Consider the following 210,613-nt stretch of genomic DNA (forward strand, 5'->3'; position numbering starts at 1 on the left):
TGCGAAACACTTTGTATATAGCCATTACTACGAAGGCCGACTCCTGTCGGCTCCGGATGACTCCAACTCTGGCCGACTCCGGACGGCTAAAGACGTTTCTGAATGATTTCGGATAATGATAACCTTCCGGAGTCGGTTCCGAAATCATCGGAGTCGAATCAAAGTTGATTCTGGATGTTTGCCAACTTTACCCATCACTATTCTACACCGCGATCTTGCCCTTGGCTCGTTGAAATGCATCTTCCTCTCTCGTCCTGACTGACCACGCTCTCCCCCCTCTCTCTCTCTCTCTCATTCTCTGAGCAAAGAGAGTACAACAACAATCTTGCAAAACAAATGACGCGCCTACTGGGTGCAATATTCAAACGAACCTCGCGTTCGGCCATGGAAATGTGATAATGTGCTAGGTTTGCTAGGATTATCTCAACATACGGGCGTTCGATTACAAGCTTCTCAGCGAAGACTGATGCTTTTATTTGCTTACGAAAATTGATTCAAACACTCACACTACATATTACTACGAATTCAATTAACCTAGGCTTTTACATTTTAACTCGCAAAGAGAGACTGCTGAAGAAGGATGGGGGGAGGAGCATAACGAACATAACGTTGCCTTGTGAGGAACTGGACCTACACGGGGCCTGGGAGGCTGCGGGGACGCACTCAACCATGATTAATTGACCCTAAAGTAGTCACTTCCTCGGCGCACGACACGGTTCGACCTTTCTCCTTCACGTTAATGGCGTTTTCGTACAGCCCCCGGTTAACTGGCTGTACCACAGCGGCTTTCTATCCCCACCTGCGGGCGGCGGCTGCTCAGAACCGGGTCTCTAAACGAGTCGCGCAAGATCGAGCGACGGCAACTGGGCGCACCGGATCTGCGGGTTATCGACCGCTGGGACGCGGAAAATGTCACGCTGCACCCGGTCGACCTGTGCCGTGTCGCACATAAACCGTGCCGCACTGTACTCCGCCAGCAGTGCATCGACCCGCTCCAACGGGACCGGCGATGAGTCGACCTCGATCGCTAGCGATCGGTCCAGCTGCTCCCGGATCAGGCAGGACAGCGTTGGGCCAACGATCCCACCATTCACCGGCCGCTCCGCGATCGCTCCGACGATCAGATCGACATCGTGCACGGTTGCGTACGAGGCGCGCACAATTTCCAAATCGTCCGCTTTCAGCACCGGCTCGAGGTCGGCCCAACCACTCACCGGGCGGCCAGTGCACAGCGCGTAGTAGTCGGTGTAGCGGGCCAGCCCATGATCCCGTCCGCGCTGGATGTCGAGCGCGAGCACATCGAGCCCCACGTTGCGCACACCGAACAGCAGATGCGCCAGGTCGTCCACGTACGCGGTGTCGAGGGACATTGCGTTCTGCCCCAGCACGGAACCGACCAGATGGGCAAAGTATTCCCGCTTGCGCAGATCCTTTGGCCGGTAGAACAGACGCTCGAGATCGTACGATCCGATCGCGTTCGCGATCTCGCCCGGCATCATTGTGTTGTAGAAGCGGATGGCGGCCGTTGCAAACTCGTTGCTCACCCGATCGTTCCGTTCACCGACGGGCGGTGGCGGAGTGCGATCCACAGCCGCCTCACCAACCACCGCACGCAACCACTCGCGCACAATGCGCTGGTAGAGGCGCGTGTTAACGGTCCGTGCCACCGCGAACAGCCGCTCGTCCGTCCAGTCCGGGCGCAGCTGGGCCAAATGCTTCGCCAGCCGGTTGTGCGACCGCAGGAACAGCGTGTGCAGCAGCGTAATGTACGGGTTCACGTTGACGCGCGTGTCGCCCGATCCGTAGCAAACGGTTTCGAGGTTCGCATCGGCCACGCACAGCCGCTCGTCGGCCGCCGGCTGCAGATACTCGGCCGAATCGAATAGCTGCGCCTGCAGCCGACCGCCCTTGCCCGTGCGCAGCACGCGCGTATCGTTCGCCCCACTGCCGTACAGTTGCGACAGATCCAACCGGTTGGTGGCCGCGTTCAGCTGGTTCGCCGGCCCGAGATGGCAACCGCCGGTGCTGCCGAGCGAAAGGGCACTGCGCACGTAGTTCAGACACGTCGCCCGGTACGTGCGGTAGTATGGGTCGTCCTCGCGCACCTCCATCGGCTGGCAGGACGGATGCCGGTACCGGGGCAACAGCGGACCGTGCTCGCCCGTGCAGCACTCAATGCCCGTGCCATCGTGCATCGTCTGGACGGTGGTTTTCGCAAGATCGTGCTCAACGAACTGGCTCCACTGGACGAGCGCCACCGAGTGGCGTGCGTCGGGGGCCGGCTGCCGCCCGTTGCGGGCAGCGTGGAAGCGGCTCGAGATGTCCCGTGCCGCCGGCAGCTCTCCACCGGCGGTGCTGCGCCGGAACTTGTACACACCGTCGTCGTACAGGGCGGGGAGTAGTCGCCGGTACTCGTCGTTGTACTCTTTCGCCTCGATCAAGCTGCGACACTGATCGGCGATCGTGGACGGGGGGATTTCGGTGCCGGCAAGGAAGAGGCCACACTCGTACGAGGGAATGCCGCTCGGCAGGCAGTAACGGTTGACGAAGAAGCCGGACGCACGCAGCACTTTGCGGGCGAGCAGATCCTGCCGCTGGGTGCCGGGCGTCGGGTAGCCGTCGATGATCTGCGCGTACGTGGTGCCACCCTTGACGACCTTGGTGCGCGTGCCGGCCGCTAGCGAGCATTCGAGGCGTTTGGATCGTTCGTAGATTGCTTCGCCGTAGTCCAGCGCCGTCTCCAGATTGGTTTTGCTCGCGTACCCGGCCAGCCGATCGAGCGTTGACAGCGTCGCGAGCCTTTCCGCGACCAGTGGTGCAACTGTGCACGCTACCAGCAGCAGTAACACCTTACACATTTTGTTTCAGTTTCTGTTCTGTGTGGAAATTTTCTTCATAAAAGCACACTTGTTCAGCACACAATCACACACTGACGAACCTGATGAATTGCGCACAACAACAACAAATTCACAACTCCGATACGCAAAGCGGTTGCGGCAAGAGAGTGCGCGCGCGCGCGTCCACTCGTTCGGATCGCTAGCGGAGAATTGACTCTTCTCGCTGCGCATGGATGTTTTTGTTTACTCCAAACATTATCACCAAGTTCCTTCATAGGGAACCTCCCCCCTCCCTCTGTTTCTCACCCCTCCAGGGCCACTCGGGGCCACAAAACGAGTTCCACAACCGCTGACTCAATCCCTCTGTCTCGTTCTCTTTCGCGTGCCGCGTGTTCCCCTTTGGTGGTGACCCATGCGGTTGCTATTACCTTATCGCGGGACGGGAGAGTGTCTGTTTGTCTCTGTGTCTGTGTGTCTGTATGCAGCGTGATCGTTTATGTGGCCTTTTCCCGTCCTGCGATGCGTTCAAACCCCGTTCAAGTCAACAAACACAAGAAAGATCGCCAACGACGACGCAACACAACGACGTGTTCTATAGCCGCGCCGCTTGCGTGCGGGTGTGACGACGGACACACGCTCGCGGAATAGTCAACACACAACGGGGCTCGCGTCAATCCCAAACCGCGGAACAAAAGCGAGGGAGGAGGAAAGCTGGGTCGGTCTCTCCCAGCCAGCAAACGTGTGTGTACGTGATGGGACTGTTTGAAATGGTTTGAAAAATGTGCGGATAAGCGATCGGAAATCAAGCACAAAGGCATTGACTTTAGTTAAGGTTTGGTTCGGTTTGTTTGAATAAGAAGATAATGTGCTCCTTCTGGCGAGATTTTGAGTCAATCTTGTACCTTTAAACCTTCTTCGGCTCATTGTAGGAAGAGGAAACATTCCAACCGGCCGATGCCGAGAGAGGATAATTAGAGACGCATTTAAATCGTTGCTCTTCTACCCTTATTCCGATCGCGCACTATTCGCGCATGCAAGCGCATGTTGGCGGCACAACGTGTCTTCTTTTCCGCGTTTCGCGAGCGATCGCCACTTTGGAAAAACACGCCAGCTTGTTAGAACGTCGGGGGGGGGGGGGGCAAAAAGACTCATCAAAGGGAAATTAAGTGCTATTAAGGGCGACCTTTAGCTGGCCCAGCACGCATGGACACTGGCAAAAACAGCGATTGGAACGCAGCGAGAGGCTGTATTCTGTTCCACTTGTTTGTTGAATGAATGGGATAGAAAAATCTTCCTCGCTCTAAACAGGATATTGGAAATATATTTATCCATAAAAAAAAATCGCATTTTGCAATAAAGATTGTGAATCTGCCGCAAACTGGTCCCAACCAGGCGCAGGCGGCAGTTTTGCGTCAGTTGATTGAAATCCATTTAGCAAAAAACCGGTACCCGGTACGCGCGTTGCGTTTTCGAAGCATCGAAGAACGTGTGAATCGATTACCAATTGAGTTGATAAGTAAAAGAGGAAGAAGACGCATTTTTACTGCGAGTTGTCAGGTGCAGTTTTTACAGTTTGTTTGTAAGAGTAGGATGTAGCCCGCTAACGGTGCATTCCCGACCTTAAAACGAAGGCTTACACGGTGTGTTTAGATTTTGCTGCAAATAAACGAAAGCTTTAGGGTTAGTTTAAGAAACAAACATTTCGAAGGAAAACCCGCATTACTAAGAAAGCGGAACTGAGATAGTAAGAGCTTCAACGGAATTTAGATTTTTAAACAAAACAAAAACGAGGTTTTAGATTAAGTTCTTTCAAAATATTGATCAATCGTCAGGTACCTCTCGATCGCACACGATCAACGTGATCACTCTTTCTCTCTTTGTTTTCATAGGTTTTCAATAGCTCACGATAGAATAATTTATTCATATTGGGGGGGTTGTTGCTTGTTGCTTCACTTTCCGTCCTGTGCATGGACGATTTTGGGTTTATATGCTGTAAAACGCTCGCTCCTTATGCATTATGTATTGTGTTTTTTTATTAATACACACACACACGCTCTTTGTATTTAGGGGGGGGGGGGGGGGGAGGAGGTGGTCGCCTGCTACAATGTCACTAAATATGCACTAAATGTAGTACACCTCTTTCAATACCCAAGCACAGTGGAGGCGATCGTTGATTTCGTGCCGAAATGTTTCGTTAATGCTAAATGATTTCGTTGCAAAGGTGTGTGTGTGTGTGTGTGTATGTGTGTGTGTGTGTCTCTCTCTCTTTGTGTGTATGTATTTATGTATCACTTTGCCAGAAGAAGCCAAAAACAGAAAGTTTAATTCAAACATCACGCATAATTTGGCAAACTTATAAGAGCACTCTTCTCTATATCCCTCACACTCATTATCGCATTGATAGTAATAGTAGCAGTAATAGTAGTAGTAGTAGTAGTAGTGGATTGCAACCGTTTGTTTAACCGAGCCCAACCACCCGTGCGGCGTGTGGGTTGGGTAATATTATAATATTCTGACTATATTTACACAATCTCTACGGTTTTGCTTGCAGGAGATGCAGATATGCGAAAGAAGTAATAATAAAGCTTAATTCAATATATGTATATATATATATAGATCTCTTTCCCTTTCCCTGGCATTGCTAAACGCCAGTGGCGAAGGGGCCACAAATTGGACTCTAAAACGATCGAATGAATGTCTTCTATAACTCGGCCTGCCTGTTCGATATTAATATGGTTTTAACTGTACTTGTGTTTGCTTTCCTTGTTTGAAGTGGATGGATGTTAGTGACGCTCGGCGTGAATTATAATTATCTGTAGCGTATTTTGCAACCGGAATTTGCGAGGCTAATGTGTGTGGATTGGAGGGGTTACCAGGGTTTTCTAGGGGTTCTCATAGTTGCGGGACACGTTCTTGACACTTTCTTATCGGAAGTGAACTTCAATGATGGAAATTGAACTCTATGGCACCCGTTTTAGATAGACTTTTTAGATATTCCTATTGGATTTGTCCAACAAGGAAGCTACAGAGTCCAATTCCCATTACATTAGGTTCAATTCGCGTAAGAAAGACTCAATACAGTATCCCACAGCTACGAGAACTCCTGGCCAGCCCTGTATGCATGTGGAAGTTGAAGTTTACCTTTCTCAATACTAATTGGTTCCTGTGTTCGCAGTTTTGTTCGTTTGCTGCCTGTTGGCTCATTTTGCATCCTTCTGCACGTGTCCTTCTTATTGTCCTTCTGGCTTGTTTGTTGATGATAAGCGTTTCATATTCTATTCTACACCCTCTTTTGGGTTTCTCTCTGTTTTTTGTTCGTTTCGTAAAGCTAACGCAAGAAGGAAAGCGATACGATAGCTTAGTCTGAAAAAAGAGGAAAAGCAGAAAAAAGCAGAAGCAGCTGCTAGACCACAATCCATGCCACCGCTGGACAGAGTTAAGAGAAGACGGATGGCTGAGTTTGTAGTGTAGTTTTTGTTTAACACTATCATTCTATGGATCTTAGTTTGCAGACTAATTGACCTCACTACAACACACAGTCGTCTTGTGGCTTTTGTACAGAAATGTTGTTTTAGTGATGCAAGTTACTGCGGGAGTTTAATTCGAGAATAGAATAGTATGTGTGTGTGTGACGTGTGGTAGTATTTCTCCTACACTTACTGCATGAAATTCGTCAATATTGTGTGGTTTGGGCGAGGAAGAAACCGTTCAAAACTATTGCCTCTATCTCTAGGATCGCGATAACGCACGATGCTTTTTTTTGGGATTTACTATTTTTCGGTTCCACTCCGTAAACGATTCTAAAAAGCCAATAAGCCATCTACAAACTGTATATTCTATTTATGTGTGTATAAAACCATACCCTATTCTGCACGCCTGATGTGATGACGCCTTTGGTGGACCCGATGGCCCCACCATCGTCGTCGTCCCAACACTTGGCTGTTGGTCGCCTGTAATGGATGATATCATTTTCTTGAGGCACGTTACGTTTAACTGTTTCATCCCAAAGCACACACACAAACTCATCGTACTTATGTCCGCTTGTGTCCTTTCAAACGCAGTACGATTCCTGTTTTTACACACTTGCAAAACGATCCGTTTTCTTTACATTTCACTCCACTCCAGTGTATGCTGATGCAGGTTGTCTAGGCCTTTTTTTAGGTTGAAAATAACACTACAATGAATCAGTGCAAAACCATCGTTCCTGAATGATTGTAAATTGTTGCTTTGTTACAGCACTAAAACCGAAACTTTCCTTTACTGAGAGACAGTGGCTTGCCTTTTTTATAAGAACGTTTAGATGATATGATTATCAAACAATATTGTTTCATTATCCGATGCACTACTGCCTAAACTGCACTCTAAACGGCTCCTGTTTCTTTGCCTTTTAATGCAATTTTCTTACTTTGTAAAAAGGGTGTTTTTGTGTGTATGTGTTTGTAGTGAGTACTATGAGGTTTACAAGTTTACAGACTATCGTTAAGAACTCTTTACGGAAATGCTGCAACGGTTGAAAGAAGTGGAATGATTATTAGTTGTTTAACGTACAGGGTTTGTTGTTATAATAAAAACGTAAAATTGCGCAGCTACAATCGAGCAGGGTCGCGGCGGTAAAAAGAATTACATGAAAATGGTAATGCAAAAAAAATCATTTTGAGATCTTTACCACTACACAATGAGGTGTGCGTTAAATGTTACGAAAAGAAAATGTGTGAAGCATTCATTAAAATGTGAGAAAATGAAATTTGAATTTTGCGTCATTTTTGTAACAGAAGAAAAGAGGGATTTGATTTATCTACCGATCATAACATAATGCCGAATTTTCAATGATTCTCCTTCTTTTTTATTACAAGGAAAGGGGACAAGCAATAACCGAGTCATTCCAGTCAGGCATTTAACAACGAAATGAAGAAAAAAACCGCAAACGTGCCTATTTTAAATGATACCAAAAACTAGCCATTAACTAAAATATCAAACTCCATCGCTTAAACACACATATTACCACAATTTGTGACGATGACTGAAGATGAGTAACATTTTGTTTTGCTTTGCAATGTTTGTGTTCGTGCAGTTTCGTGCCCCCAGGTTTTTTTTTTTATCGTCATAATTTCATTACACCTTTTGCACAACTAAGATTATGCTAAGAAAGATAAATAAATATGCATTACTAACATGCCGTCGTGTGTGTGTGTGTGTGTACGATCGTAATTGGTAATAATAGTCTCATAATTCTACGTAATGTGTGTGTTTTTTTCTATACAAATTAAGCTTGCTAAATAACAATTGTCCGCCTTATGATGACTTGGTTTTATCCTACCGGTAAAAATTACGCATACGTGCCAATGATGGGAGAAAACTTATTCACTTCCCCTGACTAACTACGCTAAGCTGTGTGATGGTGCAGATTTGGGCCATAACTAATACCAAACGAACGAACGTTTTTGGGGTGGTGTGAATATTTCAGCATGCCGACAAACAATTAAGCTGCTCACTGGCAAAACAAAACGGCTGCTCTAATGCGCGGTGCTGTTATCAAAGCATGGCATATAAAGCATTCGACAAATTTGACACAAACCTTGCTTTCGATTGGCGTCGACTTTTGCTTAAAATTTACCCACCAGCAGTACGGTGAGATATTTTGGATGAGGTCCGGGAGAGTACGACACAACACGAGATTGACTTTATATCCATCCACAAAGTAAGCTGCTACCGCTAACACACCACCACCACCACACTGCCGATAAAACTCGCCAATGTAAGTCAAATATCGGTCACACTCCGCGCTGGTTGTAAGGGGTCGTAACACATAGATCGCGTTACGCGTATAAATCTCCGCTCCCTTCTACTGGGTAGTGATGGGAATGCCCACCAAAGACTCCAGCTGACCGCCACCACACTGTTCTTCAACAACGATACTGCGGGGTTGGGAAGGAGATAGTGGATGGGTCCGTGGTTTGTGTTGTTGTGATTATGATGTGTTGTATATGGTGGTTTTTTGCCCGGTTATTATTTATTCATCCAAGCGAATTGATGAATTGTTGTGTTGTGATGCATTTGTGGAATGAAAGAGAAGAGAGAAGAAAATCGTCTTCAATAAGCTAAAACATCAAAGGGCACAACTGTTGTTTTCTCTACAAACGAACCAAACAAGAGTCTAATCATAATTATGGTTTCAAATCTACTGTGTAAATTACCGCAGATTGAAATGAAATCAAGCCTATCGCGAGAAAACGAAACAGAAAAAAATATTGAACAACAAACAGATAAACATACATTTAAAATAAAAACGCATGTCAATTTCATCACAGAATACGCCTCGCCCCTTTCCCGTTTTCCTCTCGGCGGCGGGTGTATTGCACTAGAGCACACACTATATAAAATACACCTATAACAAAACACCGCTCGCAAAAAATAAAGAACGGCAATCAAACAGTGCGCAATGTTCGCTATCACCACGCTGAACTGGTGCCGTAACAAACCGAAAAAAAACAAGCGTACAAAATAAACGAAATGCTATACACAAAGCTAGCCAGCAACCAGCGTGCGCCTAATACACGTGGTTGGAGAAAATTCGGTACCCATTAGGATCGCGCGTATCGTCCACGATGTTGCTGGTCAGCCACGGATGGTCCAGTATGTCCTCGCTGGAGAACCGCAGCTCCGGATCGGACTGCAGCATGTTGATGATCAGATCGCGCACACTGTCGCCGATGTTGTTCCAGTACGGAGCGGGGAAGTCAAAGTACCCGTTCAGTATCGCATCGAACAGCTGCTCCTGCTGATTGTCGGGCGAAACGAATGGTGGGAAGCCGCACAGCAGAATGTAGAGGATAATGCCAGCGGCCCAAACATCAATCTGGAGGAGGCAAAACAAAAGACAAAAGATGTAAGTATATTAAATGGCCCATCGTCCAAGCAGCTTGTATGTAACAAACAAAACTATACCTTCACACCGTAGCCGGATTCCATCAGAATCTCGGGCGCAACGTACGTCGGTGTGCCGCAGATCGAGAGCAACGGTTCGGTTACCTCGCAGGCGAGCCCAAAGTCTCCGAGCTTCAGCAGCACGACATTACCATCACTATCCAGCTCCACCTGGCAAAAGGGGAAAGTAAAATTCCAATTAGAAAACACAACACAATTTGTCATCCATCGACCAGCTCCACTTACCAGCAAATTTTCCGGCTTAATGTCCCGATGGACAATGCTGAGGGAATGCATGTACGCCATCGCGGAGGCTAGATGTTTCATCATGATCTTCGATTGGTTCTCCGAGAAGCGGGTCACACGCGTGATGGCGTCGAACAGATCGCCGCCGCGCACCAGCTCCAGCACTAGATACATGTTCTTCATCGTTTCGATATCGTGCACCAGCTGTATGATGTACGGATGGTTTAGCTTCTTCATCACACGGATTTCGGCCGCTAGATAATGGTCCTAAAATGAAGGGGAAGTAAAAAAAACAAGCATTAATTTGGATTTTTTCTTTTACTAAAAATAAAATCGAATTTACCTTGCCGGCGCATTTTGATTTGTCGATAATTTTCAGGGCGTATTCTGTGTGGTTCTGCTTATCCTTCAATTTCAGTACTACGGCGAAATTTCCATCACCTAGTAGGAAGGGTAAGGGGGTTAAAAGATGCAATTACAGTTCACCCGCTCTACTAGAACAGCAAACAAAACTCACCAACTATGGACCCGAGCGTATATTTGGCCTGCAGCTCCAGCGGCAACGAGTCCGGCAGAATGCCACCGTTCAGTGCCGACTCGTCCACGCAAACGAACGTATCGTTGTGGCTCTTGACCGGCATCTTGGGCTTTGGCCCCGTGCGCGTCGTACTGCTGCGTAGCGTTTTCCGGTGTGCAGCGATCGCTTTGCTTTCCTCGGCCTCCAGCTCGAAATCGTTGTTGCCGACCCGCTCGTTACCGTACGCGAAGAAGACGTCATCCTCCTCGAAGAACTGTGCTAACCGCTGCACCGGCACCCCGGCCACGGTAAACACCTTCCGCACGCAGCCGGTATCTAGCTTGACGCATTGCGTGATCGCGGTCAGCACGTGCTCGTACGTGGGGCTGTTCCGTTTGTTTAGCAGTAATCGCAGGATCTGGGGAGAGGACAAGGCGAGCAAAAGAAAAGGTAAAGTAACATGGGTTCACCCTCACCACTAATCAGCTTACAAACAGCTTGTTTGCTGCTCGATAGTTACCTTTCGCGGTTTCACACCATTGCGGATGAGTGTCACGATCCGTGGATGCACCACGGAATCGATCTCTTTCAGCGGCGTTGACCCATTGGAGCCACCGTTCTTTACTGGCGATAGGGGGCGTATTAGTCTGCCGCAAAAAAAAAAAACAGGCCGCAAATAGCATTAGATTACGCACTCAGTTCTATTGATTGTTTGGAGCTTGGCTCCTAAATTCCTACCTAGACAGTCTGTTGGGATTCTTGGTGTTTGTGTTAGATACGTTATAGTCTATTCGCTTGAAGCCTTCATTGTTGCAGGAACACACGTAACATTTGCCATCCTCCAGATCGTCCACCTTTTCGATCTTTTTGCCCTCAAGCGTGTAGATGGCGCGTATCGCACCGGTCAGCGTGACGCTATCCTCGAGCAGGCGCGTCAAATCTTCCGTCAAACTGTCGAACGATCTGTAATGGGAAAGAGCAAAAGCACGTTAGCACATGATTGAGTAATGCGAGGTACAACATTAGGCTGCCGCCTTGGCTTAAAATTACCTGTAACGCTCCACCGACACCGGTATCGTGCTGCCGGGATAGAATTTGTCCCCATTACGAAAAAATCGTATTCTTTTCGCTTTCTTCGCCGGCGTTCGACTGCTCGAGATGCGCTTCTTGAGTGTGTTGGATTTGTTGTTCGCGCCGCCGCTGATGTCGAGATCGATCAGTTCCTTCTCGAGCTCCGAGTTGGAGCTGGTCCGACTGTTGCTTCGACTCAGTGTCGAAGTTGTATGGGTGCTCACTTCCATGCCACCTTCCGTCTATGTGTGCCTCCTACCAGTGTGTGTACCAGTGAAGGTGGCGCCCCGAGGTGGAAATCGCACCTTACGCAAGAATTTGTTCTAGCCGCTGGAGGAGCGGGCCGGGGAGCTGCTTCTTTGTGTTAGCAACACCAGGCAGGCTTCTGGAAATGAGAGAAAAAAAAGCAACAAAATTGTGGATGAATATTACGCTTACGACCCCGGCGTGTGCAATGGAATGTGCAAAGGGCAACACTTTCAACCTTCCAGGCTTTATTATACTATCCCATCAGTTTTTCTCTTCAATTCTAGTGGAAAACACTCACCAACACTACACTAAAATCATTAATTTTTTCAATGCCAGCATATAATAATTCTACCCACACTCCTCTGCCCTTACACTATCTCATCATAATCATTATCATCATGAACCGTTGATGTAAGAAGCGTGTAATAGAAAATCAATCCCACTACTGGTGGAGCAGCGGGCAGGGAAAAAGGTTCACTCGTCCCCCCACCCTTCCAGAGTAAATACAACCTTTGAAGCTGTTCAGTGTACCGTTTCGTATCGAAAATGGACCATTAATGTACTCGTACTTTCGTTACCAAATAGGTTAGTTGATTGCAAGCTGCCAGCTTTCTTCATTGGAGGAAAATAACGGATGAGAATAGCTTAGAAGTTTCTTTTTGATTTCATGATTCTACTATGATCATGCTGCAACTCTAGCTCTATAACAGAGCTTTTAGTAGTGATATTTGTGATATTAGTCTGTAGTATATCTGTCCTGTAGTATATATTCCCTTAAGAAGCCTTCTTCTACTTCTATTTGGCGTAACGTCCTACGCGGACAAGCCGGCCTATACACTCCTTCGAGACTTAATTTATTACCACGCAGCCGGAAAAGTCAATCCTTGCCACGGGGCGACGGTCCATTCTAGGTTTGAACCCATGACGGGCATGTTATTAAGTCGTACGAGTTGATGACTGTACCACGGGACCGCCCCATGAAATCTATCGGTGCCTAACATGTTAAATAAGCCGAACTCCATCCTTGAATTAGGAGGAATAATTAAGGCATTGAAAAACGATTGCTTATTGAATTGAATTGAATTTGTTGGCCAAAATATGTTTAGTTGAGGTAATTGACTTATATGTCTATAGATTATAAAATGACTGGAGATCGAAGAAAGTAATTAAATTTAATCCATCATTAATACTTTATCAAGAAATAAATAAATATTCATGTGATCAATGCTATCAATTTCATCAATTTCTTCAGCAATCTGTGTCAATTTCCAAATCAAATTTGTCACATAAAATGCCCTCGAAACCTATTATTAGCCAGCAAACAGAATAACTGCCTAATCTTTTGTCGGAGTAATTGGGTAAGAATTTAACTTATCATTCCAATTCGTTCAAATAAGAAATTTATATTTAAAAAAGGAAAGTAAGGCTTGTACAGCATAGAAGGGATTGATCCATCGATCATAAAGCAACCCTGACTTGACTGTTGACCGCTAAGCAGTAAAATGTTTCTTAACATTTGGAAAAAAAACATTTTCCACCCACCAACTGCCGACCTTGAAACTTACACCCCACAGGCCTGGTCTGAAAAGCAAAAGTAAACATAAAGAAAATTCAATGCAAACATTGTTCTTTCAGCTCGTAATGCTGCTACCATGAAAAGAGGGAGAAAAGTTTTACAATTTTTTAGCCAAACAATTTGATTGAAAATAAAAGGGTTTCAACAATAAAATGATCATTAATTGCAGTACAACGAAACAATGATTTAAAACGCATTAGAAAATTTGAAATACAAATTTAATTTCATTAGTGTAATAACCCGCTCGATCACAAACAGATAAGACGAAAGTACAGCAATAACGGATTCCCCCTGATGTTTCGACGTGCTCGTTGATCAGGTCGTTGTACATATTCGCAACGGGAAACATCAGCACGGGAATATTCCTCCCCTCTGTCATGTATGGAATCCAGTAAGCACAAATGGTTCAACAACGATTGCATATTTTGATTGCTGCATCGACGCCTGGAGCAGTCGGTGATGGTAATGGTCAGTAGTGTGCAACTGGCAACGGGGACACGGGCGACAGTGTTGGAGTGTAATTTTAGTTATTTAAAACAAGTCCCTCCTCTGTCCCGGTTGATAGTTTATTTATTGGAGTGAAAAAAATAGCAGCATTTGTTTGTTAAAAGGGGAAAATAACGAACTCCCTTCAACGATAATGACCTAATACGTAGGTTGTTAAAAACCCCACTTCTTGATCTCACCAATAACAACGTATGAATAATTTGTTTATATGTTTTGAGACTTTTTTGTGTTGGCTGAAAGCCATTATAACATTGAACCGTGTGCAAATTGAAACTATACGCTTTGAAGGTTTGTGATAATTCTACTCGATCGTTCTAATATTCAAGATGATCACACAACAAGGTTGATCGATTTCTGTGTGCTTCTACTTATCTACGGGTACGTTTTACGTAACTATCCTCGAATGCCCTACCAACGTCCGATACGGATTGCCACCCACAGTCAAGGGAGGTACATGAGCAACGTTAGCAAATTAGTAAGAAAATACTATGCAGTGCACATTACCCATTACGCTGGAGCTAATGTAGGGGGAGTGGAAAGGCAAATACAAAAAAAGGCTGGATCGACTGTTTAGAGTATGATGGATTCGCTTGATGGCGTAACGGTCGTCGTGGCATCGATCGTCGGACTGGACGCAACTGAATGCAACGGGGCTCGCTCAGTGGGTGGTAAACGTGTGTGTGTGTGTGTGTGTGTGTGTGTGTACTATGTATCGCTACGCTAATTTCCTGACCACCTGCTGCAAAACGCTGAACCGGCCTAATTGTAGCGCGAAAGTGGCGCACACAGGACCGAAGACGAACGTCTTCTTCGTCGCTTACCACCGGCCCCGAAAGACCTTCACAGTCGACGAAATGGTAGGAGAATTGCGCGCGCGGATCCACCACCATCAAAAGATAAACACTCGTCGTCTAGTCTATCGCCTGCCAGACTGACCTCTAAAGCTATCTTAATAGAAAGGGCGGAAGATGCTTACTGCCTTGCCACCGTTTCTAACTGACTGCTTGCAGTAGAATGATCTGTTTATTATTTTATTTCCGTTTAATGTCTTTTGCGTTCACTTTTGGTGAACGTAGTCTGTACATTAATTGCTTTAATTGAACTTTAAAAGCGATTACGATAAACTCTTCGTTGGATGTGTGTTTAATATTCAAATCCTTGTAGTTAGTTTTTTTTATTATATATTATTATAGTTTAATAACAAGTAGGATATGTTTGTGCATTTACTAAGAAGAATAGATTATCGTTGTATATAACCTAAAGCTGCTTTGTTAAAATAAAGTAATAATAGTAAAACATATTATCGAATAATATTTAAAAAAAACACAGAAAAATGTCATAAGTATTGAGAAAAATTACGACAACTTGGAAAAAGTAGTTAAAAATGAATGACACCTTGATAATCAAACAAAATAATTATTTCTTTTTATTATTTATTATTATTTATAGTCATTTTTTATATAAATGATAGAAATTAAAAACCAGTTTTACTTATGTTTATTTTCATTACATTTCAGTTTTATACATTCAAGTTCAAGTTAGGCAGGCCAAGACCGCAAAGCGGTTGTAGCGCCGGATAAGTAAGTAAGTACATTCAAGTTAAAATTGTTTCCAATTCAAAGAGGTTTCCATGTGTTTTTGAAAAGTTTTAACGGACAATTTGAAAAATTAAGATATAGCGGAATTTGGGGCAAGTGTGCCATACGGGACAAGAGTGCCACCAAGCATTTTTCCTTAAAAACTTTAGTTTAATGATCAATTGTGTATACAGTTGGTTGCTTTCCAATGACTAAGTATTCTGAGCCTAATTTCATATAGACCAATCGATATTTCCCATTGTTTTGAACTTATTTATATTGAGTTTCAAAATAGAGCAGAATATTATAATTTTTTAATCCAACCAAATAAGCTCTCAAAAATCATGCGAACAATCAACCGAGAAAATATTTACACCACCGTATAGCTGAGAAAACGTGTAATTTTTTGTGGGGTTAGTTGAAAAAAACTGTTTTTTTTTTGTCACTGAAAAATTCAATTTCAAAAAAGTTACAACTTTTGGGGCAAGTGTGTCATGGCCGTCTTGCCCCATACGAGTGGCACTCTTGCCCCATAGCCCAAAAAAGAACGTCTTTTTGGATCCTTTTTAAAACACTTCAAAAACTGTTTTGTTTGCACTTTTTTGAAGCGAAACTCATTTAAAAGTGAGGAAATAGATGTAAAATGGTTATGAGGTTTAAATCGGCTTTTGAAAAACATGTTTTAATGAGTTATAACTTGAAATGCTTAAGGTGGCACACTTGCCCCAAGTTCCGCTACGCCTCCTTTGATTGTAAAACGAACATCTGACAAACGATATAACTTTCTATCAAATTGGAAAAGTAAGGTAAACAAAAGCTGAAGAAGAAGAAGAAGAAGAATAATAATAATAATAATAATAAGAAGAGGAAGAAAAAGAAGAAGAAGAAAAGCTAAGGAAAAAACAACTAAAACAATGATGAAATGCAAATAACGAGCTAAAACAGATTTGTTATTCTATTTTGTTGTAACAGACAGAGAACAAACAATCAATATGATCCTACAAAAAGAGCAGAGGGAGAGTAGAGGACACAGCCCAACCACCACCTTACACAACAACAGACGTCCAACAAGATAAATACGATACCGGGACACGAAACGCAGGCAGGCAGGCAGGCAGGCAGCAGTGTGCGTCCGTTTTATTGCTGTCTAACGTTTTCTTGGCAAACATTTGCCTTCCATCTGCGTTCTGATAACAACGATTAGTCCCAACGAGCATATTTCAACTCCTCTCTCTGGCTCCGTCTCTCTGAGTAGAGTGCAATGTGCAGCAATCATATTTTTCCTTCCGTGCGCACCAGTCGCGCCCATTTCCCTTACCCATTCATCCATCCATCCACACGCCCCATTTTTCAGCCCCACAAACGTCAATGATTTACAACCGCTTCGATTAGAATTAATTGTAACACACCAGAGCAGCGCGTCACGGTGGCGGCGGCGGCGACGGTGGCACCCCGGTAGCAATTACTATCCGTGGTTCCGTGAGTGAATCGGGAGGAGGGGGGAGCAGCAGTAGCGACTACGGTGGAGCTTTCCCTTTCGAAAACGAAATCAACGGGCCCCCACCCGAATGGGGTGGGTTTGTGCTGGTGGCACAAAAAAAGTAAAAACCTAGCAAGCCTCCATTGCACATTGCCTTAGCAACACAGCACAGTGTGCACCTTGGATGCGAAACTGACGCTTCCGATCGGGGTAGCCAACCAGCCAGCCAGCCAACCAGCCCCATTTGGAGAAAGCGTAGCCGAAAAACCATCATTAATACCACTTAGTTTTGGACCACTTTCGGTGTGTCGGTGCGCCGTGGTGGTCGTGGGGCCATGGGAGCGGAAACCGACCTAGGAAAGAGAAATATGTGGTCGTCATGCTAGTTGGCCCGAGTGTCAGTACGCGTAGAAGAGAAGTCAGTTTTGAGTTGCACAGCAGGCAAGCAGCAAACGAGGCCCCCGGTTAATGAGTAATTTTTCACAAAACAAAATCTATTATTTACGACACCGTAATAATTCCCTTTCCTTTAACCGCATGCCATAGACATAAACATAAAAGAGGGGAAAAGAAATAAGCGTATATAAAACAAAAGTTGGCTCCAAAAGGGCAGTGGACAGGGGGGGACTTCATTTACTGGATCGGTTTCCCCCCTAAAGCATGTGCACTTTTTCTTACACAGCACATTAATGATACGAAGGGGCATTAGATCAACTTCCGCAGGTATCTGGTACACTCTTCATTTAAAGGGGAATAGTATAAAAGCCACCGAAAATCGATAGATCATAAAGCCTGGAGGTGCGTTGTTGTGGTAAATATGATTAAACTATCGTCTTCTTATTCTTTGCCTCAACACAACCGTTGTCGGTCAAAGGGATCTCTGTCTCTGCCTGTACCCACTTGTGGCCTTGGCTTACAGGGACTTTATGGATTAACCCCACCATAGCAGGATAGTCAGTCAAGTCCTACACGTATGGCGGCACGGTCCATTTGGGGCTTGAACCCATCACGGGCATGGTATTAAGTCGTACGCGTTGACAACTGTACTACGAGACCGGCTTGATGATTACCCTATAGCAAGTGATTTTGATAGGAACTCCCGCAGTCCAGAGTAGTGATGTACTTTATGGAGCGCATCCACAACTCCGATCCGACTTCGACTATTGTTAGTCCGATTTCGACTCCGGCAATATGAAACCACTAGATCCGCCCGGAGTCTGAGTTGTCTGAAGTAACCCGGAGTCGCCCGGAGTCGCCCAGAGTCGCGCGGAGTCGTTCGGAGTCGCCCGGAGTCGTTCGGAGTCGTTCTGAGTCGTCCGGAGTCGTTCGGAGTCGGAGTCAGCAGGAGCCGTATGGTGCTTGTGATCAGACATTTCTTTTCGTTGTGTTTTTTTTGTCTTTCACTTTGCGCGTGTACTTCCTATACAAGTGTACTTCCTGGATGACTCTAGACGACTCTGGACAATTATGAACGACTCCGAAAGACTCCGGACGACTCGGACTCCGCACGACTCCCGACGACTCCAAATTTGGACGACTCCGAACGACTCTGGGAGACTCTGGGCGGCTCCGGATATTGTAGCACGGACCTACCTTCCGGAGTCGATTCCGAATTTGTCGGAGTCGGATCGGAGTCGACTCCGGATTTTTGCCAACTTTACCCATCACTAGTCCGGAGGCTTAGCTTTATTGGGACTATTTTGAAGATTAAATTTGGCATTCGCAAGCACAGCAAGATTGTATCAAGCTGTTTTTGGTATTGCACAAAAAACAAGAATTGTCTCTATCAGTGACATATGTTTCGTAATCGAAATTTGGGTTATCATGGGTTACGTAGCAGGAGGAGTCCACAACATCCATAATCGAATCCCGAGTGTATCAGACAAAATGAGGGATGAGGAGATTGATTGACATCGCTTCCAAAATACACTTTTATGACACTTTTACAACCCTGGGAACATATTTTATCCCTTCTTCCAAATTTAATAGCACTTTTTATTCCTTTTGTATGATTAAAACAAAAAAAACATTCAAACATGCTCTCACAAAAAAGAAGCTTGTCACTCAAAGTCGACACACTAAAACAGCAATTAGTAAACACGGGCAACAGTAAACAAAGCCGGAAGGTGCAATCCACTGATACAGCCTGCACACTCTACACACCCCACCCATTTCTCTTATCGATTGATCAATATTCATTCATAACCTGTCACTCCGAATGATACCGGTGCCCCTGATAGCATCGGCACAAACCCTTGAGATATACGTGCGACAAAAACCCCGCGAATGGTCTAGGGCGTCGACGAAAGCACGCTTCTTCTATCCTTAACCGTCAGTCAGTCAGTCGGTCGGTCGGTCGGTCGAGGCTACAGCCAAGAGATAAGAGAGAGTGTGTCGGGAGTGTGTCGCGCGCCGGAAGCGATCGCAAAAAAGAACGAACATGGGACACGTTGGCGACACAGTTACAATTAAATCCAAAGCCGGGTGGGCCCTTTTTAATAAACTGAAATGGGTCCTCGTGAACTCTCTTACCTTAGCTCTACAAGCCAACACCTTCCGACTAGCTAAGCAGCGAGGTAGCAAGGGAGTTGTCGGTTGCCCAAATGGAACGGATTCTTCGGTTCGGTAGCAGCACACACCGTCTTTAGCTTCACAAAATCCGGAAAAGATGAACATTTTTCCCTTCTCCGGCTTTGCGGCGTCGTCGGCATAATATCAAAATATTAATAAACGTTCCACCTGAGGGATTTACAGATCACACGTACTCCCCATAAGGGAAGAGAAACCTTAATCCCAGGTTTTCCACGCTGTTTCCCCCCCTCCCAAACAGTCGCAAGTTGGTTGGGATGGTCTTTGGTCTCTCCCGAAAATTTACCGCTGTTTTTGGGGAAGTTGGCACTATTGGGGGAAGTTCTGCCCGCGGTGTCAATGACCCGCTCAGTTGTGTTTGCCGTTCAGTTTAGTAGCTTTCGCTCAATTCGCGACGCCCGAGGGGATCTGGTCGGTCGTCGGACTGGCGGTAAATGACGCACTTTTTTGCAAATGCTAATAAATTCAGCCCACCGCGAACAGCGTACTGGTTTGGCAAAGGTTCAATTTCATCTCACCCTCTAAGCACCTATAGGAAGAGGAAGCAAAAAAAGAGCCAGTGGTGCTCTCTACCTTCATCCATTTTGCAGCGCGGCAGTGGATCGATAACGAACGGTGGCTGGAGCTGGGGAGAGGACCGGAAGTGGTCCGCAAAAAAGACGAAAAAGCAGGAAGGAAAGAAGAGGTTTGTGTCGAACCAGCTGGTCGGATTGTTGGGACCGAGGAACCAAGAAGCATAATGTCACCTTCTTCTTCTTCTCCTGGCGGATGTGGTTACCGCCAGAACGGTGGCATCGATGGGGAGCAGAGGGAGGAAAACAATCTGTTAAATGGCCATGTTTATTTGTTTGTCCAATGGAAGAGCGAGAGCGAGAGAGATCGAGAGATACATTAAATCCCACCAGTGTAATGAAGGCATTATGGATCTTCTCCATGCGCTGGAGGAAGAGAAGAGCTCGAACCGGAACGGCAAAGAACGCAATATTTGTTTTACGAACGGTACCGTTTACCGTTTGCAGATAATTAGTAAAGTGTTGTAAAAATATTGAAGAAGCAAAAAACAATTTTTTTTTGGCAATTAAACGGACTTTGAACATTAATCTCTCCGCAAGCATCCGAGATGTTGTTGGGAGATTAAACATGCGTTCACACTTTTAATAGCATATTAATTTAAAGAAAAAAAATCGCACACCAACAACAGTGCTATTCATAAGAGCGAAGTGAGTGCTAACTCTTGGCGAATAAATCTCTTCTGTCCCTTGTCTGTCGGTCGATGCTACTAACGGCCATCAACAATTTACATAATAACGTCCAAACCCCAAAACACGCTAAACCGTTCTCTACGAAAAACGGTGCCGTCATCGACACATACACACACACATACTACCACATACTTGGTTGTGTGTGTAGTAGGAACGGTTAACGGGCCGTTTACACGAACACATAATTTTAGAAAAATCATTTTTATAAATGAAACACACACGTGATAAAGCAGGGGAGAAGGAGGAGTAATGACACAACGCACAGCTGTAACACACAACGACAAGGGGGCGAATTCTTCTACCAGAGGGAATTATAGATAGAACAGTGTCGTTCGCTCAGATTGATTATGACATTAAGAAAATATACACACACAAGCACAATCGTTTGACGACATTTTAAACATTCCTTCAATTGTTTACACTGCTTCAACAGAGCCCATTTGGCATTAGAACGAAGCAAAGAAAGCGTTTGATCGTTTTGCAGGGTTCGTCTTCCTTTGGCGCTTATCGTCTTTGGCGCACAGAAGATCATCGCAATTGCACGTACGTACACCACTGTCACCGGACTACTGTGTGAGCTGCGAGTGTATAGCACACATAAAGTGTTCATACTAATTAACCAAAAATCGGGTTGTTCACATCGACCACACTGCATGATAGGCTGATAAAACATGCGTCAATAACATGGCAGGATACGTTTCGTTTCGCCATCATACGAATGTTTATGCGACTGTGGCCCAGTACTACAACCACCATCACCACCGAAACGAAGTCTAACAGCAGCAGCGGTAAATTTATTATTTCATTATGGTTATATTCTAGGCCAAAAGCCGTAGCGCCAGGCGAGGCAATAAATGGAATGGAAGCCCCTTTGTGACCGTGTGCTGTGTGACTGAGCAAAAATCAATTCGAATTAGAACTGGGAGCACTGGATGGCGCGCTGCTGCTGACCGCACCCGAGCCCCCCCCCCGAAACGAGTCGTTTAGAGGTAAGGCAAGCAAGGTGGTGCTATCTTGCGTCAAAGAATGGACCGAAAACATTTAACGACCCCTCGTCGGTTTGCTTTATGACTGAAACTCGGTCAAAGTTCAGCTATTGAGGGGGCAGTCGCAGCCTGTGCAACAGTGGCGGCGGCGGCGGTGGCGTTCTTGCGTTCACCGGAACTTCCATCATTGGCCATCCAGTGGTGCCGCGCGCTCATTCGTCACGGCACGTGCTGTGCTGAGAAGGCCAGAGGTACGGCAACTTTGTTTGAAAGATTTCGAATAACTTTTTCTGTGCCAGACACAGGGACACAGAAGTCAAACTCATTCGCCAAGTGATTGGGGCATTTTTGATGGTCATTTAAGGAGAATGGCGAGAGAGAAAAAACTCCAAATGCAGTATTGTATTATACAGAGTATATGTAAAAAAAATTGAATAATTTCTTCATTCCGTAGCTCTCAAAAGTACAGTTTAATGCTTATTTTATACGAAAATTGCATCTATGAAACGAATGCCATGTACGTTATGCTGAACGATCCACAAGAGATCGACAAACATGGCATTACAATTGACTTCCCGCCGCCTGACATTGACATCGGCCACAGCGCGAGGGTGCTGCTGCTGCTGCTTGACATGAATATTTATTATTAGAACACTTCATCGCTTTCCACACTTCATACTTCATGTGAGTCAGACAGTTTGGAATGTGGTGGTCGCGGGAGACTGCCATTGGAAGAAAGAACTCAATAAGAATGGGCTGGAAAGCCGTGACGTCAGGTTGTGTGTGTCTGAAGCGATTTTACTATAAGCATCGTTTCCTACAAGATAAAAGATACTTCCCTCATGCAATAGGAAATGGCCCATCCCATTGGGAAAAAATTGACACATTCAAGCATTCACCGGGACATACAGTTTGAAACCCTTCTTCCTTCCGCTTAGAACCATTACTGGGCATGTCGCAATCGCAAGTGTCGCTAGTGTAAATGCTAAACGAGTCTTCAATTTCCCTTTCGTTCTTCCGAATGGGCAACTGAGACACTTCCTGGCCAATCCAATAATCGGACATAAAAATCCCAGTTAGACTCACTCGCACTTGCTGGATCAGTCCGACCGATCGGCGTGAGTCGTTGGCAGATATCTCGAGACGTCTTCGCCAACGGGGACGGCAACGATTTCGCACCAAATACGGACAATAAAACCTCGCGAGACAGCGGCTTGCAAACCGGTTTGGTTTTGCATAACCAACACCGCACATCAAGCTGGAACGGACGAATTGGCCATCAAGGCTTCGAGTCAGCAAAGCGGGGAACTGTTTGTTTTGTACTTCTCACGCTGTGCGATCCTCCTCGTGGGGCTGATCCTTCGGGCTTCTTTCTTTCTCATTCCCACGAAATAAACGCAACATGGAGGAGAGCGTTTGAAGGTATGACTCATCCATTTGAAGATTTATTTGTGGAAGGCTTGGGGACAGCACGTGTTTGGCGTTACGATATTGGCAGTCCACACCCACCGGAAGAAATCCATCGATGCCATTTGTCATAAGGCGTACCCCGGGTTGGCTTACAACTTTGTATTAAAAAGGTTTGAGGTTTGTAAAATAGACATTTCGCAAGGGATTTCACATGAAATTAAAGGATTTTACAATAAATAAATACAACTCATGAAACATAGCATGTTCAAAAAGGATGCTTCTGCTGAAGAGTTTCACAATAATGTGGCCCATAATATTACAAAACCACCAAAAAAGACCCAGTCGATCGACAGCAGAACTGTTTCTTTTTAACTTGATTTTGCTGTTTAAATGTTGATTACTTTGGTATGTTAAATGAAGAATGACGTATAAATCCGTACACTAAGAAACAAGTAACACATCTAAAAAAACACATTAACGGCTCATCAGCATGAAGCAGCAGCTAGTAACACGGTTGACCTACATCATTAAGACCAACAACACCGTTGCCGTACGTTACTGGAGCGAATTCATTGAAACTACAGCCAGCGAGGCGCGTTGGAAACATTGCTGTTTTGAATGATGTAAAGCAACAAAAAGGAAGAAAAAAGTCTCCCGATTTGCGTGTCTAGAGCGCCTCCCCTACCAGCAAATGGTTTCACACACGACACATCGCAATCCGGACCGCCGCGTTCGTCCTCACCGTCGGTTATCACAGAATGTGCGGCGCACACAATCTCGGGCGGCCTTATGATTGCCCACCACCCTCCTCCTTTCATCAGCCCATCCTTACCGTGTGATGATTGTCCACCCGGTGCTTTACAAAAGGAGCTTAAGAACATTCGGCATAATTACACGTGCATCAAAGTAGGCCAGCAGCTGGAAAGTGTAGAAACTCCCTGTGGAGTTTCGCGTTCACAACCGTCACTGCACTCCTCTCTTCCTGCTTTCAATGTACCAGAGACCTCCCATTTTATCAACAACAAATTCGTAAGGAGGGGGCGCGAGACCGGGTAAAGCTAGAAGCGCCACTCCCTGGGATGGCCAGCCAAGCATGGTGATGAAACGTGTGCGTAATAAAAATGAAATATTTTCACGTCAACGTTAGAGTCAAGCCCCAAGCCTAAACTCCAAAGGTGGCAAAAGACGCGTGGCATTGTAGTGGCTACTACAATAACTGTAATCCATCTAGTTGCCACTGGCCAAACACTGTACACACGTGCACATGGAGCCATAGCAGCAAGCTAGCCGAACACGTAGCGCGTGCTTGTTTGTGCGCGCTACCTTTTTAAACAGGAAAAGCAGATAAAATTGTGTGAGTGGCACAATTACCATATTCTTTTTCAACGGCGCTCCAAATTATGTACTACACTGTCAACAACACTGTTGTGTTGTGGTTTTTTATGCATGTCCATCGGCACGGATTTTATCACTAACCCTGTAAGCGCACTCGCCAGCGACGACCGGCGGGGCTCATCTTGTGCTTGTCGAGACTTAGAGATAAGCCTCATCATGCAAACAATGCTGCGTTGAAGGAGTCGCGCTCAACAACCGAATCGTGCTAGATCATAAAAGCTATGTGCAACCGCTTGGTAAAGAAGTAGTGCTGGTGGCGCCTGGCAGCATATGATGCATTATGTTTTTCACAATACAAGTGTATAAAGGGACACCCTATAAAGCTGCAACAATCCCCTTTTTTCTTATTTTTTAAAGAGATAAAAAAGGGTGTTTTTTGACAATATACTCTTTTTGTTTATGCCAGTTTGTACAGGCTTTCTTGGGCCTTAATAAAGGTGTCACGCAATCAAACACAGTCCAATCCTTGCTACAAGGAGTTGGGTTGGGATGGGAATCGGTCGCTTCTGGTCGTGCAGGAGCCGATGCCTCTGCCGAGTAGATAATTGAGCCTGCATCGATCAGGCAAGAATAATGCACCTTTTATTCAGCCAACCGAAATCTGTCGAATAATGTTGGGTATACTTGATTCAGATTCATGAATCTGAATGAATCTTTGAAATGATTCAACGAATCTGAATCTCGGATGACAAGAATCATGAATCTTGAGATTCATTAATCTTTGAAGATACATTAATCTTTGAAGATTCATGTATCGCATGATCTTGAGATTCACGAAACTTGAGATTCATGAATCTCGAAATTCATGAATCCAAAATTTATGAATCTGAAGATTCATGTATCTTGACATTCATGAATCTTGAGATTCATGATTCTTAAGATTCAGAGTCAAGATTCGACTCGTAATTCGAATGAATCTTAATCAAAGATTCATATGAATGAATCTTGTCAAAAGATTCATGAAACACAACACTAATGTCGAAGTCACGTTTATCAATTTTTGTATTTGGAAGTTCACCTTTCAGTGCGTTTCCTGAGATCGAATCGGATTGAATTATAATGCAATTATCCAGATTATTAAAACGGTTTAAAGGATTCCACAAAAAAACAAAACCACCAACAATTAATGAACCAACAAAATACTTCACTTTATTAAGATTCTAACGATACATTTTTTTTTTAATTTTTAAGCATTTTATACTTTTGATGTATTATTTTTGAGTTATTTTGAATGGCTTGCACTTTATCCGTCATTAAAATATGCTTCACTCTAAAAATATTGCGAGTCCTTTGTAATATTGTGAAAATGCCGTAGGTTCTACCATCTTCTACGACGCTGAACCAAACTGTTGAACGTTAAGTTGGGCCGCAAAATGAGAGCATAAATCAACAAGAGCATTGACACCGGGCAAAACGTCCGACGCCGGTGTAACAAATCACACACACACGCGTACCCTCTCTAGTAGAACACACTAGCAGCAACAATCGAAAACGACATAAATACTGCTCTAATATTATCCAACCCCAACTCCCAACACGCTGACTGCTATTACTACTATATTGACTACTGTCACGAACATAGACAGTAGTCCCAGCAGTAGAGTAGGAACCAAAACACACAAGCCACCGCAGACGCAGTGTAGATAATTGGACCCGAAAGCAATTGAGATCAACTGGTGAGGTCTAAAAGGACGAGAAAAGATTCATTTTTGCCGCATAGCGATAGTTACAGACCGTGGCGCAATAGACCTTTCCCTCCGACGTGGCCGAGTAATTGTTGGCCATCGTGTCGTGTAACTTATTGCAGGATGAAAAATGACTGATGCGATTGTGATTGTGATTGAAGGGACTCAAGCAGAAAGCAACGTTGAAGCTACCACTCGGACCAACAACTCGATGAGAGAGTACATACAACGAGCATTGGAGGATTGTTGCTTCAATAACCAAAATAGCACACCGGCAAAACGCCCGAACTGCGCCATCATCATCCACGGGCGACGTATTTGCGTAAATCGTGTAAAACATCAGTGCTGCGAATGCTTTCCGACAGAACCGGTGACATCTTTCATCAATCATCCATGAAGCAGACACTGGGTCCAACTTTACCTACATCGCGACTTGGCCGGCACCAAATGAACGACTTAGGCTTTCCCTATTTTCGTACGAGTTTTACTCCTCCACTGCTGTGCAATACCGACAAACTAGTCGTCCATCGTGGTTGAGCAAAAGTGGTTAAGAGATTATTGAAAATGGAACCAACAGAAACAGAACCAACATTAAAGCAATACTGAACACCGGCAACTAGTCGGGTCGGGTGCACGCACCGTTTGGCACAACCGTTTGGCAAAACTGGAACTGGAGAAAGTATTTCCACCCATAAAACATCCCTTTTGACGGTCGAGGGGGCAGCAGCACCGATTGCAAATGATCGAGTGAATTTATTTAGGTTAGCCGGGGAGGAGGGTTGAGCATTTTCGATTTTGTTCCTTTTTTCACCGACTGAGTAAGGGGTAAGGCAAAGTGGTACAAGTCGCGTAATTAACAACGATTTATTTGCACGTTTTACACAGCCGGCAAAACAAAACAACTGAAGCCAAACTTTCGGTTCGAAGTGCAAAACAAATGTACTCGCTTTTTCTTTTCCTTTTAGAACAATTATTTATGGACACAACGAAACCGGGTGGTGGAGAACTTTGCACGAAAGAAAAATATGCAAAAAAAAACCTCCGCAATGCTCATTCAGATAAGCGCCAGTTGGCGCTTTTATATGTTCTTCTGCTCTGTCCGGGGGCAAAACCGGCAAACAATTACCGTACCCACACACAAACAAAGTATGATAGCGATCAAGCTTTATCGTGCATTTGTGCTTGTCGTGGGTTGGCTACGTTCGTCCTACTGCAACTCGATGCTGTCAACAGATAAGACGTTTAGGCTAACGAGCTAACCCTGCTGCTGCTAAGGGCCAAGGTTGGCGTTCGGCTGGCCTCAGAGGAAAAAAGGCCCCACAATGTATCATAATGGTCATTATTGTGGATTTGTTTGTGATTTAAATGGTCGCACGATCATTTCAAGAGAAAAGTTGGCTTAGACGGCGCTCTGACACCAATCGAACGAGACAAACAAACACGACTCTGTTCGATAGGTGCTCTGCCAGTTGTTCGATATCTTATAGACATGTCATGTCTGTCTGTCTGTTTGTCACCTGTCATTTCATCTTGAAAATGAAGCATTTTCATAGTTCAAATGAATATCTATCTACAGGGGGAAGATTCAACAAATAATTTATTACTACAGTATACACTCCGTCACGTAGCCGGTCTCATAGTACAGTCGTCAACTCGTACGACTTAACAACATGCCAGTCATGGGTTCAAGCCCCAAATGGACCGTGCCGCCATACGTAGGGCTTGACTATCCTGCTATGGGGGGATCAATAAGTCACTGAAAGCCAAACCCACAAGTAGTGGTATAGGTAGGCCTTGACCGACAACGGTTGTTGAGCCAAAAAGAAGAAGAAGAATGTATATTCTCATACTCAGTAATCCGCACTAGATCGAGTGCGGATTATCGAATGACGTTTTGACGTCATTAATATATTTTTTTTTTAATCATAGTTCACTACTTTTGATCGAACACTGTTCACCTCGCGAATTTAGTTGTCAAAAGTGCGGATTAAAAAGGTGCGGATTACCGAGCGTATACTGTAATTCACATCAATAATAATATAAAAATCATTCAAATTTTAAATTGAAAATATAAAAAAAACTTCCATGCCAAAACACATACAGTGCATACACATGTATTATGTACACGCAATAGTTTAATACGTTTCAAACCTGTATATTTGAAGTTAGAATTGATTGTGAAGCATTACAATAATTATTGATAGCTATTTTAAATATTTTGCACGCAGTATTAAGAAGAAACAAGAGACAAACTACGTAAGGAAACTTGAAAATGTCCCGAATTGAATTCTATCGACTGTAGCTGCAAAGCGTTTGACAGCCAAGGTACTCACAGCAAAGGTGGGTATCGAACATCACAGACAGAATCAACTGACATGCTCAACTCGATGTTTGTCTTGTTTGTCTTGTTTGTGTCTGACAGTGCACCTCCATAAGATTATATGGGTTTGTTCGTGCCGGATGTCGTGTTCGATTGCTGCTAGAGCGCCGCCTTACGAAAATCATACATACATATCAAATCACGCACGTTTTCGTGTACTTATACCTCCTTTTTTCCTTTATCACTCTCTCTGTGTGTGGTGTGGCGGCAAGAGAAAAGATATTCATTGAAATGTGTACACCGTCGTATCACATTAGAAGCCCCGCCTGCCAATGATATTTATAACGCATTCATTTGCACTTTACAATTTTAAGCAATTGCTCTGTCCACTTTTACGCATCAATCGGTCCCGAATGAATATCGGCGAAAGTGCGGCAAGGCAATGAAGGTGAAAGGAATCGTTTAATGACACCTAAAATTATCCAGCCGTTGTGCCTTTTTTTTGTGTCTTCTACATTTCACTTTTGAGACGTCGCGTGTGCATGCAGCTTCGTTTTGGGGGCATGATTTCGTTTCCAATATCGAGGCGGCCACAGGTTTTTAACAGGTTTAATTTATGCCACACAGACGGTTGTAAAGTGTGTAAAGACGGCTGTGTTCAATGGCAATTTAAGCATAACGGGGGTGTAAGGCGTATGATGCGTCGAAGGATGGGGTGAAAATAAATGCGATTAATGCTGGAGTTTTATGTTTCGTTTCAGGAATTTACAAGAAGAAGGGGCACATGGTACCAATTAAGAATTGAACATACATGATTCCATGATTTCTTATCGATTGGCTTTCATTAAAATAGGAAATAAAATGAAAAAGTTGAAAAAGAAAACACTTAAAAGAGCGATGAGGACAAACTTGTATGCCTAAAATGTACATGTGTTGCAACTAATTTTAATCATTTGTTTTGAATTATATTTAAAAAAAAAGTCAAGCACGAACAACACCAAACCCAACCATCCCTCCTAAAGGTCATCTAATCTCGTACCCATCTTAAGCACCGGCTGACGGCGGGCTCCACACAAACGCCTTGGCACGCCCATTAACCCACTAAGCTACCGGGTAAGATAGGTAGTAAAGGAAACGAAATACTATAGCCCGCCGTTCGAGTGCTGTACAACAAATCAATCCGCCAAAAGCCACCTCCCCCCGGGCAGTTAGATGCCAAACCTCTTTTTCCGGCCACACGCGTGATCCACACCAGTTCAGAAGTACCGCGGGCAGATAAGCCGCCCAAGGGAGTAGAGATGACGATGCAGTGGCATAGCTCCTTTTCCTGCGTTTTATAGGTCACCAGAACACACATGTTACTATTTCCAGAACTGTCCCTATAAATAAAAGGTGTTGTTTTTGCTCGTTTTCCTTCTGGAAACACACAACACAGAGCGACACATCGTGTAGAAGTGTAGGAAAGATTCCATTTCATGTGGACTGTCACCAAACCCATGCGCAGCGCAGCGGCGCGCCATCGTAAGCAGCGCAATATTCAATGAAAAGACATTCATGTGCAATCATTAGGCACACTTCGGTGAGCAGCAGGCAGGCAGCAGGCAAGCAAGTGGGTGGAAGAGGCCGCGCGAAGTGCACGGAAGCGGCTATTGAATTGCTGTTTGTGTACAATGTGTACCCAATAGAGCGAACACGATCGGTGGAAGGAACAGCGTCGTCTGGAACGATCGGTCGATCTTGCTAGAATGTAGCAGCGCTTGGCGGAAGTAACACAAATGCAGTTTGAACGTCAAATGTGTATGTTATATCATTACAAATAAATTCAAAAATAACACAAAAAATGTGTAAAGAACGCAAAAAATGTGTTTAAATTTCAAATTTAGTCTTACAGAGTTTTCCAGGGGTTCTCATAGTTGTCGGACACTTCCTTGACTCTTTCTTATTGGAAGTGAATTGTGGGAATTGGACTCTACGGCATCCTATTCGGTCAGGCTCCTTCGAAATTCCTATTGGATTTGTAAAACAATCGTGCCATAGAGGCCAATTCCCATTACATTAAGTTCATTTCACTTAAGAAGGAGTCAATAAAGTGTCTCACAGGTATGAGAACTCCTGGAAAACCCTTTATGCCATTTACATGTTCCGGTTCCGCAAATCGAAGACAATATTCAACGAGCATAACGAACAATTTGAAGCAGAATTTCAACGCCTTCTTCGATCGCACAACTAAAACCTGTCAAAATGGTGTCAAATTCAAACCATAGCAATAGACGATGCGCAATCTCAGATTGCGCATATATTTATCTGTCAAACGGGTCGGTTTGATATATTTATCTGTCAAAAAAAATATATATATATCTCGGACATATAATCTTGAAAATTTATGCGCAATCTTGGCGCAATCTGAAAATGTATGGAAATGACGTTTATAGCTCAGGGTTGGCTACGCGAAATGACTTATGTTTTGATAAAACGAATATATGCGCAATCTGAGATTGCGCATCGTGTATTAATACGGAAAAGGTGAGTTACAGGGTTTTCCAGGAGTTCTCATAGCTGTGGGACACTTTATTGACTCCTTCTTACGTGAAATGAACTTAATGGAATGAGAATTGGACTCTATAGCATCCTTGTTGGACAAATCCAATAGGAATTTCCAACGAGCCTGTCCAAAAAGGGTGCCGTAGAGTCCACTTTTCATCATATGAAGTTCACTTCCGTTAAAAAGAGTCCAGGAAGTGTGCCACAACTATGAGAACGCCTGGAAAATCCTGTAAGAAAAGCTGTTAAAATAGCTAGCAAAAAGTAGGTTAAAGAAGGCTAGACAACATTGAAATACACTAAAGATGAGCGACATACTGTACTATTGGTTTAAAATGCTCACTCCACCACAGAAATGCCCTATAATGGTGTGATTTTAGCCCAGAGTCCATTCGTCACAATAAGCCGCTGCTGGTGTGTGTCGCCTTTCTCGCCAATGGCTTTTTCCAACCGCGCTTCTCATAAATCTTTGAACGAACCCACATTAGAGAATGTGGACCATAAATATCAACTAAGGCTTGCTCCCGCTCTCTTGCTCTTGCATGTTTCTCATCGTTTAAATATTTTTCCACGCTTCCTTTCCCTGGCTGGCTTCCCGAGGTAAGATGGGAAGTTTAGACAGCTTCACACTCGCACCACACCCCTCCACTCTGCCGATCAGAGCTCAGCCAGTTCAGTGCTAATCGCTCGCATCGTTATGAGTTGACTCGACATGCCTGGTGGAGCTGTTGGATGGATTTCTAATGTAATAATTAGTCTGCCGACCGTGCGTGGAAGGAAGCAGCGGCAGCAGCAGCATGCGTTCCAGTTGTTGATGGGGCAATATCTTCGCAACGTTGGACGCAGTTTAAACAATACCATGTATCTTCATCACGCCCGGACAACCGGAAGAAGCTGCTGAGATGATGTACACACACACACACACACACACACACACACACACACACACACACACACACACACACACACACACACACACACACACACACACACACACACACACACACACACACACACACACACACACACACACACACACACACACACACACACACACACACACACACACACACACACACACACACACACACACACACACACACACACACACACACACACACACGGAGTGTTTTAAACAAAATCGATCCCGTGCTCGAACTACATGGAAAAAGAGAATACGTCCAACATGCGGCGGAGAATGAAAAGCAGCAGTTCCTTTTGCACTTTTGGAAGACAGCGGAATGGGAGGCGGCAACAGTAAGTCTAACATCTGCTAAAGGCAAGTGGTGCCTGACCAGTCGACAAATGGTAGAGGAGGGGAAAATGCTTCTACAGGGAGCTGTGCCCGTAGGGAAGGAGTCATGCGTACACACACCGTCACAATTCGTAGACGCATTTCCCACCCCGCGGTTCATTTTTAGAATCTCCTTGACATCGACACTTGGAAGACTCTGGTGTCGCCGACCGGCATCATGGTGCGTCGTCGTCGGGTTCGGCTTCTCCAATGCCAAATAGGGTGGAGCACAATACACCCGCCCCGCCACAGTTGCCACAGTGCGCACACCGCACGGAGGGTGACTTTTTGTTACAGTTAGTGGCGCGCGTGCTTTGTTTTTCCTTTTGCGCGAAAGTGTGTGCGTTCGAAATTCCAATGTTGCAATCGGGCACGACGGGGAGAGACAGGCGCAAAGTGGGAACAACATACCACCACCGGGCGGGATGGTGGTTTAGCTCAATGAAAATATTTAAAATCACACACATACATACATCGCTACTTTCGCATCCACATGCCGGATATCCGGTCGTGTGCGCGTGTGTGTGTGTGTGTTTGAGGGGAGAATGAAGCAGAAAAAAGTAGTTGGGCTTCCTGACCGGGACGGACAGCAGCATAATGCACAGGTTGAACACGTAGGAAAGTGCCGCTGTGTGTGCGTGGCTGCGAAAACAGTTCGATGGATTGGATGTGGCTTGCAAATTGGGCACACAAATGTGGTCAGCGCAACTTTCTTTTTTCTCCACACTCTATTCCGCGCACTGCGAAAAGAAACACAATTTTGGCCTTTCCATAAGACGACGAACCGACATCATCAACAACAAAAAAAAGCCTTTCTATTTCTGTTGTTGCTAAATGTGGCGTGGCGTTTTGGCACTACAATAAGGACGATCCACACAAACACACACACACACGCACAATGAACTTAAGAACAATTTTGCATTTTTTTCCTTCTAATTTTCTAGCCAAATGTCATTCGGACGGGTGAGCAAAATTCAAGTCCGGTCTTTTCAAAAGCGAAACCTTTTCGGTACGGTAGGGGACGCAAGTTTGCTTACGGTGCCTTTTGCGAACCTAGTGGTGGGAGCTCGGAATCGAACCTACCTGATTCCGATACCGTGGTTGGAATCAATTTCGGAGCCGGTTCCGATGCTGGAATCGATCCCAATTCCGGAATTAGCTCCAGATCCGATTCTGAAGTTGACTCTGAATCTGGAATCGTATCCGGAACCGGAATTGGCTTAGAAATCGGAATCGAATTCGGAATCGGAATCGTCCTGGGAATAGCAATTCGCTTCGGAAACGGAATCAGAATTAATTTCTGAATCGGAATTAGCTCCGGAATGAGAATCAGGTCTTGAATTAAAATAAGAAGCTTCAGCAATCAAATCAGTCCGAGCATTCCCATAAGAATGGATCGTTTTCAAGCAAATTTGGATTGTTTGCGGCTATCAAGTCGTATTATCATTGGGTACCCAAACGCCTATTCTTATGGAGATGCCGAAACCGACTCTGATTTCGAACCCGATTCTGATTTCGGAGCCAATTCCGTTTTCGGACCTGATTCCGACCCCGGAGCCGATTCGATTTCCGGGGCAAATTACGACGCTTCCGATTCCGGTCCCGATTCAGGAGCCGATTCCGGAAACTGATTCCGGACCAACTACAGTGAACCCTTTCTTATTTGACACCTCTCCAATTTGAAAAACCTCTCTTATTTGAACATTTTGCACAGTCCCTTGATTTCCAGTACATTTTTGTTCCTCTAATTTGGAAAACCTCTGAAATCTGTGTCCCTCTTATTTGTGTATGGTGTTGCCATGGTTATTGAATGATGTATGCTCAAATTGGCAATCCTGTTCGCAGTTTCCTATAGCAACAGTTAAGGCTGCATACTAAATGTTCTGTCTCTTTCTTGTTTGGATGGACCTTTCATTCACTTTCCACCTCTGTAATTTGAAAACCTCTCTTATTCGACAGTCCCATCGCCTTTCAAATAAGAGAGGGTTCACTGTATCAGGAAACGATTCCAGAAAACTTCATTTTTCCCATCACTATAGCGAATAAAAAAATCCCCCACTTCTCCCTTCAACAACAATAACAACAACAACACCCCCCCCCACGCCCTTTGAACGAAGCATAAATCCAGCCATCTTTGATGCCGGAGAGTAAAAAAGGGATTTTTAAAACACAAGAAGGATTGCGTGTTATCGCTTTTTGTTTAAAAAAGCATCACAGCAACCCAGGAGAGCTATTTTACTATTCCACCTGGCCAGGGCATGGTGGGCACGAGAGAAGAACAAGAAGGAAAGAACAACGAAGATTCGATGCGCGCACATGCTCTTGACACTGGCACTGGCGGGGGGGGCGGCATATCGAGCACGAGATTTGTTTTAAAAGCTCAGCCCGCAAACGCTCGCTCTTACTTCACGCTTCGTCCTGCTCGTCACCACAGAAGGGTGTGCTGCCTCGAGGTTGCGCTTCCTTGATTCCGCCCACTCTAGGCGGTGCTCTGCTTTATCATTTCTTTTATGTGATTTTTGCCAAGCCAAGTGAAGTAAAAGCGGCAAAGTTTATGAGAGGAAGGGCGCCTTTTCTCTTTTTTTTACAATCAGCATCGTAAACATCGTACGCACGTACACACGCATACACACACAACAGTGAGACACAGAAAGCGGAAGATGAGGAGGCCTTGAAGTGCACATGCGGGCAAGAAAATGGATTTCCGTCTGTCGCGCGCTGCTAACAGCTTCCCCTTTTAGCACCTTCTTTTAGAGGAAAACCACATCCTCTCCGACATGTTTGCAGCCGGTTGAGCAAGTAAAGCCCAAAAAACTGTTCTTTATTCGCTAAAACAAAGCGGCAAATGTTGCTTACCTGTTTCTTTTTTGTGTAGGGCAATTGAGTGTGTGTATGCGTGTAATTAATAATGCAATACCGACGACGACAACGTCAATTGCCGTCGCAAACGCCCTACACGTATGTTGGGGAGTTGATGCTGCTGCTGGTGCTGTTGCTGTTACTATTGCTACCACTGCCACCCGCTTTTACTGCTACAGCAGACACATTAAAACGGTAACGGTACACACGCGAAACACTTGATCGAACACACCACCGCACACATGCACACATACACATACACACACACACACTCACACAGCCACTGTGCGTTTTCTCTTGCAATAATTTCTCTTCGGCCTATTATTTCCGGCCGCGGATTCTAGACACCGAAACGCACAGGTGGGCCGCCGCCGAACGGGAAAACAGAACGGGATACACACACATACACAGCACACAAACACAGGCACACACACACACACGCAGTGCTCAGTGCAAACTTAGGCGAGCATTTTTTTTTGCTGCTTTCTTTTTCCGGCAACGCACACAACAACACTGCACTGAACACGGGCCCGATTTACACAGCCAATGCACATGCACGCAGCATTAAACACTTTTTTGCACGAATTTTTAAGCAGGTTTAGTAGGAAAAAAGGATTACTCTTCCTGCACTGTACCGAAACGAAAAACAGGGAGCTGCAGGTAGTGGAACAGGGAGGGCTGCTGATGGCCCCGTCACAAGTGGCCACTTTCTGTTGGCGATACCGTGGCGTGGCGTGGCGCGGCTGGGGCTGGGCTGCCAATCCGTTGCTCGTCGGTGGGATGTGAGACGTTGCTGGGGGTAGTGGTGCTGGTGATGATGATGATGATGATGTTGCAACTCAGTGCATCGCGACGGAGACGGACACACGGGAAACACACACTACAACAGCACGGCTGGGAAATGCATTGTTTTCGGAGCGGTACTTGGGAGCAGCGAACCTTTCTCACTGGAGCAATAGATCCCACCGTTCGACCGGAATGGAGCTGCAGCAACAATGAGACTTTGCCAATGGGGTGTGTGTGTTTGAGCTGGTGCGTGCGGTTGCGAGGTTGGATCACCTGTGCTGGGCCACCTTGACAGCTGCTGTCACGAAAGTTTGACGACGCCATGATTGGAGCTGTGTGGAGTGACAGCAAAACGATAAGTTTGAAAGTTGGTGTAAAAATGGAAAATAAGAATGAGAATTTTTGAGTATTTTTTTTATCGTGCGACAGCGGACCAAAAATAGTTTTTGGACAAACCTTACTGTAGCATAATGTTGATTTTATTGCTAGATTGCTGCTCATAAAATTGAAAATGGGTCAATGGAACTTTTTAAATTATAGTTTAAAATTCAGTAGTCGAAGGCTTTTTATGCGTTTTATTGAACGAATAATAGTCGATGGTATTGATATACGTGAATGGCTATTCTTCTGCTCGGAAGCCATTCTGCATTCTTCTTCTTCTGCTCGGAAAGCTAGAAGGGTAGATAGGCCATGATTAGAAGAAGCTAGGCGAAACACATCCCAAGTGCCACAAATCCACTAAACGACCACTAAACGGCTTCTAAACGACTCAAGTTCTCTACCTAAACGGAATATAGAAAGACTTCGTTTAGCAGACGGCAAACGACTCATGCATTCTAAAAATAGCAAAAAAGCTGGTGGCGCTCTCTCTGTTGGTGGGATACCCCAACCAGTTGAGCTTCATCGCTTGGAGGAGAGCTTTCTCATTTCCTCTGTACGGTTGTATGGTTTCGCATTGAAGTTATGCATCGCTAGAACTAGAACGGCGATACGATTGTTTAAATACTAAACTCCAACCGAAACCACCAGCACTGAAGCAAGTGAGTTTTGAGTTATGATCGTTGGTGTTAATATCTACGTTCTGACCACACGACCATTCATATAGATTTTTACTCAAAAAGTTAGAAGGCTATATAGGTCATGATAAGATGAAACTTGGCGAAACACATTGCAAGAAAAGGATAGCAATATAATGATGAGTTGTAATACGCCATCTATTGATCAAAACAATGAAGCTGTGGAGCTTTCATTTTTTTTTCTTTGGATATTCAATTTTCCAGTCGTTTAAGCTTAATCTGTGGCGCTTGGGAACGGTTTCAAACCCAAAAATTGCTACTTTCATATAGTTTAACTTTGCTTTACGTGGATGATTTGACCATGAAATTCATTTCATATGTCCTTAACTGTAGATTATGACATTAACAATTTTGTACCTTTTTGTATCAATTAGCTCAAAGAACTGTCAAATTAAAAAAAACGCGTATCTGTAGTTGACAGACAATCGAAGTTTACCTAGCGAAAGCAAACTTTATGTACGTTTGGACAAATTGTTACCCTTTGAGTAAAGTGAGTTGATATATCAGGTGGGCTTATCCAGAGCAATTTGACGTCTAAAAACTAAAAAAGGAAGAAAACCTGGTTTGACAGTTAGATCTATAACAAACTGGAGGCTTTGATGATTTTTCTATGGACTCACTCCTAATTCTATCCAAATTTTTTTACAATTTTACTTGATATTTGAGATCAATCGGTGGTCTGTTGAACAGAACCACGCAGGCACTCTGATAAGTTCCTCACTTTTAGTATAAAATCATATTTGGTTCGGTTGGTACACTGCTCCTTGCTTGCTAGCAGAAAGGATTCAATAATTGTTGCCTATGTATCAGATTTGGTGAAGGAATTTTTTTTTTTGGAATCTAAAGCCCTCAAATCTTCGTTTTAATCCAAGAACTGGCTGCCACGTAAGTTTTTTTGGCTTCTTTCTTCGTGCTAGGTCTGAGTAAAACCACATTCAATTTCAGCAAGATTTCGTTTAAACTTCAAGGCATACTAGATTTTGTTATGAAACAAACCGTCAAATTGTGTGTCGATGTATTGGTGAGAAAGAACACCATAAGCCCACCTGATGTATGCACTCAGGTCAAATATGCCCTTTGAGTCAAACATCCACTTTTTACAATAAAAAAGGGCTTTCAACGAGTCCGTCTCCCAATGGAAGTTCCCTTTTATAATTCTACTTCCCTTTTTATCTGACAAACAGAAGCTCGGAACATGGCTACCAATGACACCGATGGCCCAACCTCTCACTACCTGTCATTCGTTGTTTTTCGTAGCTTTTTCACGCGAAGAGACGACGTTTTCTTACGCCCGGGCCACCGAAAACCGCGTTTTTGGCACGTTTCCGCAAAATATAGTGAAATTTCCCGCATCTCTATAAGAAATACTCATGCTCTTCGAGTGAATGTCACTAGTGCCGATCCGGTAGCGAACGTTTCAACGCCTTTCTTCGTGCGGTGCGGATTCTTGGCCTAGGGTTTGAGCAAACACACCACAGCAAACACAGACAAGAACGCGCCGCTTGCTGCCCCGAGCGGACCCGACTGCAAAGCTGAGATCTTGCAAATAAAGGAAAAGGGCTGCCGCCGTTCGCAGTTTGTGCTTAGCGTTCCGCACTGGCCTAAAGATGAACGTCGAGGAGGAGGTGTTTCGTATTCAGAAAAAGCTGGGCAAAATGACTTCCCTGTCGGACGGATCGGTAAGAAGCGCGCTTATGTGTGCGTGTATGTGTGTATGTGTGTGGGTGCATATAGTTCTTAGGGTGGGCAAAGGGGGATGAACAAAAATCTATGCTTTCCTTCTCTCTTCCGTAGAATGATGATGCTTCTTTATGCGATATTTTGCAAGCTCAGAAACTGGCAAGCGCGGAATACAGTTTTACATTGGAGGAAGAAAAGCCCTGTTTGAATATCGTGATGGGTAATAGTAATCATGATGAAGACCCTATCCCCGCAGTGTGCATCTCATTTCCCGCTTTGTTGGTCGGAAATGTAAAACGCTTTCCATGCCTCACTGGAAAGGGCGATGAAAAACAAGCTGTTGTTTGGCCGATTATACGTATAGAAGTTTTTTTACACCCCTTGCCGGTATAGTTCAACCGAGCACTATATTGCCCCCAGGCCGTTCCGCCTCGGTGGCTTTGGAAATTGTTGTGTGGTATTATTTTTTAATGTACTACAAGTGTTGAAAATCATATTTCATTCCCTGTATTGGGGGCTCAATATTGTCAGCTTCTGTGAGAGATTTTGCACAACGTTCGGCCTTCTCTCGTTCAGCAATACCGTACCGTTGCGGCTATTTTGTCGAATCGCCATACGTTTTGCGTAATCTTTGCCAAACTCTGCGGTGAGTCGGCGAGATGCTTCGCCTGACCCACACACAGCCACAGGCTGCTGTGAAGTGTGCTTCACGAACCGCCTAAACACAGTGGCGATGTGTGAGATTTTGGTGTGTTTTCAATCCGCCCTATGGGAGCGCGCGCGCGAAAAATACGCCCCGGTGTGGTGTGTGCTGGTTTAGCAAAGCTCCAACGCTAAAATGCTTTTCGCTTGAAGTCGATAGCTTCACTGCCCGGACGGGGCCCGCTCCTCAATCGATTGCCCGTGCCCGTAGTTGTGTGCCACTTTAATCGGGTTTGTCGTGTGTGAGCGTGTGTGGCAGCGAGAAAAATATGCTCCTCCACACAACAGGGGCAGGGAAGCTGCGCTGTGCTGTGTTCTAGTTGGCAAACGCGATGGGCTGGGCGGATCGCGTTCGCTCGCCATCGTCAAGCTGTGCTCTCCCAAAGCAGCTTGGTTCGGGTGAGCCGGCATAAAAACGCGCGCGCGCACGCGCACACACACACACACACCCTGCCGTCGTACGCACTCGTGGGGTGAAAAATGAGAAGCGAGAAGAAGCGGGCAACGCTCACATCGTAGCAAACGCTGCTCTTGAGAAAGAGTGAACTGAGAGAGTAACCGGTTTTGCATCCAAAACAAAACACAACACCCAAACAAATAACGCCAGGACTCCACAGAGCATAACACGGAGCGCAACATAACAACTGACAGCTGCTAAACGCTTCAGAAAACGCTTTTTTGCTGGTATCATATTTTGAACATCCTTAGTAGGCCACTCATTGCTCGTAGAAAAATCACCAGCCTACTGCGATGACCGAAAGTTAATGAAACGCTTTACCTCCTTTCCCAAGCGTTTTGGGAAGCGTTTGGCAGCTGTCAGTTGTTATGTTGCGCTCCGTGTTATGCTCTGTGGAGTCCTGGCGTAAGATACACGCACACATACACACAGACACATTCGCCGTACAACGAATGCATCCAGTTGCAGTAGGCGGGGTGGATCGAAAAGGGTTCGAATGAGCGAAGCGTCTCTCTTTGTTTAAAATAGCGTTAAAATAACACTAATAAGCGTTATTTTTCTACCATTTTAGGGCCAAGAGCAGGCACTCGATTTGCTGCGCGAGCTGCAGCGGTTAAACATCGATCTGGATATACTGACGAAAACGCGCATCGGCATGACGGTGAACGAGCTGCGCAAGTGCAGCAAGGACGATGAGGTGATCAGCCTGGCCAAGTCGCTGATCAAGAGCTGGAAGCGCTTCCTGGCCGGCACGCCACCGTCGAAGGACGGCTCGAAGGATTCGTCCAAGTCGTCCAGCAAGGCGAGCAGCAAATCGAGCAGCAAATCGTCCGACAGCGCCAACGCCGGATCGGGCGGCGCTGGCGGTGGCGCCGGCGGTGACAAAGCGAACAGCGGCAGCGGCGGTACCGGCGGTGGTGGTACCGGCGGTGGCAACAAAAAGGACTACGAGCGGGAGAAGGAAAGCAGCAAATCGAAGGCTCCCCCGTCGAGCGGTATGTCGTCGCAGTCGAGCAACACGACCGATGCGGTGCGGCTGAAGTGCCGCGAGATGCTGGCGAACGCGCTGCGCGTCGACGGCGAACCGCCGGAGGGCTGCCAAACGCCGGAAGAGCTCGGGGAGGAGCTGGAGGAGGCCATCTTTGTGGAGTTTAAAAACACGGACATGCGGTACAAAAATCGTGTCCGGTCGCGGGTCGCCAACTTGAAGGACCCGAAGAACCCGAGCTTGCGGGCGAACTTTGTGAGCGGCGCCATCACGGCCCAGCGGCTGGCCAAGATGACGTCGGAGGAGATGGCGAGCGACGAGATGAAGCATCTGCGCGATCGGTTCGTGAAGGAGGCGATCAACGATGCGCAGCTGGCGACGGTGCAGGGCACCAAGACGGATCTGCTCAAGTGCGGCAAGTGCAAGAAGCGCAACTGCACGTACAACCAGCTGCAGACGCGAAGCGCTGACGAACCGATGACCACGTTCGTGATGTGCAACGAGTGTGGCCACCGTTGGAAGTTCTGCTAAAACAAAAACAAAACAAACAAACGAAAACCAACAGGTTCGTTCGATGTGTTGTGCGCGCGCGAGATGTGTTCGATTCATGTCTCTTGCTCGAGATCTATGGTTTCCATTCATTCGCAAACGGGAGCGGCGTTTGTTGTGTGGAATGTGGAAGACACTGTCTTTTGTCTTTTTGCAATGATCGTAACGAAATGGACGATGATTGTGGTAACCTTCACCAGATAACGTGTTCTGGTAGGAGGTTCGGGGTTTTAACTAAAACATACTGGCAAACTAGCCAACGTTACTGTGCATACCAGCAAATGGCCCCAATGCGGTGGGCATACATAGCAGGCAAAAGCTTACGCCATTGTGGGTTGTACGGACGCTTCACGTCGATCTTTGCAATAATTCATTTAATCAACACATTCGACAGCGCTTCGATTGAGTAAGCTGACCGTTTGTGCAAACCCAATTGGCACACTCTTTTACATTTATTATGTTTAAAATATTACTTCTTTTTTCTTTCTGAAATTATAAATAATAGCCCAATCTTTGCTATCAATTTTAGATTCTAAACATCCCAAACCCACGGATAAACGATATGGACGATAACGATGTACGTTCGTACAATTTCTCTTGAATGCAAGAAAACGAAGGGGAAAAATCAATTATTCACTGTCGGCGGCACTAACATAGAAGCTAACGGATTGTAAATGTGTGAAGCGATCCTGTGCCGAGTGAAACTGAATCCGGTTTTAAAAAAGAAAAACAAACAAAATTTACAAACGTTTCGTCGTACGCAGAAAGCGTACAAACCGTACAAACAGAACATAACATACACATAACCATCATTAACATTACAAAGGATCATTAACAATAGTCGATAGAGAAAAAAAACTCCAACAATACAAAACAGCAGACAAAACGGCGTGCGCAAAGGCTGGTTAGCGATCTCAGAGGTAACAATTGCACCCGCCAACATTGGCCCCTCCAACGATGCGGCGGGTGTTAATTTAATGCGGCTAACCGTCCTGCCGTCGCGCTCTACTATACGATAATGATGGCGGGATCACTACAAGGATCACCACACCAAGATTGGTTAGGTTAGGAAAACGGGGGGAATATGTTGTGGCATGTGTGAGGGATCGAGCAGGGACGACGATTGCTGCTCACACCGCGCTATTGCTATTTAGCGAGATTTGTAGGGAATGTAGCAAAGCGAAGGAAAATATAACTGTAACTGTAAATAAGTAAACGGTAATAATGTTTGCGTCACGTTATGTGCTGCGATAAAGAAACAAAAAGAGAAAAAACAACCCCCGACATGCAGAGTGAGGTGTAGTTTCGTACGTTTGCGTGTGTGTTGTAACAGGTAATCAAACAGGAAACGGAAGTTTCACTGTTTTGCATCCCATGCCCCTCCCCCATGGTAAGGTGGTTTGGGCCATTGATCCGAACGTAGACAATCCAAAAGCCCCCCAGAAACCACCAAGAAAGCATGGAAATAATGTTTAAGTGTAGTAGGACATTACAGCAATGTAATTGGCTTTAATTTACGCGTTCGTTTAGTTCCTTTTTTTTGCAATAGAAATAAACAATTGCTGTAACAATGGAGTGGGTAGAATTTGTTCTAAATTTTATCTTAATTTGTTCAAAATTTCGCTTTGTTAATTAATGTTGGCTTAGATACAACATTAGCAGGATGAAATTCAACATTTTGGAGCACGTAGAAATACGAATTTTGAACTTACGAGATTCACTTTAGTGACTACAGCGCTCCTAGCGGACTCTAGCAGATTAGAAAATAGTTATAGGGCAGAGTTGAGTTCTTGCAATTTGAAAAAGCGTTACTTTCAAATAAGCAGTTAGAGCCGTTTTTTCAGTGAGTTTTGCAGATCTTATAGATATGTTTGTCTCCGTATTAAAAATATCTTGTGCTTCAGATTATGAGAAAAATCCCACAAAAACATAAAAATCTAAAAGGATTTTTACGATTAACGACTAATCCATGTTCCTTTCTCTAACCTTTTTTAACGGCTTTTTCTGATTGAATTTGGGATTATGCTGTGGTTGTTTAAACATCGCAAACCATCGTCATACATTGTATAAAGGAAATAACATTTTTAAGCAAATGGTCGTCCTTCTCGATCTCAACAGTTGAAAGACGTCAAACATCATACTGGTGAATATGACGTACTTCAGATAGTGTACAATTATTATATAAAATTTCGGTAGCTCAAGAGCGGCTGCTGGCCCCCTCATAAAACACCTCCCCGGTTCCGCTCGAGTTCTGATCTACATACGCGTTTTTAATTTGCCTATCTCGTCTCATCTCGCGTTGAAAGATAACCATTTATCACACCTACAATTTGGCCATCGTCGTCTGATAACACGGTTGCTACTACTCCTTCGCTTTGCCCCGCACACAAGTCACACATGTTACAGCTGCATCCAATGGGTGTTTCATTTCACTCTTCCCCCCCCTGCACACACACACACGCACACACACAGTCCGCTCAGGATATCCGCACAGTCCATCAAGGTAAGAACGGCGATGGTGGTGTGTTTCAATGACAACTGGCTACTTAATTAAAGTGATAATACAAAATATGAAGCTACCTTCGGGTTGGCACGAGCCTGCTCACCCCCATTATGAGACTACCGCGACCGTGTCACAAAGATCGGACACGCGGGGGGTGGACAGGGTAGGGTGGGTTTGGTTGGTTTGCTGTTTGATTAAGCCTTTGCGTTCTTGGCCGTCCGAAGGTAATGGTACCCGCCTAAGCTGGCCACGCTCAGTCGTGCACTCATCGTTCTGCGGAACGGTTCCGTCGTCCCGGTCGAGGTTGCTCGAAACAGGTGTGCTGAAGGAGCAGTAGTGCCAAGCTACTAAGTGGGATCCATAAGTGATCATTTGTAGGCTCCAGTAGAAGCTGAAACGGATCAGAAACTAAGGCTTTTGGTAAGTACTGTGTAGTGCGTGAAGTGCGAAATGGACAAAATTATTTCCATAAATTGAGATACTTATTCCAAAATAATCAGTACTACTTAGTGTCTTGAAATGTACTACGCGTTAACTTAAAGACAGGGATATTGATAAAAACTCGTCAAGTGCACAAGATTGCATCACACGCTACTTCAGAATCTTCACACAAAAAGACAATCTAAAGTGTCCACAAAACGTGTCCACTACGACCTGGTTTTCTGAATTGCATGTGGACCAAGTTGACAACCATCGTAACCCTCCGGATGTCACGAGATCCTCCCGTCCCGTATGTCCATAGTGTTAGCGATGTTGTTGTTGTTGTATCACCCACTACGAATGGCCACTTGTACTTGTTCGTCTTGCGCATGTGGATCAGTGTCAATTTTGTGTATTTTCACCCCCAGCTTTCATGTCGTAATACCACTACTCCACCTGTTCCCCTGCAAGTGCACGCACGGGACCTAGATAAATGGGCGCTTGGGCGAAGGAGGAGGGCTGTACACAAACGGGGTTGTACCTTTATGGTAGGTGTCTCTCGGGTCTGATAAGACTGAAAACTAATTTGCCAACTGTGGCTTGTGCTTGTGCCTAGCTCACTCGGTCGGTTGTTTGCCAAGGGCCTCGCGTTGTCTGCCTGTCGCCTTGGGCTTAGGAACCGCTGGACTGATGATCAGCCCCTGGTGGCTGTCCTGGATTGACGATGGCGACTGATAACACCTGGGCGGGGTTTGAGATGTTACCTTCATTCTCCCGTCATCCCGGTAGGTCAATCTTTGCACTAGCTGTGCCGGTTGCAGCCTGCATGGCCAGATAATGATGGCAAGAAGTGAATCCTCTACCGCTCAAGTGTGGCTAACTCGTGCTGGGCTATAAATCTTGATGTCAGCCACGCGACATGCAGATGCCCGGTGTAAGCTGCTGGACAAGAATGTAACAATTCTGCGGGTATGGCTTTTTGTAGGACAGTGCCATCGAAGTATGCGACGATCGTTATGACGTTCCGTGCTTGGAAGGGTACTTGCCGCTGATTGCTTGCGATGGGGAGGTACTTTTGGAGCAATCAAAACACCCCAAAATAGAGCAATACGCGGACGACATTACACATCAATCATAATCGACATAGGTCGGATCGTTTCAATTGCATGCCGGGCACCTACCTACAACATATTGGCAGCAATTAGTCCCGCCCGTCTATAAGTAGACCAAAACCGCACCGCACCGAGTTATTGCAGTTTTTGGCCGTAGACCCGCCGATTGCGGGGCCCTTTCGATTGGCAGTTTTTAATTGCGGTGCGGTGCGGGTTCTTCAAAATTACCCGTTATCGTAGCCCGAGTACGTCAGAGAACACAAACACGCATCCCAAACAAACAGCGGAATGATGGAGTCGTCGTAGATGCACGCGATCGACTTTATCAGTGATTTGTGAGGAGGATGATTGATGTACTCGTGTCGCCGAAGACATTGCCAATTTGTCTTTCGGAGCTAAAGACACCAGCTGTCACGGATGAGTTACGCTGAAGAAGAAAGAGCATTGAGTTGCTTTCCTGCTGATGGCTACGGTTCAACGTTGAAGCTCGTATGATCACTTTCGGGGTGCGCGAAAGCCTGGCAAGAACAAGTGTGGGAAAAAACAACTACTTCAACGCTCAGATGTCACGCTAATTATGCTAAGGAGAGCTGCTATCTTACCTATCTCAGGAACTAGCGGCAACGGAACTGGATTCTGCGCATTTGCCATCAAACAACGGATCAGCTGTTTTCAGAAACGGGGGGGAATTATTGCGTGTAGAACCATCACTTTGACAGTGGTAGTAGTAGTAGTGGTGCAAGGTCGGGCCAAATCGTTGCGCTTAGTAGGCTGTTGTTTTCATTTTTTGCGGGAATTTGGAACCTAAAAAAACAACAACAAAGTCCTAAATCAATACTCTAAAAACAGCAATTTTGGTCACCTGTTTGGGGGGAAAGTCACGATCATCAAAGGAAAAAAACGATACACCAACGAAAACAAACCAGAAGCAAATACACGCTCACCAACACCAAAACACGCACGGAGGGAAACACACTGCTGCAGTAGAGGGAAAAATCCGGAGCGGAAAATCTCCCCCAAAGATACAATGGCACCGTGAGAGAGAGAACGAATGAAAGAGCGCGAGAGTGAGAGAGCGTGCCAGCTGTCAAAACGGAGGTTTGTTGCCTGGTGTTTGCGATTGCTGGCAGAGGAAAAACACCGACGATTTCCCATCCCAAGAATATTGGTGGCCCCATTGCGCACAACCGGGACGGCGCGTTTAGCGTTTCGGGAGAGCTGTTCTCGCTCGCTCGCGCACTTTTCCATAGCGCTTCGTCGAAAAGTGCTCCGTTTAGCAGAAAACATTCCGCACAAGCAGTGGTGGTTAGTGGTGGGTCGTGGTGGCATGGTGGAAAATTGGGAAGGAAAAATCTATTCCCCCTGCTTCGGCTAGCGCGAGTCGGGAAAACAGCGAGTCGGTGCGTCGGTGGTCTCGCTCTGCGTGTGCCGCGGTCGGGTTGTCGGCGTTGGGCGACAAAACGTCATCCGGCTCATTCCAGTCGGTGAGCTAAGCAATGGCGGCCACGTCAACCGTCGTCGTTCCCGGTCAGCTACTACCAGTACGGTGCGGTAACCGAAGCAGAAGCAGTAGAACCAGCAGCATCCGTGGTGTCCCTGCGAGACCCGTCAACTGTGTCGGTCGTGTCGGTGCCCAACTTTGTCGGAAAGCGCACGCCAGCAGCAGACGACCGGCTGGAGTGGCCAGCAGTGCCGTACCCTATCGGCGGTCGATACTGGAGCTGGCTGCCCGTTGCCACCATCACTGAGTGACACTGAGTGTTTTGATCGTTCATTGGGAGTGATTACAGACAGAGCTTTTGCTTTACTGCTGTTTGCACAACGTTTTTTTCCAATTTCGGACGAAGCAGGCGTTGCAGCAACACTACTGAACAACCCTTCCCACCGCCAATCTCCCGTAGCGCGCTGCACGACAAGAGAGTGTGCGTGTGTGTGTTTGTGTGTGTGTGTGTTTGTGTGAACAAAAACTATCGATTTATTGCGCCCCAGTCATTCGGATCGCAAAATAGTAGCCGATGTTTACAACGCAAATTGAAAGCGCCACCCCTCCTCCGCAGCGTTGAAGGCAGGCGGTGAGAGTGACAGCAGGCAGAGGCATCAACACACAAAAATGGCCACAAAGACAACGTGAGCGCTAGGTTTTACGTTCTCGAACAGCGTGTATTACGGTCTCCCTTCCAGCCCAAAAGGGGCAGCAGTCGGGGCCGCACTCTTGTGAAGCTGTGCTACTGCGATGCTATCCGTGCGTTTTGTGACTAATGTTGCGGTGCAATAGAAAAAAACAGGCTGTTTTCCTCGCTCAAAAAGGGTAAGTTTCCCCCCTATCTGTCTCTCTCTCACACGCTCCATCTTCCATCACCTCTGCTGTGAACGCAGCGAAAACGGAGGAAAGCGTGCGTTGGTGCTGTCGTGTCTGTGTGCCTGTGGGGAAAGAAAATTTTAGTCACGTTACATAAGTGTGTGCACACCCCCTCCCTCTGGAGGGTGCAAGGGCAAGGGCTGAGAGTGAGCTGGTGGGCACTCCATCGGCAAGTGCAATCGAAATGTCGTGCCCCCTTGGGTTCAGGCGTTGGAAAATCAGAGCAAAATGAAAACGGAGAAATTGGCTCGCAAGTAGCAGCAGCAGCAGCAACAGTGTGTTGGTGTGTGAGTGGTTTGGTGTCGTTGTTATAAAGTGTTGTGTGTTTGTTTCTTTCGTTTGTTGTCCCAATAGAATGATTGTGCTATAAGTGTGTGTGCTGGTGTGTGATGTTTACAGCAGAATATGGTTTTGCTCAATTCTTTTTTTTGTGATTTTTGTGTGATTATTGTTCTTTTTCCAATTTCCCTTCTAGGGGGGCCTCGTTCAAGGTTTGACGTTTCCCAAAAAGCCCGCAGAAATGGCAGGTGTGTGTATGTGTGTTTGTGCGCAGTGTTATCGTTTTGCATCGCAGTGGGCCATGCATTATCTAAGCGGTGCTCGATAAACACAATCAATCGGTTGTGGCTCTCTCTCTCTCTCTCTCTCTCTCTCTTGCGTGCGCTTGTTGTTTGTACTTTTTACTTTCTCCGGATGAAAGTGTTTATTTGTGTGTGTGTTTTTGTATTTATTTATTTTCTACCGTGATCTAGTGTAACCAAAATTGGTAAAAAATTCAAACAAATAGCCAACACGATGAAGCTGTGCTGTGGTTTTTCCAATGCCTTTCCATTTCCCAGCCATACAACAACGAACGGCGGTGGTTTAGAGCAACAGAAAATTCCCAAAACACTGGTCTGGTCGGGCGTCTGGTAAAGGTACAGGGAAAGGGAAAAGCAAAGGGAACTATCGCGCATAACGCATAACCACACAGCACACATTGGCAATGCATCCCGCCGCAGCATGCGCCTTCGGGCGCGCGTACTGCCAAGAGCCACCTGGCGGCTCCTTCACCCTTGTACCACACACACACACACACGACCGCTCGGGCTGTCGCGCTTGCTGTTGTTGCTGCTGCTGTGCGGCATTTGTTGTGAAGGTTATGTAATTTTTAACCTTCAAATTTCCATCCCCGCACAATCACACACACAGGGGCGCCCGTGCGCTCGGACGGGCGGGACGACCCACACACGCCAAAAAGGTCCTTGTCCTTGGAGTCTCCTACCCGGGGCCGCCGCCGCCGCCGCCTGGGGACAGTCGTCGCGTTGACAACCTGCCAACTTGGGGGCTGTTTTTTTGTGTGTGTGAAAGGACTCTGCTGTCGTTTTGCGGGAAGGATCAGTTTGTTCGTTTTTATTAGTGCAATTGGAATCATGTTTTTTTTTGCTGTATGGCAGTGATTTAAATTCAGGGGAAAAAATGGTTACGTCGCACGCATTGGTGGCAGAAAAAGTGGTCGGGTATGCAATGGTGTTTATGTAACCCTGCGTTACATGATGCTGTAAGCAAGTCTCCGTGCAGTACATGCTTGGTCGCCCAACAGCAGCATCATGCTTAAGCAGCTTGACAAAGCTTATTCGGAAGAAGTTGGCGGTGGGTTGGCTCGCCGAAAATAAGGAATATAGCATATTTCACGTCCACCAAGCGCACTGTTTCTCTTTTTTCACCCCTTTTTTTTGTTTGGTACCACTCTCTATTCCGACAAAGCTCCTCCTTCACGCTCCCGAGCAAAAGGGCCGTGTATAATCTTTTGATAAATTAATCCATTTTGTGTTCGTTCTTGCGCACACACAGACACTCAAACTACTAACGAGTTTGGAGTGGAATTGGAAAAAAGAAAATGAGAATGGGGCAAGAAGCGCGCGGGAATCGTTGTACGTATCGATTTTCTTTGACCTACAGCGCAGCCCAAGCAAGCGACGAACGGCGAAGCTCCCATATCGCACAATGGATGTGGAGCGAGTGAACTGTGGCTTAATGTGTGTGGTAGCAGCTTCTAAGGGTGATGAAAGACAATAGACACACACACACACACACACACAAGCACATACACGTACGGACACACTTCACTGGAGTAGCTCGGGCGGAGTGCAAAACGCACAAACGCTCGTGCTATCAGTACAATCGTGTGTTCGTTTCCATCAGCGCGCTTCGCAAGATTAGGAAAATTTATTCGATTTGGTCCTTTGGACGCGTCCTTTGACAGGCGCCAAGCAGCTGCCGGCCATGGTTCTTCGGATCGTAACCTTGGCGCCCGACCGGAGCACTGAAGCGGCCCTTTTCCACCGAGGGAGGGTTTTGGTCTCAGCGTTCGTCTAAGTGTTTGCTATGTGGAAGGAGCAAGAAAATAAGTAAAAAAAAACCGGTTGACTGGACTGATTATGGTTATGTTTACCTCAGCATGTTTGTCCGTTCGGAAGGTTTACTGGTGCGTTGAGGGTCAATGCTGGAGGTTTTACATGTTGTTTGATATGCTTCGTTATCAGATCTGCTTCATTTATGTGAACTAATTAATTTATTTTACGTTCTAGTTGAGTTCAGCATTTGGAATCGTTTGCGTAACCATGGCGCATACATCTCTGGGGACTTTACGAGATTCAGAGCCCCATTTGCAAGGAAGTAAAAACCATTCATTACGGAGCTCTATGCTGTGTACGCTATTGGCCTGTCATGTCATTAGAAAGACACCAGACATGCCAGATCATAGCAGTAAATGTAGGTTTATAGGTTTTGTTTACCTTTTGGGTGTAGGATGTTTTTGAAATATGAGAGAATCCAGATACTGGCAAAACAGAGCTACCCGGGATTATTGGGTGAGCTAACTATTGGGTTTGATTTTACAACTTAAATGGAAATTTTGTTATATCTGAACAGTTTTGATGCGTTTTGGTATGCAAATGTGACATCCTTTTGTTAAGAAACATTGCACACTTTGGATTGAAAACGTTCAAATCTATATCTCTGTAATGAAATTCTAGTTTTCCAGAAAGTTTTCCAAAAAGTGGTCCAATGAATTGTCCAGGAAGCTTCAAAGTCTTAATATAGATGTCCTACTTTAGGTGACCGCCACTGCAGGTCCGGATGTGTGAAAATGTCGCGGTAACATTTCTACAAAAAATTACTGCAACAAACAACCTTTTTTAGGAGTAAGGGCTCATCCCGGCCTATACAGCCTTTCGAGATTTAGAGCCGGATAGCCAATACTTGCTTAGGGCGACGGTCCATACGAGGTTTGAACCCAGGACGGGCATGTTGTTAAGTCATTAGCAGATAGCATGGTAAGGGATTAGGATCAGTTCCAGGATCAGTGTAGGTTAATGACTAATTCTACTAGCTGTGATTGGAAACCATGAGCTACCACCAGTATGAGTTCTGTACAATTCCAGAGTCAGCATCAGTTTCTTATTGTGTCCCTATTGTGTCCTCCCGTTAAAAGTCACCTGGAATTTGCGTTGTCTTTTGAAAAATCCTTTTTCACTCATCCTAAAGTTATTGAATACCCCCGAAATTATCTTGCATAACCTTGTAACCGGGCCAAAGTATTTAGTATTAGTAAAAATCTACATTTTAATTAAATAAGGCTCCTATAAACTCTGAATAAGCAATAAACACAATTTGAAAACTATTGAACAATAACAAAAAGCTCAACCATGCGTTAATAAGCTGCGATAAAAAGAAAAAACATTAACAATTAAAAATAACACGTTGGTTGCAATAATATTTCTCCAGCTAGGCAAAGATATATAAACGTTAAAATAGTGCTAAATAAAGAGCTGTAAATACATTCTAGCTGTTTTTACGCACTTACACTTCCTTCCACCTAGCGCCTAGGCAATACTAAATCAAAGTTGTTTTAAAGAAAGGTACACATGTTTCCTAAACACTAACTACATGCACATTAACCACGCTTGAATGTTTTTTAAATAGAAATAGCTGAGAGCGAAATGGTACGCTCTCCCGTTTCGAACACAGCTGTACTAATACTGCTGCGTATCGTGCAAGAGCGTAAAGCTGAGGCAGTGGTATGGCAAGAACCTGTTTCCCACAGCACTGCCTGAGGTGCAAATGCGTCCAATCGCAATTTAGTTTGTAGAGAGCAATAAATTTCCCATGAAATAAAGGGAAAAATATATTGCTTGATTAACGAAGAAATTGGCTGATTTATTTGCAACTCATGATGCGAAATATTACTTTTGGTAATTTTGTGCTCGCTTTGTGTCGCGCTCCTGTTTTACACGTACCAAAGCGCAGCCTAAGCTAGCGAGAGCGATCGGTCCCCTCAACCCGCTGCATTGGTGTGAGCAGGCGAGCACTATCCGAAAGGTGAGAACGCGCTCGCTCGTTCGTTCGCTCGCTCGCTCGCTCGCTCGAGCAGCGCGATGAGATGAGCGCTGAGAAACAATAACACAGCCAAGTCAGTCGTGGCGCATCGCACACAGCACAGAACGGCAATCCTCGAGGCTGAGGTGGCAGTGCGGTGTCTGCTTGCTGTCTGTTCCGAGGCGCGCTTGGCGGTGTCTTTTCGGGCGTCTTTGCGTTTAGTCCTTTGTTTCGGTCGCACGGCTGCGGATCGCGCGTTTTTCGGGAAGGCTGGCGGAACACCGCCAGATGGTGCACATGGCACTAGTCCGATCAAAAGCGCGTGTGTTTGGTGTGACTGTGTTGTCACTGTGCAACAGTGCAGCATTTTTGAACGGTGAGAATGAATAAACCTGTGTGTGAGTGTGTTTGTCGTATGCTTGAATGAATGAAGAAGCTTTGTGCCCGGATATATCGGCACAAGTTCCGCTAACAGTGACCCGGAACACCCGGATGCACACGGTGGGGGGATATGAATGAAGGCAATCATACGCGAGAGAGAGGAAGTGTCTGGTGCCGCCACAGCGTTACGGTGAATGAGCAGTGAGTGAGAAGTGAAAAAAAAACGAAAAGAACCGGACGACGAGAATCCACCGTCTGCCGGCTGTGTCGATGTGTGTGTGTGGTAGTTTGTTGTTTTGCTTGTTTCACTTCCAAAAAAGAACAACGATCGCTCTAAACAAATTGTCTATTCCGCGTAACTAGACACATGCGCCGCGCGCCGCGTAAGTTTCACATGATCATTCAGAGGGTTTGGGGCGGATTTTGCTGCCAATATCAACGCCCCACACACAAGATATACCATAAAAAAGAAACGAAGATTTCACAGAATACAGTCATCCTCGGCCTTTCGTGGGTAATTCCGAAATTCCTTCCCACCGTTTGTTTTTTGCTGCTGCTGCTGCTGTCTTGCTCGGGGCAATAATTTCGTCTTGAACGTCTTACGAGAACAACAACCGCGCCAAAATCCAAGCAACTAATGTGTCGGTGGTATTGCGGCTGCGTCTGTGGCTGAATCGTTATGGAAATTTGGTTTGAAATATTTATTCGTATAGCGTCCACTTCCCCATACATTTTGTCTCTTGTACGCCCTTACCTGTGCGCCTCTTTTTTTTTGCATCGTGATTTTGGTCCCTTTTTCGGTTTGGACCCGCATGATGGTGCGGCTGGCTGGCAGCAGGAAAAAGATCACAATATCGTCTGCCAACAACGTGTGTGACAAAGAGAGAGAAAGAGATAGCTCGACAATGTGTGTGATTTCCGGTGCTCTTCACATACAGTGTGTGCGAGAAGCATATTGTAAAACCCACGTGTTTCTTTTTATGTGTAGAAGGTTTGCTGCATCAAGCAATTTTCCATATTTAATTGAATTGTTTTTAAAACATTGTATGACACTTTCATCACATTTTATTACGTATTTAAAAAAACGTAGAGTACACTTTTTGTTGTGATGTTGTGTTAGCCAGCCTCGTAAGCCTAAACGCGCACCAAACGCCGCACTGAACGTTCAAACACCGGGTGCTGGTGGCCCAAATTTGGCTCCGTTCGTTCCGGTGGAATGAATGGAACAGTGGGTTGTTTTTTTTTTATGATGGCACGAACGAGATTGACAGTGTGGGCAAAAGGTGGTAAAAGGAAGAGGCAGCAACGTGCAATGGACGAGCGAAAGAGAAATAGCAGGAAAGACGGGGAGAGGTACAGCAGGTATCACCGGCTTTTTGAACCGTGCCGGCTGTTGTTGCCTACCTCTGCTTTATCTATTTTCTATGTGCTCTCTCTCTCTCTCTCTCTCTCTCTCTCTCTCTCTCTCTCTCTCTCTCGCTCTCACTCTGTTCTATGTGATTACTGGACTGTGATAAAAAAAACGGTATCGGTATCGGTAGTTTATGTTTTATGTGCTTTGCACTATTTTTCTCTTAACTAGAAAACAGCGCAAAAGTATGGCAATTGCGCGCGCGCGCGTGTGTGCGTGTGAAAGCGCACGAGCCAACGCTGGAATGTTGGCAATTTAATTTACATTTTCTTTTACAAACGATCGAGATCATTCGCCTTTGATCCACCTTTTTTTTGACGATCCACACGCATACAGAGACAATCGAACCTTTTTATTATTGAATTTTTAACAATTTGTTTTAAATATTGCAAGCAAAAATTTACATTTTATATGCATGTGTGTGTCGATATGTTTTTGCTATGCAGCCAGTTTGTCGTAGTGTGTGTGTGTGTGTAAATATCAGTTTGAACATCTGGTTTGCATACGTTTCGATTCGCATCGTTCGTTCCCTTTCGCACCTATATATCAGTGCGCTAATGCTAAAAGCATAGTAAATGTCAAGGTCCTTTTTTGGAAGAAAGTGAACCGAAGATTGTGAAACGCCACTTTGTTTGTGTGATTTGTGAATGAGGGAAAGAGATGGGTTTCACACGAAAAAACAAAACAAACAATGCACTGTCTCGTTCGGTTTTCGATTTTCGATTGATTTGCACAAATGAGACTGTCGTTTTTTTTCGCAACCTTCTATTTTTTGCGCTATCGCTTTGACCTACACTACTACTACTACTAATCATAAAAATGGTTATCAAGAAATGCTCGCAAGCGGTTTTGCATACAGGTTGTGGGGGGGGGGGGGGTTTCAAATGTTTAACTTGCTGACGTCTTTCGTCACTTGTAGTACGAAAAAAAAGCGAATGTTATTTGTTATGGGTCGTGATGGTCACATTCTTATCAAATAATTGGTTTTGGCTTGATATACACAAAAAATTACACCCAGAACCAAACCAATCATACCATCCCTCCTCTTCCCTGAGCAATTTTCCGCCGTCTGGGTTTTTTTTATGTTTGATGGATGAATTTTCTGTTTTTTTTTCATTTTGATGTAAACGACCCTATTATTTTTTACTGGAGAAAACATTTCGACAATTTGTTTGAACCCTATCCACCACAAGTGTAAGAGTGGAAGGTAATGGAGAGACGATAAAAGCCTCTGTATAAGATGGGATTTGAACCGCGCCCGGGCTTTTTTAAAGAGAAACACGCGTGCCATTACCATTAAACCATACGCGCGCCTCTGCTATCGATTGCTAATAGTGGCTTTTATTGATTTGTGTTACGTCATGCCGTCTCTTGGCATTTGTTCGCTTGCTTCCGTTGTGTTGGTATCGTTCGAATAAAACACTCGTTTAATGATAACTTATGATAGAGAGGAACTTTTTATCGCCCGACAGGTCACGATCGACGATTGATCGACGACACTGTCTGATCTTGATCATCTTCCTTTACGCCTGTATGCTTATCGCTTATTCCAACGGTCTGTGTTGCGGCTCTGTTTACCGTCTACAGGGATTTGCAATTCAGCACAAAAAGAGGAACCCATCTTGAGCACTCGAGCACCACACATACATCCGTCGTTTACAGTCGCAGAAATGCTTTAATAATTAATGAGAGGCAAAAGGTTCGAAATGTGCAACTGCCACCGTCGGCGCTGCTGTAGACGATGAATTCATAAGATTGAGCGCTCCCTGTCGGATTGGATTGGGATGGTGAAGTGTTCAGGGCACTTAATATGCACCAGAAAAGAAGGAGGCGAAGGAAATGGTGGATGACGAGTTGAGCAAATCGTACCGATGTAAACTCGGCGGTGGAAAATCGCTAAAGTGATGGTGTCTTGTGTCGCAGGAGAAATGATCCAACTGTGTGGGGGAAGACGAAAATATCGTCTCAGCAATGGGGTGATCCGATTTCTTGTGATTGTAGTGCACGGATATGTTTTCATTTTTTTGCACAATATTTTTTGTTTATTATGTCAAACTGTGCGGGCCAAAAAATCAATTGACTGAGCAGTTTTAATTGGAATCAATGTGCCGTTCTAGAGCATCGGAGAAGTGGCGTTAACCTAAAAATCCACTTACGTCGGTTTCGTTTCGATGCTTCTCACACACGGCTTCGCAAGCCTCAGCAGCTCGAGTAATCATCACGCTTGCTGGTACGCTATGTTTACTTCTAGATCGGCAATAATAATAGCCCACTTTCTCGTCAGACCGCTCGACGTCGTCGTCGCCGGCGATGCAAACGGTTCTAAAACTAACACCCTCTGGGGGGGAGGGCGATCGCTCAATGAGGCGACATTGCAAAAGCATGTGCGAAAAGAAGAGCAGCGGAAGAGAAGAACCCGCAATGCATGCCAGTGTGTGTTGTGTGTCGTTTCCTTTGCCGTTTCATTTATCGCTTCAGATCAATACGTACGTGCAGTTTGTGGTCGGCTTGGACGGTTTCTTGATCGGTGGCCAAAAACAGCCAATGTACAACAACTGGTACGCTTGGACGTGTTTAGCATAGGCAAGCACCAGAGAGGGCAAGGACACACACCAGGCCAGGCGGAGCTGGTAGTTTGTGGATGGATTTGAAAATTTCATTTGGAAAACAAACCGCTTTCAGCCATTGTGTGTGTGTGTGTGCGCGCGGGATGGACAACGGTGGTTTGTCGTTGGGGGTTTTTTGTGTGTTTCGTTTGGGTTGATTTTCCTTTAAAATGTATTTGGAGCGGCATCACCGATTGGCGCAGGCAATTTTGTGGGCCAGCAAATCGAATCAGCACCGGTAGACACACACACACGCTGGTCTAGCCAGCTGACCTTCGCTGTGAGTTTTATGGCACAGATCTGTTTCTGCTAAAAATAATCCCAAATCGGCCCTTTTTGCGCCAACGGGAGACTGAAGTTCGACGCGGGCGCGGGCTAGGAAATAATGGTGGTTTGTATTTCGAACTTGCTCTTCAAGTACGCTGTTTTCCGCCATATGTATGATTTTTCTGCTAGGACCATATACCACACGGTCGTTTCGAACCGTTTTCCGACGCAGATGAATTATACTCTTTGAAATCGTATCGATTTAGGCGAGATGCTAGAGAGCGTGAGAATGACTGGAGAATTGGGAAAGTTTTGCCTTGTTCGTGTGTGTGTTAAGACCAGCACAAGATCGATGTACTGTGTACATTACACCATTGATCGTTCGGCTCTCGGCTCAAAGAATATTTACTTGCCACACAGATGCCAGAGAAGTTTAATTGCAGTCGCGTGCGTTTTGCAGTATATCTTGCGCGGTGGGCTTCTTTTGGTGGGAATTTTCTAGTTGCCACTTGCCATAACAGACGGACGCATTTTCATTATTGCAAAGAGACTTGGACTTTTTAAACAATAACAACAACTTTTTGCTTTCTTCTTAACCACGTTTATAACATACCGGTTTAAATGGTTTAAATATAAATTTGCATATATCATACATACGACGAATCACGATTGGTTCTTGGAGTATCTTTTGGGCAGTATTCGGTCTAGATGGGAATCAAAACATGTGCGACATTTTAGCAGCCTGCGCGGCCTGCGACCATCGGTCGTCCCAGATCTGGTGCTGTTGTAACCCAATAATAAGGGGTGTAAGCTGGACAAGGTCAAAAGGCACAATTGAAGTATCAAATTGATAGATTTTTTGAATAATAAGTATTTGAAAAACACATTTATTTAAAACAAAACCTATACCATGTCTACCTATATTTACCCTGAAGTAACCTTAGCTCATCAATCAAATTATTTTGGTAATAGATCTACTTCAGCATCCAGCTTCAAAACATTGTCCTTCGACTGAAGTTTCTTCGACAAATTTGTTTTAAAAACCGTGTCAAATAGCTTCACAATTTCACTCTTTGTATTGTAATTGTTAGTGTAAATTAAAGTTTCACATCCTGTTAAACGATGCAGCCACCTCCCAAAAGCGGATGACATCACAAAAAAACCTGTTCGTCACTCACAGTAACGGTCTGGGATTATCTGTCAACAGGCCCCACACAGCACAAGCAAGTTCGCTTTAATGAGCAAACTTTCCGCAGTTCGGTTTCAAACACACGGCTCGGGAAGCTTTGTGCGCTGTGTCTACCGTAACAGCTCATCGCCGTTCGTGTTTGAAAACGAAAAAGAAAAGTAACAGACCATAAACGCACAGACTATTAGCAAATTTTGCGCACCTCGTCGAAAGATGAGTAACGTCGGGCGCCAACTGAAATGTGACACTCCTTTCTTGGGGGGAGAGATATCGCCTTTACCTCGGCCCCCTGTACCGATGGCCCTTCAGTCAGGAATGGCACAGGTGCACGATGGTAACGGGCAGCGAGGTGCCCTTACCTAAAGGGAACAAACTGCCCTTCAGTGTTTTTGTCGTTGTTGTTTTGTTTGGAGTTTAGACCACCAGATTCCAGTCTCTTGGGGTGTGCTGTAAGTGTGATAAAAAAAGGGTGGATACAGCCCGTCTGGTCGTTGCGCCACAGCATAAGCCGACGTCAAACATCTAACGGCTCCAAACTGCTTCCCTGTCCCCCCTAAAAGTGCGCCCCTTCCAATGACCCTGGAACGAACAGCCTGTTTTCAGTGTCAGTGCCTTAAAGGTCACCCACTGGAGGGTGGATGGGTATGACCGAAAGGGAAGTAATGGAAAGTTGAGTTTTTGTTTTGTTATGTCTATATATTTTTGTTTTCCTCTACCTTTCGAGGCGTTCCACGTGATGTGTCGTGGTGTGATAGCGGTAGTGTTAAATTTCCTGACTCAAAGCGGGTGTGGTGAGGTGCCAACGCGGCCAGCTAATAGGGTCTTTGCACGAGATATGCCACAATGTACGGAACCGCAGCCTGGCAGTGACCCGACACTGCAGGTGCGTTGGGAACAACAGCTGATTGCTTGCGAGCATAGGAACAATTCAGACCAAGAGAAAAAAAGCCGCAACTACGCCAAGGGTGTGTCTCGATTGTCGCAAACCGCCAGTGTCCGATGCACTTGTCATGGTTGGCGTCTCATAATTTGCTACTCTACTGTCGCACACTACGGGGTGCAACTTACGGCTCTAACCTTCTGCCTCTCTCCGAAAATGGGCCTCGAGATTGGTTCGTTTTGCGTGTGTGTTAGAGCTACTTAATTTTCTATTTATCCGCACCACCTCCATCACCACTAGCTGAGGTGGAGTTTATTGAGCGAACCCTCCAGTATGAAGCAATGTAGGTCGGCAACTGAATCACGGCAATTTAGTGGGAAGCCACTAAAAAGCGCCGCTACTGGCATTGTGCATAACTTTTGCGAAGGGAAAACTTTGCCAGCCCTTTGCTCTGCTTGCAAAAGTTCTTGACATTTCTGTGCTTTCTTCTGAGTTTGGAGTTTGGAGGAGCTGCATGATGATTTAGATTCGGCACACGTGAACAGATTGAATTCTACTATTCAGTTCTATGTATGTGTGTAAGTGTGTGAAAAGGAACTTTAATTAAAATCATTCTTCGACGAGTTACTCTTGCTAGTTTACAATTGATGTCAACTCTCAACATTTCTTCGAAAGGCAATTTACAAAGCTTTGCAGTACTTTCGGAATCCCGTAAGTTTAAAATCAATTACTATTACTGTTGCAGTATATCTTGCGAGCTGCAGGCAACACCTCGTGTTGCTGCTTCGAGCGGAATTGGTGCAGCCGGTGGATGGTGGATGATATATTAAAAATATTTACGCCGCACCGCCGAGCCGGGTATCACGTGCCGACACGCAATGTGGTTTTCGTGGTTAAAACTGGAGCTTGGAGAAACTGGTTCGCTGAGCACATTCCTTCCCTCGGGGCTTTGTGTGTGTTGTGTGTGAGGGCTATTGTGGATAGTGCAGCACTAGAACGGGCCGAACCTTCGGTGTGGATATTGATTAACGACTGCAACTTAGGGGCCCTTGGTGATCAGGGAGGTTAGCTTGTGTGACCGTGAACTAAACGCTATAGCAGTATGAACATTGTAGGAGATGAACTGCAAGGGTTGAGGTCCAAGGTTGGGACACTAATTTAAGGTTAATATCAATGGAGGAAAAATAAACTCAATTCCAGATTATTTTTAATGAGCATTCATTTCCCTATTGTTCATAATTCTACACTAAACATGGGATAGGTAACTCATCATCTTTGGCGGCATATTCCTTTGTATGAGTTGATTATCGGACTTTCTTTCGTCGCTAAAGATTACTTCTGCGTCACGATTGTTCCTCAGGACACCAGACTGTACCAATTCAAGCAATCCGGTGCAATCCGGACCGTCAGCGTCAGTAAGAGTAATCTGGAAATTGGTCGACCCGGGCCAGCTGATACCAGTGGCAGCTGGATCAAATTATCGTTGTCTTTTACGTCCTTCAGTCGGTGTACATTCGACAGCAGCAGCAGCATTAGGGGCTGAGAATGAGGACCTGTCGTCTGTCTCACGATGACGATGGTTTTGTGCGCCATGTGAAGAGTATCAGTATCATCCAGCACGTCAAAGGATGAGGCTGGCGTAGGGGTTTTTACTGCTCATATGCTTGACTGTTTTCAAAGACAAGTTATCTTATAGCATCACGTTTTGCATTATAAAGTTCAGCAGTCTGTAGACATTGACTGTTTGGTGAAGAAGTTTCATTTGAAAGGATGCTATTCTTTGAATAATATTAAAGATATGGTTACGGTTCGTACGTTTATGTCATTATGTATTCTATTTTGCATAATGAAAGCAGCACGCGATGAATCAAGATAAGGAGACCAACATCGTGCCAAATTACAAATGTCTGCATCATGCCAGTGGCTAACCTCATTTGCAGCAAATGCACTCTAGCTATCGATTGTTTGTATATCATGTCACGCAGGAGCTTGCAATCTGCCAAGAGTAAAACCTCTTCTCTGTATAGAAGCATTAAAAGTATTGAACTTTTAGAAGTCCAGACAAGGACGTGGTGTGTCTGTACTGGACGCTAATCGCTTTTATTGCTTTACATTTCGATAGCTAGTTGTACCGATGTCAAAATTGTTTTTCGCTGTCGCAATGCATTTGTTCCTGCCTACTGGCTTCCGATCGATCCGATCCCCACTGGGAGGGTTTTTTGATGTATTTGCTGTGCTTACGCCACCATTGAAGCAGACGTCAAACCGTTCCGCGTCCCCATAAACACTCACAGTAACGGAGTCATTGGAATGTAAACGAATTCAAGTCAATTTGGCGCCACTCTCCGGTCTCTAGTGACGAGCTGCCGGTTTGCTGCTGAAATAGGTTGGCTGCGTCTATTAACGTGGATGGGCTTTCTGCCGTCCCTTTACACAGCCCCGAATTGCGTCATGGTGCCACGCCGCGGAGGAACCGTCAGGCTGAATTAACAGAATAACCGTTTATGGGTATATGACAAAGTCACATTTATTGGGCTGGAATTTTTATTCCGCGCCCTTTCTCATACCCTCACGAGTCATTTTTCTCAACGTTGGAGCGAACTTTTCATATTAGTTCCCCCCGCCCTGTAAGGTTGCGGAGTTCACTTTCATGTTTCACCCCTTCATGCAATCTATTTGCAGGCATCAACGCGGTACGCGAAAATGGTTGGTTGGATTCGAAAAAGCACTCTCTCACAGCCGTTATCAACTTCCGGGCGTGTCGCTTCCTCGCGCCTCGTGATACGATGCTGACGCGGGAGGAGGGAAATAGAAAAAAAAAACACGAACGCGCGGCGTTGAGTTGATTCTTATCAAGCCAACACGCCTCAGAACTGCCGCAAGTGTATCGGGCGCAGCTTTGCCCATCTATTGCATTCTATTTCTGTGCAGGTTCGATTACGCTGCGTTTGATGGGCTCAGTTTTAAAAAACAGATACATTGTAGCAAAACTAAAATTGCTGTCATCGTACAGAGGAAATGGGTCGTTTGATAGTATTAGCTCTCTTCGCTTCCACAAGCGATCGCAAACGATCGATTATGTTCGAGGGGTGTGCAAATAGCGTTGATGCTGAAACCTTGTCGATTGTGTCCAGTGCATCCAGTGAAGTGTGGACATCACACTTGAGATTGTGAGCCCTACAACACGGAGAAGGAGGAAGAGAGGGAAAGAGGACGCCGTGGCGCTGACCTTGATCTTGACGGTTGGCGGGTTGAATTCCTGACGAGCCAGGCAGTGGTGGTTGGTGCAGTGCAGAGGGAGCAAGAGAAACTTATCAGCACGTGACCGGCATAGTAAGCTGACGGTGGAGGGAGGCTGGTCCTGCAAGCATCCAGCCCGAAAACAGGTTTCAACTCCCATTCACCTCGATTGGCGCCCCGGTCAGTTCCATTTCGCAAATTTGCACTCGTGACCCACCGGACGTGGAACTATTCGCAACGGTTTGCAGCGTGACCGTGACTGCGTGTATGCATAATTGCAATTCGCGCATCTTCACACACCCACCGCGCGATGGGTTCAAGATGTTGGCTGGCTAAATAGTTTGCACAGTTGCCACTCCAGCGGGGCTCAAACTCATGTGTTTGCTAACACGGTACCAGTCCTGCGGTGCCTATCGGGACAGTGGGAGGCAGTGCGATAAGGGCCTCGTAGAAGTCTTCAAACAACAGTGTTTAACTTTCAGTGTGTTGTTGGTGTTGGGCTTCTAATTAAGGCGTTGTTATTCGCCTTTATTAATCAACAATATTACACCCTTTAATGTAACGCTTACAGCTCAGAGGGTCATAGTGTGAGTAGAAAAAGTATATTTATAAATCAATCTTAATCCACCCTGACAAGGGTGGTAAGTGTTTTGATTGGAGATGTTTGATGATAATCACTGCTGAAGCTGATTACGGGCTCTATTACGTATTATTACGGAAAATTACACTTAAGCGAACCGCGTACGCCCGCGGGGCCCCTTTAAACCCCTCGGCGGGGACTTTAAACAATCGATTTATCTCACCCATTAATACAGCAGCGCCATGGTGTTTGAAATGTATGTTATCGCACACATTCGCTAATTCGTTTGTTGTATTCGTGATTCGTGATAGGCCCGGTGCGCTACAATGTAAAATCCCACGCCCGGGGACCGGATTCTTGCTTTTGACATCCCGCCGCACTTGCTAATAAGTTTGGAATACAGTTTGGACAATCGACTGCGGTTTCGATCGCTGGAATTGCGGACGATGTGTGGGAAAACTAACAGAAACGAACGAACTGTCCTCATCGAAAGGTAGTACACCTGTTTTGGGCCGTTCAGCAGCTTGTTGTTGTGAATCAATCAGCCAGATTCTAATCGGTTGCTGTGCCGACAGACGGCCGTCTTTGGGGATGATGTATTGCTCCCGTGGGGAGTGGCGGGAATTTATAAATAACCGAATGCTACAGACGCACAAGATAGCAGGAAATCGTTGGAATGTGATGCGAATCTGATACCAGGTTTTGTGAAAGGTGTTTAAGAGCGATGAAAGGATAATCAAGATGGTTGTGGTAACCCTTTTTTAGATTATTTATATACCAAAAGTATCATCAGCATGAGCGGATTTCTTTCTATTCATGCTTTGGTGCCTCAAAATGCCGTCCGTATTGGCAGGTTCGGAAGTTCAAAGAATTGGCGTTCTTTGCTGTACTATTCGATACTGAGGAATTGATACTTTTAGGCGTTTCTAAAAGCCTTCTATACTTTTTGGTTCTATTAGGACGCTTCAACACAGCTTTAAAAGTTCTTAAAGCTTTAGGAATTATCAAAGTTTTTCCAAATCAAATCTAGGAAGGTTTACAATACGGAATGCAATTCTACCATAGGACTATTGAATTATTTATAGTACAGTAATGATGTAAGTACGCTTCTGTACGCAGCTATTCCATACAAATAAGACCCCGCTTTACAAAGGTCCAGCAGCATTGCTCGCCGCGGCACGACTCATCACAGTTAGCCGGCCCGATATGATCTTAATGCAATTGCAAATTGAATTGCATTTTTGCACCCGCTTCTATGGATGGCGATGGCGGCTTTTGTCTCACATACCTCACCTTACTACGCCTACTGGCCTACACTGCCACTGCGGGAGCTGGCCGCGAAAGCTGGCTGCGGTGGAAATAAATTGAAAAATTATCATACCTAACCTAGCGCGGCTGCTCCGGAAACGATGGGATGCATTCTTCAAATGCACCTAGAGAGGGAGAGAGAGAGAGAGAGAGAGAGAGAGAGAGAGAAAGAAAAAGAGAGAAGGGACAAAAAATAGACTAACGAATGCCACTTTCCACCAACGCGTGAGTCTTTGCCGGTAGAATGTAATGGAAACAACAACAGCAAAACCCCTTTGCGGCCAACCTCCCCAAGTGAACGCGCGCGCGCGCGCCAGCACGGCGGAGTGATATGTCCACAGGGTTTGCTATCCCCAACCTCCGTCAGAGCAGGGAGTGACAGATGGGTTGTCTATTGTAATACAATGAAGTCGTTTATTGTCGTCCGTTTGTCTGGGATATTTTATTCGTCCTCACTCTCTATTATTCCTCTTGCTGCCTGCGTGCTGCCCTGCTCGTCTGAACAACCAAACGGTGGAGAAACAAACAAACTCCAGAGCGCCACAAAGGAAAGAGGAGTAACTCCACCGTCCCTAGGCAGCAAAATGTCGCACGAGCTGATGGAAGCACAATTTCCTAGCGAATTACGTCGCCCACTGATTTATTGAGCGAAACAATACAGGGGAAGTAAAAAATAGATTTTACAGGCTCGGGGGCTATCGGACGTCCATCTGTCAGTGGCAGCGCCGCGGCAGTAGTGCATATGACGGGCCAGTGCTGCATCGAGTCGCAGCAGCCGCACGTTGAGATATGCGCCACTGGTGGAGGAGGATGTCGTGTGTGGCACGTGTTGTTTGCGTTCCGCAGACGCCCGGGCGGCTTAGCGCAAGCGGGCCTCTGGTTTGCTCTGATGCAGCACTAAGTAAACAGCCATCTTGCTTGCTGGGCCGCAGTAGTTGATGCCGGTACTGAGCGCTTGTGCCGCGGGGAAGCTTAAGGTGCTGTCCGGTACACGGGGCAACATTGTGGTCGGTATCGTGAAACTGTTTTGTCTCACGTTGAGATAACTAATGCCGCTCCATTTCCAATTAGGTCATACGGATAACGGTGGCGCTGTGCTGCATCACCAGCAGACTGGTGTTGTAATGGAAAATTAATTGGAATTGGTTCATTAGTTGTGTAATTTGTGGAAAACAATCCTTTTATCCATTGTCCTGAAACAATGATCGTTTTACCGAAGTTGTGTAGAAAACATTTAAAAAACAATGTCCTAATAAGTCGATTTCTTTCTTTCAATGATGATTCTAATGGTTTTCCATTTTCTTGTTTATTTTTTCAGTATCTTTCTAACTCGTCCAACCGATCAGAATTAGCTGCAATTGGTTCAGAAGCATCTGCCCGTCGTCATTACGCGAAAGGATCCCAAGAAGAAAACCCTTGAGAAACCGTTTAAGGATTATTGGTTCATCTGAGCTAAACACTTCCGGCGCTCCTTTTCCTAGTTTGTGTGTGTGTGCGCGTTTGTGAATAAGTGTACGTGTGTGTGTGTGGACTGCACAACCATAGCAGGCGAACGGATTGTGCATGCGGCCCAGTGTTCCATTCCTGCACATGTCCTCACTGTGTCACGAGCGAGGACGATTGTGCTGCGCGTGAGGTGGCCGTGAGGCGAAAGTTCTTGGTTCTTGGTTACAGGATCTTGCACTTGGGGGTGTGCCCGTGTGCCCTCCCACATCTACCACTGTTGACAGCTCGACACCGTACAGCGGGAAAAGGGCGACGATGGCTGTGACGTTGAAGCAGGAGGTTAATTTATCGCGCCGTGCCTGCAGGCCAACAACAACCAACAACGACGACTGTTTGCAAGAGCAGAGGACGCTGTTGACGACGCCCACCGAAGAAGGGTCTTGGTACAACGACACTTGGTACGGTGGCGGTGGTGCTAACAGCCGCTTGGTGACGGCACCAGCACCCGCAAAGGAACTCACGGACTCGAGTCGAAGTGGTGGTCTACCATCGTCGTCGTCGTCGTCGTCGTTGTCGTGCCTGCTGGCTACCATCGTGATGTGGTGTACGGGTCAAGTGTTATTAAAGCTACGCCAGGCCGGCCAGGGTGGCTGGCGGGAGGTGCAACAGCCGCCGCGGCTTAGCCGACTGTGTATATACGTAGTGTTCTGCAGTGCTTTGCTGTCCCACAATGCCTTCGTTCTAGCTAGGCCAAACCTAAGCGCACCGGCCAGCGGCGAAAAGGTGGTAAGTGTTTTTTTTTCTTTCTCCCGCTCCCGTCCAAGCGGTAATGAAGATGCGTGAAATGTAACAAATAACGTTTGCTGGTCCAGTCGCTGTTAGGAGGGGTATGAGAGATGTCGCAGGAGCCACCGGGAAGTAGATCAATAGAGTTAACGATACAAGGCGATTGTTTGCTTGTTGAAAAGTGGTTTCAACAGAGACATTTTTCAGTCCCCCGTACAATCTTCTTCACACGGTACACATCAAAGCGTCCAGTAGACTTGTTTCGAGAATCCTTGGCCTGGATTTTAGGTTGATGTTGACCTAAAAGATGTTCTTGTGCAAGTGCGACTATCATTATCATTTTTGGACGTTGTCAGATTCTATCTTACGAGCGTACAGCAGCGGCAGCAGCGCCTGTTATCAGCACTGACGTACACGTCTGCAAAGCTTCTTCACGCCAGTAGTTTGACGACACGAAGATGTTAGAGTTCTCCCGTTATGCCAGGCTCGGCGACGTCGTTGAGATATCTGGTGCGGACAGGTTGAAACTGTTGCTAGCGTCATAGCCTGAAACGCCATTGACGCCATTTATAGCACGATTATGCAATTTTAAGGCTTGTCTGCCGTACCTTGTCTCCCGTTAAATGCACTCTCATCATGCCGACAACGAGTGCCGGGAATTGGAGTTGACTAATTGAAACGATTTCTTCCGCAAACCGATAATAGCTTTGCGTTGTGCGTTTCCTACTGGGAACCCTAATCCAAATACCATGATCCACCAAAACCGAACAGAGCTAAATGGCAATCTCACCCCGTGTTGTTTACATTCGCCTTGTGTGTGCTTAGCAATCCAGCCAGGGCATAAAGCTAGATAAAGAGCTGTTTGCGCCAATAAGAGATAGAGGATTGCTGTTTCCGTCTCGTGCAGAACGCGTGATGGACAGACGCGTCAATGGACATCGAGTCTCCGGGTCACGGAATGGCCCATATTTCGAACGATAGCTTGACTACCCTACCACCCAACACCCCAGAGTACGATGATGAATCCATATCTGATAATGCGCTTTGCCAGTCGACAGGAACCGGGCAAATCGTTGCTCGGTTGCGTGGTGGTGTTGATCGATGAGGTTTTGAGTAGTATTTGGGGCTAGATGCGGAGTCACATGTAGGAGATAGGAGGGCCCACGGCTTTTGAAACAGTTATCATTTTGGGTATTTTCCCTAGGCTAAAAGTGACATTAGGAAATGATGCCTGATAATCAAAAATCACACAAACGAGCAATTTGTTAAGGAGATAGAGAACGACGATACAAGGAAATATTTTACAGAGATAATTAATTGCTGTTAAATTAGTGAGTGCACAAGATAAATAATAGATTGATGCGAATTTGATAAGGTATTTGGGCTCAGATTTTCAACTTTGCCAAGGTGTCAATTGTAGGATAAGCATCTCTAATAGACGACTTGTTTTTAGATATTGATAACGAAGCAAGAGAGGAATTGGATACGGTTTTCTTCATCTTCTTTTTGGTGGAGCGACTTACGGGAGTTCCCCTTTAAGCCAGATTTAAAGTATTCTGTGGCTTATTTCGATACATGAATTTCATAGCCTCGTTATAATGATTTTCAAAGACCGGCTTTGGGAGTTGAAAGTTAATCCCGGTCGGCACTGTAGTTACCAGTGCGTCTACCCAACAGACTATCAGAATACCTGCATACCTCAGGCATAACTTCATTGTTTGTATACTAACCGTGTTTAAGGGTGTAGCTAGATAATGATCTCAAATTCCTCAATATTTCGGGAAGCAAAAAAACAAAAGTTCTCATTTTTCGCGTTAATGACTGCAGTTTCCGTTTGCGCATCGCACACCGTTTTTTATCTGTATCCTTCTTGTTCTTCTTCCTCTCCACCTGCAGCCGGTCGGTCAATTATCGCCCCTGGATCTGGCGTTCGATGCCAGCAGCGGATCGCTAACGAGTGCGAGTCAATTAAAACGTTCTGCCGAGGCGGCGGCCATCATCGCATCGACCGCACCGTCCGCGGACGGCGGCGCTGGCCACGAGGCGGAGGATACGGCGCTCGGGCATGGCCGGGTCGGAGAGGGCGAGGGCGGCGAGCACGGGGGCGAACACGTCGTCGAGCGGTATCCCGTATCGCAGGTGGACTTTTCCCGCGTCGAAACACCGTTCGTGATCGGCGTCTGGATTCTGTCCGCCAGCATAGCAAAGATTGGTAAGTCCATCCATTGCCCTCGGAGAGGGAAGGGATTCTGTTACTAAGTATGAGCGTTTCGTTTGGGTTGGAGTTATCGATTTCTGATTTTTTTTGTTTTCGATTTCTGCTGTGAATTACATGCTGTAAAACACTGTTCACGGCTGCAGGTTCTAGAGAAATGGTACAACAATATGGTATTGTTGTTGTTGCTGTTCTGTTGCTGGATAAGAACAATTTTCCTTCCTCAGCTGACGGCCGTCTGATTTCTGCGTCATGGTTCAGGGTCGGTTGTATCGAGTCAGCAGTCATTGCTTTGTTATGACTAACTTTCAGCATGGTTTACTCCAAAGATTGTGCTCTTGCGTTTCATAACATGTTAAGCGTTGACTCTGCGATACCCTAAATAAACAATCACACAACTTCTGGCTCAAAGGTTTCTTCGGCCAGCTGGTTTCAAGCGAGCATCATTGCTGTATAGAGCTATGTAAATATGTTGTAGTTGCTTCACTTGATTAAAAGAAACGGATGGCTTTCTGGGATTTGTTGGAGTACTCATAAGCAAGAGTCGGTACTGCTTGTATGGATTCACGTGGGGTTTGAATCCATTATGTTAAAGTAGGACATCTTTTGTTGAAAGATTGTGAAATATAAAGAAAATATCGAGAATTTTGTACTCGTTGCAGCTTATATCAATTACGTTTTACTAAGAAATAATACTGACCCGAGATTTCCAAAGAAGTTGTTTACTTTCTCGTCAAAATTCCCCCCATGAGCCTTAAGGTACATGATAAGACCATGATTAGTTGAATGATGATTCAATGAAACTAACTTATTAAATACGGAGAAGCATAATATCTTCTGCTTTAAAGTATTATCTACTTTTCCATGTACAGAATCCTTTTCAACGAGAAAATTGCGTTGCTACGCCACAACAGCAGTTACGCGCAAAACATGTAACTGGCCTGCTCATTCCACCAACGCCGTCAACCTCATTCTGAGAGTAGTAAAAATAGCTCTTGTTGGAACCATTTCGGACGACGGTTTTCGTTCATCTCTCCAAAGATGTCGCCTGAAGCTGCCCTTTGAAGCGGTAGACACACTACTAATGCTTGGGGTGTATGGCTGTGTATGATGTGTATTTTTTTATTATACTTACGATTACCTCTCAGTGACTTGCAAATCACGATCCAGAAGATCGTTCCGTGTAACAAACGGCAAGCAAATAGTCGTTTGCAGGCGAGGGAGGATTTTTTGTTGATTTTTATCGCTTTTTTCTGCTACATTTATAGCAAGCAGATGCAGAGGAAATCTGTTTAAAAGAAAGTTTTACATGTTTGTGATACTGATAAACACATTTAAACAGTAGGTCGTTAAATGGTTTTTTATTTTACAATAAAATATGACTAAATGACAAAGGTTGCAAGTAAAACAATTCCAAACAGTTTTTATCAAATGTTTTATTAATAATAACAAAGCTAAAAATAATCGTTTTTTTTTCACTGTAAACTCTCAATTACCTCACTCCAGGAGAGATTATGTTAAATTTAGTTTACCAATAAAACATAAAAACACGTGTGAAAACTCTACCACGTTTTCTGGAATTCGCGCAAAGCATTAGCAAACTCTACCACGTTTTCTGGAATTCGCGCAAAGCATTGGCCTATTTAAGCAGCCGTTGGTGAAGTGGTACACTTTAAAGTAAGGAACACCCATTCGTCGTCCTAGATGGGGAGAAGCAGCACGCAATATTTCTATCATAAAAACCAATTAAGGCCACTGACCGGATGATGGAACGGGCAACTGAGCCAGCTCGATCTCGCATTGAATTGGCATCGTTAGCTCTCGCATCAATTCGATCATTGTTTATTAATACGGAATCAATCTGAAGTGTCGTGCCAGTTTGGTGTTATATTTTCCACCGACACCCAGGCAGCTGCCACCGGGGGCGGCTATGTGTGGGCTGCACGGCGGCGAAATGCATTTTTAAATTCCATTTGCAAACACAATCACAAATCAGTGCCTGTTCAAGTGCAATTGAGTACTGTTGTGTTGGTACTGTGAGTATTCGTTGAAAAACAGAAACCAGATGATGTGAAACAGCACCATAGAGATGGATGCATGATGGCTGTGTGATATCTTCGTGAATGGTGGATTAATTCAACCATAAATATGAGTTTAATGTTAAAGAAAGGCTCAAATCAGTGGGATTTTTTTCAATTTATGTTGTTCCCTGTTAAAAGACGTAGCTTGTATCAATCGACAAATGAATCATATTGATTTAAAAACCTTATAGGCTTATTTAATCCCTTACGGTAAGACATAAATCATCGAAGTCTTATCAGAGTATCGTGTAAGCTGTTTGCCAAGCATTAAGCCAATTAAAAGGCCACGTTAATTTTACCTTTTTTTCTCCCGCCCATCTCGATACACGTTCCACCACCACCACCCGGGACAGTTTTCAATGCATCATTCAATCTTGATTTATTTTGTTTATCTGGTGATGGTGGTCGTGGTGTGGCATCCATCTTCCAATTAGTGTCCTGTAAGAGGAATGTCAGCATTTGCGCCACGATTGACGTTAGCTGGTGGTGGTGGTCCCGGTTAATGATCGTTTTCGCAACACGGCGGACCTATTTTGGTGACCGTTCGAGAGACGAGAGACAATTCAAATACGACTGTTAAGAATGCATAGATCATCTCACGATTTCTGTGCCTGTCATCATCATGCAATGCACGATTTCCGATCGGGGTGTTGTATAACGGGCCTTTAAAGGTGTAAAGGTGTCGTTTTTTTAGCTTTTTTGTGTGTCGATTCTCGTTCTCTGAACACTCTGACAACTGTTAAATCTAATTTGCATCGTGTTTTTTTGTTGTTGAACACATAATGGTGTCTTCTTTTTTGTTGTGTGTATGTTGAGAAGTTCGTGCGAATAATTGCTTGATGGTGGTTGATTATCTGTTATTGGTTTGTGGAGGACAGCAACGTTTCTGACTTGCAATAGATTACAGATGGTCTTCGACAATAGAATAAGACAAACACAGTTAAATATTAACAGAGTTTAAGAATGTTAGATATTGCTATCATTTAATAGTTCGATTAAAATTATATGTTTGAGCAGCAATTCTTTTTTTAACTTACAAGCTTTGGTTATTAGTAGAGTACTCTCTTGCCATGCGTGACCAGGTTGCGATATTGCTGGTAAACGCTGAAAATAACGATTAACCAAAGCAACCCAATTCTTTTTTATAGCTATTTGATGCTTTGCTATAATTCATGGCTGGGTGGCCTAGTGGTAGACGTTTCGGTTCCTGTTCTGGCCGGGCGTAGTTCAAATCCAATGTTGATGCCCTCTTCCGTGGTAGAAAGAAGACAATATAGTACGTTATTTGATACGAACCAGTTTTATTTGACAATACGGAGGAAGTATCAGCGTTATTCCTGAATAAAATGAGTATCTTATGTATGAGCCCAATTAATTTAAATATCCTAGTGATACATTCGTTCCTTTCAATCCATTGTCGAGGAAAAAGGGGGTGGGACTCATCATCATCATTATATACTCAGTTATTCATTCAAAACACTATAAACAACAATTGTGTGAGGTATATTCAATTCAGGGCGTTTGGTTTGGCAATGGACTAAATTTATTTGCAATAAATTATGAACCAATTTGTTAAATCTCAATTTCGACACTGCTGCGTTTCTTGGAAGAAGAATCAGTTGCCGCGATCAGTTGCGAAACCCCAAATTGATAAGCGTGTAGCGTGTTGGTGCACAACAATACAGAAGAACAATCCCTCACACTTTAATCAAATTTCAATCAACACCAATCAAAGCAAATCTTTTGCAACGATTGCTTTTAACGGTCGCGCAACGGTGCTTTGAACGCGTCGTAGTGTACAACGGAGTGCAGATATAAATTCCATAACTCATCCAATACTCTTAATAACCCTACGCTAGATCGGGTGCAGGTCTCTCCCAGAGCCGTCACTTTTATTTCCTCCAATTAGTACCGAACCTACTCTTCCCTTCCATTGAATGTACGGAGGAGGAGTGTTTTGATGTAAAGTGCGCAACACTCGTCGGGTCGTTTAATGAACTCTCCGGTCCTACGACGACTAACCGCAAGCTCAAGGGCTGACCGTCCGTGTCTCGGTCTTGGTTGTCCACTTGGGGTTCCGGAATTGTTTTCGAGCTGTGTGCCGAGCCGAGTAGATGATGATTGAAATTGAAAGGCAGCAACATGGCCGGTATATTGGCATATTAACGCATAGTTTAAGGCGGCCCGAATCCCGCAGGGTGGAGGCGTAGTAGTGATTGGGGATGTAGTTGGACTTCAATTTCACGCCATCTGCTTCGCTCAAGTGGGGTGAGTACACGATCCGATGAATCTGGAACTTTCATCCAGCTTGTACGGGTGGTGTGTGGCGAACCGATCGAAGCGGAGATCAGATCTGAAAGTCTGGTGCCTGCAACGATTGGCAAGGACCATGTCCCATCATCGACTTGATGAGTTAGTGGCAGAACATTTTAATTGCTTTCCATCTCAACACTTGGTGCTCTTGGTGACTTCAATCTGTGGTTCAATCACACCCCTGACAACGCAATTAGATGCTATGAAGGCTCTCTCATAGTGGGATGTATCGAGGCATATTGCGTGTTATCCTTTTAAATGAACTCATTATTAGTATCCCTGGTTATTGAAGCGATAACCAAATTGTAAGTCTATCACATGTAAACAAGTGTTATTGATTTTTTTAATAGTAAGTGATCCACACTATCAACGCTCGTTATCATCATTTATACAATTGTCATGTACTTAACATGATAAGTCGTGCTTTGAAATAGAGATAAACGTTAATATTGTTACTGCACTGTTTGTTACTTACGTGATACTCTAATAGGCGATTAAGGCCGCTTCATGGCGGCCCAGTTGCGGTATGCATGATGAATATTAAACTGAAACTGTTTTCACGCTCAGCAATTGGCACCTGCCGCTATCTCCGTTCTAAGGCTTCGGACGTGGGCGGAAAAATTTACATCTCGTTTGTTTACAGTTTCGTGCGCCGTCGCCACTGTCGCCGCAAAACATCTTCCAAACGGCATTTCGTTACAGAACCGTATCTTTTCGCCGAGCCGTTAACTCAATTGCTCACATCAGCGGGCTCAATGCTATTAGTTACCGAGCATGAGCCACCGTTCTACCACCGTCGTGCCGTTGCATAATGCATCATGGCAAACGATGGGGCCACTTTTCCGTCGTTAAAACCGACCGCACACAGCTGAGGGGTGATGCTGATACTGCTTTGTTATTTTTATGTCACTGTTTATCACGCTGGCGCCTATTGCAAAATGGTGCACTGGTAGTGCACGCCACTTTACCACTACCCCGTGTACGTGAGTAAATGCGGGAGAAAAGCTCTCACGCGTGCGGGAGCAGTGGGCGAAGCTGGATTGTGAACTATCGAACAATATGCACTTGAAAAAAAGGACTTAAAGCTCAATCAAGTGTGCTATCACCCATGCTGTGGGTGCTGTAGCGGGAAACCATACGGGATTATATGGGGCCCCGTAGGCTATGTGGTGGTGTGGCCGTTGCAGAGCAATGTACGAATCTGAAGAACTCTGGAACACCGTACATGACGCGCTAAGATCAAAACGTTGTCGTCCTTAATGGGGATGCTGTGCCACTGTGGTGCTGCTGTGCTGTGTCGTTCTTCTCTCTTCGATAGTCTAGCCTACTTGGATTGGGAGAACTATCTGAAGTAGGGAAAAGGGTGCAAACACATGAGAGCACTGGCACTAACACAACGATATGTGAGGTGGTAAACAAAGCAAAGGTCAAGGACTATTGAAAAAGGAATAAAGTTGTAAAGGTTTATTTGTTGATTTGTCATGTAGTATCTTGCATAGCCTTGCTGGGAAAGTTACTTATATAATAAATCCTTAATTTATCTATAAACTTAGCCACGGCGCTATCAATGAGCAAACGAGAGACAATTGGTTTTGAGCTGGTTTATACTGGTTGAAGTCAAAGAATCTTTGGTATTTGTTGAAGCTTCTTATCATTTGGTTTATAGGCGCATTATAGGAATGTGCAAATCTTGAGAACGTAGTTCTTAACAGCTTAAAAAATCAGCTGTTCTAGCGGGTCTGGGGAGAGTTTATGTCCCCGCTGATTAACTTCGCGACAGAAGTAGCCGCCTGTTATTGCCTGGCGTCTATGTTCTAAGGTTTGCAGACGAAGAAGCATGCTCCGTGACAAGTAATCTAATTGTTGTGATGATGGCCATTGTACTCGTGTTATTGTTATTCTGGAGAATCTTTTTTGTATGCTTTCTATCCTAGCCGTGCACACGTGACAGTATGGGGAGGAAAGAACTGAGTTCTACTCAAGTTAACTGAAAAAGGTAGTAGTAGTGGAAATGTTTAACAGGTTTTGGGTTATAATCGTTAAAGTTATCCATTGCTATTTCATTCTTTTTGTTACATATTTTAGACTTAAACATCTAGTAATGAACGTATAAATAATTATTGATCATGCTCTTTCGCCCAGGGTTCCACATGACGCCCAAGCTGAGCCGCATCTTCCCCGAGTCCTGCCTGCTGATCGTGGTCGGCGTCATCATCGGGGTGCTGCTGCGGTACGCCACCAACCTGCACGTATCACCGCTGACACCGAACACGTTCTTCTTCTACATGCTGCCGCCGATCATCCTCGACGCGGGCTACTTCATGCCGAACCGCATGTTCTTCGACAACATTGGCACCATCCTGCTGATGGCCGTGATCGGTACGATATTCAATATCGCCACCATCGGCGGTTCGCTGTGGGCCTGCGGTCAAACCGGCATCTTCGGCGTCGACCTGCCGTTCCTGCACATCTTCCTCTTCTCGTCGCTGATCGCGGCCGTCGATCCGGTGGCGGTGCTCGCCGTCTTCGAGGAGATTCACGTGAACGAGGTCCTCTACATCGTTGTGTTTGGTGAATCGCTCCTAAACGATGCTGTCACGGTACGTATATGCGCGAGGGAGACTGACAGGTTAGACATTTTGGTGACACTACTAACCTACCTTCTTCTGGGTTGTCCCATCCCCTCTCTTCCCTCCCCGCAGGTCGTTATGTATCACATGTTCGAGGTGTACAACGAGATTGGTGCTAGCGAAATCATCGCGGTCGATATCGTGTCGGGCATTGCGTCATTCTTTGTGGTCGCACTCGGCGGCACCATTATCGGTGAGTATCTGGCCATGTTCTTTTTCAAGAGTCTTGCAACAGTCAATACCCAGTGCCACGTGTCTTTAATGGTTGTTTGCGCTGGATTGTATATACCCCCCTTCTTCATTCTTCAGGTGTCATCTGGGGCTTCCTGACCGGGCTGGTGACACGGTTCACCGATCACGTGCGCGTCATCGAACCGATCTTCATCTTTGTGATGGCTTATCTGGCGTACTTGAATGCGGAAATTTTCCACATGAGCGGTATCTTGGCGTAAGTTTGAGCGTGTTTCTATGTCTAGAAGCAGTCGAGTTAATCGACACTGATTAATAATGGAGAGCGAAAAGCTGCTGCTACCGTCGTAATATGATCCACGTAATCCATTGTGGAGCATAGTGGTTTCATTTGTTCCTTTTCAAGAGTGCCAACTCGTTAGTACAGTGTGGCAAAGGATGAAGGGATGCATTTACGTAATGATAATAATGAGTTCATGTGTTGCATTTGATTGCATACAATTGCAACTGAGTACAATTTGCTACAAATTACAAGTTCCAAGGAAAACCTTGAACTCTTGAACACGTGTGCTGTACGGCCTTCTGCGTCCTTCCTTCTTCTACCGTTAGTTACTAACAATTATTCTATGTTCTTCCCACTTCCTTTCTCGTCGCTCGCAGTATTACCTTCTGTGGAATAACGATGAAAAACTACGTCGAGCAGAATGTGTCGCACAAATCACACACTACCATTAAGTATGCACTGAAAATGTTGTCCTCCTCGGCGGAAACGATCATCTTTATGTTCCTCGGTGTGGCCACTGTTAACAACAAACATGTGTGGAACACTTGGTTCGTTTTGCTGACAATAATCTTCTGTTCGGTGTATAGAATTTTAGGTACGTGTTGATAGAGGGTGGATGGGAGAACGTTACGTCACACTATACATTATTCTCCTTTTTTCTTTCTCCTTTACCAGGTGTTTTGATACTGTCAGCGTTAGCGAATCGTTTTAGAATACACAAGCTTACTAAAGTAGATCAATTTGTTATGTCTTATGGAGGTAAGGAATGCATCTCGAACACGTGCCTTAATAACCGAAGACTGTGTCCCATCGATATATACATACATTGCTTTCAAATCCCTATTTTTAGGCCTTCGTGGAGCCGTTGCGTTCGCTTTGGTGCTGCTGGTGGACGTGAATCACATTCCGCTGCAGCCAATGTTCTTGACGACGACGATTGCGGTCGTTTACTTTACCGTGTTCCTGCAGGGTATCACCATCAAACCGCTAGTCAAAATACTGAACGTGAAGCGCTCGAGCAAGCGGAAACCGACCATGAACGAGCGCATCCATGAGCGGGTAGGTGGTGGTACTGGTGGTGGTGTCAAAAACTTGTTCCACCGCAGGCACTATGCTGGCATGAATCTTACCATCTTACTTTTGGGTATTTCCGCTTTCCCCAGTTTATGGATCACATGATGGCCGGCATCGAGGATATCGTGGGCAAGACGGGCAACTACAATATACGCGATAAGTTTAAGAGATTCGACAATAGGTTCATTCGTCCATTATTGATCAAGAATTTACAGGTAACAGCCGATACGACGTGTGCTACATTATAAATGCATGGACACACTGTGGCGCGGTTCGCTCTTAATGCGTGCATGTTTCGATTTCTTTCTCTTCCCCCCCCCACCGCCAGGGTCCGGAGCCGAAGATTTTGGAAACCTACTCTAAGCTAACGATGCGCGACGCGATGGACTACATGCGGCGCAATCCATCCACCATCGGACAAATGTCTGGAACTGAATCAATGAGTGCATTATTTAGAAACTACACGTCCTACTTCGGCGGAAGGTGCGGCGCCACAATGCTCGGCACATGGTAACGGGAAACTAATTGATCGATGCATGCCCTCTCTCTTTCTCTTCTCTTCACACTCCACGTGTGTGCGTGTGTATACGTTGTTTTGTTTGATTTAATTTTCTTTTGATTATTTTGTTTCCCTCCCAACTCACTGTTACTGGTTTGGCACTCTCGCTGGCTGGAGACGTCCTGGCAGTGCTCAACAGCCGATTGGTATCGGATATCTTGGGGTTTTTTCTGTTTGTTTATCTTCTCCCCTGTACATGTTGAAGTACTGCGCTAAAGTGTGCTTTTTGCGTGTAACATTTGCTAGCTCGTAGTGTTTTGTCCCCACAGCAGCGCTCTGCCAGTAATAGCTCCGTTAAACCGCGTTCGAACCCAATTTTGCGGCAAATTGTGTAATATATTCACTGCATTTAAAGCATCAGTTTTCAAATTGCGCAGCAAAAGCACAGCAAATCAACAGTGCTGTGCTATAAACTGTACACTTGTGCAATGGCACGAACTGAGCTTTTCAGCTTATCTTAAGTACACGTTATCTTTAGTTTGAAGTACATGCATCTTTTTATTAGTTTCGTATTGTTGGTGTAGAGTGTGCCAGTGTTGATTGTTCCCTGCTAGGATCGTGTGGATCATTATTAACCTGTGCTTCTTTCAATCTATACCACGTTTCCCATCAATCCCGCGATTGCGTTCCACAGCCCTAGCTTTACGAACCTGGAAAATTCGACCCGCAACCTGGACATGCAGGAGCTGGACTACAATCCCTCGAAGAAAGACTTAACGGATGCCAAAATACATCATCTGCTGTCGGAAGAGCTTAAACCGTACCGCCGGGTGAGTAGATTGTGAATGGGTTTTTGTTTTCGATTGCGTACGCATGGAACAGACGGTTCCGACTTTCGTTTCGTAGCACCAAAGTCATTCCATGCACTTACCGGTCACTGCGTTGACTGTACTCCATCGCTCTTACCGCTCAAGGATGTCTATCAAAATTTTGCCTTATCATAATATTTTGCCCATACATAAAACGATTGGATGCAAATATAAACCCGCAGTGGGGTTTTTATTCGTTGCGACTTTGAGTATAGGGAGTTAAGGGAAGAATACATTTTAAAACACTGTCACAAAACACGTAGATGCTTGTTTTTTTCGTTATCATGCTAGTTTTGTACGTAAAACACGGACACAAAAAGATAATCTGCTAGGACTGCAACACAACCTGCAAAACCTGCGAACGTTCCAGCTAGAAGTTACTGCCCTCTTCTCTGCCACCCCAACCCCAATCCGTGTAGATATGCCGTCCCCACGACAGTACAGTTGGCACTTCATCCCCACTCATCCCTTATCCATTATTTGTGTTCTTCGTTTCATTCGATTCGATGCCGAATTGTGCATACCATATCCACACACATTACTCACCATTTGCGCACCCCTTTGGTAGATGTTTGAAAGCTCCAAAATTGGTCCGCGTATGCGTATGACAACAATTCACATAATGAAACTTTTTTTCTTTTCTTTTCTTTCCTATTCGTCGCCGTGTGTGTGCGTATTCAACAAAATGTGTTTCAAATCGCTTCCATATCTCGAACCAATTGTGCGCTTCTGTCTGAACAAACAAAACTCGATCAAACTCATTGCGCTACGCAATTTCGTACATTGTCAAATATTTATCTCCTACCATCATGTCGGTGTGGCGGCATCGGAATACAAAAATCAAACGAAACACTGTATTCGGCATCCGCCATATTTTACACCGCCATACATCGCTTCCATATTTGGGTGTTTCAACAACGCGCGAATACAACCATCATGCAATAAAACGCAAACCCGAATCATCGCCCGGTACTGAACGAATCAAACTTCCCGACCAATAAACTGTTTCCCGCTCCCCCCAAAAAAAAACCCCGAAACCTTACATCCACCGAACCCGGATCAAACGAACAAAACAACATGCATCGCAAATTTTCCCTTTTGCCATAAAAAAAAAAACAAAACAACACCAAACTTTGGGGGCAAACCATACTTGAAACGCTTCTACAATGATCGAAACATGCGCTCCAAACATTGCCATCATTATTGCCTTCTCATGCTAAAACCTCCTACTTGCGCAAACGCAAAACAAATCAAAACCAAAATCTTGAACTCGAAGGCTTCACTACATACGGTACGAAAACATTAAATGATCTCGTTTTATTTTTTTTTTTATTTCCTAACGTGCTAACTTTATGTTCACCTACTGCTACTGTTACTACTACTACTACTACTACTGCCCGTTATTGCTGTGTCTCGGTGCGCAATGCCCCGAACGATTTTGTTTTGTGGTTTTTGTCCCATTTAACTTTCACACTTTCATACATTTGTGTTGTATTTCTTTTTGCAATTTCAACCATACATTTCGTTACAAAACCATTCACATTTTCCCTGTGTTTACCGATTTTTTTGCGTTTCTGTTCCGGTGAGCGTCACTTCAAAACACTAATCTAGCCATTTTTCTCTGTACGTGTTTCTTTTTGTATCCTTCCGTGTATGTGACTGTGCGTGCTGCATACCTTTTTCTATGTGTTCTCTTCTGTATGTGTGTGTGTGTGTGTGTCTGTGTCTGTGTGTTGTGTGTACTCACTATTCCTAACACATAATCGCGTGAACGCGCTCTGGGCTTTGGATCCTGTACCACCCTGTACCCGATCTCGCACATCTTTCGGCGATGACCCTGAAGCAAGTGAAGGTGCGATCTGTTTTCATTGTTTCTTCAACCAAACTGTTATCCTTTTCTCTCTATACGATAAGATGTTTCATTTTTTCTTCTGCTATCTGTGTAGCTTCTAAAACTCCCAGATGTGCTTGTGTGTTTGCGTGATGTATTGCGCATTTTATGATTTATTTCTTGATTTTACATTACCTGTAAATACTTTATTGTAAAATATATTTGTATTTTATGTGTAATGGGATCCTTGCGCAACTGTTCATTTTTGCTTGCAATGTTCAAATTATCCTAGGATCCTAGGTTTATGTTTCTTTCTGTTATGAAACACAAGTTTCAATGAATGTAACATGTAGCACTTCTCTTCTTTTATTTCCCTCCAAATGAACTTTGAACTTGAAACTTTTAATGAACGTGTTTAGTTTGAAAACAAAGAACTCCGGGAATGTTTTCCAACAATTTTGTTCGGTGTGGAACAAAACAAATCCAGTCCCGTCTGCAAACAGTAGAACAAGTAGAGTAGTTAATTAAAAACTTCATCTTACATTTGTACATATCGTTTCATTTTCCATCTGGGCAAAACAGCTGGATAAAATGTTATATCATGTATAATTAAATTGTTCGCATACTCTTTAATGATTGTATTTTTTTTTGTCAAATTGTTAAATATTGTACAAATAGTGTACGTCCCCGTTGATGTTACAATTGGTACGGTTAGACACTGTAGCAGTGTTACGTTTGCCTTTAAGTCCCGTGCTTCTAACGGTTGTGTTTGTCTTTCGCTTATTTCGTGATAGCAGTGTGAAGGGGGGTCAAAGCAAAAAACTCACATATTATATATAGCCAAATGAAGCACTCTTGCCCTCACCCAAACCTGAACCCGAAAATAATGTTTTGGCATGTTTGTTCTGAAACGAAAAAATAAAAAAAAACTGCACTTTATAACAATCTAACACCTAATGGAAGACCTCGTGTAACGGGAAGAAGGAAAATCAACTAGCATTTTGATCGAAGTTCGCAAACAATACATTTCTGTTACATTACTTTTGCTCGAGATAATAGTACCTTGTGTCGTGTTCGTTTATGTACTGTCGTGTTTAAGCCATTTTTTCGAATGTCAGCTGTATTGAGCGAGATAGAGCCAGGAAACGGACAGTTTTCCTTAAGCGAACCGTTTACGGGCGGACGTTACTAACCGTTGTTCCGTTCTCCTTTCCGCAGCATCGAAGACTTAGCTACAGCCGGCACGCTGTTGACGATCGGGATCTATCAACACAGGTAATGAACGTGGACGCCGCCCAGATGGAGTTCGTATGCAGTGTGTTTAACGCTTTCTGTTTTTTCCACTCGTTTTAGGTCAACTATAAAATGCAGATGAACATACGCCGTATGATTAGTGAGAAGAAGCATCACAAGCGCAGCAAACGTGTGAAGGTATGGCATCCCATGCGGTTGGCCCGCACTGTTTGGATTTAATTCAACTCTTTCTTTTTTTGTTTTAATTCACAACCCATGGTGGGGTACCCAGGATGGCAAGCAGCAGAACCACGTCTCGTTCCCCGAGTTTGTGCAGAACGGATCCGCAAAACAGTTTGCGAACGGTACGAATGATATCGTTATGACTAATGATACAATTACGATTACTACCGACTACCACCATCCACCACCACCACAACCACTAGAACCACCACTAACCGATCAAGACAATCGCAAAAAAAGTAAACGAAAACATTCTCACAGTCTTAACAAGTACCGTAGATTAGAAATAGGTAAAAATGCAGCTCATTCCTATTATCGTAAGCGTATTTTTGGTCGTTGTTTTCTACGTTGTGTACTTTTCGATGTGTCTTGTTTGTTTTTCCTTACGATTTATCGTTGTCTCTCTTTCGCTCTCTCTCTCTCTGTTTCTGTGTCCTTATCGAAATCGAAATCTTTTTTTATGAATTATTTGTCTAATCATTTATCAATTTGATGTTTCTTGATAGTTTTCCGTTTTTTGTGCACTCTTTTATCTCTTTTATATTTCCTCTGTACTGTTGATGTATTTCTTTTCAATTTAATTTATTAGATACGTGTTTGTCACACAAAGAAGCACAAAATTATGCATTGATTCTTATAATTGGTGTTTTAAAATAATTAATATATTATTTTAAATTAAGTTTCTTAGCCAGATTGTGCTGTCTTCCGTAATAGTGCTCGTACTGTTTTGTCATATTTGATTGTATTGCAATTTATGCAAAAGTATGAGTAGTCTGTGTAGCTTTTTGGATATATGGAAACATTGCACGATTCGTAAGACCAAATTATAAACAACCCGCCGTACAGGGAGGAGCGTGGTGTAAGGATTTACTTTTTTTGTGATATATCTAACCCATTCATTCATCCACTCTCACTATCTCTCTTTCTTCAAATTGATGTATCTTATTTATACTGTCAACCAAAAAGACTCCTTTTGTTGGCTTAAATCCCTACCTAAGAGCACCTTCGGATCCATTTGCAATGGAAATTTCTAAATTTCACATACCATTCATCTCAGTTTCATCAGACTAAAACTAACTCACAATAGATTGGTCGTGCTTTCGTGTAGAAATTCATATGTTTCGCACTACTGCCGTGTGCCGTGCGCTGATTGTTGGCCGTGTTGTTTAAACGTGTCCTGGTTGTTTTGTTTCTACAGATTACATCAACGAAGTGCTGCACGAAGACAACGAGGATGAAGAAAGACAGGCGGCGGGACCGTCGGAAGACTGGGACGGAGGTGGCCTAACGTTTACCGCCAAGTCATCGCGTAAGTGTTCATTCACTCACATCCCTGTTGGGTTCACTCTGGTTCACTCTTTTCTTTTTACATGTCAAAGTTTGATTGTTACCGTGTGGTGAGATTCTTCTTATTGAAGGACGAAGATGTTGTCCTCTTATGCTACCGTCAGCAACATGTGTCTCTCTCTCTCTCTTCCTTCTCCTTTTGTTCGAGTACATGCGACTTATCGTGTGTAGTTTATAGCATCCGTTTTGTGTTTGTGTAAAATCTCTTCTCTATTACCGTTTCTGCTTGGTATCTTCTACTATTTACTATCTCTTCTCCTTTCTTCCCTGATCTTTCCTATTAGATTGTAATGCTGGACCTATTTTCTGTAAATTTCCGATTAGTTTTTTGTGTGTACTGATTAGTCTATTGGTTCTGACGGTAGGAAAACCGTGCCATTACAGGATTTTCCAGCGGTTTTCATAGTTGTGGGACTCTTCTTTGACTCTTTATTATGGGAAATGATCTTAATATGATGGAAATTGGACTCTATGGCACCCTTTTTGGACAGGCTGCTTGGAAATTGCTATTGGATTTATCCTTAAGTTACATTAAGTTCATTTCACACAACAAGGAGTCGTTAAAGTGTCCCACAGCTGTGAGAATTCCTGGAAAACCCTGTATTGTGGCTTTAGACGGAGCGGACCAATTCCGGCTAGGATTACTTTAGTTATGAATGAAACTAAGTTCAAATTGTTCGAACTACTACTTTGCCCACAGCTCGATTTGTATTTGCACGTGAGTTTCGTGTAGTGGTATTGGCAACTGGTTTTACGGAAGGGATATAGTTATGAAACTCTCCGATTTTATTTATTTCTTCTTAAAAAAAAGGATATTAAATTTTCTTAAAACAGTTCTTTACGCTTCAATTTTGATCAAGTGTCTCCCTTATCCGTGTCACGATGTTTGTGTGTTTTATTCTTTCGTTTGCTATTTCTATCTGTCTGTCTGTCTCTTCTTCTAGCCGAATCGCCGGCTGTAAGTGTAAAGCAATCGCTCACCGGCGGAGGCGACCGTGGTGCAAGTAAGCCAACCGCCACTTCTTCTACTACTACTACCGCTAACAACAACAACAACAGCTCGCTGATCGCACACATTACAAGCCTGCCCGGGTTTGATCCCACCAAGGCACGCATTGTGAAGCACTACACGAGCAAGTTTGCCTCCTCGTCCTCCGATCCTTCCACCTCGTGCCCGTCCGGCAATCACCCCACCACCCACAGTCACCCCGAGTCCCACAGTAAAGCCAATAGAAACACCCTCACACTCAACACGTACAACAACAACAGTAACTTCAGCATCAGTTCCGCCTCCGACCGGGAACGGATCACGCCGACGGCGGCCGAATCGTTCCTCCCCTGGCGCAGGGACCGATCCTATCAGACCTTCGGTATGTGTGTGTGTGTGTCCGGCCCGTACGCAATTTTGGCCTACCTACGCAACACTGCTGCCTCCCCCTTGGACCACCCCCTTCCCCCCTTCTGCCCCCCCTTACATATACACACAAACTTGTGTTTCTTATTTTTTTGTCTGCAAGTCTCTCTCTCTCTCTATATCTCTCTTGTGATCTCTCTCTCACGTTTGCAAGTTGCGCTGCAAGCTTTATCCCCTTGTATATCCTTTCGTTGTCATGTTTGATTGTTTGTTTGTTCTTTTGTTGTTGTACCAATATGATCTTTCGTTTGCTCGTTTTAAAAAGGAGAGCAAACCAACATCACAAGCGAATCGGAGCTGTTTCGGTTACTAATCTGTTGCGTAGCTGTGCGCGAGTTTTTGTTTCTTTTCAGTTTTCAGTTGTTTAAAGCATTCGGTTAATTTTCGGTTCGTCTTTACTATACCCCCACCCCCCACTGCCTCTCACTCCCCCTCGCATAGGCTGAAAAGTTTAGCTCCTTAGGAGACTGCAAGCAGAACGTTCGTTATTAGCTTTGTTTGTTTGTTGTACATTTTCATTCGAATGTGTAAGCGTTCGATCGTTCCGCTTGGAGCGGTCCGGTAAGTTTTGCGGAGTTGCTTGCTCCCCGTTGCGTTTGGTTGGTTCTCTAGTTACTACTTAGTGAAAACACTCGTATACACACACACACATACATTATTTGCATGACTGGTTGCAATTGTTACAAAATTACATTACTTTTGGTTTAGGTTTTTTTTTCTTCTTTTATTTTTATGATTATTGTCTACTTACATTCGGACTGACGCATTGTACAAACTCTTAACACTTTGCTACCCCAGCGATCAGATGTACTTAAAACCTTTTTTGCGGTCTCTCGTTTTGATGAGAAACAACAAAACACTCAACACATACACACACACACGCACACAGACAGACACTGCTAAGCAGCTCACGAGTGTGAGGAAAGCTCTCTAATATGCGGCTGCGGAACCATTGCGGAAACTAGCTCCGCAACAGCGGTCCCGACGGATGACACTGAACTCACTGTTGTATGTTGCTCAGCTCCGTTCACACACACGCACACACACTGTCCTATCTTCACCCATCACCCGTCACACCACCCATCGGACACGCGTCGTTTTGTGCGCTTCTATGCACCTATGCCACCTATACGATTGTTATAGAGTTGTTTCTGTATATTGTTTTCAGATTATTTATTTTTTTTTATTTCTTTAAGTTCATATCGATGTCGTCGTTGTTGTTGTTGTTGTTTTCTGTCGTTCTGGATGAAAATTCACTTTGCCTATAATTTCGTAGCGTTTCAGCATGGTGGGAACATTGTTCCAAATGCCGCCTTATTCTGTGCTATTTATTTCCATTGGAAACAGTTTTCTAGTATTTTTGTTTGTTTGTTTGTTGGAGTGTTTTTATTCTCTGTAGAGCCATTAGGCATTGAATGCATAAAAAAATCACATTAATCATGCGGTTTACTTCTCGTCTCTCTTTTTTTTAAATTCGCAAACATCCATTCAACAACACAGTTGACGAGAGAGGTGCGGCAAAGGAAGATAAGCGATTCTCGCGAGAGTCACGCTTTTTGGAGTGTAAGTATCATCCATGGTGCATAATCGTCCGTGTTCTGTTTTAAAATAACACTGTTCTTTTCTTCCCTCTCCCCCCCTCCTCCCTGTTTTTAGCGGAGCAACGTGTCGCTACGCCGACCGCGATCGAATCCGTCCTGCCCTGGAAGCGGGTGGACGAGAGTGACGATAATGGTGCTATCAAACAGAACGAATTCCCCTCGTGGGCTTCGAACAAGGAGTATCTAGCTTACAATTCACCAAGTGCAACATTTTTGGGTAAGTCTCGTGCGTTAGAATCGATTCTCCTCCTACTCCCCCACTCACCGGTAAAGGTCGTTCCCCGGTCGCTCCTCCCTTCGAGCTAGAAAGGTAATGAAAGAAGGTGTACCTTACACAACCAAGGAGCGGTTTTACTCCTTCCCGCCCTTTAATCTCTTTATCTAAATGCCCCTTCAATTGTTAGCGCACACAGCGTAGGTAAAAAAGAGGAAAATGGTTTGATAGCTCTCGCCAACACTCATGCCTCATGCTCCTCTACCGCCCCTTTCTTCCCAACAAATCGCATATATCCAACGCGACAGGGCGGTAGAATCCAATTTCACATTCGGCGCTTCCAGCTGCAGTTTGTAGATTTCATTGTACCCACCCGGAGAAAAAAAATAAGTTTTGTGTTTGCATGGCGTCCCCGAAGTGCGTTACATACGGCAGACTGTATGTAGAACCGTTTTCGTTATTTCTCAATTTTTGATTTCAATATTGTTTCGTTTGAATTTGTGTTGATTATTTAAGTATTTGTTTACCATATGCACTACCACATCTCTCCCAGTCTTCAAACAGACACAGTATTGGACAGCGGTCGATTACAATTTTTGTATCTCTATCATACAGTAGTAGTAGCTCATTTCACATTTTTAAACAAACCACCACAAAAACGCAAACAAACGCCAAACCTGCCACATGGTATGAAATTAAAAGAAATTGCCTTACATCGTTCCTCAAAAAAGCAAATGGAAGAGTATTTTGCTATTTTACTTTATGGCCTTAGATTGTTATTCAGCACATCGCTTTCTTGTTTGTGCCGCCCTATTTGTTTTGATCGAGTCGAGTTTAATTTACACCGATGCACCATCAACAGCACCGTGAGAAGCCGTTCTGTTAATGTCCTTTGTTTTCGTACTAGAGTTATTTCCCCCCACCACCAATGCGGAAACCTCAAGGTGTTTTTCTCCTTTTAGCTCTAATTCTAATCTGTATTTTCGCACTCTCAAACGACAACAATCTTCATCGTTTTTTGTCAGTACTTCCTATCGCTCTCTATCTCTCTATCAGACAATATATTGCTTCCATGTGTACCATGTGCGCTCATGTTTACGATCATTGCCGTTTTCTAAGTGTAATAATTGTGTAAATATAGAGGTACGTGCATGTGCGAATGAAATGATATCTCGATGTTAACAGGACCACGGCACCATCAGAGTGTACGTGGAAGTAGTACGCGCCTACTATCGCTACCGCCGCTTTCAAAACGATGTACTAACGCTGCTGTCTATAGCCTCATGAATCAATCGTTAGTCAAGTCTTCTACTATCGTTCTATCCCTCTCTTTCACTATATATTTCTGTATCTCCCTCTCTCTCTCTCTCTCTCTCTGTCTTTTGAATTTGCTTCGTATTCAAACGCACTGTCACGAATTTGCACTGGCGCGAGTGCAGTTTTTGTGTTTCATTGTTTCGGAGAAGTGTTTTTTCCGACAAGATTCCCAATTTTTCCAACTTGTTTTGAGCCGTGTTGGTTCATGTTTTTTTTTGTTGGTTAGTTGGATAATTTTGGCTCCTTGTCTTGTTGTTTTGTTTTTTTCTAATAGGGACGATTTGTCCTACAAACAGCCTCACTTTTCTTTGACCGAACCAATGCATTTGCATTTGAAAGATTCGTTCTTTGCCACAGCAAACTGTTGAAGTTGTTTCATCCGTTTCAAAAACAGAAAAAATGCTCCCTCTCACTTGCCCCCTCGAGTGATCTTCCTTTACATTTCCGTCGTTTTAGTTTAGTGTACTTTCTTCTCTAGATTCATATAATTTCTGCATCCCGCGCATTAGCTTGCACCTAACCGCATTTTTTTATCATCTATCCGTGCCTTTCCCCCGTATGGTTTCTCTTTCTCTCTTTACACGATGATCCACCAACCACCACCAACACCATCACCGCCACCACCACGATCAACTACAAAAACCGAAAAAAATACACACACACTCGCACACAAAAAAAATCCTCTGCAAACCATCAACACTGCTGCCGTTCGATGTGTGTGCCGCTGGTGTGACCGCTGGCAATATTTAATGGGGCAACTGGTGCGATCCTATTTGAACACGTTGCTCTGCTACCCGATGCTGCTCCTTATCCTGTTCAAATGTGCACCGCCTCGTGCGCCTCCAAATGTGTGCTGTGTTGTGCTGTGTTTGTGTGTGCGTGCGCCACTCTGTTGTTATGCCCAATCGTGAACACGCATGCGCGCGTGAACTTGCGCCACCAAAACGAAAACAAATGGGGGAAAAAACTCCACCCCAAACCTCACCTCCCCACCTACCCACACACATACACACACACACAGGTGGCTTAACGCAACCTAAACAGGCTAAGTCCGTAATAGGTCTGTTCCGGCGGGAGAGTTCCGGCTCCGGTGGGGTCGTCATCGGCGGCGTGACGGATTCCGAGACCTCGACCCCGGTGGCGGCGACGACACCGGTCGGCCGGATGGCGGCCGTCCCGAAGGACAAGCGGTCGGCCTCGATCGCCGGCTACATCACGATCGATGGCGGCGACACGGCCGGCAACCCGATGCTGGATCCGCTCGGCATTTCCCGGGCGGGGCCGCACGCGACCGCCTTCCCGGTTACCGCCAGCCATCGGCGCAACAACCGCCGTGGCTCGATGCTGGAGCTAAGCGGGTAAGTGTTTGGATGTGCTTTTTTTCTCTTTCTACTATTAATCCTCCCTGCCCTCCCCCGTTCCCCCTTTGTATTGTCCCCACCCTTTCTACTCTATATGCAAATTTTTCCTCTTTTTATGAGCGCCTTTAATGTGCGACTTGGAACCAATTTCAGAGATTATTTTTGGGTTCTACTATTTAACCCATTTTAATTGGCACTATTTGAATTTTGATTTATTTTAAATTTTGTACCCCGAAATTATACGTTTGTTATAAAAAGCGGTAAGAAAATGTATCGCCAATAGCCAAAAAAAGGCCCCAACAAACGCCCACCTCAATGGAAATTGGGTTGACCTTTTTTAAGTAATTTTCTTTCCAATTCTTCCATAGAACAAAAAAAAACATTTAAATTTGCTTTGCATGTCTTTTTAAATTTAGATGAAACAGATAAAAAAACATATCTGAGCGTGTTGTTCAGTAAGTTTGTGACTGTTGATTTTAATCCATCTCTTTACTCAAGTATGGCTGTGATTGTGCGATCGCGCGCGCCCCGTCGTGTGTGTGCGTGTGTGTTTGTGTTCGTCTGACTAGTATGTATGTGCGAATGTGTGTATGTGTGTTTGTATGTGTTATGTTTAGCACAGTAGAATAATTCTAACCTATCTCTATGTTAAGCTTAGTATGTTAGTATGAGTATATCTTAACAATATATAACACAATACACAGCATCCTCACTACTACATTCAACATTTAACTGGATTAACACACACACATACACAAATTAATTAGAACACAATCTCCTAACACACATACGCAGGGAGACGAAACAAAAGTATCTTATAATGTAGCATTAAACATAATTACTCCTAAAAAAACACATAACACACACACACATACTCTGTAACACATCCCACAAGCCTAAACTAACAATCACACAAAAAACTCCGCCCACTGGGAAGGTCTCGAAAAACAATCAACCGAGCTGTTAACAACAACCCACAACGCTCACACCTCACCTCACAATAACCCTTAGTCCACACACACACACACCCACCCAACGATCCCTTCGATCCTATTGGAAACCTGAAACGAACGACGAACGATCTTTATTCTTTCCATTTGTACTACAAGTGTCTGTGGAGCAGTTTTACCACCACCCCTATACTATACTACTTCCATTGTTTCCTTTTGCTGCACTTTTGACACTTTTAGTTTGTGTTGTTGTTGTTTTTCTTCTCACAATTATTTACTTTTGATGCAGTTGTCTCGCAGTTTGTGAGATGGTTGAGTTTTCTTTTGTTATTTCAACTTTTGTTTGACTTAACAAAGACTTTGTTGTTTTTGTATATATTATTGTTGTTGTGCGAAGTGAATAATGTGTGAAGGAGGGTTTAACACCATCCCAGTTTGGTTGGGGGTTGTGGGTGCATCGTGGTGCAAGCGGAAAGGACAGCAAAAACAGCGAAGAAAAGAAAGAAAAAAAAGAGAGCTCACTCTCTCGCTCTCGCTCTGTCTCTCCGTCTCTCCTTCTTCTTCAGTGGAACCGTTTTCAACTGTTGTTTCTCTTTCTTTCTTTCTTTCTTTTTCTACCAATTTCTTTCTTCTAGATAATGTGGCCTTAGCAAACAGTTTTCATCGGTAAATGTGTGCTCCTTTCTCAAAAAAAAAAATCAAACCCTCGATTTGGCTATGTTCTTCTAGCACTATTCGGAAAGCACCCAAAATTTCAATTTTGCTTTGCATTTTTTGGTCTTTTTTTCTTTACTTCTTCTACGTTTTGTCGCTTTGCCGTGCGCCACGATAGAGCCCTGTGGTGCTCAGTTCTTTTGTCACTGCTGAATGCACATTTTGTAGGACACTTCTTTTTCTTTTTTTGAAGGAATTTAAGATTGTAGCAAGGGGAGAAGTACTTCTTTACTGAAAGTTTTGCTGAACTGTTGTTACTAGAGGCAATTTCTTATGCTTTAGTCACGCAGATTTGTGTGTGTTTCTTTTGAAAGTGTTGGATTTCCAATACGTTTTGTAAAAATGATTAAATGAGTTTAGTTTTTTATGCTGCAAACTTGTAGCCTGTTTTTTCCACTTCCAATTTGCTAACGTCATTCACAGAGCTTTGTTGTTATTTTTTTAGACTTAATACCGCTTGTTGGGAATTTTGTAAAACCTTTTCTACACACGTAGAACACGCTGTACCGCCTTCCTGCTTCTTCTAGTTGTGTATTCTTGTCCAGCCGTTGTGCAACGCGTGTCCGTTCCTATTTTCCTGGGTGACTTAACAACAACTGTCGTTCTGTATTCTCTTTCCACATATGCTGTGTCTGTCCGTGCTTGTTGTGCGCTTTTACCCGTTTACCGTCAATGCGTCTCTCTCGCTGGCTCGATCGATCGTTCAGCTGTGTCGTCGCTTGATTGTGCTTTGCACAACCCTGCTCCAGCATCCCCTTTGATGAACAGCAACGAATATTTCCCTATGTTTTCCCTTCTCCCCAGCATGATGAAGCGAGGAAAATTATGGAAGAGAAAAATGTGAACTTGTAACACAATGTGCGAGACAAAGTAAAACAATTGAAAAGTATAAAAGCGTCAATGTTTTAAATTGAACAGTTGAAACAATTGAAAAGTACAAAAGCGTTAATGTTTTAAATTGGCAAATTTGTTACAAAATTGCCATAGAGAGAATATGAATAGAAATATAAAAAGAAACAGTGTTTGTTTTCATAAAGTTTTCTCGTTCCATTTTAGAATGGAGATATCGTTACTTGAAATAATAAAATAAATAAACAGGATCGATTACAAAAAGAAAAAAAAAACAAAACAAAGCACATAGATAAAAACAAAACAAAAAAAACATACATACATCACTTAAACCACTGACTACTACGCACAACACGGTGCGTAAAATGCAAAACAGAAAAAACATACATAAAACATAACACAAAGGAATAGAACAGAGAAACAAAAAACAAAACATTGTGACAAAGGCAATCAAGTACAAAATTGCGGATGCCAAGTTCCTGGCCTTCTCATCACACGCCATCATAGCAAAAAAAATTGCGACACAAAACCACCACAAACCCTCTTACAGACATGCATGCGTCGCCAGTCCCCTGGCGTTTGTTGTTACTGCGTGTACGTGTGCGTATGTGTGTGTGTGTGCGTGTGCGTGCCAATTCTTTTTTTCGTTGCTGTTTAAACATGTCCGTTGTTGTTACCACCCCCTCTCACGCAGGCTGCTAGTGCCCGGACGACGGCCAAGCCGGTACACCCTAGAGCCCTTCCCAGCTCCACCACTCGAGACGGACGACGAAAAACCGACGCAATCCCAGTAGTGTTGTAAAACGAGAGAGAGAGAGAGCGAGAGAGAGAGAGGGAGAGCACGTACTCAAGCATAAAAGCATAGCTGAAGAGTGTTGTAATAGTGTACAAGAGAGTACGAAACACAATGCCGGCAAACTGCTTCCTTCTTTCTCCCGGACGGACTATTGCAACGATCCTACGACGATCACTTAGGGTTCCTTTTCCCTCTTATAAACCCCATTCCCCATACTTCCCACATCGCCCCAAAAAATGGGAACGAGTAACGCTCCTCCACCTTCTCCCTCACAATGAGACGCATGAGACGCACCAACGCTGCCAACGGGACGCAACCGACGGACGGATGGTCGTCGCACAAACGAAACGAAGGCACCGGCCCGGCCCCGGACCAAAACACGCGCGCGGGATTTCCCAGATGGTTTTTGCATGCCAACGGTGGCCACTTCCACCTCCTTCCCCCTTCACCACCCCCCCTCATTCCTGTCCCCTTCGATGGTGTACATTATCAGCCACGGGTGGTGAACACGCTTCACGGTGTGATCGCGGGTGTGATCAGATATGTGACACGGTCGGTTTAGTTACTGTTATTGTTTCGCTCAGCTCTACACGCTCGCTCTGCATGATATGCTGCATGTTGTTTGTGTTGTGATGGTGAGGTGTGGTGTTGTGGAAGTTATGATTTAGAAACGTAGTTAGTGGCAATTTAGCATTTGTTTTTGTATTATTATTATGTAGCAGAGGGAGATGTTGATAGGTTTGTAGTGCCAAAAGAGATGTATTAGCAAGCTTACCTGTGTAGTTTGTAGCCAGTGCTTTGAGAACACTTTAGAGAACTTTAGTGAGATAGAAACAAAAACTTGTAGCAAAAAAAAAGTACGAAAACAGTATCAATCCACATGCCAAGATGGTAATTTCGCAAACCCGAGCGGGGTGCGCAAACTAGCGCGTCTAGTCTAAGGCGCGAAGCCAGCCTACGTCACTTAGTGTAGCCATTACTATTATTATTATTATGATTATTATTAACGAACTTATCTTAGCGCTAGCAAACGGCAGCAGCAGCAGCAGCTCCCCCTTTCTTTCCGCCCCATATAACCCGCAAAGGGCCCCGCTCCGCTCTTCACGCTCTTCTTACCGATGCCAATTTCCGTTTCTTTTCCTTCTCACCACCAGGTACAATACGACCGATTTTGACTTTAGCCTTGTGTCCCATCGTCGTTTGTCGATGAAATGCTGGTATTTAACAAAAGAACAATCTAAACAACCATTTTCTTTTTCTTTGCCATCTCTTTTTCACTCTCTCGTTCCTTGTTAGTTTCTAACCACGTTCTGCTTAGAGAAGCATCATTGCATCTTCTACTCAACTAGTGCATCCTCAACAAAAAACCACATACACACAGAGTTATTCCTAAAACACAGTGGCAAATTCGCCTAGGCTAGCGTGTGTCACTACTTTTCCTTTTGACCTGCTACTATTACTCTCTGTTTTAGTAAATAAAATTAAAAAAAAAACTTGCTTTCTTTCAAACAAGGAACCACTTAACAACTAATTTTTTTGCAAAACCTAGCTACTTAATCGGCAAACGACAAACCAACCAATCGCTCCCGTACTTAACATTCCACCTCAATGGATGGGCTGACCAGTATAGTGACTTTAGTGACTGGCCCCAGGCCCGTTCATTGATGAATGAGGAAAGCAAAGAACCATTCGGTCCACAGTATTTTACACCAACACGATCGTATATCTCCTCCAACCCGATAGGGAGGAATCGGGTTCTATCTCACAAACCTAATTCCCATTGAAGCATATAGTATTGTTACTGCTAGCATTATTGTGTAGCGCTGTTAGAGTCGTTTAGCATTTATTTCTCCCTGTTTTTCCCTCTAATCATTCTTTAACTGCATGCATTTTATTGGCTAAACTGTCAAACGCTTTCGCAACACGTGTGTTTACTTCCTTAATATGTAGTGTAGTGCGTAAAACCCGTTCTCATTGCTGTAGCTATTATGGCCTACTACGAGCTTGCTACGTGTGCAGGGGGTTTTGCGCATACGAGCTAAGAGCGCAAGAACAGCGCGCTTACAGGGCACGTGGTAATCCTTCTGGAGGCTAAATAGGCTTAATGTAAAGTTGTGCCTTACGGTGTTGAGCGTATGAGCGGAAGAAGACTCTTAATAACATGGTCGGTAGATATTAAGGCGGTACAACTGTAAGCTTGCATTAGAGACGCACTATTCGGGGAGGCTTCTCCGCCATCAAATCTACTTTGGGAGAGTAAAGCGGTAAAGCGGCACTGTTTCTTGCCAGAAGGTGTCCCCAATTAGTTGTGTTTGGATGTTGGGAGTAAGCTGGACTTTTGCCTAATCTAATCTTACGGTGGAATAGCTAGTAATCTTCTAACTTTAGAACTATCCGTAACGATCGTTAAATATATATAATATATATAACCACAAACTGTATATGTGTGTGTGCGTGTGTGTGTATGTAGAATCAAATGGATTGCTTTAGTGGAAACCCGTTATTTGGTATACTAGTAAACTAGTTTAACGGTGTTGCGGTGATGAAAGAAAATAGAAAGGCGCGTAAATGCAGTCTCCCGGTGTAGAAAACAAAAATGGGTGAAATATTCGTGCTGTGCTGTTTTCCTTCATCTTCATCTGGGTTTCATTTGAACAACACTCACACACATGCATATGTTTTGCTTTGCCAGCGTACCTATAGTGTGTACGCTTTGTATAGGAAACGGGTTCATTCTCATCTTGGCTCAGGGTTTAGGTGTTATTCAGTGTAATTGGTTTTACATTTCATAGCTCATTGGCATGTCAGCTTTTGTAAGGTAGCGCAAAACCACACAACCCTTTCTTCCTACGGTGTAGTTAGATATCTGTGATGGGTTATTTTATGTACTAACTGTGTAAAATTATCTAAATGTGCATTTTTACTAATTTTTCCTTAACATCATCATTGTATAACATGTTTAAAATCACAATTTACGCTCTAAATAATCAAACTGTCCTATATGAAATAATATTACCATCTAACCATCTTTGCTGTATAAATTTGCCAAATAAACACGTGTTTCGAGAGAAAGACTGGGCGTCTCCATTGCGAATGTCATAGATTTTTTTTAATTTTGGTAAACTTATTCACCGAGTAGACATATGTAAAAAAATGCTTGTCATCATTTTCGCACTTTCCTATTGAATAAGAAAAAAAAAACTAATTGCATCACATCTACTAACGGGAATTACTCGCAGCATTGGTTTAACTTTCTTGTGTTTACAAATTGCAGCAGTAGAATAGATTGCTTGTAGCAAAGTAGAACCAAATGTGTGTAAAATCCGTTACAGCTTGATCTTGCTAGTGTCATAGTACAATGTGCCATCCTTGTAGTAGAAAAAAACGCATTTCTCTTACTACCTCAACGTTCCCATTCGGTGGTAGTCAATTTCCGTTACTAGGCGTTACGTTGCGTTACATTCTGTTGCGTTCGTTGTTATATAGTTTCCATTCTGAGTTTAAGTGCCGAGGTGTTGGTTACTTAGTTGTTCGCTTGGCGGCGTCATTCATCGGGTGCTTGGCATCACCAATGCACAAAGAAAAGGGGAAACACCAACGTTGAAAGCCCCATTATTCCGCCTGCGTTACGCCTGCAGTAGTGCATAATTTACACCGTAGTGTGTATTGTTTCCTCGTTCCTTTATCGTAGCTTATCGGCCTTATAGACTCTCTCTTTCTTATATTCTGCGCTCCAGTGAACTGTAAACATAAACTATTCACACCGGTGGCATCAACACTTGCCATTGAAACCACACTGCATATCACTGTTAGCTCCACTCGTTCACTTGTTCGCTACGTAGACGCGCGCATCGACGCTGTGTATAAATTCAACTGTTGTCATATACGTATTTTGTTTCTTTTTCTCTTCCTCTCTCTCTCTCTCTTTCTCTCTTTCTCTCCCTACCCTGCAACGTTTTTTTTAAATCTCGTTCAATCCAATTTGTTTGCGTACTTTTGCTCCTTTTGGATTCTGTTGTTGTTCCCAAATCCCATTTTTTGTTGTTGAATGAATCTTCCCATTTCATCTGAAACTTTCAACAATCCCTCAACACCCACCAAATGATCCGTACCAACCCATCCCGCCTTTACACACACACCAGCGAGGCAATCCCAGAAGAAAACTACACCAAATCCCTGCCCGAGCGAGACAAGTACGGAGCCCGCCGAGCACCAGCTCTAATCAAAGCGTCATCCACCAACACGCCCAAATCGGCCGGCCGACGGTCCGTCGGCGGCGGCCCCGTAAACCCCCAAACCACGGCCCTGCTTTCCGCCAGCTCCACCGACTCGGACGAGGACGATGAGGAGGAGGGCAGTGGCGACCGTCACCGGGCCGATGACGCGACGCGCCGGCTAAATGGCGCGGGAAACAACGACGATGAGGACGACGAGGACGACGACGAGGACGACGACGATGAGGACGAAGACTGTGCGGACGAGCAGCACCCCATATGAGAAATATTCATCTAGGGTAGTCGCGCTCGCACTATCGTGGTAATACATCTGTCTGTCCGCCGGGAAGCACCTGGCGGCGGCATCACTGGTTGGCCGACCAAGCAAAATGCGGCCGCAAACAACGCACAACACAAGCAACCGTGATTCGGAGGGCAGTTTTGCAATCCCAGCAACCTGTTTAGCGCTTCTTCCAACCAAACTTCCGCATTCGAGCAGTACCCGATGCCTTAGCGTGCGAGTGAGAGAGAGAGAGAGAGCGAGAGAGAGGGAGAGCACAGTGTACGGGCAATGAGTAGGCCGTTACCGTTACTTTGTTACCGGCGGTTACACGTGTCGGGTGTGTAACGCTAGCGTGTGATGCAGCGTGTAACGCTTCACGTTCTCGTAGCCTCAATTAAACCTGGTGTGTCGTGCACCGCACAGATAGCATATCCGAAAAGGTAGCAAAGGAGGCGTGTCCTAATGACCGTGAACGCTGGAGTGTTCGTTCACTTATGAGCTACTACTACTACTACTAATAGTACTACTACTACTACTACAACTACTATCTACTTGATCGTTGCGTTACGTTTGCAGAAAGTATTCGAAATCATTCCGTTTGCGTTCAGTGGGAAGCGTTAAGTGTTAAGCAAGAGCGTTACTAGCGAACGCTCTGTACTGTCAAAAAGTGAACCAAGCTGTACCCAGTCGTACTTAGTAGTTTGCAGGCAAAGTAAGAACGATAGAGAGAAGGTGATAGGAAAAAAGAGGAACTGTGAGAAAGGAATAGTTTATTTTGTGGGAGTAGAAATTTTAAAAGACGACAAAACAATCGATCGTTAGTTTGTAATGTAGTGAAAACCAAAACGAGGGGGAAAGTATAAACGATTAATTTTACATAATTTACACAATCGTGTGCTAGTTTCATTGACGCAAGGGCATGGAACATTTTGCTTCCTTTCCCATACAAAATACACACACACACACACACACACACACACAAATTTGGTGCTATAACAACGTGCAAGAAATAGATCGATCTACTTGCTACATTCAATGGTTAGAGACAGATAGGTATGTGTATGGTTACATATTTGGCAGAGGATTTACTAGACGCACCTAGCGCGTACCTAGTGGCAGCTTCACATCCTCTACCGAAATCGCGCGGGGCTTTAGTTTTGAACAGTGTAGTGTTTGGGTAGAAATTCAACTCAAATTTTGCACCTTTTCTTTCGTCGATAAGTAAGAAGAGACTCCCGCACCACCATCCACATCGAAAGATCAACTCCGATAGGCCACCAAACTATGTTACGTTAGACAATTTCAATGTAGGGATAATTTTTAACTACACGCAGCCTCTATCGAAATGGTGGAAGCTGATTAAGGTCTCTTAGTGTCTAAAGAGCATACTAAGAGAAGAAACATAGTAAAAAAAAAAGATCAGTTACCAGCATCCGTCTGGCGCAGTACGTCCAAACTATCTACCGTGTTTCGATGGATACGTTTAGATGCTAGACAGATAGAACATACCTTGTGGAGCTGCACAAACACAGCCAACCAACTATCAGATGCAATGCTTTGACGCTTTGCTTCCAAAGTAGTAAATATCTAATTTCAATGTTCACAGTTTCTGGCCTCTGTTTTGCCTTGATTTTTTAATTCTTTAAAGCACAAGAATTTCTTTCAATGAGGAAGAGAGGCTCAAAACGCGCGAACAAAACACTTAAAACCCAATAGGAGATATTAAATCAAGTTCTTATACCTTGCAACAGTTACTTAAACCGGTGATCCTTTGCTCCCATGCTGATATGGATGGATGGCACAAATACGCTATGATTTAGTTAGCTTACCGAATAAAGAAGAATTGTATTTAGTTATTGAATTGTAGCATTATGTAGACCAATGACAAAAACAAAGAAAACACACACACAAAAACATAAAGAAGGTATTATTACTCAACAGTATCGGGGTGTAACAGTTTAGGTATAACTGAGGTTATTTTTGGACAGTAGAAGGGTAGCAGGCGTGTGGGAGAGGGCGCGCCTCGAAAGCAGTAAGATACACACACACAAAAGTGCAGTTACGTGTGTTACGGTAAGCTGCCTACTAGTAGGAGTACAGTTGGTGGAAATTAAGAAGTGTGTTACGAACGTTACGACCATTACGCGTCATGTTTACCAGTTGGTACAACCAAGATACTTAATTATGCCATTTCTGTGCATTATCGTAACGCGTTTGCTGTTTGCTTCTTCGGTATTATGCTATTCTTTTTTGAGCAATTTTTTTGTCTATAGATTTTTCTGAAAAGATGGATATTATTATGATTTCCGTTTTAAATTCCGCATTCTAAGGTGCATTATTCCATTATGTTTGTCAAAGTTACTCGTTACTTTAAATCTTTAAAATTTAAATACTACAAGGGAAACTAAACTGGGCAATTTATTTCACCTGGTACGGGCTTTAAGCAGCGGCATCTTGGATTAAAAGTGGGAAAATTCAAGTGATGGCCAACAAAAACAAAAACAAACAATTACACACTGTCTGTCCAATCCAAGATGGCAGCGACGTTACGCGGGCGTTACATTGGGGCGTTACCGGCCATTACATGTCAGAGTGAACTGCGGATAGCATAAAACCAATACATCGTTGATAATAATAGCAGCAACCTTAACGACTGTAGGTCAACTAAACATTTTACAGCAACAGCCTGTACACGCGTACAAGTGTGAATAAAATAATAAAAATAAACAAGCAAGAGTAAAACGCAACACATTTCTCTCCCCACCCCCTCCCTATTCTGGCGTAACCGGGAGTGCTTTTTTGTCCGCAGTGACACAACCCCCCGACCCAGGTGATCCTCACCTACACACACACATACACGACACCTAAACCCCCCAATCTTAGGCAAACCTTTTCCCCCCGTTGTTCGCAAGCAGCAGTAGAATATGCAGCAGAGCATCTGCACCATTACCGACATAAAATGGGAAAAGAAGCAAAAAGGTATGAAGGGGGATGATGCGTATGTGTGTGTGTGTGAGAGAGAGAGAGAGAGAGAGAGAGAGAGAGAGAGAGAGAGAGAGAGAGAGAGAGAGAGATTGAAACGAAATAAGGAATGTGAGTGTAGAAGCCGCGCTTATCAGAAAGCCCACCAGCAGAGAGGAGTGGTATACTTTTAAAACGAAACTGTACTTAAGGTGATACATTTGGCTAAAAACTAAGCAAGCACAAAGCGGGGGAGGGTGGTATTGGGAAGAAAAAGGATACAATAGCCTGTTTGTGAAACTAACTCAATCAATAATTGCAATTGTAATTTGAATGAGGATATGTTAAAACAATACAAAGAAGGAACGAAAAAGTAACACACAAATAGACAAACAAACTCAAAACTTCTACACAACCAGCGAGATAAAGCAGATTAAGGACAGTCGATTGTTTGGTACGACAGTTTCCGCTGGTGGTACTGTATTTAAAATAAAAGGGAAATGCAAAGGGTAGAGAAATAAAACGAACAATACCGTACGGGTTAATAACAGCAGGATGGCTGGTAGTTAAATAAAACCAGAAAAATAAACGAAACCTAATGGATCAAGAATAGATAACAGAACGAGAGAGAGAGAAGAAGATAGAAAGAGTATAGGCAATCTACTAAGTGGGAAAGGCGAAGGGCAAACAATGTAAGTATGTAATTGAACGTGGCACGTGTGGCAGAGAGGCAGACGGGATGTGTATAATAAACTCGAAGAAGGAGAAGAAGAGAATTGAAAACGAATCGTTCGTACGTGTGTGTTACATTTTCGGTCGAGAAATAGGAAATAAATGAGGTAAGTATATTAGAATAAAAAAAGACTACTATTACAGGATTTCCCGTGGAGTTTTGGTTTGTTTCTCGAAATGTTTTGGATTTGTCCCACGATGTATTTTTAAATCATTTTTGATTTATAAGCGTCGTTTCAATAACATTTTTGAAACCAATGCTTTGTAAAAAAAGCGAAAAACGCTTAATAAATTCTAGGACAGTTAGTAAATAATTTTGGGAAACATACAATAATTGAATGGGAACCAACTCGAAGCACCAGTTCCGACACACCGAAAACCCACCTTAACGAAAACGAAATGACAGCCTAAAAAAATGCTTTTTAATGTCAACAATAACAGTGGAAAGTTTACCTCAATTTTGGTAAGAAAATTTAAGAAAAAAAAAATCACTAGAATTTGTGTTAAATTGTTGTTTTCCGATGTAGAACGAAACAAACAGCAAATTTCGTCGGTTAGTCGACGGTTAGTCGGCGGGTTAGTCGACTGAAAAAAAGAAGCGTTACGAGGCGTTACATTTCATCGTTACACATTTCGGTGTGTCTGAGCCTTGGCAAAAATTTCTTTAGTTTGTATCGAGATTTACTTGTTTTTGTTTTAATAATTACTTAAATATTCATCATTTCAATAGATTGATATAATAGAAATGTTCTAAAAGCTCACAAATTAACGTGTTTGTCAAACTAAGCAAACGAATTTAACAGTTTTGCACAGCTTGACAAGCCGCCACTGATTAAACCGGCATCATATTTTAAATCTCTATTTTCTTTCATGCAAAAGTCCATGGAATCATAAACGTAACGCAACAAGTTAATGTGTTCGCATTTTAATATTTATTCATTTTGTCTGTGTTGTTTGATGATGTTGATAATGATAAAAATTAACGATCGGCCCTCCCCATACATCCCCACAATATATTTCGGTTGTTTGCATTACTATTAGAGTTTGTGTTTTCGGTTCGATTATTTCATCCTCCTTACGCGAAACACTGGCAATGGTTTATTGTTATGGATAATGCAGTTTTATTTGTCTCGTGTGAATTTTTCCAAAGTACATATTTTCATATTCTTCCATTATTTTGTTGTTTGTTTTTTGTTTGCTTTAGTTTTGCTTCCTGTTCCATCAGTGTATCAGTGTGTTTCTTTGCATGCGTTTTTTGTCTCTTCCACGTAAACACGGTAAACAACGGGGTAAATAAATAAATATATTGTTTCCGTGTTTTTTGCCCTCCCCATTTCCTTTTTTATGAATTAGAACAACATACACATTCACACAGATTGTTACACGTAATGGTTTTTGAAAATGATTAAAACAGAATGAAACATGATGATGATGCTGAGTGACCATTTTGTCCTCTTCTGTTTGCATACTTGCTTGTGTTTTTTTTGTTTTGTTTGTTCATAAGTTTGTGTTCATTCGTTTATGTGTCTTCATTATAGTTTCTACATTTATGTTTTTTTGTAATATTGTTATGGTTGAGCTTAATAATTGTCCATTTGCAGTGGTATATAGTTCAGAAGCTGTGGGTTCTTGCTGTACGTTTTGTTTTAGTCTTTCGTGTTGCATCTTTCGTGCTTACGCTAGCAGCTTTGTTTTTCTTTGTTTTGTTGTTGCTGTGTACGTAAAAGGGGGGATTTATACAACATCCACTCCGCTACAGAGGGGTGGGACAGTTTGTAGCAGATTTGTTATCTGTGCAAGTGCTGGCTTATAATGTCATCTAGAACCTTCGTTTTATGTGGCGCGATAAAGCACATATAGTAGAGCTTAAATAAAAGAACAAAAATCTTTGTTTGAAATAATCTAAAATTAAAATCGTACAACCATCAAAGAGCTACAGAAGAGTTGAACAATTAAATTGACAAACTATTTCTTTCGATTTGTTTTTTGTTTGCTTTCTTTGTTTCTCTATTTCATTTGGAACTACTATTCTCATGTTTATTCTCAACTTTATTTTAAGATTTTGCTTTGCTGTGGTGTGTGTGTTCCGTGTTTGCTTTATAGCTTTTGGAGGGTTTATCCCCAAATTTTCCGTTTACATTTACACACAACACACAGTTGGGATCGCGGAACGTTTTTGCAGATTTTTAGCCAGTGAGAATATGCTGCTGCTGAAAAAGGAACTCACACAAAGTGTTGTACAATTATTTGGGAAAAGGTTGGAACTTTAGCAACTCTCGTTGTGGTTTCCACTGCACTAGTTTGCTGATACTTAACACTTATGTATGCATTTTCTTTTCTCTCCCACATGAGTTTTACGCATATCTTATGAGTGAATGTGTGTTTATGTGTGTGTATGTGTGTGTGCTTGCTCTTGATTATGATGCTGTATGGTACAGCGATACGGTACGGTACGGATCGTACAAGGAAGGCGGCCGGCCTGGCAATTGGGGAACAACAGAAGCTACAACCTAAACACTCTATCAGCTTGAACTTTGCATTGCCGAATCGATACTAGGATATGGGAGGTTAGAGAGTGGTGAGATAGATAGAATACACGCGCGTTCAGCAACCGTGATTCCGCGCGCACACTACCCGCACTACTAAATTCATGTAACGCCCTTTGTTTTTTTTTGCAATACAGCATAAATAGATAACACACTTCGGTTTGAAGTAAGAACCCCATTTATTATCGTTCCCCCTCGTACTGTTTGAATCCCGCGAACCATCGCTTGTTTTTTGCTTTAGGGATATACATACTTAGAGAGGTGATCGGGAGGGGCTCCAGGGGATTTTCCAGAGGTTTTCGTGTAAGGTCTAAATATATGTATATATTTGCATATGTGTAGGTATATATATTCATATATATAGGTTTGCTTCAGTAGCATCATACTAGCAAATTTGGATAACGAGTTTTGTTTCTTGCTTTGTGTGTGTGTTGGGTTGTTTTTAACGAGCTTAACGAGAGAGATAGAGAGAGAGTAAAGTTGCTTGCTTTTGCGTTTTTTTAGTTGTAATTGATTATCCAGTTTTTGGATGAACACGAATCAAACGTTCGCAATAAATAACGAGGGCATAAATACGATTTAATTAATAGTATACACTTACAATAAACGGGCTTTTTCTAGTACTTATCATTGGACACGCTGAGAGGATAACGATTTTTTTTTTAGCGAACAAAAACGGTAAACAATTGACAACGAACGCAATCAGGCCCACTGACAATAAGAGAATCGTCTCTGTGGCTTTGCGCGGGGCACATCCTTAACGTGTTTTTTGTGTGTGTCTATCTTTTTTTTAAATAATTTTTACACAAAATTACATACATCATACATCGTTACTACCAATGGAAAGGAGGTTTGTTTGCTAATCCTAGCTTTTCTGTTTGCTTCCAGCAACACAAGCATAATGCATAGTTGCAAAACGATTTCTTCCCATTTGTTTGTACCTAAAACAAAAAAAAAAAAACTGAGTAGAGCTGCTCCATTTAAAACTCAAACCTTAAACGTACATAAAAACAATTACCCTACAATAACAACATCGTAGTAGTCCCTATACATTACATTTCTATGCGCATTGCAACAGATACTGACTGATTTGCTCAAAAATGCATTGCGCAAAATGAGCGCAAAACGAAGCAAAGACGCTGTGGTTGCTTTGTTTCCCTCCCCCCACGCTCTAGCACTCTGTTTATGTTTGTGTTGAATGCAACAAGCCAAAGATAAGACCGTTCCTACCGTTTATGCGTAGAAGAAGAGCCTCGTACAGCTAGGCGGCGCTACAGATCACTAAATTCACTTCTAGGAATGTTTATCAGTTTTTCGTGTCTTCACCCCGTTTACAGCCACTAACGGAACAAACACAATTGCAGTAGGGTTTTTTATAGATTCACTAAACGTTTTAACACGTTACACACGGCTGCTGTGATTGTAAGTTCACCGAAGTCACATTGCTTTAAAGATACGGTGCGCGTAAGAGAGAGAGATAGAGAGAGAGAGGGACAACAGCTAAATATCTACGCTCGTTAATATCTACAAATCGCCGTCAATGTCTCGACCCTGGTTTTGTATGACACTAAAAACACGAGCCTCTTCCCACCACTCTAGCGCCAGCATAACTCAGGGGTGCCACAAACTCCCGCCAAATCCCCCTTTTAGAATAGTTGCGCGCACTGAACGCTCTCTCTGATTCACTAAACAGAGCTGTATGGCTTAAATGAGAGTGAAAAGAAAACACGACTAAAACGCGGCTATGATTGGTTTGGGAAAGCGAACCATCGACCCAAGCCCAAGCCCTCTGGGTTTGCTAAACACTTTAACAGTTGTAACTTATCTTACTATAATTAACAGAATCGAATAATACTTCATTCTTGTTGCGGTCTGCTAGTGCTATAACAACAACCCTCAACAGAGTTTGCATAGCCTTTTTTGCATTTTTGCATTTTAATCCCTCTCTAGACAGGAAGAGAAAGACAGGGAGAAACAGACAAAAGTGAGCCGAGGGAAAGTTTGTATGTGTGTGTGTTTGTGTTCGATGATTGTATATGTGTGTATGTCTGTGTTTGTGTAAATAGAATACTACTATGCGTGGTTCGCTCCTTCGCTATGCGCGCGTTCAATTCAATTTAAACCAACCCTCCCTTTCCTTCGTTCTTGTTTGACTGAATTCTACATTAACATTATACACCTATAACAGTGAAGGGGGCAGGGGGGGAAGAGGGTTTTGTCTTTCACTAAGGGTGGTGGTGGTGCTACTGCGCCTGCCGCTGAAATGCTCGCATGATTAGCTGATTATTATTATTATTATTGTTGCACTGATGCATAATATCGTTATCGTTAATGATAGTGTTATCGTTACAGTTAGCGTTATTATAATTAGTGTTATAGTTATTGATTTTATTGTTGTGGTATCGCTTATTGTTGTTGTTGTTGTGTAGATCGTCCTCAGCACGTTCCACAGCGTGTCTGTCGTCGTCTTTATCGTTGGTGCTGCTGCTGGGACCATAGTTCGCCTGGTACGGGTTGCTAGCGCTGGCGGTGCTGAACCGTGCGAAACCACTGACTAAGCCGTCCCGATTTAACGTGTCATTTTGGGCTTTGGTTACGGTAGCAGAAAGCCCTACTGCCCGTTATACATTACCTTCGCGCGCGCAGCATTCGGTGGAAAGTTTTAGAAAGAGATATGAGATAACATACGCTTCTTTGCAGCGGTACAACAAGTGAATTGCAGCAGAAGTTTTTGTTCCTCTGCATCATGCAGCTACAATGCCGTTTTGCGCTAAAATATAACTAGCAAGAACAATCCGAAATCTGTTTATCATGCTGTATTTAAATTAGAAAAATAAACCCAAAAAAAACGCACAGACAAAAGCGAACAAACACAACTATTTGTACAACAAAAATACGAAAGTACGTTTCTTTCTATCGAAATAGAGATAATTATGACAAGAGCTGGTTGGGAAAAGTATTAATGAAGAATGTATATAAATAATGGAACCTTTACTAGAGTATAATTGTCGCTGGACAACAAAAAGTAGTACATCCTATGGTATTTTATCTCACTCTGTGGTATGATATTAGACCGTGCTTTTAACAGACAGTCGCAAGAAACGATGAAACGATACATTAGAATGTAAATAGATCTTTGAAAGTGTACGAAATAGGGAGGAAAAGGTATACAAAGAATATAATATCTTGGTATATTATAAAATTTAAAGGCACTAAACTGACCTAAACTTTATCGATTGGTGTTGTGTGTGGAATCGGATCAAATTTCCTTCAAACTAGTCATATCTATATATACAAAACACTCGATTCGCGCGTTACAACACAACGGATAACGTAGACACAGACACAAAGAGTATAATGAATGGGAATGATGTTTGGCAAAGCGTAACGTAACGAAATTAAAGAGAGAGAAAAATGCTACAACACAAAACGTTACTATACACACCGTTACAAATGGAATCATAACGCAACGCAAGATTCACACAGACAACGTATCAAAGCAGGCACGTCCAGGAGGACTACACGACTGTTACTAAAGCACTACTCGTGTGTGGATGTGTGTGTTAACTAGCGGCGGGAGATTTGCCGTTCTTACCGGACGACACGAACGGGCCGACGTAATTGCTCGGAAACAGACCGGTGGTGCCGTTCAGCTCGCCGCGCCACCATTCCGGCTCATCCCGGCCGAGCACGCTAATGATATCGTCCTTCTCGAAGGACAGCTCGTCGTCGTTCAGTGCTTTGTACGGGTACAGTGCGATGACTTTATCTACCGAGTTATGGGGAAAAAAAGTCTTTTTCAAAATTTGCCTCTCAACTGCTAAACAAAATCATAGGTGGTTGTGGTGGTGGTGGTGATGGGTGGAAATGGTGACGGTGGCATTGTGCCCAGGAGTCTGAACAGTCGGGTCGTACTTACCGAGAATCGTTTCCGTCAGCTCAACCTTGCTGGCCGATACGGGCGTGTTGCGGCCGCTGTTTCGTCCACCTTGCAGTATCTTCACGTACGTCGCCGGGAACCAACCAATCTGGCGGCGTCTGCCCTTTGCCTGTGAGGAAGAGAAGAGGTGGTTGTTTAATCTGTCGAGCATCATTTACGCCCGCAACCAATACGCACCTGCAATTCACCCTCCCACCAGCCGGAATCGGTCTTTTTTCTAATCATTATTAGCTGGCCGCGCTGCAGCGATAGCTGCTCAGAGCTGGTCGCCTCGTACGGTGCGATCACCTGTGCCACCTCGCCCTTGCGCCGCAGGCTGGGCGTGGCCGACGTCATCGACATGGAGGAGTAGCGAATGTTTTCCTCGTTCGCGGACGCACCGGAAGGTGGTTGAGTATTGATCTGGGACACTTCCGAGTCCGCTTCGGCCTGGTTGCGTGCATCCTCCGCGTCCTGAGTATTGCCGGCGGCAGCGGCGGCCGATTGCTTTCGTTTGGTTTCCTGCTCGTACGCTTGCGGCTGCTGCTGCTGCTGTTCCGGTTCCTGGTGCATGGCCGGCTGCTCGTTATAGGTCGCTTGATTGCCGTTCATAACCTCCTGCAAAGGAAATGCGTTGAGCAAACACACTGAAGTATTTTTGCCTCTCCGATCGGATTACTTACGCCCTCGTGTTTCTGCACATAGTTCGAAGGGAAAATACCAGTCCGGTTGCCGATGGTGCCAGTCCACCAGTCGCCCTCCTTCTTCGAAACGGCGATCGTTTCCCCTGCGTCAAACACAAGATCGCCTGCCTCCGCCGACTGGTAGGCATAGCAGGCGACATAATATTCCACATCCCCGTTGCAGGTAGCCCTGAAAGAGTACGAACAGCAAACGGGCGTTACATCGCTTCCCACTGCTGGCTGGGAGTTCTTTTTCACACTCACTCTGTATTATCGTTTGGTGCGTGATACTCTTCTTCGACTGGTGCGGTGGCGGCGGCGGATGCGGCGATGGAGGTGGCGGTAGTAGTGGTGGTCGTGTAATCAACTTCCGGCTCACTGTACGCTATCGTTTCTGGGACCGCTTCGACCACGTTCAGGTTGCTGTCCACCTTTTCGACAAACGATTCCGGGAACCAACCAGTGTGACCGTTTATTTCACCCGCCAACCAGCCCGGTTCGGCATTCTGCTCCAGCGGTACCTAATGAGCAGAGAGAGCAGAGTAGAATAGGCTTCTAAATTGACCATTTCCATTCAATTACCATCACAATATCGCCGGGCTGGAATGAAATCTCGTCGCTGTTTCGTGCACTAAACTCATAGATCGCCCGGTACTTCACGTAGCCCGGTGGCGTTTGCACATCCTCGCCCGAGCTAGCTGTCACGCTAGCGGTCGGTGCGACCGGTTCGCTGTTGAGTGCTGCGTGCGTCGTGGTCGTATCCGGAGCGCCCCACGAGTTGGATGTATCCCACGCACTGCTGTACGATTCGTTTTTGCGGTTGTTTTTCATCTCCAAGATCTGTAAATATTCAAAAAAGCGGCACAATGTAAGAGCAGTTTTAATAGTTAAATTTTGGCCTCCTTACCTGAATTCTCTGCATGTCGTATTCACCGTACAGCTGCTCGCATGCGTCAATCAGATCGGTCAGCTGGGATTTCAGCTCAACCAGCTGGTCCCGGTTCAGATTGATGTCGGTCGTTTTGTTTTCGATCTGTTGCTTGGTGTTTTCTAGCTTGTCCTTCAGCTGCTGTATGACAATCTGAGGAGAGAAAGTGACACACCATTAGCCCAGTAGAAAGTAAATCTCACTATCCGATCCACACACACACACACACACACACACACCTGTTTGTTGGTGAACTGCAGCTGGCTTTCCGTTTCGCCCGACTTGCTCTTCGCGTCCAGCTTGGCCTTCTCCTGGCTCAGCTGCACCAGCCGCTGGTTTTGCTCCTTCACCTGCGCCTTCAGCTGCGTCATCTCGGCCATCTGCGTGTCGCGCGTGGTGCGCATACCGTCGATCGTGCTCTTGACGTTCGTCACGCCGACGCGCGTGTCGCAGATCTTCTGCGACAGCTCCTTGATGCGCTCGTTGAACGTGCTCAGCTCGACGCTCAGCGATTGGTTCTGCGCCTTCAGCTTCAGCACGTTCTCCTGCTCCCGCTGCCGGTGCTGCTGCATTTCGGCGATCTTTTGCGTTTCCCACTCCAGCTGGCGTTGCTTCTCCATTTCCCTGGTTTGTGATAAAACAGAAAGCAAAAAAAAAAACAATTATTTACCAATTAAAAGATAACAGTTGAACACTGAGCGTACTTTCGAGCGAGTTCCTTTTTCTCCAGCTCGCGCTTGCGTTGTTCCTCACGCTCTTGCTCAAGTTCGCGCTGGCGCTGCAGTTCTTTCTCCAGCTCCTGCTGCTTCTTAAGCTCAGCCTCCAGCTTGGCTTTGCGGATCTTTTCCTGCTCTTCGCGTTCTTTGCGCTCACGTTCCTCCTGCACGAAAATATGTAGATTTAAGCAATGTTAAGACTGTTCAAAACGTTCACCCGAAAAGCATCTCACTCACTTGTTCTTTCTTCTGAATATCCATCAGCGCTTTTCGTCGCCGTTCCAGCTCGGCCTGACCCTTGTCAAAGTTTTCCTTGCGCTTGTCTTCGAACGAGGCTGTAGATGCACAAATGAAATCGTTTAGCTTCCCTGCACTCTCGCTTTGCCCTACTGTTCGCCAGAACAACACACTTACACTGTGGCAGTCCCGATAGCGGATCAAGCTCGACGGCGGCATGCACCGGTGCGCCCTGGGAGGAGACGGAACCGTGCCGCGAGCCCACCACCGAACCGTGGCGCGACGTGGCCTTGCGGAACGACGGTGGCACCAGCTCGGGCGGAAGCGTGGTCGGAACCTTCTCGCCAGCGGCGGCCATATCGCACAAGTACATGGCGAGCACGAACTCTTCGCAGCCGAGCCGACCGTCGGTATCCATGTCGGCCAGGGCCCAGATTTGGGCGAGCATCGCCTGTGGAAGCTTCGTCTGCACCATGATGTTGCGGGCCTGCGGTCCGGTGAGGAAGCCGCTGCGGTTGCGGTCAGTCGTATTGAACAGCTGGGTGTATTTGAGCTTGGCCGGACCCTTGATTGCCCATTCAATTTGTCCGCTAGAGAGTAGGAAATAGTTTCATTAGTAAGCTGCAACTTCCATCCCTTCCATATCCGTTGCCGCACTTACGGAGATTCAATAGATGGGGCCCGCTCCGAGATAGACATCGAGCGGGCGGGTGTTCCACCGCCGGAATGGGGCGGTGTCGGTGGAGCCGGAACTGCTACACCGCCCACTAGCGGTACCGCCGACACGCTTCCGAGTGGATCGATCAGTGGCTTTACGGCAGCCGTCGGTGGAATGGTCGGAGCGCTCCCAACCAATCCCCCGATCAGTGGCTGTTGCATGACAGCGGCCTGGACGGGTGCTGTCATTCCCGGAATCAACGGTTGGCCCATCGGGATGAGCGGTGGGCCTGCGGCGGACGCAGCGATCAGTTGCGGTGGAAGAGCCGGCTTGGGCGGTGGCACACCACCCGGTCCCATGCCCGGGACGACCGTTTGTGGGGCCACCCCCATTTGATTGTTCATCAGTGGGGGCACTATCGCGTGCGGCACGGCATGCGGTGCCATCAAGGGCGGTTGGGGCTGCGGGACGACCCCGATCGAACCGGACAGTGACTTGAGCGGATCGAGCGGGCTCAGGCCGGAAGTGGGCGTTAGGATGGGCGTACCGCCGACGGCTGTGAGCGATGCGATGAGCGTCGGTGGCAGTGCCTTCGGCACTTCGAATCCACGCAACTTCAGGTTGATCAGCTTGCAGGCGATGCTGAACTCGCCCAGCGTCATTCGACCGTCCGCATCCGTGTCGGCAAGGGCCCTAAAAATAGAATGCAAAGAGGGGGGAGGGGATTGTGTGTCAGAGGAAATCATAATAAATTGTAATATTAGAAGGTGTCTTTTGTGTTCTTAGAAGCCAAATCAAATCAAATGGAACGAAGCTTTTCATTTTTATGAATTTGCTAACGATCAATATTACACATCCGAAGATGATAAACAGCAAACAGCGCTTCGTTATTATGTGTTAAAAGGACGTTGTGTCAACTCGACTCGATGACTCATAGGTAAACAACACACATTCCGTACGCCCTTGGTGAGCACGTTGATAATACTCAGACGAACGGTTAGTTAGAACGGGGAGCGCCCCCGTGCAACCGTAACGGGGCAGAGAGTAACGAACTACTGAACAACCCGCCAGAGTTCAGTGCAAACCTCTCATTAATTAGGCACCAGCTAGAAGCAGAGAAGTACATTATCGAGTGCTTAGGCCGAATTGGGCGACTCGTTTGAGCACCATATCCCTCGGCTTCCATGTAGCCTCCTCCCATCAGGGTGGAAAGTAATTGAGCTTTGGGCCGAGCTCTCTTCTAAGCTCTTTGGGGGGTTTTCGGTCGTTGAAAACACAGTTCGATTCGCGGTACTGCACTTGGGCAAGGACGTAGGGAGCATAAATTATGCCAAGGGAGAGATTACGCGTGTTTTTAAGGACCTTGTGTGTGTGTCTCTCTGTGGCTAACCAGAGTAACAAGTGATTGGAGGTCTTTATTTGGAGGAGAGGATGACTCTACTTGCCCACATGCTTCTATATTCGGCCTATTTAATGCAATTAAGACACGCGTACGATAGGGCGATTTACAGTACCGTGGCACACATATACCGCACCATTCCAACAATTCCATTAACACTTCTTCGCCTGATAATGGGGCCGCCCCACACTGATGACGGACTGTCGGCCTTCCCCTCATAAAATCAATGCGAATGACATTGACGAAAGTAACCATCAATCGTATATGATATCAGCGAATATAGAATGTAACACTGCCACAGTATCTACAATGCTCCGAAAACCATTCACCACGGTGCTGCTGCCCGACGAGTTGCCGACGAAGCCTGCTCCGTTGCGAGCACGAAAAAAGGAGCCGCGAGTCACGTGAGCCAGTTGGAAATGGGAAAGCAGACAAGCAAGCAAAAGGATATGAAATTATTCGCCCGAAATCAAGATCCCAGTAGGCCCAGGCCTAGCCGAGAGCCCTTTTCCGAGGCGAAAACAAAAGCACATCCATTAGAGTGGCTGCTAGAGACGGGGGTTGCCGCGGGTTCAATTGCACTTTTGCAGTTATGTAAGCGAAAGGAAACCGGAAACACGGGAAGGAACAGTAGTGAAGAGTATGAAGAGGGGGGCGAAAAAAATGGTACCACACAAGTACGAAGAACCCATGAGAATGGTCGCGCGAGCAGCATTCTCGACGACGGGCTGTGTTGTGCCAACAGCATATAGAGGGGTGAGTTACACACAAGCTTACCATATCTGGCCGAGTATTTGCGGGGGCAGCTGGCTCTGGAGGAAGAATCCTTTGGCCTGCCCGCCCGTCACCACCCCGTCGACCGGCTGCAGCGACTTGAACTGGTCCTCGTACTTGAGCCTCTCGCGGGACGTTATCACGAACGGGTCGGATGCGTTCATGTTGCTGCTGGTGCTGGTGGTGGTGTTGGTGCTGGTTGATGATAACAACACACACAAGAGATATTCGCTCGACGTTCTACGCGTTCGGTTCTAAGTGACCGTTTATCAGTGGGGAAGGGCCACCAGTAATATCCATGCACTGTGGGCGGTCGTGGCGAGCGAAGTTAGGTCGAACCGCTGCTGCTGCTGCTGCTGCTGCTGCTGCTGCTAGGGCACTCCCGGGAGCAGCGAAGAAATTCTTGCTGCCCTGCCAGCACCACCACACACACTCACTATCGTAGTAGGCGGTACTGCTTTTTTCACTTTTTTCACTCGTACCGATTTTTTACTGGCGTATTTTTCACTCGCCCACCGTTTGTTGGTGGTCAGATCGCATTCGCACTAACTTTCGTGGTGCTGTGCGATGGTTGTTGCGAGCTGTAAATTGGAAGGAAATGATATCACCTCAGGTCACTCTGGGGGTACACACACACACATAGCACCCTCGCCCTTCCCACCCGACACCTCTTCACCCAAGAGCGTACGGGTCCTGCTGCTTCAGGAGTTCTATTCCCTTGCAAGAAGGGAATATAGAAGCTCGCTCAGGCAGCCTACACAACAGGACCACCATGCGCAGGACACGATTCAATAGAAAGTTGTATATCGATTTCTTTCGCTGGCTCACGCTCACACGGTAGCAGAGGAGGAGTGCGTTCTTCACGAGCCCACCAACACTTGATTTGCAGCGACTTTTACACCCTTCACGAACGACACAATTGCGTTTTCCGACGGGCACGGAAAGCGCACTTTCAGCGCTTTGCGGACGCGATTTGCAAGTGAAATTTTACAATCTAGAACCACAGCCTTGCTCACCTCTTCTGTTGGAAGCAAGAGCAGAAACGGAACCGTACAACAGTCGCACTCTGCGCTGAGGGTACAATTTGTTTATCTGTCACTCGCTGGTAGCACCCAATGAGCAGAAATGGCAGGAGAGTGTTGATACCCAAGAAACAAATAAACAGGTAGGTATCAGCAAAACCAAAATAACAAGATAATTCATTCGAATAACTGTTTAATTTAATTTAATCTTACATTGATATTTATCTTCTTTAAGTGCTATAGGACTTATATGACTGGTTGTCACAAAACTGCTTAACAAATGTCTAATTACTCAAGTGCTACAAACGCCTTAACTGATTGCTAAAAGGCGTCAAAATGACTAAAGCTCTCAGTTTCTCTGCTTCTTCGGCTCAACAACCGTAGTTGGTCAAGGCCTGCCTGTACCACTTGTAGGGTTGGCTTTCAGTGACTTATGGATTGAATTACCCTCCATAGCAGGATAGTAAGTCCTACTTATGGCGGCTGGAACCCATAACAAGCCCCAAGCGCCACAGATTAAGCTTAAACGACTGGAAAATTGAATATCCATAGAAAAAAATGAAAGCTCCACAGCTTCATTGGTTTGATCAATAGATGGCGTATTACAACTCATCATTATATTGCTATCCTTTTCTTGCAATGTGTTTCGACAAGTTTCATCTTATCATGACCTATATAGCCTTCTAACTTTCTGAGCAAAAATCTATAAGAATGGTCATGTGGTCAGATACGTGGATATCAACACTAACGATCATAGCTCAAAACTCACTTGCTTCATTGCTGATGGTTTGTATTCAAGTTAAGTATTTAAACAATCGTATCGCCGTTCTAGTTCTAGCGATGCATAACTTCAATGCGAAACCATACAACAGTACAAAGGAAATGAGAAAGCTCTCCTCCAAGCGATGAAGCTCCACTGGTTGGGGTATCCCACCAACAGATAGCGCCATCAGCTTTTTCGCTATTTTTAGAATGCATGAGTCGTTTGCCATCTGCTAAACGAAGTCTTTCTATATTTCGTTTAGGTAGAGAGCTTGAGTCGTTTAGAAGGCGTTAAGTGGTCGTTTAGTGGATTTGTGGCACTTGGGTACCCAAATGAAGCTCCACTGGTTGGGGAATCCCACCAACAGATAGCGCCATCAGCTATAAGATGAAACTTGTCGAAACACATTGCAAGAAAAGGATAGCAATATAATGATTAGTTTTAATACGCCATCTATTGATCAAACCAATGAAGCTGTGGAGCTTTCATTTTTTTTCTATGGATATTCAATTTTTCAGTCGTTTAAGTTTAATCTGTGGCGCTTGGGTATAGTAGCGCAATTTTTATTATGATGATTCAATGAACAATTTTAGGCTGGTCCCGTGGTATAGTCGTCGAGTTGTAAGATTTAGCAAATGTTTAGGTTCAAGTCTTGAATTGACCCGACCATAAGCAGAATAGATTATCTTTATGTGTGTAATTCGATAGCTAAGCACATTATTGACTATGGCTTACATCAACTACGGTTGTAGCGACAAAAATGAAAAAGGACATGAAAAATATTAATCAGTTTTATGATCTGAATTTTTAGAACGACCAAATGAACACGCTGTTATTTCGTTGTTTATTTAGCACTACGAAGCTCGATTAGTTAGTCCTTACGGAAGGACGGATCACACGAGCCTTGAATGCATTACTGGCATGTTGTTAAATCTTGCGAGATGACGATCGTACCAAGGGCCTACCTGAAACTTGTTTCATATAAGAATAACAAACAATAAAAATTGGGAACAATTCCCTTGTATTGAAATCAAAAGACGAAAGCTTTTCAGGGAATAGCAATACAGTAGTTTCTCTTTCAATTAATACCATTATTCATATTCGCTTGAATGCCTGCAAGCAGTCTTCAACATCAGTATCGGTTCATAAAATTTGTGCATCGATTTAAATTCCAGCTCCTTCAACCCCTGCACTGCGATGGTAAAAGCTCTCCAAGCCGTTCACACTCTCATTTTAATCTTCACATCACCTCCCCTATCTATCGTCAGCGGTGCCGCGAGAGTCCGGGCGCGTGTTTTTGGGGGCCGAGTTTGGCTCTCCCCATTCACCGCGGCATTCATGCTCACGCAAAAGGGCGCGCGAGCGAACCAACCCTCCCGCTTTGCAATGAATGGATGTATGGTGTGGATGAAACGGACGATGGAACGACGAAGACATAGCGAGATATAGGCGAGCTGTTGGCGCTTCCCATTGCGAGCAAACCATTCATTTCAAACGGTTTCGTGTTCCGGTGCGGACGTACCTTCTCCGTGTGTGAGCTGCTCCGCGTGTTCAGTTGAGCTGGCGCGTATCGTGCGTGCCACTGGTGTGTATATCTCGCCGTCGTTGGCGTACAGGAAGGAAGTGCGCGTTCTGGCCAACACACGCTCGAACACTAGTGCCCGTACTCTTAGGGCAGCGGGGCAACGGTGTGAGGAAGTAGAGATCGGTGTTTTTTTCCCTAACCGTTTTGCTTTCGCCCTTCAATGTCGTCTCATCCCCCTGTTAGCCGGGGGAAACAGATTTTTATTTTCTACGGAGTGTGTATAGACTAGACTAGGAACTAGAGCGCGCGTGTGTGTGTGTTTGAGTGTACGTTCTGGGTGTTTTTTTTCCTCACGCAAACCAAAGCAAAAGACACGTTTTCCCATCTAAAACGGGCTCGTTTTTCATCCTGGAGATGTTTTTTTTTTCGTCCGCTAGTGTTGAAAGCATCAATCGGCTAGAACCAACTTAGAATCGAATAGCGAACTAAGAAGTGGATGTTGAAATGTAACTTCTTAATGTAGTATTTGACCGTATTAGCTAACCCAGGTTAATTTTCTACTTTGTTCCATTTTCCCTCCTTCTTCCTTTTTAACAAGAATACAAAGAAAATGGGTCCCAAAAAAACTCCAACCCATCTATCGGTAAAAACCCCACTTTACCCCAACGCGGTGTACTCGTAGTAAATTAGTTTGCATTTGTTTCTCACTTTTAAAGTACGAAACAAAAAAAAATTGCTTAATCGAATTTCGGTTTCCACCGACGAAGGATCCGATTCATCAGCGAATTAAAAAAGGAATGCAAAAAAAAAAAGGAATTTTCAATCTGGCCGGGAAAATCCGCGTCTTATCCGCGAGCGAAAAAGGAGGGAACTAGAATTACAAAAAACAAAAAAAAAGCATGGAAGAAAAAAGAAAAGTCTCCTTTCCGTGCAACTTCCCGGTCCGAGGTGTGCTAGAAGCGTTTCCCCTAGCAACCCGGGTTCATACCTTCCGGGCTGGGTGGGGCGGGCTCAGCAGCATGGCGCTTTATTTGCTCTGCTTTGCTTTTAATTTTCACCTCTTTCCTTCCTTGCTGGTGTGTATGTGTGTGTGCGTGTGTGTGTTCTTACTCGTTGTAAAAGGAAAAAGCGAGCCCCGGAAACCGGTAAAGTGTGCCACCGTGGTGGGTACTGGGATTAAAGGCCGAATGGAAGCTGGAAGAAGAATCAAATTCAAACCACCAACAAACGGTGAGGGAGGCATATCTGCAGGAGCAGCAGTAGTAGGCGGGGTGGTAGAACAAGAAGGACGGGAAAAAGGATTTGGATTTTAATTGCTTCAAGAAGGTGGCACAGGGAATCGCAAAGGACAAAGACGTCGTCAAATTGAAAGCGAAAAACCTAAAACCAAGAGACAGAGAGTGTGAGAGATAGAGAGAGAGAGAAAAAAAGAGGGAAAAAGAACTCACCAGGAATCTGCTTACTAGACAATTGTATTTTCATGGATTTTTTTTTCTCATTTCCTAAACTTTTCATCGCTTGCTTTTTCTTCACTTCCCGAGCAGGATAAAGTGTCATCGATTGTGTGTGCGTGTGTGTGCGTGCGTTTGTGTGTGTGTGTTTAAAAATAAAAAGCTTCCAGCGGGAGCGAAGCAGGGGAAGAGTGGTGGAGAAAAAGTGAAAGTGCAAGCCGGTTTTAAGCTTGGGGAAAAATCCTTCCAGGAAATTCAGTGCCAGCGCGCGCGTGGTCTCCTGTTCGAATTTTACATCCGTCCATTTCGTACACTTTGTGTCTCTGTGTGTCTGTGTGTGTGTCTTTTGTTTTTCTTCCGGTTCCGGCCAATCGAACGTGCGGGGTTTTGGCAGAAGGTAGTGGTGCTGGCGGTGGTGGTTGTACCACTAACTCCGGGCGTAAAGCGTGTTGGGCGGCACTGGGCGCACCCGCGGCTCAGCAGATCTCCCCACAAAACCCGGTCCTATCCGGGGGGTCATTTTCCACGTGGCGATCGTCGACGCAAAGCAGCTTATATGTGTGACCAGGGCAAGCGAAAGAAAAAGGAAAAATTCCAGTACAACAAATCGATCATGGCCGCCACGAGCGTGGTGGTCCTCGATCGGGGCAACAACACGACCTGCACGGTGAACCTACACGGTAAGTGGACCTTCACTTTTCGACGCGCTTTGATGAGGGAGTAGCATCATATTGGTGCTTAGTTGCTGGCGGGTGACTTGCATTGGGGAATGTTATTGCTTTGTTGCTGCTTTGCTATTTTAAACGAGAAAGATCCATCGGTTCGTGTGAAGTCGTGCGAGTAAAGCCGCCATTTGGGTGAAGCGAACCCGTTGGCGGGAAAAGAAAAACATCTGGGATATTATTTGTGTGTAGGTTCTTAGTTGGTGGTGTTGGTGGAGTATCCCTAGACATAAACTCCCTTCGCTTTCATCTCAAACATCCAACTTTATGGTTCTTTTCGGGTAGACCACCACAAAATGGACCCACAAATGTCTCTGTTTTAAACCACATTGGTGTCCTCCACATTGGAATGTCTCACATGGTAGCTGTGAGTGTGTGTGAAGTGTGTTTCCCTCCACAACCGGATGCTCTATTTCGGCACGATCGTGGGAAGGTTAGCCAACTCATTTATATGAAGTTTTGCTTTTATACGATCGAGACCATTCAATCGTTGCGTGTAGCATGCCATTTGATTGCATCTAGTGCAGCCTAATGCCGTATATTTAATATTGCACCCTTACCTCACACTAAAAAATCGAACTTCATCGTGTTGCAATTTTGACAGTCGCCTATCGGTGCTTCCGCTTCTCGTACCCAATCAATTACGTCGCATTGGCCCACCGTTTGGACCTTTTGCTGGACGGACGCCCCAAAAACCCCGTAACCATGAATGACCGCTGCGCTGCGGTTGCGATCAAGTGCAGTTTGCTTTGCCAATATGCTTGTAGTTGGCAGGGGTAGGTGTGTTAGTATCGCGCTTTCGATGCTTAGTTATGCGCTTGTTCGTGTGTCAAGCGTGTCGGTCAAAGCAGCGTGTGCGAGGGCAACGACGATTTGGATATGGTTGGCAACTTCGCGCCATTCACTCGCGATCGGTTGCCCTTTCCAACACGCGCGAAATGAGTTCGCGAGGGAGCTAGGTGTGTGTGTGTGTGTGTGAGTGGCGAAGGTTTTAACCTTGGCGCGGGAAGTTCGGTTCTGTTCGATGGACCACCACCGAGCGATGGAAGTTTGTACCCCCAAAACACTGCACTGTTTGCAGTGCACGCTACTAGTGGTAGTGCAGCAGTGCCTAAGTCGTGAACAGCTCGTGGGATGGGAGGTGGGACGGGGGGTCGCGGTGCACATTAGTCAGCCAGTCCCAGGCATTAGGCTTGGGTGACGACCCTGAGACAATGTGACCTGCACTCGGCCACGACTCGGTCTTGGGTAGGGATCTTAAGGCGGCAGGGTGAAATCACAAGGTGTTGAATGGAGCGCTACTGAATGGTTTGTGTTCTTCCACATGCTTCAAGATGGTTTTGGGGAAAGAGGGGCAAAATTCCAATATCCCTAAAAGCAATTGTTATCGATCATGATGTTTGTTTAAAAATTTAAAATGATCATCAAATAATTATTATTCATTACCCTTTCAATTCCGTACGCATTTTGCTTTGTTAACACTTTGTTAAACACGCACTGAACACATGAACAAAAAAAACCAAATGCTTGTAGTTTATCAAATGCTGTGCTGTCTTTTATTTTGTTGTCCCTAGGGGTTTTTGTTTTAGGTCACTTTTTGTGATGTCAAATAAAGTTTCTTTTTTTTTAAATCTGTTTACTGGTAACGCTCAACGACTTCTGCTTGCAAACCATGTGTGATGTGGCTCCCAGTGGCTTCCAGGAAGTTTTGATCTTTTCGAGCTAACGCGTCGACAAATCTTCGAGTCGGTTGCATAAAAAAACAGAAGATATCGAAGTACAAAAAAAAAAGCAGCACACATGCAACAAATTTGCGCCGCTGTTGTGTGCGTAATGCGCGCGGGGTTTTTGGGATGTTGATTTGACACTTTTTTAAGCTATTCATAGATTTCATTGATTGTTGAACATGGTGCTGACAGATATTGCTTCTTCTTCTTTTTTTTTGTTGGATTTTCGACAAGCCCTTTTTGCATGATGAGGTATGCAACTTTTGCTTTTGCTGCTTGAATGTGCTGTTTTTCCCAATTTCGATTCACCTTGATCGATTTTTTTGCACTATTTTGGTGCGCAGTTGTCGTTTCGTTTGCCGGCCAACATGAAAAACAATAACAAACGTACGCAGTTGATGTGCGTGCAATTAAAGCAAAACTGCAGTTCCTAGAACTGATTTAAGTGAATACAAATATCGCCAACTTATACCTACATTGAACCCAATACCTTTGCCGATTGAAACGTTAAACGTTAAAGGCTAATTGATGTGTGTGTTTTTTGTTTTAATTTCTTGCTTTGCTTTATCGGCTAATGAACTTTTGCATCTTGCATGAATCGCACGATCGCGTGGCATCTTCGAATGGACGATAGGTTTCTTGGGGGCGCAGTGTGTTGGGAGTTTCGGTCGGTCTTATCATCGGGCTGCAGTGTGCCCTTTCGCTGGAAAAGACGCTTGTTATCATCGTTATCATCTGGTGTCTAGTGTGTCGTAAAGTTTTCGGTCAGTTTGGTATTTGGTTTGGTAGAATGAAAACAAAACAAAAAACTGAGGGAAACGACGACAACTGATAAGGCAAATATTGCAACATGCGTTTTTGAAACGTGAATCCAGATTTTAGGCTATTTTTCTTACAATAGGAATGCTTTTACACTTGTCATGTTGTTGTTGAAATGTGATTTGGGTAAATTTTTGCAATTAAATTTGAAAACCTTGATGATGATTTGCACTACAAACTGTTTTATGGCATGTTTTGGTGGACATCAGCTAGCGCGATCCTCTCTTTATTGCACAAACCAATCTTATCTTAATTGGACACCTGTTTTTCTATTGGATTATATCTGTTGTTATCTGCGCTGGTGTTGCCTGCCTGATAACAGTGACACAATTTGACCGTTAGGACTTGCACTCTCTGGCAATGAAAGCTTCTTTCAGCAATATCATAAACCCCATCGAGCCTCATCATTTCACAGCGGTGCTGTATTATAATTGATTAAAGCAAAAGTGCACACCAGTGCATGCAGCACGTTGCACGCGCGTCATCTCGCTGCTGTAGGTTAGCTTATCAAGCGTGGTGCATTTGGGTTGATCAGTCTAAAGTCTGTTCGAGAAGCGATTAGAAGCGATCGTGAACCCGCCTGAACTGTCCTGTCTGGGACGGTACTGGACGTAGGCTGGAGTTTAATGTTCGGACAGTAAACTAATCCCAAAACATTACTGGAAATTGTCTCGACGTTTCGATTCCGGATGGAATGGAATGATTTATGAAGGGTAGACAGATGCTTCCGTCACTGTGTGCTTCACTGTACTACACCGGATCGGATTGGATCGGGTCCCGCCAGATGGGTCCCGCCAGAGGATCGTAATGCGTGACGACCTTCGGCCGTGCTGTGGGAAAAGGAAATGGGTGGCAGTCTAGCAGCAGCAAATACTGATTAGCCCGAAACATTAGGTTGTGAAATGTGTCGCCGATTTTTTGTTTTTCTTTTACGGGGCTAATGCTTACCACCATGTTCCGTATGCACAGAATCACAGTCCCGGGCAGAAAGGTTTGTAATTAAAAAAACCTCAAAACGTGATCGTTCCGCGGCGGTTGTTCGGCGAAGGCGCATTGTTCTTATCAAAAATGATACTTTTTTGCCCCTTTGCTTGCTGATGAGGAGGTTCCCGTTTGATGTTCTCTGTTTCATTTGTTGTGAAATTCCCGTATATTACGAAATTGATCTTAATTGCTTTGTCGTAATTAGCTTTTTATTTTCATTTGTTTTAAAGTTTTTGGCTTTTACAATTTATTGTCATTGTTGATCTAATTTCTCTTCACTTAAGCTCACTATAGATGGTTTTTTTTAGACAAGAATTTTGACCTGCAAGAACTAAGTGTGATGTAAGTTATCAATGTTTCAGGAAGCAAATAGCGAACCCAGTTTCGTGAATTGTGAAATAATTATCAATACGCTCTAGTTGTTGTTGATTCATTATATTATTCTTTGATGTCCATGCGTGTCTGTTTTTTGTAGTTGTATTCTTCAACCAGATGTTTGTTTAGAAGTGTTTTTAGCTGTTGTCCAATTCTCTCTTTCTTGTTTTAATACACATGGAATCGTTGTACTACAGTAGGTTACAACGCATTCAATATGTTTCTGTTTCTAATTTGATTTTAAACTAGAATTTTACTATTAAAAATAATAAATAAGTAATTTCCATTACAATTGCACATTTCTTTGAAAGATAGGTTAGAAAACAAATTAAAAAAAAAATCACAAACCCTAAGACACAAAACCTACTCAATCTTTAGTGATGCGATACTTTGGCAGACCGGTTGAAGAAATTTGATTTGTGGGCCAACATTGCTGAGAGAATGTTTTCAAAAACCAATAGGAAAAACAAAATAGCACAGCCAACACAGACGGATAGAAACCGGCAATCCTTTTTTCCGTTCTTGGAATTGTTTTCAAAAGCAATATTCTCGGGAAATGTGAACTCTCTCTCTGTCTCTCGCTCGCCTATCGCTGGCGCCTATGCCGCCAGTGTTGGTGGCCTGTGGGATCAATCATCCATTTAATTGATTTGAATTTTGTTTGTGTAGGGCGATGGTTGCGAGCAAAAAAGGGATTCCTAAAGACTGCAAACCTGAGTGGCCCTCTGGCTGCTGGTGGTGGTGTTGGTGGTAGTAGTAGTAGTAGTAGCAGTAGTAGCTCATCAATTAGCATAGTGCTTTTTTAACCCACCCCGAGAAAGGGAAACCTGTTTAAATTTTGTAAAGAATAGATCGACATAGAGCGTGTAGCGCTTGGAAAGGATAGAATAATTTAATTTTTTGTAGCTTTTTGTACATTGTATTAGGCATATATTTTAAATCATTTCGGCGATATTTCTTTGCCGTTTATTGTACCGCTTTAAGAAGCATTTAGCTCTTTCAATATTTACAACAGATTTTCTTAATTAATGTAGCCTCCCAGATACGTTGTTAATCAGGATCGTAAAGAATTCGAGTACTTTGAATCTCTGCGAGATTTTCTTGTATTTTTTATTGACTCAGCGGTAGATTTTAGACACCAGATTTATTTTTTTAAATGGTTCTAACTGCATATTAAAAATGTGTACCTTTTGTAGTTTTGTAATAAGTGTGAAATGTAGAATACATGTACGATTACTACTAGGAATACTAATAAGTTCGTATCGTTTTGATGTCAGATGTCGCCACTTGTTTGTTTGTTTAATTAGGTAACGGTTCTATTTCACTAGTTGCATTTAACGCTTTTTTTGTTGTTGAGAGAAGTTCTTGCTTTATTATGGACAATTTGAAGGAAACTCTACCGTAGACCATACTATTTTAGTGGAAGTTTGGTATGGTAGTTTATGCCTGTTCCCTAACTGAAGTTTGCCCTAACTTGTCGGATGTGGCTTGATTTGGAACAATGCTCTCCAATCTTTTTAGGATTACGCACCACTTTTGATTGAAAATGTGCAATTAATTGTTGAGTAGATTAAGCTCAAAAGATTTTCATCAAACATATGTTTAATATTATTTTATACATGCCCGTTGAAATTTTTAATCTTGATTGTGGGAACAAATTTGAACGATGTGTAGTTGTAATAAGCTTTCTTTTTTAACAAATCTTTCGCGGACCACGTCTGCTTACGCCACGGACCACAGGTTGGAGAACACTGATTTAGAAGACGAAGATCGTTACCGAGTGTTACGGAAATTTGAAGATCCTGAACAAGCACTTAATGAAGACACCTGTAGTATCTCGTCCTAAGTCATTTCCCATCGATAACATGCAATGGAAAGTCCCATACGAACAGAAGGCGAGCGACAACGAAGTCGGTTTGTTTACTTGTGATAAAACCTGCTCTTTTGGTACCTGTAAGCACGTTCTATAGAAACTTTTAAATGGGAAAGTATTAGGATCTGACCCACTGTATAGATGGAAGACTTAAAATAACATAAAACTTTGATTAACAACACTTCGGACTTCTTGGTATGCCTTGTGCTAAAAGAAAACTCTTCCATAACGTGAACAAAATTAAACGACCACTTCATTTCAGGTGGACACGTTTAAACCTTTTTTTTTGTTTAACCTCCATCATTTAACCATGGCCACAACGAACTAGGGCTCTGGGGGAAGTCTGGGGAGTCGGGGAAACAGCTTCACCACCGCACGACCTGAAAGGCGTAGGAAGGTTAGAATGCACGAAGAGGAGAGGGCAATGTGTAATTACACTCTTATACATAAACCATATGCAAGTACTCTAGCCGTGTATGTGTTAGGGATGTGTTTTTTTTGGTGCGTGTGTGTCTGCTTCATGGTTATTATTACTCCGGGATTACTGCCGCGTTTTCATTACGCGACCGCCCGTGTCTGTATAGTGACACGGTAGCCACTGTAACCGTTTGTTGGTATATAGTTGCCATTGTTCGGGCATGTACCCACTGTTTGTGTGTGTGTGTGTGTGTCTCCTTTTTTTGACTAATTTTTCTGCCGTCCTACAAACGGCCTACGACATAACATTAGCATGGCCGCCGATTGGTCGGGCAGCGCTCAACAAGCAACAACCGACCAGAGCCGCGCAACCTGCACTTGGGCTGCGTAGTCGTCAGGGGGGAAAAAGCATGCGTTTAATCTTGATAGTTTGTACGGTAAAATGGAGACAAAAAAGAAGGGACAGCAAGCATGGAGTGCATATAGGGACCATCACGGTGTAAGTGAAGTATTGATCGTTCACCCTTACAAGATGATCGTTAGCCGTTGATTAGCAACGGGATACGATGAAATGTGCAGCCTTTATATTAATCGCATACTGATCTCTTTTTTTGTCCACTTGTATCGTAAGTTATTATTCAAAAATTCTAATTATGGCAAGGGCGTGGCAAAAATTTGAATATTCTCCTCCTTTTTTTTTGCCAATTCAATTCGAACCGTACAACGGCAAAGGCAGTGGTTTTGGGAGTGCAATTTTTTTGTGTACTTCTTCTAGCGTTTCAACTTGCCAAAAATAAAACTCCCCAATAACCCGTTACGTCAGCGTCACCCGGAGGCGTTGATTTTTTTTAAAATATTTTTTTGTTCTCTCTCTCTTTCTCTTTGGTGGCATAGTGTCCCATTTCTTGCGGCCGTCCCGAAACTTTCGAATCATCTTTCGGGATGGGAAGAAGGATCCTTTCTAATTTCTCGTCTCCACCCATTCTGCGTTTGACTAATTTTTCTACACTTTGTGTGTATCGCTGTGTGTGTGTGTGCTTCTCCTTTTTTTTGCGCCACTTTCTGTGCTCAATTTTGAGTGCAGCCAGCCTCCCAAAAGTCAGCTGCCTGCGGGCGCCCATGAGCAGGATAAATTAGTCCGTACCAAACCCCAAAAGCTCAGGCCGTGTTTAAGACAGGCATGCTTTTTTCTTCTTCTAATTCTCTACCACTCACTCTCGCCTTCTCCTTTCGCTTGGTTGATGCCACTTCTTCATTCGTCACCCACCGCGTTCTGGCACGAAAATCGGGCCAGTATAGAAAAGGAACGATAGAAGAAGAAAGCAGACCCCAAAGGCTCCAATTTCCACCCAAGTCAATCGGGGAGGCTTGGAAATAGAAACGGGGGTTACGGGCAAGTGGAAAGAAAATTCGCGGAAGACGAGACAAGATCGACCGTTAGTGTGAGCCGGCGGCGTCGGCGACCGTGCTTTGTGGTTGCGCCATAATTTCGCCAAACTTTCGCGGCGCTATGTAGAGCCGTGTGGCGTGCGTTGGTCGGCTTCGGAGGTCGAAATAGAAAACAAAGCAAAAAAAAACGCGCAAAGGTGCAACCGAAACAGTAAACAAACAGTATCCGGGTGAAAGAAGAGAGGTGTGTAAAGGAGACGCAAAACCACGAAACAAAAAAAGAGTAAAAATTCGCAATAGAACCACCTTTTTTTGGCGAACCGGCTGGCTGGGAGGGATAGGTTGCGTTGGCGAACGAGATGAACGGGACAACGGAAGTGGAAGAATTGGCACACATTTTTTGTTGTTGTTTCGGGCATTTTTACTGTGTGCTCCGACTCCTCTGCACCGTTCTTGTTTGATGGCTTTGGACCCCATGCCTGCAAGTCGATAGAAAGCTAGACGCTCGATCAAATCAAACCCGCGCTAACCATCGCGCCAAACCAAAACCCCGAGCAGTGAAGAAAGGCCACAAAAAAAAACAAAAACTTACCGATCAGGTTTTGGTTGTTAGGTTTTTTTGATGCAAAAAACCTTAATCTTACCCAGAGTCGTTGTCGGGGTTTGTTTTAGTTTCTCTTTGGTTCCAGATTTCGCACACAGAGAGACGAAATTTGCAGCTAATATTTTGGATTTCTGCAAAACCCCGTTATGATCGCCAAAAGCTTAGTTTTGCGTGGTCTTTGAATGAGTTTGAAATAAAATTTGGCCAATTCATAAATTTGGCCGCACTCGCACTCTATCTTTATGATAGGCACGTTTGGACATTAACCTAAATGAAGTGAATTTGATTCTGTTTGTAAAAGTTTTGGCATTCGGTTAAAGCGTTTAAAGGTTTAAATTGATAGAGCAATTTTTTGGAGACTGTAAGAACGGGTGAAGAACTCGTTTGAGCTTCCAAAAATTGAACATCTTCGAAATTCCAACGGACTAGGCGACCCTTAGCTTGGATTTTGGGTACACCAACCTGGGTACCGTTTGCTGACGATTTGTTCATGGAAGTAGAGTATTTACCTCCAATCAATCCGGTTGTACAAACACTTCTTGGCATTGACCTGACTGGCTATATACTTTAATTCTCTACTTTTTTTAAAGCCTAAAAAGCACCTTCAAAATAATGCAAAAAAAAACCCATGCTGAACCCAAACAAACGGTGACGATATGTGTGGTTGATGAAAAATGCTCGAAAAAGCAAACGAAATGGTGATGGAAACAAGGCAAGGCAAAGGCCATTCGAATGGTGCTAAGGTGCTAAGAGACCTGCTACTGCTGCAATAGATTCGATTGGACCAATACACCGTCAGGCTTCGAGGTTAATATCTCGGTACGAGGTTGGCATGATTTGTCCGCCGGTAGCACAAACACTTGACCCCTTCAGGTGACACTGGTTGGGACGGGAGGGTTGGTGAAGCGAAGCTTCTAAGGCCTCGGAACTGGCAGACCTCGCGACCAGCTGTACTGTTGTGTGGTCGTCGTAGTGCAAACAGAGACCAGAGTGGTTAAGTGTTTGTTAGATGCGTCGCCTGCTGCTGCTGCCGCTGCTGCTGCTACTGTCAACTGGTGTGTAGTAGCCGTGGTCATGAACCGAGAAAAGTGAATGTATTTGTTGTGTCACCTACTGCGTGTGTGTGCTAGCGCGCGATAGGTGTTAGGTGGTTAAGAAAACAACAGCTCCAGTACGCACTGTTCCGGAGAGTGTTTGGAGTAAATAAGGAATATAGTAAATTGACAAGTTTTTTTTGTAGATAAATTGCATTGATGGTTACATCAACTATCGTTTTTGCAAAACTGCAGAGTACATCCATCCGGAACAGCAGCAAAGAGCGTGATGTGATGATGACCGGCAGTCAGATTTATCTTCACATATTCGTGTGTGTCTTGCATTGTTGTTTGGTTGTTCACGCCACCAAGACACCAAGAACTCCCTCCCTTTGCTTTTGGCAAGCACTTCGCCGGATTGCCCGTCTAGCGCGAAACGTGTGCCGGACGACACGCTCATTTTACGAATGGAGTAAAACTGTGCGTTTGAAGGTCGTTGGAGGTCTCTTGCTGAGGGCTCCTCAGCTTCGCTTCATCGCCTCGCTTACACAGGCGTCTCTCGAGCTAAGCGAGCAACAAAAAGGAGAGAAAAAAAAACTCAAGTTGGGGTCATCGGGGAGAAGTATGTTACGCTGTATGTTGACGGGTGATTTAAGAGCGGGGCAGTAGGGTACGTAAAAAGCGTCATAATAAACGGAACGAAGTGGCGTGTATGTACGGTTTGGTTTTAGGGGAGCTCTCGAGAAGGGGGGGGGGGGGTACTTGGTTGGTAAAACGGCATTTGTAGATGGTTAATTTTGATGAGTTTTTTTTGCTGATTTGTTCTTTCTTCTCTTTAAGGGTAGGTTTGATAGAAATTGATGACCTCTGGGTTAAAATTGATTTCAACCTGTTTGTTGAACTATACCGCAAGAGCGCTTTATGTTTTCTTTGACTCATGCTACTTGCTATATTTTACGAAATACGGTTCACCATCGTACTGTTTATTCGTGTAATGTCTCAATCATTGTTAACTTATTACGAACCATCATAATTAATTTCGATTCGCACTTGCTTCCGAATTGTGTGCAATGGCATGTGTGGAATGCACCGTAATGTTTCACCCACTTAATGCTGTAAATGAAATAATTACGAACCGGTCTCTTTTCTCCTTGTCCCGCTTGTCGACGGTTTTGTTTTGGTATCGAATTCTTCGCTGTAAATAGAGCAATTCATTCCACTTGTTGGATGTGTGCTTGTTTTTGCTTTTTCTGTTCTGTTTCACACCGCGTTTGGACAGCAACTGTTGCCATTCCAATTTGAGAGGGATTCATAGTTTTTCGTACGCGTTTTCTCAATTCACACGACAATTTTAGTATGGAAGAGTTTTAGATTGAAAATTGCTTTTTATTGATAAATAATCTTTTTTTTTTGTACTTTCCTTGCAGGTGCAACCGTGGTGTCCTGGCGAGTAAATAATCAAGAACAGTTGTTTGTAAGGTGAGTCATATATACATATTGCACAACAAGATCGAAGAAGATGTTAGTTGCATTACCCAAAACATTTAAAATAGATACGCAAGCTATTCGCAACGAAACTTATTTTTTTCTTTACACTGTCAACATTGTAAATGTAAATCAAAGGACTTTGACACTTCACATACTGACAATCGGTTCACGATGGCGTGTAGTGTGATCTAGATCGTTAATGTCTAATGTTAATGGGTCAGAACGAATAGTCCCTTTCAGGCGCATCAATGTTAATATTTGCCAGCAAATTTATGGCATCGATTTCGCTTGTTAACACGTTTGCCACAAATGAGCATTGAGATACTTCTCGTCTGTGTTCTAATGAGTATATTCCTAACAACAAGCAACTAGCATTATAATCTGGCATCTTACCGCGCCAAGGAAGATGTCGAAGGGCTAATTGAGTGAAACACTTTTACATTGATTCAATTTGATCCATCCAGAATTGAGAATTGGGACAAGTAAATGCATTGAATTCGAGGATCAGTCTCATTAAAGCGATAGATATGCACCAAATGTTTGCAATTGACTGTATACTAGTTATGGGTAAAGATGGCAAAAATCCGGAGTCGTCTCCGATCCGACTTCAATGAACTCGGAATCGACTCCATAAGGTAGATCCGCGCTGCAATATCCAGAGTCATTCGAAATCGTCCGAAATGGAATCGCCCGGAGTCGTCTGGAATTGCCCGGAGTCGCCCGGAGTTGGAGTCGTCCGGAGTCGTCCGGAGTCGTTCAGAGTCGTTCGAAGCCGTCCGGAGTCGCAGTCGTCTGGAGGCACCCGGAGTTGTTCGGAGTTGCCTGGAGTCCAAGTCGTCTGGAGTTGTCTGGAGTCGCTCGGAGTCGTTCGGAGTCGGAGTCGTCCGCAGTTGTCTGAGGTCGTCCGGAATCATTCGGAGCCGTTTGGAATCGTCCGATTCTGAACGACTCCGGACGACTCCAGGCGACTCTGGGCGACTCCAGACGACTCCGGGTGACTCCGGACGACTCCAACTTCGGGTGGATCTAGTGGTTCCATATTCCCAGAGTCGGAATCGAACTAACAATTGCCGGAGTCGGATCGGAGTCGTGGGTGTGTTCCATATAGCACATCACTACTGTATACCTGAAAGTCAGCAATATTCATGCAGGATGATCGTGCCCATTTACTTGACGCAAGAGATTTGTGTGCTCATTGTGTGTATTTGTTTTACTGAGTAACACAATATTGCAAGCTTTTATTATTACTGTGTTGCATATAATTGCTTATAGCTAAAATTAACAGTGATACATCACGAAACATGATAAATTGTATCCCCATGCTATTGAATGGCAATAGCAAGAGAAGGAAAAAAATCAAACCTTCAAACTTGTCATCACTAAATGCCAACATGAAAAGGTTTCTTCGGTCATTTGAAACACACGCACAAAAAAAACAGACTCACACACACACACACACACACACACACACACACACACACACACACACTTTTGTTCATCCCTTTCAACCTCGAATGATTTTTAATTCACCGCTTCATACATCTATGACACCTGGCCGTACAACGACAACAATCGCGGAAACGGTGCAAGCATGAAAAATAATACTAACATGCCAAGTGTAGAAAGAAAACAACACTCTATATCACATAAAAGTGCTAAAAAATAGCAATATCCCTCGCTTCCAGCAATAATAAGAATAATCGCCTGACGAGAACAAAGTAGAAAACGTGATTAAATTTATTATGGCCATGTGCGTGTGTGTGTGTGTGTGTGTGTGTGGCAGGCGCGCGTTTTTATACCCTTTGCCCCACGATCCTTTCCGGTGCTTCCTCCACCATTGCAGGGGGTGGCAGCGGGGTGGCATGGTTTTTTGTGCCCCCTTTTTTCCTACACTCCCACCGGTCCCGACGATGAGAGTTTGCGTTTGTTTTTTTACACCCCCCCCCCCCTTCTTTCTAGTTTCATTAGTGCGAGTTGTGCTTTGGGGCATGGGGCAAAACTGGAAAAAAACTCTCCATCTATCGCTAACACCCCCTTTAAACCCCGCATCCTTTTTTCCCCACACCCCACAGCCAGTGCTTTGCAATTTGTGCCTTCACTATCGCTTTACACAATCACTGCGCCATCGCCGTTCACGCACCGGGGCCCCACACGCACTAACGCACTGTCCTAGTCACAAAAAGGGGAGGGTACAGTATTGGGTGGAAGTGGAGGAGGATTCGCCTTTTTTTGTTTGATTTCCCCTTCCCTTCTTCCGGGCATTTTCCAGGCTTTACTTTTTCGCCCACAAAGTCCATATGTGGCGGGCGAAAGGATGCGAGCATGTGGAAAGCTTTTTTTTCACCAACACGCACATACCCATGCTGAGTCCCAGAGTCCATAGTTGTAAGGGCCGGCAGGGGAAGGTAGGCAAGGCAAATCGGTGTGTTGTGGTCATCATTTGGCTGTTGCCATTGGTTAGAATGCGATTTTTTTCCCCGATTTTTTTTTTCGTTCCAACGTATGCTAAACTCGTCTCTCTGGTGGTCGGGCAGGACGAGACAAAGGAGAGGGATGGGGGTCTGTGGGTTCGGGGCACGTTGGTTTGGTTAGGTTATGAATTGTGATCCTCCCGGCACGGGATTGATGAGTGTACGGAGTGGAAATCGCTGGAAAAGCGCTTTCCCAGACACCCCATTCTTTTTAAAAGCTGGGAAAGCTGGGAAAGCTGGGTCGTAGTGGCTGGAGGGGTTTGTTCATTTGGTGCATATTTGAGCTAGTGCAAACTTTGGATCCGATTTTTTCACAGCTGCCTGGTTGGCTATCGTCTACACTCTCGCTGTATCATTTGATGCTGCGTGCTGTATTGTGTCCCTGTGTGTGTACAGTACAGTCGTTATCAATCTTGGTGGTGCTTGAATTCTTTCAACCATCCCGAAACACGATATGCTTACCCTTGGGTGTATCAGTACCCGGAATAGGGAAACAAAGAACGGCAAAAATACGCTTTAAACCTCGGCACGTGCAGGATAAGAGAGATAGAGAGAAAAAGAGCCTCCAAAACACAAAACACGAATTCAAATCACGCATCTTCGGACACACGTTGGTTTGATGAGTGTATCATGTAAATTTGACCGATTGGAAGCAGTTAGTTACTTCACGGGAGGAAAATCGTACCCGAAAAAAACGCTTCAATGAGCAAACAAAACATTGCACTGCTTTTGAATTTAATTAATTTCACCCTTAAAAAAGGTGAATTTGAAACCATTAGATTGTTCTCTGTAAGCGCAGAGAGAAAGAGCTTTGCCCCGGTTAAACTGATTGATTTTTAAAATACAGGGTTTCTCACGATTTATTGGTTGGTTCCCATCAATTTTTGGTGGGTTCCCATGTTTGTTTGGTGCGTTCCCACGATTTTTTTGTCGTTTCCCAGAATTTTTTGGTGCAATTGTATTGATGTCCAATCGGAAAATACCAATAAATTATGGGAACGAACCAAAAATCTATGGGATACGACCAAAAAATCGTGAGAACGCACCAAAAAATCATGGGAACTGACCAATAAATCGTGGGAAACCCTGTAAAACGTTAAAAATAAAGCATCGAATTACGCGTTTTCAAATCAATTTCAAAACGAGCACTAATAAAAAAACCCTCACTGAACATCTCACATTGCATGGGTATTGCTAATTTTTCATCAAATCCTCCGTTCATGCATGCATCCCATGATCAACCAGCATAAGCGCATGAACAACTAAACAGCGACAGACAGACAAAGAACAAACCGCGAACAACGCAAACCCAGGCGTGTACTTTTAATTCGTGCTCCATGGTAAACTGTTTCATGTGGTTGAGGCGATGTGTGTGTGTTTTTTTTTTTGCTTTTTTTGTTATAGTGCATTGTACATTGTCAGAATGGGAAATAGATGCGTATTTTGAATTTTAATTTTTTTTTGTGTAGTTGTATTTAAAATCACCATTATAACCATGTTTTTCTTCCTCTGTTGCTCCCTATTTCCCCAATGCTTGCACCGCAGCAGCAAAAATAAAAAAACCCACTATGCTCGAGCGATTTGTTATGTATTGTGGTTAGAGGCTGGAGGGATTTTTTTTTCTGGTGTCATCGGCGGTCACTATTATTGCGCTGAATTTGCGAACCAGCCGCGCGAACCATGCGAGTGGTGTGGTTTTTGGCGTTGCTGCTGGTTTGTACTGCGCGACAAGCGGGTGGCGGGTGTGGTGTTCTAGTAAATGAGGTTTGTTCCGGGGTGTAAAACCAGACTCGACCGCGGCAGTACTACCTAACGGGCACACAAACACACACACATATGTATGTGCCAATGTGCATAAATAGATCTGGTTTACTGTGGTTGACATCCTCATCCTAACGCCATACATAATCAGCTCATGTTTTGCTGAAAAACGAGACAGAATCTCACTTTTATTTACCATCCTGTCTAGCATCACTTTTTTCTCCCTGTTGGCGTTTTTATTCTATTCTGAAAAAACTAAAAACTTATGGCTTCATTTGAAAAATAAGCACATAACGAGCACAAAACAAATCAAAAGTGAGGGGGGAAATATGGCAAAGCTCAATGTTGCATTAATTTATTCTATCGCTCCGAAGCGATATCGATCAAATTTGCTGCTGAATTGACTGATTGCAACCATTGCAAGGACGTGAACCATGTATGAAAATTACCGATAATACTGTATAACATTATGTGAATAGCTCTATTTTTGTATTATTTATCCAGAGCCAGATCTGTACAATACCATGGAGGTAGGTAATGGTTATGGTACATACAGACCATTTGATATTTAGTAACAGATTACTTTCTCGTTTATTATGCCTGTTCTAATCTCCTTGATTGTTGCTCTGTTTATAGATTGATGAGGTGCCTTAATTTTGTGACTCAACTGTCCGCCAGTTAGAGCATTAATTCCAAAATGCTAATTTAATTTTCATATTCGATAGACTGTTTTCAAGAGCCTCTGCTCACTGTTTTGTTTCATTATTTGACTTTTTTCCTTTAACGATCAAGACGCAATCTTCATAGTTAATTGCCTTAATTAATGCATGAGTCTGGTTCAGATTTTTATCAATATTCCGATTTTGGTAACCTTTGCGGTGATGTAAACTGTGTTAAGAAATGATTTTGGGATGTTCAGTTGATCGTGACAGTTTTGAGAGTGGAGTTCAACTTTAACTCAGCTATTGACATAGTAAAGGTTAATGAGTAATGTGCTTAAATACTTAATTATTTATAATTTATGCTAACATTCATAATTTTGTACAGTGTAGGCATTTATACCAAACAAGGAATGTCGTGAGCATGTCTCCTCTCTTCTTTGGCTCAACAACCGTTGTCGGTCAAAGCCTGCCTGTACCTCTAAGGTAGGCTTTGGTTTTCTGTGATTACTTACTGATTACACATAGCAGGATAGTCACAGTCCTACGTATGGGGGGGCACGGTCAATTCGGGGCTTGAGTCCATGACGGGCATGTTGTTAAGCCGTACGAGTTGACGACTGTACCACCAGACCTGCCCAATGCCATAAGCATACATTTATTAAAACATTCCAACTCGAACTTAAACTCGCTAACCATTGCGAACCAACCACGATAAAGAACAAATTACACCCAACAGTGCCCAACATGCACCCAGGCCCGTTATCGGACACTTTTCGGCAGGCGGTTTTCCTATTTGTTACCGGGCGTTCTCACCCCCACCAATATCCTTTCAGTGGACAGAGTTTCTTTTATTTTCGCCCTCCTCTCCTCCACTTGCATTGGCACATAAAATGTGCATCTACCGGTGATGCCACTGCACCAAATCGAGCCATTTTGTGCAACCATTTTCCTCCATTTTCATTACCAACGTGGCGCGCCCTGTGGAGTTTTTTTTCTTCAGTTTTTGGTTAGTATCCTTTCATCCTGCTGCTGTATCTCGTTCTCCTTTTTTTTGCTTCTTTAGTTTTCTGTATCCCCACTGCTTTGGACCACCTCTCCACCGGCCAGGGATTGTTCGTTAAAAGCAAACGCGAGCGAAATTGTACCGCACCGCACCGGGGACGATAGGACGAACGTGGGCCGTGGACGAGGCTGATGAGAAATCGTTGTACGTTGCAAAAAAAATACGTACCTAAAAGATGACCAAAGGATAAGGGATAGCATACGAAAAAAAAATACCGCTGATAGTGACGGGTTGGTAGTGGAAAAAAAGGGAGTAAAAGGGGTGAGTGTGGGTTTGGACAAAGTTTGGCACAAAAGAATGAACGCGAATACGCGCGCGGCAGCATTCAACTTGCGGCAGACAGTCGGGGCAATCCGCGGACGCGCGGTATGCGTCCATTCTTCCGGCTCCATCCTTGCATCCTTATTACGCCGGTGGCTCCCTCTAGCTGGGCACGTTCCTTTTTGTATGTTTTGCATACCCTTTTCCCTATCACAGCGCTACACGCCAGTGTTTCCAGTGGCGCTCCGTTTCCTACTTCGCGAGGATGTGTCTGGTAGTGGTTGTTGGTGGGTTTTTTTTAGTTAAAAAGGGACACTGGTTTCCACAGTGATAAGTTCATCGAGCGCGCGTTGTTTTTAGGAAATAATTATTAAAATAGCCTCACCCTACTTCAAAGCACTGGCGGCGATCAGTTTGTTCAGTAGTGTTGTAACATTAAAAGGCAACTTTTTTATGAAATACATCCTTATTTTATCCTTAAAGCTTTTTTTTATTTAAATTTTACCTATTTCATTGATCACTGTTGTGAGTATGGCACTGTAACTTTGCGCGTTTTCGGTACATAAAGCCGTTTTGTCGATTATTTCATCAGCCGCGTCCGCCGAGCGGCCAATCCGGACCGGACAAATTTCCAAAATAGACGACTAAAACGCGCACACAATCGATGTCTCCTGCCGCACTAGCCATTCGGCGAAATAACAAAAAAAGGGTAAAAAGAAAAGAATATTTGCCCGAACAAAACAAAAAAAAGGCAGAATATTTCCCAGCCCCGGACGGTGTACGCCGTCCCGTTTGCTAATGAAAGTGATGGAGAGAGGCGTATAAAAATAAAACAACACCTTCACATGACTCTCTCTCTCGGTTCATCCGTGGCACTACTGCTGCTGCAGTTCACCACAGCGGCAGCAGGAGGGGCTGGTGCGTTCCAAGGGTGAGAAGTGGGAAGAAGGAAGCGACCATCAAAGGGCTGGGTAAAAGAAGGTGGCGCAACAGAAAAAAAATTTTAGCTGCAAACGCGCCGAGCTTGGATGCTGCCTCAGTGATGTGAAGAGGCGGTTCGTGTTTTTTCCTGCCCTGTTCTGTACGAGTACGGGTGTGTTTGCGTGCGTGTGTCTGTGTTTTAAAATTCTTTTCCTATGCGTTTTTTTCTCTTGCATAAAAGCTTCCCGGGCTGGGTGGAGGGTTTGGTGAACGCTCGCCCCCAAAAAGGGGAAGCATTTCCTGCGGGAACGTTTCAGCAGAGTGCGCCGCCCGCCCGTACAGAACGAGAAGGATTGACGGCTATAACCAAAAAAAAAAGAAAAAAATAAAGGGAAAAACTCCACGCAGAGGTGTCACACAGTGAGGACTCATATAAAGGAGCCTGAACCGAGGTTTTGTGGTGCTCGAGATGGAGCGATTTTCTTTTTCATTTTTGTCGAGTTTGGTGTTTGTTCGCTCGATGCACATTGGTGCCACGGTGCTGCAGCCGATCGGCTTTCGCGCAGGGATCAACGCAAGGACGACGAACAAGCGAACTCGGTGCGCGGAAAACCCGGCCAACGAACGAGCGCGTAAGCAGCCAGGGACAGGAAGGGAAGATGACGACTACGCTGCAGCGAGCGTTTCCGAGTCCGGGGTCCAAGTTTTTGGGGGTGCCATTTAAGTTTCCATTTGTCGGGCCCGTCGGGGTTTTGGGTGGAAAGCAAGCACACGCAATAGCAAAAAAAAAAGAACCTCCGCTACTTGCGCCAACTCGATCCGCGGAAAGTGTCCGCATTTTTCCGTGCTGCTCCTTGCATCCGACCGGTTTGTCTCACTGGGCTTTGAGGGCATACTCTTTTTCGTTTTGGTTTTGGTTTTGTTTGAGGTTTGGTTTTTTTTCTCATTCGGCCAGAATTGCATACGAAAACTTTAAATGAAATGAGTTTTCATACACATAATTGAAGTTGGGTGCCACGGTTGGGTGGCAAGAGGAAGAAAGCATGGGACAGGCTGCTGGAAAGATTTGTTCCAGCAATTGTGGTGGGTAGATTGGAGCGTACAATAAGAGTTGCAATTAGCCGCGAATGAGAAAATTAAGATGAAGGAAATAAGGAAGCAAATAAAGGGATTTTTTAAGGGATAATATTAAAAAATATTCACAAATTACTATACATTCAAATGTTTAGCAAAGGTTCTCATAAGATGGTTCCAAGAGTTTCAAAACCATTACACAAATGTTGTCTACACCGTTCTCCATATTTGTGACATTTTCCCACTCGGATGTTCTTAACTAACCCACCCATAAGCGTCGGTAGAAATAACTTCTATCGCTGCAACTTTTCGACAGGTGGCATAACCGGTGAGCGTCCTTTTTTTTCATAACGAAAGACTCACGTCGCTAACAATCTCTCCCTCTCTCTCTCTCTGTTTTTCTATCGCCTCTGGCGAGGATGTAGATGCCTTTCCTTTCGTTTACTGCACGTTGAGCGCGCGAACCCACGATACACAACGGGAAAAAGAGTGTTTTTGGGGTGAGAAAATAATATCCTAAGTTAGCGAAAAAAGTTAAAATTGATTTTGCGCTTGCCATCCTCCTGAAGCGTACAACCACACACACACAAACACCGCCTTCCAACGAACGAAAGATGTGGCAGCACCTTCCAACGAACGAAAGATGTTGAAGTAAACCGAAGGTAGAACAGAAGGGGAAAAAATAGTCAACACTCTGTCGCGACAGAAGCCTGCTTCGACGTGGCGACCCTTTCTCTAACTTTCTCAATAACGGAGGATTGAGATGCGTAAGGTGTAGAATAGAAGTATGCGTTCGGGGTTTAGGGTGAGGACATCGTGTGGTGTGGCATGGTTTGTGTTTGAAAATGGCAGTGTGTATCAATTGGTAATAGTTGCAGTGTGTCCTCGTTCGCGAACAAATGTGTAATTAGAGACCTTTTGTGAGACTTTTTAATTGCACTTTTAGTGAGCGAACATGATCAACTAAAGGCGTTTAAGTTTTAAATGCTGCACCATGGAGTCACCTGGTGGTTAACGCATCAGAAGCTTCCTCTTGCGATCAAATTAATCAATACTTAATGGCATGGCATTAGGATTCGGAAGACTCTGAGTGAAGAAAATGATGTTAAACTTTACAAAAACCCCAACATTACGGAGACTGCCGTGCAAAAACTTCCCTTACTGTTGGGTGCCGTACCGTACACGGGAGCCTCTCCTCCTAGACGTAGACGCTGCTTGAGACGCTGCGACAGCGTGATGTAGTGCACGGGAGAGATGTGTTGTCCGTGCCTGAGAGCTTTTTTCAGCGACAGCACCGTTTGATGCACCACTGGAAGGGAATGAAACTTTTAACAGTAGTTGATGACGTTGACAGGTCGATGAGGATGAGCACCGATGGAGGAGCTCCAAGCGTATGGAGGAAAATAACTAACTGCATCGAAAAGAGAGCTGTTGAAGGAAATACTTCGAGTAGGGTATATGTAAGGCTTTTGTTTGGTTGAAGTTATCCTACAAATGATGCAACAAACAAACATTGACTGATCTACTTCAGACTGGTGTGATTTTTTCCTCCTGACGTTTTCGATGATACCAGCAGACCGATGGGAATCCAAAACACGACCTTACATCCTGCAATTTTTCCGTGGCATGATGATGCAACTGGGATTTCTTTGACGTGCAGTTCTCTCTGTACTTCTCCTTCTCTCTGGCGCATTTATTGGGCGGTGAAAAGCAGAGGAAACACGATGACACACACATCAAAACTAGGCGCTTCCCAGTGCAGTAGACTAGCGAGAGCGTCTACTAACAGCGCACGGGACTGATAGGAATCGAAGGCGAAGCGGCGGAGAGCACTACATCGCAAAACCTTCCCGCATAGCGACGTTAGAGGTCAAGGTAGGGAAGACCAAGAAAGAAAGAAACACGATACACAGGACGGTGTTATCGACATCAAGCGACAAAAGGCAAAGGGAATTTCGGAGAAAAAGGGGGAGAAAATATAGGACAAAAACGCAACTTCCCAAAAACAGCGACGGCATTGGCGGTAACGAAGCTTTGGAGAAGTTGTAGAAAAGTTAGACAACACACATACAAACACACACACAGTTTCAGAGCAAAAACAGCCACAACACAAAAAAACTGGCTCTCCAACAAATGGCAAACGAAGGAAATAAGCGAGAAGCGACACAACAACCAACGAAAAAAGGATATTGCCCATTCTTGTGGGAATGTGAGCACGAATAGAGAGGGTAGCAAAAACCCCGGTTCGCCGTCGCCTCGTTACGGGCGGAGCATGAGACGCGATCTAGACACGGAAGGAATTCAAATATGGCCATGCTCCAAACGCTCCGCTTCTTTCTGTGTGAGTGTGTGTGTCCTGGTTGTTATAGCCAAGCTGCGGAAGGTTGAGACGACGGCAGCCACCTTGTCCTACCCCAGGGCCAGGTTCCGTTGCACTTTGCTGGGCGTGTGTGTGTGTAAATAAAAACTAGAGCACCGCGTGGATAGCAGATTCGTGTACGGTTTTTTAGGTGGCCGCTAACAAAGCAAGACGCAGACGATCTCGGCACGATCGAAATGTGAACGAACGATTACCGGCGCAGGACCAAGGCGGGACCGAGTGAGTGTAATTTCTCTTTTCTTCCTTCTTTGCCAAACTGCACCTCTTCAGCTGACATGTCCTGAGTTTCGTGTCGATTTTTTTACACAATACACACACAGAGTTTGTAGCAAACTATCAATGTCTGCACGAAATGGTGGAGTTTGTGGTTGCGTCTGCCTGGGAAGGATTTCTTTCTTTTTTTTTTGTTTGGCATCGCAAAAGTGCTGAATAAATCCACCCGAAACTCGCGCAAATAAAAACTTTTCCCGGCCGGCAGGCAAGCAACGTGAAGGAGTGCGCTTCACACATCCGTGTCTTTGCAACCTTCGCAACAGCCCTTTTGCGTGTGCGCTGCAATCTGCTACCCCCGGCTGCTCATCTTTCCATCGCGTAGCCAGGCGGCGCTGCATTAATCGACCAACGGGGCTTCAGCTTCCGAAAATGTCCATTCGGGAGGCGTGTGATGACAGAGAAAGATGGTGGTGGTGATGGTTTGTTTTCTTGTTTTTGTTGGCTGTTAGCCTTCCTTCCTAACCTCTCTTTATTCGATCGGCAACTGTGTGAACTGTGTTCCTTTTTGGGGCCGGTGTGTCCGCCGGAAAAGAAGAGAAAGACCGGTGGACTCCGGGAAGCCTGATGATCGTAAATTATCTTCTAGCTGTTGTCTGGTCTAGTTTTTAAGTGCGGAATTCTTGTGCTATCCGAGCGATGGAAGATTAGAACGGGGTGGTTTGCTGTAAGGGTGGACCGAGACCAAAGGTGGACCTTGTCAAAAGGAAACAATTTGCAAAGCTTATCCATACGGGTAGAACATTTTAAGGGTTTTTTGTCGTCATGAATCAATACATTTGCGTGGAATAGTTTTCCATTTTCTTAGCAAGATGAGCGTTGTATTTATGTACAAGAATTTACTCAGCATCCTATTATGGATTATAGAAGATAATTAATCTTAAACACTGGTGAGATGAACAACGGTTAAAAAAGAAACCAATGTTAATAATTTTGAGAATACAAGCAGATGTAACTGAACCATGTTATCTGCACGGAATTATTTATAACATTAAATATTGCTGAGTAAATATCAGGACATAAGTAATGGCATGTTTTCAACTATTTGATTGTTGACATAAAGTATAACATTTGATAGCAAGCAATTATTCATACGTGCCAAAAGTAGAAATTTCCATACAAATTATATATATATGTATGAAAATAAATACAAAATAGAAATCAACTTTTTTCGTTTGCTGGTAAGTACATTTCGATCAGCAATGTTTTATCTCTTAACTGTCACATTTCAAATATGGTCGAACACATCTGTCAATTGACGAAGAATGGAGCCCAAACTGGTTTCGATTGTTTAGCAAATGTTTGCCAGATACGAGGCGAAAAGTTTTGTTTTCAGGCTTGAAACCAAGGTTTTTTTAAATGACAAGGTGAAGTTGTTCAGAGCAAAATGACATTTCTCGACTTGACGTAACTGTTCCGGGGGCTCCGGTATAAAAATCGGTGAGGGCTGGTGAGGGGTAATGAAATTTGTATGCAGGGATTGACAGATGTCTCCCACAATGTCGCCCAGCAAAAGCGATAAAAATCTAGCCTCTTAGCTTTTGTCCTTTTGAGTCTAATCTATCTAATCTAGGTCCTAATTCTATCTTTTTTATGTTCGCCAACTTTCGTAAGTATCGTAAGTACAAAATTATGAACAAACGTTGTAAAAATGACCGAAAATTCATTCAGACCACTGCAAGCACAGCAACTAAAACCTATTGAAGCTTTTTCATCCAGAAACTATTGAAGCTTTTTCATCCAGCTGTCAAAACTTTCCCAAGCTTTTTGATAAAATGTTGTGGATGACTCGACCTCTGTATTATATAGATATTGCTTGAAACATTCAACATTCCTGTGATGAATATAAATAATTGTAATTAAAGATATTACATTTTTAATCTTCTTTGTGAAATTGTTATAAAAAAACCCACAACAATCATTAAAAAGGTAGTCCAGAACTAACGAAAACAACAAAGAGAATAATAATAAACAATTTTTATTCAAATTGTTTCATTCAATCGATAACAATCTAATGCAAATGTCTTTCAAGCTTCAAGAATTTGCATCAACGTTCACGCGCAAAAGTTTTTATATTACTTCTCCGCTACGATAAACGATGTATACCGGTGCAAAAGGCAATTAGTAACGGTAAAGAAAATGTAACTATCTTACTTTTTCAACATTTTCACCTCCATTTTTTCCTCCATCCCACCAAAAACACCCAACCGGCTCGCCGGTTGTGCTAGCGACGCGAAGGTATCGTTTGATGCCCCTAGCAATGATTAATGCTGCATTTGCGATGAAAATGAAGGGTATACACACAGGCACACACAGACACGCAGAAAAAAAAGCATAAAACACAGAAGAAAAAGAAGAAGAAGAAAAAGCCAAAGCAAAAGAAATTATCCCTTTGAAGAGCGCAAGACGCAAGGTAGAAAAGGAGAGCTAGAATGGAATGGAACGCATAAAGAAAAAAACACACACAAGTTCAGTAAAAAAAAGTCGTGCGCTAATTAAATATTAAACATTAAAAATTTTCACCCCGAGTGGATCGGTCGTTGGGCATCGAGCGGGTGGGGGAGAGTACTTTTTTTTGGTTTAATTTACGCTCATGTTTTACTTGTACTTGTGCTTGTTCCGTTGCGTTCCTTGTGTGTGTGTGTGGGGGGAAAGTTCAGAGCCCAGAAGACTTTGCCCTGCTCTGGGCTGGAAAGGACGGCAGGCGGCCAAGCGAATGAAGGCTCTCTGCCGGCCAGTTTTGGTCCTATTTGAATAATTACTGCGTCGAAGCGCACGGGAAACGGCCGATTTGATGGTAAAAAGCAGAGGGAAAGCAAAGGTTCTGTGGTACTAATAGCTTGTTGCACTCACCGCCCGGAAAGCAGAAATCGGGTTTTATAGCTGGAGCTTTGCGTAATATAAAACAATCCGTATCCGTCACGTCCGTGGTAGCACGGATGTAATATACGAAGAATTCGATGCTTTGTTCTTTGAGCACACAGTTTCCGTTTTCCAAAAACGGTTTCTCGCAACAAGTAGTGACAGCGATGAATTATCGTAACCCGTTTTTTTGTTGTTTAGTAAATATCGCATGATTGGGCTTTCGATGTTGGAAATACAGTGGGGAAGAATTGTGGGCCTTTTTTCGTCGCGTTATGCTCACTTCTTCGGGTTTTACGCGGGAAGACGTTGGCCGCTTGCTCTCGCACGACGACTTCACCTGTCTGTCAATCAATCAATTTGGGAAGGTTTAAATTTTTTCTGTTGTTATCTTTGTCATTCTTGCCTCTAAGCGCTTGCTCCATCCGAAAAGCCACCACCATATTGTCTTCCCGCCGGGGGCCGGGCTTCGACAGCCGGTAGCAGAGACATCCCCCCTTCTTCTGGCGGATGTGATCCTGTGCCGATTGGATATTTGGTATTTGATTCATTTTCGCATTGTTTGGCCCTGTCCTTTTTTTGCTTCGCTAACCCTTGCGGAGAGTTTGCTATCGTGAGAGTTTTGGCTCAGGCGTTTGCGTTTGGCTGTCCCCAGCCGATGATGTGACGGCTGTCCGCGCGGAACGCGTCTTTGGGAAACAACCTGCGCAAAGCAATTGCTAACGAGCGCACAGTAAAATTTGAAGTTAGAAGCAACGATGTGTGCACCATGTGTTTTTTAGCCATGTTGTTGGTGGCTGTCTTTTCCACATCATCGCCTCGTAATTTTTTCGAAGCAGTCGATTCTGACCAGACACCAGGAACGGTGAGGATATAATTGAGATAAAAAAAGCTCTAACCGATCCAAAGAAACCGAAGATGTGAAGGAACGTTGCGTGTACCTTTTTTTGTTGTTTGGTGCGCATTTGCCAGCGAACCTTCGACATTGCGCAGACCGTTGACAGCGGTCGATACAGCGCGATTACCAGGGCCGCGCGCTGGCTGACCTAAACAGTAAATTAATCTCGCCGCACAGACACGCACACACACACACACACACACACACACACACACACACACACACACACACACACACACACACACACACACACACACACACACACACACACACACACACACACACACACACACACACACACACACACACACACACACACACACACACACACACACACACACACACACACACACACACACACACACACACACACACACACACACACACACACACACACACACACACACACACACACACACACACACACACACACACGCAAGCTTCTCTGCGCCTGCTTTGCGGTGTCCTTCGGGTGGAGATTCTCTTGCATCCATAAAAAAGGAGCATTTTTCCACCGCCCTTTTGACTTCCTTTGACGCTCTAATTGGTTGAGTGGACGAAAACGAGTGGTTATCATTTTATTCTTTTTCAGTAAGGATGGGTGAAAGAATATACTCAAACCACAGAAGCTTAAAACGAAGGCATGAATGAATTGTTTTTGAGCGAACGAACGGAGCCGATTGACACAACTTTGAAGGCTGAGGGAACAACGTCACAACGCACTGAGCAGCCATATCGAATCGGAATGAATAAATGGAAAGGACGGAGCATTTAAAATTCAACACGACAGTCAGCCTTTGCCAACAAAAACAGACCCCACCATTTCTTAGAACGTAGAACGTTCCGCTGAACACATGTTGAATCGGTTCGGGCAAATATTCAGCTTTTCATGGAGACGCCTCGTACCTGTTGCAGATTCAAAAGATGCGCGCGAGCGAGCACTTGTCTGCTTTCCCGCTTTCCCCCGGCGGCATAAGGCTGATGGGTGGTAATCTTTTGATCGTTATCATCAGTGCGCACAGAAAACAGCAGCCCAGCATTTGAGCACGTGCGTAAATTAAATGCGAAACTTTGCCACCGTTTGCCTGTTTACGGTTGGGGCGAGCTTCGGGCGAGCTTTCGCTTCTTCGTTCCCTTCTCCTGGGGGCTCACAAGCCAGAACAGTTCCAGGGACAGACTGTTTCGTTGGTGGTAGGACAATTAAGAGAAAAAAAAGCTTGCATACTCTGCGATTAACGCCTTGCCAACCCCCAACGCCATAATCCTTCCCGCCCGGCACAAGCAATCGCGCCGCGCGGCAAATTGTTGTTTGGCGTCGAACCGTGGCCACCCACCACTTGTGCGTGCGCGTCCAAGGCTGCGGCTTATCGCTTACCTGGCCGAAGTCGATGCTGGCGAAAACCGTTTTTCCCCGTTCCGCGAAAACTGCGACGTCGCGAGAACTGCGGACTGTGTGTGTGTTGCTGCAATCGGCACCACGCACAACACAGCGAGCTTTTGCAGTTCTCGGAACTTTGCCGCCCGAGGGTTGCGAGCAAACGCAAACTGGAAGCATTTGTGTGGACGAAATCAGAATTTTTCACCACGCGTGAAGCACCACGCGTTTCTATGGTCGATTGAGCGCATGTAGCGGGTGAAGTTTTTCTTTTTTTCATGTCCTGCCGCTTCGCAATCATCTTGTTACTTGTTTATTTGTACAGTTTTTGCCTTACTTTCTCAAGCGATCGTACAAGCACTTGCATGAATGGGCGTTTCATGTCATTTGCGTGTTGGTTAAGAGTTTTGTGATGTATATTTTTGTTAGGAGTAAGGGTAAGTGTAATAATTGTGGCTATGGCACCAATTATGGCTATATAGAACAATATTTTCGCTCCAAAACTGTCAATTTGTGTACTGAAACCACGGATGGATTTTATATTTCATATATGATCATTTTGACACATTTGTGCTTCATTAGTTTCTTCCTGGCCACTTCCGTTTGTTAAATATCAACCTTTTTAAAATGTGTTGCCAAGATATTTGGCATCTTTTACCATTTTGCTAAGAGTAGTACGGATTGGAAGTGTAGGATATTGGCGATTTTCAAGCACCTAACCATAATGTTATCTTAAAATCATCGTTTTGGTACAAAATGTTAAATATATAACAGTTGCTCATCAACATTTACCAACATTTCATCGAAATATGCCTTTTTCCGTATGTCTATGGTTGGTACAACTAGACATCGATGTACCATTTACAGCAGTATACCTTGAATGCTTTGTTTGTTACTGTCCTTTCGGTTGTAGTTCTAAGTTTACAAGTGAACAAATCAGGTTTCGCTTTGTAATTTTCATCATCGAAAGTGTTAATATGCCTTTTAAGCATAAGTTATGTGTAAGACGTTATAACATCGGATCAGTTTCACAAAAATAACGCAGCCTTTATGACTTTCTTTCGAAAACAGCTAAGAACACAGCCAGTGATAGAGAACGCAGATTTGAAGTTATTAATTTAACGTATTTAAAGGCGTTCACATAGTGATTAACCTGCAGTGAACTTATTATTACTTAAACTGATTTACAGGGTTTCCCATGATTTTTTGGTGCGTTCCCTCGATTTTTTTTATCATATATTATATATCCCATATATTTTTGGTTCGTTCCCACAATTTATTGGTAATTTCCGATTAGATATCAAAACAATTGGACCAAAAAATTCTGGGAAAGGGCCAAACAATCGTGGGAACGCACCAAAAACATATGGGAACCCACCAAAAATTGATGAGAACCAATCAATAAATCGTGGGAAACCCTGTAAAACGATGTCACAAAATGATTTTTGGTGTAAATATCCTCGAGTTTTACACAAACCCAAAATTGGTACAGCTATGGTGAATTGCTTGAAACAATATAGCCATAATGGGTACCTTGAGGGGCGGTCCCATGGTACAGTCGTCAACTCGAATGACTCAATAACATGCCCGTCATGGGGTCATGGGTTCAAGCCTAGAATGGACCGTCCCCCCGGAGCAAGGATGGACTTTTCCGGCTGCGTGGTAATGAAATTAAGTCTCGAAGGCATGTATGTATAGGCCGGCATGTCCGCGTTAGGACGTTACGCCAAATAAAAGAAGAAGAAAGGGTTCCTTGTGATTCAAAATTTTAATTGAAATTTTCTTCGAATTTTACAAACACTGTCTCTAAATAATAAAACACTGCGGTGTTGTACACATTTTAGGATTCAACAAAGCATGTAGACTTTTGAAATTTTACTCAATAATTATTTTTACATGAGTAAAATCCGTATCTTCATCGCATATTATAGCCATAATTGGTTCATTTATTCTATTCGTTCATCATGCTATATTTATAAAATTTTCTATGCTTTTGAACCGTTTTATGTTATGAGTTATGTTTTATGCTTTAGACTAGAAGGATTACTTTAATGTGTTTATGTTTAAGTATCTCTGCAGCTAACTAACGGTTCAAATGTAGCCCAAACCAGTCAAACAAATAGCAAGTAACAGTATAAATATCCCTTTTTTTAAATTATACCCACACATAAGACACATGTGTCGAGGATGACGGTCCGCATGCACCGTAGGCGTCCTTGCCCTTGGCATTCAGTGTATTTGCAAGCAAATCGAGAGAAAGAGGAAAGAAAAAAAAACACCCATGCGCAATAATTCCTTATGGGTTGTGTGCCCCCCGCCCCCTCCCTCACTCGTTCGCAAACAACACCCCCTCCCCACCCTCCCGTTTGGTGAATCGGTGTTTGTTTATTATGCTAACGCCCGCTCGTACCCTTCTTATTGCGAGAGAACAATCGCTGAATGGCAGCGCATAAAGCCGAGGATCTCTTCCGTCTGGCATGAGCGTGGCACCACCACCCCCCGCCGCTGGTGTGTGGCCTGATGCCAAAACATAAAAGATTCCAGCAAACATCAAACTGCTCCTGCCGCTGCTGCTGCTTGTCTGTAAAGGGGGGTTGAGAGTAGAGCAGCAATGGCGACGACGGCGATGACGGCGACAACGCAATGCGCCTTTCAAGGTCAGTAAAATGCAAACGAACCGTTGTTTTGTATGCACGTTTGCGCTACCAGCACGAAACCGACCCAGTTTCGATTGTCAATTTTATGCAATGCGTTTGTGTGTGTGTGCGTGTTATACGTTCGTTGCAGAAGAATGGGATACACATTTTTGAATGTTTGTGGCGATTTGATGAGCTTTTTTTGGGGGGTTGGGGAATTAAAATACAAAACATACAGCAAACGAAACGCATCAATCTTGATCATTTGATCATTGCTAAAACTCAACCACTCCAAAATACCGTTAGGCGGGGCACACCTGAGCTCAGCTCAACCGCTTCCGTTCCATTCTTCGCTTCACAATTCGCCAATTCTGAACTTCTCTGTTGTTAGACGGGCGAACAAACGTAAACCTCGAACAAAAAAAAAAAAAAATCCGCACGGAATTTTGCCACACACAATGAACCCATTTCGGTTCCCAACTGTACACTCCTCTGATCCGCCAACTATGATCGCCGTCGGAAACCAGAAGCAGCAGCTTCGCGCTACCGTGTTTTGTCTGCGGGCGTCGAAAAAATGGTCACATGGTTTGGATTTTTTTTTTGGTTGGCGGATGGCTTCCTCCAACATGCGGAGCATTTGCTTTCATCGGCCTGGGATTCTGGGATGCGCGGCCAGACACCCGCCCCCCTCCAGTTGGCAGTTTCCGCCGTTTTCCGTACTTTCGGGTTTTTCTTATTTAGCGCTTCCCTTTTTGCCTGCCATAGACAAAAAAAAGGCAAGGGCTGTATCATCCAAACGGCGGTACTGTTGGCGCCTGTATTATGGTATCTATGTGTTTGTGTGAGTGTGTGTGTGTGACTGAAAAAGGGACAGTATCCCAGTTTGTAGAGCTGAGTTCTTTGTTACGCCACCAGCCTCCCAGAATTTTACCTTTTTGCTGGTTTGCTAGGATCGTTTTTTTTTCAAACTGACAGTTGCCGTTGCCGTTTTTATGCCGTTACGAAATTTAAAGTTTAAACTGCGCAAACCGGGGCCTGCTGGCGCACAATGAAAGGCGGAATTCGTTAGACGAGTGTGGAGGAACCATTTTTTTGTGTGAAAATGGGAATAAAAACTAATCTCCTCTACCGGGAGATGGTGGCCTGGATGCCGCCTGGCCGACGGCCGATCGGCAAAGAACAGGCGCTAGACCGGGAGCACGCTTGGGAGAGCGAGAGATAGCTCGTCGGCATGAGAAAGGCACGGGACAGTAGGATGTTCCTGTTGGAGCATGCATGTGTTTTGTTTACCGCGCTTTTGACATTCTCGATGCGTCTCTTTTCGTTGAACATCTTGTCACCGTTTTCACCGTTGCTTTGCTATCCTTTTTGGAGAGCATAGCATCATACTTATTTTTTGAGTATTATCTCTATAATATAGTGTATTAAATATAAATTTTAAGAAGTATTTTGTGCTCTTACATAAAAGGTTAAAGCTTATTCCCTTCTACAGGACCATTTCCAACACAATTCTGCTTCGACAGCGAAGCCAGGATGATGAATTTTGTAGCTTTTTTGTTTACACACTGATTTCGACCATCCCTCAAAACCTTATCTTCGTGTTCCTTTCCCCTTACCCTCCAAACCCCAGAAGGAGGATAGAGAATGAAGAAGAAAGAAAAAAAGGCCCCGGACTGCGCATAACAATCCTGGCATGGTTCCTTTTCGTTCACTCCAGTTTGTGTGAAATCTCCCTTGCCTTTCCAAGTACCGTGTTTGCTCACTAATACATATAAACCTTGGGGGGGAGGAGGTTTTTCCCCTAGTTTTTCTTCTCGCCATCATCAGCAGCAGCAGTGGAAAACGAGCACACAAAAAGCCATTGCCGCCGCCAGCAGCTTCGAGCATGTCATAGCACTGGTGTGTGTCTATGTGTCTTAGTGTGTGTTCTCGGCTCTTTGTGTTTGTAGCCGGCGTCGAAGTTTTGGTTCCAAGTTTTTCATGCTGCCCTTTTCGCATTCATTTTCTCCACAATTGCGCCATTCACCATCACCACCACTTTGGTCGGGTGGGGTGGGGGGAGGTTGGATGGAGGCGGTGAGGTACGTCGGTTGAACGATGGATGTTGTGTTTTTATGCTCACCAGAGTTGGCCGATAGTGTGGTTCTTTCGCTCGGAGCGTTTGCTGTACGTGTTTTGGGGAGGCAAACGCAGTCATAGGCGAACGCAAGTGATGGAAACGTTTCTGGAAGATGTCAATTGAAATTGTCCTAAAATTATCTACTTTTTTTGCAACAATATTAACGTACCATTATGCGTTCCTGCATTTTTAGGTATCAATCATTGGCTAGAAGTGAATTTCTTTGTATGAAAAGCTGTATTCGTTCTATTAAACTAATCGTTCTATAATTTCCAAGTCACGTTCGACTGTGCACATCATTATTCATCACCTCCAAGATGTTTTTCAACAGCTGTTAAATGGTATATTTGAATCATAATACTATTTAAGTTCTTACACATGATTTTCAACACATCACAAAGAACTGTCAAACTCAATTCAGCTTGCTACGTGTTGAAAATCATGTGGAAGAAGATTATTGTGATGAAAATACAACATTTGACAGCTGTTGAAAAACATCTCGCAAGCAATGAACAATGTTGTAGATATTGGGAATTTACTCGGAAAACCCGTGTAGATTTTAATTTCTTCAGCATGATTTTCAACACTTCAATGTTTTTTTGCCATCGTTTTTCAACCCGAGATTTGAAACCGGATCTCAACACCCGTTGACCATTGAAGTGTTGAAAATCTTGTTAAAGAAATTAAAAACTCTTGTGATGGCAATGGAATATCAGTTTGATGTGGATTAATATCTTGCACATAAGTATATATACATGCAAAACATACAATCATGTCACTATTTAGGACCTCAGATTGTCTTAATCTGACACAGGATAAATGATAAATGACTTCAAACATTTGAAAATTAGAAATAGGTGGCTTCAGCGTTGAACATTCAGCATAAGCTTTTAGATCGCAACTTCAAAACATTACAGCACACGAGCCTGGGCTTTGCGTTAATGGAATCTTGTTTGACAATGAAGTCTTTGAATGAAGTGAATGGTTCTTTCGCACGTTTTAACTAACACTCATCGATGACCTGATATTCCAGTCTGGTCTTTCTCAGGGTTTTGAGCCCTTTTGTTACAGGGTTTTGAGAAGGAGCTAGGAATTACGTAGGAATATTTCCTGAACTCTGTGTGATATTAAAGGATATTACCAAAAAGAAAGTATGCCTAAAATATCACAACCGCTTAAATAAACCCCAATAAACCAAATCCAAACCTAAGTCGTCTGTCCCTTAAATCCTTAGTTCCCTGAACGCAACTCTGAATTTAATCTCGTTTGAGTACTTCTGTTGTCAGCCTATTTTTCTCATTGGAATTTCTCCATGTTGGCTCATAGCCACATTCCTTGGAAATGATTATTATTCACCTAACATCATAAGTTGTCTATCGCCATTCTGAGATTAGGGATAAGACGCACACATTTTTTATCTTCTCAAAACTGATCAAATTTGATATCAGTGCATACTAATCTTTTCCAAAAACTTATCAATGCTCGCGAAACGAAGCGGAGATACATAGGTCGGTTTTGTGCTTCTTCCCATAACACGCCCTTCCGGGAGAGGGCGTCCGAGAGACGATGGTGCAGCCTTGCCATCGTCCGACGCAAACAGGGGACAAGCAGAAACGCTCGTTTTGAGGGTGGAACAGGAAGCAGGGGAGAAGAGTTCTGGCGTCATCACCAGGACCGACTGTTGCGTGCATAAAAACCGGACCGTTTTTCCCCTGTTCGCCGATTCTCTCGCGGCTGCACACTACACTACTCTCTCCCGGCGTTCTGTCTTGGCCATTCTCTCTGTTTTGGTTTTTATGCACGTGTTCGCCACCGTGTCTCGTCGTAAATAAATGCTGTCATGTTGGCGTTTTTTTTTGCTGACCCACCTCTCCACCCTCTTTCCTCGCCGTTCTGCTGACACACCCTTCCCCATCCCATAAAGTGGGACATAGTGGCGCTCCGATTCATTTCAATCTCCGTACCGTTCCCGGCCCTTGTTCCACCACTCCCTGCCGGCTGCTACTTACGCGGCGAGGTTTTCCGGTTGCGAGATGCGCCATTAGCGTTTTTCACCACGTGCTTTTTCTGCACACTTTCTATACAAATCCAACACTAGCAGCCGTACCATTCGTGTGTCTGTATGTGTTTGTGTTTTTGTATATATGTACGAGAACATAGAGAGTAGGAAGAGATAGAGAGAGAGAGAGAGAGAGAGAGAGAGGGACAGCACGAAAGGCACAAAACAAATGGCCCACCAAGCAGTGGGCGCACCCCACCCATCGTATCGCCCTCGTGCTCGTAGACGTACATAAACATTTCTTGCTCCCGCGCACACCGTGAAACTGCACAGCAACACACACACATAGTAGGAAAAAAATGAAGAATGAAATTCAGGACGACAACCCGGAAGGATCGCACAGGAGCGCACGGGGAGTCCAGCAAAGGCCCAGCGCGTAGGGTAGGAAATTGACCGTGAGCGCGGGGACAGGGCGAGCGGCTGGACAGGGGTTGTTGCCGCAGACGCGCCATCGGGAGAAGAACCACATGTTTTAGCGTTGGTTAATTTATGGCGTACGAGTGACTTGACGTTTCGACTGGTCAACGATGGGAGCCATTGCCGAGGGAGAGAAAGAGAGAGAGAGAGAGAGAGAGAGAGAGAGAGAGAGAGAAAGCGACCGAAAAAATAAAATATGTGTTGCAGTGGCGAATTTAAAGAGGAAGAAACATCGACCCCTTGGAACGATGATCGAGACCGATTTATCCATTCACCGAAACGGGCGGTCAGACAGAAGGGGGGCACAATTTTTAGATAAACATAAGTAATCGGAAAGTTTTGTACGTACTCGACTAAAGATTAGAACATAAATCTCGGTTAAGATGTGTTTTGCTGCTTGAGTTAGAATATTAAGCTTCCAGAATAGAAATTGGATAATTTTAACAAGAACCATTTAGTTAGTACAAAAGCTTTTTGAAGGTGAATTGTTAATAAGCCTCTTTGAAGTATGAAGCTTTCGGAGGAAAAAGAAAATAATTGTTCCAAGATATTGTAAATAAGATGATGATGAGATTTCTCGTTTACCTGTACAACCGAGTACCAATTTGGATTGTCAATTAGATGATAATTAATTGCTCTTCATTTTAAATTACGCATTACAGCATAATCTACATTTTTGTGTACTTCACTTTTTGTATATTTTTTCTTGTGCAGGCCATTTTATTTATAATATGAATTACTCACGGTTATGGTTTCATTATGAATTAGAGAAACCATACACGTAAACTGAAAAATAACATAACAGTTATTTTGTTAACATAATATTTTGTATACAGTTCGAATTTTGAATAGACTTATTAATGGAAATATATGTCGAATTTTGATGAATTAATTGAATCAATCAAAGGAATTAATTTATATCAAATGTAGGGGAAACGGGGCAAAATGGGCATGTCAAGCAGTTTAATGAATATTGCTTTGAATTTTCCACAAAACACAATTATTGTTACAGTATTATATGCCTCCACCATTTATCTATGGATTAATAATGCAACATAGCCTGAAAAAGAGTACACATAAAAAAAAGAGTAAAATAAAGTTTGATGTTGATGATGAGATGTTACTTTGACACACGGGACATGGGCATATTTAAACAAACCGTGAAACGTCAAAACAACAGCGCTTAGGTAATGGTCAAAGCTTTTGCGCACATTTCATGAAATGAATTCTCTTTCTATCATCTGTTTTGCTGTTCAGGAAAGCCCTTCAATGTTTTCAAACACGTTTCAACCCACGAAATCGAATCTTTTGAAGCTGTGCCATTAAGCATTATTGTGTGGACAAATACAACACCATGACCTCATTAAGCGCCATATGGAAAAGCATCTGCCCATTTTACCCTACGTTAAACATTGTTATATTGTTTTGTTACAGTGGAACGCCGTTTATCCGGGTACCTTTTATCCGGCTATCCGTTTATTCGTGCTGTTGAGAAATGACAGTTCAATACAAAGGTGACATTGCGTTCTGCGTATCAGAGCACAGGTATATTCATTATCCACAGTATATTCATAAAAAATACGCATTCTTCAGCTTAAAGCTTCATACGCAATTGTACAGAGATATCATAACTTAACAAAATAACAAAACAACTTAATAACAAAATATACCCCGTAAGACTTTAACGCATCGCTATGACATTGCTTAAAGCTTATTTTCGAAGTAGAAAACATCAATATCATTATACAACTAAAACTTATTTTGTATTTAGCTATGGTTATAGGTTAATTAAGGTTTATAAAACATACGTGGTGTGCATAGAACACTCTAATGAATACATTTTGAGCCTAGAATTTTATCCTTACTATGAAGCAATGCTTAAATAAAGGGGGGGCTCTTTTTGCCTGGCATGTTCAGTTTACCCTGTTTACCCCTAATTGAATCAGCTTTAGTTTAAATGATAGAGAAAGATCATAATTTTCATAATTTTGGGATACATTTTTGACTCTTTTTCATTGTAAAATGAACTTTATAACTTAGAAAATGGGCTCTATAGCACTCTTTTTAGATAAATCCAATAAGATTTCCCAGTAACAATAGTAAAAGATCGTTTCAAACTGCTGGCTTAAACACTATTGGTTTGAAGTTACAGAGGTAAAAACGTCCTCCTTCCATATGCGTTCATCATATCTTGTTGCTCGTTTGCAGTCCCTCAGTGAACCGTATTGCGAAAGGCATTCGCACGATTTGTGGCCTGAGAGACACGTGCTGGATATTGTTTTCCCGCTAAAAACATTTACCTTTCATCTGAACGAAGTGAATAGTTTCCTCGAATAAATGTTTCAACATTTGGCCCAATGGACACGTGGACACGTGGACAAGGGAGCGATCATTAAGATCACCAAGCACCAAGTTGACGACTACCAACCAAGCTACCTAGCAGTTGACGACTACCGACTGCCAGTAATTGATAGTAGTTTTTCATTAGTTACAATTGTTGACTGCCACAGTGACTGCTGATCAAACTGGCGCTTTTGTTAGGCTTTTTCCACAGAGATGAAGTAATCCCTTTTTCCTATGCAGCATACATTCATGACGTTACTACATAATCGGATTAAAAAAACACACAGTTTCCGATTGCTACGTTGCCATTTTCCTGCGAATCCATTTCCTAACTTGATCCGTCGCACGCTGTCGTCGGAATCTTTTTAAACGTTCTCGGTATATTTAATTTGCGTTTCAAGTACACCGCTCTCAGTATGTGCGAGTGTGTGTGAGTGTGGGGCTTTATTTGCTCAGTGTGGTGAGCAGCTAAACGATGGTCATTAGAAAAAGACAACCAAAACACAAAAAAACGCCAGCAAATGGACGGACCTATCCATCTTGAACGGCAGGCAGGGGCGATGATACTGTCAAGAAAACATGCCCTCTCTCAGGGCCCGCAAAAAAAGGGATGGCACATAAACAAACCAAACCAAACAACAACAAAAAAACCGGTAGATAATTGCTTCCACGAGTTAAAAAGTGCCACTAATGGCAGTTGATTTTATAACTGGAATCGAAATGAATAATTGGCCTCCTCCTTTCGCAGGAGAGGTGGGTGGGCGATTCCATCGTGATGGGGAGTGTATGGAGCTTCAAAAAAGCAAAGTTGGATCCTTCACAGACTCTTGAAGTAGTGGAGATACACACTTGCAAGCTGGAAATCGAATCGAATTTCTGCTTCTGCTTATAGTCCCACCATTTGTAAGACAAACAGCGAAAAAAAGATTCGACCGTTTTGTTCTTGCACAAGATGGGTGAAGTTCCCGATCGAATGCTTAATGAATTAGCCGTTTAAAACTGTTGTTTTTTTGTGGGTGTTTGTTTATTGTTGCATTGCAGGCACGGATCGATCGTGTAAAGGACCGCTAGTAGCAAAGATAATAGAATAACTTAACAATGTTTAATGTTCAACAATATTGCACAACAAAGTACCTTTAAAACAATTCTACAAATGTTGGGCCATTCTTTCATGCGAAATTGTCATGTTTTTTATGAAAAACAGCAGTGTCATGCCCCAAAAATGCTTCATAGTGATAATACAGTACATTTTAAAATGGTTTAATACTGTCCTAAACGATCAATGTTTGCCAGTAACACTTGCTTTCCCTCGCTAGCGATAGTTAAACGGAGGAAAGCACCTTTTTCCATTACTGTTATGACCATCCGAGGCTTTGAAGCTAGCGAGTCAGTTTTTGTTTGTCAGTTAGATAATGAGTACCGGTTTTTTGTCTTTTTATTACACTGTGCTTTTGTGGCTTATATCATACACCATTTCGTTCTTTTTTTTTGCTGTTGTTGACGATTTAATAGTCGAAGAAATAATTTCAAATGCAAAAAACAGCACAACCTGTGGTGTGGTCAGTCTAAAGAGAGCCGCAAAGCCGCTATGAAGTTGCTCTCGAAACAGCCGGAACCATCCGTTACTTAAAAAAGATGTCCACCCTTTCGCCAAGTGACCGTTAGCAACGGGCTCTTGTACAATTTTAAGTGTGCAATGAGATGAGATGTTTCCCTTCTAGTGAGTGTTGTGTTTTTTTTTGTTTTTAGTTAGCTTAACAGACTGAAACCAAGTTAATGTTGTCTGTTGTTAATGTGTGTTGATTCAAATGATAACGGTTCAAAGGTCTGGTAGTCACTGTTATAGAGCAGGTACGTCAAACTCTCTCCGCTGTTGATCATCTATCTAGGTGTGTTAATTTAATGAACAATTTACCTGTAATTGGGCCACACTGTTTTCTAGCTAGCTTGATCTAAAAAAATCCATGTCCTTTCAAATTTCAAATCCTTTTGAACATTATCAACTGTACGTTGACTGCGATCATAGATCATTTTACGCCAGATCGCGATGGCGAGTCAGCATTGCTAAAACAATTAAAATTTGTCTTAAGGCCGGGGGACCCTGTTCGTAGTCGCTAGTGTAATTTCGATTTTCACTAGCGCATCTGGTGGCGTCTGGTGGAAGCTTTTTTGGTCGTCGAGGGAATGCTCGTACTGGATATCTAATTTAAAGGCCGGGGTACATTGATCGTACTCGCAAGCGTAATTTCGATTTTCACTAGCGCATCTGGCGGCGGCTGACCGAAGCATTTTACCAAACAATTTGGAGCCGCTCCAGAAAATACGTTAATTTTCCATGTTTTTTACTTAACTCGGAGGAGAAAAGTTTTGTAAAACGTAGATACACATGTTTTGCACGCATTGCATCCATTTTTGCAATGGGAAACGATGGAAAAACTACTTAATTTTGAGATCCGGCATGACCATTCCCTGGATGACCAAAAATAGCTTCCACCAGTCGCCGCCAGATGCGCTAGTGAAAATCGAAATTACGCTTGCGAGTACGATCAATGTAGCCCGGCCTTAAGGCCTGGCGGTGGCTGACCGAAGCATTTTTCCAAACAATTTAGAGCCGCTTCAGAAAATATGTATTTTTTCCATGTTTTTAACTTAATTTGGACCAGAAAAGTTTAGTAAAAGGTAGATGCACATGTCTTGCACGCATTGCATCCATTTTCATGGCAAAAAACGATGGAAAAACTACTTAATTTTGAGATCCGGCAGGTCCATTCCCTCGATGACCAAAAAAAGCTTCCACCAGCCGCCGCCAGATGCGCTAGTGAAAATCAAAATTACGCTTGCGAGTACGATCAATGTAGCCCGGCCTTTACCGTATTAATACACGATGCGCAATCTCAGATTGCGCATATATTCGTTTTATCAAAACATATGTCATTTTGCGTAGCCAACCCTGAGCTATAAACGTCATTTCCATACAATTTCAGATTGCGCCAAGATTGCGCATAAATTTTCAAGATTATATGTTCGAGATATATAAATATTTTTTGACAGATAAATATATCAAACCGATCCGTTTGACAGATAAATATATGCGCAATCTGAGATTGCGCATCGTGTATTAATACGGTTACGGATTATAAATACAGTAGAACGTCGATTATCCGGGCAGCTCGGGACCGGACGGTTACCGGTTAATCGATTTGCACGGATAATGGTCCAAGAAATGTCAAATTCGTATAAAAATTATAAAATTCACTAGTTTTATGATTAATTCACTTTGAATTGATCGATTTATCGTTAGTAGAATATTATTTTATTCAATAACTATAGGTTTGGAAACTTTTCATGAACAAACATGAATTTCGAAAATACCACTTAACACTACAGAGCTGCACAAAAAACTGGTTGCCCACTTGACTATCGTTACAAATGTTCGCCGTACGTTTGAACAGCTGTCACATTTATGCGCACGGTTAAGCCGCCCGCCGGTTAATCCGCCCCCGGATAATCGACGTTCTACTGTAATTGTTTATAGTGCATCGAGCTGCCTCAAGGATAATATATTTAGAAGGTTGATTTTTATCGATTTTGCTGGGCGACATTGTGGGGGACATCTGTCAATCTCTGCATACAAATTTCATTACCCCTCACCAGCCCTCCCCGATTTTTATACCGGAGCCCCCGGAAGAGAAATGTCATTTTGCTCTGAACAACTTAACCTTGTCATTTATAACACCTTGAGCTGCCTAGAGACGCTGCAGTAACTTAGTGCCTCTTTAGCCCTTTGATTATTCTTTTAAAAATAGTTTATAAAAGCTGACAAAGTAAGTGGGACAATAATTTCACAGTAGTTGTGTTGAAGCCACATTCATAAAGTTCATTCACCAGTCATGCGTGGATTAGAGCATCAATGTCGATTTTTGTGGCAATTGAAGCATTCTTTTCGAAATTTGCCTCTGTTGTATTTTACAGAGCTGTATTCATCCACTTGTGCTTGAGATTGTCTGATGAATAAGAAGCATGAGACAGAAGGCAGAAAAGTTTTGTACAACTTGTGATAATTCCTAGTTTTGCTTTAATTTGAAGGCCAGCACAGAGGAAAAATGTGCTGATTGTCTTGGTTGGAAAGCGGGCCAACTCTTTAAAAATGCATCAATTGAACAATGCTAATTAAGCAGTAATGAAATTGAATAAAACCAACGGGAATCGAGAAAACCGAAGGGGATACAATAGTATGAAGGTAGCAACCCCTAAACAAAAACGATTAATTAATAATTTCATTAATTCACAATATTTAAAATTTACATTTTCTGTCGCTATTTCGTTCAGCAATTGTGTACCATCGTGACCATGTTCCCTGGTTTTGGTTTTTTGCTTCATCCAAAATAACGCTTTTCTTCAACACCGTCAAATTACTCTTTGTTACAGTTACCTTCTAACAGTGCAAAAATTCATACAGGTACTGGACACTTTCCTCCCTTTCCTCGGTCGATTTTGACCGATGAGCAGTTTTCTTGTACACCATACCCAACAAGAGGTACACCAAAAAACCCTATTCGCAACAAAAAAATATGTTCCAGTACACCCGGGAGGAAAAAAAATCAAATTACCATCCACACCGAGGGTGCCGGCTCTAAAACTGGCGATCTGCGCGCTGCTGCGCTGATGAGCCGACAAAATTAATGAACTAAAAAAATACACATACATTAAGATCACGATCGAACGGTGCTTGCATGGGGGAAAAAGGGAACTTCCCTCCTCCTCCCAATGCCCCCCTCGTTCCCGTTCCAGTAACAGACCATAGTACCGGTCTTCCCCAAAATGAAGGGTTAGCCACCGGCAGTGGGACGTTATTATTTTTTTTTTTGTTAACGAAAAGAAAAGTTGAGTATAGAAAAAGCTCCAAGCTTGGGTTGGAAACAAAGGCAACCGCAACAGCAAAAAAGGGGCAAAAGAAGGAAAACGGTCAATGGGATGTCCAATGCACGGACACACCAACAGGCGTCAAACGCGGCGCTGGTGTGCTTGCGCGTTAAACGGTAACTCGATAATTGATTGCTGAAAAAAAGTAATTAACTATCCCGAGAGGGACCCGTTCATTACCATACCCGCACAATTACATTTTGGCGGTCGGCCAGGGTTAGAGCGCTTTGGGTGGGAGGCGAGCGTGTATGTTGGACAGTGAAAGAAGCGGCGAAGAAAGGGGTAGTCTAAAGCAGAAGACTAAAAATGGTCCGTCATCGTGCTGACCATCTGTGTAGATCTCCTGTGAAGGGGATGCAAAGCCGTTGGATGTTGGTCAGTGGCGCTCGAAGACAGCGTGCTGTCGTTACGCGTGAAGCGCGCGTGATCTTCGTTAGCGTTAGAGGGGTTTGATGATGGAGAAAGGGAAAGAAACGGGTGGCACAGCTTCGATCGGATGCTGCGATCGCATGAGCATCGAAATCATTCGGGAGAAATTGATGATTGCCTACAGAAGCCACGTGCTTATGCTAATTTCGTCTTGATCGTGTGCCCTTTAAGTGGTCTCTCGGGGAGTCATTCAAGGCGCAGACGAATGTATGAAATATGATAGTACTACTAGCAGGAAGTGAAACATAAATGTCTCATTTGAATGGAAGGCTTTGCCTGTTGATTGAATTGATCAATGAATTTTAAATTTCAATACAGGTTCCGTTGCTTGAAGGTAAAAGTGACATTCATCTTGTTTTATAGGTTGGTTTATATAAAAAACCCTTTGCGAATGATAAAGATGTTGTTAATGCTGTGTCCCTGAACAGCTCCGCTGTTGTCCGAAATGCCCAACCTATTGCAGCCCGGTGCCGGTAGCAGCTGATCTGATCTGTCTGTAATTACAACCCGCCATCGATCGGCCCCATCCACCGCACACAACTGCGCTTAACGCGTATCGAATGTACGCAGCATCGTTATCATTTCCGGTGATTTCACCAAAAGAAGCAGCTGCTGCTGATGCTGCTGCTGCTGCTGGGTCTAGTAGAGTTGGATCACGGACGCGCCTCAGTAACAGGTGATCGATTCGCGTCGATCAATGTAGCAGGTCTATCTTGGACAGCGCTTCCGGTACCGAAACATGAATGAATGAGTTTTGGGTGCGTGAGTGAGCGATGACAGCTGACCCACAGAGCGCTGCTGCCCTGCGTTAATTGATAAGCGTGACCATCGTTTCATTCATCGATTCGCGACAAGGAAACGGTTGCCGATCAAACTGTCGGTGAAAGAGATCGGTGTGTAGCGTAAGAGCGTTGCTCTTTAAAATTATGTACTACACTCGATGGTGAATGAATGAACGATGGGATGTGTGTAGAGGTTTTTTCCTTCTTAATTTCATTCACTAATTACGCAAATTGCGCGTACAGATGGTGGGTTTTTTTTACGAAAATGCAAAATCTATAATAAGACATCGTGTTTCGGTGACACTTTAACGGTTATCTAGGATGATTTTTGTTTTTTTTTTTTTACAAAATTCAGGAATTGTTTAATAATACTCTTTCTTTTACGATTCGGAGTTCCGACCAAGGTCGTTTTGATGGCGGTTATTCCCGTGTGTGAGACACTTGGTTTATTGAACAGAATTGATCACCTGACCAATAGTGTTGTTATGTCGTTGGATTCAGTGCCCCATACTACTAAGGGCAGTTTTAAATGTCCAGAGCTGTAGATAGGCTCGATGAAGGAAGTTTGGTCAGTTCTATGGTTTGTTCCATTTAATTTATTTAATTTTGAGAGATGACGGCTTTTCAAATATAATATATTCTGCAAGATATTTCCTACTACCTTATACCAATCATACTCGGTTTAATTACTATCGTTTGTTACTGATTGATTTTTGGCATGACTTTAGTGAATTTTCATAATTATATAAAATATGAGACAATTCACTCAAAAAAGCCGGTTGACTTTTTACTTTACTTTTGCTTTTTTTTTTTAAATAGAGACTTTGAGGTTAAGCTGATTCGCCTCTTCAACCGGTTAACTCATGTGTACAACAAACGCACCAAAATGATACTATTATTTGGATATTAAAATCCAAAACTCATTCCATTTGCTTGCCAACCTCTGTCCTTAGAGGATGAACCATATTACTTAACATTTTACGATCGTTTGGCCCAGGCACGTGCTTATGAATGAGCGGTAAAGACGCGATTCGCTCAACAGAGAGTGCTTATTAAGCGTAGACTACTGGCCGGAAGCGTAAGCAACAAGCCGGAAGATGGAATAAACCAAACTGAAGAGTGAAAATGAATAACTCCCTGTTAAATTAATGCCCCAAAGGCGGGCTGTAAGATCTTCTGCGTGAATGTTTGAGAGTTTTCGATAGAATTGTATGCTGTAAGAATGAAGTAAGTTAATGTATATGTCTTTTTTCTTCCTTATCTTACAGCAAACTAGCAGTTTTTGATGGGAAGAAGGCAATCCGTGGTGGCATACCGTTCGTTTTTCGTAAGTTTCTTTGGAAGTAGTCGCTATGCAGTGTTTTATAATTAACTTTTCACTTGCTTTACTTTAGCACAATTCGGTCCCTGGAACTTTGGTCCACAGCATGGCTTCGGCCGGGTGGTCCGATGGACGCTCGAACGTGCCCCGGAACGATTGCCCAGCGGTGACGTGGAAGCTGTCTTCAGCCTAATGGACAACGAAATTACACGCTCGATGTGGAACTATCCGTAAGGCGGTCGCTTATTCTTTGAATTCTTCCTGAGCACCATTGCTAACCTGCGATCATTTGGCTTCCCTTCTCAGATTTCGCATAACGTACCGGTTGATCCTGCGCGAGAAGGAGCTCCACTTCCACATCGGCGTGTACAACCCGAGCAAAGACATGACCTTCTCCTTCAATCTGCTGCTGCACACCTACCTGAAGGTGCCGGACGTGCGCCGGTGCCAGATCACAGGACTGCACGGTTGCACCTTTGTCGATAAGGTAGGATCTAACGCCCTGTCAAGCACCTTCTAGTTTCGGTGATAAGCTACATGAAAAATTCTACTCCATCTTCACAGACACGAGACGGAGCCATCTACCAGGAGGGCCGGGATGCGGTCACCATCAACGAGTGGACGGACCGGGTATACCAGCACACGCCCCAGGAGCACATCATCACGAACGTGGTGTCCGGGCGGAAGATGCGCCTGCAGAAGTACAACTTCCCCGACACGGTCGTGTGGAACCCGTGGATGGAGAAGGCGCGCGAGTGCCAGGACTTTGGTGACGACGAGTACCCGAACATGATCTGCGTCGAGGCGGGCCACGTCTCGACACCGGTCATCCTGCTGCCCGGCACCGCGTTTGAGGCGTCACAGATACTTCAGGTACTATGGTCCCCAACAACATCTTCGGGATCTTTTACTAAATCTCTGTTTCTGTGGTTGTGTTTTTTTTCTCTTTTTTGTAGGTTATGTGAGTAGAAACCCCGGGAGGTACTGTGACCCGCAGTAAAGGTTCCTCCCGAGCAAAATCCAAAAAGAATCAGCAACAACAGCAACAACAGCAACAACAACAGCAACAGCAACAGCAGCAACCACAGCAACAAACATCTAATCAAACTCAGCAACAAAATAATCAACAACAGCAGCAGCAGCAGCAGCAGCAACAGGCACAGCAACAGGCACAACAGCAAGCCCAACAGCAGGCTCAACAGCAGGCCCAACAGCAGCAGCAGCAACTTCAGCAACAGCAGCAACAGCTGGCGACGAACGCGGCCGCACTGTGGCAGGTGCCGGCGGCGGCCGCCGCTGCCGCAGCCTGCTGGAACGCCAACTACGCCAACTTCCAGACGGCGGGCGTGCTGGCGTTCAAGATGCCACCGTCCTGTGGTGGGCTGTGCGGTCCACAGACCAACTGTGAGCTGTGCTCGTTAAACTCAAACTAAACACTCCGATCAGTTCCGTTAATGCTGTTGTTTGTCGCACCGACAAGATGGTTGTGCTTCTTTTTAACTTCGCAAATCACGAATATTTGCGTGCGGCCATCGAACACGGTTGGTTAGAAGTTTCTCGGCGGGCGAAACTGCCGCGGAGACGTTTGGTCTTACCATCATTTGCCGAAAAACTTCCCCCCATTGGTTCTTTCCATCGCAGTAGGCGGCGGTGAATCAATGTTTTGGGGATTGAAGCTAACCAACCTTTTGTTCGTGGCCGAGGATTTTGCTCAAGAAAGTGTCAAAGGGTTTTTTTTTAATATTTTTTTTTTACTATTTTATATTTTAAGTTAAGTTTTACCTTTCCATACGCATTACACCTTGCTGTTCAGAACGTCCAGGTGAAAGGTGAAAAGTGTGTGTTTTAATTGTATAATCATCGGTCCTATCTCGCTCTGAAGGACAGAGAGGAATAGAGAGAGAGAGAGAGTGGGATGGCATGTTTGTTTTCTCTTCTTTCAACGGAAAAAACTCTTTTAACCAATCTAGTAGTAAGAACTATGAGAAAATGGAAATCAAAAACGTTAGCAATTAATTCGAGCGATCGTAGATAGTGATGGCAGTGGCAGCTTCTTTCCGTCCCGAAGCAAGGGCATGGCGTAGAAGCAGCAGAGGGGCGCTTTTGCAGCAGCAAGAAACTACTTAGTGTTAAATAGGAATTGATAACTGAAAACAAACGGGAAAAAAAGGTCCGACCCGTCGCTGGGCTAGTAATAGGAAGAAAGTAATGGAAAAAAATGGAAGACAAAATTTCAAATCGCCAAAACTGTTTCAAACGTGTAGCAGCAGCAGCAGCAGCAGCAGCTGCTGCTGCTGCCTTGAAATGGAGTTCAAGCTAAAGAGGAAAGTACACGTTGTATGTACGTCATGTAAGTAAATTGGGGCTAGCGAAGTGTTTGTAGTTAGGTTTAGCAATCGATCGTTCGCTTTTTTGTTTGCTTTCCTTTGAATAGCAGTCTTGAAAAGCATTTCGAGTTTTTGTTAGGATTCAAAATATTTCACCGTCGGTTAAGTTTTTATGTTCACCACTGCACATAACTGCACTGGTCCCTGGTATGTTCCATAAATGATACGCCTTGATTGTAAACGTGTTACCAAATGGGTGTCGTCCTCCGGTGTTGTGAAGGCACTCAACTTTTCTGTTGCCACTTTGAGTTTAAGGGACAGTTTTAACACTGTTTTTGGTGGTGTAAGCGACGACATAGGAGGTGCGAACAGGGAAGACGGATAGTATATATCGCTAAGCGAAACCCAACTGCTTCTGTTCCGTCTACCAGTGGTCAATTTTGTAAGAGAAATGGAATGGCATGAAGGTGAACCGACGATCGCACAATACCGATAGAGAGGACGGAGGAAAATGCATATACGGTGTGATAAATTGTTAATATAGAGTGAAATACAACGGGCGGGACAAGCAAGCAAAAAAAAAAAATCAATCCGCATAATGTTCACACTTTTACGGCCTTTAGTTGGTAGAATACTTTTTGTTAAAGCGAAAAGAAAAACTGTTACACAACGAAGCAAAGATTCCAAAATTTTAGAGTTGTTTCTTTTTTGGTTAGTTACATGTACTTTTAGTTTGTCAGATTTCAGCATTTAAAGGGTAGGGGGGAATATAGGAGCAGCTACCAACTATTCAAACAATGTAATGTATACGAAAGGGCAACAGACAATGAAAACAAAAACAAACTCCTGTACATACGTGTCACGTGCAGTAATGAAACAATCCTACCCTATTCGCTCCGATGAAAAAAAACATTTGATATGATTTTTTTATCTTTTTAAAATACATTGCTCTAAACTAAACAAACGTAGATCAATCACGTTTGTTGGCAACCGATCCTAACTGCTAATAGTAAAGGTTCTTCTAAATATTTTGCAACTTATCTACGGAGCATTATGTTATCGTGCTAATTTGTCCTCTTTTTTTACCACATGTTAGGAAATAGTGTTTTTTTAATGTTTCGGAAATGCATGTCAACACGTTGCGGTAACGTTAAATTGTGTTTTAATAAAAATATCATGGGAAGATACTTGAATTGTTGTTTGGCTTATATTGCTATCCTGCACGGACGACATTGGACGACTGTTGGATTATGAAAGAAATTAAATGAGATTAGTTTATTTAAAATGATTTCCCTATCAACCGGTCCAATAGTGGAATTGTTCAATAACATGCTCGCCATACATTTAAATCTCATATATCATCTACCACCTCCATCAGAGTAGGACCAATTCTCTTGCCGAAGATAGTGATTTTTTTCTTATTTTTTCGATCATTGGACTGTACACTATGTATTCAAATTTTTAGTGTGATGAGTTTTGAAAGCGTTTTTTGCCATCTAAATTACTGCTTTGTTGTGTCAATACAGTGTAACGATATTGCAAAAATGTTAAAAGACAATTTCAAATCAAAGAAGTGAATTTTAAAAATTTCATAAATTTCTGCAAACCGTCACATCGCTTCAGTGCGGCGTTTTCGTGTACGCGCACCTTCACGTTGCTCGCAACTGTCATCGTTGCCTGTCACTGTGTTAGTGAGCGCACGTTCCACGAACTCACCCTCCGCTTTCGGCTAGCTGTCAGGGGTGAACATTCGTCGTAAAACCCACAGCCACCACTCTTTCCCACTCTTCGGGTGATCACGGTTGAAAAAAAACGCATCTTTTCTCGAAGCTTCCCTGGGCCGCACAAAAAAACCCACCTCACATTTCGGGTGCATTTAAGATCGCGCTTAGATTTCACCGCTCCCGGAAGTTGGTCGCTGCGTTGCTTGGCTCCATTATCCTGTACGTTACAACGAAGTCGTCGTCGCCGTGCGTGAGTGTGACTGACCACCGCCGTTTGTGAGAGTTGTTTTTGGCGTATTCTACTCGTTGTGAAAATAGAAAATGACCCGTAAGTATGCTGCTGCGGATAGTGTGAAATTTGTATAAATTTTCGCACCGGGTTCTTAAAACCCCGGGATGCATTCCGATTTGTGTTAGGAGTGATAGGGTGAATCGAAGAGGGCGAGGCTTACGGGTACGGTGGGGGGACCATCCCGCATCTCGGTGCGACGTAATGATGCTTCTCTTCATTGTGCTGTTCTAGATCGTAGACGGCGATGATGCCTTTTTCGCCTGCTTTGTTAGATTTCAGAACGAATTACCAGATGTTTTTTCTTCTAACATACAGCACTTGGTCTTGGCAAAGTGCTCGTCATATGGCCATAGTGGCCATTGCTTGCCCTCAATTGCTCAGCGCCGCTGCTGTAATCGTCTCCAACTCCCTTGTTGCTCGGGATGACATTGTTCGGGGCTTCTGGTACATTCGAAAAGCTTCTTCGGCTTGCAGCGTAAGAAGAGGCACGGTCGCCACGGTGGAAGTCTTTCGGGAGGAAACGGAGAAGATGTTAAATAATACCCCGAACCGAAGAGAAATCCGTCCTCCCACTGTAGGTTGTTGCTTGTGTTTGGTGGGTTTGTGCGTATGCAAATAAGGTATCAGCCTCTTCCTAACAAAGTTTAAAAGGCACAACTTTCTGCGACAAGACACGCAGCATGCCATGGAAGAGTAGCGTAGGCGATGCTGTTGTGCGAGAAGGTAGAAAGAAAGCGAGAGAGAGAGAGAGAGGGAAAGGGAGATAGAGAGGCTTTGTTTATGTTTTTGCTTCAGCGTCCAGGGTTGTGTGGTGAAGGTGGCACCCCAATTATTCCAGCAGAAAGCGATCCACCATCACTTACGAGATCGATAAGAGCGAAACATAATTGTTACAAATAATTCTGTTACTTTTAATTTCACAGGTGGAAACCAGCGCGAATTGGCCCGTGCGAAGAACCAGAAAAAGAATGCCGGCCAGCCAAAGCAGCGGGACGATGGTCTCACACACGAGCAGAGGAAGCAGCGGTAAGTGGGGGAGCTTTCTGCTTTTGTGTTAACCCACTCCTTTCTCTCCCCACTCCCTTTCCCTGCCATAAGCAGGAATGATGTGTATAGATTCTTATCAATTGTTGATGTGCGTGCCACGACACGACTTATGATATCGGACTGTGTCGTTCCTGTTCCGTTTTCTCTGGGGCTATAGCCTTTTAACATCAATTTTGAGTTTCGTTGATTAGAAATGGGTCTTTCGTATGAGATAAATTGACCAGACATGTTTGTATGATGTCCGGAAAATTGATGACGACACACACGTAGGCGAGCGAAGGTTCTAGATAAATATAGGAAAGATAAAGCTTATTTGTGGATTATTTAGAAAATGATTTAAAAACGGTCACTAAAAACAATCGGATGTGGAATTATGGCTATTTGAAAAAAAAAAAAAATGATGCATACGACTTTAATAATTAGTTCATTAGTTCAATCAAATTTGGTATTGTTTTTTTTTTGTTTTTTGTTGTTTTTTTTTCTAAATTCAATGTTTCGATAATCATAAATGATAATATTTTGCTATATAAATTTAATTTAATTATTTATTACCGCCATTCTCTAATATATTGCAAATTAATCTACATTTCGATATATTGAAACAATTAACTAATTGTGAATTTGAATTTATTCTTGCCTTTAAGATGGTTCTATCGTTGATAAAGGCAAAAAGATAAACATTCTTATAAACTTTGCAACATGAAATTAAAGATATGGAAGTATTTTGAAAGTCTTAACCAAATTATAAAACTTTTGAATACAATTCAACATATTGAAGTATGAAAGAATTAAAAATATCAATTTACAAACTCGTTTATTTGCTTTTGTTTTGGTCATAAATGCTGAATTTATCTCTCCTCTTTTCCAGTGACGCTGACATCATGCGACAAAAGCAGTTGAAAAAGGAGCAAGATGCAAAGCATGCGATCAAGAGTTAATGTCCGTTCCGGACACGATCGCCCACCACAAACCACCACCACCAAGCGCCAAACAAACGCATCCTCTGTCCCTCATTTCTTCGTGTAAAACCAATCGCGAAAACCATAGGCCCAAAACCGATCGCACCAACAACAACAACACTCTAACTGACACCGGAAACCGGTGTGCTGCATCGTGCGCTCGGGTATATTCAGCTAAATTGAAAGGTTATTATAAATTGCATCTTGCAAATTCAATTCCCGTTTGCTTTTGGGGCTGCGTTAGCTTTTGATTCGCCTCTTCTTCGTCTCGACACTGTGTGCAAGATGGCCATTGTTTTTCTCACTGAAACCACCCGCACACACACTGAGAAAAGGGTTCTCGGGTGTGTGTGCACCACCACCACCACCACAGGGCATTTCCCTTTATGTTTTCAGGCTTTACTTTTATACTATTTAGTGTGTAAGCGTGTGGGATGATTCAAAAAAAGGCCCACAGTCCAAACAGCAAAAACACCTCCCGATTAAAAGCAATAGCAACTGCAACTGCAAACTCAGCGAGCTCAAACCAAGCTAAGCGCAACCGCATAGTAGGCTGTAAAACGGTGTAAAACAGCAGACAGCATAGGACATACACACACACATACAGACACGCGTTTCAAGTATTGTTAAAATTAGAACATGAAAGGATCGGTTTGTGAGGGGTAGCCTAAACACCTAGCGTCTACTGTGGTCGGTGTAGTGGGTAGTAGTACTAGGACAGGACACGCGGTTAGCAATAGCGCACAGTCAGATTTAAAGCAAAACATAAAACACATAAACAATGGGGCCGGGAGGAGTACAATTGAATGCTTTTTCCTATGTTGACACGTGCTCTGCGAAGTGCGAAAGGAGCATGGAGCCATACAAAAGCGTCACAGCGACTGGATTCAGAACATGTTTGTATGGATAATTTTAATGTGAAGCTTGTTTTTGCATAGATTCACGATTATCGTCCATCGATTGTGTACGTGTTTAGTGTAACTGCAGGCTACAAACTCTACATACAACCTTTCCGTGTCTGCATGACAGAGTTTTGTGTCTTATAGATGCTACTCCAGAAACAGAGCGAACAACTCAATTGAAAGATGTTGTGCTTGAGCGTTTAAACACAGGTCAATAATTTTCTTATTTTGTGTTTTGAGTTTGCTTTATCAAAAGTAATATCCATTCAATAGAAAATTTGTGGAGCGTATGAGCGTGTGAGTTATATGTGTGCGTGGTTTTGATGCTGCAAATGAAGCGCGTTTTATAGGGAATGATCGATGACTGATGAAGTAAGGGTAGAGAGAAAATGCGTGCAAAATACGATAGGAGGTTCATTTTTATACTTTTTTTTTTGCTACCGTGCTATTTTTTAAAATAATAATTATACTTAATTAAAACAAAATCTACTGCTCCCCAACCAAGCAAAAGAATGTTACAAACAAAACCGACGGCGCGCATACTACTAAGCTAGCACTATACGTATGCGCTATGCGTTGGGATGATTAATTACCCCTTTCTCTCCTTCTCCACACTATATCCCATCCCCCCAAACGTAGCTGTGTTGTATAGAAGATCGTAAAGTAAATAGAATTAAACGCAAATAAAACCACCATGAATTAAAACTATTACAACAACGTGTGATGATCACTGGCTCCCGGATAGGGGCGAGAACAATTCGAGTGAATCGTTTGAAAGAAATGCACCAATCGGCTTGTTATTGTGTACTGGCTCTAAAATGCTAATTTTATTCAACATCGTCCAACATGCCCAACTAACAATTATCAGCAAAATTAAGGTTAAAATTAAGTAAAATGTAAAATTTGAGCAAACTAAACACAGACGCGTATCAATCTCACTCTCTCTATGTGGTACGCGATCGTTGCGCGTACATCATTAACGGGCACTTGCGTTTAAAATCAGTCCATAAAGTTACGAAACTATTTAAAAGCGCACTAAAAGAAATTAAAACTAGCATAAAATGCACTCCGGGTTCTCTATCACAATACATGTGTGGTTGTAGTGCGTGACGATCGATTTCGCTGTATCTCTCTCTCTCTCCCTCCTACATGGCACTTTCCTGTCGTTTGGCCAGCCGGCCCCGTTTCAACTTACCCCCGTACGCTTCGCCCATATCTTTGAGCGCCTCGAGCAGCAGCGATTTCAGCAGCTCGTCCGTAATGCGATCCTTCACCTCGATCTCCTCCCGATCGAAGTTGGTCCAGTGCGCATCGTCATCGTGCGTTTCCTGCTTCAGTATCTCGTCCACCTGGTCCGGTTTGCGCTTGCTGGCACACCCGTTACCGTACAGGAAGGGCAACGATGCCGTGGCCGCACAGTGTCCCCCGTGGTGCAGCAAATGATGATGATGATGATGCAGCTGGGAGTGTGCGGGCTGATGTTGCTGCAGCTGATGATGCAGCAGCAGCTGATGCTGCTGATGTTGCTGCTGTTGCTGCTGAAGCGTAAGCTGTGCGTCGGACAGGACGCGTCGGATTTTCGCCCGTATGTAATCCTTCATGCAGCCCAGCGCATCGGGCGGATTGTGGAACACGAGCGGTCGCTTGTCGTGCGCTATCGTGCGGAACGAGACGGTCGGTTCGGCTGGGCGCAGATCGCGATAAAACTCGACGCACATGTCGAGGATGAGCTTTTCGTACACGTTCGTTACGTGATCGGAGCGTAAGCTTTCCGGTGCGACGCGATCGCGATGCAACTGTTCCACCCGCCCGTCAATCAGCTCGTCGATGCGTGCATCGGGTGGAAAGAGGAGCGCCAGCGGGCTACCGTTGGCGGGTGGGATGTACGGTGGAGGTGGTTTGTTGGGGATTTCGCGGAAGAATCCCACCTGCTGCTCGAGCTCCTTGATCTCCTGCTCGATCTGTAGCTGCTGGCGGCGCAGCACTTCCGCCTCGTTGATGATGTCCGGCATGCGCACACCGATGCTGGGGGACGGTGGTGCTGGTGGTGGCGTTGCAATGCTCTCCGTATGATCATCCCGACCGTACGCAGCAGAGGTAGTTCCCGTAGCGATCGCGATCGTATCATCGCTTGCCACCGTCTTTGAGCGTAGTTTCACCTCTATTTTCGAAGCGGCCTGGTCTTCCTCCTCCTTTGACTCACTCGTTGAAGATTGTTCTTCCTCTTCACCTTTCACCGGTTCCTCCGAGGGTGGAGTAATTTCACCACCATCTTCATCATAATCAAACGTGATCGTTTCTTCTGAGCTGTTCTGATCCTCCACCGGGTGATCCGGCAGCGCTTGCGGTGGGGTTGCCATTAAGGGTGATTTCATTAGCGGCGTACGTTCGAACGTTTCGCTTAGCTCCTCCAGCTCATCGTGCAGCGTGGCGAGTCGTTTGGCTAATTCTGAGGTAGTGCCGCCTTGTCCGCTCGACGATTTCGTGTGAAACTCTTCGTCTTCGTAATCGCTTTCCGACGTTGGTGGTGGTTGATTTGCAGGAACATCCTCCTTGCTCGGGGTTACCTCCGTTTTCAACTCATTAGACCGTTCATCTTCCGGCTCTAGCTGATTTTTGTCCGATCCTGCCTCTTTTTCAACGATTTCAATTGCCATCGTTGGCGTAACGGTTGTCGGCGTGGTTGTGTTCGAAACGGACTCACTTTCGCTTACATCTTCCAACGATTGAGCAATGGAAATGCTGGTAGCGTCGCTCATCGCTAAATCATGTTCTTCTGATGTAACCACTCCGTCCGGTAGCTTTTCCTCCACCGCCAACGGAACGGACAATTCCACCGTGGCGCTACTTTCACAGCTGCTAGTAGTACTGCTACTACTACTACTATTACTGCTGCTTGTTGCGGAACCATCCTCATCGTCAATCTCGAGTTGTTCGGTCGTGTTGTTGAGCAGCAGCAGCATCGGCGGCAACGACATATCCTCTATCAACTGTTGACTTTCTTCGGCCACAGCAGCACTCACATCCGCTTCGTCTGTGCCTTCGTGCGGCTGCTCTTCGAACGACGTCGAGTAGCTGTCGCTTTTGACCGTTTCTTCTTCGCCCCGGTCCCGCTCGGTGGCCATTTCGTTTTCTAGCGCCGATTGATAGTGCTGCGTTGGCGTTTCCTCCAGTGTGTGGAACTCGACCGATTCGATGCTTCTGCGGCTAGCCGGCGGTGACCATCCGTTAACGGTGGAAGAGAGCAAACATTTACCTGCGTCTTCTTCCATCGGAGGTAGATCACACTCTGGTGCATCTGTGTCCTCCTGAGAGATGTTTTCCGCTTGCTCCAACATTGCTGTTTCTTCCTTTGCGACCGTTTCCACGTGTTCCGGCACTACTGTTTCATCCATTCCCTTCGCAACGATGTCATTTTCAGGTTCTTTTGCAACAAGTTCAACTTGCGGTGGAACAACACGCACCGTTTCTTCTCCAGCAACCGAACTTTGATGGGATTTATTCTCCTCCACACTTTCAATGTGACTGTCAACCGTTTCATTGCCTCCGCGGTGACTGATACCGATCGATTGCTCAAGCAATGCTTCCCTCAGCTGCACATCGTTGCGCTGGAAACCCTCCAGCACGCACCGTTTAGCATCCTCGTACAGGGCTTCCATGTGGGGACGGGTTACAGGATAATTGCGGGCCGGCTCGTACCGTTGCTCCTTCACACCCGTCAACCGGTACCACAATCGATTCAGCTTGCTGCCTCTCGTTAGCACAGTTTCTTCCTCCACTTCCGCTGCCCTACCGCTCGATGAGTCGCCATCATCCCGTTCCTCCTTAGCCCGGCGGACGATGGCGGGCGGGATGCTGTGCAAAATGCGCAAACTCTTCTCAATGCTTTCCACCCGTGCCTCGATCGACGCTTCTTTGCGCGGTGTGTGCTGTTGTCCACCACCAGCGGACTCCAATTTGCGACTGTTGTACGCTAGTAGGCGATCCTCGACTGCAATTAGCTCTTCCTCTTCTCGCTCCAGCTTGCGGTGCCACTCTAGCAAGCGCTGCACGTGCTCCTTGCGTTTGCGCAGCTCCTCTTCACGGCGTAACAAAATGCTGAAAGGAAGGAAGTGTTCGGTTAGCATCCCTTTCTTTCTTGCATGCACTCCCTCTCCTTTATACTTACTCTTCTAAGCGTTCGTTTGGTTCCAGTTCTCGACCCCGTATCGCTATCTGTATCGAATTGTTTGTAGTCGTCGTAGCCGTACCGGTTATGCCGCGATGCTGGTTTTCCGGCGCGTGCTGCTGGTGAACGGTGGCACTTACCTTGCGGGACGATTTGCGCAGCGTGAGCGAACCGGAATTGTTCGCCACCGGTGATGAGCAGTACGAGGTAAGCTTGCTATCCATCACCCGCGATGTCAGCACATGGCCATGATTGCCGGTCACCGTGCGCGATGATTCCGTCGATGATTTAATTGCCCTACAAAATAACACGAAAACTGCATGAAAATCCACGTCCTTTCACAATTTCTTTTAGCATAAATACCTGTTCAGCTCCGCTCGATCCTTCTCGAGCCGCAACAGTATTGCACGCTGCTTCTTCTTAACGGCCGTTATCTGATCCGTCATGCCCTTCTCGCGGTAGCGCTGCTTCTGAAGCTCCAGCCAAGCCAGCTGCCCTTTGGCGCGGTTCAGTAAAGCTTTCTGCTTCGACTGCACGCGCGACACGAGCTGATCTTCCTTGCTGCGTTCGTTTTGTATGAGTTGATCAAACTGCAAACGATCAAGAAGAAAGGGAAAGCGTTACATCGCAATGAACTAAACAACTAGAAACACGAGTACACTTACCATTCCGATTGAAGAATAGCTTAGATTGGTTTCGGACACGGTTGTCGATAGGATGGACACTTCCAGATCGGTTCGATTGAACATGGCGGCGAGAAGATCGCTGTTGATCGTCGCATCCAAATTCTCCTCGTATGGCAGCGTATCGTTTTTCACTTGAGGGAGATCCTTCTTGATGCTTTCTTCCGACAAATTGCTTACCATCGGTGGCACAGCATTCACCTTTAGATCGTTTGCCTTTTCCGAATGATTGAAACTGAACGATTGTTCCTCCTCTCGATCCTCTGGTGGCAATTGTTCACTGATGCTACTATCCTGGGAGACGTTTTGCTCGCCACCAGCAAGTCCTTTTTCGTTTTCATTGCTTCGTTTTTCAAAACCATCATGTTGATGTCCCATTGGCGGCAATTGCCGCCTGCGCAAGCTCTCCTCGAACGACGGCAAATACTCTTCCGGCTGCGGTGGTTGATTGTTCATCGTGTTGTTGTGACTATCCGACAGGCTGAATGAACGTGAATCGAAATCACTAGAGTGAGCCGTGGTGGTGTTACTTTTAGCCTTTCGTTCATCGTCGGTGGCATTTGCTGGTGGGTGATTTACAGCTCTTCGCGGCGAATCAATCCGTTCGTGGTCCATCGATGATGCAGATGAAGATTGTGAAGATGAGCTGTTGTTAGTGTTACTATCGGCGGAGTCGCTACTACTGCTGCTGCTGGCACTGCCCGAGTTACTGTCCGAGGAAGCTGGCGATGAAGAGCCGGAAGAGAAAGTTGTGCTCGATGATACTGCTATTGTGTCGTTAGCACTTCGTTCCGGCACAGGCGGTGGAGCTTCTGTTTGACTTTGATGTTCAAAGTCATCGCTGTAGTTTGAGGCCGTTGTTGTACTTGCACCGGACACTTTGTTATCTTGCAGTTGTTCTATTGCTACCACAGCAGGCTTTGGAAGGACTGGTATCGGTAGCGATGTTTGTGTCATTTCATCACGTATCCTTAGCACCTCCTGTGGGAAGGGTGGAATCGCTGGGGCGGATGGGACATTTTTGAGGGCTGAGTAAAGCTGCTGATTAACCTCGATCACGTGTGTTAGGCTACGATTGAACGATTCCAACAGGCGCTGATACTCAAGCTCCCGCTGTGATCGATCTAGTGGTTGCGGATCATTAAACGATTGCTGTAGAGTGGTTGGAGCTTCTGGACGGAATGCGGCGGCAGCAGTTTGTGGTTTAACTCTTTCTTCGTTTTTACTTTCGAGTGATTTTGTGAGATTGACAATGTGCGATGATCGAGACATGTTGCCGGGAGTGGCTATTTTCATTTGTGAAATTCGATCGACCGAAAGAGGACTAATGGGGCCGCCGCTTGCTGTGGCAGGATAAAATGGTGCAGTTGTGGCCGGTGGTATCTCTATTTTTGTGCTACTGAATAGCGGTGGCAGCGGTAGAGCAATGTCCGATCGAATTGAGCTTATCTCGGACGTAGTGTTTGGTGAAGCGCATGTCGATATTTTCGTCACAATGGCCGATTCTCCATCGAGAGTATCTTTCGATTGTCGTTTGTTTGTTGCAATGACTTCAGTCGGTTGAGGATAGCCGGTTGCTTTCTTCCTGATGTACGGAACACTTTCTATTTCATTCAAATAGGCGTTATATCTTGTTCCAGACAGCTGCTGTTGTGTGACTTTTTGCTTTTCCTCTGTAGCGATCGGTTGTACTTTCTCCTCGCGAACGTTTTGCACGGCTTCGAGCTTTTTACGCACGGCCAATATGAAAGGATATGGATCGGGCTGGCGTAGCGATTGTTTCAGCCAGGAAGGAATGCTCTTGACCGGTTCAGCGTGATGGTCGTGCGCGGGATGTTCTTCTTCCCTTGCAACAGTATAAGGACGTTCGCGATCTTGTGACACACCCAATGCGGCTGTTGTATTTGGCGCCACAAGCTTTACATCCGGCACTTGAAGTTTCAGTTCCTTTTCTGCCGCTTCGATCGCCTCGTCCTGATCCGCCTTGATCACTATTAGCTGCGCGTTTACCTTTGCAGTTTTTGGCAACGGTTTCAACGGACTCGGCGAAACAATATCATCCAACGCCATGCTGTCCGGTTTGCGTAGAATGCCAATTTTAAGGCTAGCTTTACCCGTCCTACTACTGCTGGCAGTGGATGGGTTAGCGGATCTCTCTGACGCCGTACCTTTGGCTCCTCCTCGTCCATCACTGCTACGACTGGCGGCTGAGTGTGGCTCAGCAACACTTCGCACAGGTTGTTCTGGTTCTGCCTTCTTTAATGGATTACTCTGTTTCTCTTCGTTCGGAACATTTTCTCTCTTTACTAGTCGCAATGTAGGAGTGGAGGCAAATTTTCGCAATCCCAACGAAGGCTTAACTGCACCTGCGCGGTTCTTGGGCTGTGCAGAAGCAGTACTTTTATCGTTACTTGTAGCAATCGGTTTGCTGGAACCTCCATTCGGAGTGCAAGAGACTGACCGTTTGCGTGCTTTTTGCAAGTTTTTCGATACCAACTTTTGTGAGCTCTGTCGGAGCGTTTCCAGCCGCTTCTTGATGAGGTCTTTTTCGGCGGCACCTTTGGAACTGGTGGCCGTTCCACTGGTCAGAGCATCCTTTTTCTCCAGCCGTCGTTTCGCTTGCTGCTCTTTCATGAATTCACGGGCCTTGGCGGGATCGTAAGATTTCTCCTTCTTCTTCACCTCTTCCTTCGGGGCAGTTTTTGTAGGGGTGGGTTTGGTTGGCGGCTTTGGCCGTACTGGGTTAGAACGTGTCGCTTTCGCTGCGGTTTCGACAGTTTCGTGAGATTCTTGCTTTACTTCAGGTGGATGTTTAATACTAGTGGTTACAGTTTTCGCACCCACGGGCATACTTTTAATACTTTCAATTGCAGTCTGTTCGTTTGACGTATGAACGGTAGTCGGTGGCAATGGTGCGGTTTCCATTAGCAACGAGCGACGAGCCGCGGGCGTTGGTGCAGCTACATGAACTTCCTTCTCCTGCCCGGCATGCTGAGATTCGACTTCGATGGGTTTCATCTGCTCTCTCGGTGCAATCATACAACTTTCCAACTTTGAAATACCAGTCTTGCCGGTACTTTTGAACTGTATTCCACCACGGGGCGCACTTTCCGTATCCGATGGTCCAGTCGATTCCACCAAACGAGTGACTTCGATCGCGGATGAGGAGGACGGTACAGCCGGCAGGGGTGGTGTAGAGGGAGGAGGGGTTTTGTTTTCCTTAAAGCTTTCCCGAAGGAAATCTTGAAATTCGTGCGTCGCGTGCTCTCGCTCCGATCGCCGTGCTTCGAACTCGCTTTTGCTATCCTTATGCTGAGGCGAGCGGTGGATCGGGATGATCCGGTACGGGGCGCCGGTGTGATCGTCCACCACCGGCAGTGGAAGGTTACGTTTCTCCGTCAGGATGTTGTTCACTTTTGCGGCCACCGTTGTTCCATGCTGGGTGGTAACGCCGGTAAGACCCGGTCCAGCAATCGTCTGTATCGATTTCACCAGCACACCGGGGGCTTTGGGCTGTCGTTTGGGGCTGCCGGGTGGCGTTTTAAGCACCAGCTTTGTTACCTGCATCGTGCCATCCATATCGCCGGTAAGTGGCATCGATCGCTTCGCCTGGCGGCGTGGCGATAGGGTCACGATCTGTATTGCACTGCGCCGTACCGTTGGGAGTATTACATCGTCAAGCGGAATCCGCTTCCGATCCGGTTCCGATTCGATGGAGTACGTAGCGGAGTCAAAATCATCCATGGCGGTGTCAGTTCGAGGCCACGTCTGCGAGTGCGTGTGTTGAGGTTAGAGCTTTAGTCGGCAAATAGTTAAAATACACTCACTAAATGGGTTACACAACCCAACACTGACCAAAATTGCATATTCTATCGCCGATGTGCGAATAACATTTACAGCTTTTTCCGGTTTTACAGGTTGCGGGGTCGTTGGCCGTGATGGCGTCGTGGCGGTAACTGGAATGTTCGCTTCATTTGCGACGTGATTCTACGAATTCCTATACACACTGATGCTTTTCTTCACTGTTCTTGCGAACAAAACACATTACTTAGCACATTTAATACGAATTCTTGTGAAAAGTTGGCAAATTAAACCTATTTTGGTGGCATCCTTACTGTAAAGCCGACCCTCTCGCGTCTCTTTTTATTGTTATTGTTTGTTTGTGTGCTTCGAATCCGAGGCAACGGTTGAAGGTAAGCACACTGGGAACGCTTCCATGCGGTTTCATCGATCAATATGTGCAAGAAAAAAAAATCTTGGGAATATAATTTCTACTCATTTTATTCATGTTTAATAATTCTTGTAATTTAATAATCTTTATTGTAAAATTATGTTAAATATACAGGGAGAATAAAATTACAATGCAATAAAAAAATATTAAATTGATCAATCCGGTTACCACAGTGCATACGGTGATCGATTCGCCGTGCTGGCTTGATGCGTTACTATACGTTACATTTGTAACCGTTACGCTCATAACCCTTGAGGAAGCATTTCGGGAACAGGGCAAGCTTTTTGTTTGAATTTTTTTTTCCGTTATGATTTGAAAACAAAGGGTTTTTTCAAATCAAATCTAAAAAAATAAATAAATAAGGGAATTATTACAAACAATAACGAAGTATGGAAAACATTTCCGAATATTACAATTGCCTTTCACCATTCATTTGATATCGTATTAAACTGAAAAAAGGATGAAATTCTTCAGTTAGTGACTATAACCAATCTCTTCCACTTTTGATAGAGATCTATACTTTTCGCCCACTTTCAGCTTTGTTTCATCACATTTTCCCCGCAGTCGTCAGCTGCGTGCGTTTGGCACGTCTCGTTGAGAGTGGAAACTTGGTCGCGTGCTCAAACATCGTTCAGGGCGTTTCGTGAGCGAGAGCCGTGTGGTTTCGTACTACTAATTACTCCAGCTTCCGCTGCAACATGCATCACACACTCACACACACACACCCTACCATGGGGTCAGTCATGTGCGTGTGGGGAGGGTACTTGAGTGGACACTTTCTTGCCGAACCATGTCATCGTACATCGGTTATTCCATGTCAGCGGCAGGCAACACTCCTCGTCTCCTCCAGAAGCTGTTGAAACATTGGACAGGTACCTTCCAGCCAGTAAAATGTCACACCGGCTTAGCCCAGTGCACGGACGACGCATCGACACGACGGATTCGACGATGAATGATTGGTGCCAGAGTGGGTAAGTGGCAGCACGAGCTTGACTGGGCCGGGGGGAAAGGATCAACCGGCATCAGTCACGTACTATCTTCATTATGTCCGCACAAAGGCGAATTTTTCATCCGTGCTGAATTGGCCCAGGGGCAGGTTAGGCAGGCATGAAGTGCGCAAAACCACGCGATCAACAAGATCACCAGCCTGTCTGGGTGGACTGCTCTTTCATGGCCCAGTTTGCGTAGCCAGCAGTTTCGGGACAGTAGTTCGGAAGGAATAGGTCAACTATCTCATCTCGGCTTGACCCAGTTATGCACCGAGGGGGCACCAATTGTCCATTCTGTCACCTACTGCACACCTAATCACGGGCACGAGGAGCTGCCTTACAAACTCGGGCTTGCAAAGATCTGCGTGACGATCGGATGGATGTCTTTTGTTGGGTGCAGAAAAATAAAAAAAAGTGTTAAACTATCCCTGGTCAGGGTCACTACATTCTTCTGGCATTCTTTGCATTCACCGAAGATACAAAAGCATACCGGGCCCGTGTTTATGTTCGCATTGTTCGCAAAGGACACACAACTCGCATACGTAATTTTGTTTCAGCTTGCAGCACAGTCAGCTGAGGCTTCTGCCGGCAATAATAACGGATCAGTTTCGGAGCACCGGGGGGACGGCACTGGATGCCGTAACGAAAGCGTATTGAGCACGCCTTCACGTCCAGCTAACACACGTATGCGTCAACCATGTCCACGTGTCCAACAAGCAGCAAGCACAGGTGGTGTGTCATTCTAATGCGCTGAAATCGAACCAGTTTCGCTAAACGCGCACCACCAGGACCGGTGCGACAGTTTTTACAGCGTGTTTGCGTGCGACGGCGTACCACCAGCCGGCCAATAACCGGCAGGCCTTCAAGACAACCTAGGATCTTGTTCTAGGTTGACAGCGACAGATCACGCACGCACGCCAATCAGCATTGCTTTACCAGTTATAGAACGGAAGCTACAAAACGTAAAACAAAATTCTGCAACTAAGTACAACCATTCGCGGTGAGGGGAGCTTTTGCATTGCGCCTCTTTCTTTGCGGCAAGCGCAACGCAAGTGCCCGATGCGCGATCAGGTCACTGGTGGTGGTGGTGGTGGTGGTTCAGCAAGAAAATCGTTATAGTTTAAAATGCAAAATTGCATTTTAATTAAACGATTTCCTGCGCTCTAATGATGGTGACACTGCACTTTTGTGGCATATCCAGCACACTCACCAACACCAGATGAGTATCACTGGTTGGCCGAATGCGAGATGTTATGAACATTCGGCAGAAATCGATCGCCATATAAGTCGATAATTAATAAGATGAGATTTGAATGTTGGTAGCGTGCAGGTCGTGTTGTGTACCTTTTAAACAAGGCACTGAACATAACAGCCTGTGTCGAGAAACAAGTTAATATTGCCCTTGTAGAAGGTGATCGACAATCGGTAGATGTGTTTGGCTTTTAACACCGCTTTAGTCAATAAACTGATCAGAGTTTACGATACCGTTAATGACGATATTAGGTTAATGACGATATGTTCAATTATAATTTCCAACTGATGATCCGACCCTCAAGATGCATTTTTCTGCTTATTTATACACAATTTAGTAGATGATGTTCACTACCAGGAGTACATATGTGCAAGAAAAGGGAAATATAAAGCCTGATTTGAGTTAATTCCCTCTCATAAGCAGAACTCAATCTGTTCAACGTATAGGATACTACGCCTATCAAACTCTTATGTTTTAAAAGGTTCTACAAGCTATGAAAGCTTACAGTGTCGCTGTATGTGAAGCAAATAGGATCGGGAAAATTGAATTCAAACTGTTCGTAAGAGTTGTGCTGAAGATCTCAATCACTCCCTCAAGAATGGATCATTTCCACCTGTAGTGTGTGATATATAACGTAGAGGTTACAACAAGGTAGACAAAACATGGGAAGAAGATAAGCAACGATCCAATTACTGAGTGTCATATTTAAATCAATTCCAAACTAAAGACAGCGAGCATGTCGTAAGATTTGGATCGATCGGTAATGAAACAACGAGTACAGCGATACAAGTTGGAATACCACCAGCACACGTTCAGGCGTGAAATCATGTTCCAGAATGGAAAGGACCCAGCAACAGAATCAGAAAATTCGTACAGAATGAGTCTCTTACATTTGAGGCGTATGTCCAAAGATAAATCCAAGGATCTCAGCTAGTTCCATTCCAATATGTGTAACTGATAGCTTGCGATCGAGTTGAGATCCGTTGGATAAAAGCCCGAAAGAACTTCAATGAGCTACCAAAAACATATCTCTCCTAGTTGTTAATTTGTGGAGTTCTTACACGAGATTTCTTTAAACTGTCCAGGAGAATGGCAAAGGGATCAGAAATGCATTCGTGATAATAATCTAAAAAAAGCACAACAAACATCTTTACAGCACAGCTTGTTTGTTAGTTTTATTAGCAAAATATTTGATTACAACTCGATAAAGCTTTTGCAGATAATTGTTCAACAGAACCATCAAAACAGCACAACTCCCTCCCTTCACTGCTTGCTGTGCGGCCCAAAATTCCTTTCATACGCCGGTAGCGCTCAATGTCTCGGCTCACTATCAGAGAGCCTCACACACACACATACCCGAAAAACCTTCGAACAATATTTTACCAGCCTCGATCAAGGCAATGGGGAGCATAAATTACGCTGTTCTGATTTTATTTTGGTCTCGTTTCACTTTCATTTGCTGCCAGATACAACACACCCTGCCTCTTCCAACCCATCGCTGCCGCTTGGCCCCATTGGCAGCTCGTTTCGTCTTTTCGCCAATGAAAGTGGTCGGCTCTGGATGGATGGCAACAAAGGGATACCTTGGTTGAGACGCGTGTGTACTCTGTGTCTGTGTTTTGTCTTAAGATTTGGATGGGTATACCCATAGCCTCCGGGGCGACTCCCAGGCCACGTCTTACACGTACACACGAACGAACGAGTTGAGCACAATCTCCAAAAACGCTGCCTATTCTTTGGTGGAACGTGTGCCGCACGCGATGCGGTGGGTTTCGGTGCACAGTGCCAGGGTTGCAAAGCCGCCTGTTTTTGGTGCCGGAAAAGTGGAACCACTACCCCACTGGAGTTCCGCCCAAGTGGTCCGCAATTTAGGGTATGAAAAAATCGAAATACTTCGAAATAAAGCTGGAGCAAAGAACAGAAGTAAAAAAAAATAGCAATCCTCACGGGCAGAACACAAGGTTACGGTAAAGAGGCATTGTTTGGCACATTCCATCCTTTGCGTTTGGTTCTGGTGGCTACAATTATTGAGATGAAGGGTACGGGATAAAACAGCTAAAGGGGTTTCATGAAGAGGAAAACAAAACATTGGAATGTTTTAATTTCTGCTATGATTAAACAATGTTAATGGAAACAAGGAGAAACGTGGGAATGGCACAACTTTGTAATTACGAATGTGTGTTTATTTCTGCTACTTTGTGCACTTTTGAATCTTTCTTACACTGTGAGGATCGTATATCTTTGCTTTATTTTTCATTTATAGGTCGAATTAATACGAAATAATAATACAAATGGACCCGAAAATCAATTGGTATCGTATTCAGCTTTTGCCAGCAATATTGGACCATTAGCAAATGTGATATTTACTTATCTTTCTTTGTGTTATTTACTCAATCATGGCCAATATTTGAGGGCAGAAGTGGACGAAATAAACAACACCGTTTCCAAAATACATCCACATTTATTTAGTAGTCCTTCGCACTTGGAAATCGATCATTGATCATTTTAAACTGTGCGAAATATGTTTTGCAAAGCTGCTCTTTGCTGCCCTTTGCTGGCGTTTTGAAACGAGTACTAGATAGACACTTTAAATATCCTTCCCACCCGCATTAAATGGCAGGCGGTGGTAGCCACAAAGTTTAGCCATTTTAGCCGAGTTAGGTGGCTTTTCCGTTGACATATTCTTCAAGCTTCCAAGGTGAAATGGCAGGTCGGGAGGTATTTTACAGCTCACAACAACACACCGAAGGCAGGGTGTCGTTTACCGTGTCCGTACCGTACCGTCTAAGTGACATTAACGGCAATGCATACGGTTAGCTGCTAATCGGACATTGTACCATAAATAAAACGCGTAACCTACACCCCTACAACCCCTTGCCCGTTTGCTGGACCCTAATGGATCTAATTAAGCGCACATCGCGAGGCGTAACAGGGCGGCAGGAAAGGCTAGTCTTTTAACCTTACTGCTAGTCACCAGAATGCTAAACGCATATTGTACTGTCACATTAAATGGTATTGGGATCGCTAATAAATTAAATAACAATTTGTAGTAGTTTAATCCCATAACGATTAGGTGTGTTGATTGAACGAGCTTAACTGTCTTAGAAAATGTGATAACAATCAATAAAAATAAAAAAAATTGGGAAGATTTTATCGAATTGATAGATTATGATCGTTCTCGAGATCTGAGAACCAGGTGTTCACAGAATAAAATGCGATGATAGAAAGAATGTTTATAGCAGGACCTGATGATAATTTGTTCGAAGGTGAAAGGCATTCGAAAGACTTTTGGAAAATAAATTTTACAATATAGAAGTTTATTTTTGTTTATAAAACATAACTATTGAAAACAAAGATGATTGAGTATTAAAAGTAATGAGAAAGTATTGTAAAGAACAAAGAAATATCATGTTATATTCAAACAAATGAAAAAAATAATTTATTAATTATTTTTATTTTTAATTCTCTTATTTATTTATTTATTTAATTATTTATTTATTAATTTATTTTTTACTCGTTCGCCATGACAACATGTTTGTTATTCATTTATGTCACTCATTATTTATATTTATGTTTTCTAAAATGACAAGTCAAGTTAGATCCATTGTTAGTTTGTGCTTGTGAAAACTTAAAGTAGTTATGCAGGACAGTCTAGGTTAGATGTCAATAGTAATAGTAATAATAATGATAATAATAACAACAATAATAATAATAGTAATAATAATAATAATAATAATAATAATAATAATAATAATAATAATAATAATAATAATAATAATAATAATAATAATAATGATAATTATAATAATAATAAAAATAATAATAATAATAATAATAATAATAATAATAATAATAATAATAATAATAATAACTATAATAATAATAATAATAATAATAATAATAATAATAATAATAATTATAATAAACATAACAATCATAAAATTATTCAAAAACTATGGAGTCACATTGGCACATTGATCGATTTAGGTTTAAAATAATCTTGTTTGTTTATTCTAAAACAGTGATATGATAAGAATAAACAACATAAAAGAAACTAAATGAGATAATAACAAAACAGAAGAACACAATACAGAATGCAATAAAAATCAATTTAAATCAGTAACAGTGTCGTGTTCTGCGACTACTTACAATCGAAACCAAACCACACCGTATCGATTTATGTTCATTGCCTTCCCAAAACCGTTTGCTATCCTAACACCTTTCACCGTTTGATTAATTTTCCTTCGCCCGATCACCGACCAATAACACTGCCACGCGTTTGCCACCATCCCCCTCCCTCCCGGATTCGCATCAATTAAAGGTCGCACACCTTTATCGCAAATCTGCAACTGTGTACGGATGATCAACACAGCGCGATGATTTATGTGGCCTTTGGTGCAGCTCAAGGTCTGCGACAAAAAAAAAAAGCGCCGCAACGGAAACGCTCAAGTAACGGGCGATGATACCCACTGACCATTAGACCATTAGAGTGTCGTCGGTGGTAGTGGTGGCGGTGGACCCCAAAAGCTCCATAAAATTCCATTCTCAATGTTTCGGTCGAAGCCGCGTGGCGGAAGGCCGGAGGGAAGTTAGAAAATGGTACGAAATGGCTTTTGTTTTTCCTTCTTATTTTTTGTTTTTTTGCAAAAACGGAACTATGTTTGATTGATTTAACCAAGCTGCCCTGGACCGGAGCAAGGACAGAGCGGCTGCCCACGCCTTGTTTTTTTTTCAAATCTTTCGTCTGAGTGATGGGATGGGTATTAATTGAAGCGCAGAAAAAAGCCCCCAAACAGAGGACAAACTAAGGAGACGGAGATTTTATTCTTTTCGAGAAGAATTGAGTTTGGCTTTTTTGGGGTATTTGTTTGTTTAGGTGACATTTTAAAGAAAGAGAGAAAAAAAATGTCACAGATTCCCACGGTTCTGAAAGTTTTCCAGTGATCATGAAGCATTGGAGGAGTTATGATGGGTTGTGCTTCGGTTATTTTTTGCATTAAGATTAATGAACAAAGAACGATTCGGCACAGGTGCTGCGACAAGAATTAAAATCTGTCAAATTATAACTGATAAAACATAAACATAAGCGTTAGAAGAAGAACATCACCTTCATTAAGTTCCCAAGTGACTCGATGACAGATTAAAGTGTAGATTTCATTCAGTCAACAGATAAGGAGTTCTGACATGAAACATCAGAGAGAAAAAAAAGTCCCAAAAAACCCCAAAAACACACCTGAAACGGCAGTTTGTTTTGTGCAATCAAAATTGCATCAGCGACCGGGCCTAAAATATGGCTGATAAATGCGCGAAGCTTTCTTTCGAAAGCGCATTGTGTGTCACCAGTAGCACCCGATCTGGTGTAACACACAAAATGCATACACAAAATGCAAAACGTTAGCCAGCCGCCCCGGAGAAGGCGCATCTGTTGCCTGGCTGAATTTTGGCCATTTCGAATGGTACCGCCGTTTGTCCCCCGCGAAAGGTCACTGTGCCGCAGCATCAGCGACCATGTGATGATGATGTTCAGGTGTGGAAGTTAAAAAACTAAAAAGCTGCCGAAGAAACGCAGTTTTTTGTTGTGCTCGGCGGTTAAGCTTTTTCTTCCTGCCGCTGGCATAGATAATTTCTAGTTCTTGCCTATTTTGTGTGTGTGTGCTGAAGGTAATGGGGTCATTATGCGATTCCGCAAGATTTGATGATGATAACGGAGTGGATCGTGATACTGTCAGGTGTTTGAAGCGTGTCATTTGATGGGGGTTTTCACCTCATAATCTCCAATAAACGAGGATGCAAAGTTGCATCGATTTGAAGTGTCCTGCTGAACTTAATGTTTGAACATATGTGTTGCATAATGTAGGCCAAAATGCAGTCAGACGGTAGCAGAGGAATAGTATTATTTTTGCACCAAAGCTGCATGCCATCCTATTAAATCAATTAAACAATTCCCCAGTAAAAGTGTTCTCACACACAATCGCTTACGATCGTCTACGATCATCGGCAGGTGCAGTATGCAACGCTTGATTGGTTAATTGGCCAACTGCCAATGTGATGTTTGCTTTCCTTGTTTCATTTTTCTTTCCCTAGTGTGTTCCCTAGTGTCACATAACGATCTGTGTAACCAAAAAAAGGGGGTAATAAAATGTTGCAAAAAAAAAAAAGGTTCCAGCGCGCTTGTCTAACGCCGTATCAAAAGACAAAAAGAAAAGCAATAAACGGGCAGCGTTTAACTTGGCTGCAACACACGCCGCGTTTCTTCTACGGCTCGTGTGTCCGTTTGGGACGAAAGCGATCGCGAATGGATTTGCTGTCGTTGGTTTTTGTTTTTCTTTCGCGGTGAATTAGTTGCAACTCGATTTTTGACATGTTGCGTTTAACCATTTCGCCCATTCCGCGCATTTGTCGACAGGTGGCGGTGGTGCGGCTGTTGCTGCTGCAAGGAAAGGAATGAACCTCCGTTCCACACAAAGTGGCGTGAGAAAACCGCCCCGATAAGAGACTCAATTTAGATGGACTGCTTGATTTGACTATCCACCAGCTTCATCCCCCTCCAGCTGGATGTGTGCGCTTGATGTGTGAGCTGGGCGGGAATGTGAAGTTTTGATTTCATCCCTCACGTTGTGTGTGTGTGTGTGCGAGAGAGCATTTTGTGTGTGTAACACACAGTAGGACAATTGCTTCTGCTCTCGATTTGAGCGGCAGAGACACAACGAGCTGGGGTGTACGAGGTGGCGCAGGTGGCACGAGGTTAAACTTTCGTAAAACAAAAAACCTATATCTGCCCTGGAAGGTACACGGGTTTCGTTTGTTTCTTCGGGCGCGGAAGTGTCATAAATATTCGAATCCATAAGAAATAACACCAATGCACCAATGCCGCCGACGGGCGCGACCGGGTTCACCGCCTCGGAGGCGACACGGGGCGCGCGATCAGGATTACCATTTGAAATTAGTTTATTTTCACTCGTCGATAGGTTTTATCGTATAAATTAGAGTGGACAAGATTTATGCCGCGCTAGGGCGAAGCGCGAAATCCGCTGCCACGGGTCGCTTTTCTTTTGGCCGGTTTTCGATGGCCATTGTTTTGGGTCGTCCTGCTCATGGCTGGTGGAGTGTGCGTTTTATTTGCTCTGTTGTAATCGGTATAGATGTAATATTTTTTGAATAGAAAGATGAAATAATGGAGAGGAAATAAATGGATATTTTTGATTTTTTCTTTCATTTTCATATTGAGAAAAATTGTATGGAAGAATTCAAAGATCACATAAACTTTACCCATTTAGCATGATCATCGCACATGAACTCGCTAACCAAATATTTCTTTTGATACCTAAATCAACAATTAAAAAGTTGCCTTAGCAAAATCAGGTCAAAAGAAGAAAGGAAGAAAAATATAAATAAATAGCAATAAATAAAAAATATAAATAATTTTAGGAAATGTTTGAAAACAAGCACAGTTTGTATCCAAGAAAAAAGAAATACGTTGCAACTGTTAGCATGTCCATCAATAAAATAACAGAATAAATAAATAATAATTTATTAAAATAAATAAATAATAAATAATAAATAAATAAGCAAAAGATAAGTAAAATAAAAGAATAAATAAGCAAACATAAATAAAAAAACGAATGAATAAAAGAAGGGATAAATTAAATAAATATATTAAATAAAAGGAAATATAAATTAAAAGAAAATAATACCTCAAACGTTTGAATAAAAATGAACATCAAACAAAAAGTTATAAATGATAAATAGATATGAAGATATAATGGTGTGGAAATACAATACCAGAAACAATTATCAAAGAATAATTAGACAAAAAATAAAGAGCAAAACAAATTATCAATTATTTTAACAACAAGATTAAAACAAACAATTCAAATTATTAAAAATTATTAAAAATTTGACAATAATAAACAATTAAACATTGATTGAAATATAAAGAACAAAAGTAATTACCCGGACTATTCTTTTACCCGTAAGCTCATTCTGCTTTGTCATGCTACATACCATAAAGTATGTACAACCTTTCGAGCAAAAAGGTTTCCTTATATCCTTGAAAACGTCACATCACCTTGAACACTGTGCTCAGTGCTTTAAGCTACTTCGTAAAGTTCTGAAGGGAAGCTATTTTGCCGGTTCTATTTATTCGTCGATTGAAAGTTCTTCCTCGCGCGTACGTACTTAAGCTACGTACTTGCATGAGCACCACACAATCACCCAAATCTTGCTATCTCTCTAGTGGTTCTTGCTTGGTCCTTGGCAATCGTTTCGAACCGGTCGGATAGACGAATGTTCTTGGCCCTGGCCCTGGGCCAGTTTTGACTGTACATGGTAAAAACTGGCCGGCCCGGTGTGCTGCTGTTGCATTTTTCCCACTTTTACACGATACATTCTACCAGTTCTCGATCGATAGTTGCTGTTTTCGAGACGTTCTAGAGGAAGGATTTGTTCTACGTTGTTGCAGCGCTAAGGATTGTATGTAGCTAAATGTATTGAAAGCTTTTTTGAAAGTCCCTCCGTGTGCTCAAGGCTAACCGATTGTCAGTGGCAAAAATCGTATGCACTAGCTTATAAATAATCCTTTTAAATAATCTTTATTTGAATGCTGACATAAATTACCAAAAGACCATTACATTGCAATTGCCTTTAAGCAGATTAACATTCAATTACCGTTCATAACGTAAAGCAAGCTCTTATTGCACAAGCAAAACCGCCACATTAAGCTGTTTTTTTTTTATTATTCTAATGAAGTTATGGTCAATGAAGATGCGCTGTAAATTTGCAGTGTGCGCATAATGTTATTAAAACACACTCAGCATATTGCAATTAATTTACATTTAATCGATTCACCAGCCTTTCGATTAAGGGCTTTATTATAGCTTCTTAATGTGCGGAATGAGGAGAGGAGGAAAAAAGCGCAAAAAAAAATCATTAGAAAGTAAGCTCTGGCTCTTGCAGCGCATGCTTGGAATTTACAATGGCTGCAGATGCAACAGCACTGCAGAAGAAGAAACAATCGATCGTGCCCAAAGCTACTGCTGCTGCTGTTGTTGCTGCTGCAACTAACGCACCCTTTGCACATACCACCCCGGTGGCCATTTCGCTCGACTTCGACTTAATTAACCGCATTTTGAGAAGCTATTCAAACGAAACAGCGACCCAATGCGTAACTATTGACAGGGTTGCGTCGGAGCCATGAATTTATTTGCCCAGATTCTGGTGCGGGCGGCTGTGAGCGCGTATGCAACTCCCGCCGCTTCCCGGGGCGAAAGGGCAGAATGCTGCGCAAGGGAAGAATGCATCACGATGAAGACCACGAGCGCCGCTGCAGCCGGGCGGTGCAACTGGGTGCTGACTGGGAATTGCATAATTTCTGGTTGCACAGCGTGAATGTGTGACCGAATGCGGGCACAGTAACACACACACACACGTACGTTCCGTTTTGCCATACCATAGCGCTCCAAAAACCGATCCAGTTTTGCTGAATTCGGCACATTGGTTTGGGATGGGAGAAAGATGTAGGCCGCGAATCGCGATCGTTTGGCAGCGAGATCGTTGAGAAGAGAGAAGAAGAAACCCAAGAGGAATGGTAATGTACCGCTCACGGTTGTTGATTATACAATTTCACTGTCTCTTTCTCCGTCCCGCGCCCGTTTGTTAAAAGGCGAAGCGGGTTCGGCATCCCCGACGGGTTGCAGGGAGGACGGTGGTGCGAGCCGCTCGAATACATCGAGTGCAATGATGCATTTCGTGCAACATACCGGAGTGTGCCCTTGCAGTCTATAGCCGTTGCCGTTTGCATGCTGCAGGAACACGCACCCGGGCTGGGTGGGTGTACCATTTCACTGAGATTTCGTAAAAGTACCACTTGCTTCACCTGTCGATAAAGCGATTCTTTTGTTTGTTTGCTTGTTTTTTGCTTCCCAGCATCTATTGCAGGTGTGTGGAGTAGGTTTTGGCAGAGGTTATTTGTTACCTTTAGGCATGTTTGTGAGTAAGCGTTTCTATTTGGTAAAACAAATGTTTGAATTAAAAGTGATTCTTTAACTGTTACAATTTAATATAAAAGGCTTGATTGCATCAGCAATATGATGTTTAATTTTCTTTTGAAGAGTAGTTTTTATTTATTTTTATTGTAAAGCTTTATATTTTATGTTTTATATGGTCTTATTCATGTATAAATCGGGGCGGTCCCGTGGTACAGTCGTCAACTCGAACGACTTTAATAACATGCCGGTCATGGGTTCAAGCACAGAATGGACCGTCCCCCGTAGCAAGGATTGACTTATCCCCGGCTGCGTGGTAATGATTGAAGTCTTGAAACGTTACGCCAAATAGAAGAAGAAGAAGAAGAAGAAGAATATATAAATATATAAGTTTCGATAAAGCTAGTAGAAACAGTTCAGTAGTGCCGAACAGATTTCTTAATTAATCGAAGTTTATTGAGTGCTTAGAGTACCGAGTACGCCAATTCCCTAAGTACCTCCTGTTCATCAACTACAAGGCGGCCTATGACACCATACGGCGGAATAAGCATAGTGCAGTGCATGGTAAGAGTATCGAACTTGATTTCGGAATCGTTTGAATCTCACAGGGGTCTGAGACAAGGTGACGGACTCTCCTGTTTGCTCTTCAGCATCGCCCTGAAAGATGTCATTCGAGGCGCGGGGCTAGACAACGACATTCGTGGCACAATCCTCTACCGGTCTCTCCAATTTCTTGGCTTCGCGGATGACATCGACATCATCGTCAGGACAACGGCGAAGGTGTGTGAGGCGTACACCGTAACGCGAAGCAGCAAGAATTCGATTGAGAATCAATGCCTCGAAGACGAAGTACCTGCTTGCCGGAGACTCAGACCATCTGGGAAGCAGTGCATTAGTTGACGGCGACATTCTCGAGGTGGTTAAGGAGTTCCACTACCTTGGAACGGTCGATACTTCGGACAACGACAGTAGCAGCGAAATCCGGAGACACATTGTTCATCGACTGCTGAGATCCAGAAGACTTCGAGACCGCACGAAATATGAGATATATCGCACATTGATTCGCTCGGTGGTCCTCTATGGACACGAGTCTTGGACCAGTCGAGCGAAGGATGCAAACCCTCTGGGCGTGTTTGAGCGACGCATCCTCCGGACCACCATCTTGGTGTTCGAGCATTGAGTTTTGAGGAGATTCCCTTCGTACAGTCCAAACGTTCATCCTTTTCGTGCAATCCGAGACCTCTAGCGGCTGCTAGCTGAAGTACGGGCGCTCCTTGTCCGATCCTGAAACGATCGCGTCGTTACCATAAAGTGACAAGTTTCTTAAAGTTCACCTTTATTTATCTCTTACTGCAGCCTCATGTTGGACGACCAGGTGGTCTGTGCGATAGACAATCCGGCTCCCACAAGCTCGAACAGGATTGAATCCGATTCTTGAACTTCGTGACATATGGGGTTATAGATTGTTGTAACACAAGCAGCATTTATAAAAGCAAAAACTAGCTTAGGTTCCAAGGTGTAATAGGCAATTCCTACAGCATTCTAAGGCTTATTTAATAACCCCTATGCGTGATCAACCCGCACGCCCCATACGCACACAACACAATCTGCGACACGAACATACGTGCGAAATGTGCCATGATTGCAGCTTCCAGAAAACCTTGCCGGGTTAATGCATTTCCTACATTGCGGCATTGATTTGGCCCCTGTATGCCCGAGCACCAGCACCGCCAGCGCGGTCGCTTTGCACCTGATTCTAATGTCAGCTTCAATTGGGGACGCACCGTGCATCGCATGGGGTGACGCAAGAGTTATACACGGGCGGGGTCACTTAAATCCTGGTGACACGAGAGATGATAGTGCGCACGCAGTGAATAAGTCGCCGAGCAAAAGGCATGCAAAATTAATTACACAAGCTTCATACAGCAGGGCGATCCTAACAGAGACCCACTACACGAACCAACTGCTGTTAAGCATCCCCCGCTTCTCGAGTTAACATAAAGCAGTACTGTTAAGCCATTAAGTGTGAGCTGCAGTTTTTGCTGTTGCTCCAAATTTAATCCCTTAATTTCGGCATCGTTTGTTCGGTGGTGCTATCGACAGCGCTGTTTCGTTGCGCATATAGAGAAGCTTGTCCGCGATGTAGCGAAGCAGCGTTAACTAGGAAATGCTGCGCGTGCAATCCGTGCAAAAAAAAAGAAACGTGTGTGACTAATTTCTGCCTGCCGTTTGTCCAAACCTAAACAGTGCCCGGCGTGTATTGACAGCGCGCGGAAAACCGATGCCATACGCGCGATGTTAAAAGCTTGAGGCAACCTGGCGCGTACGCACGCGTTCGGCTGAAATCGAAAGCGGTGCACGGTGGTGCAGCGCTTGCAATACGCGCTGATACGAAATATTTGCATAACACGTAGCTGCACACCGCGCAAACCAGCACGCACTGCCGGCGAACGATGAAACCGACCCCCGGGGGAACAAGCGCGCGTGCATCGCAGCATCGCACAGTTGGTGTGCCGGGGCCGCGCAAAACTGCACACACAACCTCCCAAAGCGGGAAGCGAACACGATGAATGGCTTTTCTGGAGCGCTTTTCCCCTGGTATTGGGAGGGCGGGCCGGCTATCGGTTACAGAACCAAGACTGAGGCCCACTCAGCCGATCTGGCCCGATTAGGTGTTGCCGTTGATACATTTATCAAGTGCGGGTCTGCTTTGCGCAGCACACAGCTTTGCGTCTCCGCTAGGGGGACATCATGTTTTCCCTCGCGTGACCTCGGTCGAGGTTATGAGAAAATTGCCGAGGTGTGATATTTCATGTCATGTGTATCAATTTCGGTTCCGTGGGTATGGTTCCCTCGTGTTTTAGTGTGTTACGTGTGTGTCTTATATGTTTGGCTTTTAATTTTCTTTCCATTCCCTGCTCGGGGGACTGGGTTAATTAAAGCGCACAATTTCCATGGGAAACTGTGCCGCACGTTATCACAATGTAAGGCAGTAAGTAGTAGGTGCCGACAGAAAACGGGTTGATGAGGTGCGTGCAGCAGCTGTAAATTGAAACGTTCTGTTGTGGCAATGATCGCTTGTCAGTGGGTTTTCACCGGAGGAAAAGCTTTTGTTTCGATACAACAATACTAAATATGTTTAAATAAAATTATTTTAAAATTTCTACAACAATATGATTCATCACTCATTTCTCGAGTGTCGATCCGTGTCTTATGCTCCATCGTTGCTAATGTTATACAAATCCTAACCTAGAAGTTGCGTGCCACGGCCTGTGCGAACCGTATTTGCGTGTGAACAGAACACATGCGAGGAGCCTGTTCAAGGTTTTCGAAGGAAGTATTTCGCGAAGTAACACCCCATGGCAAGCAAAAAGGGACTTTTAAGATCCAATAAAGAAAGAGAGAGATGAAAAAAGCAGACCTCGGACAGACAAATCAGAGCAGTAATTGTAGCAAATTGCATGCCGTCATCAATTAAGGACAGTTTTAGTATGATTTGTATCCCCTACCCTGTTTTGTCTCTCCCATCAACGGTCAACTTAGTGCCTTCGCCTGTCTCAAAAAGGAACCTTTTAGAGCCCTAAGACATTAGCCGGGGACGACCCGCAAATGTGGCTAGGAGGGAACGAACGAAGCACGCGAACGCTCTATCTCTAACTGCTGGGATTAAACTGTCGTCGCAGTAACCAATCTCCACCGGGTAACCGACGGTCCACCCCCGGGGGAAGCGTGGAAGCGTTTGCAAAAAGGACCGGGTGAGACAGTTAAAAAAATAATTTATCGCTTATCAACGGCATAGTACCGCCGGCCCTGTTGGAATTCGCGGGCTAGCACAAGTTGCAGAAATGGCGCGCTGATGACAGGCGCGAAGCGATTGCGCTCGGCCGAGTGCTACAAAGTTGCAGCAGCAGGAGGCAAGATGGCAAGAGCGTGTTAGGTTGAATTCATTCGCTTTCTTGCATTTAGCTGGAGCGTTGGTGGTGTGTTTGTGGGGTTCAGTTGTAGCTGCACGGAGTAAGCTATTTAGAGCTTTTGCTGGATGCAGGATCAAAAGAAAACTTCATTTGATTGTTTGATGCAATAAATACTTTTTCCCCCGGTGTGTCACTCAAAGTCGCTGGCTTAGAAATCGATGCAGCAATTTAACACACACACACATTTCAAACTAATGTTACACCAATCCCTTTCTGCCGATCGACTTCACCAGCAAATATTTTCACAATTCACAACGTTTCAACACGCCGCTCTGCTGTCTCACCGTCTGTGTTATTAAACACATCGTACTGAGGCAGCATTATCGGAACGATATGCAGCTAATTGGTGGAGCTGGTGGTGGCCAAATGTGCCGTCAATCTCGACCCTTTAGTCCTCTGCTCGGCCCTTGCTCGCCCAATGCCTCCTTTGCCAATAATTACCCCTTTCGCGCGAATAATTCATTCAAATTATCAATCATTAGGCTCAGCTTTTTCACCCAACGCGTTGGTGCGCAAGGAAAACTCTTCGCAGCCAGCGCGCGAGTTATCAGCAGTGGTCGAACTGTCAGAACCGCCAACGCCGGGGTTCGCCGCGCGACGAGGAAAAACCGATCAGCAAAAGTGAAGTGATCGCATGCGTGCGCGTGGTTAATCTCCGTTTACCATTCCCGACTGTGTGTTGAAATGTTCGACATTTGTTCGCAGCGATTGTTTTTTTGCGTTCGCAACGCTAGTGCGCTGAGAGCATCAATTGGGCGAAATGGGATGGTAAGCACGGTTTTGGGGTTAAGTAGGACGCGCACCCGCCGCCCGCCGGGGAAGACTACACATTAGCCAAAACAACCACTGCGCCTTAACGCTAATCACACGCTCTGCTGGGAGTGCTCTTCTTCTCTCAGGGTAATCGCGGATCGATCGAGCAGCTGCTTAAGCTGCGTGCGAAATTACTAAATGTTGCGAAAACAACAGGCCCAATTGCTTGTTTCGCGTGCGCTGAGTGTCTCTCCGGCTCCGGACCCATCTCGAACGAGCGCACACATGTCTTCTAATTAGTTCTATGACAGGGAGGAGTACCACTCCGCCAGCGGGTGGATTAGCAGATTCCCTTTCCCGAGGGCTTTCTAAGGCTCGTTGAGCAAACTGCGTCGATAACGAACGGGCCGGGTAAATTAGGGTGAAAGTTATACAGGCACATTCGTTATCTCGTGCACAGGGATTGTGTCACACTGTGTGTCGGTTGAAGCCCACTCATTTCATCAGCACGCTAGTTATTAGTTAGTCTAATGAGCACCATCAGCGAGAGAGAACGAGAGATTATCTGCTGGTAAAATCGTTGACACAGGCACGTTTTTATCTAACGCTTAACGATAAGCAGACCAGCCCAGTGAGATTACTTCTAATGAGCGAACAAATGCTGACGGCAGCGCTGGCGATAGGAATTCCATATCAATAACGCAATTCTCGGTTAATCATTTCGTCCTGACAGTTTCGAAGATCTCCACCACTGTATGGCCAGTGCTGGGTGCAAAGGTGGACGTGGAGCCTGCTCACACACCGCTCTCCTTGGGACGGAAAGATCGTGTTATTATAAAAATGCTGCTCGTTTGTGCGCGAAAATTATACGCTTTTAGGCGCATGCATTCCTTTCGGTGCGGCCTTGGGCGTGGGTATGTGTGTGTGGCGGGGCCTTCCACACTCGTCCCATACGCGCCGTTGACCGTTGCGCCGTTCGGTTGCGCCGTTTTGATAACGCGCCCAGCATAATGTGAACGAACTGCATTGGCAAACTGCCGCCCGACCTGACTACTGACGGACTGACTCTGACTGGCGCCGTTAGGTTGCTGATCTTTTCTTCTCCTCTTTTTTTTCCCCGCCCGCTTTTTGCTCATTTTAGTTGCTTACTATCTTGTGTTGCTTGTTTTGTGCGCGGCCTGCTTAGTATCGATACTGCTCGAGATAAAGGCATTTCGTACGTAAGACGTGTGTTCGTGTAGTGCGCTTTTCTTTCGAAACACAGGTAACACAGCGGTACGAGTACGAGTTGCCACCGAACCGAGCCCCAGCGCGGTTGGTAAAGACGGTGTGCATGCATGGTGTGGTGTGTTCGGATAAAGTTTGCAAATTGCCCAGCATGGGAAATGGGGATGCACGATGTATTAACATATTTTTGATTATCGTATCGTGTGTGCGTGTGTTGTTTTGCCTGCCCTGCCCTGCCTATACAACAACGCTGTGATAGAGATGATACGGGGCCTCAACAATGGCTGGCTGGAGACGTTGATTTAATTAGATTAGATTTTACATACGCGTGCACACAATTGGCGGTGGCCAATTGTTTGCAAAAATTGACAAGTGAAGATGATGTTAACAGCGTACAAGGCGAAGAACTCTCACCGGATTGTTAGCCGCTTGGGAAAATGGGTGCCGTCAAAGATCGGTTTACTAATGAAGCGCTATGTTTTAGCGATATTGAGTTATGCAATTTTTGTGTGTGATTGACATGTGATGATAAAGAAGAGCGCCCAAGATACGTGTGTAATCTTCTTCACTCATGGGAAACATTTTAAACATGGTGAATGGTTGACAATGTTATCACATTGATTGCTTAACAAAGGAGCATTTATTGGTAATAATAGCTTACGTTCGTAGCTGACTCTAACTCATCTAACTCAAACTATTCTTTTTTTGTCAAAAATAGTGTTTAATTTAAGTAATAAGGGTATCATTACTTTGTTTGAAGCTTCTACTACATCTCGTCTAATGGTTAAAATTATTCGGGAGGGAAAAATACCTTTCAAGCCATTTCGCAAAAAAAAAACAACACCAAGATTGAGAACAATCTTCGCGATCAACGCACACACTAGTATTTATTGTGATCAGCGCGTACGCGCACTGCAATTATTGCAAATTATTGCTCAATCAGACCTTCCGCCGGGTTTTGCGCTACGGTGCGGGTTCGGCGCAATCAAAACGTCCCTCCCTTTTTAGCAAAATGACAGCCGATGAGGACCACATTTTACGGCCCACGTTTCGAGCGAGTGTGCCCGGGACTCGCCTTCCTTTAAGGAGCCACAAAAAACACCACCCAAATTGTGTACAAAAATTGCAAACTATCAAACATACTGTCGAATTATGCTCGACAGAAGTGAAAGGATGCGGTAGAATCGTCCGAGCCGTGGGCTGGATCGCCCCGGTTCCTTTCGCGATGGGATGCCAAATGTCCTCGGTGCGAAAGGAAAGGAAACGCGCGAAAAAGAAGCACGAACAAACAAGAGCAAGAGCGGTACCGTACTCCAGGGTCAACGGGTTGAAGTATTCCACACGAAACGACAAGCAAATGTAGCGCCACAAAGGCTCGCCCGGTAGCGTGGAAAGTTGCTCTACATGTTTGCCTGATTGAAAGCGCAAAAAGGAAGCAACGGGGAATAATGTTGCCGGTTCTACTTTCAATCAGATTTAGAAGAAATGCATTAAAGTGTTAATATTTGGGCAGTGCAAATGAACCTGCTTTCAAATTAGTATGCGTAATTTAAGCTCAAAAACTATCGAAAACAGTGGACATAATGAAGTTAAGTTGCTTCCTTTGCAAGTTGTCCAATTAAGTCGTTTTTCATCTCAAAAATTGATGGTAACATTAAAGCGAAACATGTATTATGTCGCACATGTCCGTAATACTCCATATCTCGTCCACAATGATGCAAAGGAAAAAGGGAGGCAAGATATTTTTTACTTTTAAATAATCATTTTAACACCAATGGGCAGCGGTGAAGCGCTGATCCCATTTCTCAGCCCGGCGCAGGCAGGTTGTTTCTGTTGAAGTTGTTTTTGCCACAAACAATTGTGTAATAAGGCGGGTTCTCCTCTCGCACTTGTTCAGTCAAACCGTTCAAAGCGTTCGATTCGATTTGTCTCTTTTGGAGCTCGCTTCCTCACGGTGCAGCGCGAGCAACCAGCCATCCACCAGCATTATCCGTCCGTCCGTCCGGCTGCAATTATGCAATTGCAGGCGGTCACCTTCGGATGCAGGGTAAGGTGTAAGGTATGGGTTTTGTTTTTGGGGGTAGCGAAAAATAGGGCTACCCTCCTCTCTGTCCAGGGACCCACGCCGCTCGTGTGTGTGTGTGTGTGGGGGGCGGGCATGTGTGCACATTCATCTGGGAAGTGGGAAATTGGAAAGTAGTTTCGATATATGGGTTACGGAGTCAGCGAGCCCGCTCTGGTGCCTGGTTCTGGTCCAACTGGGCCCGCCGCCACCGTATATGGGTTTACAATCGGCGCCTGCTGATCCCGGGTGGTGTGTAACGTTCTTGCACACTCCTTGTGCCGGTGCCGCCGCAGTGACAGAAAATTCATCTCGCTTTATCGATCGGCAGCCCGAGAGCGTAAAGCCGACACGATCGAGTTCTTTGGTCGCACAACTTTTGGCCAGTCATCTTTGACATTAAAATATGGGGGCAGCTTTTTCGCCAGCGGAGGAAAGTTGTCCATTTTCGAGCCCCGGGCCGGCCGGCCGGGAATGTGAATGCGGCTTATCGAGAGAATGTGTGCTCCCCTTCCGATTGCATAACGGTGCGCACATGGTTGCACATTTAAATGTTTCTCGCAGCACCGCCACGCAACGACCTAACGGCAGGTGTGTGAAGATACTGTTTGTTTGGCTACGGCACGCATCCTGTGCTAAGGTCCGCTACAAAATCACTTACAACATGGGATGAAAGGGAAATGGGTGCCATCTTACACACACACACACACACACACACACACACACACACACACACACACACACACACACACACATACACAAATCGTAAATCAGTCAGTGATGATGGATGGTGCGAAAGAGGCCATTTGTATGCGCCTAACTGCTCATTCAAAACCATCTTCTATTTCTGAAAGTAAAATCCAGAGGGTGTGAGAGTCATCGTATTTGTCAATGTTTCTATTCCCGCGACTTCGGAAGGGAAAATTAAATGACAAAGCATTTGTAGCCGCGTAAATGCTTCCGGGGTAATATAAACTCAATCTCTTCCATATTTCATTACACGGACAAAGGAGAGGAAGGTAAATGAAACACGTTACAACAACAGTGAATATATGTTAATCTGGATGATAATGGGTATTTTAAAAACGGTGAACAAGTGGTGCTGGGAGTAGTGTCGGGTTTCCGTTTATTGGTGGAAATCTCTCCTCAACACCAGCACTGTCATCAGTTGCAGTTGAAGACTCCCCAAAGTCTGGTACAGTATAGTCGAGCTACTCGGAACAGAGCTTGGCCAGCCGTCCTATGGAAGGTTTTATTTATTTCGCGCTACGGTCAATGACCATTTGATTGGGAATGGAATCGGCCTAATGTGATTTTCTGATGAGAAACAAGACATGAAACTGGGTGAAAATGTTGTATAATACTGCTGCGACTGCTGGAAGGGGTTGTTTGAAATAAATACAATGTGTCTATTGTGGACTAACACAGCGTTGTGTTAAAATAAGAAATTAAAAATTAAAAAAATGGAGTACAAATTACTTTCAAAGCATTGATGGATATTGTGTATACTCGTCTATTTTCATAGAGTTTGAACTATTTGTGCATTCGATGTGGCAAACGCAAGCTTTTATCAATTTCCACCCATTTTCACAAACAACTTTTCATCAAAATTAACAAAATAAAAGTAAACAAACGTTCAACCGGTGTTAAATTCCCTCCACATGACATAACACATCGGGAAGATCGATTTGGCTGTTTGGATCGTATTTCGATTGCGACAGCGCCAGGTGCCGCAAGCGAAACTAGCGTTTAACTGTTCGCGCGCGCGTTTGTGTGCGTCTATGTTTTTATTCTTCGCACAAACGCATTTGCCAAAATTTGCCAGAGGTCTATGACCGTGCCGATTCCAAGCACGGCCGCCGTACGGTGAAGCGTGAAAAGAAATGAGATTGATCACTAGACACGGACCGTGACAGCAAAGAGGGAGGAGCACGGATCGATCGGGGGCGCGATCGGGCGGATAAACATTGCATCCGCAACCGTCGCCAAACTTTCCCGCTCAATTTCAGATAAATTGCCAAAAACGGCCAATACGCATGGCTGTGCCGAAAGACGTCAGCGCGCCCATCTCCGACCGTCCCCCACTACTTCCCGGTGGTCGCTCTGCCGTTTGGGACCGCTCCGGAGATGATTGATTGGCATTGTTGGCCGCGGCACAATGCGACAAAGCGTTAAGCCGGCCGCGTCTCAGGTGCTGTGCAAGTGTTGACAATCCCAACTTTTTTTTTACACTGCCGCAGGAGATGGAGATGGGAAAGCGCAGCACACCACCGCTGGTGGTTGAGATTAAAATTTGCAACCAATCGCTGCTCGCGTTTGAGGACGTGGATGGAGGACGTGGTGTCCGACCGACGTGGAAGGAAGTTAGCTTTGTGCCGCCCCTTGGTAGGTCGACTCGAGCTGGGATGCGAAATTGCGTAGAGTTGCGAATCTATCTGCCCGGGCCACCACGATAGCGATCTACGGTGCGTACGGCGTTGAGGATCATTTTCACCTGAAGCCTTTGGCGGGTGCGCTTTCGCCCCGTTGACATCCGGTAGGAAGGAGAGGATGAGGTTTGAACTTTGTCAAATATGGCTTATCTGATGGCTTTTGAGGGTGTAAATAATATCTAACGACACCTTTACACTCGCTCACTATGTCTCCCTGTTTATCAACAAGATGTCAAGTGTCTTGTGGAGTGCTTGTTGAATGTCACAACAACTAGAGGTGATGTAAACATTAAATATTCCAAAAATATTTCAACTATGTTGTTTATGGCGATATTGCAACGTTTTTAGAGTGGATATAACAGGTTTTAAGATCAAACATTGGATGTAGCATTCAAATTCAAAGGGAATGAAATCATAATAAAAATTGTTTCAAAGATCACGGGGTAACCAATCGATCAGATCAATGGTATCAGCAGAACGTCTCCCGTGCTCGAAGTACACATCAAACTACGAACCCTAAATCCTTATTATTTCGTTTTATCTGGAGGAGTCAGGAACGGACTGGAGGTCTACTCGATAGATATGTTAGCTTCTACAAAACCGGACAGGATCGATTCCCAACCGGGACCGACAGAATTGGAAAGAAAATCTCTCGGAAGCCTGTACAGATCAGCATACCTGCATAGGATCTTACGGCCCATTACGTATACCTATATACGGCATCTCAGCTATTCCTCTTCCAATAACAATGTATAAAGTGTAATATAAGATTCAGTTTACACATCATTATCTTCTGCTAGAATTACGCTTTCTTCTGCCAAGAAATAGTTCATTCTCATTGCAATGGAGTAGCCTGAGACGACCTGCCGGCAGATACAAACCAGTACCTATGAAGGTAAGCAAAAGCGTACAAGAAATGCTCGATCGTTATCGTCGTTTTCTCGCGCGTAACTTCAGAACTGTAGCACCAACCCCGCAGGTTGAGTAGGTCACGTACAGCGGCGCGCACTAATTAAAACTTTAAATACAGCGAAAGGTTACGGCGATACGGCTGCCTGGGCGTCGTTTCATAATGAAGTTCCTGGCCGAAATTAACCTTGATATTTATCGAAACAGGGGGCAGTGTCAATGGGAGAACTTAATGGTGCCACTACCAAAGTGTCGTTCGAGAACATACGCCTTGCAGGCGTGGAGATATGTTTATTAACTACGCTTTTGTTAAGAATTCGCTGCATTACGTAGATTGTACCATCGTTCGTCCGTGCGGCAAGCATTACCTCCGCATATCCACACGTTCCACTAATTTAGAGGATATGTGGAGGTCTTGTGGCTGGTGAGAATCGTGTTATTTCAAGGAGCTGATTACTAGCCTGAATAAAATAACGAAACTAATTAACAAAGAATATTAAATTAAAATCCAATTTCACTGCATACATCCAATTCGTGTGTGTCGTATAAACGCCATGAGTCGATTTATATTACTTTCCACGAACTGATTCCCCTTTTCTCTGGGCTACCATTTCAACATCTGTTGCGTGTAAAGAAGGAAACTGGAGGCAACATTGTTAGAGCATGCACATGCACAGCAAAAATTAAGCGCACGCGCGTACCCGGCGTTCGCCGTTCGGTGCCGTTCGATTGTGCAACAATCCTCCCGGCGGTGCTTCACTTCCAGTGCTAAAACCACTTTCCGTGCCGGAATATGCCCAAAAACCCAGCGCCGGCATAGGTAGGCTGGTTGGAAAAGAAAAACCTTCACACCGGCGCAACCCATTTATTTACTTAACTTCTTTTTTTTTCTCTCTCGCCACCACCACCACCGCCACTCATCGCGTTCCAACATACCAACATCGTGAGGTTTACAACACGCCCAGCCAGAGCCAGTCAGGAGACGCCCAGAGAGGTGCACCAAAGATTTATATCGGCGATAAGAAAGTAGATTGATTTGTTTATAAAAGTTATGTCAACGACAAATTATGTTTTACTCTGCTTTCTTTTGCTTTCTCGGCTGTCTCTCTCGGCGGCGTCTTTTCAGCGCACTAGGTCTGTAGTTTAGGGCGATTGGTGGTTGGCGACTGTTTATTTTTTTCCCACCCATTTTGCGTGATGGGTGGGAAAAAAAAATAAAAAAATAAACCCGTGTGTCCTAATGGGTCGACTGTTGTTCGTTCAAGCGCGTTGTCCAAGATGTGGTTGGTGTGTGCATTTCTTTTTCGGTTGAAAATTGTGCGTGCATTTTATTTATTGTGTCCCGGTCGGTCCGAGTGTGTCACACTAATGGGAAGTGGTGCGGTGCTTTTGCTTCCACCCCCCAAAAAAAAACTGGTTGAAAGAAAACCACAGTCCGAGCATACACAAAAGATACACTTATTTCACGGTTTCAGGCCAGTCCGATAGCAATACATATTTGATTGCTTGCCTGCCTGCTCGGTACGGCGCGAACCGGGTATCAATATTTACCTTCGCCTCCGTACGGGCGAGCAACGAAAGATTGCATTTGGCACACAAACGACGAACCCCGGCTCGAGTGACGATTTTATGTTTTTATCTTCGATTTGCGTTCCGTCCCAGGTTGGTACAGTAAGAAGTAGTAGTAGTAGTAGTAGTAGTACCAAATGGAGCCAGCTGCAGGGGGAGAGGGGAAGATGGCGAACCATTTGCTCCAGTTTCGTTCGGTCTCCACTTGTCCGATGAGATAATCTCATTAGCGACGACTGGAGACGGCTTGGAGCGCACTTGGAAGACGTTAAAGAGTGTTTGAACCTTTTTTTGATTAAATAGCTCAACGAAACTATTGCACTGATTGCATAAGTGAATTATTGAAAGGTGAGCTATGGTGAGCCACTCGAGAAACTGTGTGAATAAATTCCCGTTGACCTGGTTTGCGATTGAGAGGATGGATGCTTTTTCCTTCATTTTTTTTTTTGGCGTTCAAAACTCTGGCGAACAAATTAGCCTAAGCTTGATATAAAACTTTAACGTTCATTAAAGCTTAGCCTGCGTTAGCAAACATCAAACCAATTGCACACAGTTTGGCACAAAACGCACACAACGCATCGTACACTGCTTCTGCGTCAACCTGTTGGCCCAGGGGTTTGTAATAAAATATGGTACTCGCGTCGTGTTTTAATTGCGCAATAAAAGGCAAATCAGGAGTCATGAGCCTTCTTAGTAACGATAACTTACCTACCCCCCCCCCCCCCCTGCGTCACACCAAATCTAGCAGCACGGCTCTCGCGATACCTCGATCGGGGCTTCGCAACCAGTGCTGGGCGGTAATGGTTGGTACTTGGTACTTGGCCGCCGCCGGGCAGGAAGTTATAACTCACCGAATCAGGAGAAATCAAATCGACAGGCCCAGTCGGTTCAGATGTGTAGCGCCTTGGTGATACATTTCAGCAGCTTGTTGTTGTTCGCTTTTTTCTTCTTCACTCCTTCGCTGACCCGCTGATTCGATTGCATTTGCGGCCCCCGGGGCCCCGGCAAAAAGCCGACCCCGACGTCAATGCTTACATCCTCCGTAATCGAGCGTCAAAGTAGAACCACTTTGTAGTGGTGGCGTGCTCTGAGCTACCGAAACCGGGCACAGGGGGGAAGGGCTAACAGTTGACCGGTGTACATGACGGTGGCAAGCTTGTGTGTTTTGGCCCGCTGCTTTGCCTTAGGGCGTTGAATAGGGAGAGAGAGAGAGCGAAAAAGATAGAAGTTCGATATCAAAGCTAAACCTTTGCCGTTTACGATGGGCGGACGGTGTTAGGATTGGATTGGAGTGGATGGGTTGCAACACCCGTGTAAGCAAGCAAGAAGGTGGCATCTGGCAAAAATGCGTACGTATTTCGACTACACACACACACACGCGCCCATACATGTATTGCCCCGGGATATGGCGATTAGTTTTTTTGTGTTGCTTATTTGTTTTTAATTACTTTCAACTTTTATCGCCGCGATTAGGTTGTTTTTCACAATCATCTTTCCTTCATCTGCCCAAATCTGCTGTTTCTGATCGTTGGCGAATTGTTTTAACAGGTTACGACAGATTGAGCCAGATGATTTTGGAGGAACGGGTATTGAAATATGATTGTGTAACAATATTTTGATTTTAAGTTGATTACAGGATAGGATGATGCAAACAGCGAAATTGGGAAAAGCTATGCTTTCTTTGGAATTCATTTTTTTATCATTTTTGTCATGAGGTAGCAGATAATTGTACTGATTTTATCACACTCAAAATTTTTTCAACAACCATACGAAACCTTAGGTTCTTTTCTAGTCTCTAGTTGCTCATGCAATTTGATTAATGCACACATTTTGATATATTTGTGATTTTTTATCAGATTTTACGCATTAATGGGATGGTGGTTTGCGTTGGAATAAACGTCCTACGAAGTCACATGTCAAGACTATGTGACTCTATAAAGGCTTATTGATCTATTCACGCTTAGTAGCTAGAAATAGTAGCATTAGTGATCAAAATTGTTTAAATAGGAATCAAACCATTTGTCCGGCCTTTGCAGGAGCCTGCAAGTAAACCATTAGACCACTCGATCGCCTCTAAACACTTATCTCTTGTGGCTTTATATTAATCGATAAAGTAAGCATTACTATTGTTTAAAATCATCGCAATCGCATTTTAATGCTGCTAATCAAAATCAGGTTTTAGTCGAGAAACAGATTAGTATCATCGTCGGTTTTCCCCTCCCGCTGTAACACCAAGGTATTAGGTCTCTTCTGTGTTATTTACCTCAAGCTTAGGCTCATCAAAAAACCATTCCACCATTCTTTGCTGCTAGCAACCGGATTTTTTGGACAGTTTTGCTAGAAATGTCGGCCGGAGCGGTCCAAAACCGAGCCGATGGGACGTGTTGATTGTCACTGGATCGTTCGATCAATTTAGTTCTTGACAGGGCAGCCACACCAACCGACGCTCTTGTTTAATATTCAAATTTATGCTAAACGGAGCGAGATTTATCAAATTCTACCCTCCGTCGCTATTATTCTCGCTCACCAGATGTTCGTTCTGGGCTAGCTTCAGCATAAGTTTTATTTAGCTTAGTTTGGATTGTATTTTCTTCATGGGCTTAAGAGCAGTTGATGTAGATTACTGAACTTGAAGGTAGATTAATGTTAAAGGGTGTTCCATGAACATTCATCGTATCGAGGCATACCATTTTTTTAGCACAAACACGTGATCTGCCCACTTATGCTCAATTGATCTGCAGTAAATAACACAAAACAAGATCACAGCAACGCTAAGCCTCATTACGTCACGTGGGAATACAAATAATCCAAGAAATGATGTGCTGCAGTCGGAAACGAAAGCAGACCACACAGTGCTTTGTTAATGTAAGTAGGACGATCATATCGTTCGGCAAAAGGAAAGGATAACATTACACACCGGTACCGTGTAATTATTATCTGCCGATCTTATCGATCAATGTGCGCGCTCGCGCACACACTCTGAAGCAATGATTCTGCTTTGTGGCTTGGCACTGTGCACAAAAAAATACCACCCGAAAAAGGTCAATGCAATAAGCTGCCAATGCATGTGTGCGGTTTTGTTTGACTTTTTATTGAGTTCCCCCGCTTGCTGGCAGAGGTTATTGTTTTGTTGCGATTTTTTGTTGTGCGCAATTGCTTTTTCAAGTGAAAGTAATCGTACCTGCAAAAGGGGAAGGAAAATGTATGCAAACAGCAAACAAAAAGAATGCAAACCCATGTTGAACAAGCAAAAAGGGTTGAAAAATCTGCTCGGCTTAAAAGTGCAAGTGCACGGCGGTTTGAAAAAAAAAAAAGAACAGCAACAAGGCATACTCACCGACCAGCAAGTACAAGTACATCACATCCTGGGCGGTGGTTTTTGCGGTGTGGGCAGTGATGGGCGCCCGATTTGTACGCCTCGCCTTTGCCGATGGGTTGTTAAATGGTTGTTCGGCAAAAGTTGGAATAGTCCGCTGCACCCTTTGCGCAACGGCTACCTCATGTGGTGGCGCTAATTATAGAGCATGAGAACGGATTCGATGCCCGGCAGGCGGTGCATGTGCGCAGCAGGAGAAGGAAGAAGAGGAGGAGGAAAAAAACCCCTCAGCAAAACCAACTCGGATGTATGACGGTTCCTTTAGGGATGCGCCTGGCGGCCGGCCAATTTGCCGATCGAAAACATCCTTCCTTTTTCCGGGCAGCAAACTTTCTTTATGCGTTCGCTTTTATGCGTCGTGCATAAACATACATAGGACAAGACATCTTCCTCCTTTTTGTAAGCAATCAAAGCAATACGTGGCCGACGAACCGTTTTTAATGTACGTATACAGCCCTCCACAGAGGCAGTCCTTCGAAAAATGGTCTGCACAACCAGCTGCCGGGGTTGCTCGGGAGGAAATCGTTTGCCTCGGCTGATTCGATTTTGTTCGAACATAATTATTGCGATTATTGCTTCGGCCTGCTATTCGGGTGGCTGTTTTCGGCGGGTGCTCCCTTGCAGCGGTGGGCATGCGTTTGATCAACGATGCATAAAAAAGGGAAGCGTCGTGCTCACCGTTGCGTCGGGTTAATGTTTATCATAACATGCATACATAACGCATGCCCCGAATCTCTTGTCGAAGGTACCTCAACCTGTTGTGAGCTTGAGGAAGCGAGCTTTGATTGGAGTGTGTGTGTGTTGATGCGATGCACGGGACACTCTGGTTGAAGCGGGGGCACTTTGGATTCGATAGTCAACGAACGCAATTTTAAAACGAACCTGACAAGTGATTATGCTTCATTTAACAGCTCGTTTTTGGGGGGTTTGCCACCGACTGCAGCATGAGCGAGAGGTGGGCTTTTACCAACATAAAGGAATGCGGTAATAAGGATGTATAATCATTGTTTTTGAGTTATTTTACATCTTTCCGGTAGACATGTGTTTAATACATCCTACGTTTTTTGTTAATAAAATAGTTATATTGTGTTGACGTTTATTATAATTCGTAAATTTCTGTCAGAGAAAAGAGTCTGCACAAGAAGACAACAATTATATTTCCTATATTATTACAGGGGGTTTCATATGATCTCATAAAGTTGGCATACTTTCTGGACTCTGACTAACATAAAGTCATCCATTATTTGAGTTATTATTTAAGTTTTTTTTTTGCTGATTATGACATAATAGCGCAAGGTGCTTAGAAAGGATGCTAAAAGTATCAGAAATACCACTGAAAAACACTGTAAAATTGTCACAATTTACCAATCTGGCGCACCAAAAGTTTAGTTATGGTGCTCTAAGCTTGTCTAGAATAATGACAATGAATAACGAAAGTTGCAGTCTTCACCATTTCATCATCAATTGCTTTCGAAATCTTATTTTATGATGCTTAAATTTTTATCAATTTTGAGGTACAGTGCTCAGCATTACTTAACATAATTTGATGTGCTGATTTTCCACCGCTTTGAGTGTATCGATCTTCAGACGTACTTTAAAAGTGTATGTAAATTCAAGAGTTTTTACAGCGGCTCTTCACAAAACCCTTTTATATTCACTATCAGCTTTGCTTGTTAGCATAATGTTCCCAGATTACATCATCAGATGTGTTCGAGTCAACTGTTTGAAGCATAAATTGAAGTGTGTTGTTTCCATAGCATGTGTTGCAAGCTTTAAAAGTAGTGATTTTTATAGAGTTTATAAGGCTCAAATATGGTCTTCTAAAGTAGTTATTTATGCATTTTAATAGTGCATACTTTATGTGTGGCTTTTGAGTTGTGTAGGTTCAGTTTATAGAAATAATTTACAAGTATGATAATAAATCGTTCTATGCTGTTAAAATTTGAAAATAGATTTGGGTGTCTTCAATACGTAAATGTATATGCAGTACTTGTTTGCTTGTGTTAGTTTGCATATGGTAAAATAAATTTACAGAAAATCTTTGTTTAATCGATTACCACAATTAATAGTTTTCAAATGATTGCTTCAAAAGATAAGGATAAAAACATACTTTTTAAACAAGCAACAGCGGAACATGAAACCCGTTTGAAAATTTATAATCGCCTGTTACAGTAAAATTTTGTTACAAAAAACCCACCAATCTATCCTGAACAATACAATTAGGCTTTGCAATTTCGCACAAACATACGACTATTAATTACCATGAATTTAATAAATGGTTTTATAATTATCACCAACACCGGTGATCCAATGTCATAATGAATTAATCAACCAAGTCACTAAGCTAAACATAACGGCATGATCCACCGGTAAGAAAGTGTAAAAATCTTTTGTCAGAACGTGCGTGTTAATTCATCATCCGTCCAGCACTTTCACTTTCGAGGAAAACGATCAACCCGACCGCGGTCGCTGATCGATCGTAATTTTGAAATAATTCCACCTTACTTTGTACTTTCAGAGTCAGATCTTATCATCCTTTTACGCGTTAAAGGTGTTGCACAAGCACCACTCGAGCAAAGATACTCGCCCACGCATACCGCGCTTCATCCTTGCTTACAAGCGTGCCAATCCATCGGTGGAAAATAAAAAAACTTAAATCTAACTCACATTCATTACCCGCAGTGGAATGCATTCGAAGAGACGGGTGCGTGCTGCCAAGATCGTTTCCTTCGATTAGACGTTTCTTGTTACGATTGGCGATTTACGTGCCTGTGTACGCCACCTACGCCACCAAATCTTTCGCACACCGTTTTATTGCCGCCGTGATCCATCATTGCTTGACCAATTCGCGGCCAGCGCGTGCTAATGCCGCGTACGCATCGTCAGTTCGCTCTTGCGTGCTCTTTGCGCTCAAAACCATTTGACCAGCAACGTTTTGGTGGGTCGCAACCGCCCCTCCGCTGCAAGAGGGATGGAGAAGAAGAATGCATTGAATTGGCAAGTGAGTGGGAAACCTTTTTATGTGAAGCCGCACATCGTACTAAGTACTAGCGGGGGCCGTGCTAGTCAACGGTTTGAGTTTGGGGTGCGGTGAAAATTTTATTAATTAAAATTAGATAATCAACCACAGCCGGGCCCGTTGCCAATCAATTAACGATGGTTTTGTTTCAGAGCTGGGAGAGTTCGGTTGCGGTGCTGGCAAAGCAACGGTCAGTGATGTATTAAATGATCGATCGCACAACACTTTGGTGTACTTTTACATCAAATACATTGTAGCGAAATGTTTTCCTGGATAGGTGGCTTGGTTTGCAATTGAGGTGTAATGTGGTTTGGCGTATAGTTCCAAACATATGACAGGCCAGGATACAAATGTCAATTTAAATTACTGACAAGAATTATACATTGTATGTGCTAATGTAGTCGGAATTTATATTTACGATTTTGAGGACTAACTTTGAGTTCCAGTTAAAATTAGAGAAATTCAAATGATTTCCTAGTTCATTTCAAAATCAGTTCCTTGCTGTTTTGTGAAAAAAAGGTTCGTTGTCAGGTGTAAACTATACAAATAATAAGGCGCTCCTCAGTCAGACGTGAAAACAGTGCAAAACTAGATCATAAACATGGTTTACCCACAGCCTGCCGATCAGAGATTTCCAACCCTTTCTCTCGTTGCGCTGTATTTGGAGCGAGAACTTTCTCCTTCCGTGTAAGTGTCTAAGATTGTTTGCAACAGTCCCGTGCACCGGCCCGGCCCGTGCAGCAAGTAATTGAACGTCCCAATACGGTGAAAACAATACTGCCACAAACAGGGCAACTGGTAAGTGCACCGTCGCTAGTCGGGCGAAATTATTTTACGAATTTTCATTATTTTACTCGTCCGCTTCCCGCGCGCCCCAAATGGGTCACAGCGTGTGCGAGCGGGCCCGTTTCACTGGTTTATTCTTCTTCCTTGCCATCGCCGACGTTGTGTGGCTTTAATTTGCTGCACAACTTTATTTGCTTTATTAAACCGTCCACATTTTTCGTTACCGCTTAATCGCACACACCCGGT

General features: G+C 44.2%; 8 protein-coding genes and 1 long non-coding RNA gene across 35 annotated transcripts; 4 read left to right on the forward strand and 5 right to left on the reverse strand.

The window, feature by feature from the left end:
• Positions 1-437: 437 nt before the first annotated feature.
• On the reverse strand, positions 438-3,064 carry LOC120902474 (peroxidase). Its single transcript, XM_040311233.1, has one exon. It carries the CDS (start codon positions 2,856-2,858, stop codon positions 831-833), a length of 2,028 nt encoding a protein of 675 aa, XP_040167167.1. The 5' UTR covers positions 2,859-3,064; the 3' UTR covers positions 438-830.
• A 3,925-nt stretch (positions 3,065-6,989) lies between these two features.
• LOC120900569 (serine/threonine-protein kinase GL21140) lies at positions 6,990-36,370 on the reverse strand. 4 transcript variants are annotated; one of them, XR_005739219.1, is made up of 10 exons: positions 11,575-11,825; positions 11,263-11,487; positions 11,045-11,171; positions 10,525-10,942; positions 10,351-10,448; positions 10,008-10,274; positions 9,783-9,932; positions 9,416-9,693; positions 8,413-8,752; positions 6,990-7,338 (listed from the first exon to the last, which is right to left on the reverse strand). XR_005739219.1 is itself a non-coding variant. In XM_040307712.1 (10 exons), exons 2-10 carry the CDS (start codon positions 11,823-11,825, stop codon positions 7,317-7,319), a joined length of 1,836 nt encoding a protein of 611 aa, XP_040163646.1. In that variant the 5' UTR covers positions 11,826-11,980; positions 35,323-36,370; the 3' UTR covers positions 6,990-7,316. The 4 variants fall into 4 exon arrangements, 3 of the variants coding, with proteins under 3 accessions (XP_040163646.1, XP_040163644.1, XP_040163645.1); XM_040307712.1 differs by lacking the exon at positions 8,413-8,752 and adding an exon at positions 35,323-36,370 and having other exon boundaries at positions 11,575-11,980; XM_040307711.1 differs by lacking the exon at positions 6,990-7,338 and adding an exon at positions 35,323-36,370 and having other exon boundaries at positions 8,680-8,752; positions 11,575-11,980.
• A 2,055-nt stretch (positions 36,371-38,425) lies between these two features.
• Positions 38,426-43,138, forward strand: LOC120900885 (transcription elongation factor S-II). 3 transcript variants are annotated; one of them, XM_040308472.1, is made up of 3 exons: positions 38,426-38,866; positions 40,598-41,579; positions 42,093-43,138. In XM_040308472.1, the coding sequence occupies exons 1-2, from the start codon at positions 38,795-38,797 to the stop codon at positions 41,543-41,545; spliced, it is 1,020 nt and encodes a 339-aa protein (XP_040164406.1). In that variant the 5' UTR covers positions 38,426-38,794; the 3' UTR covers positions 41,546-41,579; positions 42,093-43,138. The 3 variants fall into 3 exon arrangements, with proteins under 3 accessions (XP_040164406.1, XP_040164405.1, XP_040164407.1); XM_040308471.1 differs by having other exon boundaries at positions 38,427-38,866; positions 40,598-43,138; XM_040308473.1 differs by lacking the exon at positions 38,426-38,866 and adding an exon at positions 40,427-40,516 and having other exon boundaries at positions 40,598-43,138.
• Positions 43,041-46,570, reverse strand: LOC120900886. 4 transcript variants are annotated; one of them, XR_005739254.1, is made up of 3 exons: positions 46,201-46,570; positions 45,827-46,145; positions 43,041-45,667 (listed from the first exon to the last, which is right to left on the reverse strand). It is a non-coding gene; the product is annotated as an uncharacterized LOC120900886 (long non-coding RNA). The 4 variants fall into 4 exon arrangements; XR_005739253.1 differs by having other exon boundaries at positions 43,041-46,145; positions 46,201-46,402; positions 46,461-46,563; XR_005739252.1 differs by having other exon boundaries at positions 43,041-46,116.
• Positions 44,304-100,678, forward strand: LOC120900884 (sodium/hydrogen exchanger 3). 13 transcript variants are annotated; one of them, XM_040308456.1, is made up of 23 exons: positions 44,304-44,486; positions 65,497-66,410; positions 68,307-68,622; positions 75,162-75,619; positions 75,722-75,842; positions 75,959-76,097; positions 76,499-76,716; positions 76,797-76,880; positions 76,972-77,180; positions 77,285-77,410; positions 77,524-77,705; positions 78,389-78,524; positions 79,840-79,854; positions 80,407-80,415; positions 81,613-81,669; positions 81,748-81,825; positions 81,920-81,992; positions 83,069-83,179; positions 84,162-84,221; positions 86,132-86,194; positions 86,288-86,449; positions 88,785-89,121; positions 96,576-100,678. In XM_040308456.1, exons 2-23 carry the CDS (start codon positions 65,940-65,942, stop codon positions 96,928-96,930), a joined length of 3,780 nt encoding a protein of 1,259 aa, XP_040164390.1. In that variant the 5' UTR covers positions 44,304-44,486; positions 65,497-65,939; the 3' UTR covers positions 96,931-100,678. The 13 variants fall into 13 exon arrangements, with proteins under 13 accessions (XP_040164390.1, XP_040164396.1, XP_040164404.1 ...); XM_040308464.1 differs by having other exon boundaries at positions 44,305-44,486; positions 77,524-77,678; XM_040308468.1 differs by lacking the exon at positions 96,576-100,678 and adding an exon at positions 92,332-94,874 and having other exon boundaries at positions 44,305-44,486.
• Positions 100,679-101,720: 1,042 nt separating this feature from the next.
• LOC120900401 (intersectin-1) lies at positions 101,721-113,569 on the reverse strand. 6 transcript variants are annotated; one of them, XM_040307348.1, is made up of 14 exons: positions 112,487-113,493; positions 110,314-111,003; positions 109,830-110,242; positions 109,653-109,750; positions 109,404-109,579; positions 108,939-109,323; positions 108,679-108,852; positions 108,354-108,611; positions 108,036-108,292; positions 107,772-107,961; positions 107,287-107,706; positions 107,089-107,218; positions 106,765-106,938; positions 101,721-105,801 (listed from the first exon to the last, which is right to left on the reverse strand). In XM_040307348.1, the coding sequence occupies exons 1-14, from the start codon at positions 112,645-112,647 to the stop codon at positions 105,791-105,793; spliced, it is 3,537 nt and encodes a 1,178-aa protein (XP_040163282.1). In that variant the 5' UTR covers positions 112,648-113,493; the 3' UTR covers positions 101,721-105,790. The 6 variants fall into 6 exon arrangements, with proteins under 6 accessions (XP_040163282.1, XP_040163283.1, XP_040163280.1 ...); XM_040307349.1 differs by lacking the exon at positions 101,721-105,801 and adding an exon at positions 105,808-105,950; XM_040307346.1 differs by lacking the exon at positions 101,721-105,801 and adding an exon at positions 113,500-113,569 and having other exon boundaries at positions 106,117-106,938; positions 112,487-113,064.
• Positions 113,570-115,459: 1,890 nt separating this feature from the next.
• Positions 115,460-162,774, forward strand: LOC120902786 (glucose-6-phosphate 1-epimerase). Of its 2 annotated transcripts, none has more exons than XM_040311783.1 (8): positions 115,460-115,853; positions 117,335-117,924; positions 128,616-128,667; positions 161,651-161,709; positions 161,777-161,933; positions 162,010-162,190; positions 162,268-162,576; positions 162,660-162,774. In XM_040311783.1, the coding sequence occupies exons 2-8, from the start codon at positions 117,801-117,803 to the stop codon at positions 162,666-162,668; spliced, it is 891 nt and encodes a 296-aa protein (XP_040167717.1). In that variant the 5' UTR covers positions 115,460-115,853; positions 117,335-117,800; the 3' UTR covers positions 162,669-162,774. The 2 variants fall into 2 exon arrangements, with proteins under 2 accessions (XP_040167717.1, XP_040167716.1); XM_040311782.1 differs by having other exon boundaries at positions 117,338-117,924.
• A 2,988-nt stretch (positions 162,775-165,762) lies between these two features.
• LOC120900738 (putative SERF-like protein) lies at positions 165,763-169,665 on the forward strand. Its single transcript, XM_040308157.1, has 3 exons — positions 165,763-166,082; positions 166,970-167,072; positions 167,962-169,665. The coding sequence occupies exons 1-3, from the start codon at positions 166,076-166,078 to the stop codon at positions 168,029-168,031; spliced, it is 180 nt and encodes a 59-aa protein (XP_040164091.1). The 5' UTR covers positions 165,763-166,075; the 3' UTR covers positions 168,032-169,665.
• A 94-nt stretch (positions 169,666-169,759) lies between these two features.
• Positions 169,760-177,964, reverse strand: LOC120900737 (serine-rich adhesin for platelets-like). Its single transcript, XM_040308155.1, has 5 exons — positions 177,661-177,964; positions 173,788-177,573; positions 173,486-173,712; positions 173,123-173,419; positions 169,760-173,052 (listed from the first exon to the last, which is right to left on the reverse strand). Exons 2-5 carry the CDS (start codon positions 177,547-177,549, stop codon positions 170,100-170,102), a joined length of 7,239 nt encoding a protein of 2,412 aa, XP_040164089.1. The 5' UTR covers positions 177,550-177,573; positions 177,661-177,964; the 3' UTR covers positions 169,760-170,099.
• Positions 177,965-210,613: the final 32,649 nt, after the last annotated feature.

The sequence above is a fragment of the Anopheles arabiensis genome, chromosome 3 (genome assembly GCF_016920715.1).
Source record: "Anopheles arabiensis isolate DONGOLA chromosome 3, AaraD3, whole genome shotgun sequence".
Lineage (NCBI taxonomy): Eukaryota > Metazoa > Arthropoda > Insecta > Diptera > Culicidae > Anopheles > Anopheles arabiensis.

Coding starts and splice junctions, on each gene's coding strand:
- LOC120902474 (XM_040311233.1), bottom strand. CDS start 2,858: ATGTGTAAGGTGTTACTGCTGCTGGTAGCGTGCACAGTTGCACCACTG.
- LOC120900569 (XM_040307710.1), bottom strand. CDS start 11,825: ATGGAAGTGAGCACCCATACAACTTCGACACTGAGTCGAAGCAACAGT. Junction 11,172..11,262: donor AATCCCAACAGACTGTCTAG/GTAGGAATTTAG, acceptor TTTTTGCGGCAG/ACTAATACGCCCCCTATCGC. Junction 10,275..10,350: donor AATCAAAATGCGCCGGCAAG/GTAAATTCGATT, acceptor CCTTCATTTTAG/GACCATTATCTAGCGGCCGA.
- LOC120900885 (XM_040308472.1), top strand. CDS start 38,795: ATGAACGTCGAGGAGGAGGTGTTTCGTATTCAGAAAAAGCTGGGCAAA. Junction 38,867..40,597: donor CTTCCCTGTCGGACGGATCG/GTAAGAAGCGCG, acceptor CTACCATTTTAG/GGCCAAGAGCAGGCACTCGA.
- LOC120900884 (XM_040308456.1), top strand. CDS start 65,940: ATGGCTGTGACGTTGAAGCAGGAGGTTAATTTATCGCGCCGTGCCTGC. Junction 68,623..75,161: donor CGCCAGCATAGCAAAGATTG/GTAAGTCCATCC, acceptor TCTTTCGCCCAG/GGTTCCACATGACGCCCAAG. Junction 76,098..76,498: donor CACATGAGCGGTATCTTGGC/GTAAGTTTGAGC, acceptor CGTCGCTCGCAG/TATTACCTTCTGTGGAATAA.
- LOC120900401 (XM_040307346.1), bottom strand. CDS start 112,647: ATGAACGCATCCGACCCGTTCGTGATAACGTCCCGCGAGAGGCTCAAG. Junction 107,962..108,035: donor GCACCAAACGATAATACAGA/GTGAGTGTGAAA, acceptor GTACTCTTTCAG/GGCTACCTGCAACGGGGATG. Junction 106,939..107,088: donor GCTGACGGAAACGATTCTCG/GTAAGTACGACC, acceptor ATAACTCGGTAG/ATAAAGTCATCGCACTGTAC.
- LOC120902786 (XM_040311783.1), top strand. CDS start 117,801: ATGTGTGACCAGGGCAAGCGAAAGAAAAAGGAAAAATTCCAGTACAAC. Junction 117,925..128,615: donor CTGCACGGTGAACCTACACG/GTAAGTGGACCT, acceptor CTTTCCTTGCAG/GTGCAACCGTGGTGTCCTGG. Junction 162,191..162,267: donor GTTGCACCTTTGTCGATAAG/GTAGGATCTAAC, acceptor CCATCTTCACAG/ACACGAGACGGAGCCATCTA.
- LOC120900738 (XM_040308157.1), top strand. Junction 167,073..167,961: donor CACGAGCAGAGGAAGCAGCG/GTAAGTGGGGGA, acceptor CCTCTTTTCCAG/TGACGCTGACATCATGCGAC.
- LOC120900737 (XM_040308155.1), bottom strand. CDS start 177,549: ATGGATGATTTTGACTCCGCTACGTACTCCATCGAATCGGAACCGGAT. Junction 173,420..173,485: donor GATCGAGCGGAGCTGAACAG/GTATTTATGCTA, acceptor GTTATTTTGTAG/GGCAATTAAATCATCGACGG. Junction 173,053..173,122: donor CCAAACGAACGCTTAGAAGA/GTAAGTATAAAG, acceptor CCTTCCTTTCAG/CATTTTGTTACGCCGTGAAG.